A 280733-nucleotide genomic window follows, 5' to 3' on the forward strand; every position below is an offset into this window, starting at 1 on the left:
AATACTCATGAAAGAAATTGAGGAAGACACAAAGAAATGGAAAAATATTCCATGCTCATGGTGATGAAGTTCTAGAACCTGGGTGAGGTTCGGTGGGCTGAGGTCCGGAGCCGATGACCAAGAAAGAATTCTTGAGACATCTTTGGTGCAAAATGGTGGTTTATTAAAGCACGGGGACAGGACCCGTGGGCAGGAAGAGCTGCTGCCCCGGGTTGTGAGGGATGGCAGGTTATGTACCCTGCGGTTGGGGGAAGGTGAGGGAAATGGAGGTTTGAACGGAGCTTTCATATGTTAAAGAAGGCCTCCGAGGTGCAGGGATACCGGAGGCTTGATCAATGCTGTCTTTTGGCGAGCCATTAACATCAAGATGGTTGGGAGATTCCTGGTGAAATGTCACAATCCTGCTATCAAGCTGTCTTTGTTAGTGAGAAACTTATCTTCACTTACATTTCCTTCTACCCCAGCCTCCTTCAGTTTTGTTTATGGAGGGGAGGGTGACATTAAGGCTTGAGGAACTGAGTCATTTGCCTCTGGAAATTGTGGTATTGATAATGTAACTTCTTTGTTCATAGATCTCTAGGACATTTGTAAACCAAGGGAGACTCCTGTCTTGCAGGATTGTGAGTTAACTGTTTTGGCAGTCAGAGGTACCTGAGGAATGCCACACACATCACCGAGGGGAGCGGATGGAGAGGGGGTGCAAGATGCCAGCTTTTGCTTTGTCCTCAGCCAGCCTCCTGCTCCCTCATCAATGGATTGGAAGAACAAATGTTGTTAAAATGTTCATGCTACCTAGAGCAATCTACACATTTAAAATGCAATCCTTATCAAAATACCATCCACTTTTTCCATAGAAATAGAACAAATAATCCTAAACTTTGTATGGTACCAGAAAAGACCCTGAATAGCCAGAGGAATGTTGAAAAAGAAAACCAAAACTGGTGGCATTACAATTTCGGACTTCAAGCTCTATTTCAAACCTGTAATCATCAAGACAGTATGGTACTGTCACAAAACAGACACACCGATTAATGGAACAGAATAGAGAATCCAGAAATGGACCCTCACCTCTATGGTCAACTAATCTTTGACAAAGTAGGAAAGAATGTCCAATGGAAAAAAGACAGTCTCTTCAACAAATGGTGTTGGGAAAATTGGACAGCCACATGCAGAAGAATGAAATTGGACCATTTTCTTAGACCACACACAATAATAGACTCAAAATGATGAAAGACCTGAATGTGAGATAGCGATCCATCAAAATCCTTGAGTAGAACACAGACAGCACCGTCTGTGACCTCAGCCACGGCAACTTCTACCTAGACACATCGCCAAAGGCAAGGGAAGCAAGGGCAAAAATGAACTATTGGAACTTCATCAAGATAAAAAGCTTTTACACAACAAAAGAAACAGTCAACAAAACCAAAAGATAACCAACAGAATGGGAGAAGGTATTTGCAAATGACATATCAGATAAAGGGCTAGTATCCAAAATCTATAAAGAACTTACAAACTCAACACCCAAGGAAGAAATAATCCAACTAAGAAATAGGCAGAGGACATGAACAGACATTTCTGCAAAGAAGACATCCAGATGGCCAACAGACACATGAAAAAGTGCTCCACATCACTCGGCTTCAGGGAAATACAATTCAAAACCACAAAGAGATAACACCTCACACCAGTCAGAATGGCTAAAATTAACAAGTTAGGAAATGACAGATGTTGGTGAGGATGCAGAGAAAGGGGAACCTTCCTACACTGTTGGTGTGTAGGTGTGGTGGAATGCAAGCTGGTGCAGCCACTCTGGAAAACAGTATGGAGATTCCCAGCAATTGCACTATTAGGTATTTACCCCAAAGATACAAATGTAGTGATCTGAAGGGGCATGTGCACCCCAATGTTTATAGCAACAATGTCCATGATAACCAAACTATGGAAAGAGCCCAGATGTCCATTGGCAGATGAATGAATAAAGATGTGGTATATATATACAATGAAATATCATGGAGCCATCAAAAAATTAACTCTTGCCATTTGCAACGACATGGATGGAACTAGAGGGTGTTACGCTAAGCAAAATAAGTCAATCAGGAAAAACAATTATCATATGATCTCACTGATCTGTGGAATTTGAGACACACAAGGCAGAGGATCATAGAGGAAGAGAGGAAAAAATGAACCAAGATGAAAGCAGAGAGGGAGGCAAACCATAACAAACTCTTAATCTCAGGAAACAAACTGAGGGTTGCTGGAGTGGAGGGATGGGGTGGCTGGGGGATGGGCATTGGGGAGGGTATGTGTTGCAGTGAGCGCTGTGTATTGTGTAAGACTGACAAATCATAGATCTGTACCCGTGAAACAAATAATACATGATATGTTAATAATTAAAAAAAGATTGCAGCATTAAAAAGGGCTCCAAAAGTCTCAGTAATCAAGATAAATGTTTTAATGCAATATTTTACAAAATCAAAACTAATGCAAAAATCCATGGTGGGCAGAGTATCAAAATAGTACATAAAGCGCAGATCTGACCCAGCACTTGCACTACTTGCTTTGTAACTCCTCAGACTAAGCCTGACCCTGAGTCCGATGACATTTTTTTCAAGAAACCAGGTGACTTGGGGCACCTGGGTGGCTCAGTGGGTTAAAGCCTCTGCCTTCGGCTCGGGTCGTGATCCCAGGGTCCTGGGATCGAGCCCCGCATGGGGCTCTCTGCTCAGCAGGGAGCCTGCTTCCTCCTCTCTCTCTGCCTGCCTCTCTGCCTACTTGTGATCTCTGTCTGTCAAATAAATAAATAAAATATTTTTTAAAAAAAAGAAAAAAAAAAAAGAAAGAAACCAGGTGACTCCATTGGCCGTAGTTTGTTGATCTGGTTTTCTAGAATTATTGCATTAAATTATTTGCCTTGATTACTGAATTTTCTTGGTATCCCGTAAATTTTGCCCCCCTGGCAAGTGCCTCACTTCACTCCCCACACCCTAGATGGGCATGTCGTGTATCTGGAATTGAGTAGCTGAACCAGGGGTAGGCATCAGGGATGTCAAACAACCTGCAGGGCTCAGAATAGCCATCCCCAAACACCCCTGTTGTTAGTAGGATATGTATGTGCCCAGATACTTCAAATGAAAAGTTAAACAACATTCATTGAGCTGCTCACCCTTGCCAAAATAAATAATAATCAAACTGTCAGAAGCCCAGGGGCACCCTTTAAAAGGCTTTTGGTTCCCTGCCAAGTGTTTCTGGACGCTGACTCTTTCTCGTTTACAACTAGATTCCTCCTGCCTGGAGGATGTGTGCCTTAGTGCTTTTGCATTTCACACGTAGTGGGGAGAGGACACCAGTGGTTAGATTTTTGCCCAGTTTGCTCCAGTGCTCCACAAATGTCCTGTGAGTGGCTCTGTGGGCTAGGCACAGGGCTCCCCATGTGGGCTGCGGTGGGAATCAAGATAGACTGAGTCCCCACCCCGGTGCAGCTCAGGGAGTGGAGGAGGAGAGACCTTAAGATCAGTCACAAGGGGTGAATGTATCTAGCCACACACTCTTCAAGGGAAGAGATGACCAAGGAGCCATCCCACACCAAGTATCAGCAAACTGTGCCCTGTGGCCCATTACCCTTTGCTGTATAGCCTACAAGCTAAGAATGGTTCTTACTTTTTTTTTTCTTTTAAGATTTTCTTTATTTGACAGAGAGAGACACAGCAACAGAGGGAACACAAGCGGGAGGGTGGGTGGGAGAGGGAGAAGCAGGCCTCCCACTGAGCAGGGAGCCTGATGCAGGGCTCAATCCCAGGACCCCGGGATCATGACCTGAGCCAAAGGCAGATGCTTAAAGATTGAGTCACCCAGGTGCCCCAAAGTTCTTACATTTTTTTTTAAAGATTTTATTTATTTATTTGGCAGACAGAGATCACAAGTAGGCAGAGAAGCAGGCAGAGAGAGAGGAGGAAGCAGGCTCCCCGCTGAGCAGAGAGCCCGATGCGAGGCTCGATCCCAGGACCCTGGGATTATGACCTGAGCCGAAGGCAGAGGCTTTAACCCACTGAGCCACCCAGGCGCCCCAAGTTCTTACATTTTAAAAAAATTTTGTTTATTCATTTGTCAGAAAGAGAGAGTGAGAGTACACAAGCACGGGGAGCAGCAGGCAGAGGGAGAGGCAGGCTCCCTGCTGAGCAGGGAGCCCAATTCGGGACTAGATCCCAGGACCCTGGGATCAGGATCTGAGCTGAAGGCAGACGCCCAACCAACTGAGCCACCTAGGCATCCCCAGGTTCTTATATTTTTTAATGGGGAAAATAAATCAAAAGAAGAATATTTTGTAACACATCAAAGTTACACAATGTTCAGATTTCAGTGCCCATAAATAAAGTTTTATTGGAACACAACCATGCTCGTTTGTTTACATATTGTGTATAGCTGCTTTTGCTCACAGTGGGAGAGTTGCATCAGAGGCTGTCTTGCAAAACCTTACATATCTACCATTTGGCCCTTGACAGATAAAGTGTGCCAGCTCCTGATTTAAATCAGCATAAATGCACAATAGTGCAAAGGTCAAAGAGGAGAAGTAGATGTGCCAGGAGAAATAACCATGGAAAACAGCCTCACCAGGGAAATAAGGGATGTCTTCCTGAAGGAGGTGATGTTTGAGCCATGATGTGAAATAATAGAAGTTTCCAGGCAAAAGGGATCAGGGCAGTCCTCCATGCAAGGGGGCCAGGAGAGGCAAAACCCCCGCTGCTGGGCACACACAGCAAGCAGAGAAGGCCAATGTGGCTGGAGGGCAGTGAGTGAGGAAGAGAGATTTGGGGCTGAAAGGGCGAGCAAGGGCCAGGCTTTGAGGGTCTTGTGACCATACCAGGAGCTCATCTTCATCCTGCAAGTCCTAGAAAGCCACCGTAGAGTCTTAAGCAGGGTGAGCCACGGGGCAAGATCAGACTTACTTTGTAGAAATATCAGCGCAGCTATAGTGTTGAACAGGAATTTGAGGTCTCAGATGAACAACAACGGTCCAGGGGTGGTGATGGTGGAGATGAAGGTAGGCGGCTAGAAGAGAGAAATACTAGGAAGTAAAGTGAGCAGGACTTGGTTATGGATTAGATATGGGACATGAGAGAGACCAAAGGTCATGGAAGGTCAAGGAAGGTTATGGGATGCTGGTACTGCCATTTACTGAAACAGATTCCAGAAGAAGGACCTGGTTTGGCTGGGGTGTGGGGGAGGGGCAGTGGAGGACAGCATCCACAGCAAGGACTGGTTGATGTTGGGTTTGGGTGCCTTTGAGGCGCACAAGAGAAGGTGGCAGGTTTGATATCTGGAATGCGGGCTCATTAGTATACAGGTGGTGACTGGAGCCACAGGCGTGGAGCAAAGAGGACAGGGTGAAGGTCAGAGTCTGTGGAACTCTGCCATTCAAAGGTCAAGGGTAGGGCGCTTGGTTGGCTCAGTAGATTAAGGGACTTCGGCTCAGGTCACAATCCTGGAGTCCTGGGATTGAGTCCCACATAGGGCTCCCTGCTCAGTGGGGAGTCTGTTTCTCCCTCTGACCCTCCCCCTCTCTTGCTCTCCCTGTCTCTCCGTCTCTCTCAAATAAATAAATAAAATTTTTAAAAACCCCACAAAGGTCAAGGGTAAACAGCAAGAGTGGCAAGAGAAGTGGCAGGAAACCCGGGTGAGAACGATGTCCTGCAAGCCAAGGAAAGAACGAATTTCAAGGAGGGAGGGGTCAGTGGGGTCAGAGGCTTTAGGTGAGGACAAAACATGTCCTTCAGATGTGGTTACCCAGGAATGACCAGAAGGGGTAGAAGTTCAGCTTTTGAGGACAGAGGAAGGAGGGGAGTTCTGGAAGCACACCCAGGGAGAGGGGACACCTCTCACATCCAGTTGGGCCGTAGAGGGGGCTGGAGCAGGCGCTGGAGGGGAATATGAATGGACGGAGGGTAGACCTTTGGTTTTGTTTCATTTTAAGAGAGACCAGAGCTCATTTAAACCCCAGTCTTGTACAACAGCCTATATGTGTGATGATTCAGAACTCCTCTGGGTAGATTTACACCCAGCAGGAATTTTAGACTTAGCGAGAAATGCTAAAGCCCCCACGGTTCCCAAGGGAAGGAGACAGTGCAGAAGGGGGCAGGCCAGGAGCCCCAGGGAAGATGTCTCAGAGGAGGGGGGCCTGGAGCTGCACCCTGAGGACGGGTGGCTCCATCAGGCCGCAAATGCATCTTGGGCAACTGTACTGGGTTGAACAGTGCCCCCCAAAACTCATGTCCACCTGGAACCTCAAAATGTGACCTGATTTGGAAACAGGGTCTTTGCTTAAGATGAGGTTATATTGGAGTAGGGCGGGCTCTAATCCAATGACCAGTGTCTTTTTTTTTTTTAAGATTTTATTTATTTATTTGACAGACAGAGATCCCAAGTAGGCAGAGAGGCAGGCAGAGAGAGAGGAGGAAACAGGATGTTTGCGGAGCAGAGAGCCCGATGTGGGGCCCGATCCCAGGACCCTGGGATCATGACCTGAGCCGAAGGCAGAGGCTTTAACCAACTGAGCCACCCAGGTGCCCCTGACCAGTGTCTTTATAAGAAAACAGAGTCACAGAGATATCCAGACACAAAGAGAAGATGGAGGGAGAAATTGGGATGATCCCGCCACAAGCCAAGGAGCGCCAGCAGCCCCCAGAAGCCAGGAGACAGGTGTGCAATGGATTCTCCCTCAGAGCTCCAGAGAGAACCAACCCTGCCCACACCTTGATCTCAGACTTCCGGCCTTTAGAACTGTGAGAGAATACATTTCTGTCGTCTTAGCCCCCCTGTCTGTGGTCCTTTCCTTTGTGGAAGCCCCAGGAAGCCAACACAGCACCTCTTTGAAGGCTGTGTTGGGTGCTCTGCTATGTGTTGGGTGCTCTGCCAGACACTGGAGATACCAAAGCTGGTCATCCCCGAGGTGGTCCTGGCTCTGGAAGCTGTGACATCAGGGACCACCATGGATAACTCTCTAGAAGAGGTGGCACGTGGCCTCTGTCCTAATAAACAGTGGGAGTTTCCAGGGTAGTGGGCTAGCGAGGGTGTGAAAACAGGGGCATGATCAAACGTCGGTCAGGACTGGAGCAAAGGAAGGGAAGGGACCAGCCGGGGACTAGGCAGCAGGCAGAAACCTGACCTTAGTTCTTCAGTGCCCTGGGCACCGTGCAGAGAGGTCCTTCAGGGAATGGCATGATCCAGTTTGCCTGATCGAGGCTGAGTGGGAGTGAGATAGAAGGTCTTGGAGGTGGAGTGAGGACATGAGCAGAGGAGGTAAGGGAGGGCAGGAATGCGAGCGCGCTGGGGTAGATGAAGAGGTGAGTGCACCGGGTGAGCCATCAGCGCGTGGGCTGGAGGGCTTGGGAAATCGGTGTGTGCCCAGAGCCCTGCCCAACTGTGGGCAGAGTGGTCCGGGAACCCAATGCCAGGGAAGGCTTTTAGGTACAGCCCCTGAAAAGGTGGGTGATTTGGGAAGACGAATCTGGCAGTCCAGGCAGGGAGGCTAAGTAGAGAGGTCCTGTTGACGTTCAGGGTCTGCGCTGCGTAGGTCTGCGTAGGCCAGCCGGGTAAGACATACGAGCGAGAGGCAAAGAGCAGTCAGTGGAATTAATGAGTCGCTGGATGTGACGATGGAGGCGAAGGGGAGGGAGGGAAGCCGGGACCACTTCAGAGAACAGAGGTGGGACCCAGTCTGAAAAGGAAGATGGCAAGGGTGCTGTGGGGACAGGCTGAGTTGGGGTGACAGAAAATCACAAGGAGAGGGGCCTGGAGCTCTGGAGAGAGGGGGCCTAGGCTGGAGGAGAGAGTCTGGTTAAGAGGCAGGAAGGAGGAATCAGGAGAAGGAATTAGGGACACAAGATGAAAGAGCCAGAGCCAAGGGAGCCCCCTTCCAACACCCCCCTCCCAGGCTAGGAGAGAGCAAAGTGGTTATTTGGAGAGAGCGCTGTGTCCAGGCCATAGTTCTAGAAGTGACTGCCTGCCTGATTTATGACCATTGCCCCTGAACTTAGGCCAGGACTAAGCACAGGGACAATCCCAAATCGGGGGTATGAGGTCACCCTGTGGTTTCTCTTGTTCTATTTCCCAGCCCAGCCCCAGCATAAGGCAACATGCTGCTCCTGAGTGGGAGAGAGTAGGACACCTGTGCCACCACCACCACCCCCCGGGGAGGTGGGGGCTGGGGCAGAGGGGAGGGTAGAAGCAGCGGGTGCCCAACATCACTGCCAGCATCTATGGCCAGGTCCGGGACAGGCCGTGCCCATCAGATCTGAATTCACGGGGTCTTTGGGCAAATGGCCACCTAGATAGACCTCTGCGGCTGGCCGACAAGCTGCCACACGCCCTGGGCAGAGTAGGGCAAACAGGCAGAGGAGTGAAGAAGAGAAAGAAAGGAGAAGCAGCCCCAGTGCTGGTGGAGATGGAAAGGGACTGTAAACACGAAGGCATTGAGGGGTCCAGCCACCAATTGCGTCCAGGACAGCCCAGACAGGTTGCCCCCATGGTCCCAGCAGGGACAAAGCCAGGGACAGCACAGGGTCACAGCCAGAGGTCAAGAGCCAGGGAGAGGGGCAGAGACCAGGATCCCATCCTCGAACTTTTAAATACTTAAAATATATTTTTTAAAAAGTTTTATTTATTTATTTGACAGAGAGAGAGAGAGAGATCACAAGTAGGCAGAGAGACAGGCAGAGAGAGAGGGAGAAGCAGGCTCCCCGCTGAGCAGAGAGCCCGATGGGAGGCTCGTTCCCAGGACCCTTGAGAACATGACCTGAGCGGAAGGCAGAGGCTTAACCCACTGAGCCACCCAGGCGCCCCAATAGTTAAAATATTTTTAAAGAATCCCAGACTGTGGGGGTGCCTGGGTGGCTCAGTGGGTTAAGCCTCTGCCTTCGGCGCAGGTCATGATCTGAGGGTTCTGGGATGGAGCCCTGCATCAGGCTCTCTGCTCAGCAGGGAGCCTGCTTCCTCCTCTCTCTCTCTCTCTCTCTCTCTGCCTGCCTCTCTGCCTACTTGTGATCTCTCTCTCTCTCTGTCAAATAAATAAATAAAATATTTAAAAATTTTTCAAAAAATTAAAAAATTAAAAAAAAAAAAAAGAATCCCAGACTGTGGGCTTAGGGTGCTAAGACCCAGGAATGGGGGCATTACTCGGATGGGCAATAGTTCACCCATTCCTTCATTTCAGCCAATGAGCCAGGACCTGGACAGCACTCCATACATGTGGACCCTTCTCGTACCTATTATAATCCTGCATTACGCACTGTGCGAAGTGCTGGGGAAGGACTGATCATCCAGCAAGAAAGCTCCTAAACCTCGAGGAGCTTAGTGGGAGACAATGCAGCACTCAGAGGGATTAATGCCTCAACCTATAGGGTCTGAGAGGCCTTCTTGGAGGAAGGGGCTACAACGTAGACACCTAAGACCAACCAGGGGCCAATCGGATGAAGACAAGGCTCCCCGAGACAGTGTTCCAGGGAAAGGGAACAACCACACGCGTCCAGAGATCTCAGAGGATTCGACCAACCAGCAACAGAATGTGGTGGTGGCTGATATCTGTCCTGATGTATGATGATTGTGCTAGTAAGTACAAATTACTTACTATGAATTCCTGAAAATTTATGTTCTCGCGCAAGTGCCTCCCTCTCTCTTTGCGCAGATGCCCCAGGTCCTTTATCTGTAGGATGGTGACCCTTCCAACTCTGTGTCCCTAGCCACTTACCCAGAGTGACAGCTGTCCATAGGCCCTCACGAAATGGGACCTGACGCTAGGCTGTGTACTTAGACCAGCACTTAGGGGACAGAGTCAGAGAGGAAGGCTGGGGAAGGCCATAGAGAATGTCTCTGCCAGACCCTGACTCGGAGCACTGTGGCCACGGTGACCATGCTCCAGCCTGCTGGGAACTTCACCCTCGAGAAGCACTCAGGGTCCAGGAAGGTGGAGGGCGTGTTCCCACACCTCTATCAATTTTATCTTGATGAAGCAGAGGTCAAAGTTAAACGTGGAGCTCCCCAGAGAACAGTGAGATCCTGGAAAAAAGAGGGTAGGAGCTTCCAGGAAGTCCCTGGGTACTAAGTCCCTGGATCCCGCCAGAGTACCCAAGGATGGGGTGGACGGCTGCATTCGGTCTGTTCTGAGTACCCAGGAGCAGGGACTGCCACTCACAGTCTGAGCCAGGCTGAAGTGGGGGGGGGGGTGCACGCAGGGGGGCGCTGCTGTGACGGAGCAGACCCTGGAGTAGGATCCCTTCTGTCCCCCATACAGGCCTGAGACCATCCCTAGAGGACCATGAATGCACTTTAATGGATCCCATTCCCTCTTTGCAATGTTTGTATCCATGGAAACTCAGGCTAAAGTTAATGTCCCTTCGTGTAAGGGCCAACCCCAGCGCGGAGACCATTGGCAAGAAATGAGACATAGTCACGGAGATGACTTATGTCTAAGATGTACCTTACAACTAATGTAAATATCTCCTACATAATTCACCCAGGACTTAAGCCATCCTACTGGGTGTGAAGTGGTATCTCATTGTGGTTTTGATTTGCATTTCCTTGATAGCTAAAGATGTTGAACATCTTTTTTTTTTTTTTTAAAGATTTTATTTATTTATTTGACAGAAATCACAAGTAGGAAGAGAGGCAGGTAGAGAGAGGGGGGGGAAGCAGGCTCCCCGCCGAGCAGAGAGCCCGATGTAGGGCTCGATCCCAGGGATCATGACCTGACCTGAAGGCAGAGGCTTTAACCCACTGAGCCACCCAGGCACCCCCTTTTTTTTTTTCTTAAAGCAGACTCTACACCCAGGATGGAACACAAAGCAACGCTTGAACTCACAACTCTGAGATCAAGACCCCAGCTGATGGGGCACCTGGATGGCTCAGTGGGTTAAAGCCTCTGCCTTTGGCTCAGGTCAAGATCTCAGTTAAAGCCTCTGCCTTTGGCTCAGGTCATGATCCCGGGACCCTGGGATGAAGCGCTGCATCAGGCTCTCTGCTCAGCAGGGATCCTGCTTCCCTCTCTCTCACTGCCTGTCTCTCTGCCTACTTGTGATCTCTGTCTGGCAAATAAATGAATAAAACCTTTAAAAAAAAAAAAAAAGACCCCAGCTGAAATCAAGAGTCCCAGGCTTGACTGACTGAACCACCCAGGGACCCGAGCTTCTTTTCATGTGCTTATTGGCCATTTATATGTCTCCTTTGGAGAAATGTCTACTCAGCTCCTTCGCCCATTTTCTAATGGGCTTATTTGCCTTTTGGTTGTTGAACTGTAAGAGTTCTTTGTATATTCTCGATTCAAGTACTTTATCAGATGCAAAATTTGCATATATTTTGTCCCTTTCTGAGCATTATCTTTTCACTTTCTTGATGGTGTTTTGGCACATGGAAGTTTTTAATTTCGAGTGTCACTGGTGTTTGGTGTTGTACCTAAATATCCCTTGCCTTGTTCAAGGTCATCAAGATTTACTCCCATGTTTTCTTCTAAAAGTTTTATTATTTTAGTTATGACCTTCCCCCCTCTTTGTCATAGTGCGCAGCAAGAGTCCAGGCTCATCGTTTTGCGTGTAGATTTTCCGTTGTTCCAGCACCATTTGCTGAAAAGTCCATTCTTTCCACCCTGGGTTGTCTCAACACCCTTGTGGAAAATCAGCTGATCAGAAATACAAGGATTTATTCTGAATTCTTTTCCATTTGATCTATAAGTTTATCCTTATGCCAGTACCACACTGCCCTTTTAAAAGTTTATTTATTTTTAGTAATCTCCACACCCAACCTGGGACTTGAACCCTCCCCAGATCAAAAGTCTCATGCTCTTCCGACCAAGCCAACAGGCCCCCCAGTACCATACTGTCTTGATGACCATAACTTTGCAGTAACTGAAAAAGCTTTAAATAATGCATTTTAAGGGCTGGCTAGGTGGAGAAGATGGAAAAGGGCCTGCAGGTCCGAGCGGCGCCTGCGAAGGTGGTGGGCGTCCTCTGACCCGCCCCCAGGGTCTGAGAGGTAACCCCCTTGGCGCGCCTGGCCCGCCCCAGATGCCACAGTTCTTCTGGGTGTGGCCCTCAAGCTCCAGCTTTCGGTGGAAGGACCACTGGGGGGCTAAAGCCGACAAAGAACGGGTCCTCCACCGTGGCCTCCCACCCGACTCCGCGGGGAGGTAGAGCCCCTTAATCACACGCTTCCTCCTTCCCCCTCCGGGAGCCCTAGCACTCGGAGGGAGCAGGAGAAATGATATGCTAATGACATGCAAATGCTTCCGCCGAGCCGGCGTCTGCAGCCCGGCCGCCCGCCACTCGGACCGCTGGACCCGGCTGAGATGTAGGGTGCAGGCCCTGGCCCCGCCCGCCACGCCCTCCCACCCGGGGGCCACGATGGCCCTTCCCCACCCGCCGGCGTCGCGGAGGTGGTCCCGCCCCCCGGCGGCCTGCGGCCCGCCCCCCGAGGGCGCGGCTCTCCGCGGGTCGCCGGCGTCCTGCCGCGTTCGTCGCTCGCCCGCGGGGCCGCAGGAAGCCGCGCTCGGCGGGAGTGGAGCCGCCCCACGGCCGGGCGGCGCGAGCCGGTGAGCGGGCTCCCCGGGCCTCCCCACTGTCGCCAGGCGCCCTCTCGCCGGGGTCCCCGTCAGCGCCGTGGCGGACCCGCCTCTCCGGGGACCTCCGGGGCCCCTTCCCTCCTGTGACGGGCTCCGGTCTGAGGATCCAGGAAAGTCTTGGCCCATTCCTGAGCTGCCCCAGCCTGCGATGGCTGGGGACCCCCACGCCTGAGGAGCCACTGCCACCCTCCACGGCCTGGGGAGTGGGGGAGGCACGGGCACCACGCGAGGCCTGGCCTGAAATCTCCACGCGGGCGCTGCCAGGGCGTCCCAGAAGCCGCACCCAGGGAAGATCCGTCTTGGGGAAGGTGGGAAAGCGGAATGACCCGGGACGGCAGGGACACGGGGCCAAGCTGGGAACGGGTCCTGAAGTCCCTGTTGCCTAACCCATCCCCCTTTCCAGGCCGAGGTCAGAGGGCCCCTGCGGGAATGTGGGGGCAAGTTTGGAGACAGAGAAAGGAGGAGGGTGACTTGTCCCAGCTCGCGGAGTTCTGGAACACCCTGTTCCTTCCTCAGCCCCTGCCAAGTGTAGGGGTTTGAGGGCTTGTTGGTCCCAATCTCAAACTGGTTCTGGCAGCTCTCCTGCCACTGCCACCCGGTGTCCTGGGCCCTGCCTGATACGAGGTCTGGGAAGGGGGAGGGGATTTCAGGTCCTCTGGGCCTGCCCTGGAGCCGGTGGTGCCTCCTTTGCCTCTCACCATGGGAGAGGGGCATCCCTTCCACTTAGCACACCAAAACCCTGCGTGAGAGCATTCGCTCCCTCCCCTGACCATGCTGCAAGCTTAGAGGGGCAGGGAAGGGATTCTGACGCCCTGCTGAGGGCTCTGCGGAGGCCCTAAACACAAACCAAGTGATGTGTGCAGTGTTTGAAGGACAAGAAATGCTTCTGGTCTCGTGCCCTGCCCGCAGCTTCCTGCCACTTGGGCATGAAGGGAGTCACTCAGACTCTGGGCTGGGGTCCCTGCGGGCTGAGGTGGGCAGCTCCTGTGGAGAGCTTCCCGTCCCTGGAAGTGCGAGCCAGGTGTCTCCAGCTGCATTTCCTTCCTTGCCACAACATACCAGGCAGCGACCATGATTCGTGGTGCCCAGAGCAAAGGAAAGACCACTTCCCTTCTGGGGCAGCACTGGAGCCAGAGCCCCGAGCCCCATCTCGCCTCTGCTCTGCTTGAGTCTTCTGGAATGGACCTGCCCACCAGGAAGCCAGGTCACCCTTGGTCCTGGTCTTGCCTGCCCCCTGGGGAACACAGGTGGGTCCCATTAAATTATCTTTTGTGCTCACCCAAGGCCTGGTAGGGATGTGTGAAGAGGTTCATAGAGTAGGGGGTGTGGGGGGGGGGGAGGGACAACAATGATAAACAAGAGAATGATCCATTCCAATGTGGTGTGAAAAGTACATTGAAAGAAAGAAAATAGAGGAAGAGGGCCTGGTCTAGCCTGGAGTAGGGGTCAGGGGAGCTTCCCAGGAATACTGTCAGGGCTGAATCTTGAAGGACCGACAGGATTCTCTCTGATTAGGATTTTGGAACCTCGGCAGCCTAGTTCATGAGGAACTTGCCGGCGGAAGGGGCTGGAGTGCCCACCAGACAAGAAGGCTGTTTGTGATGTAGGAGTCACTTGGGGTCTGGGAGGGGACACCCCCTGGTGGAAGGCCCGAGTCTTCAGGGGAATCCCCAGAGGGAGGCCAGGGGTCCTCCCAGTGGGCAAAGAGAGCGCAGAGGTGCTCCAGGTTTCCTGGGCACTGACTCTCCTGGGAGGCCTGGAGGAAGGAGAGCCTGGGAAAAGTCAGCTGCACTGAAAGATTCAGACAGAAGGTGGGTGAAGAGTGAAGGTTGGAATCCTGGACAAAGTCCCCAGAAGGCTGCCTGGAGAAGTGGCTGCTGAGAAGGGCACTAAAGATGCCTCTGATGGGGTTGGAGGGGGGAGGCAGGGGGTAGAGGCCTCTCTCTAAAGGGGCAGAACAAGCAGGAACGAGAAGGGACCAGAGCTGGAGAAGCAGGGTGGGGGGAGCTGGGCCTGCGTCTCCTCTGTCATCCACCTCCTCCCTGCCACCTCTGGGTCAGGGGACTGTATGCCGCTCTGAAGGGAATCCAGCAGGGTCCCAGGGCTTGGGAAGGGAGAGGAGTAGGGCAGCTGTGAAGGGAAGAGCAGGAGGAAGTGACGGCCGTGGAGGAAGGCGGGTGGCCCTTCTGGGAGAAAGAGGGGAAAGTGGCAAGTCAGGGAAGACTGAGGGCCCAGCTCCGGAGAGGTTGTGGAGGGGACATCTAGGCCAACACAGGATCAGGTTGCACTGGTGACCTTTCCATGTGCTGCGGGAACAGAAATCCTTGAAGGGAACTGTATGGGAGGTCTGCCTGAGCCTGGAACCGGGCCAGGAGGATCAGGGCTGAGGGATCTCTGGGGCCAGTATCACAAGCGAGAGCCAGGATGGCAGGATCTGCTTGCAGCACACACACACACACACACACACACACACACACGCGTGCCCACGCTCATTGCACTCTGTCAAATGGGCTGCTCACCTTGGCAGGGCTCCTGGGGGTCCTCTGGGGAGAAAGAAGGCTTGGTGCCCAGAGAAGAGATGTGAGCGTCCGAAGGAGGCGGTTTGGGGTGGATCCCTTTTAGGTGCTGTTTTAAATTTCCTGGGTCTGGTGGAGGGGGGCGGGGAAAGTGTGGAGTACAGGGCGTGGCATGAGGATGGGGTTGCATATTTCTGATAGATCCATGGGTTTCCATGGATCTTCCCAGGACCTGGGGCTAGAAGGAGGGAGGCTGTGGGAACTGTAGCTCAAGGGATCCACTGCCTTCGTTGAGGCAAAGGCTGCCGGAGGCCTGAGCCCTGAGTACGGGTGAGGTCTGAGGGCCACGGGGGACCAGGGAACAGGTGGAGAGAGGGACAGAGGGGATTGGGAAGGGCCCCACGTCTGGGGAAGGGCCTTGGGGCTTTGAGGCCTGGTTGTGGCAGCTTCTGTGACGGGCTGGGGGAGCAGCCTGGATGGGGCGAAAACCTGAGAAGGGACTGAGCCAAAGATGGGGGGTGTGTATCTGTGTGTGTGACCCTGTGCGCATGTGTGTGTCTGTATGTCTGTATAGTGTGTGTCTGTATGTCTGTGTAGTGTGTGTCTGTCTGCATTTGTTTGTCTCTGGGCTTGTCTGCATGTGTCCACATAAGTGTGTATTTGTGCATGTGTGTGTCTCTGTGTATGTCTGGGCAGGCCTACGTACGTGACTTTGTATGTCTGTGTGTCTCTAGACTTTTCTGTTCTGTGCGTGTCTGTAAGTGTGTGTCTGCAAGTGTGTGTCTGCCTGTAAGTCTGTGTACCTGTGTGGTTCTGTGTGTCTCTGTCTACGCAGTGTGTTTGTGTGTGTGTCTTTGTGAGTGTGTATCTTGGTATATGCCCATGTGTGACTGTGTGTGACTGTGTGTGTGTGTGTGTGTGTGTGTGTTTTGGGGGGAGTGTTGCTCAGAGAAGCCCTGACAGGTGGTGGGTCATTACTGAGGATCGCTGTAGAACTTGACTCTACCACGAGCTCCCTGTGGAAGGAGGAATATCAGAGGGCCTTCGGATGAGACCCGTGCCTTTTTTTTTTTTTGTAAGATTTTATTTATCTGTTCGACAGAGAGAGAGAGAGAGAGAGAGAGAGATCACAAGTAGGCTGAGAGGCAGGCAGAGGGGGAGGGGGAAGCAGGCTCCCTGCTGAGCAGAGAGCCCGATGCCATGCGGGGCTCCATCCCAGGACCCTGTGTGGCACCCTTGGAAAGCTATTCTGTGTACACTCCTTGACGATGCCCAGCACCCACTTACTCCCCTAGGCCGTCTCAGCAGCACTGACAGCGGACGCCTCTGTCAAGGCGGCGTTGCGAAAGTCTGTGCTTGTGTGCAGGAAGCCTGCTTATGAATGTTTGAAAATGCATCTGTGTGTACCTGCCGGGGAATTGGGACGTCGCCGGCTCTAGAGATCTGTTCCGTTCTACGAGCTGTTATTGAGTGCTTGCTGTGTACAGGAGGGGGGCCCCAAGGCCGGGCCAGGAAGTGGCGCTTGCTGACTGACCACCAGATGTTGTAAGTCTAGAAAGAATTCCTCCCACCTGCCTCGTCCCACGGGTGGCTCACCTGCCAGCGCCTCCTGCCAGGCTGGCTCTGGGAAGTGGGTGAAAGGAAAGGCCGAGGCCAACTCCCAGGGGGCGGTGCCCTCTGTGCTACGTCGTGCTGGGGCAAAGGAAGGGATGGTTTCAGCCACCCAGGGAGAGTGGCAGGTGAACTGGGGTTGGCAGCTGCGTTCTGTCCCCTCCGCAGGTGGCACAGGCAGTGGTAACGTGGTAACGGCAAAGGATGCCCCGGGTCCTGGAGCGTGCGGAGGGCTGCTGGGCCTGGGTGGTGCTGCTGGCCTCCCTGGTGACCCAGGGCCTCACTCTGGGCTTCCCCACATGCACTGGCATCTTCTTCACTGAACTGCAGCATGAGTTCCAGGCCAGCAACAGTGAGACCTCATGGTTCCCCTCCATCCTGACAGCCATGCTCCACGCTGGGGGTGAGCAGCCTGGGGAGGGGCTGAGGGCGGGTTGAGGAAGAGCACAGGGTGAAGGAGGAAGCCACAGTCTCCCCGGCCTCCCCGAGCTCACTTTCTCTGAGGCCACAGGCTCTGTCTCATGGGGTGAATTCCTAAAATGTCACCTGATTTCAGCAGGGCCAGCCCCCCCTACCCCCACCCCACCCCCACCTCCGCTGGAATTCTGCAGGGCTGGGCTGGGCTGAACTGGGCTGAGCAGGTCTGGGCTGGGCTGGGGATGGGGAGAAGGTACGGAGGCTCCCAAGGCGCACAGCCAGTCCTCACAGTGGCTGGAGGCCGAGAGAGGATCAGGGCAGATTGTGGGAGTGCCAGGCGCTTAGCTCAGACTTGAGGAATTGCTGCTTGGGTAATCTCTCTGAACCTCAGTTTCTTCTTCTGCAATATGGAGGTAACACCCAACACCCTACCACCTCCTTCCTGGGATCATAGGGAGAATCCCATGAGTTACCAGCAGCTAGTATTTGGAGAACCTTGGCGGGGGCTTCAGGATGGGAAAGGGGGCTTGAGGAAAACACAAGGGGCAAGATGGGGGCAGGGCAAGAGCCCCATCTCTCCCCAGGAAGCAGAAGGGGTATTGCAAGGGCTGGGGAGGTTCAAATGAAGGCAGCCCCCCCCCCCATTTCCTGCTTGGCTCCTTCAAGAATGTGACCCTCTCATCCTGACTTCAGTGAAGGGGGACGGCCAGGGCTGCCTGGGAGACTCCCTGAGATAGACTTGGGCTCAGGGCCCTGCCCCTGACTCCTGAGAGCTCTTCAGGGAGACTCCAAAGACAGTGACCTGCAAGCGGGGATGGGGGATGGGGCAGGAGGCCCTGGTCAGCAGGAGCAAGGTCTGCTGGCCCACAGGGCTCTCCCCATGTGCTTTCCTTGGCTCGGCTGACTCCACCTCCCTGCGTACCTCCTGCCACTCCCTCCACCGGCAGGAGCAGCCTGCTTGTTTTTCCAGGTCCTTCCCTCTAATTGGGAGAGAGGTCAGACTGGGAGAGATGGCCTCCCTGAGATGACCCCTGAACCTGGCGGGGCCTGGACTTAGGGCCCTGGGAGAGACCTGGACTAGGCCAGACCCCATGACCTTTTCACCTGCAAGGCTGGGGCAGAAGTGGGAATCTCAGGCAGTTCGTTCCGTGCAGCCAGAAAGGAATCCATGCCAGGGGCCGGGAAACAGGCATCCAGTGGGGACCCCGACTCCCAACCAGCTTTAGACTCCGCAGCCCCTAGCGGGCATGCCAACACCTCAGTCGGCCTGGGATTCCCATCTGTATGTCTGTCTGTCTGTCTCACATACACACCTCTAGCCCATGCTCATTCAGAGTATCAGAGGAATTTTATTTTATTTTTTTTACGATTTTATTTATTTATTGGTCAGAGGGAGAGAGAGCACAGCAGGGGGAGCGGCAGGCAGAGGGAGAAGCAGACTGTCCACTGAGCAGGGAACCCGATGCGGGACTCGATCCCAGGACGCTGGCATCACGACCTGAGCCGAAGGCAGACGCTTAACCAACTGTGCCACCCAGGCGTCCCCTGAGAAATTTTGAACTTGAAATTATCCTCGATCCCAAGCAGCCCGAGCCCCCACACATCTTAGAGATGAAGAAAGCAAGCAAGCACAAAGTACTAGGCACGTTCAGGGTTGCAGAGTGAGTTCAGGGCAGAAGCAGTGCCCAGTCGAGGAAACACCCTGCCTCCCACTGCCCCTGGCTGTCTGAGGTAAGCTGGTCCCAACCTTTACCCCCAGTGCCATGACTTGGGGCTTTGCCCAGTGTCACCTCTCCAAAGTCAGACCAGAGTTTGGGGTGGGGAAGATAGACAATGAGTGGGGCAGTGGTCATGTTCACTGCAGTCTTGCCTCTCCCTCTATGGCTGCCTCTGTTTGATTATCTCTGAGTGCGGGCTGCCTACTTCCTGTGTCACTCCCAGACTCATACTGGCTCACATGCACACATCCCCTCTCCACCCCAAACATATATACACACTGGGCATGCGCTCACGAGCTCACGCTCCCTCCCTCCCTCTTCCTTTGGCTGTGCTCTGGGAGAGTAACTGTAGAAATTCCATTGTGTGTACTTGGGGGCAGGGCACCTGGTGAATGGGGCCCTGGGAGGTGTGGAGAAGCAGCCAGCCAGGACTGGCTCCTTTCTGCTCTGGGTCTGGGCTGGTGAGAAGGCAGCTCAAGGTGGGGGTGGGGTGGAGGAGAACAGGCCCCTCCAACGGAAGCCAAACGTCCGAGTGCAAGAATTTGTGTTGGCTGGAAGTGATGGGGGAGGGGCGAAAGCACCCCACCCAGTTCTCTCCAGAGGCCAGGGCAAGGGTGTTTGGAGTGAGTGGTCCCGCACCCCAGGCTGCCCACCCTAGACAGGTTGGACGCTAGTGGGAGGGCTGTGGCCAGTCCTCTTGAGAATGGGAAGCAAGCGGGGGCTGTAGGTGCTCGCCATCGTTTTGATAACCTGGGACCCTGACCCACCGAGAAAAGCCCCCAGCAAGGGGCATCTACCCAGGTCACGAGCCAGGCCTATTTTACTCGGATGGACTCAGCCTCAGGTCAGCGCAGCGAAGGGCCTCAGTCTGTAGCTCGGGATCCTTGTTAGGGTTAAACCGAGCCCTTGCAGGACCTCCACCTCTGCTCACAGGTGGTCAGATGTCATCCAGTGTGACCTCCTGTAGGGGAGGCGCAGAGAGGGACTGGGTTTGCCCCAGCCCACAGCCAGCCTGGGGCCGGGTGGCGATCAGAATCCCCAGGGCTGTGCCCTTCCAGCCACGTGGCTAGTTCTTGCTGGAACCCCTTCCCAAGCCCTCTCTCTCCCTCCCTCCCTCCTGTCCTCCTCATTCAGCTGCCACCCACTGGCTGCCTCCTCACCCCTGCCCCTCCCTGCTTCCTCCCCACAGGACCCCTGTGCAGCATCCTGGTGGAACGCTTTGGCTGCAGAGTGACGGTGATGCTGGGGGGCGCACTGGCCAGCCTGGGCATGGTAGCAGGCTCCTTCTGCCGCACCCTTAGCCAGCTCTACCTCACAGCAGGATTCATCACAGGTGACTGTCTTCCCACTTGGAGAATTTCTGGGTGCCTACCAAAAAGTGCCAGGCATAAGTGCAGGCGTGTGTGTCTAATCTTCTGGGGCTGCTTATCAGTCCCATGAGGGAGAGGGACAATGAATATGTAAATGAGAAAGATTGTTTCTGATGGTGACAAACACCTGATGGTGTACTGGCTGGGGGTGGGTGGGCCGAGATTCAACAAGCAAAGAGGTGAAACATCTAGGACACCCCAGGCAGAAGATAAAGCAAGGTGGGGGAGGTTGCTGCTTTCAACAGGGCAGTCGGGGAAGGTCTTGGAGAGGAGGTGACGTTTGGGCAGGAAGCTAGTGGAGGTGAGGGAGTCTGCTGCCAGGCTCTCAGGGAAAGAGCATTCCAGACGGCAGGAAGCGTAAGTGCAAAGCCCAGAAGGGCCCAAGGGGCAATGGAGGGCGCGAGCAAAGGTAGGGTGGAGGCTGGATGGGGAGTAGTGCCTGATGGCTGAGTAGTGAGATGGGAAGCCTTCCGAGAGATTCGGGCGGTGGGGTGAGTGACGTCATCCAGCCGGTGTTTGTGAAGCCCTCCGGCTGCTGTGTTCAACGTATGTGCACTGGGTGGGGACTAAGAGCAGGAGACAGGTATAAGCATCATAACCCAGACGGGAGGTGGCCTACCTTTGACCATGGCGGTACGATGGAGGTGGTGAGGGGTGGTCAGGTTCAGGACTGTGTGGGAGGTCCAGAGAAGAAGAGTCAAGGATGACCCAAGGTTCCAGGAGCCAAGAAGGGTGATGCCAAGGGTTTTGACCCAAACCAGCAGAAGGATGGAGTAGCTTTTTTTTTTTTTTTTTTAATTTATTTGACAGACAGAGATCACAAGTAGGCAGAGAAGCAGGCAGAGAGAGAGAGGAGGAAGCAGGCTCCCCGCCAAGCAGAGAGCCCGATGCAGGGCTCGATCCCAGGACCCTGAGACCATGACCCGAGCCGAAGGCAGAGGCTTAACCCACTGAGCCACCCAGGTGCCCCGATGGAGTAGCTTTTAACTACAATGGGGAACCGAGGGGAGGAGCAGGTTGGTGGGTGGTTGGGAAGCTCAGGTGTGGAAGCATCCAGTCTGCTGTTCGGGGACAGGCCCTGGGCTGCTCACGACGGGGCTGGCATTCTAATATTGAGAGGAGGTATCGTTCTGCTGTCACTGTGGGAACAAGAGTGGGGGGCTGAGGGGACCTGAGGACTGGGACCTGTGGTGTTCAACCGTTGGTGGGAAGGAGGGACACAGGAAGGAGGAGGCCCAGGAGAGTGAGGTTTCTTGAGAAGGTGAGGAGAGAGTGAGGGCTCTGTCAGGCTGCTGGTGGGTCAGATGGTCAGCCTCAGTCTTTGGATTTGGCAACATGGAGGTTGCTGACCTTGATAAGAAGGAGTCTGGACCACAGGTGAGGCGGAAAGTCTGATTGCAGCAGGTTCAAGAGCAAAGAGAAAGACAGGAGTTGGGAGACAGCAGAGATAAACAGTATTTCCAGGAAATTTCAGTGAAGGGGACAGAGAAACAGGCCAGTACCCAGAAGAGGCTGTGGGATCAAGAGAGAGTTGTTCTTTTTTAACTTGTTTTGCTTTTTTCCTTTTTTTGAACTGCTTTATTAACGTCACAAAATATTATGAGCATCATTCCATGCAGTAGGGGAAAACTCCCCAGGTGACAGAATCTTACAGACTGAGTCAAAATACAACATTCAAGAGCAGCTGGCTGGCTCCAGTCAGTAGAGCATGTGACTCCTGATCTCTGGGTCATGAGTTCAAGCCCCATATTAGGTGAAGAGCCCACTTAAAATAAAAACAGGGCACCGGGAAAAGATGGGATTGGGAGGGAGACAAACTATAAAAGACTCAATCTCAAGAAACAGACTGAGGGGGGCGCCTGGGTGGCTCAGTGGGTTAAAGCCTCTGCCTTCGGCTCAGGTCATGATCCCAGGGTCTTGGGATCAAGCCCCACATCGGGCTCTCTGCTCAGCGGGGGGCCTGCTTCCTCCTCTCTCTCTGCCTGCTTCTCTGCCTACTTGTGATCTCTGTCAAATAAAAAAATAAAATCTTTAAAAAAAAAAAAAAAAAGAAACAGACTGAGGGTTGCGGGGCGGGGGGGGGAGCGGGAGAGGGTGGTGGGGAAATGGACATTGGGGAGGGTATGGGCTATGATGAGTGCTGTGAAATGTGTAAACCTGACGATTCACAGACCTGTACCCCTGGGGATAAAAATACATTATATGTTTATTAAAATAAAAAAATTTAAAAAAAACAGACACTAAAAAAAAAAAAAAAAACAGGGCACCGGGGTGGCTCAATGGGTTAAAGCCTCTGCCTTCAGCTCAGGGCATGAGCTCAGGGTCCTGGGATCGAGCCCCGCATCGGGCTCCCTGCTCAGCAGAGAGCCTGCTTCCCCCTCTCCCTCTGCCTGCCTCTCTGCCTACTTGTGATCTCTCTCTCTCTCTCTCTGTCAAATAAATAAATAAATAATCTTTTAAAATAATAATAAAATAAAATAAAAACAAACATACAAACCCCCTTCCCCACATTCAGTTAAGAGCCAGTAACAGGGGACCCAAAAGAAACATATAACACCAAAGGGTTTATGGGAAAAGTCCATTGTAAACAAGTTTAGAATGTAGGTGCGTCTTCCTGTGACCTTGAGGGAGAACATCGGGACTTGAGACATCAGGCCAAACTCCTCATCCGGTCACGGTGAGGAGGGTCAGTGCTGAGTGCCCGCAGACCACGCCAGGATTGCTTTTCCATCTGCTGCCTGACCTCCTCCCTCCCTTGCCCATAGCTTTCCAAGCCTCTGACGCACGTCCCACCTATACTGCAGGATGCAGCTGCCTGCGGAGGCGCACGACATTCACCAGCTTCCAAACAGAAGGCCAAGGGCTCTCCTTTATTAGCACCTTGCTCCTTTTCATCCTTTCCTGCATTTTCCTGGTTGACGTTTTGTACTGCCTGTTCCTCTTTGGACGCCATTGCTCCTGGGCCTCTCCTTGTGGGCTCCTCTTCCTCTTCGTAGCAGAGAGGATGAACCCCCAAGACCCTTCACCTGCACATCTGCTCCCCCTCTGCCTCCTTTTTGGGATCACCCCTGGTCCGCAGACCCTTGGGGCTACAGGGAGCAGGTACTGAGAAGGGAGTGGGAGCAAGCCGGGGTTTCCGTTTTCTTTTTTTGTTTGCTTTTGTTTTGCTTTTTAAAAAAAAAAAGATTTCGGGACGCCTGGGTGGCTCAGTTGGTTAAGCAGCTGCCTTCGGCTCAGGTCATGATCCCAGCATCCTGGGATCGAGTCCCACATCGGGCTCCTTGCTCGGCAGGGAGCCTGCTTCTCTCTCTGCCTCTGCCTATACTCACTCTCTCTCTCTGACAAATAAATAAATAAAAAATCTTTAAAAAAAAAAGATTTTATTTCTTTATTTGAGAGAGAGAGAGAACACGAGGTGGGGGGAAGAGGCAGAGGGAGATGGAGACGGACAAGCTGACTCCCCACTGAGCAGGGAGCCTAGCCTCTGGGCTTGATCCCAGGACCCCGAAATCATGACCTGAGCCAAAGTCAGATGATTAACCAACTGAGCCACCCGGGCACCCTTTGTTTTGTTTTTGATGGGAGGAATAACAACGAAGGAGAATGATCTGGCAAAGAGGAGAAAGTGGGTGGTGCAGGAGAAAAATTGCTGGAGGGATATGCCTTGAGTGGACAAGATGAAGGGCATAAGTAGCAGGTTGACCTTGGCTGGCAGCAGGGACAGACAGTCCAATGTCACAGACAGAAGGCAAGTGGTCAGCTGGGAGTACTGGGGGAGGTGCATAGAGAAGGACTGGTGGTCATCCAGGAGGGTGGGAGAGAAAATTGATGGAGGCATCACAGGTGGCCCGAGAGCCCACCTGAGGCTCGTGGTCATGGTGTGGCCGTGAGCTTTCCCTGGCAACATGTTCAGCCGTTCAGGGCAGCACAGAGAGGGTGGGGGGTGTAGCATCTGAGCTGAGCCAGGACAGAAAAGTCTAGGGGAAGCATATTTTAGGCAGTGGGAACAGCAGCTGCAAATGTCCCGCAGTGAGGGGGGGGGGCAGCTTGGTGTCCAGAGGAAGAGAAAGAAGCTGATGTGGTTCAATCATGGTGAGTGACAGGGAGAATGGCCTGAGATGGCACCCAAGAGATGACCAAGGGCCAGACCGTGCAGAGCCTTCCAGGGCACAGCCACTACTGTGGCATTTTTTTCCAGGTGTAATGGGAAGTCTTTGAAAGGTGTTAAGCAGGGAAGAGACTTACGCCAATTTAGGTTTTTATTTTATTTACTTATTTATTTATTTAAAGATTTTATTTCTTGGGGCGCCTGGGTGGCTCAGTGGGTTAAAGCCTCTGCCTTCAGCTCAGGTCATGATCCCAGAGTCCTAGGATCGAGCCCCATGTCGGGCTCTCTGCTCAGCGGGGAGCCTGCTTCCTCCTCTCTCTCTCTCTCTGCTTGCCTCTCTGCTTAACTGTGATCTCTGTCAAATAAATAAATAAAATCTTTAAAAAAAAAAAATAAAGATTTTATTTCTTTATGTGAGAGAGCGAGTGAGCACAAGCAGGGGGAGGGGTGGAGGACAAGGAGAGAGAAAAGCAGGCTCAGCAGGGAGCCTGACGTGGGGCTCCGTCCCAGGACCCCAAGATCATGACCCGAGCTGAAAGCGGATGCTTAACTGACTGAGCCACCCAGGCACTCCCCCCGCAATTTAGGTTTTTAAGGATCAGCCTGGTGCTGTGCAAAGGGCAACAGGTGTGCCCCTGGCAGCCTTGGGAAGGCAGAGCTGATGTTTCTAAGGAGGTGGCAAGGCAGGCTGTTTCCATCCTCAATCCCTGGGGACCCGGAAGTGGGTCTGGGCTAGAACAGAAGGAGGGCAGATGTGGAGCAGAACCCCACGACCCCTCTGGGTGCCGGCGGGAGGCCCAGAATGCCCTCCAAATGGTCTCCTCCCTCCCACCACAGGCCTGGGCATGTGCTTCAGCTTCCAGTCGAGCATCACCGTGCTGGGCTTCTACTTCCACCACCACCGGGCTCTGGCCAACGCTCTGGCTTCGGTGGGCGTCTCCCTGGGCATCACCCTCTGGCCACTGCTCTCCCGCTACCTCCTGGAGGACCTGGGCTGGAGGGGCACCTTCCTTGTCTTCGGCGGCGTTTTTCTCCACTGCTGCGTCTGTGGGGCCATCCTGAGGCCCGTGGCCACCAGCATGGCCCCTGAGACCACAGAAGCGCCCCCTCCACCTTCCAAGACACCTGCTCCCGGCTGCCTGGCAGCGTGTGGTCGGACCGTCCAGCGCCACCTGGCCTTTGATATCCTGCGGCACAACGCGGGCTACCGAGTGTACACGCTGGGCGTCGTGTGGATGATCCTGGGCTTCCCGCTGCCGCACGTCTTCCTGGTGCCCTACGCCATGTGGCACGGGGTGGACGAACACAGGGCGGCCCTGCTGATCTCCATCATTGGCTTCAGCAACATCTTCCTGCGGCCCATGGCCGGGCTGGTGGCGGGCCGGCGGGACTTCGCGGGCCACCGGAAGTACCTGTTCAGCCTGGCAGCCCTGCTCAATGGCCTCACCAACCTGGTGTGCGCCGCGTCGGCCGACTTCCGAGTGTTGGTGGGCTACTGCTTGCTGTACAGCGTGTCCATGAGCGGCATCGGAGCCCTCATCTTCCAGGTCCTCATGGACATCGTCCCCATGGATCGGTTCTCCAGCGCCCTGGGCCTCTTCACCGTCCTGGAGAGCGTCTCCATCCTCATCTCCCCGCCCCTGGCAGGTGAGGGCCCCCTGGGGCGGATGTGGGTGCGGCCTGGGCGTGCGCGGGCGTGGCCTGAGTGGGCAGGACGTGGAGGTGGGGCAAAGGGGAACAGTCGGAACCGATCTGGGTGCCATCCCGCATCTCCAGGGCGAGGGACTTGGAATCTGTGATTTTTCCAAGCGTCTGTGATTTTCCAAGCTGCAACCTCTTCCCCAGCTGGCGCCCAGGGCATGAACAGTTAAAAATAAGGTTTGTTTTTTTTTTTAAACCAGACTTGCCTGAGTCCTTCATCTTCCTCTCTGTCCCTCTGTTTTCTTATCAGCAAAGTGGGGAGGTTAATACGATCTACCCCGTAGACTTGTGAGTACCACAGTTATATAGCAAAGAGCTTAGCGGAGAGCCTGGCACAGAGCAGAAAACCACGTGCGTGTTTGCCGTGATTAACATCCTGGCTGTCCCACGTCCTGCCTGTGGGACCCAGGCAAGTCATTTTCCTTCTCTGAGCCACAGTGTCATCTCCAAAAGTCAGACAGGAACACCTGCCTTAATGACTAGTTCGCCTGTGCCAGTCACTGGGAGACCTGGCTGAGTGGGGACAGAGACCCAGTCCCCACCTCGCAGGGCTTCCCTTCTGGTGGGAGAGTCAGGGATTAAACCAGACACAGGTTTGTGCTCAGCATGGTGATCTCTGCCTGGAGGGAAACAAACAGGTGTGGAAGCAGAGACCCCCATGAGCAGATTTGCCAGGCAGCCAAGAATGTGACATTCAAAGTAACAGGGAAGCTGTGTGAAGCCCTTGTGGCTGGAGGGCGGTCAGCGATGGCAGTGGTCGGTACAGTCCTCTGATGACAAGGGGGACTCTTCCCAAGTGTGTCATTGGAAGTCGCAGTTTCCAAGGGAGTTGATGAAACCAACAAGTGGAGACGGCTACCCAGGAGGAGGTGTGGGAGGGCCCAGGTGTAGCTGAGCAGGTATCCCAGACTACTGGGCCTTGTGTGCTTGGCTTCCTGCCACCAAGGGTAAGGAGACATGCCATGAGGTGCATTCTGGCCCAAGGGTTCTTCCTGCCCCCTGGAGAGCAGGCTTAGTGTTCCTGTTCTCCTTTGAGTCAACAAATCTTTATTGAGTGTCTTCTATGTGCCAGTCACAGTGGTTCGCCCTGGGGATACAGCAGAGACTGAAATAAAACCTCTGCTCTCGGAGAGCACACAAGGTGGTGGGAGGGAGGCCTGGTAGCCCCGGACAGCAGCTTAACTTGCTCTCTGTCCCCCAGGGCTCCTCCTGGACACCACCGACAACTTTAGCTACGTTTTCTACATGTCAAGCTTCTTCCTTATATCAGCTGCCCTCTTCATGGGTGGCAGCTTCTGTGCCCTGCAGAAGAAGGAGAGGCCAGGCAAGCAGGCCGAGGCAGAAGAAGCCATCACGGAGGTACCCTCAGAGCAGGGCCTCATGGTGGAGGACTCACGTGGTTCCAAGAAGCAGCTGTACACCGAGGTCATGTATGTGACCAGCGTCTGAGCCCTGAGGTCCATGAGTGACCCCCACCGCAGCCCAGGAATATGATGTCCAACTGCCAGGGGCTGGGGTGAGGGGCTGCCCAGGAAGCCCAAAGCCAGAAGCCCTCTAGGCTCTGCACACTGGGACTCAGCCAGGAGCTGGGACCTTGGAGGCTGGCCTCCAACGGCTCAGAGCTCCTTCCAACCAGCAGATCCAGGAGCAGGTCCTCCTGACTTTTTCTCTGGGGCACCAGCATACCTGGAGCCTAGGAAAGTGAGTCTAAACCCAGCTTGGGTCTGTCACAGCCGGATCGGCCCAGTGGGCTGCCCAGTACTATTGCTGCCACTCGACACACTGGACCCTCCAGTCTAGACTGGATGTCCCCGATGCGATCTCTTTGTCCTTCTTCGGCCTCCAGACAGTTCCAGAGAGTTCACCCCTCCTCCAAGGCTCTCCGCCCCCTTTCTTCCCAAGGGCCCCGGCACAGGCTGTTGGGCCTCATGCTAACTGGAACCTTGGGAAGAAGAACCCCCTGAAAGAACGAGCTGGGACCGGCAGTGGTGGACAGCCAGGCTGAGGGGCTGGCATGGACACAGGACACGGACAGATTAACAGTTGGGGAGAAGACCCAACCTGGTGTCTGAGCAAAGGACTGGAGGGGAGCCCTTGGCTTGAGTCCTAGAATCACTGAAGTCTGAGGGGTCCCCTGCACTCAGTAGTGCCTGCTCTAAGGTCTCCCTCCCTCCTGTGCCCCTACCTTGTATCTTGGTCATAAAGCTGCGTGCTGGCGTGGCGGAAAGCCTGACGTCTGAGTGAGCGGGGGAGCAGAAGGATTGCTAGGCAGGGCGGGAGACCTCTGGGAAAATGGAGCCATTTTGCAACAGAAGCCTTCTCTCCCTCTCCTGCCCTCCTCTCCCTACTGTGTCAGAGGTGTCCACCCTAGAGTAAGTAGCTGGCTGGGCCAGCTGCCAGCCCACCTCCACTCCCCGGGGGGGCTTCTGCCTGTGGTGTGGAAGTCAGTGCTCCCCACACACATACTCTTTTGCTGGTACTGGTTCCTGAGGGCATCATTTGGGCCTGGCTGTCATCAGCCCAAGCTTGTCCCAGCAGGGTACCACCTGAGGCAATGGAAACACAGAGTTTGTTTGAATAACAGACAAAAACGTTCCTGCAGCAGGTTATAAACCCGGTGAACTAATGAAGCTGGAAAACAGGCCTTGAGTACTCCTTTCCCTCCCCCTTTAGTTCTCCCTGCTCAGCAGGCGCTGCTGTGACCCGAGGCCTTGTTTGTTGATTCAGGCTCAACCAGGCTCCAACAAGAAAGCCTTATCAGGAAAATAAAATTTTATTTGCATGACCTGACTCCAGCCTGCCTTCTCCTGTCCAGCTGGCGTGAGTAAGCATCCTTGGGGAAGTACTGTCTTCTCCAGGACCCTGCCATGAGTGCCCCCTCATGGTCAGAGAAAGTAGTGCAGAGGTGAGGCGAAAGGCTCTGAGCTGGGATGGACCCGGCTTCGTGTTTTGGCTCTGCCACAATCTGCTGTGTGACTTTGGGCAGTTGTTCACCATCTCTGGGCCTTAAGAAAGGAGGAGCCTGGCCTGGATAAATCAGAGTCTCTTGTTTGAAAAGTCTGATCCTGAAGACCCCCATGGCCTTCCTGCTCCTCACCCAGGCATGTACTTGGCCACCATCCACAGCCTGTGCCCTGAAGGGGGAACGCTTGGACACATTTTACCCGGTCCTGTCTCCTCCTCCATCTCAACTGAGTGGAAAAGGAGAGAGTGAGACTGGTGGCTAGGTGGATATTTTTGGCCCTAATAGCCACCAGGCTTTGAAATGTGCAACCCCTACTGGGCCCACTTCCTGAAAACAGATTTCTTTTAAGGAAAAAAGATATCAGTGAACATTCAGCATAGGAAGCTTTGATCTCATCTTCTCCCAGCCAAGATTGGCAATAATCTCCGGGCAGATTCCCTTCAACAAAATTATTGAGCATCTACCACGTGCCAGGGCTTGGGTAAAGAGGAGGAAGACCTGGTGATGCCCTCAGCACAAAACCAAGGACTGAGAATTTCTCCCCAAGGAGGAAGGCCCCTGAGCCTTTCGGAGGGGACAAATGAGGGAGAATGGGATGGCCCATCTGATTCCAGATCCCCACTTGGGTGCTTTCCTGGGAATCCTCTAGAGAGGACCTAGAGCTGTTCCTGACCAGCGCAGGTTAGAGCTCGCTTACCTCCTGTCCCTGAATTCTGAGCCGCTGGTCCCCAGGACTTTGCTGCTCTGTTCAGACAGAGACAGAGAAGCCCCTGGCCACCTTGGGTTGAGATGTACTTCCCCACGTTTTATCAGCTCTCTACAGAGGCCAAAGGGCCTGATGACAGGTCTGGGGCCACTGTCCTATGTGGAGCTATCAGGGTGCCCAGGCACCCAGATTATAGTCATAACTCCTGCTTCAAGGGGTGCACACAGGGCAGGGGCTGACCACAAGGACCTGAGCCCATGGAGGTGGGTGGGGTCTGCTGTCAGTGATGCTGTGGCAGGCTGGAGTGTGGCAGCCACTTTGCCTTCATGCCAGGCCCAGGGCCAAAGATACGTGGTCCTTAGCCTCAAGAAGCTCACAGACTAAACCCCCCTTACCCCAGCATTTTCAAGCACAATGGAGTGCGGCAGTGCCATTTCCCTGCCTGGTGCTCTATCCCCTGTGCCTACGAGGCCTAGGTCACACATCACCTTCCTGAGAAGCCCTGAGAAAGAACTAGGCTGAAGGGCTTCAGCATCCAGGGCTCCACAACCCAGGGCGGCCAAAGCGGTATATTTAGGTGAACGGAGGGTCCTGGGGTTCATCGATGCTCCTAGCACTCCCCATCCACCTGGCTGGCAAAAAGCCTTAGGATATTATTACCCTGTAATTCGTAGCCAGAGGTGACCAGCTCAGGGCTGGGGAGCAGAAGGTGCCAGGCTCACCGGGCTTTTTGGGAAAGATCAGAAGATAGTGTCAAAGGACCCGGGCTGGGGTGCAGGGAACTGATGCCCGCGTTTCAGATGGGGAGTCCTGGTGGAGGAGGCAGGGTTGCGCCCCCTCGTCAAGTGCAAAGGTGTCTGGAGGTTCTTCTGCCTCGACACTTCCCCACATGGGCGCCCTCCGACTCCTCTGGGTTCCCAGAGTCCCTAGTGGGACACTCTGAAGCAACATCAACCCTATAGCACCCTTGCGACGACGGAACCTCCTCAGCCACAGTCCTACGGCGCGAAGCGCGCCGCGCACGCGCGGCGAGCTCAGCCACAGCCCCGCCTCTAGCTTGCCTCGACCCGCCTCTTCCGCCCCCTGGGGCGGGGCTAAGCGTGGCTTCCGCCGGAAACCTAGAATCCTGCCGAAAATCAAACTCTGAAGTTGTTGTGTGGGTGGTGTCCTCGCTCTTTCTCGTTTCGCGTTTCCAAGTTTAGGTTTTCACGCCCACCTCTAAGAAGTTCCTGAGACCCCACGCCACCCCCCACATTTCAGTTTCGGCAGCAAATTACTGCAGAACCTGAAGCCAAGGAAGGAACCTGTTTCCGTCCTCGCCTCCCACAGTCTCCTGCCCTTCTCCCCGCCCCCTCTGCCGCCCTGACCATGGCCCAGAAGCCGAGGGTAGACCCCCACGTCGGGCGCCTGGGATACCTGCAGGCACTAGTTACGGAATTCCAGGAGACGGAGAGCCAGGGTAAGAGCGGCAGGGTGGGAGGCAAGGGACGGGGCCGGGGTCCGGCCGTGACAGCCGCCCCAGACCTGGCTCCAGAGCCACTTTTCCGCCGCAGACGCCAAGGAGCAAGTCCTGGCCAACCTCGCCAACTTCGCCTATGATCCCAGTAACTACCCGTATCTGCGGCAGCTGCAGGTCCTTGATTTATTCCTCGATTCCCTGTCGGAGGAGAATGAAACCCTGGTGGAGTTTGCAATTGGTAAGTATGGAGCAGGTCTCCCAGATACGTGTTTTGACTTGGTGAAGTAAGTGAGTTAAAAGCCAGTCACTGGGGGGGGGGGGGGGCGCCTGCGTGGCTCATTGGGTTAAGCCTCTGCCTTCGGCTCAGGTCATGATCCCAGAGTCCTGAGATGGAGCCCCACATCGGGCTCCCTGCTCAGCAGGGAGTTTGCTTCCCCCGCTCTCTCTCTCTGCCTGCCTCTCTGCCTCCTTGTGATCTCTGTCAAATAAATTTTAAAAATCTTAAAAAAAAAAAAAAAAAGCCAGTCACTGGGAAAGGAATATTTTAGGCAGTTCCTCTGTTGAGAAGGCTTATCTTCTCGATGTCTGCGCCAGCGATGCCTTTGCCACCTCCTGGTTCACACATTGTTCCAGGTCACAGCTAGCTTGAATCAGATCTGGAACCAATGCCCAGGATTCCCTCTGCGTATCTGCCTTTCCTCCTGTTTAGAGATGAGATCATAAATGAGGGAATGGATTGAAGCCACTTGAAGGGAAAAATTTATAGAATCCTATTTTTAGTTTTTAAATTTTTAAAAGATTTTTATTTGAGAGAGAGAGAGAGAGAGAGAGCGCACCAGCAGGGGGAGGGGTGCTGAGTGCAGATCCCATCTCAGAGCTGGATCCCAGGACCCTGAGATTATGACCTGAGCCGAAGTCAGACGCTTAACCAACTGAGCCATTCAGGCACCCCTAGAAAGGTGTTTTTAAACATCTTTATTTTAATGTGGTAATGTCAAGGAAAGTAGAGGTGACTTGGAATGGCTTATAGCTCCTGTAGTTGTTATGGTCTAAGACCTGTTGAATTATTCAGTGGACAGATACTTATTTGGCATGTACGGTAAGGTACTGCTTGAAATGCTGGAGAGATGAGGAACATGTGGAGGGAACGTCTTTGCCCTCAAGGAACTTACATTCTAGTGAAGGGAGACACATGGTGAGCAAACCAGCAAAAAAGCTGAGGCTCTGAAGAAGTAAACAGGGTGATGAGATAGAGCAGAGAGCTGAGGTGGGGGCTGCTTCAATTCTGTCGTCATGGGAAGGCATTCTAGGAAGAGGCACAGCATGGGCAGAGACCCTAAAGCAGGAGGAGCCAGAAAGAAAGCTGATGTGGCAGGCTGTGGGGAGTGCAGCAGAGGGGTACAACATGATGCTGGAGAGGTGGGCAGTACCAGAGTTTACATGACTTAGCCCTAAGCCATGGGGAAAAGCAGTTTATTCCGAGAACAAACAAAAATTCTTTTTTTCAGCATGCATCTTAAAAAATAATATTTTTCTGGGGTGCGTGGGTAGCTCAGCGGGTTAAGCATCTGATTCTTGGTTTCGGCTCAGGTCGTGATCTTGGGATTGTGGGATCGCCCTGTGTCAGGCTCCCGAGCTCAGTGTGGAGTCTGCTTGAGATGTTTCTCTCCCTCTACCTTTCCCTCTGCTCTTCCCCCTATTTGCACACATGCTGTCTCTCTCTAAATAAATATTTTTTTAAATTAAAAAAAAAAATAGGGGTGCCTGGGTGGCTCAGTCCTTGGGAGTCTGCCTTCGGCTCAGGTCATGATCCCAGGGTCCTGGAATTGAGCCCCACATTGGGCTCTCTGCTCTCGGGAGGCCTGCTTCTCCCTCTCCCACTCCCCCTGCTTGTGTTCCCTCTCACTGTGTCTCTCTCTGTCAAATAAATAAAATATTTAAAAATATATATATATATATTTTTTTTTTCGGGGTGCCTGGGTGACTCAGTCAGTTAAGCATCTGCCTTCGGCTCAGGTCATGATCTCAAGGTCCTGGGATCAAGCCTGCATCGGCTCCCTTGCTCAGTGGGAACCTCCTTCTCCCTCTGCCTGGTGCTCCCCCTGCTTGTGCTCTGTCAAATAAATAAATAAGATCTTTAAAAAATACATGTTTTCTACACAGCGAAAGGAATCTTATTTACATAGAGAAAGAAACCATTTATAATTATTCCATTATCACCTAACACCTGGTCATGCAGATTTTTCTAATAGTTCCCAAAGGGGCATTTAATCTGGTTTTTATGTTCCTTAGATCTCCATCTCTTTTTCTGTCTCTTTTTAAATGAACTTTGTATTTTATTATTTTTTTTTCTTTACTTTTTTTTTTTTCCCCTTTAAGCTCTCACCCAGCATCGGGCTGGAACTCACAACCCTGAAATCAAGAGTCGGATGCTCTGGGCACCTGGGACGTTCAGTTGAGCGTCCAACTCTTGATTTTGTCTCAGATCATGATCTGAGAGATGTAAGACGGAGCCCCATGTCAGGCTCTGTGCTGGGTGTGGAGCTTGCTTGGGATTCTTGACACCCCCTTCACACTCTCTCTTGCACACATGCACACTTGTTCTCTCTCTCTCTCTTAAAAAAAAAAAAAATTTCACATTCTCTACTGACTGAGCCAGCCAGGCACCCCCATGAATTTTCTATTTTAGAACAGTTTCAGAAAAATTGCAAGGGTAATACAGAGAGTCCCCATATATGCCATACCCAGTTTCTCTATTATTAACCACTTACATTAGTATGGTACATTTGTTAGAATTCATAAGCCCATTTTTTAAAAGATTTTATTTATTTATTTGACAGAGAGCGCAAGCAGGGAGAGAGCACAAGCCTCAGGCGGCCCCGCCTGCTCTGAGGGCAGAGGAAGAGGGAGAAGCAGGCTCCTCACTGAGCAGGGAGCCCAATATGAGGCCCCATCCCAGGACCCTGGAATCACGACTTGAGCCTGAGGCAGACACTTAACTGCCTGAGCCACCCAGGCAGCCTTTGATACATTGTTATTAACTAAAATCCATGCTTGATTCATTTCGTTAGTTTCTCCCTAATGCCCTTTTACCATTCTAGGATCCCATCCACCATACCATATTACTTTTAGTTGTCACATCTTGGGCTCCTCTGGACTTGTGCCAGTTTCTTAGACTTACCCTTTTTTGGGTGACACTGATGGTTTCCAGGAGTGCTGGTCAGGTATTTTGTAGACTGTCCCTTAACCGGGATTTGTCTGATGCTTTTCTCTTGATTAGACTGGGTTGTGGGTTTTAGGGGAGGACAACCACAGAAGTAAGTGCCGTTTTCCCCACATGGTGTCACGGAACTGTGCTGTCAGCATGACTTCTCACGGTTGATCATGGCCTTGATCACCCGGCTGAGGTGATCAGCTGGTACTAGTACTGGTCAGGTTTCTCCCCTGTAAAGTTACTCTCTTCCTCCTCTTTACATATTGTAATCTTTGGAAGAAAGGCGCTACACAAATTACCTGTTTTAATCATTAGTAGACTGTTTTCGTGACGCTAGTTGTTGAAGGATCCAGAACAGTTCTGCAGAATTTCCCACCTTCCTCATTGTTTCCTAATTGTCTGGTTGCCTCTTTCTGGTGTCCTTTAGCTTGTTCCTCCTTCTCCTTTATTCCTGGAACCTAGAAGTTAGATTGAAAACCTTGATAGATTCAACTAACACTTTTTTTTTTTTTTTGCACTGAGTACATCAGGTAGGTGTGTTGTAAAATTTTGGAAGACTTTCCAGGCTGGCCCCTACTGTTTGGGGTGCCTGGGGCTGCAGTAGGGGCCATCCCTCCTCACCACAGTAGGTCTCACCCATGAGTGCGGACATCTCGGGCTGTATTCATACCTGCCCTGTGGCCATTTCTTGGACTTAGAGTCTACCGATGGGAGTCAGGATCCAAGAAAGAGGCCCACGCAGCTGGGGGAGCAGGTTCAGGGCCTGGAGCCCCAGGTATGCGGGAAAGGAGGATGGGCTGTGGGTGGGCTCCCTGCACTCTTCAGCCTGTGGAGAGGGCCAGACAGATGCCCCCGGAAGATCATTATGCTAAATAAATACTCTAAACGTTGGTCACTTTAAGATTTTCTTCTGCAGAAGTCCTCCATCCCCTCCCTCTGCTCCACAGCTTCTGCCATATGAATGGTGACAGTGGTCCCTGCGAAGCCCAGCCTCCACCGAGGAGTGACGACGGAGCTCCTCCAGCTCAAGCTTTGGACGGGTGCAAACTTGTATAAAAGGAGCAGTTGCCCACAAAAAGTTTTTGCAGGATCAGGAACTTGCCCAGGGCAAGAGTACTCTTAAGACCCTGGGCTGCTGAGTGGGAGACTTGGGCCTGGCCTGGGTTCTTGCTCTCCTGGGCAACCTCCCAGAGTGGGTGATGTGTCTGTCCCTTCTCTGAGATCCGTCTCCTCACCTTGCTTGCCCTGCATTGCAGGACTGTCGTGGGGAGCAGAATGGGCGTGTGCAGGTCTCTCCATGAAGGTACTGGCTGGTCACTTTCTTGGTATCTTCATCCCCAGTTTCCCTTTGCCCTGCTGCTTTTCCTCATTTTCTCTTCCTCTCCTTACACCAGCACAAGGTTCCTAATCCCCAGAGCAGTCGCTTTCTCAGTGTTGAGTCCCTCCATGGGATTGTCTGCAGAGTAAATTTCTCCTGTATTTTTTGTGCATGACTTACGAGGAGAGGCCCAGTCGTACTTAGATGCATATTTTGTCACTGCTGTCATTTCCTTTTCTCTTCCTGTCGCCGGCCCTGAATGGGAAACACTGTCAGGTGCCTTTTCGGCTAACAGGCTCTGTGCTGTGCTTTGTAGCTCTGACTCTTTTATCTCTGGTGCCAGGGATGAAATTTATCTCCACGGGGGCAGAGCTCCACTTTGCTTATCTCCAGGGTAGAGGAGAGAAGGGCCTGGAAGGTGTGGGCCCTAACTGAGTGCTGTAGCCCTGAGCAGGACTGGTTCTGGAGTGACCGCAGAGAGGAGAGCTGGTTTAGATCACCTCGGGCTCGCAGAACCAAAACTAGTGTCTCTTGGTTGGCAAGGAGCACAGTGAGTTTGATAAGAGCTGGGCTTTAGCGTCAGGCAGGTCTGGGTCCAAGTTCTCGCTCTCCCACTTAACACTGGGCATGTGATTTCCTTTCTCTGGTCATCTGTTAGGTGGGGCATCTGCCTTGCAGAATTGTTGAGAGAATTAAATGAGACAGAGTGCAGCTTCAGGATCCTCTAGGCCTCCACCCAAGGGCCTGGTCCAGGCCTTTTTGAGGATAAACAGTTCTCTCATGTCTCAAAGAGGTGAGGTGGGATGGCTTACTGTCCTTCAAGAGAACCACTGCAGCCAGGCCCCTAGTTACAGAGCTGGTGCCCTGGGACTTAGAAGGACTTACAGTACTAGCTAGCACTTACAGAGCACCCTCTGTGTGCCCGGTTCTGGCTTCTGTGCTTTGTCACCTTTGACCCCGAGACACACTAAAAGTAGGTGTGCTCAGAACCTCCATTTTCGGAGTGCGTGGGTGGCTCAGTGGGTCGTGATCTCAGGGTCCTGGGATCGAGCCCCGCATCGGGCTCTCTGCTTGGTGGGGAGCCTGCTTCCCACCCCCCTCTCTGCCTGCCTCTCTGCCTACTTGTGATCTCTCTCTCTCTCTCTCTCTGTCAAATAAATAAATAAAATCTTTTAAAAAAAAAAAAAAAGGAACCTCCATTTTCCATGCGGAGTCTGAGGCTTAGGAAGGATCAGTGGGTTGGCCAAAGGTTTAAAGAGGGCCAGCCTGGGACGGAAACCCAAGGCTGTCAGATTCTAGAAGAGAACACAGGAGTTCCCCCATTCCTAGGATTGTGGATTGTGAAAGCTTGCAAGGCACTGCAGACCCTCCATTTCATTGATGAGGAAACTGAGGCATAGACCACCCCGCCTCAGCTGGTTAGTGGCAGGTCAGGGTCAGAACGCAGGCTTCCGTCCATCCTCGCAGCCCAGCACCATCGCAGGCATCTTTCCAGGCGGTGCTGATGCATTCAGCTCTGAGCTCCTGTCAGGCAGCCCCGCCTGCTCTGAGGGCTGAAAGCGGCCGCAGTCACTCACCGGTGGCAAGCTGGTGTGCCTGACTGTTGACTTTCTGTGGGGGCCACTTCCCGTGACCCCTCAGACACCCTGGGCGGGATAACTGTAGCCTTCAAGATGAATCTGGTTACCAGGATTGCCAGTAACGCACAAGGCTTTTTGAGTCTCTGTACCTTCCCCTTTCTTGACCTTTTGTGGATTTGCCCATTTAGAACAATTGTAGAGCTATTTTGCTTACCCTTTGGTTGTCGTCCTGCTAGGGCTCTGGATGTGTCACCAACCACAAGGCCAGTAGTCCTAAGCCCTCTTTACATGTGAGGAAACAACTCCTCAGTGAGGTTAGGTCTGAGGCTCCCACTGTTCGTGATGACTGAGCCAGGAATTTACCCATTCTGCCTGGATCCAAATTCTGTCCCAGGGGCCCCGGCTGACGGAGCCAAGACAAACTCCAGAGTGTCCTCTTTCCTTGTTCTTTCTTTCCACCACACCTTGCACTTTCACACTGTCCTTGAGGTGTTTCTGGTGGGAAGTCATCCCTGCTCCTACTGGTGGTGCTCACAGTTCAGGCCACGTTTGATTGGCAACTAAGGGAAACTGCCGCTGGGAGGCCATACTAGTTGGCCCCTGCTTGGGGTCGGGGGAATGGGAGTGGGAGAATTATGAAGGACCAGCTATAAAGCCAGGATCTCAGTAAATACCCAAATGAGTGAAAGAATTTGGGGCTCTTGCTCCAAATGAAAACTCAGACAGCCTTTGGCATTAATTTGGGAATGTTTGCCCAAAGCACTGTTGGTTGATTCTCAGGTGTTCTGTATGCAGCCTATGCGTCTCTCCTAGATGCTGTATGGAGATAGAATGGGACCAGGAGAGAACTCTCTGCCTCCATGAAAACTGGTTGAATCCTAGGATATCACAAATACTTGGCAGTTTTGTTACTAAAACAGGGTTCAAGTAGGTGGCCTCCCAGAATTCATGTTAAATTGTTTTCCTGCGTTCTATTTCCTGCAATACATGTAGTTGCCACCAGATGGTGGTGGTGCTCAGAAAAAGGCTGGTAGGGGCACCTGGGTGGCTCAGTCGTTAAGTAACTGCCTTCCACTCAGGTGAGGATCCCAGGGTCCTGGGATGGAGCCCCACATCGGGCTCCCTGCTCAGCAGGAAGCCTGCTTCTCCCTCTCCCACTCCCCCTGCTTGTGTTCCCTCTCTCACTGTCTCTCTCTGTCAAATAAGTAAAATCTTAAAAAAAAAAAAAAAAAGCCTCTTTATGTCCCTTCCTGATCCAGTTCTTTCCTGTTAGAGGTGAACACCTTCCTGACTCATAATAATTTAATAATCTCTGGGGTGCCTGCGTGACTCAGAAATGAGAGCTTGCAGCTCTTTTTTTTTTTTTTTTTTAAGATTTTATTTATTTATTTGACAGAGATCACAAGTAGGCAGAGAGGCAGGCAGAGAGAGAGGGAAGCAGGCTCCCCGCTGAGCAGAGAGCCAGATGCGGGGCTCGATCCCACGACCCTGGGATCATGATCGGAGCCGAAGGCAGACGCCTTAACCCACTGAGCCACCCAGGCGCCCCTAGAGCTCGCAACTCTTGATCTAGGGGTCTTGAATTCAAGCCCCACGTTGGGCATGGAGTTTACCTTAAAAAAAGAAGAAAAAAGAAAAAATTGCTCAGCTACCCATCTGTGGCAGGATTTCCCTTATAGAAAGGAGGTGATGTTTGTGTTCTCACCCCACTGCTCCCTTCCACGCTTAGCTAGAGCAGGGCAGCCAGCCTCTGCCATTCCTCCCAGACTTGCAGAGACCAGTTCCCCTTCCTCTGAGTTCTGCGCACGAACACACCTTGTCTGTGTGTGTGTGTGTGTGTGTGTTAATTTATGTGAATTTATGTAAATTATATGACTACATGATTGATTCACATGGTACAGAATTCAGAAAGGTATGTAGTGAACGGTAACTCTCTCCGTAGCCTTTTCTGGAAACAACCATTGTTACTAGTTTCTTTTATATCCTCTCAGAGATATTTTCAGGATTTACAGACAAATCTGTATCTATTTACATGTATACTTTTTTGCAGGTTCTACATGTGTGATAATATATGTATATTCTGCTTTTTATTTTTTTAATTTAGCATCATGTCTTGGTGCACCTGCAGTATCAGCCCACAAAGTTGCCTCATTCTTTGCAAATATTGCATGCCATTCCCTGGCAGCCAGGGACTGGGTTTAGCTACCCCTTAGGGGTGGACATTCAGGTGGTTTCCATTTGCTCTCCCAAGCAGTGCTGCCGTGGATAACCTTATTTGTATGCCATTTCTCCCCTGTAAGGGGATACCAGTAGCATAAATTCCCGGAAGTGAAATGTAGGTCAGAAGTATGAAAAGCCATGTTTTCTCTGCTTTTGATTTAATTTGATGTTTGTTATGATGGAAAGCATTCATGAGTTTAAGTCAAAACTATACAAGGTATTTTGAGAGAAGTTTCACTTCTGTCCCTATCACTTTCACCCTGATCCCCTCCTTTTTATACATAGGGGTAACTTTATACACTGTTCTATCCCTCAACATTTAAGTTTCAGAAAGAACTGTTTTCAAAATGCTAAAGTAAGGGGCGCCTGGGTGGCTCAGTGGTTAAGCATCTGCCTTCGGCTCAGGTCATGATTCCGGGGTCCTGGGATCGTGCCCTACATCGGGCACCCTGCTTAGCGGGGAGCCTGCTTCTCCCTCTCCCCCTGCTTGTGTTCCCTCTCTCGCTGTCTCTTTCTCTCTGCCAAATAAATAAACAAAATCTTTTAAAAAAAAAAAAAAGATTCTAAAGTAAAACCCAAGAACAAATAGTCTCGAATGAAAATTTTTATTTGGGATGGGGAGCAGCCAGCCCAGCGCCCTGGGGTGGCTGAGTCATGAGATGGAGTAAAGTCTCGGGCCATTCTCCTAGGGCTTGCCCAGCCCCCAGCCGCTGGCTAAGCACTTACTGGCTTGAGCTCATGTAATCCCCAGAACAATCCTTAGACCCTCCTGTCTCAGCAGCAGTGCCCTACTTGCTGTGTGACCTGAGGTCACCTACCTGACCTCTCTGAGCCTCCATCTTTCTCATCCTCACTTGTCCTTGGGGTTTTCTCTTTTGTCTCTCCTAGGGATTTCTGTGGTTCCCGGTGCCTAGAAGGGCCCTGCTTTTGCCCCCTGTTCTCTTTGTGTCTTGTGTGGTTTGTCCAAAACGTGTTCATCAGCCAGTCAGAACTTGTTCTCCTTTCTGTTTGGTAAGCATGGTTTAAGATGCTGTGCCATCAGCATACGGTGAAGCACACATATCTTGTGTCTGTTTGATAGGTTTTTTTCTTTTTTCTTTTTCTTTTTTTTTTTTCCAAAGCAACTGGAGGATTCTTTTTTTTTTTTTTTTTTTAAGATTTTATTTGTTTATTTGACAGACAGAGATCACAAGTAGGCAGAGAGGCAGGCAGAGAGAGAGGAAGGGAAGCAGGCTCCCCGCTGAGCAGAGAGCCCGATGCGGGGCTCGATCCCAGACCCTGGGATCATGACCTGAGCAGAAGGCAGAGGCTTTAACCCACTGAGCCACCCAGGTGCCCCGACAGGTTTTTTTCTTGACCTTTTTTTTCTTTTTAAGTTTTTATTTAAATTGCAGTAGTTCACATACAGTGTAATACTAGTTTAAGGTGATACAGTGATTCAGCACTTCCGTACAACACCCAGTGCAATTTGATGGATTTTTAAATTCATTAAGGTTTATGTGCATCTGTGTAACCAGCACTAAAATCAAAATACAGAATGTTTCTGTCTCTCCCAGAAAGGTCTATCACACCCTCTCCCTGTTAGTGTCTTCTACCCCCAGGTAACCACTGTTCTAACCCATGGGTTTTGCCTAGTTTGTTGTTGTTTTAAGACTTTATTTTGGTGAATGATGGCGCATAGAGCCTGCTTAAGATTCTCTCTCCCTCTCTGCCCTTGCCGCATGCTCTTGCACATGCAAGTGCACGCCTCTCTCTAAAAAAAAAAAAAAAGATTTTATTTTTTTTAAGATTTTATTTATTTATTTTACTGAAAGAGGGAGCACAAGCAGGCAGAGAAGCAGGCTCCCCGCCAAGCAAGGAGCCTGATGCGGGACTCAGTCCTAGAACCGTGGGATCGTGACCTGAGCCGAAGGCAGCCACTTAACCGACTGAGCCACCCAGGCGTCCCAAAAAAGATTTTAGTTTTAAGCAGTCTCCACACCCACTATGGGGCTTGAACTCGCAACCCCGAGATCAGGACTTGCTTGCTCCACCAGCTGACCCAGCGGGCGCCCCTGTTTTGCCTGTTCTCGAGCTTCATCTTAGTGGAATCACACAGGATGTACTCCTGGGTCTGGTTTCTGTCACTCAGCGTTTCTGAGATTCGTCCAAATTGTCACAGTGTCGTTCGATCACATCTTATACGCCACAGTCTGTTCACCCAGTTCACCTGCCGACGACGGAGGCTTGTTTCTGGTGTGGAGCCTTTGTGCTTAAAGCTGTTGTGATATTTCTACAAGTGTTCCCGCATCCATAGGTACTCTTTTCTCTCAGGTTCAAGTACAAGTGAGTTGCTGAGTCACAGGGGAGGTATACGCTTAACTTCAGCGGAAGCCGCCTCGCATTTTCCAACCCCGTGATGGCGTGTGAGGCTCCCGGCCACCAGCCTATGAGAAGTCCCCAGCCCCACCTCCCACCCGCCCTTAGTCTCGTCAGTCTGTTCTGTTTTAGCCATGACAGTAGGCGGGGGGAGGCACCTGGCACGGTCTGAATTTTCATTTCTCCGAGAGGTAGTGACGAGCACACTGTCACACATCACTGTCCTTATTCAGGTCTCTGCTTGTTTTTACAACATGTTCATCTTTTCTTGACAGGCAGTAATATACATTCTTTATGTATCCGGGAAGAAGTCTTCTTTCAGATACACAGTTTATTAATATTGTCTTCTTTCATCTTCTTACTTTTTTTAATGCTGTCATTTGGTGAGTTTTACTTTCTTTTTTTTTTTTTTTAAAGATTTTATTTATTTATTTGACAGAGACAGAGATCACAAGTAGGCAGAGAGGCAGGCAGAGATAGAGGAGGAAGCAGGCTCCCTGCTGAGCAGAGAGCCTGATTCGGGGCTCAATCCCAGGACCCTGAGGTCATGACCTGAGCCGAAGGCAGAGGCTTTAACCCACTGAGCCACCCAGGCGCCCCTGAGTTTTACTTTCTAAATGAAATTTACCTTTAGGGGCGCCTGGGTGGCTCAGTGGGTTAAGGCCTCTGCCTTTGGCTCAGGTCATGATCTCAGGGTCCTGGGATCGAGCCCCGCATCATCAGGCTCTCTGCTTAGCAGGGAGCCTGCTTCCCTTCCTCTCTCTCTGCCTGCTTCTCTGCCTACTTGTGATCTCTGTCAAATAAACAAAATCTTTAAAAAAAAAAAAAAGAAAAGAAAAGAAATTTACCTTTAGGGGCGCCTGGGTGGCTCAGTCGGTTAAGCGTCTGCCTTTGGCTCTGGTCATGATCTCAGCGTCTTGGGCTCCCCAGCTGGGAAGCCTGTTTCTCCCTCTGCCGCTCCCCCTGCATGTACACACACACACACACACTCACTCTCTCTCTCTCTCTCTCTCTCTGCCAAATAAATAAATAATCTTAAATGAAATTTAGCTTTTAAAAAAAAATCCTGGGGCGCCTGGGTGGCTCAGTGGGTTGAAGCCTCTGCCTTCGGCTCGGGTCGTGATCTCGGGGTCCTGGGATCGAGTCCCGCATCGGGCTCTCTGCTCGGCGGGGAGCCTGCTTCCCCCTCTCTCTCTGCCTGCCTCTCTGCCTACTTGTGATCTTTATCAAGTAAATAAATAAAATCTTAAAAAAAAAAATAAATAAATAAAATTAAAAAAAATAAAAAAAAATCCTGGGGCACCTGGGTGGCTCAGTGGGTTAAAGCCTCTGCCTTCAGCTCAGGTCATGATCCCAGGGTCCTGGGATCAAGCCCCACATCGGGCTCTCTGCTCAATAGGGAGCCTGCTTCCCTTCCTCTCTCTCTGCCTGCCTCTGCCTACTTGTGATCTCTGTCTGTCAAATAAATAAATAAATAAATCTTTTTAAAAAATCCTTTTCCGGGGCACCCAGGTGGCTCAGTTAAGGGGCTGGCTCTTGGTTTTGGCTCAGGTCATGATCTCAGGGTCCTGGGATCAAGCCCTGGGTCTGGCTCCATGCTCAGCAGGGTCTGCTTGAGGTGGTTTCTCTTCCTCTCCTTCTGCCCCTTCTGCTCGTGCACATGCGCTCTCTCTTGCTCTTTCTAAAATAAGTGAGTCTTTTAAAAACTCCTTTTCCTGCATTTAAAAATAACATTTTCTACCCTGTTTCCTCTCCACAGAAAGCAAAAAACAAAACAGAAAACAAACAAAGTATTTCTGTGGAAGTAAACTTAGAAAATAAAGGTGAAATGATTCCTGATCCAGCTGCAGAGATAAGCCTTGTTAACCTTTGGCTGTGTTTCCAGCTTGTCTTTAGTCAACGAGTCTGTCTGTTTATTGAACATCTGCTATATGCCAGGCCGAGGTGACTGTTTGAGACAAGACAAATTCCCCCTCTGGTGGAAGTTGGGATTTAGTGGGGACCTTCAGTAAACCTGACAGATAACTTAGGCATGAAGAGGAGACACAAAGGAGGTGGGGAGGAGGGTGCTGGGGAGACGGGCCATGAGGGCGGTCGTGGAAGGCTCGCAGAAGAGGTGACACCTTGCTGGAGTTAACTCGTTCCATTGCAGTTTTATCGTATATACAATCTGATGACGTTTTTCGCTCCTTAACCTTGTGTTGCAAGCATTTTCCCCTAGTACTCTTTGAAAAGATGATTTTTAAGAATTATAGAATTTCCCATCATACGGACATACGGAACTGGATCCAACCAGCTTACTCTTGCTGGGCATTATTTAGGAAGTTTCCAGTTTTGTGTTCTTTTCCTATAGCCCTCCTTCGTTCTTCAGGGCAGGCTCGCAGAGTTAGACTCGAGAGGGCAAGCTCACTTCGGTGTGGCCTTGGCTTCTCCTTTTTGGTGCTTCCGTTCAGACTCCTTGCCCCCTGCAGCCCTTCTCTTTCCAGGCACTCACTCTTGTTTTTTACTCTGAGGGTCGCTGCCAGCAAAGTGGAGGGGCTTCAGGAATGCCCTGGGGTTGGGTCCCAGGCAGTGGCAAGTTCTGGCAGGCACAAGATCCATCCTTGGAGACTTCCAAGGTCTACAAACGGGGAGCAGATGGGGGCCAGCTGTCCAGAGGCTGCCTGCTTTCGCCCTCCGGCAGATGCCATCTGATTATCCCCCAGCCTGGGTGACCGTGTCCTGCCCAGGCACATCTCTCTGTGATGATGACTCACTGGCCAAGGGTGACTCAGACTTCATCTTATCATACTTTACAGCAAAGATAAATCCCATTGCCTGCCCCCAGTCAGTTAATCTACAGTGTGGGTAGGAGGCTGGTTCACCGCTGGCAGTTCAGAAGAGATGGTGTAGCTGTGTCCGGGAAGCCAGAAGCCCGCCAGACCGCGGCATAGGGCGCGGGACTTCGCATCTTCTGGGACTTTGGGCAACTTACTCAATAGCCTCAGCTTCCACTAAAATCAGGGTGGAGGTACCACTTCCTGGGGTTCAGTCGTGTTCCCAGCACGTGTCCAGTGAGCGTCCACAGTCGCAGGTGCCTGGGATACTGTGGTAAACCAGAGAGCAGGGCCCTGCCTTGTGGTGTCGTGAGTACGTAAGACAGTCTGCGGGATGCCCCAGGATGTGCTGAGGGCTCCCGGGGGGTGAACAGGTGCTGAGGTAGTATCGGCAGGCCAGGTCTCTGCGTGTCCCATAGGGAGGCACCTCCCTGTCAGAGTGCCTTGTCTCCCCTGCCTCGTGATTGCGGGAGTGACCCTCAGCTGCTTCCTTCCCTCAGAGGTGCTCTGAGCCACAGTTGGGTCCCTGAACTGCGGAAGTCCACGGTAGGCGACATCTCAGGGAACCAACTGCCCAGCCCCCAGCCCTCTGCATTTCAGCCCCTCTCCCCAGCTCACCGCTCTGCGCTCTTCCAGCAGTGCTCGTGGAGCGCTTCTTGACCGGGCACCAAGGACCTGTGGAAATAAGATGGCCACGGTCTTGACCTTAAGGCACCTGCCTTCTAGTGGGGCTTGGCAGCTAGTGAGCAAGAAAACAAACCTGCCAGGGTGGTTTCTCAGGGTTCTAGGCATATGAAGAAAATGGCAGGGATGCAGGGAGTGCCCTGGACGTGGTGGGAGTGGGGTATTCTGGGGGACCCTTACTGGTGAGGGTGCAGTGACGTGTTGGTTACCAGCCCAAGGGAGGCAGCATGTGAAAATCTGGGCCCAGAAGGTCTCAGGAAGGGCCGAGGCTGTGGGTGCCAGAGAAGGACCAGACCAGATGGCGCAGGGCTGTGAAGACATCAAAGGGGAATTTGGGTTTTATTCTGAATGCAGGGAGAAGTCCCTAGAGGCTGAATGGATAAAACTTCTAAAGATATTTTCCTATAGCAGGACTCAAACTGACCCAGGTACCATGAGGGAGGGTGGCAGTACCAGACCTGGGCAGACTCCTGCCTCTGGAAGAGGCATGTCCCTGCCAGCCCCCACCTGTCCCCCCCCTTCCTGTAGCGTTTTAATAAATTACACTGCATCCATAAGGTAGTGCGCTGCACAGCCATTAAATGACACAATGGTTGTGGATCTGTTGGAATGGAAAGATGTTCCGAGTCCATTGCTGAATGAAAAAAGCTGACTTACAAAACAGGAAACTATCACATTTTTATTAAATGTTTATGTGTATTCACATTTTTTTAAAGATTTTTTTATTCATGTGGTGGAGACACAGCGAGAGAGGGAACAGAAGTGGGAGAGGGGAAGCAGGCTTCCCACCGAGCAGGGAACCCGATGTGGGGCTCGATCCCAGGACCCTGGGATCATGACCTGAGCTAAAGGCAGACGCTTAACCAACTGAGCCACCCAGGCGCCCTGTTTAATTCTGTAAACTGATATGGGTTTTATTTTTTGGTTGGGGTTGGTCTCTTGGTTTTGTTTGTTTTTGCTTAAAACAAACAAACAAAAATATTAACCATTTAACTGGCTGAACCAAGGAGGAAAGGGATTGGTACCCGCTTTCTGAAGGCTAGACCGTGGCAGGCAGGCGGGCCTTTGGGAGCCTTGAAGGGGTGGATATACCAGAATGAACTTTGGATCCCTTGTCCCTGCGACAAAGTGGGCAGAGGCGCTGGGAGGGGAGGTAGGATACGCAGGCCTGAGGCATCGTGTCTCCTCTTGTTCTTCCCCAGGAGGCCTCTGCAACCTGTGCCCAGACAGGGCGAACAAGGAGCACATCCTGCAGACGGGGGGCATCCCACTCATCATCAACTGCCTGTCTAGTCCCAACGAGGAGACTGTGCTATCTGCCGTGACCACGCTCATGTACCTGAGCTCCCCGGGCTCCGGCTCCCGCCCTGAGCTGACCGCCACGCCCGTGGTCCAGTGCATGCTGCGCTTCTCTCTCTCAGCCAACACGAGGCTCCGCAACCTGGCCCAGATCTTCCTGGAAGACTTCTGTTCCCCAAGCCAGGTGGCGGAGGCCCGCACCTGGCAGGCCCACTCTGCCCTGGGGATCCCACTGCCAAGGACTGAGGCCCCACAGCAGCCCAGACCCACGGAGACCTCAAAGCCATGATGCCCTGACTGCTAGAGATGAGGCCACAATCCTGGTGGGGACTCGGGGAGCAGGAGCAGCCTGGCTCCCACTGAGCATTTTCTCCCCAAAGGTGCCATTTCGGCTATTTTAAAGGTGAGTTTTCTCAGCGTGACAGATATTTACACTGTGGTGAGGGGCACTGAGAGAGGAGGCCAGGCTTTGGGACACAAGGAGGAGAGCAAAGGCAGTGCCATTTCCATAGGTTGGCACTGTCAACCCGCTGGAGGTCAACTCCTGCCTCGCCCCCTCCCCGCAGTGCCTCAGTGCCAGGGGCTCACCATCATGTGAGAAGCAGTTGGGACCCTAGATTCAAAGGCTTTAAAGGAAGGGGCTTCTCATGAAGAACAGGTGGGCCCGGGATTAGACTTGCTTGTGCTTGAGGAAACAGGAATTTTCCTTTAACAGAAGTATCTGAAATAATCTTGAAGAATGGAAATGAGAAGCCAGCTCGGGGCTCCAAGAAGGTGTCATACCCACTCCAGGGCTACAGAGGCTGGGTACCTGCACTGCAAGCTCCCCTGGCTAGATACTGGGTATGGTTGATGCCGGCCTGGAGAATTCTGTGGCCTGGGATCAACATTTTATCCACAGCGGTCTATCTGCCATGGGACCCCCATGGAAAGTGAAGAGTTCAGGAGCAGTGGGGAGCTTCTTGGCCACCCTTTTGCACTCCCTCAAGGTTGACCTCTAACATGGCCAAGGAAAAGCAGATGCAAGAGAGATGGTGTCTGGTTGTGAAGGTGGGGCAGGTTCTGGAGCCACTGGACTATGGGCAGGAGGAGGGAGGAGAAAGCCTCCTATCAGCCTGTATTCCACCTGCCCCTCCCCGAGCTCCTGTCCCTTTGCCTTCCCAAATAAAGGGCCTTTAAAGAGTGCTGAGTCAAAGTGTTTTATTAAAAAGGTTCCTGAGTGATCTTCCCACCATGTTTCCTTGCCAGCCATCTTGTTGGGTTCCAAGTGGCTGGCTTGTGAGAACAGAGGTTACTGTGTCTCCCTGTTCTGCAGTGCTGGGGGCCACCACCACGACACTGCCCTGTCGCTCAGCTCTGCTAGGGTTCCCTGCTGGCCTGCCTCCCCTTCCTTCAGCTACTATCCACTGTTCTGGCCCCCCGCTTGCTTTCTATGATCTCCCTCCAGTTGTCGCTCCAGGAGAGCAGCCGTCTCCTTGTTGGGGGCAGGGCGAGGTGCTGGTTGTGGCAGCAGGTGAACAAGATGTGCTCCCAGCTTGGGGTCTCCTCTTGGCCTGGGACAGGACATGGGAGAAAGGCAGTGAGATGTAGTCTGTAATCTGGTTATTTTACTCCCTCTCCCTAATCCCAGCAGGCCAGATGCCTGGAAGGTTGCCAGAAAAACAGGTCTAACTAACCTTGAATGCTGTCCTTGTCATCAATGAGCAGGTCCCCCAAGACCACCGTTTTGTCCCTTGTCAGGATGATGCGCTCCACAAACTGGGGCCCCAGGTATTTCTCTACCCAGCGGTACTGTGGTGAGGACACAGGTCTGTCAGTAGGGCCAGTGAGTAAATACGTGGGAGTGGAGTCTCCAGCCTTTGAGAGATGCTGCTCCCCCCCCACCACCACCACACTTCCTGTGTTTCAGTTCTGCTGGTTTATTTTAGACATCAGAACTTAGGAAGCTGTTTGCTAGGAAGGGTTGGGGTAACCGCACCTTCTCACCCACACAGTGTTCATACTTCAGCAGAGGGCTGGAGCAGATGAAGACCTCCGTGCTGCGCGGAAGGGGCACGGGTTAGTTAGGGTGGTACCCGCCCTTACTCCACCGCCCTCCCTCTCTGCCCTTCCTCACTCCTGCATGTTGTTCATCTCCAGCATGGCTTCCAAGGCTCCAGGGATAGGCTCCAAGTCTAGGAAAAAGCCTGGGGCTTCATACACACTGGCCACTTTGTCCTGAAAGATACCGTGTTCTTGTCCCAGCTTCTACCTCCTGCAGATCTAGCCCCAGGGATGACTCTCACAGTTAAGACTCCTGGGGACCCGTCGGCAAATCAGAGCCACAGGGAGAGGATTTTGCATCCGGGGAAGCATTCTTTCAGATTTTCTTGTCCAGGGCGAACAATGGATTCTGAAGGGAGGGTTTTGCTAAACAAAAAGGGGGTGACTCTGGAAATGGAGCAGAGACAGTCTTGCCCAAGGGGAGGGCTCCCATTCCTAGATGCCCTGTGGGCTTGGGCTCCCTGCTTTCGGGGACACTGTGGGGTCGGGGCTCTTGCTCCTGGCGACAGTGTGGGGTCGGGGTTTCTGCTCCCGGGGACATTGTGTGGTCGGGGTACCTGGTTCCCCGGCTCTCTGTGGGTGGGGCCGCCTGCCTCCTGGGCGCCCTGTGGGGTCGGGGCTCCGGCTCCTGGGGTCACCGTGGGGTCGGGGCTCCCCTCCCGCCCACGACCCCTCCCCCGCTGCGCTCCCGCCCTCTCCCTACCTACCCCCAGGTCCGGCCGCAGGGCTCGGTACTGTTCGCGGGCGAGGAAGCCTCGGCGCTCTTCCAGCGCCACGTGCGGCTCCCCGGGGAAGCGGCGGCAGAAGCCCCGCAGAAGGCCCCCCTCGAAGTCGGCCAGCACGCCGTCCATGTCCACCAGCACTCGCACGGGCCGCGCGCGCCGCGCCGCCATCGCCGCCGCCATCACTGCGGGCGCCCGGCCGGGGAAGGACGGGGTGGGGGGGGCGGGGAGCGGGCGCCCGGCCCGCAACTTCCGGAGGCGCGGGGTGGGCGGGCGCACCGGGGCTTATTTGCATGCGGCGCCCCGGGGACCGGCCCTGAGGGAGCGCGCGGCCTTCCTCCGGCGGCGGCGGCGGCGCGCAGCGGCCTGAGCCCACAGGACGTGCGCGTCCGCCGCCCCCGACTCCGCAGTGGACGACCCCAGACCCTGCGAAGGCCTCAGGGCTCCTTAAACCTGTGGGGCTGCCGCGAGCCCCAGAATCCCGACTTCGAGTCCCCGGGCCGCCGCGGGGCGCAGGAGCACGCGGGACGCGGGGCCGGAGCCTCCGAGGCGCGCCTCACGGGGGCGCCGGGCGCCTCTGAAGGGAAGGGACTGCTGAAGGGGGCGGGGCTCCCGGGACGCGGACTCACGCCGGAGTCGGGAGCGGCCGCTGTGGACGTCCCGTTCCACCCCGAGCGGACGACAAGCACGCAGCTCAGGTAATCCGGGACCTCTCAAGGGACCTCGGAAGGGACCTCTGCTCCGGAGTGGGGCGTTACAGCCCCATCTGGAGAACGCGGAGCGCTGCCAAGTTTTGTTGATGCTCCTTTGGAGGCTTCACGCCGTTTTTGTGTTTTGTTTTTTTTTTTTTTTTAAGATTTTATTTATTTGACAGGATCACAAGTAGGCAGAGAGACAGGCAGAGGGAGGGTGGGGAGCAGGCTCCCCGCCGAGCAGAGAGCCCGATGCGGGACTCGATCCGAGGACCCTGAGATCATGACCTGAGCCACCCAGGCGCCCTTCGCGCCCTTTTCTGACTGCGTCCAAATAGATCTACCTGCGACTGTAAACTCGGGTTGGGTTAGGTGAGCGTCTTCCCGCAGTTTCCCACTGAGCGCCCCAGTGTTTCCAAACCATTGTTGTCAGAAGCATTGCAGACGGGAGACTGGTGTCTTGTTCTAGAGCGATCTGATGAAAAAGCCTTAAGACGTAGAATCGGCATAAGCAATAGGGAGTCCTCCAGTTTTCCCCTCCTTCCCACTCACGTCACACAACCTTGAGTCCCAAAGTCCAGACTGTCCACGAGATACTGCTTGTTCTCCCCTCGTCATTTTATGATTATTCGACTCCACTTTCAAGACCCTAAGCTAAGCAGAAAATGTAACACCCTTAGTAAACATGTCTACATAGAACTTCCTGAAGTCTGTTCCGATACCAGAATGACTGGGAGAACTTCCCTCCTTCACAATACTTGACTTTTGATGAGGCACTTATCTTCAAAACAAAACAAAACAAAAAACACTGAAGTTACAGATTGTGACACAAATCAGAGACGGCTCTCTTCCAGGATCCCCACCATTAGAGAGAAGGGTACAGGTGGGGTTCCTACCAACCGAGTGTCCTAATAGAAACCGTAACTCAGGCTAGTGTTTGTAGGGCTAACCTGTTTTAGTGAAATTGGACAGATCCTATAACAAAGCTGTTGACTTCTCCATTTTGCAAATGCTTTGCACCATAAGGGAGAAAAACTTAACACCCCCAGAACTTATAAACACCTTTATTCTTCCCAAAGAAATATCCAGAAGTTCAAATGAACCAGTGGTTATGCTTATCATCTCAAAGATCTCACTTTTTCAGAAAGGAAATTGGTCCCTAAATTACAAGACAAAAACCACAATTTAGTAGTGTAGCTAGACCTAAAAGCCAAGTCTTAATGCCCAATTAGGACATTTAATATAGCATGTTGACCTAGAACTTTCTGCCTAGAACCCAAGAGTTTTTTCCTTATCTTCTGTCTCCTCAGATCCTAGGCCCTCTTTCTTCAGAGTCCTCTTCTGTAACCTCTCACCACTGAGAGGCACCTTGCAAGATGAGGACTTAAAATCTTACACGTAACTGCCCGGCACAAAGGGTAGGTGGAGAATGTAAAATATAGTGGCTATTAATTGTTTTATCACTTATCCATACTACTCAGGTATTTTATTACATCAGATACCATTTTGGTGCTTTGAACTCCTGCTGTGACTTTAAACCTGTTTTTAAGATTTTCTATATTTCTTTGACGGAGACAGCGAGAGAGGGAACACAAGCAGGGGGAGTGGGAGAGGGAGAAGCAGGCTTCCCACCAAGCAGGGAGCCCAGTGGGGGGCTCAACCCCAGGACCCTGTGATCATGACCTGAGCTGAAGGCAGACGCTTAACGACTGACCCATCCAGGAGCCCCCAAACCTACTGTCTTTAGAGAGAAGCCCACTTCTCTGGGTTTTCATTAGTTTGTCTTCACTTGAATGACTCATCAATCCTTGGGCAACAGGGTTTAGAGTAACAGAGAAAAAAGCAACTAAACAGGTAGAACATTGAAACAATCTCAAAAAGATGACACGAGACACAATGTTTCAAAATTTGTACATTGTTTACTTTAAGCAACAGTCCAGGATTGTGAAGTACAACACACATTTTAAGGATACTTCAGTTCATGGTCAAGCACCAGCATCATGCACACAGCTTCAAGTTACCTAAGAAGAGCATTGCCCCCTTGGGGTCTGTTCACCACAAAGACCCACTTCTGTGTGGTCACCGCCCTTGCTTTGCTTACCACTTGGAATTTGTCAGCTTGAGCGTACATGGAAGCCTTCCTCTGCGTGAGAGCAGTGGGCTTAGCTCGTCAGTTAGTTGAGTTAGTATCTGGCTTATTTCTTAAGGTTCAAAAATGAAAAAGGCAGTTTTTTGCTTGGCAGGCAGCAAGGCATGAGGCGCAGGCCTCTACTGTTCCATATGGCACAGGGAGATGCTTTTAGCAAAGGCCACTGACAAGGTAGGCCAACAACGAGTAGGTTTGGCATAAAGACAACCCTGTGTTTGGGGGCCTGAAGGAACGGTGCCTGTGGACTGTCTACTGGTCTGTCCAGTCAAGGCTTGGTCAACCCAAGTAAAGCTGACAAGAAAAGGGTTTTAAAAACCTCAGTACAAAAGATCCTCTAACACATTGGGAACCAAATTGTTCTTAAAAACACTGTACTAAGTGTCACAAAACTTTCCCTCCAATCTACTACTAGAAAACACTCATGCCATGGCCTACAGACCCAGAGGAATCAGGACAGAGAGAGAGAAACCTGTTCTTTGGGGGGGGAGGGGGGAGAAAAAAAAGACAGCAGTACATAAAGTGCTTCTTTTTTAATGAAACAAATCCAAAAGATGTACAGTCAGGCTCAAGTTGTGCAGTTCACAAGCATGGAGAAAACAAAAACAAACAAAACGACAGAGTTCAAGAGAATCAGAGCTAACCCAGGACGAGGCTGGACTTGCCGCCAGGGGGATTTCTTCGGGATGGCACTGGGGCCGGAGCCACTGGGCTGGGCACAGGGGCAGCAGGCACAGGCTTCTCCTCACTCTGCCCCAGGCTGGCCTGCAAGTCTATGTCCACGTTTTCTAGGAAAACAGAAGAAAGTTAGGGCTAACAATTATGTCCAGGTAGAATGAATAATCTTAAGATTTTCTTGAAGGATGGTTCAGATCATACCTAGAGGTATCAAAGCATACATAGAGATAACAAATCACACTTAAAGAAGGCAACAATTGTTCAGCTATGTCCCCACAACCCCAAACCAACCACTGTCAGTCTTTTTGTCATATTTGTACCCAGGCATTTTTCTATGTGTGTTCTTTTCTAAAGTATACACAAATATGAAGATGTATTTTGTTTTTTGTGGTTTTTTTTTGTTTTGTTTTGTTTTTGGTTTATTGATTTCAGAGAGAGAGAGAGAGAGTGCAGGGGAAGGGGCAGAGGGAGAGGGAGAGAGAGAATCCTCAAGCAGGCTCCCTGCTTAGGCGTATAGCCCGACACAGGGCTGGATCCCAGGACCCCAAGATCATGACCTGAGCTGAAATAAAGAGTTGACCATTTAACCGACTGAGCCACCCAAGCATCCTGAAGATGTAAATATTTTAAGTTAGAACATTACAATAAGTGGTGCTCCTGGGTGGCTCAGTCAGTTAAGCCTCTGACTCTTGATTTCAGCTCAGGTTGTGATCTCAGGTTCCTGAGATCAAGACTCACATGGGGCTCCATGCTCAGCAGGGAGACTGAGATCCTCTCTCCCTCTGGCCCTCCCCACTGCACTCTCTTTCTCTAAAATAAAAGAACATTACAGATAAGCCATAGGCCCCTCACCTCCAATCCACCTCCACGTGGGTCTCCTCTCCCTCCTCCCAGAGGGCCTACTACTAGTTGTATCTAGTACCTTTGTTTTTGTTTTTTTTTTTTAAGATTTTTATTTATTTGACAGAGATCACAAGTAGGCAGAGAGGCAGGCAGGAGAGAGGAAGGGAAGCAGGCTCCCCGCTGAGCAGAGAGCCCGACTCGGGGCTCAATCCCAGGACCCCGAGATCATGACCCGAGCCGAAGGCAGAGGCCCCAACCCACTGAGCCACCCAGGCGCCCCTAGTCCCTTTGTTTAATGCATATTTATATTTTATTCCCAAGAGAGAATACATACTACTGTTTTTTGTTGTTGTATTTGATATAAATGATATAAACTTACTTCTTTTACACTCTTAGACATTTACCCATATTTATACACATGGTCATAATTCACCTTACTTAATTGCTTTATAGTATTTTATCCCATGAGTCAATATATTTGATATAATACCATATTAATATTAATATATTATTATAATATTATAATATTATAATATTATAATATTATATAATTATATATAATTATATAATATAATTATATAATATTATATAATATATATAATTATATAATATTATTATTATATTATAATATTATAATATTAATATAATACCATATTATATCAAATATATTTGATATAATATATAGTATATGTATATATATAATATAGTAATATCAAATATATTATTTGGTATAATATAGTATATATAGTAAATATACTGTATTTGCTCTACTGATAGCAAAAAATGAACTGAAACAGGTGCCCACGGGGATACGAGGGCTCCCATCTTCACATCTTCCCAAGAGGCTGTGCCGTGCTCTACCCCAACCTTTGCACACCAACCGTTTGGTAAGCACCTCACTTTAAAATTTCCAAACTGATGGGTGAAATGTTATTTCATTCCTGTTTGGTGTTACATTTCCATGATTACTAGGTGAGCTTAATTTTTCTTTTCAAGTAGGCTCCACGCCCAGGGCGGAGCTATGCAGAGCTTGAACTCTTGACTCTGAGATCAAGACCTGAGCTGAGATCTAGAGTCTCCTGTGTGCGCTCTAACAAAAAACAAAAAACAAAACCAAAATGAGTTGGACTCTTAACTGACTGAGCCATCCAGGTGCCCCTCTGATTTCTTTTTCTAACCACAAAGATAATCCATTGTACTGACATCATTTATTAAAGAGTCTACCTTTCCCCTACTGACTTATAATGCTCCATTAATCAGGTCATTCCCATTTGTATTAACTGGGTACTTTCCATGTCAAAGTCTTAAGAATTAGTGTATTATTACCCAACATCCTAGACATTGCTTGATGATCCACTAATCTGTGAAATTCCCAACAAACCTGTATTCTTATTGAGGCAGTTTCCAAACTTGGAAAAGTCTTTTTTTCTTTTTCTTTCTTTCTTTTTTTTGGGGGAGGGGTAAGTCTTTGGAAAAGTTTGGAAAAGTGACTGTAGGGGCGCCTGGGTGGCTCAGTGGGTTAAAGCCTCTGCCTTTGGCTCAGGTCATGATCTCAGGGTCCTGGGATGGAGCCCAACAATTGGGCTCTCTGCTCAGTAAGGAGCCTGCTTCCCTTCTCTCTCTCTGCCTGCCTCTCTGCCTACTTGTGATCTCTCTCTCTGTCAAATAAAGAAATAAAATCTTAAAAATAAATAAATAAATAAATAAATAATTTAAAAGTGCAAAATGCTGGGCCTCATTTCGGTGTTAAACCATCAAATTCAATTCAGGTGCACATTCTTTATTTTATTTTATTTATTTATTTGACAGACAGAGATCACAAGTAGGCAGAGAGAGAGGCAGAGAGAGTGGGAAGCAGGCTCCCCACTGAGCAGAGAGCCCGACGGGGGGCTTGATCCCAGGACCCTGAGATCATGACCCCAGCCAAAGGCAGAGGCTTAACCCACTGAGCCACCCAGGTGCCCCTCAGGTGCATATTCTAACACCTGCTCTAGAATAAAATTTCTCTCTCAATCTCTCTCTCTCTCTCACACACACACACACAAAGGCACCTTTAGGGTAAGAAACCAAACACTAATTCATAAAACCTGGAAGAATAGCTACTTTAAGGTTTAAAGACATTTATTCCCTCCTCTAGATTAAGGAGTTCCAAAATCCTAGAAACAAAGAGAAGTACTTATTATGATGTATCCATGTGAGAACTTCATGTGGACGTGTACTCGACACCAGTGAAAAGTTCCAATGTAGAAGGAATGTACTTTAAGTCCCTCAAAGACGAACCATTAAAAGTTCATGTTCCTAAAACCCCTTGTACCAAGTTTTGATTTAGCCAACTTTGATACCGAGAAGTCCAAGGAGGAAGAGGTCTAAGATTGGAAACTCAACAAAAAATAAAACTAAAAAGTGGGGGCTTCTGGGTGGCTTAGCAGGTTAATCGTCTGTCTTCAGCTCAGGTCTGCTCATCGGGGAGACTGTGTCTCCCTCTCCCCCACCCCCCTGCTCGTACTTTCTCTCTCTCAAATAAATAAATAAAATCTTAAACAACAACAACAACAACACCTCAGAAATATGCTACTGCTGCTTTTGACATTACCTTTTATGAAAATTTGGAACTTTCTATAGAGGTAACATAACACATACAATGTTCTATGCTATATTCAGCCAGCAGTAAAAATCAGTACGAAGCTTGTCCAAATTGACAGCCCTTATAAACAACAATGGAGCAAGAAAGGGTCACCCCACCCCCCTCGGTTTCCCGTTGCCACACTCTTGTTGCACAAGAAGCAGGATCAAAGGCATCAACATTAAGGACACAAGTCCTCTGATAAGTATCTCTTAAATATGTCCCATTTACTGTAAATACAAACAAACCCCCCAACCCGACATTCTGAAACAACCCAAGATGGATGATTACAGAGGATGAACTCCGCCTGAGCCCGCCTATGGATTCAAGCAATTTTGTTGGTGCTGCTAGGACTTGGCCTCACTGGTACCCATGCTCTAACGGCTCCCCATTTTCTGTCTGCATCAGGCAGTTAGGAGTACATCCAAAGGACAGAGCTCATTACCTTGCAGCCCTACCGTGGTCATTTATTTTCATAAAATGATTTTTATTTTTGCTTTTTTTTAAAAGATTTTATTTATTTGACACAAAGAGAGAAATCACAAGTAGGCAGAGAGGCAGGCAGAGGGAGAGGAGGAAGCAGGCTCCCTGCTGAGGAGAGCCCCATATGGGGCTCCATCCCAGGACCCTGAGATCATGACCTGAGCCGAAGGCAGAGTCTTTAACCCACTGAGCCACCCAGGCACCCCTTTAAGACTCTTTTTAAAGTGATCTCCACACCCAATGTGGGGCTTGAACTCACAACCCCAAGATCAAGAGTTCTATGCTTCACGGACTGAGCCAGCCAGGCGCCCCTCCATAAAACGATTTTATTTATTTATTTATTTATTTATAAATTTTAGGTAGGTTCCATGCCCAGCGTGGGGCTCGAACTCATGACCCCAAAATCAGGAGTCTCGTGCTCCACTGACACAGCCAGTCAGGAGCTCCTCCATAAAATGATTTTTAGATAAATCAAGCTCACACCCACCAATCTTATATCTGTCTTTCATTATTAAGGGAACAGTTTTGTCTTTCATGACTAGATAACATGCCAAGAAAGAAAAAAAGAAAAAAAAAAGACATATGAAGAATAAACAATTCTTAATTTAATTTAAATGCTCCTTTGTCTACTGAGAACTACTCCAGCCAGAAAGAAGGAGTCTAGTGTGTTACTCCATCCCTTTAGTCTATAATGAGACAAGTACAGGAACTGAGAGAACTGAGAATAAGGCTTTAGAAATTTACACAGGGGGCGCCTGGGTGGCTCAGTGGGTTGAGCCTCTGCCTTTGGCTCAGGTCATGATCTCAGGGTCCTGGGATCGAGCCCCGTATCGGGCTCTCTGCTCAGCGGGGAGCCTGCTTCTCCTTCTCCCTCTGTCTGCCTCTCTGCCTACTTGTGATCTCTATCTCTCTGCCAAATAAATAAATAAAATCTTTTAAAAAAAGAAAAGAAACTTACACAGGACCTGACAGAGAAAGCTTCTGTCTGTTGAATCTAATAACTGAAAAATGGGACTTTAAACACAAACACGTCTACTAGAACAGCTATCTTGTATATTCCTGACTTGTCTTTCTTCCTCAGCACATCAATGAGCTCACTGAACGGACATCAGAGTATATGATAAAGTGGTTTATTATAAGGATGAAAGAATTAGAGCGTCGAGAAGTGCAGCAGACTGTCCAACTTGCCTGAAGGCGGGAAAGACTTCGACCTAAATCCCATGGACCTCCTCCTTCTGCTACAGATTTCCCACGTGCTCCCTTTAGCCATTGCTGTATTTCATTCCCCAAAAGAGGAAGGCAATTTTCCTTATACCCAAACAAAATCTCTCTTATTTAAACTGAGTAGGAACAACGAAAAAAATAAACTGAGTGGCGTAGCTTGACTTTGAAGTAAACCTGGCAACAGGACGGGGGTTGACCTCTGTACCACCAGCTGGATCTTGAATCGTTACACCCCTTGTCATTTCATGACAAACGAACTAAAGGTAAAGACTTGTCATACTACACAGCTCAGGGTGCTGTTTACCCGAAGAATCTCTAACAAACTGAATGGGGGTGGGAGGGGAGTTATTATTAGCAGGAATAATGACCCATTTTTTTCCTAACTTCTTCAGGGGCTCTCACATATTTCTTCAGGCTCCCCAGATTGCTAACTACATCCCCCGTCCAAAAGTGGGGACTAAAGATGAGCTGATTCTTGCTAAGTCAGGTCTGATGTGGAAGTACTTCAGAACACGAAACGCAGCAAAACTGAAAAGCCCTGAAGATTTCTTTACCTCCAGAAGAGTCTCTGCAAACGGAACACACTGGACGCGAACGATAACATCTTCAGTCCAGTGAGAAAGTGACTTGTGCACTGAGGAGAAACCCTGGTAACGCTCACAAAGGTTCAGGAGATCCTTCTCCCACCACGCCCACCAAGAAACACTGTCTGAGGGGCGCCTGGGGGGCTCAGTCGTTAAGAGTCTGCCTTCAGCTCAGCTCATGATCTCAGGGTCCTGGGATCGAGTCCCGAATCGGGCTCCCTGCCCAGCGGGGGGTCTGCTTCTCCCTCTCCCACTCCTGCTCCCCCTGCTCATGTTCTCTCTTTCTCTCTCTAAAATAAATAAATAAGGAGCGCCTGGGTGGCTCAGTAGGTTAAGCCTCTGCCTTCGGCTCGGGTCATGATCTCAGGATCCTGGGATCAAGCCCCACATCGGGCTCTCTGCTCGGCAGGGAGCCTTGCTTCCCCCTCTCTCTCTCTGCCTGCTTGTGATCTCTCTCTCTGTCAAATAAATAGATGAAATCTTAAAAAAAAAAAAATTTTTTTTAAATAAATAAATAAAATCTTTAAGAACAGAAGAGAAGAGAAAAGAAAAAGAAGGGGAGGGGAGGGGACGGAAGACAGAGAGGGCAGAAGAGGAATCTGGTTCTTAAACCTGTTCTACGGAACAGCTGCCTCACAGAGTGTAATGGGAGGCAGAGGTCCCGAGGAAGCAGCCTCTTCCTTCTGGACCAGACGGCCTTCCGGCGGCGGCATTTCACTGAGTCAACTTTCACCTGATTCCAACTGCCTGACACACACGAGCCTTTCATTACTCGCAGAAGTAATTCTCTGGCACTTGTTCAGGAAGATTCAATAAATACTTCAGAGACTGACTATCATTAAATAAATGATTATAGCTCATTTCCACATATAATTGGTAACATGGATGCTGAGAATTTACATCTGCCCCCTAAATCATCAACTGTAAGATCACAGAGGTACCAGTGTCTTGCTAAATAAGCACCTGAGCATAAAAATCAAACAAACTTGGTCATTAAATGCTGTGGGCCAAGCTTGAAATGCCAGCGCTTATTACTAAAAAGCTCTCATTAAGAATAACAGACACTGGGGCGCCTGGGTGGCTCAGTGGGTTAAGCCTCTGCCTTTGGCTCAGGTCATGATCCCAGGGTCCTGGGATCAAGCCCCGCATCGGGCTCTCAGCTTGGTGGGGAGCCTGCTTCCTCCTCCCTCTCTGCCTGCTTCTCTGCCTACTTGTGACCTCCATCTGTCCAATAAATAAAATCTTAAAAAAAAAAAAAAAAAGAGTAACAGACACCAGCCTGACTACTGGATACATATTCGTGAAAGACTCCGTTTTCCCTCCCTGGTGCATTTCTGACACGGCTCTCACTGCAGCAGATGCAGCCGTGTTCACTAACTTCCCGGTTTCATTTTTCTTTCCTCTGCACCCAGTGCGTGCAGGCATTTGGGGCAAAGCCAGGTTTCACTCCCCAGTCTCTTTCCCCAAGACACGATTTCAATTTCAAATTCCAATCTATGCTAAAACCATTTACAGAACCAGTAACTGGGGCTGCAGAAGGACTCACCATGAATGTCGCCTTCTCCCTGGAAAAGAAAAGAAATTTAAAGTTTAGTTCAGTTTTTATTTTTATTTAATTTTTTTTAATTTATTTTTTTAGTAATCTCTATAGCCGACATGGGACTCAAACTCATGACCCTGAGATCCAGAGTCACATGCTCTTCTGACTGAGCCAGCCAGATGCCCCTAAAAATTTACTCCAGATTTTAATTTTATAACAAGCAAATAAAGCAGTCACAGTTCTGACAGGCTACTATCTATTTGAAACCAAATGCGAAATTTCATTTTGATGCAGTCAAGTTCAGGGTCAGGCCACAACACGATTACATTACAACCTTTACTTACTTTGGGACAATGCTGAACAAAAGTGCTACATGACAGGTTGCCCCAGTGCCAGCAATATCCAACACACCAAAAAACGTTAACATTTACGTCAATGACCTAATATCAATTAGGATTTCAGAGGATCCTTTAATCAGAATGGGAAACTGGTAAATTTATCCTTCCATTCTCTCTCTCCTTTCTCTTTATCTAGCTGTTGAAGGGCCTCTATAAATTCCAAAGCCCCACACAGGTCTCTCCACACTTGCACCGCTGATGCCTCTGTGTGCTCTGAGGTCCCTGCTTACAGGCTTCCAGACACATCCGTGGGGGCACTGGGACCATAGTCCTCTGCAGACAACTGAGGGTAATGCCCAGGCTGGAGCCTCCTGGAGTTCAGCTCAGAACAAATAACAACTGGGCCATGTTTGCCAACAACGAGAACAATCTTTGAATTCACAAATGCTACTACATATGAGTTACGTAGGAAGTAAGCGTGCTCTATTAGTTCCCAAAATCAACAGTGAAGGAGAGAGACTAATCCTACTGGTAGAAGAGACATCTGAACAGACCCAGATCATGTCACCTCATTTTTCCGACTTTATTCTTTATCGATCTTCCATTCCCAATATGGCCTCAGTCCTTCTCCTAATTATGTAAGACTCCAGTGGCAGAACTGAAGCTCTTAGTACAACAGGAGAGAAGTGAATTTCTAAACTGTATTAACCTCAAAGCCCTTGTCCCATGTTGTCACACTGACCTTCAGATCTAAGAAGTCCCCAGCGTTCGCTTCAGAAGAGTTCCTTCTCTGGGGTCCAGATGACTCAGAATCCTGTCTGCCACCACTAGACTTGGCACCTGAATTAAACCATACTTTCTTGAGGAACGGACAGAACTAAAGCGAAAACACTGCTTTCGTGAGTGATGTTCGTGTTAGTCTCATATACAAAATGAGCTAACACTGTTAGGAGGGTTAACTGAGAGCTTAAAAATTCTACCAAATAACCCAATTTGACCCCAGCCCCTAGTCTGACCCCTCAAGACTCAGTAGTTCCCACTTTTGGGTCCCGGTCTTTCCTCCACTGACAAGCTTTAACTGTTGTTGATCTCATTATGGTTGAGCTGGATTTTGCTCATCACAGAAAACCAACCGTAGTTATTCATGCTGGGTCTGTCCCTTTTGACCAGTGACCACAGATATAAGCAGTACCTGCCGACTTGGCCCATGAAGGAGGATTTTCCTCAGGTGTCCCAAAGATGCTAGATGCCATTTTGTTCCTCCTCACAGGCTGTTCTGTTGGTTCATCAAAGCCTAATGAAAAGTTGGATCCACCGCCTGGAGGCCGCAAAACCCTTGGAATAATGGCAAAACATCCATTTCAGGTCATACCAAAACACTTCTCGGCATAAATGCCTTCAAACCCCTTTCATTTCATTTCCCTCACCCATTTGTTCCTCCTACCCACCCCCCAACAAGGGAGAGGAACGGATTCGTCGTGGTATAAATTCAGTACTGGATCACACCAGTCAGAATGGTCTACAGTAGTAGACAGACAAGAAACAACAGTGTTGACAAGGATGTGGAGAGAAAGGAACCCTCACGCCTGGTGGTTGGTGGGAATGTGAGTTAATGCAGCCACAGTGGAAAACAATATGGAGGGTCCTGAAAAAACTGATAATAGAAATACCGTATGACCCAGTAATCCCACTCTGGATATCTACCGGAAGAAAACAAAAACACTCATTTGGAAAACACACGCACCCCTAAGTTTACTGCAGCGTTCTTTACAACAGCCAAGGTATGGAAGCAACCCAAGTGTCCACTGATAGATGGATAAAGCAGATCTGGTACAGACAGATGCACGGTGGGGTATTACACAGCCATAAACAAGAATGAAACCTTGCCACTGGAGATACATGGAAGGATGCAGAGGATATGATGGTACACGAACTAAGTCAGACAGAAACAAACACTACGTGATTTCACTTTATGTGGAACCTAAAAAACCAAACCAAATGAACAAACAAAAAAAACCCAGCAACAGACTCACAAACACAGAGAACAAACTGGCCAGAGGGGAGAGGGTGGCGGGGGGGGGGGGGATGGGTGAACCAGGTGAAGGGGATTAAGAGGTGCCAATTTCCAGTTATGAAATAAATAAGTCACAGGACGAAAAGTACAGCAAAGGGAATATAGTCAATGATATTGTAACAGATTTGTGTGGGGACCCACGGTGACACCACTCACCCTGGTGGGCATTTCATAGTGTATAGAATTGTCGAATGCTGTATGGTGTATACCTGAGACTAATATAATATTGTACTGTCAACTATTCTCAATAAACAAAAAGACTTAATATTTGCAGTAAGGTTGTCTGACGCCCAGGGCAGCTGAAACAGCCTGGTTCATGTCCCCTTTTAACAAAGACCTAACAGACCTCGCCTAATGGGTATGGCTGGATATATTTGCAAAGAAGTTTGGAAGCACATCTCGTTATTTATGTATTCATAACTCACTTCCACTTTTATTTTCAACTAAACTAAAAACGCAAGAGCATACATGTAAAAGTTGATCATTTTAGAAACCCAAGGAAAGCTGATGATAGTCTCCTGCTGTCTTGGTGGCACCAGTAAGGCCCCTTTTATACACCTGTAAGGCACACAGTGTTCTCACTAGTAAACACAAGGGACCGGCCACAGGAGGAAGTCTGAACCAGACACGGCGCAAGACTCCCAGCATGTTTGATTACCAGGCACCACTGGACACCCTCTACCGCTTTCGGTTCAGCAAGGAAACCCAGCACTTGGACCTTTCCAGAGCTTCCTGTCTTGGATTGATCAATGTGTTCCCTCCCTGGGAAAACTCAATTTAACTTGTCCCGTCACTGCTCGGAAAGAGAAATGGACATGGTCTTACGGGATGATTTTCTAACTACTGATTCTATTCCGTTATTGGGGACAGGAGTAGTCTGGTCTCCTACTTCTTCTTAAATTGAGAAATATTTTTAATCTTTAATCTTTTTTTTTTTAAGATTTTATTTATTTATTCGACAGAGATCACAAGTAGGCAGAGAGGCAGGCAGAGAGAGAGAGGAGAAAGCAGGCTCTCCATGGAGCAGAGAGCCCGATGTGGGGCTCGATCCCAGGACCCTGGGATCATGACCTGAGCCGAAGGCAGAGGCTTTAACCCACTGAGCCACCCAGGCGCCCCTAATTTGAGAAATATTTTTATAGGAGGATGTCCATGTCATCCAAGTTTCCAAAGAAATAACAGTTTTCCTTTGCAAATACAGCTCCTTACATTAGAAAACAAAGGAAAAATTAAACACTTACGGGGTAAATTCCCTTCTAAGTACCTCTCTAAGGGCATTCCAAGTCTTGATTTTTTTAAAAACTATTGTTGCATGCTGAATGTTTTCTCACTTCCATTATTTTTTTCTTTGGCGCATACATCATTGAAGAGTACATTTATACGTTTCCAAACATAGGGGTCTTTCTGGTTTATTAATTTCTAGCTTTTAACTATAACACAGACAACTGCCTGTATGACATGAGTCCTTTGAAATTTGAGGAAAGGTTTGTTGTTGTTTTTTTAAGATTTTATTTATTTATTTGACAGAGATTTATTTATTTGACAGAGTAGGCAGAGAGGCAGGCAGAGGTTGCGGGGAGGAGGGGGGGACAGGCTCCCCGCTGAGCAGAGAGCCCGATGAGGGGCCTGATCCCAGGACCCTGAGATCATGATCTGAGCCAAAGGCAGAGGCTTTAACCCACTGAGCCACCCAGGCGCGCCGAGGAAAGGTGCTTTTAAAGCCTAATATGTGGTCAACTTAATCTATATATGCTTGAAAAGAATGTGTATTTGCCCATGTTCTACAGGTCTACTAGGATAAAGCCTGCTAAGTGTGAGTTGTTCTAATCTACCGATTTTTAAGTATGTTTTATCACTTAATGAGAGAATCTATTAACAATTCCTACTACAATGAAGAGTTTATCAGTTTCTCCTCAGAATTCTGTCAGGAGTTTTCTCCCAAAAAGACTGCCACTGGGGGCGCCTAGGCAGCTCAGATGGCTAAGTGTCCAACTCGGTTTCAGCTCAGGCCATGATCTGAGGGTCGCGGGATAGAGCCCCTGAGCCCATGCTCAGCCGGGGGCTGCGTGAGGATTCTCACCCTCTCCCTCTGCCCCTCCCCCGACTCACGCGTGCACTCCTTCTGTCTCTAAAATAAACAAATCTTTAAAGCAGAAGAGGGGCACCTGTTTAGCTCAGTCAGTAGATCGTGCGACTGTGGATCTTGGGGGTGTGAGTTCAAGCCCCATGTTGGGTGTAGAGATTACTTAAAAATAAAAAAAGTAGAGGAATCACAAGAGGAAAATTGGAAAAAAGGTACTAACAGGCAATTTAAAAATGTGGATAGCCTCTAAACATTAAAAATGCAATCCCACTAGCAAATAACTGAAATTTTAAAAAAGGATAGGGGCGCCTGGGTGGCTCAATGGGTGAAACCTCTGCCTTCCGCTCGGGTCAGGATCTCAGGGTCCTGGGATCAAGCCCCGCATCAGGCTCTCTGCTCAGCAGGGAGCCTGCTTCCCCCTCCTCACTCTCTGCCTGCCTCTCTGCCTACTTGTGATCTCTCTCTCTGTCAAATAATAAATAAAATCTTTAAAAATTTTTAAAAATAAAAATAACAAATAAAACAAAAGGATATTTATTTTGCTTATTAGACTGGTAAATATGAAAAAAATGCCAATTTCCAGCATTAATTGAAGTATCTCTACAAACTTTCTTTTAAAAAAATATTTTTTTTATTAATTTGAGAGAGACACAGAGACAGTGAGAAGCACAAGCAGGGGGGAAGGCAGAGGGAGAAGCATAAACAGACTCACTGCTGAGCCAGGGGCCCAACTCAGGGTTCGATCCCAGGACCCTGAGATCATGACCTGAGCCGAAGGCTGACGCTTAACCATCTGAGCCACCCAGATGCCCCAAATTTGTACAAGCTTTCTAAAGGATATTCTGATAGCATATGTCAACTGTTTGCTTTTTATATGAACTGGCATTTCTACTTCCAGAAATTATCCTTATCGGATAACCAGAAATATGTACAAGGACACTCCTATAAAAATGTTAATCTATAAATAAAATTGGCAATACCCTAACTGGCCCTTAGTAGGGGTTTAGTTATCCAAGCATGTCCATACAACAGAAAGCTGTATACATTAGGGTCAGATTTACCTTCACTAGTAGATGTCAGAAGTTATTCAAAACACAGTGAATGAAAAACGTTGGAAAACAGAAGGGCAATCACGTGTTACATAGAACAATGTGTATACAGAGAGATACACTTATCTAGCTGTGTGACCTTGGGAAAACTGCCTATGCTCTCCCTATGCTTTGGTTTTCTCTGCAAGAAGAAGAGATTTACGGCAGCTGCCTTGTAAGACTATTCTAAGGATAGCCTATAGGCTGTGCCTAGAACAGAACCTGGAACACAGACGGCTATGAGGTACTGTCATCAGAACTAGACATAAAGGCCTGAAAGCACAAACACCACAATGTTATCCAGGGTTTGGGCTTTCCAATGGAATTTCAGGTAAATTTCAGTGTCCTGTTTTATACTTCATATTCTTCTGGATTGCCATTAATCTAAAATTCTTCTTTTTTAAGATTTTATTTATTTGATAAAGAGCACAAGCAGGGGGAGCGGCAGGCAAAGGGAGAAGCAGGCTCCCTGCTGAGCAAGGAGCCCCACGTGGGGTTCGATCCCAGGATCCTGGGATCATGACCCGAGTCGCAGGGAGACGCTTAACCCACTGAGCGACCTAGGGGGCCCCATTTTATTTATTTTTTTTAAGATTTTTTTTTTTTTTTTTTTTTTTTTTTTAGTAATCTCTATACTCAACGTGGAGCTTGAACTCACAAACCCAAGATCAGGAGTCCCATGTGCCACCAACTGAGCAGGAGCCTCAGTCTAAAATTCTTCTAATGGCAGCTTCTGGGTCCCGGAATTCGACGGTCCTAGCTTTCCCACGGGCCACAGCATGTGCTCGTCTGTGCGTACCCCTGTGCCCTCGCATCTTACAACTGAAACCCTGGCTCCTCTGCTCCCTCGGGTGCAGCGGACCCTGGCCTGCGCTCCCTAACGCCGCGCCCCTTCCTACCCTGTTCCTCCTCCCCGCAAACCAGCAGAAGCAAGCCTTGGTGTAACCCAGGCAGGACTGAGGAGATGTGACCACCCGCAGGGCTCTCCGCCTTATCTAGATCTTACCTTCTTCACCAATCCAGCCCAGCCCCTTTCCTCACCTTTCCCTGAATAGTTGGTTAATCCCCACTTTGAGGTATTTACTCCCATTTTTACTCCGGCCTAGAGCACTCTCTACCCTTTCTTCAAGGGCTCTTCAAAACCTAGCCCATCTCTTAAACCTCCACGTCCTCCATAAAGTCGATCAGTAGAACCCTCCATAGGCTCAAAGAGTATCGGGTAGTACATGGAGGAAAGGATGGCAGATCCTCTCCTAATGGTGTAAAGTGCCCGAGAAAGTAAATGTCTTTGGCCTGTGGGTCATGCAGTCTTTCCCCCCCCCCCAAGAATTTATTTGTTTATTTGACAGAGAGAGAGAAAGAGAGAAAGAATACAACCAGGGGGAGTGGGAGAGGGAGAAGCAGGATCTCCACTAAGCAGGAGCCCAATGTAGGGCTCCATCCCAGGACTCTGGGATCATGACCTGAGCCGAAGGCAGAGGCTTAATGACTGAGCCACCCAGGCACCCCTGGGGTCATGCGGTCTTTGGAACTATTCAGCTCTGTCATGTAGCACAAAGGCAGCCACAGACAATCTGAAAACGAAGGAGCACAGCTCTGTTCAAATCAAACTTTATTTACAAACATTGCATTTGATTTTCATGTAATTTCCACAAGTCAAGAAATGAATCTTTTTTTAAACAACCATTTATGAATATAAAAATCAGGCACCCACTGCATTTGGCCCTTGGGTAATAGTTTGCTGGGCTCTGTTCTACTAATTCAACAGCCTCACTTTTAATGGCTCAGTTGGTTAAGTGTCCGACTCTTTGTTTCAGCTCAGGTCATGGTCTCATGGGTTGTGGGACTGAGCCCCATATCTGGCTCTGTACCCAGCAGGGAATCTGCTTGAAATTCTCTCTTTCCCTCTCCATCTACCCCTCTGCCCACTCGCTCTCGCCCTCTCTCAAATAAATAAATCTTAAAAAAAAAAAAGGTAAGTGTATCCAGGCATACATTTTATAAAGATGATAATTGTAGGTTTATTTAATTAAACTGCTTAAATCATAATTAAAGGTGTGTTATAAATTCTTAATAGGCTTTCTCTCATGTTAAAGTTTGAAGCAACCAGCTTTTTATCCCTTGTTCCCCAAATCAACAAAGACACCTGAAATAAAATCAAAATTAACTTGCTTCAATATCATCCCCTTCACTCCCTAGAGATTAGAATGATTTTTTTTCCTTTCCATAATTAAACCCTCATGAATTATTTTACCAAGATGAAAATCTCCAGAACCCTAATAGGCTGGGAAGTATTTTGGGGTGTTAAAAAAAGGGGGAAAAAAAGAATACTAGCACCCAAACACCAGCTTAAAAAGAAAGTCAACGCTCTGAGCACCCAACTTTTTAAAGGTCTGTTTTCCTCCCACAATAGCAGGTAATACCTACTCCGATGACGTCATTGTTGTAGAGCCCATTTGTAACAGTGAGACATCCCCAAACAAAGGATTTGGATCATAAGACAGAAATTATTTCAGTTTAATTTTTTAAGATCCTCCTATTCTTTCTGAACTAAATCAGGATTACATATTTGAGACTCAACAAAAATGTGCCCATGTACTATGGATAGCAATTTTTTTAAAATTACTTTTCTTTCTTCTTTCTTTAAACCCCAGAGTTCGCACGTGATCTTTGCAGATCATTCCCCTACTAGCCTAAATTTACAATGTGCTCATGGAGCCAGGAGAATGTTACTGCAGAAACAAGTGGAGAATTCAGTGAGATTACAGAGGAAGGAAAGGTAAGCAGTAAACACAAGGACAAAGCTCCAGTCCTGAGGTCACAATATTGGAGGGAAACTGATGACAAAAGGTGAATGAAAACATTTATTCTGCAGAACGAAAAATCACTCCGGTCTCACATTTCCAATATACATATCAAAAAACTAGCATGAGGATTCATTTGACCTGGTTACTGAAATTTTTTATGAAGCACTAAACAGAACTTAACCCCAAAAGATAAAACCTGATTTTTTACATAATGTGTCGATTTTCACATTCCAGTCACTACAGTCTGACCAGCAGAAAGTTGACCACATGGCACAAAAGAAAAACCAAGGTTCAGTGTGTTCCAGTACCCTCTGAAAAAAATGATCTCATTGCAAGATGACAACAGAAGAGGGAGTGACCAGTATTTTCATAGGTCTGTCCTACTCAAGGTCCCCAACCTGCCAGGACCAACCAATTTATAGTTTTTTAAATCTTTCCCACTCTTTTCTACGTTGTATAAGGGAAAGGAATGAGTTGAAAAGGGATGTCAACCTCCCGCCTAAGACTTACTGCTGAGGCCAGTTTTTTGTCCCCAAGTTCTCCAACCCCTGTGAAGCACTATTTCACAGCCGTCTTCTTAGTCCCACAAAATGGCTCCCTTTGTGCCACTTGCCCAGGACCCCAAGGCTGGTCGCACACGACAGCAGGTCGTGATCAATGAAGAACAGATGCCCAGAAAAAGTGGAACCTACAAGCTTCCTACAAGCCTTGAGCAGGATCCCAGAAATGCCTGTATCCACCTTAAACGAACAGTGTGCAATTAGCCGAGACAATGTGGACACCTTCCACCGATTACAGACCCTTCCACCAAGTCAGGCAAGGGCTTGGAAGAGGGTTCCAGTCCAAACACCCAGTGTCCTCTTCCCCAAATGCTGTAGCAAGACTGGCCAGAAAGGCCCTGGCTTCCCAGGTGGAGACAGTACGGAAGAGACAATGGATGTCTCCGGCCCCGCCCAAGAACAGGAAACCTCCTCCAGCTCGGGAACCCTGGCCAGCGACGAACTCATTTGGCAAACGTCAAAGGGGGAAGGGAAAGAGGTGGGATGTGAAGACCGAGGTCCGAAGGTTTGAGCGCAGAAAACCCACTCGGACTGGCTCACCACCCCCCCTCTTTCGCGTTCGGAGGTGGGCGCGGGAGGGGAAGGAGCAGGGGTCTTTCCTTTGTTAGCAGAGGGGAAGCACTTCGCAGAGGGCTGACGGCTGGGTCCCGGACGCGCGTGGGGGTCGCAATGACCAGCCCCGCCCGACCACAAATGCCACCTGCCGGGCGGGCCCCAGCGGGTAGGAGCCCGCAAGACTCGATCGCTGCGGCCGCAAGAGGTGACAGCCGCGCCGGGCGCGGGGCCGCCACCTGCCCCGGGCCAGAGGCATGAGCGCGTGGCCAGGGGTGGGACAATGGGGCCTGACCGGGGCGCCCCGGGGGCTGCCCAAGCACTTGGGGGCCAAGACCACCGCCCTGAAGCCGGGCCAGCCGCGCCGCAAAGGGAAGGAAGCGAGCGAACCGTCACCGCATGGCCTGACTACCAAAATCCCGCAGCACTGCGAGGGCGAGCGCCCTCGGCCCTCCTCGGCCGACCCCTCGCTCGGGAGGGGGGGGGGGGAGAGGAATGAATGGGAGAGGAGCGGGAATCGGGCGGGGCCGGCGCGCGGGGCTTGCGGGACGGCACAAAGACGGAGCCGACGGCCGAGCCCCGCCGCCCGCCCCGGCACGAGCGCGGCGCCCGAGGCACGTTACCGCCAACGACCGGCCGCCCGGCCTCAGTGGCCCCACCGGGCAGCGGCCCTCCCGCCCCCGCCCCCCGAGCTCCTCGTGGGGCGGGTGCGGCCCCGCAGCCTCACCGGGAGCTATTCCTGCTGTTGGGATCGACTCCCTTGAAGGTGGTGGTGGTGGTCATGGTGCCGAGGAGCGAGGTAGGCTGGAGCGGGAGCAGAGCGCTGAAAGGGTCGGGTCCGAGGGGCGCAGAATTGCTCCCCACCTCACCACCAGCGACCGCTGCAGGAGCCTCCGCCACCGCCTGCCTCATCGGCCGCAGCCTTTATAAGGCTCGAAAAAGCCCGCCCCCACCCTGCCGGTATTGGCCAATTCAAATAGCCTTTTTCGTCCCTATTGGCTCCCTGGAGTGCCAAGCATCGTGCGGCACCTCGACGGGCTGCTGTGGCCCCAGTTCAGCCTAAACCCGCCCCCTTCCTGGTCAGGGTGTCTTTAGAAGTTCCCCCTCCCCCATCCCCAAATCTTGGTGATGATTGGACAAAAGGACGAACCTGCCCCGCGCTGGGCACGAGTTGTGCTCGCTGTCACTTAAGGAAGTTACCTGACCAAGGGAAAACTCGCCCTGGGCGAGTTGGAACCCACAAGCCGAGGACAGATTTGTCTTTACCATTACTTACTTGCCTTACTCATGGAGAGACAGTCAGGCACGCTCCTTAAGGGATGAAAATTACTGCCACAAACTGACATTCATTGAATACCTACTGTGTGTCCCGTTTGGAAACATGACAGTCTCAAAACAGCAGCACTATGAGTCAGCAACAGAAAGCAAGCCAAGATGATCCCTTTTCAAACGACTGGAAATTCTTCACATTTTAATATTATTTAGCTGTCATGGGTGGTGCATGTACTGGACTAAAATTACAGTCGCTCCGATTTGAGGGCCTGTTCTAAGGCTGGGTAATGGTTGAGGTGGTGGGGAACAGTCACATCCCTTGCTACCAAGACTACGGAGCAGCCCTGGCCTCTGCAGCTGTTTATAACCCTTAAGTCATGATTCTTCCACCTGTCTGCGTAAATCTATCCCTGCAACAAATGCAGACACCACTTGGAGGGCTCAAGAATGACTGTTTACAAGATCCTAATAGGAGAGTCTTGAGCAAACGAGAATGGAGGCCTCCCCATGTCAGGCATGCTTCCTCAAGGCAGACCCTTTTCAGTATCTCCATAAAAATTAAGCCACATTCCTCTTTGTGTAGCCTCCTCTTTCCCGGCAGTTGGAAGCTTGCATTCTTGGTTGACCACTCTCCTGGGTTTTCGTGAAAATCCAGAGATAAGTTCTCTTCTAGACGGCATGGATCATCTCTGTATGTGCTGACCACTTGTTTGGATTAAAATCTGCCCATTCTTAAAGGCTGGGCCTAAATTTCCAAAACTTTTATTTTTGATCATTTATTTTTTCCCAAAACTTAAAAAACAAAAACCCTTCAGACCAAGCTAGACAGTGAGCAGGCGCGCCTTCCTTGTAAGTCAAATAATTATCAAGTAGGAGGTAAAGCAGTGTAGGTTGGTCACTATCTCAGGTTCCCATTGGAGAAATCAGAGCATGAATCTGGATTTTTTTTCTGAGAGCTAGTTTCCCGTTTGTAAAATAAGGAAAAAAATAGTATTTCAGTTGCACAGAGTATGAGGGCTGAATGAGGTAATGTATGGGAAGTGATGGGCTCAAAATGTAAGAGGTCATCAAAGTGATAGCCATGCTGATTGCCAGACATACTTGGAAAGTAATCACAAACTTCTTAATAACCTGAATTTGTCTCTTATGGGTTAAATGAGAGGTTTGGACAAATCTTCCAGTGGGTCTTTGTTTGTTTTTAAGCAGGCTCCACGCCCAACATGGGGTTTGAACTCATGACCCTGATCGAGTCTTTTGCTCTACTGACTGAGCCAGCCAGGCACCCCAAGGTAGGTCCCTCTTTTGGTCTAAACTTTTGAGTTCCTGCTTGACTTGCCGGATTTCCTCCCTCCCCTGTAGTATAATGCATTGTACTCGCCTGTAGTACAATGCAGCACTGGATTGGAAACCAAAAGCCTAGGTTCTGGTTCTCCTCCCTTAAAGAGACACTTTTTTTTTTTTTTTTTTTTTTAAGATTTTGTTTGACAGCATGCACAAGCAGGAGGAACAGGAGAGAGAGAGAGAGAGAGAGAGAGAAGAGAGAGAAGCTGGCTCCCTGTTGAGCAGGGAGCCTGATCCGGGGCTCCATCCCAGGACTCTGGGATCATGACCTGAGCCAAAGGCAGATGGTCAACCAACTTAGCCACCCAGACGTGCCTAAAAAGACACTTCTCCCTTGGGACGCCTGGGTGGCTCAGTCGGTTAAACTGCTGCCTTCGGCTCGGGTCATGATCCCAGGATCCTGGGATTAAATCCCATGTGGGGCTCCTTGCTCAGCGGGGAGCCTGCTTCTCTCTCTCTGCCTCCACCTGCTTGTGCTTTCTTGATTTCTCTCTCTCTCTCTCTAACAAATAAATAAACAAAATCTTTAAAAAAAAAAAAAAAAAAAGACACTTCTCCCCTAAGAGACACATCTGGGCCACTTATGTTCTTTTTCTTTTTTTAATTTTTTTTTTCATTTATACTTTTGAGCCCAGTTTCCTCATCTGTAAATGGGGTTAACCTATTTAAGTTGTTGTGAAGGTTGAAACAAGATAATTTTAAGAATGTTGTACTTGGTAGGGGCGTCAGGCTGGCTCAGGAAGTACAGCATGGGACCTTTGATCTCAGGGTTGAGTTTGAGCCCCACATTAAGTGTGGAGATTACTTAAAAAAATAGGATCTTTGGGGCACCTGGGTGGCTCAGTGGGTTAAGCCTCTGCCTTTGGCTCAGGTCATGGTCTCAGGGTCCTGGGATCGAGCCCCACATTGGGCTCCCTGCTCAGCAGGGAGCCTGCTTTCCCCCTCTCTCTGCCTGCCTCTCTGCCTACTTGTGATCTCTCTCTCTGTCAAATAAACAAAATATTTTTTAAATAAATAAATAAATAAATAAATAAAATCTTTAATAAAAAGATTATGGGGTGCCTGGGTGGCTTAGTTGTTAAGTGTCTGCCTTTGGCTCAGGTCATGATCCCAGCGTCCTGGGATTGAGCCTGCACTGGGCTCCCTGCTCAGCGGGAGCCTGCTTCCCTCTCTCTCTCTGCCTGTCTCTCTGCCTACTTGTGATCTCTGTCTATCAAATAAATAAAATAAAATCTTAAAAAAAAAAAAAGTTGTACTTGGTAAGCTAAAGCTTTCTATTAGAGCTGCCCCATCCTGGCTGCACATCAGAATAACCTAGAACCTTTTAAGGAATACAAATGAATGCCAGCCCTATCTGAGATATACTGAACTGGAATTTCAGTTGGGGGAGGCAGGGCGGGTAGAATCTAACCATGGATATCTCTAAGAACCTAAACAGGTCACATGTGGCTTGGGCTGAGAACCTTTGCTTCAAATGTAAGAGATCAGTCCCAGGGAACCCTTTTAATCTAATGATTTGTAAAGAAGAATAAATTATGTAAAGCATATCTGATTAAGGCCATAGGCAAGGCCTATTTGGCACATTGTATTTTAAAGTAAAATTTGGCACTTGGGTGGCTCAGTGGGTTGGGCCTCTGCCTTCGGCTCTGGTCATGATCCCGGACTGCTGGGATCGAGTCCCGCATCTGGCTCTCTGCTCGGCGGGGAGCCTGCTTCCCTCTCTCTCTCTGCCTGCATCTCTGTCTACTTGTGATTGCTCTCTCTCTCTGTTCAAATAAATAAATAAAATCTTTAAAAAAAAAAAAAAGAGTAAAATTGCCAGGGGTATCTGGCTGGCTCAGTTGGTGGGCCTGTGACTCTGGATCTCTGGGTTGGGAGTTCAAGCCCCACATACAGCTTCCTTAAAAATAAAATAGGGGTGCCTTTGTGGCTCAGGTCATAACCCCCGGGTCCTGGGATGGAGCCCTGCATCGGACTCCCTGCTTAGCAGGGAGTCTGCTTGTCCCTCTTCCTCTGTTCCTCCCCCTGCTCATGCTCTCTCTCTAATAAATAAAAGCTTTTAAAAAATAAAAAAGAATCCTGCCTTAAGTAAAATTGCCAGAAATTTCCCGAATAACAAGCCTTCCTATTGACTTGTTCATGTCTGTAATAGTTTTGACTAAAATCACTGTACTCCACTTTTTTCTCCAAGTCAGAGATTTGGGATAAAACACATGACACATAGCTTTGCTATAATGACCTCCGCACCAGATGACCAACTCCATTGAAAACGGGACGTTAATAAAATTACAGTCTGTTTGGGGCGCCTGGGTGGCTCAGTGCATTAAAGCCTGTGCCTTCGGCTCAGGTCATGATCCCAGGGTCCTGGGATCGAGCCCCGCATGAGCCTGCTTCCCTTCCTCTCTCTCTGCCTGCCTCTCTGCCTACTTGTGATCTCTGTCTGTCAAATAAATAAAATCCTTAAAAAAAAATTACAGTCTGTTCAAAAGATCAACACAGATCAGATCAGTGTCAAAAGATTGAAAAGGATGGCTGTTCTCAAAATCATGAAGGCCCATCGTTGATTTGTAAAATTCATATTGAGGACTCTAAGTCAATACAAAATTTGTTCTGAACCCTTAAGTTGACCTAAAAACCTAATGACATAGTAGATGAATTCTTTTTTTTTTAAAGATTTTATTTATTTATTTGACAGAGAGAGATCACAAGTAGGCAAAGAGGCAGGCAGAGAGAGAGGGGAAAGCAGGCTCCCCGCCGAGCAGAGAGCCCGACGCGGGGGCTGATCCCAGGACTCTGGGATCATGACCTGAGCCGAAGGCAGAGGCCCAACCCACTGAGCCACCCAGGTGCCCTAGTAGATGAATTCTTATGACAAGGAATGGTCCAACAGCTATTTCATGACTATAAGCAATGTTTTTCAAACATTTATGAAGCAGAATCCAAATATATAAAATAGATGAACAGACTAGCTGTGATTGAAACTGAGCAGAGGGTCCGAAATCCTGGCCCCTTCCGCTTCTCCATCCCTGGCTGGCCTTCTCTCCACTGTCCTCTTTTTGCACAACCCCATGGTTCCATGCAATTTCAAAACCACCGCCCTATATGTATGTTCCATTTTCACCTGCTTTTTAAACACAGTGAAGGGGGGGGCATGAGCAGTTAGCCATACGCTGCATAATTTCTCATATCTTAAGCAGTCAGTGCCCCCTGATTTCACTTAGTCCCATGCCGCCACTTCCCTACTATCTTCCAAGTACTAGTCTTTCATCTGTAATTCAATTCAGAAAGCCTAGTAATCAGCGTTCCAAAAAGGTTTTTGTAAACCCAGTATTCTCAGAATTTCCTCAGAACACAATCTATTGTTCTGAAGCAGGTGGCAAGAAATTACTATTTAAAAGATGTCAAAAAATGTTTAAAGCCCTAATAATTTTCCATTAACATGGACATAAATCCTGTTGGTTTTTAAATTTGGTACTGGGTATGTGGAGAGTTTTATTCAAGAATGCAATGTACAACTTACTCAGAATAGAATAATCTGGAAGTCGTTCTTCACCACTTGAAGCCTACTAAGGTAATAACTAAATTTAAATGAAACACAAAAAGATGTATTGACATAGCATCTCTTAGCTCTCAAGCATGTTCTTTGCCTTGAACATTACCAACTTTGTTCTGAATCCATTTCAACCTGCCCCAATTTATTCCAGAATGCCAGAGGAAATGGGCAATCTCCAGCACCTTATTATTGGGATTTACTCTACCGAGATTATGCAATCAAGTTTGAACCAATTTCTTAGATTAGTGTCTCACACTCTGATCCAAAACACACATACTGGGCTGAACCCATATGAAATTGCAGACATTGGACTATTTCTGACCTACAAGAACAGTAATTGTTTTTGTTCAACCATACTTTAATGCATTTTCTTTGTTTTGTTAAATAATCTCTATGCCCAATGTAAGGCTTGAACTCATGACCCTGAGGTCAAGAGTTGCATGCGCCACAGGCTGAGCCAGCCAGGTGCCCCAACACATTTTCTTCCCATTTTCTATTCCTCCTATTGTTAAAAAGAATGTGCTGCTCTTGTGCCTTTGAACTTCATGAAGTAACTGAATTAATGACTCATTGACAAGTATTTCTAACCAGCTTTTCAACCCCAGGATTCCAGGGTGCCCCATGTTGCTTCTGTGTGACTTAGCCATACATATTTACACATACATTCTGTATCCATCACTCTTAAAGCCAAATTTAGTATGCATCTGTCCATTCTTTTCTTAGCTGTATCCTCACACACACAAAGGCAGATTAATGTCACAGAGAGACAACTGAAGGCATTTATTTTCTCTTGAAACTCATTTGCCATAAAACAAACCAACCACCTGAGATATGGAAAATGGTGGTCATGTTTTGCCTTCTCTTTGTCAAAGGTAAACAAAATGACACATACTCCCTACTAGATCTGACATGCCACTCTCCCATCCTTTTTAATCACTGGGTTGTGGAGGGACAGCGTGATTCCTATCTCCTCATCTTTTCCCCTTCTCTCAGACTGACCTGAATAAAATGATGTGGATTAAGTTCGTTCGCTTTCCCCAATCCCAAGCTAATATTTCTTTATATTTTTTTTAAGACTTTATTTATTTATTTGACAGATAGAGATCACAAGTAGGCAGAGAGGCAGGCAGAGAGAGAGAGAGAGAGGAAGAAGCAGGCTCCATGCAGAGCAGAGAGCCCAATGTGGGGCTCGATCCCAGGACCCTGGGATCATGATCCTAGCCGAAGGCAGAGGCTTAACCCACTGAGCCACCCAGGCGCCCCTAATATTTCTTTATTTAATAAGCAAGCAAAAAACTCCCCTAACCCATCTGTCCTGCTCTCCTAGAGATGAATTTGGCCTCCTTTGCAAAAATAATTGCTAAAATTACAAACATCAAATAATTTTAAACAGCATGCCCTGAAAAATGTGAGAAAATTCTTCCCTTAATATTGCAAATTCTGTAACTTGTGGCAAAGTTAGCCATATAATATGCCTTAAAATACGAACTGCAAAGAAAGCAAACATTACACAACAATTCTGAGACTTTAAACGGTTTCATAAAGGCCCCAGGGGTATAGGAAATCCTAAAATGAGCTCATAGTCACATGTCACTGCTTACAGGGAAATCACACTCCACATTCCAAATAGATTAAATTCCTAACCTGTTTATATGCTCTATTCTAATTATGTTCCACTCTGAGGGACTCTCTTCATTAGCTAACTAGCCACTTTACAGACTTAAATCTCCAAAAAGCACCTGTGTATGCCACTACATGGAGGGCCAGCCCTCAGATCACCACCTACATAATGAGAATGCCCGAAGCATGTTGTGGCTAGGTCTTTTGGTTTTTAGAATATTAGAGAATCATTAAAATCCTGAGGACTGTTTTTCCTTAAAGATTCATTAGGGCACAATTTAGCATTAAACATTTTTTTAAAAACGTAACAAGATGAAGATTATATTGTTTCAGAAGTGAACAGAAAATTCTTGGCCTTTTTATGTTAAGTACAAGGCCTGGGCACAGATCACAGAATTCTGATGAAGCCTCAGCATCCTATGGCAGAGCCTTTACCGCACGCTGAAAATAATAACTTTTGTTTAAAGAGTTCGTGGGAGGCACTGTGCTAGGCGGCTGAAACATTTATTATCTCATGTAATCTTCACCATCCATTAGGTGCTTATTAACTTTTTTTTTCTTAAGATTTTATTTATTTGACAGATCACAAGTAGGCAGAGAGACAGGCAGAGAGAGGGGGAAACAGGCTCCCTGCTGAGCAGAGAGCCAGACGTGAGGCTCGATCCCAGGACCCTGACATCATGACCTGGCCCAAAGGCAGATGCTTAACCCAGAGTCACCCAGGTGTCCCTGCTTATTAACTCTTAAGAGTTGTGATGATGCCTCCCAGAATTGCTTCTTATTCCATTGCTGTGAAAATACATGTCTAGGGGTAGGACTCAGGCATTGGTATGATTTTAACAGCTCACCAGGGGATTCTAATGCAAAACCACAATCCGGAATCACTGTTAGTCACATTTAAAAGCAGCAGTATCTGAACTCAAAAATAACCCGAACCAGCACAGCTGGCCCTCTCCAATACACCCTAACGCCTACAAGGGCCCCAACAGGCTTCCCTCCTGTCCGGGGACTCCACTTCCCACCGACCTCCTGCTGGCACAATCTCCTACAGCTCTACACACTCTGACCAAAGTCTACCATTTCTCCTCTATGCTGCTACTCGCCACCTTCCCTTCTGTATCATCCCTTTCTGGGAGAATATAAACCAGGTGTTAGAATGCAACTAATGAATCACTGAACACTACGCCAAAAACTAATGATGTACTGTATGTTGGTTATTCGAATTTAAATAAATAAGAAAATAAACTGATCATCAGGTTACAGTAATTTCCACAAAAACATGAACAAGCAAAAAAAAATGAACCAACTTCACACTCCTATTTCTGAAAAGTTGCTAGTACCTTCTGTTTTGGCCTCAAACAGTGTGGATGAATAGGAGGGGTGCTTCAGAAGAAAAATTCTCTCATTTCCCTGTACAGAACTGTGTTCATTTAGACACTATTTCCTACTTTCAGGATATAAATATGGGGATATTAATGTGAGCGCAGCCAGAAAGAGTTCAGTTAAATTGTTCCAACAATTAATCAAAATGGCAGTATAACTCCCATCATTTGAACCTCCCCACCAAAGGTAAAAAAATTAAAATGCAAAGATTACTTCTAGTATTTTCAACAATTCACTTATTTTCAAAGTGTTCTTTAAAAAGCACTCCTGGGGCGCCTGGGTGGCTCAGTGGGTTAAAGCCTCTGCCTTCGGCTTGGGTCATGATCCCAGAGTCCTGGGATCGAGTCCCACGTCAGGCTCTCTGCTCAGCAGGGAATGGGCTTCCCCCCCCCCCTCTGCCTGCTCCTCTGCCTACTTGTGATCTGTCTCACTGTCAAATAAATAAAATCTTAAAAATAAATAAATAAATAATAAAAAATAAAAAGCACTCCTCAGGGGCCCCTGGGTGGCTCAGTGGATTAAGTTTCTGCCTTCAGCTCATGATCTCAGGGTCCCAGGATCAAGCCCCGCATCGGGCTCTCTGCCCAGCAGGGAGCCTGCGTCCCCCTCTCTCTCTCTGCCTGCCTCTCTGCCTACTTGTGATCTCTGTCAAATAAATAAATAAAATCTTAAAAAAAGAAAAGAAAGAAAGAAAAGAAAAAAAAAAAAGAGCGCTCCTCAGGGATGCCTGGCTGGCTCAGTTGGGAGACAGGGCAATTCTTGATCTTGGGGCCATGAGTTCAGGCCCCACACTGGGTAGAGATTACAAACACACACACACACACACACCCCTTAAAAAAAAAAAAAAAAAGCTCCATAAGTTTTTGCATAGAAAAATCTGTCTTTATGGTAACAAGGTATGTGAAAAGGGAACAATGAAGAATAGTTAAGAACAGTGGTAGTTATACACTGATGCAACTATTAATAAGCTACAACACACCATATTTTCAAACAGTGCCTTTTCCATGCTTTCCCCTCTGGCTTTTAAAATTCTAACAGGTTTTCCTACTATAAAGTTTATATTCCCCCCCCATATGGCAAAAGCTCAGACATTAATCAGTAAATTCCTAATTAAACAAGAACGCAATTCAAGACCCTTTATATAATAAAGTTCCCGGGCTTGAATTTCAATCCTAATTTTTAATTTTTAGGGCACCACCAAAGTCCACCATTCAACAGTACCTAGTGCAACAACTCAAGAGACATGCACTTACCTGATCTAAGATTTCTTGGGTGGTAGCCTTCCCACACAGGTGCACAATACAAATTGTAAACGGAGGTTGGTAACACTATACATACAGGAAAATAAAAGTTGTTGGTTCGAGATTAACTCATATATACAGAGCGAAAGAACTATGGAATAGGGGAGCCTGGTTGGCTGTCAGAAAAGCATGCGATGCTTGATCCTGAGGTCATGAGTTCGAGCCCCACACAGGGTGGAGAGATTACTTCAATGGAGAAAACTTGAAATGAAAAAAATGAAAAAACCTGCAGAACACATGCTGTCTAGGGAAGCTCGTTCACCATAAAAATAAATGTTAAAAAAAAAAAAAAAAAAAAGACCATACTGCAACAGTGGTAGAGTGAACTAAGTGAATGACAAGGCATGATAGGACATGGGGACTCGATCCCAAAAGGCCACATTGGTGAATAGGAGGGGTGGGAATTCAGTTTCTTGAGAACCAACACAGAAGAACCGAATTAACAGGCATTAGACCTGTTCCCTAGTCCTAGTTTCACAATCATCTAGCTCCGTGACAAGTAACAACCCTCAGGGCCTCAGCTTCCTTATCTCTAAAACAGGGGTTAGAGTTAGGTAATCTGTCTTTCCAGCTCTAAGATTCTATCTACTGGTTCTAAAGCTGTTACCCTTCCTCATACATTTGGGTTTAAAAACTGTGGTGTCCCGCACATTTAGGGCTCTTAGAATGGATATATGTGGATAAATATTTACTGTCCTTCAACATCCTCAAGGAACAAAGACTCTATTTTGGGTTAGGGAATATTTATTCATCAAAGGAGGCTAGCATGTTTTGTTTTGTTTGTTTTTTTTAAAGATTTTATTTATTTATTTGACAGACAAAGATCACAAGTAGGCAGAGAGGCAGGCAGAGAGAGGAGGAAGCAGGCTCCCCGCTGAGCAGAGAGCCCGATGCAGGGCTCATCCCAGGACCCTGGGATCATGACCTGAGCCGAAAGCAGAGGCTTTAACCCACTGGGCCACCCAGGCGCCCCGGAGGCTAGCATGTTTAAGTGATTTATTGGCAGTTAGCAAACTCAGAACTTTCTCTTAGCTGTATGTACTAACCCATTCTGCCAGGTAGTGGTTACAGAAAAGAATACTTGGGAATAAATCCACATTATGACCCAAATTTTTTTTTTGCTAGTAAAGTTGCAAATTTGGAACTGCCTAAGCTTTTTAAACAAAGAGGCTGAAACATTAGTTGCTAGTCACTTATAAACTTTGTTACTCTTTGTTTTGTATCAGTCTGTAGGGAATGCAATGTAGCTTTATGTCTTCCTTGAAATGTTACTTCTAGTAGGCCTACTCATTTCATGTTTTTTTTCTAAGCTTCTCAATATTCTTCAGAATAAAGAAAACAGCTCATTTTAAACAAGAAGTTTATTTAAACAACAAGACGCTTGACTTGAAGGGAAAACTATCTAGGATTCATTTCTTTTAGAGTAATTTATCCCTACTTAAAGACAGATTGCCCTACATGTAACAGCTACGTACAAAAAAGTTATAAAATTGTCCTTGGTTTTACAATGATAAATGAAAAACATTAAAATTCTCCAATCGAACAAGGTATGCAAGGATTTTTATGTTGTTCTTTTTTTTGTTAAACAGTGAGAGCAAAATAACTTACTGGAATATAAAGATAAGAGCTGACTGAGCATGCCACTAATGGAGAGAGGGGGTATTTTCACAGAAGCAGTATTTTCCCCCATCCCATCTCCATTTGATGTCGATCAAAACATACCATTGGCCATTTAGTTAAAAAAAAAATGCAATATGCTTGTGCACATACACAGTTACTTTATGTACAATAAAGGAATGGGGAAGGGGAAAATGAAAGAATAGAGAAAACTATACTGTAGTAGTCAGGATGTGGTGGAACCAAATTGCGGCTTTCTAATTGAGAATGTCTTCTTGGTCTGGAGGAACAGAGTTCTGGAGTAAAGTAGCAGGTTCCCTTTTTAGTAGACACCTCCTGTCTGCTGCTGGAACACATCAATTGTATCTTCATCCTCCATTTCCAACTGGCATATGAGAGAAGAAAAACAAATGGAAGGCCACTGATTATCAGCTCTTAAGATCTGTAACTCTAGGACTTAAGTACCCCCCCCAAACTGCACAAGTTCCACCCAAATCCAGTGTTCGTTACTGTAGACATTCTACAGCTTCATGTAGCATCAGTCTTCGGTTTAAGTTAATTTTTCACTTGGTCTTCCTTATATGAAGATTACAGAAAGCTTAGTTTTTTTTTTTTAAGATTTTATTTATTTGACAGACAGAGATCACAAGTAGGCGGAGAGGCAGGCAGAGAGAGAGGGGAGGCAGGCTCCCTGGTAAGTAGAGAGTCCGATGCGGGGCTCGATCCCAGGACTCTGGGATCATGACCTGAGCCGAAGACAGAGGCTTTAACCCACTGAGCCACCCAGGCGCCCCGAAAGCTTAGTTTTTAAGTGAAAAAGCTTTGGAGTGCCTGGGTGGCTTAGTCGCTTAAGCATCTGCCTTTGGCTCAGGTCATGATCCCAGGGTCCTAGGATCAAGCCCCGCATTGGGCTCCTGCTCACCAGAGTCTGCTTCTCCCTCTTCTTCTGCCCCTCCTCCCTGCTTGTGTGTTCTCTAATAAATAAAATCTTAAAAAAATAAGAATTTTAAGTGAAAAAGCTGAATATGTCCATGAGTTAATTGCCTCACTTTAACTTATTGAAAATAAAAATGTTATTGGGGGGGGTGGCCTGGGTGGCTCAGTGGGTTAAAGCCTCTGCCTTTGGCTCAGGTCATGATCCCAGGGTCCCGGGATCGAGCCCCGCATGGGGTTCTCTGCTCAGCGGAGAGCCTCCCCCAGCCCCACCTGCCTCTGTCTACTTGTGATCTCTGTCTGTCAAATAAATAAATAAAATCTTAAAAAAAAAAAAAAAGTTATAGGGGCGCCTGGGTGGCTCAGTGGGTTAAAGCCTCTGCCTTTGGTTCAGGTCATGATCTCAGGGTCCTGGAATCAAGCCCTGCTCAGCAGGGAGCTGGCTTCCCCCCCACCCCCGCCCATTGTCTGCATGCCTCTCTGCCTACTTGTGATCTCTGTCAAGTAAATAAATAAAATCTTTTTTAAAAAGTTATAAAAATGGTGAAGTAATTCATTGTGATAAAAATAAATGATATACAAACAAAATAAATGAAAATAAAAATGACACATGTAAAGGATCTCACTGCAATGTTGTTTAGATGAGCAAAAGCCTGGAAATTTAAACTAAATATAAAAAACTCAAAAGAAATGTGGTACACTCTTAACATGAAACACCACACAGATTTACATGTGTAGAAATGGAACTATCCCTAAGATGGAACTATCCCTAAGATACAATATTAGACTAAAAACAAATTTAAAAACTAGGTAGCAGAGTGCCTGGGTAGCTCAGTCAGCTGGGCACCTGACACTTGATTTCAACTTGTGTCATGATCTCAGGGTTGTGAGATCCAACCCTGAGCCGGGCTCTGGGCGCAGTGCAGGGTCTGCCTGGGGATCCTCTCTCTGCCTCTTCCTTTCCCCCTTCCCTCTGCTCACACTCAATCAAATCTTAAAACAAACAAACAAAAAAAAAACGACACAGAAAAATTGGTTATAGTATGACTATATTTGTATTTCTAAAAGAGTGTGTGTGTACGCGCACACACAGAGCACGGCAGTTAGCTCTGTGCAGTAAGGGAGGGGATACATGTAAGGACAGACTTACTAAAAAAGTACTTTAAATTTTAAACTGCTACTCACAAACCAAGTTTACAAGGCTCACTACCCATACACAAAACAACCATCCTTTCTACCAGAATAGCAAAATCTTGGTACATACAGCAGTGCTGTAAAATAAATAACCTTTACAACAGTTTATTATGCTGATAATTACCCTCAAAAAAAAATACGTTTTGGGGTGCCTGGGTGGCTCAATGGGTTAAGCCTCTGCCTTCAGCTCAGGTCATGGTCTCAGGGTCCTGGCATGGAGCCCCACATCGGGCTCTCTGCTCAGCAGGGAGCCTGCTTCCCCCCCCCCCCCGCCCCGTGCCTACTTGTGATCTCTGTCTGTTAAAGAAATAAAATCTTTAAAAATATATATATATTCTAAAACTGGTAATTTGGGAAGAAAAAAACAAAACACAAAACAAGAACCCTGGGTACCTAAAGACAAAAACGGAATCATTTCTAACAAAGTTCAAATACACTAGAAGTAGGACCATAGCATTAAAATGTTAATGACTTGGGCACCTGGGTGGCTCTGTGGGTTTCGTCTCTGCCTGGATCCCAGGCTCCCGGGATCCAGGCCCACATCAGGCTCCCTGCTCAGCAGGAAGACTGCTTCCTCTCCTACTCCCCCTGCCTGTGTTCCCTCTCTCACTATGTCTCTCTCTGTCAAATAAATAAATAAAATCTTTAAAATAAAATAAAATGTTAATGACTAAGTCTCAATTCCCTCTTTTGTAAAATGAAATAGCATTCAGTTATGAGAATTAAATGAGTCGAAGAGAATATTTAACAGAATGGTGGACACATAATTACATTACTATTAAAACTGGTCATTAATGGGGCTCCTCGGTGGCTCAGTGGGTTAAAGCCTCCGCCTTCGGCTCAGGTCATGATCCCAGGGCCCCGTATCAGGGCTGCCCCGCATCAGCAGGGAGCCTGCTTCCACCTCCCTCTCTGCCTACTTGTGATCTCTGTCAAATAAATAAATAAAATCTTAAAAAAAAAAAAACCAAAACTGATCATTAAGATATTCTTTTTTTTTTTTTTTAAAGATTCTATTTATTTAGTTGGCACAGAGAGAGATCACAAGTAGGCGGAGAGGTAGGCAGAGAAGAGACCCAGAAGCAGGCCCCCCGCTGAGCAGAGAGCCCAACGCAGGGCTGGATCTAGGACCCTGAGACCATGACCCGAGCTGAAGGCAGACGCTTAACCCACTGAGCCACCCAGGCACCACAAGATATTCTATTTTTATAATTCTACTATTTAGTAAACATTGGGAGAATAATTCTAAAATGAAATCAGTTTCATTCTAGAGTAAATTCAATTTCAAATACTCAAAGGAGTTCGGTCCACTTTCAATGTAAAATTTCATAATGCAGCTCCAAACAAATCCTCCTCACAGTTTAATATTCGCAGCCAGTAATGTAGAGACCAGAACTTGTTTTTGGTGGCAGATAAGAGCATCAAAAGACAGCAAATGCATTCTAAACATCCGAGTTTAGTGTAAATAGGTTTTTATTCTTTTTAAACCATCAAAACATGTCTTCAGCCTATCTACTGAAATAAAACCCCAGGGATGTTACATTTTACAGTGAAACTTGAAATGCCTTCGAAGGATAGAAGTCTTTCCTGTCTCTCACTCACCAAGAGAATTTCAGCTCCTCCTTGTGGCTATCTACTGTAACTGCTTCTTAGAGACTCACCATGGGAAATCACTTCAAAACATTCTTCCCTCAATTACAACCCAGACATTTCAAATTTTTAAAACACAACCAGAACAGGCTGCTTCACTCATACCATATTTATTACTTTCTAGTTTTTATGGGCTGATAAAACATTTGAAAGTAAACAGGCTTCAATTTAAACTTCTATCAAAATATTCTTTCCCCCAAACTAAGTCTTGAGTGGAATTTCAGAGGGTAAAAAGAAACAAATATGAAGAGCTTTTGCCACAGAAGACCACCCAGCTGATCCCTTGCAAAGTGACTCGTAAAGAGATTAAGGGAGGGGCGCCTAGGTTCCTCAGTCGTTAAGCAACTGCCTTCGGCTCAAATAAATAAATAAAATCTTTAAAAAAATTTAAAAATAGATTAAGGGATCGGACAGCATCACCTTTTGCAGAAGGCTTTGGAAAGTCACCTATTATCAAAAACCCTACTGATCAAGCTAAACCATCGAGAGACTTCAAGTTAGAGCCCCCAAGGTCCCTTTAGTTCCCAAGGGCTGGTGAAAGAGAAGTCAGCATGAGAAGTGAAAATGCTCAGGGTCTACAGCCAACCAATCACCTGTTGGGAACCTGGAGCACGATCAAGAGCTGTGGCGACAAAAACAGCATTCTGGAGTATTGTCTCCAAATAGTGCTGGCAATGGGAAAGAACAGACTAAATTAACTAAATGACCTGTCAGCTTTACAAAATAGTAACTGGATATTTAAAAAAATTAGTATTTCTTGAAGAAATACTAATATTCATGATATTTTAGTTTTGCACTCTGGTGAGTAACTGTATTCCAATGTCTAAAAGTCTACAAATAAAAACAAGGCTGCTGAGCAAATCACAAAACACACTGACTTTTCTAGTTAGCACAGAGATTTTTTACCTGTGCAGGTGTGTCTGTTTCATTGATTGGCTGCCCATCAAATCGGAATCTGATCTGCCTCATTGACAAACCCTGCAAGAGAGTTTAAAAGCAGTTAAGAATGCAAAGAAACAGTAAGAACTAAAATTACATGCATATTTAGCCATAAATATATTAAAAGAGAAACCTAAATAAATGATCATCAACATGTTCACATTTCTATGTGGGTAAAAAGATTTGGCATGATTTTCACGTTCTCTGAACTACGTCTGAACTTCTTAGGAAGAATGATTTTTTTTTTTTTTAAGATTTTATTTATTTAATTGAGAGAGGGAACAAGCTGGGGGAGGAGCAGAGGGAGAGAGAGAAGCACACTCCCCGCTGAGCCGGGAGGCTGAATCTTTGGAGTTCTTCCAGATTCCAGGACCATGACCTAAGCCAAAGGCAGACACATAAATGACTAACCTACCTGGGCGCCTGAAAAATGATCAAAAGGTCTTTTTTAGGGGTACCCAGATGGCTCAGTTGGTTAAGCAGCCAACTCTTGATTTTGACTCAGGTCATGACCTACTTGAGATTCTCTCCCTCTCCTTTTACCTGTCCCCAACTTACTCTTTCACTCTCTCAAATAAATCTTAAAAAAAAAAAAAAAAAAAAAAAGGGTTGTTTTAAAAAAGGTGTATTACTTTGATATCTTTAATATCACAGCTACTCCAAGTTTGAACAGATCATAGCTTGAGTCAAACTGCATTTGAATGAGTTAGAAAAATACTGAAATTCATTTTTTTTAAGATTTTATTTACTTGACAAAGATCACAAGTAGGCAGAGAGAAAGCAGGAAGCAGGCTCCCTGCTGAGCAGAGAGCCCAATGCAGGGCTTGATCCCAGGACCCTGAGACCATGACCTGAGCCGAAGGCAGAGGCTTTTAACCCACTGAGCCAACCAGACGCCCCAACATACTGAAATTTAAAGTAACATATATGCACAGCAACATTCAACATTGCATAAAGAGCTCTCAAAAAGGGAAAAAAACCCCACCCTTAATAATGAAAACTGGAAGTCACCTAAATGTAACAATTAAAATTTTGCCTTAGAGCTACTTAAACTTCAGATGCCTGGGTGGCTCAGTTGGTTGAGCGACTGCCTTTGGCTCAGGTCATGATCCTGCAGGCGCAGGATCAAGTCCCACATCGGGCTCCCTGCTCAACAGGGAGTCTGCTTCTCCCTCTGACCCTGCCCCTTCTCATGCTCTCTCTCTCAAATAAATAAAATCTTAAAAAAGGGAAGAAAAGCTACTTAACCTTCATTTCTATTCAAACAATTCCTATCACCAAGCAAGAGTAACCAAGCACAATGTTAGGCACGCCACAAGAATTCAACCCTTGGGTAATCAACATTTCCACCATTACTGTCCTAAAACCATTCATAAGCATGTAAGCTTAAAAATGTGGAATACCTCAAAAGAACCACCTGCTTTTAAAAATCCCTTCTTAGTACTTACCCAGACCAGCAATGATTATTTGTCAACCTCTCACTGAAAAGTAAGCTCCAGGAGGGACAAGAACCACTGTCTGTCTTGGTTACATACTGCACTCCTTGCACATAGTAGGTGCTAATGGATACGTTACTGATGGAATAAAACGGATGAAAAGGAGTCCCTACCTTACAATGCTTCATTTTATTTAAAATAAATCAATTTAAAATAAATCTAAAGCCTACTAAGTTGAGGAGCAGCTTTATTACAAAAAGGGAATTTTAAAATTATGAGTTCAGCTTCAAGAAATTTTTGTATGTATTTGAGGAGATAAATGAGCCTAAGCATGCCCCTTCTGCAAAACAGATTCCAGTGTTTTACTAATCATTACCTACGTGACATAAGGGTGGGGAAAAGGGGAAAGGAGCAAAGCTGGCAACTGCAGCCAAATGAAAACAAGATGGGAAAATAAAGTCTCTCTGGACATTTGCTGTAAATATATTTACTGGAAAAAGAGCTTTTTAGGAAGCACCCTACCAAAAAACAAAACACAAAAAAACAAAAAAAAAACCCACTCCTGTATCATCCTCATATCACAAACTATAACTATTGTTTGTGTAACTATTGTTACACAAATCCCTGCTTCAAGTAAACTGAGTTCCTAGGACTAGAATATTGAAACAAAGTGCTCAATACTTATTTGACTCCTGTATTTCTTTATAAAACATGGATTCATTAAGTCTGTCTTTAAAACTACCCCTAACATCAAGATCGTATTACCTACCTTGAAAACTCTAGCCTGTCACACATACCACTTTCAGACTAGCCTTTGTCTTGAAGAATGCGATTCCCAGACCAGATAGGGGACACAACCTTAATTCATTCCTCATGACATCCAAATTTAATTTGTGATTATGCAAAGCAACCATGAATTAAATGCCAAGCCATTAACTACTAATTACACATTTGCAAACACTCCATTGAAGACCCATTGCTTTAACAAAGTACGAAGCCATATGCTGGTTTCTTCCTCTATGTCCACTAGTAAGGTCCTAACGTCAAAGGCATGGCTGTTCAAAACAAGAAGGGGAAAAAACACAAGGCCAGAACAGGCATCATATTCCTTTATTACCACCTGTTTGCATGCTTTTCCTTATCAATAAAATGTTTTATTTTGCTACAGACTGAATGTCCAAAATTCAGGAGACCTGCCTTTCAGATTCCATAAACCATGTAAATTCAAACAATGAATCTAAAAACCAGTATTTGGGTTCCACTTCTGAGTAAATCTTATCTCTGAGCTTCAGCTTCAGAGTTGTGCCACAGAAGAGCTGTATGAGGGTATCTCTCTGATTCCCTACTTCTTCATTTCACAAAACCCAACAGGACTAAACCAATGAATCACTCTGGGCTCTCTAAAGCCACTTAACATTCCATAAAATCGTTACAGTAAATGCACACTAGAATGGAACAGTATGCCCTCAGCCAAAGAGGGCAAACTCAATTCTACATGTGAACAGAAAATTTATTTACAACCCAACTTCTGGAGGCAGCTTGAATGTTCGCTATCACTTTATAAGCATTTAACTGAACACACTCATATACACGTCAGGTACTGGTTTAAGTTCTAGAGAAGTAGTGAACAAAAAGGCCCTCCGCTTGTGTAGCTTACATTTTAATGGAGAGGCAAATACAGTGATCAATGCAAAAAACAAAAAACAGTGAGAGGACCGAGTGATGGGAGAAGCACTGTGAATTAATCAGAAAAGTCTCCAAAGATAGTAATCAACCAGGAGTGGAATAAAATGGCTAAGGGCTCAGCACTTACCAAGAGAAATCTTATTATGTGAGCTACATGTCATTTTAATTTTTCTAATTGCCACATTAAAATCAGGTAAAATGTTAATGTTTCAAATCAATGTTAAAAATCTTTTTAACATGTAATTGACATTTGAAAAATTAAGATATTTTACTTTTCCCACTATGAGTTTTCAAAATCTGGCACATATTGTACACTTTCCAGCACATGTTAATTTGGACTAGCCATGTTTCAGGAGATGAGCAGTCACACATGGCTTGTTATCTACTGTTCTGAACAGCGCAGGTTTAAATAGAGAACAGAATTTGTTGATGGATTTTATAGAGTTATAAAGCATCATCAAGGATGATCCCAAGGTTTTGACCTCCCAACTAGATATGACATAGTGCTATTTACTGAGTGGGGATACCAGAGAAAAAGATTTCTAGTAGCACAATCAAGAGTCTTTTAATAAATAAATAAAATCTTTTAAAAAAGGGGGGGGGCCCTGGATGGCTCAATGGGTTAAAGCCTGCCTTTGGCTCAGGTCATGATCCCAGGGTCCTGGGATGGAGCCCCGCATCGGGCTCTCTGCTAGTCAGGGAGCCTGCCTTCCCTCTCTCTCTGCCTGCTGTTCTGCCTACTTGTGATATCTCTCTCTCTCTCTCTGTCAAATAAATAAACAAATAATCTTTAAAAGGGAACTAATCTTTCCAAATCTTCCTGAATCTTATTTTCAAATTATATTTGCATTCCAAGTGATATGCAGTGGAATTACATTTTTAATGGATCACCAATGCTTCTTTTCCCCTAGTGCAAATTAAGAGTGGCCCCAAGTTTAGTCAACTTAAACCTAACAACTGAGAAAATTCAAGAAAAACTTTATTTACGTGAGTAATATACTAAATTTTAACATACCAGGAAATCCACCTCATTTTTGATTGACCCACTAACTCAATCCTACAGAACAATTTCTTTTACTTTTAAAAAAATTTTTAATAGAGATTTTATTTATTTGACAGAGACATAGCTAGAGAGGGAACACAAGCAAGGGGAGTGGGAGAGGAGAAGCAGGCTTCCGGAGGAGCAGGAAGTCCGATACGGGGCTCAATCCCAGGACTCTGGGATCATGACCTGAGCCAAAGGCAGATGCTCAACAACTGAGCCACCCAGGTGCTTATAAAGACAATATCCATACGGGATGTACTATGTGTCTTTGTCTTTCTGGTGCACAGTATAATCCCCCACCACATGGTAGGCATCTGATAAGTATCAGGTAAGTAAAAAGTTCCTTTGGGGCCCCTATTGGAAATAAAGAAAGTCTTAAATATGAACTTTTAGGATTAACAGAGGTTATCAAAAGATATGTCTAGTAAAATGCCAATGGTTAAACTAGGTGGTAAGAATATGGGTATTCAATGTAAAGTTTTTTCAACTTTGCTCTACATTTGAGTTTCTATATTAAGTTTTGAAAAATAGGACCTTTTAAAAATGTGTGACGATTTAAAATCTAAAATTTAGTAACAAGATATGCAGAGATATTTGTTGAAAACCACTAAATCTAAGCATGAGTTTCTACTTTGTAAGAAGTGTGCTATGTGAAAGTTCTACAAGATGATTATCTTTTAAAATTCCCCTGTAACCTGAAGGGGCACTAGTGTTCAAATACGGAAGATGCTAGAGCAAAAATTCTTTAGCACAAGTAAGAAGTACATATTTATTAGTTGTTTAAAGGAATTTTACCAAAATTCTTCAAATAAGATACACTGAAAATCATTATCTTTTAAGGAACTATAGGATTAGTTTACATATGAAGCTAAAAGAATCCTATAAGCACAGTATTCTATTACAAATAAATTATGCATAAAACAAAGCTTCAATCTCAAAATGAAGTTTATCTTCAGTTTCCTCCAAATGGCCTTATGCAGGAAGTCCAACAAGTATCAGCTCAAACTCAATCTCCCAACTTCCACAGTTGTTGTTTTTTTCCAACTTCTACAAGGTTTAAGTCTTACTCTATTTTGAGCCTATTTTTAAGGCAATTTGCATTGCAGACAACTTGTTTTAGTCTAAAAGAATGACTTTCCCAACTTTAATGGTATGCATTCAGAGTTGAATAAAAAAAACAAAAACAAAAACACCCAACAACAACAAAACCCTTCTACCAGGTTATTATTACCTGATAAAGGTATCAGAGTTTTTGTTAGACTTGCAAAAGTCATCTTTAAAGCTACCTCTTTATTGTTACAGATTCAACCTCACAAAAGGAAGCTTCTTTGTCTTAAACCCTGCATTCACCTCCCAGCATCTATTCATCTCTACTTCTTCTTCTTGCTGTCCATTTACTAATTTCTGAGTAAAATGCAAATGTCCCTATAACATAGGAATGTTTTTGCCTGACTCAGGAGGTTAAATTTCTTGACCTCTACCATTAGTTAAGAAAATACTACAATTTTACATGCTTTAGGAAAATTGCATGTTGTTAAACTCAGAATTTAATTTTATTTCCAAATTGGTTTAAATGCTCAAAATAAACTGTCCTGACAGGGCACAAATTTTAAATGGATTAACAAAATTAAAAAAGAGCCTGAGATGAAATTTTATCAAGTTCATTCTTATTCTCTTATAAAAGTAGAATCAAGTCCCCTGGGGAACAAATTGCATGTTGTGACTATAATTTAATGAATTCTGGCATAGGACTAGAATCATACAGAATATTAACCAAACCATCCTAAGGGTTTTCATTAAGCATCAACATACCAAGTGTAGGACAGAACTGATATGTGAAGTATATGAATGCATTCATTCAACCAAAGATAATTATATTATGCCAGTCTAGTTTCTATTCTCAAGAAAATTAAGTTTTTCTTAATAAGTTTTATTGGAAGTGCATATGTCAGTTCCTCACCTGTCGTTCACAATAGGCTTTCATTAGTTTACTAAGTGGTGTATGCCTCTTAATCTTAAACTGCACCACAGAACCATCCTGCCCCGCCACCTTCAAATTAATATGATCGTTGTTCTCAGTCTTGACTCCTTCCTGTTGAAAGAAAAATAAAAGTATAATTTGGAAAATGTGAAAAACAAACACCTTTTAAAGTAGCAGCAGCCCAACTTGCTTCAGAAATCAACAGGTTTCTCATTCTGTATGATAAAAGAGTATACAGCTGTTTTCAGCCGCTGAAATCAATCTGAAAGATGGAAAATCCTGGAGCAACGATATTAAATAGCTGTCACAGAAACAGAAAAGCAGACTACATGCAATACCGTCAGCGATGACCATCGATTTTTAAAGATAGGTCCCACTCAATGCACTGAAAGGTATCCCTGTATCTGAATTTTCTAAAATGGCATATTTTACCCCCCCAAAATATGTCATTTCCCTTAAAAAAGATTAAAAATAACCATCTTTTCTCTTTATAAAATACAGAACGCACGGATAAAAATCTAGACCTTGCAATTGAAAACTCATTACAACTGTCTTGTTAAAAAGTTACTAAACTCAGTTTAATAACATATCTCAACTACATTTAAAAAAAACCTAACTGAGGAATATCCCCCGATTCTCTCTGAAGCAGCGGTAATAACTCAGAACCACTATTCCTGTTCGCCTCTATTAGCAGCCTCACTTTTGTTTATTTTCAGTTAAGGGCTCGTATTCTCCCCTCCCCTTTGTTGTCATGGGTCAAATGCCGTTTTCTTCCAAGTCTTCCTCGTAGATTTCCACCCAACCTGAAGTTCGTCAAAATCAAGGGCTGATGGGATTCTGTAGCCCCCAAGTCACTTCAGAAAGGAAGGAGTAGGGGGTGTCACAGAACAAATCCTGCGAAAGTCCCGTGTGCCAGGAAGAAGTGTGAGCCTCAGTCCTCACGGGAAGAGCCTCCCGGTGCCTCAAAACCCGCGTTAAAAAGTTCAGCCCGACCAAGTCTTTTCTGCTCTCCCCTCTGCCTGCAACTTCTCGAAACCGCATGGTCTCGGCAGGTTAGGGGTGATCTGGCACCAACGGAAAAGTCCCTGCCCAGCCCCCTGGGGACCCCGAAGCCGGGAAAGTGGGAAATACTCCCCGGGAATCCCGGAACCCTCGACCCCTCACGACGGCCCGATGGGAAACCCATCGGCAGCCCATTGATTCTCCTCGAGCCCTCGCCAGGCCAGCGCGGCGCGGGGCAGGGGTCCCCAGATGCCCGCAGTCCCCCCTCCCTGAGGGGAAAGCCCGGAGCGGAGGGAACTCCCCGCCACCACGGAGGCGGCAACACCCGCCGCGGCTCCGCGCGGGGTCCGCGGAGGGTGGGGACACCGCGCGCCCTAACGCCCCTCCGCACGCGCTCCCGGCCGGCCCGGCCCGAGGAGCTCCGCTCGCGGCCGGTGGGGCCGCGGGCGTCCGCGATCCGCCCGCCCTACTCGCGCCCGGCGCGCACTCCGAGGCAGCCGGGGGCGGGGGAGGGCGGCGGGGCCTCCTCCGGCGCGGGAGGGAGGAAGAGGGGAGGGAGGAAAATGGCGCGGAGCGCCCGGGCCTGAGCCGCGGCCGGCCCCGTGGGGGGCCCAGGAAGGCGCGGGGAGCCCGCGGCGGGCTCAGGCCGGACCCCGGCCCGCGCCGTGACCCCGACCGCGCGGGGAGCCGAGGGAGCCGGCGCCGAGCTCACCTTGGGCTTTTCGTCGGCCATGGCGAGCGCCGGGGTCTCCTCAGCTGCCGCTTCACAAAAGAGGTACCAGGTCCGCACCGAACGAGCACACAAGCAGCACCAGGAGCGGCAGAAGAAGGAGGCGGCAGCGGTGGAGGAGGGAGAGGGCGCGCGCACGTCGTGCGCTCCCTCCCCCCACCCTGCGTGCGCGAGCACGAGCCGCCGGGCCTTCCCATTGGTTGCCGCCTCGCGGGAGCGCGCAACGCTTACATAACCACCCCCACCCCCCGCCTCGCACCGCCCCGGCCTGGGCCCGGCGCCCGCCAGGCCGGCGGGAAGAGGCGCGGACACGCGCACCCGGCCCGCCGCGGGGGCGCGCCTGGCTCTGGGCGGGGCTGTATTGTCCTCCTTCTGTGGTGGAGCTTAATCAAAATGGCTTCCAGCTGGTCCTCGGTGGGGACGAGGAGGCTTGAGGCCTAGACCTGAAACTCAGGCTGGGGAAGGCAGACTGACTAGAGGAGGAAGGGGGAGCCTAAGTCAAAGCCTTAGCATGAGATTCTGGGGAAAAAACCCTCTTGTTGGTGGCCCAAATGCAGCTTTCTACATGGTTGGAGGAACATCACACTCACTCAGCCTCTCATCCTTTGAATTTTAAAGCTTCAGCCTCGACGCGCTTCCCACCGGGCTCTTGCTTCAGTGCGGTGCCTACTCCTGTCTTGCTGGTAAATCCGTACTTTGCTAGCTGAGGAAAAAATGTTCATCCTACAAACTCCTTACTCATGGCCTGGGTCCCAACCTCCAAGAGGAAGCAGGATCCCTGACAGTGAACCACCCAATATCGACCTTCCAGACCAGTCGGTCTGGTTAAAAAATAGAAGTAGGTCCTTCCTGTCTTAGGAGCAATCCTGACTTCAGGGCTGTGGATTCCTCCCGCTACTCTAGGTAGGTTTTATTATTCTCTTCGTCTTTATGCTTTCTTCCACTCCTTCCTTAGCATAGAAAAAGCCTCTCTCGATTCTGTTTCCTTCTTAAGTTACCAACATATCTCGCTCCATTCTTGGCCAAACATCTTGAAAAACTGTCCATGCCAGCTGCCTCCACTCCCTCACCTCCCACTCACTCCTCAATCCACTGCAGCCTGGTGCTGTCCCTGGAGCTCCCCTAGAACTGCTCTCTGCAAGGTCACCACAGACTTATGTGCGGAATCCAGTGTGCTTCCCCAATCCCCACTCCCCGGAATCTCTTCCCTGTGATTTTGGGCTGTTGATTCCGGCCCGTCCTTGATCCCTTTGCATTTCTTTTCCTACTCAGGCCTTTCCTTAAATGTTCCATGTGTTGTGTTTTAGATCCTTTTCTCTTATCATTCTATTCCCTCTCTGGGATGATTTCACCCACCTACTATCACCACCTATTAGCTAAGGATTCTCAAATATGTGTTTCTAAACTAGGTCTTGCTCTGAGCTTCCAACCCATAAATCCAACCGACCTGCGAACATCTCCACCTGGATGTCCCAGAGGCGCGTCAAAGTCAGCAAATCTCAACTAAAATTCCTCACTTCACCTTCTGGGAACCGCCTTTCTCCTTTGAGTTCTTGGTTCACGGAATGGCGCACCATTACAGCTGTTGCTCCCCCAGGCCGGAGAGCCAGGGGGCTTCCTTGACTTCTTGCTCACCCCCTCACCTCCCCATGCAATGGATCTCCGAGTCCAGTCTATGCCACCTTCTAAATACCTACCACATCTAGCTGCTTCTCTTCAGGCTCTGTCTGGTCTCCGAGCCCGTCTGCATTTGCTGGACTTCTAGCTGATCCTCCATGGCGAAGGGGAGGCTTAAGGCCCTACATGAAAGACAGGCCAAGGAAGGCCGATTAATCAGGGCAGGCAGGGGAAGCCCGAATTCAAGTCAGCTTACCCCGAGACCACGGCAATAGCGTCCTGTTTTGTTATTTCTTTTGTAAAGTAAGTTCCTCTTGTGCCTGTATATTTGAGTGGCTCAGAAGCATCGGAGGTACCATTTTTTGTTTGTTTGTTTTTGTTTTGTTTTGTTTTAAGCAAGCTCTACTCCCAGCATGGGACTTGAACTCACCTCCCGGAGATCCAAAAAGTTGCATGCTCTACCAACTGAGGCAGATGGGTGCCCCTAGAGTACCAGTTTAAATGCATATTTGTAGGAAAATAAAAGAAAATAAATGCATATTCTTGGGCAGTGTGGCTCTGGAATCCACCATTTTTTTGAAAGATTTTATTTATTTATTCATGAAAGACATAGAGAGAGAGGAAGAGGCATGTGGGACTCAATCCCAGGACCCTGGGATCATAACCTGAGCTGAAGGCAGACATTTAAACAACTGAGCCACCCAGGTACCCTAGAATCCCCCCTTTTTAACAAACTTCCTTGATGATTCTCCCCCCCCCCCCCGATGATTCTTACACACACTGGTCTGAGAACCACAAACCATTCTAAAGTAAAAACAAAAAAAGTTTTTGCCACTCCTTGGTTCAGTGGCAGTCCTCTGCCTTGAAGGGTAAAGTCCAAAATTCCTCTAAGGCCTACAGAGCCCTTTGAGAGTTAATCCAGGCTAACCATTGTAGCTCTTTCTCATCATTTCCTCCTGGAAGTCTCTGCTTCAGTCATATTCAATTACTTGGGGTTCCTGAATGTGCCAGCTCTCTATCAACTCTAAGCTTTTGTCCATTGTAGGTATTCAAAGATTCACTGAATGAGTAAATAGATTGAAGTTATCACTATGTGTAAGGTCATATGCTAGGCATTGGGCAAAGTCCCCGACTCAAGTAACTTATAATCAGGTCCGGGGTGGGTAGGAAATACACAAGACGTGAAAGGGGATGAGAATGAACTTCTGGGCGTCAGGCACTGAGTGGGGCTTTACTAATATTAGCTCATTTTCTCCTTACACAAACCCTTCCAAGTAGGTGTAGCATTTATTTGCTACTGAGGGTCAAAGGAGTTAAATAATTTGCCCAATATCACACAGCTGGCAAGTAGTGTTGATTGAGGTTCTACTGTATGCCAGGAAATGAATAAGCTGGGTGCTATGCCAGGTACTACAGAAAAAGAAAGAGAGAAGCTACCCTTGCTCTCCTGTACCTAGGTCTTCTGTTGCCATCACATACCTTCCCAGCCTGATAAGACTGGAGAACCATCAAAAAGGAATATGTCCTGTTAAACTTACCCTGGTTAGTATATGTGGGCCTCCAATAATCAAGTGGTTGTTTAGTCATTAGCTTTTAGGCGACAGGTGTGTCTTACAATATCCTTCCTCTCCAAAGTTATGCTAAATTACAAAATCACCTTCAGGCAAAGGAGGAACTCCTATAAAGAGTAGTTAACATATTCAAATGTGTGAGCAATATATATTCCAATGGCAGGGGCACTTGGGTGGCTCAGTTGTTAAGCCTCTGCCTTCAGCTCAGGTCATGATCCCAGGGTCCTGGGATGGAACCCTACATCAGGTCCCTGCTCAGCAGAGTCTGCTTCTTCCTCTCCTACTCCCACTGCCTGTGTGCTCTCCCTCCCTCTCAAATAAATAAAATCTTTAAAAAAAAAAAAGAAAAGAAAAAATATAATACATTCCAATGGCAGACTGGAATTCTATGAGCTGAACCTAGGGGATCTACTAAAGTTGTATACGAGAGTCTCTTTCCAATTTCCAAAGGGGGAAAAATGTGCAAAGATAGAAATTTCCCAACATTAAGCTTGTCCCTCCATCATTTTTTTTTAAAAAAGATTTTAGTTATTTATTTGACAGAGGAGAGACAGCAAGAGAGGGAACACAAGTAGGGGAGTGGGAGAGGGAGAAGCAGGCTCCCGCTGAGCAGGGAGCCTGATGTGGGGCTGGATCCCAGGACTCTGGGATCATACCCTGAACCAAAGGCAGACATTTAAGGACTGAGACACCCAGGCATGCCCCCCCCCATCATTTTTATAGGGGAGGGAAAGGGGGTGGCTGTGCACTGGAAGAGGGTGCTTTAGAGTAAAAAGTAGAAGGGGTAACAGATACAGAAAAGAACAACGGCAGATTTTCTTTTTTTTCCCCCAAAGATTTATTTATTTATTTATTCATTTGACAGACAGAGATCACAAGTAGGCAGAGAGGCAGGCAGAGAGAGAGGAGGGGAAGCAGGCTCCCTGCCAAGCAGAGAGCCTGACACAGGGCTTCATCCCAGGACCCAGAGATCATGACCTGGGCCGAAGGCAGAGGCCTAACCCACTGAGCCACCCAGGCACCCCCAATGGCAGATTTTCATTGAGTGATTATTATCTGGGGATTCTGTGCTAACCCCTTGATTCTCACCAAACCTCTATTATTGTCCCCATTTTACAGAAGAAGAAAATGAGACATAGAGAGGTTGGCCAACTTGGTCAACCAGCTTGAAGTGGCAGAGCCAGAATCCTATGGAACTCAGGCTTTCCAACTCAGAGCCCAGTGCTTAGTTCCTGTGGAACCACATATAGATTCCTATGCAAGGAAGAGAAAAAACAGGCAGAAAAAAAATCCTAGAATAGTCCAGGAGTGGGGCGCCTGGGTGGCTCAGTGGGTTAAAGCCTCTGCCTTCGGCTCAGGTCATGATCTCAGGGTCCTGGGATCAAGCCCCGCATTGGGCTCTCTGCTCAGCAGGGAGCCTGCTTCCTCCCTTCTCTCTCTGTCTGCCTCTCTTCCTACTTGTGATCTGTCTGTCAAATAAATAAATAAAATCTTTAAAAAAAAAAAAATAGTCCAGGAGTACCAGTTGAGTTGTTTTGACTTAAAATTTTGTTTGGTATTCTCTTGGCAGAATGAAAGTTCCGTGAAAACAGAGACCTGTCTGTCTTGTTTGCAGTTTTTATTTCATTTTATTTATTTGACAGACAGAGATCACAAGTAGGCAGAGAGGCAGGCAGAGAGAGGAGGAAGCAGGCTCCCTGCTGAGCAGAGAGCCCAATGCGGGGCTTGATCCCAGGACCCTGGGATCATGACCTGAGCCGAAGGCAGAGGCTTTAACCCACTGAGCCACCCAGGCGCCCCTTGTTTGCAGTTTTATCCCCAACACCTTGCGTAGTTCTTGGATCCTGAAGGATGAGAGAAGTGGTAAGTGAGGAGGAGAGTGTGGTAAGTGTTTTCACCATTAGGGGTTGAGTAGGAGCTTGGGCAAAGAAAGGCCTCATTCCTCTAGAAATCTAATTAAATATCAATAATTGGTGTAAGAAGGTAAGTAAGGGTAGGGTAAACCTGCCAGAAGGTACTTCTCAGGGCCAGCTGCCAAAGAAAAAACAATATTCCTACAACTAGTAGGAAAACAAGAATCACAGAGTCTTATTTAGAGCTTTAAGTCTTTGCCAAAAACCCCAAGAAACACATAACTGAATTTATAACACAGACAACTAAAGCGTGTAGTTTATAACATCAAACTTCCTTCCCATTCTAACAAAGGTTAGTTGAGTCCTTGAGCTATGTGTGTGAACACTGTAAGAACACTGAATACTGAATGCCTAAATACTGCAGGAAATCTGGAGGCAGAACAGTGATATTATAGAAAACTTGCAGCTTTCTATCTTTGCGTCATGGCAAAGATGGGACTCAAGATAGTGCCAACAGCCAAAGCCAAGAACCTGCTATATTGCACTTTAAATGTGTCGGCTGGGGTATAACTGTAGGGAAATATTGTCCCACATCACAATACCATACATCACTATGTAGTAATATACATATTGCACACACATGACTTAGAGGATGGCCCTGTAGGGACCTTTTTGAAGGCAGGTATCATTGCTATTCATCTTCGTAGTCTCGGCAGGTAACAAAGTCCTGAGACCCAATGATCAATAAATATTTACTGACAGAGCAATACTTATATAGTACTTGTCATGAGAATACCAAAAGTGCCTACAGTGGGTTTCCTGAATGCAGCTTCTACACTGGAATGACAATTTCTTCTAACCCATTAATGCTCCAGTCCTGCTTCTCTGTCCATTTCTGGACTCTAGCAGGGCCCAGTGACTCGAGGCTGTTTACTCCATAAAATGAACAGAAATTGGGGCACCTGGGTGGCTCAGTGGGTTAAAGCCTCTGCCTTCAGCTCAGGTCATGATCCCAGGGTCCTGGGATCGAGCCCCGCATTGGGCTCCTTGCTCTGCGGGAAGCCTGCTTCTCCTTCTCCCACTCCCCCTGCTTGTGTTCCCTCTCTCGCTGTGTGTGTGTGTCTCTCTCAGATAAATAAATAAAATGTTTAAAATATATATATCTATACTCTTCAAGCTCCTGTTTGTGAGTGATTCCTCTCACCCTGAGGTGGAGAAGATACCTGGGAGAATGGTTCTCGAACAGTGGTCCCTTGGGCAACAACATCACCTCTACTTGTGAATTAGGTAGAAGTGCAAATCCCTGGGTGGCACCCTAGACCTTCCGAATAAGAAGCTCTGTTGATAGAGTCCATGAGTCAGTGGTTTAACGAGCACTCTAGATAATTCTGAAGCTCCCTGAAATTTGAGAGTCACAGGACTAGAACAGCTTTTACTCCTCCAGTAGTGACTTTGTCACATTTATAATTTTATTTCTCAACTTGAAGTCTTACATGGGGCTGTAAAGCGAGTTCTCACAAATAAGGCCTTATTTGTGTATGTACACATATGTATGTATCAATATATGTACATGTGTATGTGTTTAAAACATTTACCAGGAAATTACTTTTATTTTAATTTTGTAGTTTTGTAATTTTTAAAAAATTTTTACGGCTTTTTTGGGCACCTGGGTGGCTCAGTGGGTTGAGCCGCTGCCTTCGGCTTGGGTCATGATCTCAGGGTCCTGGGATCCAGTCCCGCATCGGGCTCTCTGCTCAGCAGGGAGCCTGCTTCCCTCTCTCTCTCTCTGCCTGCCTCTCTGTCTACTGTGATCTCTGTCAAATAAATAAATAAAATCTTTAAAAAAATTTTTTTTACAGCTTTTTATTTCTTTGATGTAGGGAGAGAGCTAGCACATAAGAAGGGGGAGCAGCAGAGGAAAAGAGAGAAGCAGGATCTCCACTGGGCAGGGAACACGACGTGGGGCTCGATTTCAGGACCCTGGGATCATGACCCAAGTGAGCCGAAGGCCTACGCTTAACTGACTGCGCCACACAGGCGCCCCTATTTTCTTAAGTAGGGTCCACGCCTAGTGCAGAGCCCAATGTGGGGCTTGAACTCACAACCCTGAGATTAAGACCTGGTCTGAAATCAAGAGTCAGATGCCCAAATGACAGTCACTCAGGTGCTCCAGGGAATTATTTTTATTTTTATTTTTTGTTCAAGATTTTATATATTTATTTGACAGAGAGAGACACAGCGACAGGGAACACAAGCAGAGGGAGTGGGGGTGGGAGAAGCAGGCTTCTCGCTGAGCAGGGAGCATGGATCCCAGGACCCTGGGATCATGACCTGAGCCAAAGGCAGACACTTAATGACCGAGCCACCCAGGCGCTCCTTTACTTTTATTTTTAAAGATTTTATTTATTTGTCGTCAGGGGGGTGAACACAGGACCAGGGGGTGGCAGGCACAGGGAGAAGCAGGCTCCCTGCTGAGCAAGAAGCCTGTTGTGGAACTTGATCCCAGGGCTCTGGGTTCATGACCTGAGTCAAAGGCAGATGTGTAACCCACTGAGCCACCTAGGCATCCCGGGAATTATTTTTTTAAAGGAATAAAAATTTGGGGGACGCCTGGCTGGCTCAGTTGGTAGAGCATGCAACTCATGATCTTGGGGTTGTGAATTCAAGCCTCACATGGGTATAGAGACTACTTATAAATAAGTAAATAAAACAAAGGATAAAAGATTTTAATTCCTTCACATTCCCATAATACAGCACTTATCTCCCAATTTTGTCCACTTACTTTTCAATGTTATTTATTTTTAAAGCTTTTATTTACTTGAAAGAGTGTGCACGCGCATGCACACCTGTGAGCAAGGGTGCAGGGGTGGGGAGATGGGGGGAGGGGCAGAAGGGGAGGAAAAGGGAGACTCTGAAGCCCACTCTTTGCTCAGCGTGGAGTCCTATTTGAGGCCTTATCTCAGAACCCTAAGATCATGACCTGAGCTGAAATCAAGAGTCTGACACTTAACCAACTTGCCACGCAGGTGCTCCTTATCTCTCAATTTTAATTTGGTCTTTATCCACATGCAAATGTCTTTATATAATTGTAGAAATGTTAATTGTAATTAACTGTAGAAAAAATTTTGATTTACTTTTGAATTTAAAATTATCTGGTAAACATGCTAAAAGAGGACTTTTTTAAAAATTATTTATTTATTTATTTATTTATTTGACAGAGAGAGAGAGAGAGAGAGAGAGATCACAAGTAGGCAGAGCAGCAGGCAGAGAGAGAGGGGGAAGCAGGCTCCCCGCTGAGCAGAGAGCTTGACGCAGGACTCAATCCCAGGACCCTGAGATCATGACCTGAGCCGAAGGCAGAGGCTTAACCCACTGAGCCACCTAGGCGCCCCAGAACTTTTTTTTTTAAGATTTTATTTATTTATTTGAGAGAGAGAGAGAGAATGAGAGAGGGCATGAGAGGAGAGAGGTCAGTGGGAGATGCAGAGTTAGTTTCATGTGCATTACATAGTAATTACAAGTTCATATAAGATGACTTTTTTTGATGTAAAGGTAACAATACTTACTCCTGCTAGTCTTTCTTTCTTTTTTTTTTTAAAGACACTCTCTCTTTCGGGACGCCTGGGTGGCTCAGTTGGTTAAGCGGCTGCCTTCGGCTCAGGTCATGATCCCAGCGTCCTAGGATCGAGTCCCACATCGGGCTTCTTGCTCAGCAGGGAGCCTGCTTCTCCCTCTGCCTCTGCCTGCCTCTCTGTCTGCCTGTGCTCACTCTCTCTGACAAATAAATAAATAAAATCTTTAAAAAAAAAAAAAAGACACACACACTCTCTCTCTCTCTCTCTCTTTTTTTTTTTCCTTAAGATCTTATTTATTTTTTGGCAGAGAGAAACAGTGAGAGAAGGAACACAATCGGGGGGAGTGGGAGAGGCAAAAGCAGGCTTCCCGCCAAGCAGGGAGCCCGATATGGGGCTCAATGCCAGGACACCAGGATCATGACCCGAGCCAAAAGCAGACACTTAAGGACTGAGGCACCCAGGCGCCCAAGATTCTTTTTTGAAGTAATCTCTACAACCAGTGTGGGGCTCAAACTCATGACCCTGAGACCAAGAGTCATGTGCTCTACCAATTTAGCCAGCCAGGCACCCTTCTTTCCTAGTCTTTTTTTCTACATGAATATTGATAGATATCTTTTATTTTTTATGAAATTTTACTTTTATCTTCATAAAATTTTGCTACAATTACCTTTTAATGATTACATAAGGCTTTTCTGTGGGACATTTAGATTACTTCCTTTTTTCTGGTCATTATTCAAAATGTCCTTGATCATTTCCTGGAAGTACAATTATAGGGACAAAAAAGGTGAGCATTTTAAAACATCTTGAGAGAGTGTTCCATGTTCTTCATGGTTCTTCGAAATAGCTGAGCAATCTCATTGCTGTTAGGTTTAGTTGTTCCTCTGTTCCTCTACGGTCGAACATCGATACCAGCAATTGTTAGCAGAGGTGATTTTTGTCCCCTTGGGAACACTGGGAATACCGAGAGACATTTTCAGTTGTTAAAATTGTTGAGGGGTATTATTGGCATCTAGTGGGTAAAAGCCAGGGATGCTGCTAAACATCCTGCAATGCACAGGACAGCTCTTACAACATAGAATTTTCTGGTCTAATATGTCAATAGGAGAAATTTTTTTTTGTTGTTGTGTATAGCACATATAAAAATTCATGTACCATTTTTGTACTGAAGTTATTTGAAATAAAGCTTTTTTTAAGGAATTTATTTATTTATTTGACACAGAGAGAGAGATCACAAGTAGGCAGAGAGGCAGTCAGAGTCGGGGGGATGCAGGCTCCCCACCTAGCAGAGAGCCCGATGTGGGACTCGATTCCAGGACTCCGAGACCACGACCCGAGCCAAAGGCAGAGGCTCTACCCACTGAGCCACCCAGATGCCGAAGTTTGTTTGTTTTTTTTAAGATTTTATTTATTTATTTATTTATTTGAGAGAGGGCAAAATGAGAGTGAGAGCACAAGCAGAGGGAGTGGCAGAAGCAGACTCCTCACTGAGCAGGGAGCGAGATGCGATGGAGGTCTGGATTCCAGGCCCCCAGGATCATGACCTGAGCCAAAAGCAGACGCTTAACCAACTGAGCCGCCCAGGCGCCCCTCTTGATTGTAGGTTTCTACCTTGTTTCCAAAATAGTTATGTTGCTTGATACGATTATGTATTTATTCCTCTGCAGGCTAGGGAGATTTGATTTTACTAGAATGGATGAAATGCATCCACTTAGCACTTTTATATATGCCACATCTAAGAGCTATTGTGCTAGAGCACAATTCTTCTGGCTTGATGTGAGAATGATTCTTAGTTTGACTTTGGAGTGAACTGAAAGTGATTTCTGGTTTGACTTTTGGGCAATAAATATGTTTTGTTTTAGGAGATTTTCATTTGATTCCAAACATATTTTATTCTTTCTGTCTTCCTTGGGCTCTGATATACCACAGGTTGAAATTTCTCTTGCATAATTGAAGAGTCTTCAGTATAGATACAGGAATTCAGGAGTTAAACCAACCGATATAAGAAGAGGAGGGAGAGGAGGAGTCTGGGGAGGACAAAGAAGACAAAAAGATTTGTATACTGATCATCTGTTTTTTCCAGAAGTATTCCTTTATGATTATATGTAAGAAAAAGAGGATTTTTAAAAAAAAGATTTTATTTATTTGATAGAAGACAGAGCAAGAGAGGGAACACAAGCAGGGGGAGTGGGAGAGGGAGAAGCAGGCTTCCTGCTGAGCAGGGAGCCTGTTGGGGGGCTCAATCCCAGAACCCTGGGATTATGACCCGAGCCAAAGGCTGACGCTTAACGACTGAGCCACCCAGGCGCCCCAAGAGAAAGAGGATTTATAAAGTATGTAATTGAAACATCATTCTTGGGGCGCCTGGGTGGCTCAGTTGGTTAAGCATCTGCCTTCGACTCAGGTCATGATCCCCGAAGGTCCTAGAATGGAGCCTGGCATCTTCCTTTTAAAAAAATTTTTTTTTGTATTTATTCATTTGAGAGAGAGCAGGAACGCACTTGTGAGCAGGGGGGAGGGGCAAAGGAAGAGGGAGAAGCAGAATCCCCCCGCTGAGCGGGGAGCAGGACCTGGCTCAATCTCAGGACCCTGAGATCATGATCTGAGTCGAAGGCAGATGCCAACCAACCGAGCCACCCTAGCGCCCCCAAAATATGTATCTAATACTTTTTCCCAGTATTATCCAGCCCTAAGTCAGACAATTTCAATGCTTCTCTTATTTTCAAATGAGAGTCTTTTTAGGAATTTTTTTTTTTTTTAAATCTTTAAGTAATCACTACACCCAACGTGGGGCTTGAACCCACAACCCCGGGCTCAAGAATCACATGCTCTACTGACTGAGCCAGCCAGACAACTTACAAATGACAGGGTTTTTTTTTTAAGATTTTATTTATTTATTTGATACACACACACACACAGAATCACAAGTAGGCAGAGAGACAGGCAGAGGGAGGGGGGAAGCAGGCTTCCTGTTGAGCAGAGAGCCTGATGTGGGTTTCCATCCCAGGACCCTGAGACCATGACCTGAGCCAAAGGCACAGGCCCAACCCATTGAGCCACCCAAGGCGCCCCAACGACAGTTTTAAAACATCAAGAAGCTATACTACTAAAGTTTTCCAAGGTCTTTTGTCATTCAAATAGTTTTTTCTCAGTTTTTTCAAAGGTGGTTTTTCTTTTTGGTCTTTCATCCTGTTATTATTCTTTTTTAAGATTACATTTATTTGAGGGACGCCTGGGTGGCTCAGTTGGTTGAGCAGCTGCCTTCGGCTCGGGTCATGATCCCAGCGTCCTGGGATCGAGTCCCACATCGGGCTCCTTGCTCCGCGGGGAGCCTGCTTCTCCCTCTGCCTCTGCCTGCCACTCTGTCTGCCTGTGCTCGCTCGCTCTCTCTCTAACAAATAAATAAATTAAAAAAAAAAAATTAAAGATTACATTTATTTGAGAGAGTGAGACAGAGAGAGCATGAACAGTAGGGGGAAAGGAGAGAGCAAGAGGGAGAAGCTGGCTCCCCATTGAGCAAGGAGCCTGATGCAGGACCAGATCCCAGGACCCTGGTACGACCCAAGCCGAAGGCAGATACTTAACTGACTAAGCCACCCAGGAGCCCCTTTATTATTATTTTTAATTAATTTTATTTTTTGAGAGAGAGTGAGAGAGTGGGGGAGAGGTGGAAGGAGAAGGAGAGAGAGAATCTTAAGCAGGCTCCGTGCTAAGGGCAGAGCCCCATTCCGGGCCTGATCTCACCACCCAGATTATGATCTTAACTAAAATCAAGAGTCGGATGTTTAAACCATTGCCACACAGGCACCCCAAGATTTTATTTTATTTAAGATTTTATTTATTTGACAGAGATCACAAGTAGGCAGAGAGGCAGGCAGAGAAAGAGAGAGGAGGAAGCAAGCTCCCTGCTAAGCAGAGAGCCCCATGCGGGGCTCCACCCCAGGATGCTGGGATCATGACCTGAGCCGAAGGCAGAGGCTTTAACCCACTAAGCCACCCAGGCGCCCCAAGATTTTAAAGAGTCACATGCTCAAAAAAAAAAAAAAAGAAAAGTTAAGTTTCATGCTTTACTGATGGAGCCAGCCAGGCACCCCCTTAATGTTGGTTTTACTTTCAGAAAATATTAGGACTCTTTTCACTCCCTGGAAAATGGGCATGAATACTTTCCTTATACTTCGGAGCTACACCACTGCTGTTCGAAATACTCAGATCAGTGAAACTGAAACATTTGGAAAATGCATTGACATAGATGGTAGAACAGTGCGGAATTTTGTGCAAAACTGCATTAAAGTTCATCCTATGGATGGCTGTCTTCAGAGACAAGGATTTTTCTTCCCTTGCTTCACAATCTGTACTTCGAAAGAACGAACTATTGGGGTGATAGGATTTTCCTAATCATTCCAAGTCATCTTTTTCTACCCATTCAAATATGCCGTTCAGAAGAACCTCAGGGAATTTAAATTGTTTTTTCAGATCAAATTTCTTTTCTAAATAAAAGCAGCTGCTACATTTTCAGACAGCATTTCCTAAGACTTATTATCTTCAATTCGTTAAAAAACTTATTTGCGGGACAACTGGGTGGCTCAGTGGGTTAAGCCTCTGCCTTTGGCTCAGGTCATGGTCTCACGGTCCTGGGATGGAGCCCCACATTGGCCTCTCTGCTCAGCAGGGAGCCTGCCCCCCCGCCCCCCACCTGCCTCTCTGCCTACTTGTGATCTCTGTCAAATAAACAAGATCTTTAAAAAACTTATTTGCTAACTTAGAAAGTCCTGTTCTCTTCCCCGTTTATTTGCAAATATGGCATTTACAAAATAAATCACTCCTTTAAGTTACTGGAGCACTTCTGAGCTTTTCATAACAAGGTCTGGGATTCCCTGATTTGAGTCCTCTTTTCTGCTTTGCTTTGGTGAGACAACAAACTAGTATTTGTATTTAATTAAGCAAGCCCAGCTGTCTCGATTTCACAGTTGTTTCAGCCGCTTTAATTTTGTCTGCGTGCCTTACGAGCGTTTTGGGGTGGGAGTGGGCGGCAACCGCCTTCGTACCCAAGCCCAGTGCATCGACGGGGACTGGGCAAGGCCTGGATACCGTTCAGAGAAGCAGCTGCGACGACCTTTACTTGCAGACCCAACAGGAGCGAGTACAGCCAGAGTCGACAGACACCACCGGCTCGCTCACCGCGGCTCCAGGTCATGCGCTCGCCCCAGAGCAGCCGCCCCAGTGCGCGCACGCGCAGCCGCACGGCCGCGGCTCCCGCCCTCTCCGGGGGCCTTTTCCCGGCCCGGCGCGGGGCTGTCCGCAGCGGCGCCTGAGCTGGCTGGAGGGTTGCTGTGAGGACCGGTTGCTCTGGCTCTGTTCTCCCTGTCCTGTTGTCGCCGGCCAGGAAGGAGGGACATGTGTAGAGTGTCGCGGAGGGAAGATCGTGACCGAGAGGAGAGGCCCCTGCGGCGTTGGGCGCTTGGACCTGCAGGCAGTGCACGAGGCGCCCGCCAGGGGGTCCTCTCTCGCAGCCGGCTGTGAGCGGGAGGCCTGAGCCGGGAGCATCAGCGGCCGCTCAAGTTTCCAGGGGGCTGAGGCGAGGCGCTATGGAGGAGCTCGACGGCGAGCCGACCGTCACTGTAAGGGCGCCCGCAACAGTCTTGCCTTTGCGGTCCGAGGATTGTGTCTGCTTTGTCACTGTAGGCTTGTCTACCTCCCGCGAGGCTCCTGGCCTCCTCCCTCAGCTCAGTAGCCACAGTTCGGAGGTCCCATTAGCTAGGTGCTCGTGTTTGGGTCGCAGTGGTCGCTAGGTTTCTACTCTTTCTTTGTATACTCAGAAATGCCTGGCTCGGAGGCCTCACTCCTCACTCCATCCCTCACCCTCTCTTGTCTTCCCGACTTTCCCATCCCACTTCCGTCGCTTCTCCTGTTGGACTAGTGCTCTAGTGAGCGGGCTCCGACCGAGCCGAGGTCGAAGGGGCTTTTATCTTCCGCGGAACTAAGCTTCACATGGCAACACCATGGGCTTGGCTTCTGCTGCTGCTTGTGCCGTGCTGGCCCAGGATTTACTAGAAGTATTTGTTCTCGGAGACTTCTTGTACTTACTGCCCTGCTTGCTTTCAGTTCTGTCTGGACTTCCAAGAGAGTGTCAAATGTGAATGATCTATGATGTTCGAAAATAGATTCCTGGCTTTTAGATAGGAGGTACCTACCGATCCTTCGCTTGGGACACTCTCTTTTTCTCTTTATCTCCTCGCTTTTCAAATGCAAGAATCAGCACCCTCTCCCTCAGGAAAGCCTTCCCTTACCTCGCTGGCTAGGGCAAATATTTCTGTCCATTATTGGCTTGGTCTGCACCTCTTTGCTCTTGGCAAGTGGTAAGCTTCCCTGAACTGCAGGTTGCCTGATCTTGGATTTATTGTTTTTGAGAAGGTTGAGATGCCTGCAGTTTTCTGCTAAAGCCAACGGATGGAAAAGCAGAGCCTGACAAAACCAAAGATGGGGTCATTTCAAAGCTAACTGGACAAAAGGAGGCATGAGATCATAAATAGCAGTTAATGTGGGTTGTTACTCTATAAAACTTACTATTGTAGCGTGTTAAAATTTTAAGACCCATATAAATTACTTTAAATGTTATATATCAAGGCTGTGTCAGTGTCAGTGGGAAGAAAAATTAGAATATCAGAATCACTGGAACTTTTTCAAACATCATCTTGACTTTCCTTCCTCCACTTATATCAGAGTCTTTTGATGGGGGCACCTTTCCAGTAACCTGCACAACCCTGGGGAGTCACTACTTTGATACTGAGCCTTGATAATTAGCCTTGCTTTTACAAATTGCATGAAGATGAGCCAAGCATATTTTTAAACACCAGCAGTGGTGATGGACTTGTGATAGCTCAGCTCCACGCTGGTGTTGGGGAGACCAGAAAGGAAATTGATTGACCTTGTTGACACAGCCTTAGAGAGAGGCATTTTCGTTCTTTTTTTTTTTTTTTAATATTTTATTTATTTATTTGACAGAAAGAGACACAGTGATAGAGGGAACACAAGCAGGGGGTGTGGGAGAGGGAGAAGCAGTCTTCCCACAGAGCAGGGAGCCTGATGCGGGGCTTGATCCCAGGACCCTGGGATCATGACCTGAGCTGAAGGCAGATGCTTAACGACTGAGCCACCCAGGCGCCCCTAGCATTTTCCCATTTTTCTTACTGCCTGTTTGTTTATTTATTTGACAGAGAGCACAAGTAGGCAGAGAGGCAGGCAGAGAGAGAGGAGGAAGCAGGCTCCCTGCCGAGCAGAGAGCCCAATGCAGGACTCCATCCCAGGACCCTGAGATCATGACCCAAGCCGAAGAAGGCAGAGGCTTAACCCACTGAGCCACCCAGGCGCCCACTGCCTGTTTTTTTTTGTTTGTTTGTTTGTTTGTTTTTATTGGACTTCCTCAGTAGACTGCTAGCTTTTGGAGGGCAGTAACTGTATTATACAGTGTTGTATATATGAGCACAGTACGGATAAAGGCTTACTAGACATTGCTTAGTTGTTAAATGACTGCATTAGCTCTTCCTAAGAACTAACTGCACTTGTCCTTTTTTTCTTTTTTTTAAGATTTTATTCTTTTATTTGACAGAGAGTGAGAGAGAGATCACAAGTAGGCAGAGAGGCAGGCAGAGAGAGGGGAGGGAGGGGAGCAGGCTCCCTGCTGAGCAAAGAGCCTGATGTGGGGCTCGACCCCAGGACCCTGAAATCATGACCTGAGCTGAAGGCAGAGGCTTAACCCACTGGGCCACCCAGGTGCCCCTGCACTTGTCTTTAGACCAGATTATTGCCAGCCAAATTTCTTCTCTGCCAAAAATATTTATGGAGTGCCATCTTTGTGCCAGGGTCTCTTCTAGGCAGTGAATGAGAATCCCGGAATCTCCTGCCCTTGTGAGCTTTTTTAATCTTTAAAATCTTATTTATTTATTTATTTATCAGAGAGGGGGCGGGGAGAGAGAGAGAGAGAAAAAGAGAAAGAGCAGCAGGTAGAGGGAGAAGCAGACTCCTCGCTGAACAGGGAGCCAGATGCAGGACTCGGACTCCATCCCATGACTCCGATTAACACCCCAAGCTGAAAGCAAGTGCTTAACCAATGGAGCCACCCAGGTGTCCCGCCCTTGTGAACTTTTATCCATTTACAGGGCAAGTAGGCATGTAGGATAGTCATTTCAGGCACTGAGAGATGTTGTTGCAGTCATATGAGAGTTGATGGTGGCTTGGGTTAGACTGGTAGACATGGTAAGTGGTTGGATTCAGGCTTATTTAAGAGTAGGACAGTATTTACTGATTGGACAAAGGTGGTAAGGGAAAGTGAAGAATCAAAGATTACTCATAACATTTGGGGAAGGTTTTGTCCCAGTGGGGGAATGGAATGAGACTTGGAGGTGAGCATCAAGAGTTTTTTTTGGTTCTGATGTTACGAATATAGCTCTAGAGGTTAGGTAACCTATACAGGTGTGAATTAAGTAGTTGGATGTGTGAGGCTGAAGCTCAAAGGGGTTGATCTGAGTTGGAGAGAATTGAGTCCTCATCAAAGGGATGTCACAGGGGCGCCTGGGTGGCTCAGTGGGTTGAAGCCTCTGCCTTCGGCTCAGGTCATGATCCTGGGGTCCTGGGATGGAGTCCCGCATTGGGCTCTCTGCCCAGCGGGGAGCCTGCTTAATAAATAAATAAAATCTTTAAAAAAAAAAAAAAGAGATGGCACAGAAGCCATGGTATTGGAGGGCTCCTTTTAGTAAGTAACAAACAGTTCAATTTCTTTTTTTTTTTTTTTTACATAATATTTATTTATTCATGAGAGAGAGGCAGAGGAAGAGGGAGAAGCAGGCTCCTGTTTCTGAGCCTGATGGGGGACTCAATACAGGACCCCGGGATCACCACCTGAGGTGAAGGCAGAGGCTTAACCAACTGAGCCAACCAGGCGCCCCAAACAGTTCAATTTCTTTTCTATTTTTTAAAAAATTCCCTTTTCCTGAACTATAGATCGTTAAATTACAATATAGCAGTTGATTAAGGATAGCTCTCCTTTTTATCAACACTCGCAAAGTGGCAGGCTGGGTTGAGGTGCTCAGGAAAGCTCACTTGCTTATTCAGGGTTTTAACAGACTGGGCTGATCTCAGCCACACTTAGCTGTATACATAGATTAGCGTTTTACTTTCATGATCACTTATTTCTAGGGTTCTGCTTGCAAAGCATTTGAAAACAAAGCCTTTAGTAAAAATAACAGTGTCTGTGTCTTTTTTTTTTTTTTTTTTAAACTAGTTGATTCCAGGAGTGAATTCAAAGAAGAAGCAAATGTGTTTTGATTGGGGTCCAGGGGAGATGCTGGTGTGTGAAACCTCCTTCAACAAAAAAGGTGGGTTTTTGTTTTTTTCTTCTAGGTATCCGTTTTGGCACATTTGTTTTTTTCCTTTATTCTCAGATTTAACTAACTGAAGCAAGAAACAGTTGAACTTAACTTTGTACCATTTTCATTTTTAAAGTGTTACCTGTTTAAGATTTTCATTAATTTATGGGATCTGGAAGATGCTGAGTACAGGAAAAAAAATTAGTAATGTTTGTGGTATTCCTTTATATTTAAAAATTTCAAGTTTTTCCCCCTTATCCAGAATGACTAAATTCCCTTCACAGCAGCCCCCTTTCCATGAAACTTCAGAAAAGTTTCCACACAGTCCTCATAGTCCTTGCTTTTGTAGTATTGTAAACTTGATGAATTCTGTTAGCTGTTGATATAAAGCGCAAAAGATCTGGAGAGTAAAATGACTCTTTCTTTTTCTCTAAGCTCCTTCAGATTTTGGACATGGATCTTTTCTTTCTGTTACAGACTCTTCTACTAGCAAGAGAAAACTAAATTTTCACATTTGATTTTGCTTTCTCCATTTCAAGAGAAGTCTCTGGAAATGTTGGAAGAGATTTTCTGGCAAATATTCGACAGCTTCTTTTTTTTATTTTTTTTTTTTTAATTTATTTATTTGACAGACAGAGATCACAAGTAGGCAGAGAGGCAGACAGAGAGAGAGGGGGAAGCAGGCTCCCCGCTGAGCAGAGAGCCCGATGCGGGGCTCGATCCCAGGACCCTAGAATCATGACCTGAGCTGAAGGCAGAGGCTTTAACCCACTGAGCCACCCAGGTGCCCCTATTCGACAGCTTCTTTATCCAAATGTGGAGGCTTTCCTCTTCTATAAAGAGGGAATTGATCTAATGGAAGTCTTACAATTTTGGCAAATCATGTGGTGTGCAGTTGCTGCATTTTGAAGTGATGTAGTTAAAAAAATTATTTTTCAGTATAGTTTTTCTTAATTTTATCATTAACAGTTCTCCGTGATGTTGCCAAATGTTTATGGCATATTTTAGTATTAAAGATCTCAAGCTTGGCAGAGCTCTAGAAGCTGCCAAAGGGACAGTTGCTCAGGAGAGAACCTTCTTTGAATATATCTAGCCTCTTTTGGCTAGATATGGGAAATCTTTGGCTAGATAGTGGGAAAGCTTATCAGCATTTTTAGTTTGTCCTCCATTGTTGGAAACATGAGGTTTTCTGTTTGTTTATGTCTATTGAAATCTGGTTAGAGACAAGCCGTTGAACATCATCAGAGCTTTTTCAAGAAGCTGTTATATAAGAAATATCTACAAGTTGGTGGTTTATAATTTCTCATTATAGATCCTTATCAATGCCACAGAATAATTTAGTCAACTCTTCATTCTTTGTTTTAGGGGTAATGGCAGTCCAAAGAAATACAGAAATAATATTTATATGAATTTGAGGTTATATAAAATTTCAGCTCTAGGTTTCTTTTCCTTTTTTTAGATTATCTATTTGTTAATTTATTTGTGAGATGGCAAGAGTGTATATGCATGAGCAGGGCTCAGGGACCAAGGGAGAGGGAGAAGCAGACTCTGTTGAGTAGGGAGTCCAACACAGGTCTCTATTCCAGGACTCCGATCATGGTCTGAGCTGAAGGCAGACGCTTAACTGACTGAGCCACCCAGGTGCCCCTTGGATGTAGGTTTATCTTATTTATTGAGTTATCCATAAGCTAATATTAAGTGACTTTAATTTTTTTTAAAGATTTTATTTATTTGAGAGAGAGAGTTCACGAGCAGGGGGGAAGGGTAGAGGAAGAAGCAGAATTCTTGTTGAGCAGGGAGCCCGATGTAGGACTTGATCCCGGGGGTGAGAGAGGAGCACAAGTTGGGGGCATTGAAGGGCAGAGGGAGAAGCAGACTCCCTACTGAGCAGAGAGCCTGATGCGGGGCTCCATCCCAGCACACTGGGATCATAGCCTGAGCCAAAGGCGGTTGCCCAACCAACTGAGCCACCCAGACACCCACAGTTCATACTTTTTAACATGAAATCAGTAGCAAAGAAGCTGAAGCTTTTGTAATTAGATAACTCAATTAAAAATTTAAAGTGTGGGGCACCTGGTTGGTTCAGTGGGTTAAGCCTCTCTGCCTTCAGCTCGGGTCATGATCTCAGGGTCCTGGAATTAAGCCCCACATCGGGCTCTCTGCTCATCAGGGAGCCTGCTTCCCCTTCTCTCTCTGCCTGCCTCTCTGCCTACTTGTGATCTATGTCTGTCTGTCAAATAAATAAATAAAATCTTTCAAAAAATAAATAAATAAAAATTTAAAGTGAGAGGTACCTGGGTGGTTCAGTCAGTTAAGCATCTGCCTTCGGCTCGGATCATGATCCCAGAGTCCTGGGATTGAGCCCCACATCAGGCTCCCTGTTCAGCGGGGAGCCTGCTTCTCCCTCTCCCTCTGCCTGCCACTCCCCCTGCTTGTGCACACGCGTTCTCTCTCTCTTTCTATCAAGTAAATAAATAAAATCTTAAAAAAAATTTAGTGAGTCTGGGTGGCTCCGTCTCTTAAGTGTCTGCCTTTGGCTCAGGTCATGATCCCGGGATACTGCGATCAAGTGTCGAATTGGGCTTCCGGCTCAGCTGGGAGTCTGCTTCTCTCTCTACCCTTGCTTGTACTCGTGATCTCTCTCTGTCTCTCAAATAAATAAATAAAATATTAAAAAAAAAATTTTTTTAAACAAAGGTTTTGATCTTTTTTTTTTTTAAAGATTTTATTTATTTATTTGACAAAGATCACAAGTAGTCAGAGGCAGGCAGAGAGAGAGAGGAGGAAGCAGGCTCCCTGCTGAGCAGAGAGCCCGATGTGGGGCTCTATCCCAGGACCCGGGATCATGACCTGAGCAGAAGGCAGAGGCTTTAACCCACTGAGCCACCCAGGCGCCCCATTAAAAAAATTTTTGAAGTGCGTTCTTGTATGAGGGTAATGGTGATTGATGTTAATTTTTTCTGTTTTAGAAGAATCAAAGACTGAGCCAGGCTGCCCCTTTATCTATATCATCCGAAAGGATATAGATGTTTACTCTCAGATCCTGAGAAAACTCTTCAATGAATCCCATGGAATCTTTGTGGGCCTCCAGAGAATTGAAGAAGAATTGACTGGAAAATCCAGAAAAGCTCAGTAAGTTGGCTGCTGATAGGTGCTGAAGTTCACAACTAAATTATGAAAGCCAAATGGAATGCATTGTTTTCCTTTTTCTTTTCCTTAAGATTTTATTTATTTGAGAGAGGGAGAGAGAGAGAGGGAGCAAGCACAGGAGTGATGGGGGAGGGCAGAGGGAGAAGGAGAAGCAGATTCCCAGCTGAACAGGGAGCCCAACACTATGGGGCACAGGGCTCCATTTCAGTACTCTAGAATCCTGACCTGAGCTGAAGGCAGCAGCTTAGCTGACTATGCTACCCAGGCCCCCTTAGAACTGTTTTTCTTGCTAAAGATAGCATCCTAATAACTAAATCAGTTGCTTTCTTGTGGATATTTGTTTAGTTTTGTCATTTCCTTTCTAATTAATTAATTATTTATTTTAAAGATTTTATTTATTTATTTGACAGAGAGAGAGATATCACAAGTAGGCAGAGGCAGGTCGTGGGGCGGGGGGCAGGCTCCCCGCTGAGCAGAGAGCCCGATGCGGGGCTCGATCCCAGGAGCCTGAGATCATGACCTTAGCCGAAGGCAGCGGCTTAACCCACTGAGCCACCCAGGCGCCCCTGTTTCCTTTTTTAAAGACTTTATTTTGAACTAATTTTGGACTTACAGAAAAGGTACAAAAACTAAAGATTCCTGTGCATCCCTCACGCAGCTTTGTTACGTTAATATCTACATAACCATGTTACTGTTACTTAAACCAGGAAGCTTAAACTTCAGTGCGTTATGATTCAAGGCCTCATTTGAATTTACCAGTTTTTCCACTAAGGTCCTTTTATCTCTGCTGCAACTCGGTTGCATTTAGTTTTTTTTCCTTAGTCTCTCTCTCTTTTTTTTATTTTTAAAGATTTTGTTTATTTATTTGACAGGTAGAGATCACAAGTAGGCAGAGAGGCAGGCAGAGAGAGAGGAGGAAGCAGGCTCCCTGCTGAGCAGAGAGCCCAATGTGGGGCTTGATCCCAGGACCCTGGGATCATGACCCGAGCCAAAGTCAGAGGCTTTAACCCACTGAGCCACCCAGGCGCCCCAAGATTTTACTTATTTATTTGACAGAGGTCACAAGTTGGCAGAAAGGTAGGATGGGGGTGGGGAGAAGCAGGCTCCCCGCTGAGCAGAGAACCTGACAAGGGGCTCGATCCCAGGAACCCGAGATCATGACCTCAGATCATGACCTGAGCCGAAGGCAGAGCCTTAACCCACTGAACCACCCAGGTCCCCCTTTTCTTAGTCTCTTTAATGACCTTGACACTTTTGAAAAATACTGACCAATTATTTTGGTGACTGTCCCTCCATTTGGGTTTCTCCGATGTTTTCTCGTGAATAGAGAAAGGTTATGTGTTTTTTTTTTAAGGTTATTGATTTTTAGTGAGAATACCACGAACTGGTATGATGTGTCCTTAGTATGTCATGTCATGGGGTTCATGATGTTGATGTTTTATTCTGGTTTTGTTGACCTTGATCACTCACTTGATGTGGTTTCTACTGGGTTTCTTGACTATAAAGTTACTGTCTTCCCCTTTGTAGCAGAAACTTTTTTTTTTTTTAATTTGATTTTATGTTTTCAGTGTTCCAAGAGTCATTGTAGCAGAAACTTTGAGATTATGCAAATCCTATTTCTCCTTAAATTTTCAACCACTAGTTTTAGTGTCCATCAGTGGATCTCATCTGCAGCAATTAATGTCAGTATGGATTCATGGATATTTATTTTACCCCACTGATTATCTCATATGTTACTTATTTTGTTGCTCAAGTTCCAGCTTTAGCTCTTAGGAGCTCTTTCAGGTTGATTCCTGTCTTTGAGCCAGCTCCTACCTTCTATTGAGATCTTCCTTGCTTTTTGTCACCACAAGATGCACCAGGCTCATCTTGTATGTCATTTCATTTTTTGTAGATTGGTCCGAGTGAGTAAGAACTACCGATCAGTCATAAGGGCATGTATGGAGGAAATGCACCAGGTTGCAAGTAAGGATTTTATGTGTGTATATGTGATAGTAATTGAAATGTATATCTAGCTGTAAATATTGCAAGGTAGAATCTATTTGATTCTCCAGTTTAAAATTCATGCTTTTCTATCTTCCATAATTCTTAATTTTTTGGCAGTTGTCTTGAATATATTTTTCAAGTTAGAACATACTGAGCCGACAGGTGTGAGACTACCGGCCAGATTAACAATCTTTGAAAATCACATTCCTGGTTCTTTAACCTTGATGACTTACTTGTTTCTTTCTCCTTCCTCCCTCCCTTCCTCCCTTCCTTCCTTTCTAAAAGACTTATTTTGAGAGAGCACGTGTGAGCGTTGAGGGAGGGGCAGAGGGAGAGAGAGTCTTAGACTCTGTGCCAATCACAGAGTGCGACTTGGGGCCTGGTCTCAAGACCCTGAGATCATGACCTGAGCTGACTTGTTCTCTTAACCAATTGTGCCACCCAGGTGTCCCTAACCTTGGTGATTTAAAGTCACCATAACCATGAGAGCCACGTGATTCCTGGATGCTGAGTAGAGTCTTTTATAACCTGATGGTCTCTGTTTGTAGTTTGTAGTTGAAAGTGTCACTTACAGCTTGAGGGCGTTGGGTGTGCAAATCATTGATCTGCAACAAAGAGATACGAAGCATTTTTAAAAAATCTATAATGAAGGGGTGCCTGGTTGGCCCAGTCAGTTAGGCATCGGACTCTTGGTTTTGGCTCAGGTCATGGTCTCAGGGTTGTGAGATCAAGCCTTACTTCGGGCTCATGCTCAGTGTGGAACCTGCTTAAGTTTCTCTCTTTCTCTTCTCCCAACCCCCTTCCCCCACCAGTGCATGCTCGTAAAAAATAAAAATCGTAGTGAAAATGGGTGGTCATTAAAGGAAACAAAGGTGCAAGCCAAAGAACCTGGTATATGAAGCTGTAACTATGAGACTAAAAGTTTAATTGCTCACTTAAAATGTTTTGTGTTTTGTTAGTTGCTGCTAAAGATCCAGCCAGTGGTCGCCAGTTCAGCAGCCAGGTAAGGAGGGGCCACTTTGTTGTCCTGCTGGGGCCATTGTGTCCTCCTGCATCCTCAGCCTGGTGTGGGACTCAATCCCAGGACTCTGGGATCATGACCTGAGCCAAAGGCAGATGGTTTTTTGTTTTTGTTTTGTTTTTTTTAAGATTTTCTTTATTTATTTGGAAGAGAGGTCACAAGTAGGCAGAGAGGCAGGCAGAGGGGGAGGGGGAAGCAGGCTCCTCACTGAGCAGAGAGCCCAATGTGGGGCCTGATCCCAGTACTCTGGGATCATGACCTGAGCCGAAGGCGGAGGCTTAACCCATTGAGCCACCCAGGCGCCCTGAATTTCCAGTTCTTATGGGAAATGTCAATCCTAATCTCGCTGTGTCACCTGAGATAGTGAGCTGAGCTTTTGGAATCACCAGTTATTTAATAAACTGTACTCAGCTCATGAACCCAGTATTTTTACTCAGTTGTTTAGTTGGAGCTGGAAGATGACTGAAACAATTATCTTTCTTTTGTAGAAACTTGATGGTGTTCAAACTCAGTAGTGAATAGGGACTAGTGGATTGTCGCTGGTGCAGTCTAGTGCACAGTCAGCAAAGCATTTGTTTTCCTTTGTGAACTAGGTAGTCTGCGTCTGTGTATGAAAGGATGCTGGGGAAGAGGAGACTGCATGTTCCTAAGGGCAGGGTGCAGGTGATTTTTATTTTTGGGTCTTATATTGAGTTTGACTTTTAATAGACTTTCATAAACTTAGTCCCTTGAGTACCAACTTCACAATTTTTGCTGTATCTGTAGAATTTATTTTTCTTTTTATTAACATACAATTTTTATTTGTTTCAGGGGTACAGGTCTCTGAATCCTTAGTCTTACACAATTCACAGCACTCACCATAGCACATACCCTCCCCAGGGTCCATGACCCAGCTACCCCATCCCTCCCACCCTGCTCCTCTCCAGCAATCCTCAGTTTGTTTCCTGAGATTAAGAGTCTTTTATGGTTTGTTTCCCTCCCAGTCTCATCTTGGTTCATTTTTCCCTCCCTCCCCTCCACAATCCCCTGCCCTGCCTCTCAAATTCCTCATCTCAGAGATCATATAATTGTCTTTCTCTGACTTGTTTCACTTAGCATAATACTCTCTAGTTCTATCCATATGGTTGCAAATGGCAAGATTTCAGGGTGTTTTTTTTTTTAAAGATTTTATTTATTTATGTGACAGAGATCACAAGTAGGCAGAGAGGCAGGCGGGGGGGTGAGGGGAAGCAGGCTCTCTGCTGAGCGGAGAGCCTGATGTGGGGCTCGATCCCAGGACCTGAGATCATGACCTGAGCCGAAAGCAGAGGCTTAACCGACTGAGCCACCCAGGTGCCCCGATTTTGTTTTATGTTTTTTGTTTTTGATGGCTGCATACTATTCTATTGTATGTATATACCACATCTTCTTTGTCCATTCATCTGTTGATGGACATCTAGGTTCTCTCCATAGTTTGGCTATTGTGGACATCGCTGAAATAAACATTCAGGTGCACGTGCCCCTTTGGATCACTGCATTTGTATCTTTAGGGTAAATACTCAGTAGTGCGATTGCTGGGTTGTAGGGTAGCTCTATTTTCAACTTTTTGAGGAACCTCCATACTGTTTTCCACAGTGGCTGCACCAGCTTTCATTCCCACCAACAATGTAGGAGGGTTCCCCTTTCTCCACATCCTTGCCAACACCTGTCCTTTCCTGACTGGTTAATTTTAGCCATTCTGACTGGTGTGAGGGGGTATCTCACAGTGGTTTTGATTTGTATTAGAATTTTAAATATTATTTACTGAAGGGACATCTGGGTGGTTCAGTTGGTTAAGCTACTGCCTTTGGGTCAGGTCACAATCCTGAGCTCCGAGATGAAGTCCCAAATTCGGCTCCCAGCTCAGCAGGGAGTCTCCTTTTCCCTCTGGCTCTCATGCTCTCTCTCACTCTCTCTGTCTCTCAAATAAATAAAGTCTTAAAAAATATATATTATTGGGGCACCTGGGTGGCTCAGCGGGTTAAGCCTCTGCTTTCAGCTCAGGTCATGATCTCAGGATCCTGGGATCAAGCTCCGCATCAGGCTTTCTGCTCAGCAGGGAGCCTGATTCCCCCTCTTTCCGCCTGCCTCTCTGCCTATTTGTGCGCGCGCTTGCTCGCTCTCTCTCTCTCCCTCCCTCCCGGAAAAAAAAAAAAGTGTGTGTGTGTGTGTGTGTGTGTGTGTAATTTGTAATTTACTGAATATTTTCCTAAGAATCATCTCTCATTTACTTAGAGCTTCTTTCTTTCTTTTTTTTTTTAAATTTTTTTTAAAGATTTTATTTTATTTATTTGACAGAGAGAGAGATAGAATCACAAGTAGGCAGAGCAGCAGGCAGAGAGAGAGGGAGAAGCAGGCTCCCCGCTGAGCAGAGAGCCCAATGTGGGGCTCGATCCCAGGACCCTGAGATCATGACCTGAGCCGAAGGCAGAGGCTTAACCCACTGAGCCACCCAGGTGCCCCTTAGAGCTTCTTTCTAAATCAAAATGTTCATGAAGACTTTGGGTGTGAGAGCTGATTATATTCTTCTATAATATACATTAAACTAAAACAAGAACCATTAAAATTTAAAAAAAAAATGTTAATCTGCCTGCCACCCCCTAAAATTCACTCACTGGCTTCCCTGTGGGAAACCCTGCTATAGAAATATTCAGTAATTGTTGAGTTAATAATGAATGACCTCATATGATTCAAGCCCTGCTTCATTCCTTTGCTGTAAGAGAAATGTCAGGAATGTTTTCAGTTAAAACTTTGTCTCCATTTCTTCTTTAGGTCTCCATTTTGTCAGCAATGGAGCTCATTTGGAACCTCTGTGAGATTCTTTTTATTGAAGTAGCTCCAGGTGAGCAAGAAATCATCCCTTCACAATACCAAAGGTGTCCTCCTGCCCTTTCCTCTTTGTCTTTCCTGTGTGTCGGGATGAGCATTTTATTGCCAAGAGTGCTCTTTTCCTCACTCTTCATCAACATAACCATACACAGCTGTATATAACACCCAATAAACCCTGCTGTTTTATCAGATACTACCAAAAAAACTCAGAGATTATGCCTCTAAAAACCTAGGATGTTGGGCAAGTGACCCCTGAAAAACATCAGGAAAGCACACTGGACTAGTGTGCGGCAGGGGTGGTCAGGATTCATATGGTGGACTGGTCAAGCTGAAGAAAGTTTTAGGATCAGGGAAGGGGCATGGAGTGGGTCTCCCTCCCAGCCTCAGAAGGAACCAGCTCTGTCCACTCCTTGGTCGCAGACTTCTGGCCTCCAGAAAGGTGAAACAATAAATGTCGGTTGTTTAAAATTAAAAATTAAAAGAAAGGAACAACGTTTTAGGGCTGTGAGGAGGGATTCGATGGTGAGAGGCAAAGTCACTTGGAGACTTCTGTCCCCAGAGATTGAGGGAGGGGGCAGCCCTACCTGTGAACTGTGCACTCTGGATTATTCCGTGTTCTTGAACTAAGTTGTGGTTGTTATGGTATCCTGGCCTGAGTGGGCTCTCTGAGGAGGTGCTGCAGGTTTTTTTGCATTCTCTTGATAACTTACGTTTGCTTTTATCCATAAATGAATGTTAATAATCTGTGCAGTCATAGTTTTTTACTCCTACTCCTGCTAAAGCCCTGAGCAATGTGAAAATAAAATTAGTTGATTCTGTTTTTACCTCCTCCCGTATATTTTGAGGGCTGTTGCTATGTTTTTGTCATACCTAGCACCTAGTCAGTAGCAATCCCTAAGTGGCCATTCCTTACGTAGCCACCGAGTACTGCATAGTCATGAAGAATTACAGGTGGAAGGTGAGATTCAGCCCTTTCAAAAATTCATGAAATGTGGAGCTGCCTGACTCAGAGGAACTATTCGTAAGTCCATTTGCTAGTTCAGTCCTTTTTTCAGGACCATATGGGTACCCACCTAAGTGGGATAAAGTACTTCCTACCTAGTCATCTTGTCTGCCCTACATTATCTGTCTGTATAATGGGAAAGTGGAATTTGCTGCAGATAAAGCTGAGGTTTGTGTGTGTAACAAGAGTCTTTCCTCCCAGCTGGCCCTCTTCTCCTTCACCTCCTCGACTGGGTCCGACTGCATGTGTGTGAAGTGGACAGTTTGTTGGCAGATGTCCTGGGCAGTGAGAATCCAAGCAAACATGACAGCTTCTGGAAGTTGGTAAGCGTCTCCTGGGCCTTCCTGACTTCCATCTCATGATCTGTTCTCCCCAGTGCTTCAGGCGGGGCTGAGGATTGCCTGCTGAGCCTGCTCAGAATCGGACTGGCTCTTCGGGTCTGTGATGATGGGGATGCTCTTAGATCTTTTCTTCCCTGCTCCCCAGGAGAGTTTAGAACTAAGTTGTCCTGTAAGAAAAGTAATGCTTTGTGGACGTCCCAGTGAGCGGGGACATTTAATTTCTTTGTGAGTCTAAGGAAGAGAAGACGTGATAAAACTGTTTGATAGGAGCTGGAGGGGGTCGGAGGTTAAATGAGTAGGAGGAGTTTTGATGTGATAGAAATGTTCTAAAACTGGATTGTAGTGATGGTGCAAACTTACAACTTAAATAGGTGAGTGTTTATAGTGTGTAAATTGTAGCTCCAAATAGCTATTGAAAACAAAAAGGTGGATGATCCTGGAGTTATTTTGGATTATCAGTGTGGAAGTCAGTGTGTGTATGGGGGTTGTGAGTGTGTGTGGGGGTGGGTGTGTATGTACTCTATGCCTACTGACCTGTGACCCAATTGGGAGGGACTGGAGAGAAATTGCTAGTTGACCTGAATAATGGAGAGTTGATTAAACTTAGAAAATCTGGAATTCTGGTAAAGAATTGTTGCCTTTGATGCTATTTCTGGGCTTTTTGTTGCTGGGAGATCTGTGCAAGTGTGGGGAGAGCCTTTGTTCAGGAAGTATTAGGCTCAGATTTTGTGTCTCTGATTCATTCACTGACTATTTATTGAGTGCTCCTGTTTGCAAGGCACTGAGGAAATAGTCATGAACAAAGTGGGTGAAGATTACTGTCCTTAGGAAGCTTTATATCCTGGGTGGGGAGACAGGAAATAAGCACAGAAACAAGTAAAATATGTAGCATGCCTAACAGGGAAGCACTGTGGTGTGGAGGGCAGTAAAGCCAAGGTGGGGCATGGGCAGTGCTGGAGCTGAGGAATCAAGGAAGGCCTCCCTCGTGAGGTGATGGTGGTGGGGGGGGCGCTGGGCCAAAGGAGGGGAAGGAGTGTTGCAGATAGTGAGACCTGCAAATGCTCTCGCCTGGAGGCGCGTGAGATCAGGAGCAGTGTGAGCAAGGGCAGAGAGTCACGGGGTCAGATCAGAGGGTTCCTTGGACTATCGTAGGGACTTAGAGAGAGGCAGTAGAGCAGTGTGGTAAGAACATGGTCTGTGGTGCCAGACTGTCCGAGTTAGGATGCCAGCTCTGCCTCTTGCTAGCTGTGGGGTATTAAATGTGTTACTTAATATCATTTAGTTTCTTCTGTACAGTGCAGATAGTAAGGTTATGTTTTTTTGTTTGTTTTGTTTTTTTTAAAGATTTTATTTATTTGACAGGCAGAGTTCACAAGTAGGCAGAGAGGCAGGCAGAGAGAGAGAGAGAGGAGGAAGCAGGCTCCCCGCTGAGCAGAGAGCCCGATGCGGGACTTGATCCCAGGACCCTGGGATCATGACCCAAGCTGAAGGCAGAGGCTTTAACCCACCGAGCCACCCAGGCGCCCCTAAGGTTATGTTTAAGATTATGTTACAATTAGGGCTCCTAGGTGGCTCAGTCAGTTAAGCATCTGACTTCAGCTCAGGTCGTGATCTCAGGGTCCTGGATTCAAGTCTTACATTGGGTTTCCCTGCTCAGTGGGGATCCTGCTTCTCCCTCTCCTTCTGCCCCTCCCTCCCGCTCATGCTCTTTTTTCAAATAAAGATTATATTTTGATTAAAAGATATATATGTGTCTGAGCCAGTTGATGGACACAGCCCCTGAGTCAGATGGGGTAGGAGCACATAGGAGAGCTCAGCGTTCACGCCGTGATTGGATGTAGGTTTCCAAGGCTCTCTGGGTACTCTACCAGGGATGGAGGAAGGGCAGAAGCAGAGACCAGTCTAGAGGCTATGGTACTAAACCATGAAAAGATGGTGGTGACTTGGACAAGAATGGGAGCTGAACAGAGGAGGTGGTGAGGAGTGATTACATTCTGGATGCAGTTTACAGATACTGTTGATGGGATTGGCTAATAGATTAGATGTGCATGTGTAAGAAATGAGAGAATGTGGGAAGATCAGGTTGGTGAGTTGGAGGCAGCCGGGTGTTTACTTTTAGAGATGCTACATTTAAGATGCCCATGAGGTCTAAGTGGAGACACTATCTCGGGCAGTACTGTGTGCAAGTCTGGAATCCAGAGAAGGAAGTACAGGCTAGAGAGAAATTGGGGATTTGTCAGCATACATATCTTTGGCACTTAAAAAAAAAAAGATTTTGTTTGTTTATTTGACAGAGGGAGAGATAGTGAGAGAGAGAACAGAAGCAGGGGTAGTGGGAGAGGGAGAAGCAAGGCTTCCTGCTGAGCAGGGAGCCTGATTCGGGGCTCGATCCCAGGAATCCCAGGACATTGGGATCATGACCTGAGCCGAAGGCGGATGCTTAACAACTGAGCTACTCAGGCGCCCCTATCTTTGGCTTTTTTGAGCATGACGTAGTATGGGAAAATGTTATTTTGTATGTTTTACATATTTGTTAGTGTGTATGTACTGTTGGTTGTCATTATTCATGACAGTTAAAGTCTATAAAGTTGCCTGAACATTGTATTACTGATTATTGTAATATAGATTCCTCTAGCCTCTGATCCCATTTTTGTCAGCTGATCAGTGTATAACCTTGTTTTATGTATGATTTTGCTTAAAGACACCTCATTTATTTTTTTTTTAATTTTTTAAAAGATTTTATTTATTTATTTGACAGAGATCCAAGGAGGCAGAGAGATAGGCAGAGAGAGAGAGGAGGAAGCAGGCTCCCTGCTGAGCAGAGAGCCCGATGCGGGGCTGGATCCCAGGACCCTGGGATCATGACCTGAGTCAAAGGCAGAGGCTTCAACCCACTGAGCCACCCAGGAGCCCCAGGACACCTCATTTAATATATACTGTTGACTCATTAACATTGAACTCATGGCGAATAACACAGTAGCGCGTGCCTGAACGAGGCTAATCTAACACATTTTCTTCCTGTGGGCCGCCATCCCTCCTTAGCACTTCAGCACAATGCTCAGCAAAAAGCACAACAATACAAAAAAAGTGGCCCTAGGTAGATCCTGAAAAAGACCCTTGGTTGGTGTGAGAGTTGATACAAGAAAGTAGAGCTCTGCGTTGGTCATCCTCAGCTGGGAATGTGCACATCAGGTAGCTCATTTTTGCCACTCTGCACACATCCACAAGTAATGGTGACACTACCTCACATACTTACTGTGGGGTTACAAATAGACGTTAACAAGTGGGGAAATTCACCAGATGCGGAATCTGAGTAAAGAGGACTGACTGTTGATGTTGAGCGTATGTGTGCGTCTGTGTGTTTATTTGAACCTTTTATGAACTAATCTTTACTTGATGTACTATGCCATTTTCTATTTTTTAAAAATATTTTATTTATGGGAACCTGGGTGGCTCAGTGGGTTAAAGCCTCTGCTTTCGGCTCAGGTCATGATCCCAGGGTCCTGGGATCGAGTCCCGCATCCGGCTCTCTGCTCAACAGGGAGCCTGCTTCTCCTCTCTCTCTGCCTGCCTCTCTGCCTACTTGTGATCTCTGTCTGTCAAATAAATAAATAAAATCTTTAAAAAAAATATTTTATTTATTTATTTGACAGACAGGGAAAACAGGCAGGCAGAGTGAGTTCCCATGGAGTAGGGAGCTCAGCCATTTTCTGTTTCCTGTTTCTTTCATTCACCACTTATTAAGTAAATTCTACATCCAGTGTGGGGCTTGAACTCATGACTGTGAGATCAAGAGTTGCGTGCTCTGCTGAATGATCTAGCCAGGTGTCCCCATTTCATTTATTTTTAAAAAGTTGGTTGCATCCTGTAATGTGTTAAAACATGCAGTTTGAGAAGCATGGTCCAGGTTAAAACCCTTAGACTAGATGAGCTAGATGACTGCTGGAGGGAAGGAACCAGCACACTTCCGTAAGGCTAGGAAGCCCAAGTGTGGACTGAGGAGACTGGCTCCTGGGCGTCCGTGAATGTTCATGCTCTTGTGTGTCCCCCAGGTGACCATCTTGGTGCTACAGGGCCGGCTGGACGAGGCTCGGCAGATGCTCTCCAAGGAAGCTGATGCCAGTCCCTCCTCTGCAGGCATGTGCCGAATCCTAGGGGACCTGATGAGGACAATGCCCGTTCTCAGTGTATGTGGGAGCAGCCCTGTTCTCCTGGGTCACAAGAGAGGGGTTCGTTCATTAAGCACAAAGCATTTCTGTGGCGATGGCATCTCACTGTGTCTCTCCCCTTAGCCTGGTAACACCCAGACGCTGACAGAGCTGGAGCTGAAGTGGCAGCACTGGCACGAGGAATGCGAGCGTCACCTCCAGGACAGCACATTTGCTGCCAGTCCTCACCTGGAGTCTCTCTGCAAGGTCCGTGGGAAGGAAGTCCAGGTTGGGGTCCAAGTTGGAGCAGTGACATCCAACACAGCAATACCAGGAATGTGATCCTCTCCAGACAAGGCTGTCCATCAGGAAGAAGAGGGCTCTCAGACCAGATGCTCTGGTTGAGATTAGCAGAGGTTTTTTGTTTTTGTTTGTTTGTTTAGATTTTATTTATTTATTTGAGAGAGAGAGAGAGCCTGTGCTAGAGAGAGCACGAGCAGGTGGGGAGGGAGGGAGGGGGGTGGAGGGCGAGAGAGAAGCAGGCTCCCCGCTGAGCAGAGAGCCTGATGCAGGGCTCCATCCTAGGACCCCAGGATCATGACCTCCACTGAAGGCAGGTGCTTCACCGACTGAGCCACCCAGGAGCCCCGAGACCAGGAGAGTTAACAGAGAAGTTGGTCTGGAATTGAAGGAAAATACCTCTTTCCTTAGATCATGCTGGGAGATGAAGCCGCTCTGTTGGAGCAGAAGGAGCTGCTGAATAACTGGTATCATTTCCTAGTGACCCGGCTCCTGTACTCTCATCCCACAGTGAAACCCATTGACCTGCACCTCTATGCCCAGGTGAGCCTGAACTCCAAGGGATGGTGGTGGGGAGTGCGAATCCTGTGGGCTAGGTCATTGTCAGCATGCGGCCTCTTTGAGTTGAACCCCCCTGGAGAACAGGAAGGATCTTTCCTTTGCCCCTCCCTCCTCCTTTTAAGTTTATTTTTTTAGTAATCTCTGCCCCCAACACGGGGCTCAAACTCATGACTCTAGAGATCCAGAGTCGCACGTTCTTCCAGCTGAGCCCGCCAGGTGCCCTTCCTTTGGCCCTTTTTGAAGGACCCCATCGCCCTTCTCCAGGGTTCCCTACACAGCAGCCCTGCCTGCCCCCTTGAGTCTCTGCTTCCATCTGGGAATTGAGTGGGTCACCAACTTTCCACAGTCCAGCCTTGACCTGTTTTTGGGAGGTGAGAGCAGCCCAGAACCCCTGGACAACATCTTGTTGGCAGCCTTTGAGTTTGACATCCACCAAGTGATCAAGGAGTGCAGGTAGGACCTGCGGCGCCACCGCCTTTTCTGTCTTTACGTGTGCGGTTCAGTGAAACCAAGTGGAGTCAGAGTGTTGTGCAGCTGGCACCACCATCTTTTCTTAGAATGTCTTGTTCCTTCTTACTGGTGTCTTAACTTGCTTCCCACACATATCCTCCCCTCCTGAGCCACATGGAGGTAGATAATGGCTTCTTTCTGGACAAGCTTGGGGACCTTCCTGAGGTACTATGTTTACTGTATTTATAACAATTTTCAGGGATGTTTACTTGAACAACACTGCAGTAAATTACTTTGATATTTAAAATCCAGAAAAAAGCCAGCAAGCCTCTTTCTTGGAACCTGATGGATATGCAAACTGCCTTAAGGGAGAGCACTTCTCAGTAGCCTCACTGTCTAGTGAGCCATGAGCTGCCTCACCAGCAGGCTCCTGGCTGAGTCTGTTTAGAGTGAGGATTCTACACTACCCCCTCCTCAAAAGGGTGTCTTGTCAGTGCATTGAATCTTCAGCAAGGTGAGAAAGGGAGTGTCAGACAACGAATCAAAGGTACAGCCTGTCGGGAATTTTCATATATAGTAAGTCAGACGTCATTTTGTGTCCCTTCTTGTGCAGCGTGGACATGTGGGTATTGCGTTGAAGACCCCCAGCCGATGACTGTTGGGAACTACAGCAGACGGCCTTGCTCAGTATCACATTCACTGACCTCCGCCAGATCTTTTTCAGTAGATCTGGGCAATGGGAAGGGATTCCCCTCCTGCTATGCTCCTCCTGTTTGAGCTAGAAGACAGCTGGAGCTTGAAGAAAATGGTGGAGGAAGAAAACTAGGTTTTGTGTCCATATTCTTTTCACAGACGTGTAGCTGGAGCTGGAAGATGACTTTCAGAATCCAGCTGTGGGGGGGGGCTGTCTGCACAGAGCGGTTAGTGGGAATAACTTGCAAAAGGTGCGCACACATGTCATTCTTTGGCTTTGTCATTGTCTCTGCCTATAAGTTGAAGTAATGGGCGTTCCTAAATATATTGGCTGTTACAGGAGTGGGTTATTTCCACCCGGGCTTCCTTCACAAGCCATATCTCAATTTTTGGGAACAAATCGGATTTGAGCACAACCAGGAGGAAGGACAGTGAAAAGGGAAAGCACCCTGTTCTCTGCAGTGACAACAGAAAAAAAGAGAGGGTGCCAGTGGAGTGGCTTTCGTGAAGGCCGCAGAAAATGGCCTCACCCTCCTGCCAGTCACACATAAAGAAGGATCAGGCTCCGGCTCCCAGTCCGTTAGTCTGAACATCTGTCTGTCCTGGCAAATAGGAAAGGGTCTAAAGTATTTCTGTTTCTTAAAAATTTTGGAGCTAGGGTTTTTCTGATTAGGAAGCTACTTCCTACTCTACTTTGAAAATGGTACCGTAATGCGAGTTCTGGGACCTTATCTCAGGCGTTAGAGGAAAGCCTGAAGTATCTTCAGAGAGAGTAGCAGAGTTTTAGAAGTGTGCCCTCCTGGATGGGGAAGGATTGGCTTTTCGGTCTTGTGAGCACTTGGTTTCTCCTGAGCTATACCGGTCGGACCCAGGCTAGGTTCCTGGAAAGTGGTGAACATCTGGAGCCGGGCCAGGTGCTGGTGGGGTGGGGAGGTCTTGCTGCCTTGGTTGGGTGTGGTGTCAGCTGGGCTCCTGACTGCCCTGTAAAGGGGAGTGAGGGGAATCCTTTTTTTTTTTTTAAAGATTCTATTTATTTATTTGACAGAGAGAGACCACAAGTAGGCAGAGAGGCAGGCCAGGGGATGGGGGGAGCAGGCTCCCCGTAGAGCAGAGAGCCCCATGCGGGGCTCAAGCCCAGGATCCTGAGATCATGACCTGAGCTGAAGGCAGAGGCTTAACCCACCGAGCCTCGCAAGTGCCCCGAGGGAAATCCTTTTTAAAGGTGTTAAAAGGGAGAGGTTTTTTGTTTTTTGTTTTGTTTTGTTTTTAAGATTTTATTTGACAGAGCTCAGGCAGAGGGAGAAGCAGGCTCCCCACTGAGCTAGGAGCCCGATGCGGGGCTCGATCCCAGGACCCTGGGATCATGACCTGAGCCGGAGGCAGAGGCTTTAACCCACTGAGCCACCCAGGTGCCCCCCCCAAAAGAATCTTTTTAAAGCAATGTTATATCCATTTTCTCATTTTTTTTTTCTTAGAACAGTCCAGGTAGACAAATGATAAAGTTACTTTTTCTAGATGAAGGGGACAGAGAGGTAGAGACTGACTGAAACTGTGGTCTCGAGTACCGTTTGTGGTGCTTTTTTTGTTAAGTAACTATCTAGTTAAGACCCTGCGATGGGTCCCAACATGGGGCTCCCTGCTCGGCGGGAAGCCTGCTTCTCCCTCCCCCTCTGTCCCTGATTGTCTTCCCTCTCTCTCTGTCAAATAAATAAAGAAAATCTTAAAAAACAAAAACAAAAAACTTGAGCATGATAGGACTTTGTGTAGCTCATAATGAATTAATAGACCTCTTAGTACTTGAGGATGATTGTAGAAATACAGGTGTTTTTGAAAATTGGCAAAGATAATTTTTTTTTCAAAAAATTTTTAAAGATTATCGAGAGAGTGAGCAAGAGCGAGAACACAAGCAGGGAGAGTGGCAGACCCCACTGAGCAGGGAGCCCATCATGGGGCTCGATCCCCTGATCCTGAGATAACGACTTGAGCTAAAACCAAGAGTCAGACACCTGACTGAGCCGCCCAGGCACCCCAGTTTTCTTTTACGTAATCTCTGTGCCTAATGTGGGGCTTGAACTCATGACCCTGAGATCAAGAGTCACATGCTCTGCCAACTGAGCTAGCCAGGCATCCCAGCATACATAATTTTTTGAATGTCATAGATGCAGTTATTAATAAAGTTTGAAAAAGCTGTTCTGCAAAGGGAATGTTAGGAAGACCAACAGGGACATTCTGTAATGGCAGAATCCTGAAACAGATGGCCTAAGGGTCTGCAGCCCTAAGAACAAGGCAGAAGGTTTTTTTTTTTTTTAAAGATTTTATTTATTTATTTGACAGGCAGAGATCACAAGTAGGCAGAGAGGCAGGCAGAGAGAGAGAGAGGAGGAAGCAGGCTCCCTGCTGAGCAGAGAGCCCGATGTGGGGCTCCATCCCAGGACCCTGGGATCATGACCTGAGCCGAAGGCAGAGGCTTTAATCCACTGAGCCACCCAGATGCCCCCAAGGCAGAAGCTTTAAACATTTGTCCAGTAATTCAGTGTAAACCAATCCCTGTTCTTTTTTATTATGAAAGCAGAATATTTTTTACCTTAGTGCACAAGTACACCTCAAAACTGTTTGCCTTGATAGTCTGCTTCCACTTTACTTGTGCTTGATTTTGTTACAGAAAGCAGTCATGAAAAGTTCCCTTACCTGGGGCGCCTGGGTGGCTCAGTGGGTTAAGCCTCTGCCTTTGGCTCAGGTCATGGTCTCAGGGTCCTGGGATCGAGCCCCGCATTGGGCTCTCTGCCCAGCAGGGAGCCTGCTTCCTCCTCTCTCTCTGCCTGCCTCTCTGCCTACTTGTGATCTCTCTGTCTGTCAAATAAACATATAAAATCTTAAAAAAAAAAATTTCCCTTACCCAAGATTTTAAAAAATAGTCAAATATTAGGGCACTTGGGTGGTGCAGTTGGTTAGGTGTCCGACTCTTGGTTTCAGCTCTCGTGGTCTTGAGATCAGGCTCCGCAGAGGGGTCTGTGCTCAGCAGGGAGTCTGCTTGAGAGTCTCTCCCTACCCCCCCCCCCCGTCTTTTCACGCTCTCGCTCTCTCTAAAGTAAATAAATCTTTAAAAAAAGTAGTCAAGGATTGGGATGCTGGGTAGCCCAGTTGGTTAAGTGTCTGCCTCCATCTCAGGTCATGATCTCAGGGTCTTGGGATTGGCTCCTGCATCAGGCTTCTTGCTCAGTGGGGCGCCTGCTTCTCCCTTTGCCTCTTCCTGCCACTCCCCCCAGTTGTGGTCTGACATACAAAATCTTAAAAAAAAAAAAAAAAAAAAGTCCTACATATATAGTCATATACTAATTAAAAGGTATGTAAGAAACATTAACAGTGAAGCCAGATGCAAGTACAGATATTCTTCTGAATTCCATGTTTTTTTGTTTTTTTTTTTAAAGATTTTTATTTATTTATTTGTTTGTTGAGAGAGCAGAAGTACAGAGAGCTGCTGGCAGAGCAGGCAGAGCAGGTAGAGGGAGAAGCAGGCTCCCCGCTGATCAAGGAGCCTGATGTAGGACTTGATCCCAGGACCCTGGGTCCACAACCCGAGCCAAAGACAGATGCCTAACCAACTGAGCCACCCAGGTGTCTCTCTTTTCTTTTTTTTAAGATCTCATTTATTTTTGAGAGAATGACAGAGATATCGAGAGAGAGCACAAGCAGGGAGGAGAGGGAGAAATAGGCTCCCTGCCAGTGCGGGGCTCGATCCCAGGACCCCGGGATCGTGACCTGAGCCAGAGGCAGGTGCTTACCTGCCTGAGCCACCCAGGCACCTCTGAATTCCATGTGTCATCAAGCACCGGACAAGCATCAAGCACTGGACAAATGTTTAAAAGCACTTTTAGGGGCGCCTGGGTGGCTCAGTGGGTTAAAGCCTCTGCCTTCGGCTCAGGTCATGATCCCAGGGTCCTGGGATCGAGCCCTGCATCCGGCTCTCTGCTCAGCATGGAGCCTGCTTCCTCCCTCTCTGCCTGCTTCTCTGTCTACCTGTGATCTGTCAAATAAATAAATAAAATCTTTAAAAATAAAAAAAATAAAAGCACTTTTAGTGTTTTTCTTTTTCTAATTGCTGTATAGTTGACATGTTAGGTCCAGGTTTACAACATTTGACAGTTCTGTGGATTACAAAATGCTCACCGCCAGAAGTGCTGTGACCACATAAAGTTATATTATTGTCTGTGGTCCCTAGGCTATACTTCTCATCTGTATGACTTGCTCATTTTGTAACTGGAAGTTTGTACCTCTTCACCTCGTTCTCCCATCCCCCCGCCTCCCTCCCTGGGGCAACCACCAGTTTGTTCTCTGTGTTTATGTCTGTTCCTTTTTATTCTTTTTCTTACGCATTATTCTCTATACATATTCTCTGCATCTGATTGGATCCCTGAATTTTATTTTCACTGTGACAGTCTCCAGAGATCTAGGTTGGTGGCGGCCGCTTAGGGTTGACCATCCTAGATGTCCACTGTCAGTCCCCACATAGCGCCGAGAAATTTCTCACTATGTGCTTCCAGCCAGATTTCCACTTGTCCCTGCCCCTCCCATCCTTTTACGGAAAGGATGTGTGGGGTCCCTGCTTACCTGGGCCACACACTGTCACCCTGACTCTCCTCCTTGCCCTGGCGTTTGAACCCACAGCATCGCACTAAGCAACTGGTGGTTTGTGGCCCATCTGACAGACCTGCTGGATCACTGCAAGCTCCTCCAGTCACACAACCTCTAGTAAGTGTCTGGCAGCCGTGCCAGCCCTCAGGGAGGGGCTGTGGGAGGGCCCTGGATGGAGCAGGCCAGGGGTTTTGGTCTCCTGTTATGTTTTACTCCAGCTTCGGATCTAACATGAGAGAGTTCCTCCTGCTGGAATATGCTTCGGGACTGTTTGCTCATCACAGGTAGGAAGGCCCAAGGGTGTGAGGCGGCAGCATGGTGTTTCTCAGCATGCACGTACCCTTGGATCTTGGGGTGTTCTTGCCCGTCTGATTCTCTGAAGGTTACAGGGGTTCAGGGGAGGAGCCATCTTGGTACCAGTCCCCGAGCTGTGGGGCAGCACATGGGCTCACCAGGCTCTCATGTCTGTCCTTGGACCGTTGCAGCCTGTGGCAGCTGGGAGTGGATTACTTTGACTACTGCCCTGAGCTCGGCCGAGTTTCCTTGGAGCTGCACATTGAACGCATCCCCCTGAGCACTGAGCAGAAAGCCCTTAAGGTGCTGCGGATATGTGAGCAGCGGCAGATGACCGAGCAAGGTGAGCCCGCCCTGCCCCTAGCGCACTTTCTGCTCATGCTGCGCCAGCCAGACTGGAGAGAGGCCGGGCATTGGGGTCAATAAATAAGCCAGAACAGGAAAATTATTGAGGAGGGACAAACAACTAGGGATCCATCAGGACTTGTGAGCAATGGAACACACTGCCTTTTGAAAAGATCCTGACCTACTTCCTCTCTCCTGCTGACTCTAAGAAGGTCAGGACTGGGTCAGCTTGTAATTCACTTCTCCCAGGTGGGTTGCTGTTGCTGGCTAAGGCTGGCTCAGTGGGAAAGCAGGACCAGAGGCAGCTCAGGAAGAGCACAGAAAGAAAGCAGTGATATTTGCTTGAGTTGAGTTGCGTGGTTAAACACCTAAGTTGTTCTTTCCAGAGGCATTTGCTTGCTTATGACCATCTCTGAAAACATACAGCCAATTCAAGACCCAAAGGATGTTTTTGGCACCTGGACAGATAATGAAGGAGCTGATCTGTGGGGAGCCATAAAAATCTTTTTGCCATCCCTGAAATCAAGCCCACTCATAAAGCCAATCCTGCCAGGGTGGGTCATGGTGTTAATAATGCCAGGAGACAATTTAAAAATCCCAGAGTCCCCAGTGTTGCCAACCAAGTTGTATTTGGAGCCTGTGGAGAGGCTGCAGAAAACTCCAGAGGAGGTGGGAAGCCTGCTCCTACCTGGCAGAGTTCAGGAATGGCCTGATTGGCAAGGTGAAAAGTTTATCTTTTCTCTTCTCCCTGCAAAGTTCGCAGCATTTGTAAGATCTTGGCCATGAACGCTGTCCGCAACAATCGCCTGGGCTCTGCCCTGTCTTGGAGCATCCGAGCCAAAGATGCTGCCTTTGCCACGCTGGTGTCAGACAGGTGGGTTCAACTGCTCCTGGCTTTCTAGGGACTGTCCAGGAAGTTGGCAGGCTGAGGAAGGGGCCCTGGGAGCGCTGTTCAGACCTCTGGGCCTGGCCTTGCAGGTTCCTCAAGGATTACTGTGAGCGAGGCTCCTTTTCTGACCTGGATCTCATTGACAACCTAGGGCCAGCCATGATGCTCAGTGATCGACTGACCTTCCTGGGTGAGTCTCTGGTCTCTGTGTCTGGGACCTTTGGCATAGTGGTGGGTTGTGCAGATGGGAGGGACTGATTTAGGCATATCCGATGTTCCTGTTGAGCCCAAACTCATAGAACCATGTATGCCTGACTCTGCAAAGCATTTTTTCTGACATTTCCCAGTAATGTCAAACTTAAAAGTCTGAAAGTAGTATAAGGACTAAGGAACTCCCATGTACACTTTTCTCCAAATGCACCATTTTTATTTATTTTTTTAAATTTCTTTTTCTTTCTTTTTTTTTTTTTTTTGGATTTTATTTATGTATTAGAGACAGAGAGCATGAGTGAGAGAAGAGTGAGCGGTAATGGGGGGCAGGAAGGGCAGCGGGAGAGGGAGAAGCAGGTTTCCCACTGAGCTGGTAGCCCCATGCGGGGCTAAAGCCCAGGACCCTGGGAACACTAGCTGAGCCGAAGGCAGACGCTTAACCGACTGAGCCACCCAGGTGCCCCATTCACTCAGGTTCTTGGGGAACAATCTGAAAGTAAGTTGGAGACTGTTTCCCTAAGAACAAGAACATCCTCTTAGAGAACCAGCTATCTGAGTGCATTGCTCTTATCAAATCTGTGGTCCCAGTGGTGTCTTTTTTTGGGGGGGGGGGGGGGTTAAAGATTTTATTTATTTATTTATTAAGATTTTATTTATTTTTTTGACAGATAGAGATCACAAGTAGGCAGAGAGGCAGGTGGAAAAACAGGCTCCCCGCTGAGCGAGAGCCCAACGTGGGACTCGATCCCAGGACCCAGGGATCATGACCTGAGCGGAAGGCAGCGGCTTAACCCACTGAGCCACCCAGGCGCCCCAAGATTTTATTTATTTATTTGACAGAGAGACAGATCACAAGCAGCCAGAGAGGTAGACAGAGAGAGGGGGAAGCAGGGAGCCGATGTGGGGCTCGATCCCAGGACCCTGAGATCATGACCTGAGCCAAAGGTAGAGGCTTAACCCACTGATCCCCCCAGGTACCCCCCCAGCGGTGTCTTTTATTCATTCACGAATTCAGTTTTCCTCTCTAATGTCTCCGCCTCTCTTGGTCCTTCTTTACCTTGACATTTTTTAAGTCTGTTCTGCTCTCTTGTAGAATGTCCTCAGTCTGGATTTATCTCGTGTTTCCTCATGATCAGATTGAGACTTGTGGGTTCTTCACTCTGTTGTAGTCCGCGTCTCTTGTTTGGTTTGATGGTTACATTCTCCCAGGTTTGGCTCTTTAGAGTCCCTTCAAAATGTGTTTTTTTCAGTCCCATTGGTCTCACTGGTCCATGAGTTTGGAGGCAGTTCTGGAAGGATCTCCCTGCTCTGGAGTCTGGGATCTTTTTGTCTTGTTTTGGGCCAGAGGTGAACTAATGCTCTGTTTTCTCCCTAGGAAAGTACCGCGAGTTCCACCGATTTTATGGGGAGAAGCGTCTTACTGATGCGGCTTCTCTTCTCCTGTCACTGATGACTTCCCAGATTGCCCCACGGTCTTTCTGGGTAATACTACTAATAGATGCCTTGCCCCTTTTGGAAGAGAAAGAGGTACAGTTTGAATGATTTTCTTCTCTGTCTTACAGTCCCTGACTGTGCTTCCTTCCTTAGCTGTTGCAGATGCACATCTGTACGTCCTCTCCCAAGTAGGGCCCTGCACGTGTGTTCGGATTCCCCCATTATGCCCACTCTGGAAACCCAGTATCTACACAAGAAAAGCTACTTAATTTGAAAGGAGGCTGCGGTCTACTGACAGTACTCAGCTTAGGGCCCTGACAAGAAGGGCTGGGAGTGAGCATAGGGGCTCTCTGTCCTCCCAGGGCTGCATATCCACTCCTCCTGGAGGGCACGCACAGAAGGCGATCTCTGAACCTGGGCACATGCCCAAACCAGTGGAACCCTTGGCTGGGGAGCAGCTAAGCAAAGCAGCCTCTCTCCTCTCTCCTCTCCCCTAGGTGGTTTTTTCAGCGGAGCAAACATACGAGTTGATGAGATGTCTAGAGGACTTCGCCTCAAGAAGGCCAGTGTGGAGAGAGCCTGGTGTTCAGCGGATCCAGGTTATTTTAGCTTTCAGATTGTTGATTGCATAATGGCAATGAGAAAAGGCTTCTGTTTTGGACTCCCTTGTTTCCCTCCAGAAACGCTGGCCCCTTACAGACTTGTGCTTCTTGAGTTACCGCTTAACCTGTAATTAACACACCCAACTTCTTTTAGGAGGAAGCGGGGTTTCTAGGTGTTCTCATCTCTACTTTGCTGGCGCTCAGTCACAGTGGGTCTTTGCCTGCAGTTCTTCTGTCAACAACTTGCTGGAAGCTCCTACTAAATGTTAAATGCCCTTGGTCTGCCTTTGGGTCAGATAGAGCTTTGCAGAGCTTTAAGGAAGGAACACTTCCTGTCGTGCCTCATGCTGGCTACCTTTGCTTTTAGGAGGACGTCGAGAACACCAAGTTGGAAATGCTGAGACTTGCTCTCGCACGCAATCTCGGCCGTGCCATTATCAAGGAAGGCTCTTTGGAAGGCTCCTGAGACCACCTGAGAGCGACTTCAACGTGGCATCTTTGTATGGCAATGTATATACATTTTTGAAAGAATAAATTTTCTCCCCCAAATAGAAGGGAAGTTCTTAAGAGTCCAGCTGGGGAGTTTTCCCTGCCTCTACTGTGAACCTGAGGTGGTAGAAACTGAGAAATTGCTCCTTCTTGGATAGAACTGATTTCTCTGGCTCCCAAGAGAAAAAGCCACTCCTAGCAGTTAGGATGGTGAATCCAGTGCCCTCCTTCCTACTAGAAGCTCAAGCAAGGTGGTGAGTGGTTTATTTATGCTTCAGAAATCCAGCCTTTAGAATCAACTGTAACATTTATCCTTTCTTTCGTTTAGAAAAGGTCCGGGAACCTGTACTTTCGTCAACTAAAGCGTCAGGTGATACCAGCATATTTGTCTGTATTTGGAATTCCTAAGTGGCACTTCGCCCACAGTGGTGAGGATGGTGTATTAGGATTCCAGGTAGGGCAGAAATGATTTTATTTAACATGCAGCAGAACAAGGGCAGCAGATTGGTATATTGTATACAGCCATTTGTCACAAAGCGGTGACCTCAGTAGTAACACTCAGAGAATTTTGATGTCTAAAGCTTATTATAAAGGTATATTTCCATATAGTAATTCCACAAACCTTCCCAGGGCTGCAAGCAGCTGGTCTCTGGAAAGCTCTTGGATTTCTTCCGTAAGTAGTGAGATTGATTCACTTTTGATCTGTCCTAATGAAGCAGTGAAACCTGCTTGCTCAAGACGGAGGGGAAGGGACATAGTAAGGAAACCTGGCACAGTGCAGGGAGGGATAAGGGAGTGTGGTCTGTGCCACTTTTCCCCAGAGATGGCTCTGTGCCATCCAGCTGAGCTCAGGTGAACTGTGTGCTCTTTCCTCAGCTGGTGATCCTTACTGGCCTGTTGGCCCGTGAGGCCTAGAGTCCCTGGCCCAGTTGTACCTGGTGTATGGAGCAAGTGGGACAAGCTTTTTAGAGCTGAGCACTGTTGAAAGAGGGTCTGGTGACTCGATTTGAGCATGGCCTCTAATCTCACCACCTCCAGACCCCATATCTCGCTGGCAGCGGGGGATGGTCAAGGTTCTTGGGCAGCAGGTACAGATAGAAGTCTAGTGCAAACTGCCTGAGCCTGAGGCCTCCAGTTCCCAAACATATGCCACACCACAGGCCATCTGGTAGGAAGAGGGGGGGGCCCAAGCAGGAGGACACAGGGTGATGGGAGTTGTTCTCCCCTTCGGAGACTCGAAGGGCAGAAGAGCAGTTTATTTCATGCCAAGCAAGAGGTAGTGAGTAGGATGGCCTGTTCCCAAGGCAGGAGGCACACTTTCCCCAGAAAGCTCCGAGTACCTGCTTCCAGAGAAGGGGAAATACTGCTTCTCTTCCATTTTCTTGTGTATCCCTAGTTTTGAGTGTCACAAGGCCAAGTTCTGTTTCTGACAGGCTAATTCCCCATCTTACTGAGATGTCCATAGGACACAGCCTGCCACCACCAGAGACAAGCACACAACTCATCACCCAGTGGCCGTTCCAGGATGCTGCTGCCCACGGAAGGCAGAGCTGGAGGTGCAGCAGTGTGCCAACGTACTCGATGCCCAGGACTGTTGAGGACCATGGGGCTCTGCCTACCTCCCTGGAGATGGGAGGAGTCTGCCAGCAGGGGAAGCACAGAGTAGTGACGTGGGGCTGAGGCCTCTAAGGGTGTGAGGATGTGGTCCTTGAGGGAGAGCCCCGAGTCTCTTAGGGACCTCCCCCCTTATGGCATCAGGATGCCAGCATGAGGGGGAAAGCCTGCTCCGGCCAGGGCCATAGTGCGGAGTCTGGGGCCACTCCCCACCCCTGACAGTACGTGGCCACTTCAAGTCACACAGGTAGACAAAAATCAGGTCCTTTTAGGGGGCCAAAGGAGAGAGCATCACAGCAGCAGCCCGGCTCCCAGCAGCGATGCCCAGGGCCCCTGCTCCATATCCAAGCTCCAAGCACTGTATCCACGATGTGGAGGATGACTGGACCAGGGAGCCCTCCCTCCTGTCTCGCAGCAGCCTGCCTGGCTTCAGTGTGATGACAGAAAGTCCTCTGGGGTCATAGGTTACCCCACTGCTCCACGGGAGGGAACTGGTCCACCTCGCCCACCTCTGTGCTCAGCTGCTCTCCCAGGGCGAAAGTCAGCCTATACCGAAGCCTCGCCTTCTCCTGTGAGGGACAGAGGAGTTAAGACATGACCTTAGAGCTTCCCAGCCACTCGTCCCACTGTGTCCTCATTCAGTCATTCAACCCCAGGCAGGGGAGGGACACGGCGAGTGCTGCAGTATCTGAGCACTTCAAAAGCGGGGGCCGAGGGCCTGACTGGGGCGGGGGGCTTAGCCAGGGCTTCAGGCCGAAGCCGGGTTCTAGCTCACCTTCAGCGGATTGGCCAGCAGCATGACCTGGGTGATGGCTGCAGGTGGCTGGATGGGGCTAAATGGAGACAGCTCTGTCCCAGAAGGTGGCTGTAACTTCACCTTCATCGACTGAAGAGAAAGAGAAGCTCTTTTGAAGAGCATGGCAGGTGCCCCTGAGCAGAGCCTGCTAGAATCCCAAAGGACACATGCTGCTGCCCATGGGCCTTGGGGTCCCTCAACACAGTGGGTTGCCAGGGGGTACCTTTGGCACGGCGGCCTGTAGCACGATGCTCTTGATAGGCAAGGGAGCTGTATTCAGCATGGACACCACCACCACGAGCACGTCAGGCCGTCCAGGCGGACACTCCTTGGCAAAGTGGAAGAGGATGCGGAAGCCATTTTTATCATAGGCTGTCACAGGAAGGGCGCTGCCTGTAAGCAGAGATCGGGTGGGTGTGGAAGGAGAAACCCCACAGTGCCCTGAGGGGAGGGTGTGTGGCTGGCCCTGGGCTCAACCTGTGGCCAGCAAGCTCCCTGAAAGAATCAGCCAGAATCCCCCCATCCCCCCCCCCCACAAGAGAGCACGGTGGCAACAAGCAGAGGCCGAGACAGCAGGAAAACCAGTCACATTTGGCTCTAAGAGACCGGGGGGCAAGGAGAGCCTGGGACCACCCCTCTCCCCGTATCACTGCAAGCTGTGGGCCCCGCCTCCCCCTCCCACCCCAAGGTTCCCACACCTACTTGGCTTGATAGATTCCAGGGGGACGTGGACACTGGCCAGGGAGAGCTCTGGCCCCTTCATGGGGCTGCCCTGGGACTGGAAGGCAGGCGGCTGGAAGAGAGGGCTGCCAGGCCCTGGGGAGAAGGGGAGGAGAGGCCTAGCAGTGGTGCTGGTAGGGATCAGAGGGGAGGTGGTAGCCCCAGGAAAGAAGATGGAAGAGACAGGTTTCACCAGGCCTGAGGTCCTGAGAGGCAGGAAGGAGGACAAGGCGAGTCAGAGACCAGGGGCAGCTGCTGGGCCAACCCTCACAGTCCTCCAGGGCACACGGCTGGTTCTTAACACCCCCACCCATTTCCAGAGTCCAACCAGCAGACCCAAAAGGAACATCCCCGGACCCTCCGGAGCTGCTTTCCAGTTCTGCCAAGTCCATGCCCAGCCCCCCCGACCCCCACATATCCCACTCATTACGCTCTGGTCTCTTCAAGAAGACGATCGAGGGCCGCTAGCTGCTGCAGGCCGCTATCCCCCAGAGCGGAGCCGTGGTGCCCGACGGCTGTGGACTCAGCCTTCGGGGCCGGGGCCGGGGCCAGTCCAGTCGGGAACAAGAAGGAGCCTGCTTTGGGGGCAGGAACACTGGCTGGGACCACAGGAGCCGGGAAGGGAGGAGGCAGCGGGGCCTGGGAGCTGCCCGCAGAGGGTGCTGAGGCCGGGATGAGAGGCCCATCTGAGGGGCTGCAGGAAGCACTCCCAGGCTTGGGGCTGCAGAAGTCCAGGTCCGGCTGCTCGTTCTGCTCGGAGAAGAAAGTGTGAGTGAGCTAAGGGCAGGGAGGGCTGTTGCAGTTGGTGGGTTTAGGGTCTCCAGCTGGGGGCCCTACCAGGACCCCACTGCACTAGCAGCCCTCTGAAGGGCTCGGGCCCGTCCTATGGGATCAGTGCTCTCCAGTGCAGCTGGGGCAGTGCTGCAGCCAACCACAGTGGAGGATGAGCTGGGAAAGAGGAAGTCTGTGGAACTGGTTGCACATCTGGTGCTGTCCCTACCTGGAACAGGGACCACTGGCTGTTTGCAGCTGACTCTTTGGGAGGAGCAGTGGGGGCTGGGTCAGCAAGGCCTGGAAACAAAAGATGACAAAGGTGAAGGGGCTCTGGCCCTGGGGTAGCCCCGTTCACCCCTGAAGGGTCACCTGACAAAAGTCGCTGACAAAAGGGTGACAGGTGGGGACAAGGTATTTTTCCAGGTAGCCTCCAGAGGGAGAGGGATGCTCTTCAGTCCTTTCATCCAGTAGGGGAGGCCTCCAGGGGAGAGGGGACAAAGCAAGACCGTGCACCACGGCCATTCTGGAGCTTGTGCGCACACTGGCCTGCAGGCCTGAGCGCACTGAACATGACCCTCCTCACACCCGAAGTCCCCTTCCCTGGCCCTGCTAAGTACGTGAGGCATTCCCGATTCTTCCCAATTCCGCACGCCCTTCGCTCTGCTGAGCCCATCATGAGAGGCCCTTCACAGCCTCCCTCCAGGACGCACCCAAGCAGAGCAGCTCCTCGTCCAGCAGGCAGAGGGCATTGCTTGTGCTGTTGGGTCCCTCGGAGGCTTCGCCCTGGCCGGATGAGTGGCTGCGCCCAGGACCCGAGGTCTGGGGGGGCGGAGGGAGGATAGGGATGCCAGAGGCCGGTGGGGCAGGGGCTGGGGCTGACGCGGAGGATGAACTGCCTGGTGTGTCCAACTCAGCCAGGTCGATGAGAGTGCCCTGGTTCCTAGGGTGGTTTCCTGGAGGGGTGGGAGAAAGGGGACACGAATGACTGGGGGCCACTCTAGTGGCTGCACAGCAGGAAGCAGAACCCTGACTACAGCCTCCAGCCTAACTAATACTGAAGAAAAGCAAGCAAAGAAAACCCTATCCATAGCTCCTGGCCCCTGGGGAGCTGGAGGAGCCCCCGGAAGGGCTTAGAATTCCCTTGGGCCGCGTGGGATGACATGCGGGTCACGCACTCATGGCTGGCTGGTGGGGCCTGGGGCTGGTCTGGATGGGTCCAAAATGGGGAACTAGAACATTTTACCTTCCGCGTCTGGCACGGCTGAGTTGGCTATCTCACCATTGATAACCTGCCCTTCAACAACTGTTTTGTAAGAGTTGATGACCCGGGAGAGGTTGTCACTGGCCTGGAGGATGTCCCCTAGAGCAGAAAGAGGTACTTCTCACTCTTGGCCATGACACTCCCCCCACCCCCCTGGCCAAATCCAAATTCCTAGGTCATCCTTGTCAACTATTCTTTGACTCACCCAAACTATTGTCATTGTCCTCTGTCTCACTGGCTAGTTTGAATAATGTCCGCCTCTTATTCTCACACCGATCAAACAGCTCCTGAAAGAATCCCAGACCTTAAAGTGAGCTACAGGGTCCCCTGGCAATGATCTAATTCAGTGTCCATGTCCAGAAAGCCAAGGGCTCCCCTACTGCCCAGTCACTGGTGGCACGGGGCCCTGAGGACGCCTTTTCCTGCTGCCAGCTTCCACCGCGCCGCGTCACTTAGGACATCTGCTTAGAACCAGGAGAAACAGGTCCCTTCCTGCCCCTGAGGCCGGCATATGGCTCATAATTCAGAGAACAGAACCAAGGACTGAAGTGCAGCAGCAGGGGCACGTGGTGGGTGTCTCTGCCCAAATGCTGCTGAGGCAGAAGGCGCGGGAGAGAGAAGTGAGCCCCAGGGGTGGGTCCGCAGAGGCCCCAGACCCGGGTGTCCCCACAGCTCTTCTGTCCTGAGTAGGTTAGCGACAGCAAGTGTAAAGGCGGGGTACCACCCCCAAACCTGGCTGCTATGCTGATTAACAAGAACAGCAGGGCAGGGACTGGGCACCGGCCGGCTCGCTTTCCCGGAGCGCGGCTCTCCCAGGGATGCGCCTACCTTCATGAGCTCTTTATCGGCCTCCGAAGAGTCCTCTTTGCTGTAATGAAGCAGCATCTCATTGAGCAGCTTTACGTTGTTATTAACCTCCTCTAAAGTGTGCAGACGCTTGGTCACCTTCTGGATCCGCGCCTCATCCTACAGCAAAGATGATCGAGGAGAAGAAGTTTAACCAGACTCATCCCACTGCCCCCGACGCCCCACAGCAAGGATCGCACCAGAGAATGTGAGCAAAAGCTAGTCCCAGTGGAAGCTCCTTTTAATGCACGGCTCTTGGGAACCGGAAGGCCTCAAGTCTCAACCTGGTCTTTCTTTTAAAATAATGGTCTGCCCCCAGCCCTCAACTGCCCCCGACCGTGCTTGCTCCTCTAATCCGTTCTACGCCCCCAAGCTCCAGGGCGCCTCCCGCTCTCTGGCCTCGCGCTGGGGGAAGGGACTCTTGCTCTAGTCGTGGGTTCCTCCACCCCAAGGCCCTGGGCCACTTACTTCCTTCACCATGGACTTGATGAGCTTGTTGGCCTCTTGTAGGTCATCTGGGTTTTTGCTTTTCAACAACTTGGCTAAAAGCTGGAAGAGCAGGTACCAAAGGGAAAGGGAAAGGTAGTACCCCAGCTGGAGAGACCACAGAGGAACCGGGGCTCCCACAGCGCTGAGCGAGCCCCTCCCCACCCTCCCCATCCGAGGATGCTATTGGCTGGGGTGTGCTTTACCTTGGATTTCTCCTCATCATCAAAAACAGGATTCTTGGGACGAGGTGGTGGAGACGGGATCAGCGTCCTGTCCACAGGGATCAGTGGGTCAGACTGCACGATGCCTGACAGGAACACAAGGGGGGGCAGAGTGCTGGCTCACACTGGGGTCATTCTGATGCCTTTTCTCACACAGCAAGGCAAGGCCCATCCCTGGGATGACGGCCTGCCAGGGGTCAGCCCATCAAACCGCAGCTGAGCCCTTCTTGTCCTCGAGAGGAAGAAAGGGATGGCAGACACCCCTCGTTCTTCCTGGCCTTAGCCAGCCTTTGGGGCTGCTTTAAGGCTGAGGGAAGGTAAGCACATACCCTGCCTCTTCAACATGTGGTAAGCATCCTTGATCTTGGTTTCTTCCGGCAGGGCCAACGTCCAGCTGTAAAGCAGCTCGATAACCTTGGTCTTCACTTTCTCAGACACCCTGTCCCCTAGGTACTAAGAGGCAAAAGGAAATGGGAAAACCTCATAACGGCCGTCCAGAGGCAGGAACCGTGGGCATGAAAGGTTGCTAGTCTGCTCCAGTCTTCAGGCCTACCCCAAACCAGCAGGTGTCAGGTATGTGCGACGCAGTGCGGGGAGGGGAGGAAACCACCTGTGACAAAGCTGTCTCAGGGATACAGTCTGCTCAGGCAGGGGGCCGGGAGCCTGCCACTGCGTTTCCACGCACAATCTCCCAGAAACAATAGCATTTTATCTCAAAGGAATTAATAAGAATGTCTTAAGTATGAAAAACTGCTCCCTGTGCTTTAAGTGGTGCCCAGAGCAAAAGCCACACCAGCGAGCCACAGAAGCTGAGAAGCTGAGCCTAACTCCCTAAGACGGACCCAAGTGACCACCGTCCCCAGGAGCCCTCCCCACCTGCATGCATGCGCACCTGCTGCCACATCACCTCTCACAATCAGGCCCGGAGTCCATCAGAGGGCTGCCCGCCCCTGTGGCCTCCTGGCCCCTGTGCTGCCCTCAGGGCCTAGTCCCTAAGGCCCGGACATGGACAGCTCTCTAAAGACAGCTCTGTGAAGCCAGTAAGATGGGGGGCGGGGGGACGCAAAGGAGTTCCTGAATGAGGACGCTGCCCCGACTGACCTTTGGAGAGACGACTTTGATTAACTCATTCAAAAACCGGAACTTTCCCACTTCGTTATGAAATCTCCTTCCACAGTTCTTCATGCACGCCTCCAGCACCTGCAGCCACAGGACGGGGCGCTCAGCGCGGGCCACCTGCATCGCAGCTGGCGCTCAGCCAGGCCCTGCGCCGAGGCGCGCTCCACCCGTGTTCCCTTCCTTGGCTTTCGACTCTGTCACGCTGGGTTTTTCAGCCACGCCACTACTGACGCGCTGGGCCGGTCATTCTTTGCGTGGAAGCCTGTCCTGTGCATTAGAAGATGTCTAGCAACATCCTTGGTCTCTACCTGCTAGATGCTAGTAGCACCCCATGAGGTGACAACCCACTGTCTCCAGACACTGCCAAATGTCCCCTGGGGAGCAAAAGCACCCCCAGCTGAGACCCACAGTTGTAAGGCCTTCGCTCTACAGTGAAAACAGGTGTGCATGTGCGCCATCCACAAGCCCAGAGTCCTTTTCCCACGCCCCGAATGAAGTCAGGGGAGAGCCCCGGGGGTCCTGTGGGCGCAGCTATGCTCTGAATCCTCTAAGACCTGCCGGTTGGTGTGATGCCTTGAGTAGGAACGAACATTACTGTAGCTACAGAACCAGTTACGCTCCCTGTACTCTTCTTCAGTTGGCCAACTCTTTAAACAGCAAGACAGCTCTGTCAGCATCTCTGCATGAAGCCATCGTTGAGCTCCACCCTAGGCTCAGGGCCCCGGCCTCTGGCTCCCGCCCTCAGTCACAGCCTCTCCCACTGGACCGGCGGCGGCCCAGCCCGCAGCGACCGCACCCCGGGCCTCTCTGCAGCCTCGGTGCCTCACGCAAGGGCACACACATTTGTGGCGCAGTTTATGGAACACGTTCCAGACACTGGTATCAAGAACTTTCCGCTGCCATAGGACGTGAGCCCTGAAAGCCTCTGAGAGCCCAGGGGGTGCACGAGGAAAGGCCTGGGCTCGTTAAAATCCACCGTCAGAGCGAAACGACCTACCGTTAGCGCCTGGACCGCCTCCCATTCCTGTGGAGACTGGATCTTGTGGGCCAGCAGTCGGACGGCGATCTGCGGCCTGCAAGGAAGCAGACCACGCTTTCAGGCACTGAGCCCGGGGCTACGTGCCTGGCCCTCCTTGGCCAGTCTGGACTTCTCCGGCAACTCTCCCGCTTGCCCCCTAATTCCCTGGAGACTCACCCTTCAAGCTCTTTGTTGATCTGATCACAGAAGCCAATTATGTATTCCCAGTCCTCCTGGCGGTTGGAAGGATTGGTGGCCTTATCTTGGGACAGAGCAAAGTGGAGAACAATTGTTATAAAGAGCAAGGAGGACATAATGGAGGGCTTTTTTAGGCACTGATATGCAGCTGAGTTTGTTTCCAGGGGCGCCTGGGTGGCTCAGTCGTTAAGCGTCTGCCTTTGGCTCAGGTCATGATTCCAGGCTCCTGGGATCGAGCCCCACATCAGGCTCTCTGCTCAGCGGGAAGCCTGCTTCTCCCTCTCCCACCCCCACTGCTGTGTTCCCCCTTTCGCTGTGTCTGTCAAATAAATAAATAAAATCTTTAAAAAGAAGTTTGTTTCTAAGTTTCTTCTCTGATAGAGAACCCTCAACAGGTCAGTCTAGTATTTTGAAAGTCATAAATGACAAGGAAAACAAATTCTCAGCCTTGTGAAATTTAGAGTAGACCATGATCAAGAGAACAAATTACAGGGGCGCCTGGGTGGCTCAGTGGGTTAAAGCCTCTGCCTTCGGCTCAGGTCATGATCCCAGGGTTCTGGGATCGAGCCCTGCATGGGGGGGGGGGGCTCTCTGCTCGGCAGGGAGCCTGCTTCCTCCCCTTTCTCTCTCTCTCTCTCTCTCTGCCTGCCTCTCTGCCTACTTGTGATCTGTCTGTCAAAAAAAAAAAAAAATCTTTAAAAAAAAAAGTTTAAAAAGAGAACAAATTATAAACACAAACAAAAATCTTCAAAGATACCCATAAAAATGTTTAATATAACCAATAAGTGTAAGTAACTCTAGTTTTATAAATATAAGTTATTAAGCAAATAGGGATGATCAAGAAGTATCTCCTACAGAATCTAAAACCAGATTAATACTTGATAAAAAATAACACACTTAGGAAACTTATTTCCTACATACCCTTCAAAAACTTTTACAAGGGGCACCTGGGTGGCTCAACTGTTAAGCATCTGCTTTCAGTTCAGGTCAGGATCCCAGCATATTGGGATCAAGCCCTGTGTTGGGCTCCCTACTCAGCAGGAAGCCTGATTCTCCTTCTCCCACTGCCCCTGCTTGTGTTCCCTCCCTCCTGGTCTCTGTCAAATAAATAAAATCTTCCAGAAAACAAAACAAAACAAAACCCACAAACGTTTTCAAGACCTAACTTTTCTTAATGCTTTAAATGTTATTTATTTATTTATTTTTAGAAGATTTTTATTTATTTATTTGACAGACAGAGGTCACAGTAGGCAGAGAGGCAGGCAGAGAGAGAGGAGGAAGCAGGCTCTCTGTGGAGCAGAGAGCCCGACGCGGGGCTCGATCCCAGGACCCTGGGATCATGACCCGAGCCGAAGGCAGAGGCTTTAACCCACTGAGCCACCCAGGCGCCCCTGTTATTTATTTTCTTAAAAGGGCGGGGAGAGAAGGGGAAGTGGGGAGAGGGACTGAGAGAATCCCAAGGACGCTCCACCCCCAGTGTGGAGTCCAATGCAGGGCTCGACTGCAAAACCCAGAGACCATGACCTGAGCCATAAACAAGAGTAAGTTGCTTAACTGACTGAGCCACCAAGGCACCCCCTGCGTTCCATGTCTTTTTTAAACTGCATTTTAAAAAAAATATTTATTTATTTATGAGAGCATGAGAAGGGAGAGATCAGAGGAAGAAGGAGACTTCCCGCCGAGCAGGGAGGCCGATGTGGGACTTCATCCCAGGACTCCAGGATCATGACCTGAGCCAAAGGCAGTTGCTTAACCAACTGAGCCACCCAGGTGCCCTAAACTGCACATTTTAAACGGAGCTAATATTTACCGTGCCTCTACCAAACACCAACCATTGTGCTGTCTGTCCATGGGATTGCAGAAACAGAAGCTGAACGAAAGTATTCAGCACCCTCAAGTCTGAATGGGGTTCTATGATGAAGGACGAAGGCAAGTGCTGGAGAGTTCTGAGGATCGTGGAGGGTTTAAAAGCCAGGAGCTCAGTGTCAAGTCTCTTAGCATCTGGTGTGGGTCCTCCTTCCCCTGTTACCTCCAGAACCTGTGCTAAGGAGGACACCCCCCACCACCACCGAGGGTGGGTAACCGTGTTCCCATCTCTGATTCACATCTTGGGAGTCTGCCTCTTCCAGAAAGCACCCTCAAGCTGTTTGCTAAATTTAGGGCTACAGGTTCAGAAGACAAATGGGAGGCTGAAGGCGTATATCCTTTTTAAATACCCACGCTCCTGCAGCTGTCCCGCAGCGCCGAAAGCAGGGCCACGGAACCCTGGAAAAGCCCCTCCACACCAATGGCATCGTCAGAAGTTCCTGAATTCTGATTTCTCGTGACTGTTTTCTTAACTTCCTTTTTCCTGACATCAAAAATCACTAGCTCCATGAACAGATCCTAACAAGGGCTCCCAGCGTCCTCCCCTCCCCTCCCCCCACCCCCATGGGGCTCTGAAGCACGACAAGGCAGCAGACGCCACCCTGAGGCAGAGGGAAGGCCTGCAGTGTTTCCGCTCCGACTTCGAGAAGATTCGGACTGTTTGGTTCCTATTTGGAGGAAAAGGAAAGTATCTGTCCTCAATCTTGAAAAGAGAATTAGCAGGCCCTTTAAAATGTCAAGCTAGGAGGGAAGCAAGGTTAATTCTATCAAGAGTGGCTCTTTGGGAAAAAAAAAAAAAAAAAAAAAAAAGAGTGGCTCTTTGGGCGCCTGGGCAGCTCAGTGGGTTGAGCCTCTGCCTTTGGCTCAGGTCATGATCTCAGGGTCCTGGGATCGAGTCCCGCATCGGGCTCTCTGCTCAGCAGGGAGCCTGTTTCTTCCTCTCTCTGCGCCTACTTGTGATCTCTGTCTGTCAAATAAATAAATCTTTTTTTTTTTTAAGATTTTATTCATTCATTTGACAGAGATCACAAGTAGGCAGAGAGGCAGGCAGAGAGAGAGGAGGAAGCAGGCTCCCCACCGAGCGAAGAGCCCAATGCGGGGCTCGATCCCAGGACCCCAGGATCACGACCTGAGCCGAAGGCAGAGGCTTTAACCCACTGAGCCACCCAGGCGCCCCCAAATAAATAAATCTTGAAAAAAAAAAAAAAAAAGAGTGGCTCTTTATTGCCACAGTGACCTACAAGCTGTCACCTTCCAGAGGTCCCATGTTTCTCCCATTGGTCGACGGATACCTTCTCAGGTGTCGGCGAGGATTTGTTACTAATCCCTACCTTGCTTCAAGTTCTCACGTGACATCAAGAAGCTGAAGGCTACAAAAACTAAGACGGCCTGAGAAGCCCCACCTTCCCCGTTGCTGCTCTTACTATTTTGTGAAGAGTCACATACCCCAGGCTGTAAGAAAAAAATCACACACTCTCGCCTGCAATGTTCGCGACCCAAAAGCAAGGTACAGAGGACAGCATGGACGCGGCTGCCCCCACACCCACCTGAGCAATGGGCGCTCACCCAACGCGCTCCCCCAGGCCTAAGTCTGGAATATGTCCACTTCTTTCTCACTTGTGCTCAACTTCTCTAGAGCCCCACTTCCTTTCACCTTGATAGACTTTCCTACTGCAACTCTGCGGGGAGCTCTCTGCCCACACGTGGGCACAAAGAGCCCTGGTTTCAGGAATGGCCAGTCCGAGTTCTGAGTATCTCCTCCAGCTCTCCAGCTCACAAGCACCCTTAGGAAGGGGAGGAAAGTCCTGGGGATAATTCCGGGTAATTCGATCCCTCCAATTGCCCATTGCCTCCCTCCTGCAGATGCACACAACTTTCCACCCACTCAACATGCTCCATCACCTGGCAGAGAGGTGACAGCATCGCCTCCCTTGTAAGCCCCACATTCTAGAACTGGCTCTAGGCTCTACTGACTCAAGGTTTGTATTTTCAGGTCTCTCCTAAAAGCCGTGTTTTCTCGTGTGTCTGTGCCTCCAGATTCCCGGCTCTCATTTTCAGCTTAGTTCCATCAGTAGCCTTGACTGTAGTAGGGCCTCAAAAGGTAAAGCAGGGTTGGTTCCAGTAGGGCCAGCACTGGCTCCCTAATCCCAACACGACTCAGACACTTCGCAGGTGACAGAGTCTATGTATCACATGACTTAGAGAGGAGCAGAGGCAACAACACTGGATGGAGAGGAAATCAAGAGGCAGCCTTTGCTGCTACGGTCTTGAACTGAGAGACTTCGTCACCAAGTCTTTGTTGAGCACCTACAGAAAATTAACTACACAGGTCAACTACTCTGTACAATACTATCCAATCAGTCAATAATGGATCTAAAAGAAAACGAGTACACAGCACACGAGGCCATGGTAGGCCACGGGACCGCATGAAGAGTCCAAGACTCAGAGCCTACCTTTGGGCGCTTATGCTCTTCTGGTGCCACTTGTGTGAAGTAAACAGAGCAAAAGCTTAAGAGTGTAATTACATAATTTGGATCAAAATGAGTTTAAAAACAAACTCATTACTTCTCTTTCCTGACTTCCTCATTTCTATAAATGGTGCTATCATTCAAAAGCTCGCTCTGCCCCCATGCCCAGGCATCCGGATTTGAACCCCCCATTGCTGACTCCTTCCTTCTCACCCACTTCCAGAAGCCCAGGGTCCTTTCCTTCTCAACGTCTTTTAAATCTCTCCCTTTCTTACCCCTGCCCTCACGCCTCCTTACTTCCTCACCTGCTTCCAGAACTTCTGCTCCTTGGCATCCTATACAAAACCCCTATACTGATCCTCCTAAAAACATGGATTTCACCAGGTACAGGAAGAATGGGGACCTGATCTGATAATTGTCTAAATTTAAACTTCTTGGGCTGGAATTCAAGCTTTTCCAGAATTTGGTTCTAACTTCCCAGCTTTCTCTCCCACCACACTCCTACAGGAGCTCCCTAAAGTCATCAAGAGATAGTCCGTGGCAAGGAGAATCTGGGATGGGTCTTAAAGTATTTAGTTGAGCAAAGGGGAACAGGGCTTCTGGGGAACGAGAACGGAGAGTGCTGAGGGAACAAGAACACCTGACTTACCATAGCAAGGAGACTCTCGGAAAGCCACAAAGAGGCGGCAGTAGGTGTGCAGCGGTGAACGACCGGATTATACAGAAGTGCTCTTCTGGGAGCAGAATGCAGAGTGGACGGAGGGGAGGTAGGGAGACACCTGAGGCACTGAGCCAGCTAAGGCTTCTATAATAATTCTGGCAAACCATGGAGTGACAAGGACCTAGACTAAGATAGTGCTAAACCAAACACTGGTTCATTCAACTGATAAAAGTTCAAGCCAATAAGTCCTAAGAACTGTGAAGGTGAACAACGGGTAAGAATGGAATCTTAAAAAGAAAAAAAAAAGGAAAAAAGAATGGAAGGAATCTTAACACCACCCCTAATGTCACTTTAACTAATGGGGAAGATCAAAGGCCAGTCTCTCAGCTCCAGTGTCTACAGATCCCATACCACTCTCCGACTCACCACTTCCATTCTCCCTCAAAAACAAGCCCGTCCTTCTCCTATTTCAAAATATAACTCTAAACCTAGCCTACTAAACTCAGCTTAGGTCAAATTACTCCAACGTCCCCATTACTATCTATGAATCAAATCGATTCCGGTGTAGTTATATCTGGTTGGATGGCACTTGGGCAAGTGGTTTGATTACAGTCAGGGTGTCCTCTTTTTGCGAAATTGTGACCAGTAGTACCTACTTCCCGAGGATATTTGATGAATGAATTAAACGAATGTCTTTGGAACACTCTGAGCTCCTTGGAGAAGAGTTCCCTGTACACGGAGGACTTTATGACCTGCCTGCAACTGTAGATTTTGCAAACATAACCTAGGTTCAACCCCCTGAAGGGGGTTTCTTATTAAGAAAGGTCAGAAAAAAAAAGAAAGGAAGAAAGGTCAGGCCATTGGAGGAAAGAGCCATCACCTGCAACAGCTCTGGATCTTGCACAAGGCCGTTTCCAGGCATCCTGTCTTAACACTCCGTCTAATTTCTGTCTTCACTTAAAGAGGCCTCCAGGGGCCTCTTCTAAGCCCATAAGAAAGTTAATTTATTAACCCTTCAGCAGGGTACTGTGTGCTAACAAGGTCAACACGTATTTCCTTAATAGCAGTATGAATTAGCAATTAAAGCAATAGGCCGCTGTGACTACGGCACTAGGCTGTGTTGCTCAGCTTTGGTCGGAATGTTACCTACAAATGACTAGCAAAGATGTTCAAGTGTGTGTGTCCCCAACACGGACATCACCAAACCTTGGACACCGCAGGAAAAGGGTAGAGCTGTTCTTTATCCCTTTTTGGATTCTTCTACTTCAAACATTCTGCCTGCGCGAGGCGGCCACTTGTCAACTACAAGGTCACAATTCTGAAGCCGTGTATGCTCAGCGGCACCCACCACTCCCGGAGTTTTGGCCCAAATCCTGAGGCGCTGGGGCCCCGGAGTCACGGCGGCGCACGGCCCCACCACAATCTGCCCAAATCGCCGATGCCGTGTCAGCCGGAAGCACTTGGCCGCCGCTTCCCCGGAGCCCGCGAAGGCCCGGACTGGACCCGAGCTCACGCCGCCGCGCGCAGAAGTGGGAGGTGGCGCCGGGCGGGGGCCGGGACGCCCTGCTGGGGAAGGGGCGTGATCACGGAATGCTCGCGGCGAGAGCGAGCCCAGGCGCAGGCTGCTAGGCGACGCCGCCGCGGGCCCCTGAGCGCGGAGGGGGGCGGAGTGGGGCGGAGTGGGGCGGGGAGGGGGCTCGAGGGCAGACAGAAGCGGCCGCGGCTACTCACTCAGCCAGGACTCCAGACTCTCCCCTTCCGCCTCCGCCATATTGCAGCCGCCCGGGCCGACCCAGCGCCCTCAAACCTCGCGAGAACCTGTGAGAGACGAGCCGGGGCGGGGCCTGCATGGGGGCCTGAGAGGAGAGAGCCGGCCCGCCTAGGGTCGCGTCGGACTGCGGCGGATAATGAGACGCCGAATGTTTCCTTTTGGCTCTTGCCTTTCGACCTCGGAGTGAGAGACTCTTAACGCCCGGATGAATGCGGTGACGCACAGATTTAGGACCCTGCGTAGCCTTTCCCCCGTCTCCCGTCACTCGCTCAGGCACGCCCAAGGCAGCCTTCCTGGGGTCCTCGTGGCCAGTCAAGATGGCTGCCCCCGCGGGGAAGGTTGCGCGAGGGTGGTCGGTCCTGCCGCTGGGCCTGCGGAGTGCTGTCCCGCGGCTTCCAGGGTGAGAGGGCGGTAGGAAGCTGGGGTGCCCCTTGGGACTTCACGGAGAGATCTGTAGGGAAGGAAAGGGCCACAGTCAGACCTGGGGAGAACCTGGAGAGAGCCTGCGGGCCAGGATACCTCGGTCCAAAGCTCTGAATTGGCTGCGTGACTTCGAGCCAATGTGAAGGCGTAGTGATTGTCCCCCCGCCCTACGGGATTCTGAGTCGAAGCTGAAAGCGCGCCCTTACCAAAGAGCTCAGAGCTGAGATTTTCAGGGGGCGGGAGGCGGAGATGCTTAGGCAGGGCGCCTGTGCTCTGGTTCAGGAACCTTGCCTTACCGTTGGCACTTGACGAGAGGGAGACTTTCCTGGCCTGTGGGGGGAGGTCCTCCCACCTCGTAGGACAAGAGCCAGAATTATTGTGTTCAGGTTTGCCCTGCGGTCTCCGTGCCTCTCAACCCGTCGGCGGGTTGGCCAACATGCCCATTATTAAGTCAAGCCTTTTCACTTGTGGAGTCAGCTTTTGCCGGCCTCTTCCTCCTCCCCCCTCTCAGGCTAACCCAGGTGAGGTGGAGCCGCTATAGTCCTGAATACAGGGATCCACGGACTGACAAGGAGTATTACCGCAAGCCCTTGGCCGAGCTGACCGAGGAGGAGAAGTGTGAACAGGAGCTCAGGAGGACTCAGCTTATCAAAGCTGCCCCCGCAGCGAAAACAAGCTCGGTGTTTGAAGACCCCGTGATCAGGTTAGATGGAAGCAAACATTTTTGTTCCAGGGACTGGGACTGTACCAGGGAGGGTCTACAGTAAGGACTGGGATACAGCCTGGGAGATCTAAGCATTTTGTTTTTCTACTTGAAGTAAATTCATCAACATGATGATGAAAGGAGGAAACAAAGTACTGGCCAGATCCCTCATGACGCAGGTAAATAGCACGTCTCTCCTGTCTGCTTGCTCATACCTTTGTCCAAGGCTCTTTCAGTTTAGCATAAAAAAGAACAGGTTCATATACTTGCCATTAGAATTACCTTCCCAGTGTGGGGTACCTGGGTGGTTCAGCGTCCAACTCTTGATCTCAGCTCAGGTCTTGGTTTCAGGGTCGTGAATTTGAGCCCCATGTCAGGCCCCACGCTGGGAGTGGAGCCTACTTTGGAAAAAAAAAAAAAAAAAGAAACAGAAAAAAAAATTACCCTCCCTGGGATACCTGGGTGGCTCAGTCAGTCAGGTGTCTGCATTAGGCTCGGGTCACGATCCCAGGGTTCTGAGATGGAGCCCCACACTGGGCTCCCTGCTCAGCAGGAGGCCTACTTTTCCCTCTCCCACTCCCCCACTTATATTCCCTCTCTCACTTGTCTCTCTGTCAAATAAATAAAATCTTAAAAAAAAAAAAAAAAAAGATGAGGCACCTGGGTGGCTCAGTGGATTAAAGCCTCTGCCTTTGGCTCAGGTCATGATCCCAGGGTATAGGGATCGAGCCCCGAATAGGCCTCTCTCCTCCACAGGGAGCCTGCTTCCCTGCCCTCTCTGCCTGTCTCTCTGCCTACTTGTGATCTCTGTCAAATAAATATGTAGAATCTTCAAAAAAAAAAAAAAAGAACTTTGCCTTAGAAGTGTTGAGAGAGGGGCCTCACTGTCGTAGAGAAACAGGGTGACAGAGGAGTAAAGGGCTAAGTACTAGTTGAGCTGGATAAACCCTTCAGGGAACCTGGGGCCGCATCTTCCAGTGTCTATCCCTTTGCAGACTCTTGAAGCTGTGAAAAGGAAGCAATTTGAGAAGTACCATGCTGCTTCTGCTGAGGAACAGGCAACCATCGAATGCAACCCCTACACCATCTTCCACCAAGCTCTGAAAAACTGTGAGCCTGTGATAGGGCTGGTGCCCATCCTCAGAGGTGGCCATTTCTACCAGGTGAGCGGTCAGGGCCAGAAAGCAGGGCTCCCTACCCATGGAACGAGCTGGTAGTGGTTGGGTGGGGAGCACTTGGGAGTGGGAGGGCCCAGAGTTGGGCTAAGATTGATCATTTTATAGGGACCAGGTTCTGTCAGGATCCACCAGCCCCCCCCCCCACGCCCCCACCCCTGCTTCCATTCCGTCCGCGATGCTGTGTTGTAAGTTGTCAGCTTCTCGTGGTGAGGGACGTGTACAACTCATTTTTGTGCACCAGCATCTAGAGTAGCACTTGACCCATAACTGGTGTTTTGTTGCCGTTTCTTGAACTGAACAAGGCTCTCTCCTGGCATTTAATTCTGTGTCATTGTCATAAGCCAGTGTTCTCGGCTTCTGCTTTTTTAATGTAAACTTCATAAGGGTGGAGACTCATTAATGTTTGGGTCCCTAGTGGTACCTGGCACATAATGGCGGTCTAGCAAATGATTCTGGACAAGAGGGGCTTGTTTTTAAGCACCCCTCATCTGAGTTGGCTGAGTCACCCCAGCTTGATGGGGCTTTTCCCAGCTGATGCTCATATCAACCGGGCTGAGCTTCCATTTAGAGGTGAGAGAGGTCAGTGCCTAATGAGCGTGTGCTCAGTGAATGCCTCTGCTAACGGGTGAGGGCCCCCAGGGCTGCGGGGGACTCAAGGAGAAGCCCGGCCCCTCAGGAGTGTTGTCAGAGCTGGCCCGGAGGGAGCCTGTGGCTATTCCTGAGCTCAGGGCAGAAGGAGGCTGCCGCCCCGACAAGGTCTTGGACTGACTTGACGACCTTCTCCTGTCCAGGTCCCTGTGCCACTTCCCGACCGGCGTCGTCGCTTCTTGGCCATGAAGTGGATGATTACTGAGTGTAGGGAGAAGAAGCACCGGCGGACGCTGATGCCGGAGAAGTTGTCACATGAACTGCTGGAGGCTTTTCACAACCAGGGCCCTGTGATCAAGAGGAAGCACAACATGCACAAGATGGCCGAGGCCAACCGTGCCCTGGCTCACTACCGCTGGTGGTAGGGGGAGGGGGCGGCACTCTGCTGCAAGAAACAGTGGGAGCCACTGTCACTGTCAGCGAAAAACCCTTATGGGTGAAGTAGTTCCTTTTTAAGGGCATGCAGGCCTTGTAAGTGGGGGGGCAACATATTTATGCTCATTAGTCCTTTCTTTGGGGGCTAGAACTTGCTTTTCCTGTCCCAGCTCCTCATAAACCGGGAACGTCTCAATTTGGATTTCCCCCAGGAACTTCAGGCCCGTCCAGCTTCTCTTCCTCTGTTCAGGGTAGAACTTTGGAAGATATGAAAGGAAGCAGTTTTAATGTTAGAAAAGGTTTATTAGAAAATTCTCGCTCTGAACTGGCGTCGCATGTGTGGTGGTACCTGCCATTTACTAAAATCGACTGGAAATTTGTTTCCGAAGTGGTCCTTGTACAAAATGTATAAAAAGCAGTTTCTGGGGGCGCCTGGGTGGCTCAGTGGGTTAAGCCGCTGCCTTCGGCTCAGGTCATGGTCTCAGGGTCCTGGGATCGAGCCCCGCATCGGGCTCCTTGCTCAGAGGGGAGCCTGCTTCTCTCTCTGCCTCTGCCTGCCTTTCTGCCTGCTTGTGCTCTCTCTCTCTCTCTGTCAAATAAATAAATAAAATATTAAAAAAAAAAAAAAAAAAAAGCAGTTTCTGGTGTGACTTGTGCTCTGCTCCTCAGTATCCCAAAGTATACCACCAGTAGCTATGGGTACCCCTTTTACAGATGGGGAAACAGAGGCACCAAGATGGCTGTTGCACCAGTGGTTACACAGTGCGGTGGGTGGTGGAAGCTGCCTTTCTCTGCCTGGCCCAGGCTGGAGGTGATGGGGGGAGAGGCTGACGGGACAGTAGGGGCAGGTCTGTTTGGCGTCTTCCCTGGTCCCTGAACCCGGGAGGGAAGGTGCTCAGGGCGGGACCGCCGCGTGAGTGGGAAACCCCTATGAGCTGTTCAGGGTCTGGCAGGGACAGTCCTCGGGACAGGCCGGTGCTGCTGGTGAGGCAGCCTGAGCCGGAAACCTAGTCGGAGACCTCGCTGTAGTAATACTTGTGGGCAGCCGGGGTCGTCTTCCAGCCAGCTGCCCGAAATTCGATGATCTCCAGCAGCAGCAGCTGGGCCAGGGAGCTGAGGCCGCTTGGGAGCAGGAAGCCATCTCGGATCAGGACAAAGAGCTCATCCATGCGCTGTCGGTTCATCTTCTCCAGCTGCTCCCCCACGCGGTGCAGCTGCAGCACCAGGCAGTCCACCTGCAGGGGGCGTGGGAGGTGACCCCGGGGTGCACAGAGCCGCCTTTCCGGAGCAGCACTGCTCCAGCTGTGCCTCCTGGCCTGCTCCCGGCACCTGGTGGGCGTTCGCCACATCTTACGTGAAAGGAGACCAGTTCGGAGCTTGCCTAAGGTCTCGCAGGCCAGGCTGGATGCGGGGCTTGTCTCCAAGCTGCTGCTTAACCCCGGCCCCCCTCCCCGCCCCACCCAACTCTGTTTCTGGGCCATCTGTATCCACAGCTGGATTCCTACCACAGGTTGGCTTTTCTATTGGGAAGAAAGCCTCTGAGCCTGTAGGTTTTGGCTGCTCTCTGTTCTGAATACATTCCAAGCCTGGCAGCTTGTCCTGGAACTGAGACAGGCCTCGAAGAGCCCCACCAGGCTCGTGCCCTGGGAAGTGACGCTTGGACACCTCCAGGGGCAGCGGGCCGGTATTCTGAGCTGAGCCAGGGACGGCGCACCTCCACAGCTGTCTGAACCCGGGTCACCCACCTCCTCCTCCTTGCTCAGACTGTCAGGCTGGGCCAGCCGGAAGAGGCAGTCATAGACAGGGTTCACCAGGGCCATCATGGGCATGTTGTTCACCTGTGGGGGGAGACCGGGGAGGGGCCAGAGCACTGAGCGGCTGAAGGAGACCGGCTCGGCTGTCTCTGCCTCCCAGGGTGGCTACTGGGGCCTCACCCTCAGGTAGTCAAAGATGTTGCAGATAAAGGTGACGTAGCAGACCCAGCCCTGCAGAGACCGGGCTCGCAGCTGCTCCCGAGCCTGGTACTCCTGCTGCAACCGGTTGAGGAGTCCCCGTCGGAAGACACTCTGGCCTGCTTGCTTGCTCTCGGCCTGTGAGCCAGGGAAAGGGCGGTGAGCCGGCGGCGGGGCGGGGGGCAATGCCGTGGTGACCCCCATCAAGCTTCAGCAGCTGAGCACTGTCAGGTCTGACTCTCCACCTCTGCCCTGCTGGCCAGGCCTCCTGCCCTCCACTGCGGCCTTTCCCGAAGCGTCTCCCCGCTTCTCTACCAGTCCCAGCCCACCTGAATGATGGCATAGCACATGCGTCCTGCCTCTTTACTGAACACACAGTCGTGCAGAGAATGGTCCACAATCACATTGGCCACCTTTTCCAAGTCCACGGCACCTGGATCTAGGGTAGAGATAGGTGGGGAGTCTAGAGCTGCCGAATTACCACATCTTGTCTCCCCTCGCTTCTAAGAAGGATCTGAGATGTTTTTATAAAAGGGCACTCCCGTGATACACTTACGTTTAAAGAGACCAGACTTCCCAGCTCCACTGGGAGACTGATGGCCAGGATATGTGGCTGTTAGAGACTAATCAAAGAATGCTAGCTTTTAGGGCACATATTTCGTGGCACTGGGTTGCGGAAGGAGCACTGAATAACAATGTACTTGACAGCAATTTCAGGGAAGAAAGTGTTCTTACAACCCACGTACAGGAACCCCCGACAAGGGCAGGCTAGGCAGGGCCTCCCCGGCAGGCTTAGCTTGGCATGTGATGGGCTTTACTAATTGTTAGCTGAGTCAAACTTCTGTTCTGAGGGCTGTGGAAGGCACCGATCCAGGACAATGAGTGCATCTCCTCTGCCAAGCAGAGTGCTTCATCCCGTCCCAAGTCAGCCAGCTCTGCACATTCGAGACGGCCTGCTGTGGCGACGCAGAAGCCAGGTCCAGTGCAAGGGCTCAGGAGACGAGAATTCTGTTCTCTGTGCCCCACCCCACTCTCATGGGGACTTAAACTTTAAAAATGGCTTTACTGGCCGAAAGGTGACTCTATGATTCATACTTTCAATTACTGGCCTGAATGTAGCTTGTTCTCCAGCTTGTCCTGACTTCTATTCTCAGAAAGCAAAGGGGCAGGGTTGGTTGGGCATTCCCAGGCTAAGGCTCAGGCCTCCAGGCCTATCCCCTTGGCCCCTTCTCCGCAGCTCAGGGCTCTCATGCTCACCTTTGAGTGCTGTCTTCAGCAGCTGCTGAGTCTCTGCATCAAAAGACTGGATTTTATACTCCTCTCTACCAGGATCCCCCATGACCGTTCAGCCCCAGCAGCTCTTTACTGAGGTGGGCCTAATGACAGCACCTGGGGAGGAGGAGAGGGGAAGGGAGAGGCCTCAGGTGTGCTGCGTTGGGGTCAGGGTTTCTAGTTCTGCAGGCCCCAGCCACGGCTGGCCAGTGCTTGGGACAGGTGCTCCCAGCCAGTCTACTGCCTTGGTTGGTTGGCTGAGGGCCCAGCAAGCTTGGCCTCTCGTGGAGACGGGGCACCAGCCAGGCACCTGCTGCTAAGTTTAGGAACCCCTGTAGCTTCTGAGATTACACGAGCCTAGAGAGGTCAAGGTGAATGTGCCAACCGTCCAGTCTCCACAGGAGGCAGGGATATTCTCCGTTGATACAAAGGTTGGGGTGCGATGAGCTGCGCTGGAGTGTGGACAGGGGCATATCAGACGCTCCCCTTGCCTATGGAAATCGGCCTGGAAACTGCGGCCCCACCTTCCAGGGGACATGTCTGTCCCAGCAAGGTTCCAATCCCCTGGCCGCGACCCTTCCTTCTGCTTTGGTCAGAGTCCTTCTCAGTCCCCAAACCCGCCCCTCCAGCCCTCGGCCTGGCCTGTGTGGGCGGGTGTGGGGCCCCGAACTGCTCCTGTCCCGGCCAACTTCTCCCCGAGAGACTGGTTAAACTGGCCTCCCGGGCGGCGGAAACCCGGCCTTGCCCACTCAGGACTCCTAATTCCTGAGCTGCATTCTGGAGCCTTCCTCTTAAAGAAGAGGGGAGCGGGATGACGCGTCTCCCAGAGGCAGTCCCTGTCGGAGTCCCCTCTCCGCGCGCGATGCCTCCTCCCTGGTCGAAGGACGACCTCGGGGATGTCCAGAACCGGGCAGCTTCCCCGAGCTTGGAACGCCCTCCCGGGCGGGGCACGACAGCCGTCCGGGGTCCCGCGGGCGGGAGAGGCAGAGCCGTGCGAAAGGAGCGCCGGGACCCACCTGCCGGGCCGGCACCGCGCCCGCGTGCCCGGAGGCCACTCGGCGGGCATGGCGCGCGCGACCCCGTCCGCCGCGCCGCAGAGCTGGAACGACCCGCCGGGCCTCGCCGCCGCTTAGGTCATTTCCGAGCGCGGCGCCGGGGCGGGGCCAGCGTGGAGGGGCGGGGCCAGACCTGGGAGGGGCGGGGCCTTCCCGTCAGCGCCACCTGCCGGGATCCCGGCGACGCTCTCTTCGCCGCGTGTGTCCTGGAGGTCAGTGGCGGGGCCGAGGGGAAGGCCCTAGACGTCGCCCCGACCCTGTCCTTACTCGACTCGTCCGCGCCAGGCCGGACCTTCCTCGGCCCAGAGGAAGCCCTCGGTCGCCAGCGGTGGCGCCCCCTCTCCCCGCCACTCTCACGGCCGGGGCTCCGGTTAAAACGGGATCCAAAGAGGAGACTGGGCGGGGCCGCGCGGCAGTGGGGGGCCTGCGGCAGGGCAAGGATGGCTGGAGGGGCAGGAACTCATAGGCGGCGGCCACCTGCCCTCCACTTCCACCCCCCACGCGAGACAAGGCAGGGGGCCCTGTAAGGCCTGGATCAACTCCCCCCCCCCACCCCTTCTCGTACTCCAAATACAAACGGTACCGGTAAAATAGTTGAAAATCAATGAGCCAGCTCTAGAATAAGGACACCCTCCCCACGACCTCCCCCCCACCGCGTTAGCTTGCCGCCGCCGCCAGGTACTGCGAGCAACAAGTGGAACAAGGCCCTGACTCGGTCTTGGGTATGGCTGGGGAGGAGGCGCGGCCGGCAGCTGAGGGCCATCCCCAACACCCGCCCGGCGCTGCAGGAGGGCAGCCAGAAGGGGCTGGGAGGGCGCCTCTTCCCGTCTCGCGCTGACAAGCGTCCGCGGTGGTTTCCTGTTGCCAGAGCTCTCTCCTCCTGTTAACCGCGAGGTGGTCACCGGGAAATGGATGAGAAAGGGCAGCTGCAGCCAATTAATGAGTAGGAGAGACGAAGAGAATAAAGTTTACTTTATTCCACTAAAGTGGAATTTCTTAAAAAAAAAATACATTCAGGAAGCTGCTTTCCTACAGCCCCAAGCCCAGGCCTCCAGGGCCCCAGACCCTGTGGGTGTTGGAGCTCCCCCTACCCCCAGCCCGGGCCCCCATCGGCAGCAGCCAGAAGCAGGGAAGCTTCAAGATTCAGGGTCTCAGACGCGTCACAAAGCTCCAGCCAGTTCCGATGACAGAAGGGGTCCAAGGGCCATGGCACCCACACAGGTCTGCTTCTGCCCCTGCTTTCCTCCTAGGTCCGCACAGAGGCTGGAGCTGGAGCCCAGACTGAGCGCCGGGTGAAGTCCTGCAGCGGGCTCTGGTGCTTCTCCGTCCTGACTCCCCCTGCAGAGGGACCCCGCAAGCCAGGCTCCCCGGGGTGGGGGGTGCAGTACTGGGTGGAAAGGATGGTGGCTGTGTTCTGTAGTTCCTGGCTCACCCCCTAACTGCAGTTTCTCCTCTGTGCCTACATCAGTAGCTGTGCGACAACCCCCACCCCCGGACACCGCTGCCCTCAGCAGGCTGGCTGCTCAGCCCTTTCCTTCTACCACCCCCTTCATGAGGCTGCTCCGGAGCTGTGGCCCTTCTGGGGTGACAGAGGACACACGCAGCACCACAGTGAGCCCAGGAGGGGGACACTGAGCAGGTAGCTGCTGCCAGCTGGCCCAGCTGTAAGGCTCCCGCCCTGACCCCAGGGAAGTGGAGTGACCCCAGGTAGGCTGGGGGAAAAGGCCATGGCCTTCACCCACAGCCCCTCCCCATCAGCACAGCCCCCCACTTCTTGTGGGCCACTGAGATCGGTTTTCCCCAGAGACCCTCAGCCATGCTCCGTCCCACCCAGGGCAGAGAACAGGCTGAGAGGGACGTCACAGGAGGACGGGGGCCTGGGGGTGTGGCTATAAAGTGACTATTCTTCCCCCCAGGACCAGAAGCAAAGCTGTATGAGGGATGCAAGTACTGAGAAAAATAGAATCTGAGGAAGGCCAGGGTTCCTCCCCTCATACTTTGTGAGGAGGGATGTGATGTGGAAAGGAAGATGGAGTGAAATAAGGAATATGCTCTCAGCTTCAAGGTGTATTACGTTAGCTGGTGGGAGGAGGAGCGCACGCGAGAGGACCAGGCGGCCGCAAAGGGCCCAATCCCAGCCCTCAGGGTCTAGCCAAGGCCTCCCACCCCCAGAGCACGGAGAGGTCTCTGGGCAGAAGGTGCTGGAAGTGCAGGGTGACCACTACTGCCTTTCCTGCAGGCTGGACCACACAGGAAAACCACCGTCTGACCGCTGTGGCTACGTCGCCACAGGCCAAGTCCTGCCTTCTCCCCGAGAAAGCGCTTGCCCTCCTAGTGACGGCCGAGCCGGCAGGCAGGCAGGCGTGGGCAGCAGCTCTCGGTGCAACAAGAGACGGTAGAGGAGTCCGCCTTCCTTCGGGGCGCCGCCTTCCTGGCCTCGGGGCTAGCTGTCCGCCTTCTTCATGTGGTGGAAGAGGTTACAGAAGAGCTCGTACCAGAAGAACACGAAGCCCGTGGAGAGGGCAGCCTTCAGCAGGCTGGGGGACAGGCCCTTGAAGAGGCCCGGAGGCCCTTCCTCTCGCAGCACCTGCTGCGCACAATCCAGGAGGCCCTTATAGCTGCGAACCTGGGCAGAAGAGGAGGACAGAGGAAGTGATTAACACACGGATGTTGACTCTGTCCTTCTGTCAGTCCAGCACGTGGCACCTCACAGCTCCTAGTCAACGGACAAAGCAATGAAGGCAAAGAGGACAGAGCAGTAAACCTTTGCTTCTCTTCCAAGCAGACCGGTAATTCGGACTTAACAGAGGCAGTGCCTGGAAATCAGCACTGGACAGAGCTCCTAGTGACTGGGCCTCTTAAGGACCCTTTCCCCCATCCCACCAGGCCCCCTCCGGCAGTGGATCTGAACCTGGCCCTCGTTAGCTCTGGCTTCCGGTCTGGCCTTCTCAGTTCGCCACACACCGAGGCCAGACTCACGTCCCCAGGACTCAACTCCCCTCAAGCACCACTCTCGCCACATCTCCACTAAGTCCCCATTGTGATGACAATGACGTTGTAAAGAATCAAGGGGCACCTGGCTGGCTCAGTTGGTAGAATGTGGGATTCTTGATCTTGGGTCATGAGTTCAAGTCCCACACTGGGCGTAGAGTTTACTTTAAAAAAAAAAAAGAAGAGGGGCGCCTGGGTGGCTCAGCGGGTTAAAGCCTCTGCCTTCGGCTCAGGTCATGATCCCAGGGTCCTGGAATCGAGCCCCGCATCGGGCTCTCTGCTCAGCAGGGAGCCTGCTTCCTCCTCTCTCTCTGCCTGCCTCTCTGCCTACTTGTGATTTCTGTCTGTCAAATAAATAAATAAAATCTTTAAAAAAAAAAAAAAAAAAAAAAAGAAGAAGAAGAAGAGAGGAAAGAAAAAAGAATCAAATCCAAGCTCCAAAGCCTGGTGTTCAAGGTGTTGCTCCATTTGGCCTCAACTTCCCTCCCTGATCTTCCCGTCATCCCCCACCGGTCCTCCCACCAAATAGGCTACAAAGGCTGTTAGGAGCAAGGCTCTCTCCCCTCTGTCCTGGGCTCCCACCAACGGTCCCTGTGCAAACCCAAACCATTCCTTCCAGACAAGTTCCTAAGTGGAAAAAGGAGATTATAAAACCTTGCATTGCACCTGGTGTTAAAACGTACATGTATGTGTTTATGCAAAGAAACAAAACGGCAGCCAAAGCTTCCGTGTCATTATCTCAGGGTGGGTGGTACCGGGAGCTCCATTATCAGTTTTATCTTCCTTGTCTCGGGACTTCTCTGAATTTTCGACACAGATGTATTACAACTAACTCAATACTTTCCCTTCCCCCAAGGAAGGAGTGCTCCCTCCCTCCCGACTCCCATTCCAGAGCACTCTTCTCCTCTGACCTCTGTCAGGCATGTTCCCTCCTACGTGGGCATCCCAGTTTCTCCCCCTTGCCTCACCCCAGCCCACCACTGGATGGCACCCCAAAGCGGCTGTGAAAATCTGGTTGAGACTAAGGAATGACTATTAACAGTACATCACCCACAATGGGGGCTTCTGCGAACGACAAAGCCTTCTATTGCCTTTAAAATATAATTTAGTGGATCGGGTTCCATTTGCCTCTCTCCAGGAACCCCTACAGCATACACGAAACAACCCCATGCACCAGTGGGAGTCTCCTCCGTGTTCTTTAGTATTCTGGGGACCTATCTCGTTTTAAGGTTTTATTCATTTGAGAGAGAACATGCTTGAGCTCAAGGGCAGGGGGAGGAGCAGAGGGAGAGGGACAGGCAGACTCCTCCAAGCACACAGCCCAACGTGGGGTTGGACCCACGACCCCGGTATCACAGCCTGAGCCGAAACCAGGAGTCAGACGCTCAAACAACTGTGCCAACCAGGCGACCCAGGGACCTTTCTCATGTGATTATATTCTTTGTCCCAAACTGAACACTTTTTTTCTTTTTTTCACTTGAAGCGGGCTCCCTGCAGAGCGTTCAACACGCGGCTGAACTCACGACCCCGAGATCAAGACCAGAGCTGAGCTCAAGAGTCAGACACTTAACCTACGGAGCCCCCAGGCGCCCTGAACTGAACACTTTTTAAGAGCGAACCCTGACCCCTCCTCCCTCCTCCTGGATCACCCCACGCCGTCCCACACGCACAGGGCGGTGTGTGGATTCTCCTGTGTGTGTGGGGATCCCCAGGGACAGGCTGCGGGGGCTAATGGTGAGCAGTGGGCAGGTGAGGGGCGAGGCTCAGAGCCCCCTGCAGGGGGACGGCTCACCTGGCCGAAGGTGGCTCGCGCCTGCTCAAAGCCTCCAACCTGCAGCCGTTTCTTGAAGAGATCCAGGGGGTACGTGAGGGTCTTGCTGATGACGCCAGCTCCGCTGCCACACAGCAGGTTTTTGAGGTTCTCTGAACCAAAGTGGGGTGGAGGGGGGAACATGAGGGAAGTGCACTCGGGGAAAGACAAGTTCAAGGTCAAGAGCTCTAAGCCTCCACCACCAAACCAAGAGCCACCAGCCTCGTGGATCTGCGAGGAGAACCACACCCGGCCGCTCTGGGCCCGGATGGCTGTAAGGCGGGAACGGAAGTGGGAGCCTGCAGGCTGTGCCGTGGGACTCGGTTCAAGGCTTGGGAGGGAATACATGTCCCCGGTACCACTGCTGGGGCGGCACGAGCTGAAACAGAGGGTCCGCCAGCGGCCGGCTCGGTTGGTTTGGTCAACAGCGAGACAGCGTAGGGTTCAGAGGACGGGGATGTCCCAGCCTCTGACAGGAAGGCCTTAGCCCCTCCAGGGATCAGAAGGAGGTGCTCTGGCTTGGGGGGGGGGCACAGCGGAGACCCGGATTCCCTTGCGTGAGGGCTGTCTCACCGTTCTTCCTTCCCTCGGCCGGCAAGACCCACTCGTGCACGTGCTTCAAGGCGCTGTAAAAGGAGAACTGGAACCCGGCGTAGGGGAAGATGGCGATCAAGGTGGGGTTCAAGCCTTTGTAGAAAACCAAGGGGCCCTCCGTCCGGTACATGGTCACCACGGCGTCTCGCAGGGTCTTATACACCTGGACGGCACACAGGCAGCTCGGGTGAGGGCACACGGGCGATCTGGCCCTAGAACACAGCCCGTCACGCGCACCTCCCCTCGGCTAAAATCCCAGCCGCCGGGAGCATGACTTTTCTGGGGGCACAGAGAAAATGCCGAACAAAAGTCCCAAGGTGAGGGCTTCCAGCAACCCCCCTTCTAGCTATTTACAAGGCCAGTATGTTCGCACAAGTGCGCAACAGCGCGAGTCCGAGCACCGCTGCCACCGCATCCCACAGCACAGCAGGGACACAAGGTCTGCCCCTGGGTGACTGGTCACACGCACGCCGACACACCCGTTCCGAAGGACACAGAGCAGCCGCCGAAACAGGATCACGCCGTCTACACAACAGATCGGGCATAATCCCCCAAGCGTATAGCTGAATGGGCACAGCGAGAGGCTGAAGGGCGGGCTTGGTGCTCGCGGAAGAACAAAGTAGGCAGGGATCACCCCCAGGGATACATGAGAAGCCAGGAAGGGCCATCGTGACCTCCGCAGAGGGAGAGGCAAGGCAGGGAAGAGGGAGATCAACTCTCACCATTTTACACTACTGGGATTTTCTGCCGTGTGTGTGTGTGTGTATTTAACCTTTTGTAACCTGTCAACAGGTGATCTCCATGCGGGAGACCACAGGGCACTGATTTTTCTCAGCACCCTTCCATCCCGCACTTTGTTTGCAGGGGACCAGAGGGGCTCTGGGCGCGGCAATGAGGGAGGTACTCTGCACCGAGAAGGGAGGACCCTGGCTGCCTCCTCACCTCCTGGCTCCCAGGCGCTGACAGCCACATTGAAGGATTTCACCCTGGAGGCCTCCAAGAAAGGGCCCGGACTCTCAGGAATGCCACGGGGCAACGAGCCCGCCCTGTACCCACAGCCCCACTCTGCTTCTCTGTGCCCCCTTTAACACCAGGCTGGCAGCCAAGGGTCACCAGACATCTGAGGAAAGGCTTCATAAAAAAAGGAGACCGGGGCGCCTGCCTGGCTCGGCTGGTAGAGCACACCACTCCTGATCTCAGGGTCATCAGTTTGAGCTCCACGGTGGTTACAAAAGACCAAAAACCAAAAAATCCCCAGAGACCAAAATGATCCATGGGGGGAGAGAGGGGCACAGAGATCGTGTGGAAGGAAGAGACAGTGTAGACAGAAGAAGGAAACTAAAGGAAACAGAGGCCAAACACAGAATTGGAATGAATATTCTCAGGCCACAAAGAAGGCATCACCTCCATGATAAAAGGAAAGGGTCTATTTTAAAATGAGGTAAGAGGGCACCTGGGTGGCTCAGTGGGTTAAAGCCAGTGGGTTAAAGCTTTCAGCTCAGGTCATGGTCCCAGGATCCAGGGATCGAGCCCCACATCGGGTTCTCCACTCAGTGGGGAGCCTGCTTCCCCCAACTCTCTCTGTCTGCCTCTCTGCCTACCTGTGATCTCTGTCTGTCAAATAAATAAATACAATCTTAAAAAAAAAAAAATTAGGTAAGAGGGCACCTGGGTGGCTCAGTCGGTTGGGCAACTGCCTTTAGCTCAGGTCATGGTCCCAGAGTTCTGGGATCTAGTCCCGCATCGGGCTTCCAGCTCCATGGGGAGTCTGTTTCTCTCTCTGACCTTCTCCCCTCTTATGCTCTCTCTCACTCTCTCTCTCAAATAAATAAATAAAATCTTTAAAAATAAATAAATTTAAAAAAATAAAAAAGAGGTAAGATTCAGAGAACAAGACAAACTCCTGAGGGAAAAATATCTTTGTGAGTTTGAGTTAGGCAGATTTCTTTTTTTTTCTTTTTAAGATCTTATTTATTTATTTGAAAGACAGAGAGAGTGAGAGAGAGTGGGAGGGAGAGAGAGAGAGAATCTGAAGCTGACCCCATGCTGAGCACAGAGCCCCATGTGGGGTTTAATCCCATGACTGTGAGATCATGACCTGATGTGACACCAACAGTTGGACACTTAACCCACCGAGAAACCCAGGCACAGAGATTTATTAGATAAAAAACCCAAAAGCAACATGCATAAAAGGACAAATTGGTAAGTTAGACTTTATTGGGGCTCCTGGCTGGCTCAGTCAGTTAAATGTCTGCCTTCAGCTCAGGTCACGATCCTAGGGTCTTGGGACCGAGCCCTGCACTGGGCTCCCTGCTCAGTGCAGAGTCTCTGCTTCTCCCTCCCCCTCTGCCTGCCGCTTCCCCTGCTTGTGCGCATGCTCTCTGACAAATAAATAAATAAAACCTTTTAAAAAATTAAAAACATCTGCTCTTCAAAAAACAGGCTATAAGGACGTGAAGGCAGCCACAGCCAGGGACACAGAAAAAAATATGTAAAACAAAAACAACAAACCACCAAAATGGGAAAACAATTTGAATAGACTGCTTTGGCCAAGAAGGTGCACAGAGGGCAAATAAACACATAAAAAGACATTCAACATCTCTGTGGTAAAACCACAATGAGATATCACTATTCACATCCAGCAGAGTGGCTAAGATTTAAAAGAATAAAAATAGAAGCGCCTGGCTGGCTGAGTTGGTTAAGCGCCCAGCTCTTGGTTTGGGCTCAGGTCATGACTTTAGGGTCGTGAGAGTGAGCTCCGAGTCAGGCTCCTTGCTAGCGGGGAGTCTGCTCGAGACTCTTTCCCTCTGCCCCTGCCCCTGCGCACAGGCATACTGGTTGCCTGCCTCAAGTAAACAAGTGAATCTTTAAAAAAGAATAAAATTCTGGATGGAAGGGGAGGTATCATGCTAAGTGAGATAAGTCAATCAGAGAAAGACAATTATCATATGATCTCATTGATAGGTGGAATTTAAGAAACAAGGCAGAGGATCATAGGGGAAGAGAGGAAAAAACATGAAACAGGACGAAACCAGAGGGGGAGACAAACCATAAGAGACTCAATCCTAGGAAACAAACTGAGGGTTGCTGGAGGGAAGGTGGGGTGGGGGGTGGGGTAACTGGGTGACAGGACACTGGGGAGGGTGTGTGTCATAACGAGCACTGGGTATTACATAAGACTAATGAAACACAGACCTGTACCCCTCAGACAAATAATACGCTACATGTTAATTAATTGAATTTAAATTTAAAAAAATAAAATTTTAAAAATTTTAAAAAGAATAAAATAAAAACAAAAACCAGGTGACGGTAAGCACTGGTGAGGATTAGGAACAGCCGGAACTGTTGGTGGGAATGCGAAATGGCACAGCCACGTAGGAAGCAGGCTGGCTTTTCCTCATAAAATTAAACATTTTCACCACACAACTCAGCAACCCCACTCCCAGGTTTTCACCCAAGAGAAACAAAATATTCACAAAATAATCTGTTGTGGGTTTTTGTTTGTTTGTTTGTTTTGTTTTAAAGATTTTATTTATTAATTTGAAAGGGAGAGAGACAGAGAGAACACAAGCATGGGGAGAGGCAGAGACAGAGGGACAAGCAGGCTCTCCGCTGAGCTGGGAGCCGGACGTGAGGCTCGATCCCAGGACCTGGAGATCATGACCTGAGCCGAAGACAGATGTTTAACCCTCTGAGCCACCCAGGTGCCCCGGTATGTGTGTGTGTGTGCGTGTGTGTGTGCGTGTGTTTAAGATTTCATTTATTTATCTGACAGAGAGAGAGACAGCGAGAGAGGGAACACAAGCAGGGGGCGTGGGAGAGGGAGAAGCAGGCTTCCCGCTGAGCAGGGAGCCCGACGTGAGGCTCCTGGGATCATGACCTGAGCCAAAGGCAGACGTCTAACAATGAAGCCACCTGGGCGCCCCATACACAATAATCTGTATGTGAATGTTCATGGTGGTTTTACTCATAATCACCAAAAAACTGGAGAATATGCCTGACATCTTCCCACTAACCAACCATGGTAGGGCCACGTGACAGAATACGATGCAGCGAGGAAAAGGAACCGACCACTCCCACACGTGGCATGGATGAATCTCGAGGCCAGACGCCAGGTGAAGGGCAAGGGCGCCTACTCGAACGACTACGTGAGACGCAATTCCCTGTGTGACATTCTGAAAAAGGCGAAACTTAGAAGACAGACCAGCGGTTTACGGAGGCAGGCAACAGAGAGGGGCTGACTAAAAAGCGGGGCAGGAAGACATTTTGGGGGTGACGGAACTTTTGTTTTATAACTTGATTCTAGTAGTGGTTATGTGATTGTATGCACTCATCAAAAGTCACAATGGGGTGCCCGGGGGGCTCAGCTGATTAAGCGTCTGACTTGGGCTTGGGTCATGATCTCAGGGCCCTAGGATAGAGCCCCATGTTGGGCTCCAGGCTCAGGAGGGTCTGCTTGTCCCTCGAACCCTTCCCCCACCCCCACTTGTGCTCTCTTTCTCTCTCAAATAAATAAAACCTTAAAAAAAAAAAAAGTCAGGGGCACCTGGGTGGCTCAGTGGGTTAAAGCCTCTGCCTTCGGCCCAGGTCATGATCCCAGGGTCCTGGGATCGAGCCCCGCATCGGACTCTCTGCTCAGCAGGGAGCCTGCTTCCTCCTCTCTCTCTGCCTGCCTCTCTGCCTACTTATGATCTCTGTCTGTCCAATAAATAAATAAAATCTTTAAAAAAAAAAAAAGACAGCTCTATACTAAAAAGAGTGAATTTTACTGTGTGTGTAAGATATGCTTCAATAAACGGGACTAAATCAAACCAAAGAGCTCTTGGGAACTAACATGCATCAGCAAACATTTTCTAAATTCAGTAGAGGCCCCAAACAATAGAGGCAAGGAAACCTCCCAGAAAGCAGGACAAAAAAACAGAGAGTTAAACAATAGTAGGGAAAAGACAGGTCAACCAGAGGATAGACCCAGGACGTCCAATACTCAACTGACATGAATTACTGAAGAAAGAAAAGGGAAAAACAACAACAGAAAGTAGCATTTGTGAATGCTCATGACCATTTTATGGGCAGGAGAAACAGGAGTGTCCAGCCTAAAGGGTCGAGAAGTGTCCATCACAATGAATGAAAGAGACAAGGACCGGTGCACACCATTGGTAGACCTCTAGAATGTGAAAAATCCAGAAGGGATCCTGAAAGTTCCCAAGGCAGGGAGGGTGATAGTTTCATATAAAGGATCATTAATCAGAGTGGTTCTGGACTTCTCTACAGCAACACTGAGGGTTACCTAGAATCCTATGCCCAAATCATGAGTCAAATAAAGGTATTTTCTACCAAGGCTTCTCTAAAGAAGCTGTATCTCCAATATATCTCCACCAAAATGGGGGATTAATCAAGAAAGAGAAGACATGGGACCCAACAAGAGAATTCCTAACAGAACAGCTGCTAACAGTCCTGAAGCAAAGAGTCCATACTGAAGCCAGAGAGTGAAGGCTGCCAGAGCTGGGGGCTCCAGGAGAGGCTCCCTGATAACGTGGGACTGATGACCACAGGCTGACCCTATCAAGATTGTTTGAGGGCGCCTGGGTGGCTCAGTTGGTTAAGAGACTGCCTTCGGGGGTGCCTGGGTAGCTCAGTGGGTTAAAGCCTCTGCCTTCGGCCCAGGTCATGATCCCAGGATCCTGGGATCAAGTCCCGCATCAGGCTCTCTGCTCGGCAGGGAGCCTGCTTCCTCCTCTCTCTCTCTGCCTGCCTCTCTGCCTACTTGTGATCTCTATCTGTCAAATAAAATAAATAAAATCTTTAAAAAAAAAAAAAAGAGAGAGAGAAAGACTGCCTTCGGCTCAGGTCATGATCTTAGGGTCCTGGGATTGAGTCCCTCATCGGGCTCCCTGCTCAGCGGTGACCCTGTTTCCCCCTCTTCCACTCTCCCTGTTTGTGCGTCCTCTCTCTCTCTGTCAAATAAATAAATAAATACATAATCTTTCAAAAATAAATAGACAGTTTGAGGTTAACTTTGTGATATGCATGCAGAAAGCTAAATAAATAAAATAGGGGTGCCTGAGTGACTCAGTGGGTTTAGCCTCTAACTTCAGCTCAGGTCATGATCTCAGGGTCCTGGGATCGAGCCCCGCATCAGGCTCTCTGCTCAGCAGGGAGCCTGCTTCCCTCTCTCTCTCTGCCTGCCTCTCTGCCTAAGTGTGATCTCTCTCTCTGTCAAATAAATAAATAAAATCTTTATAAATAAATAAATAAATAAATAAAATACAAGGCAACCACTAACTTCAGGCAAGACAAAGGTATACAAGAAAATATAGTCATAATGTGTTTCAAGGCTCCGCAGTAACATTTACATAATCATAACAGCACAGACACTCGGTATTGATTTAGCCAAAGTCTATAAATCAGTTATATTGAATCAGAGGAGGTACAAGCACACATGAGGGTGGCGGTACAAGAGGTAAACTCTTATCTCCCACAGTAGCCATTTAAAATTTAGGAGGAAAAAGAAAGAGATAACACTAGTTGTAAAAGCATATTACTAAGAACTAGGACGTTAAATAATGAGGAAAGAACCAGAAGTATTAAAAGTGGTTGCAGGGGCACCTGGGTGTTTCAGTGGGTTAAAGCCTCTGCCTTCGGCTCAGGTCATGATCTCAGGGTCCTGGGATCGAGCCCCATGTCAGGCTCTCTGCTCAGCGGGGAGCCTGCATCCCCCCCCTACCCCGCCTGTCTCTCTGCCTACTTGTGATCTCTGTCAAATAAATAAATAAAATATTTAAAAAATAAAAACACAAAAATAATATAAAAAATAAAATAAATAAGATAAAAATAAAAGTGGTTGCCTCTGGGGACTGGAATCAGGGGGTGGCTGGTAGTGTTTGTTATAATTCATGCACAACCACCTGTCTTTTTAGCCTTTATACACCATATAGATCACTGATTAAAAAACGTTTTAAAGGGGTGCCTGGGTGGCTCAGTGGGTTAAAGCCTCTGCTTTCGGCTCTGGTCACGATCCCAGGGTCCTGGGATCGAGCCCTGCATCGGGCTCTCTGCTCAGCGGGGAGCCTGCTTCCCTTCCTCTCTCTCTCTGCCTGCCTCTCTGCCTGCTTGTGATCTCTGTCAAATAAATAAATAAAATCTTAAAAAAAAAAAAAAGTTTTAAAGATTTTATTTATTTATTTAGAGAGAGCGTGCACACAAGCAGGGGGAGGGCAGAGGGAAAGGGAGAGAGGATCTCAAGCAGCCTCCATGCTGAGCGAGGAACCCTGATGCAGGGCTCGTTGTCACAACCCTGAGATCATGACCGGAGCCTAAAGCAAGAGCTGGATGGATGCTCCACCAACTGAGCCACCAGTCACCTCTGATTAAGAAACATTTTAAAGATTTTACTTATTTATTTGAGAGACAGAGATTGCAACAGAGAGAGAGAGAGAGAGCGCGCGCGCACATGCATGCGCGCGTGAGTGGGGAGAAGAGGGAAAAGCAGGCTCCCCGTTGAGCAGGGACCATGACACAGGGATCCATCCCAGGACCCTGGGATCACGACCTCAGCCGAAGGCAGAAGCTTAACTAGCTGAGCCACACAGGTACCGCTAAGAAACATTTTAAAGGTGAGGACTGACACCATGGCTGCTACTGTTCTACAAAAGTTGGAGGTTCTATAGCTTTTAAACAGATCTCTTCCACTCACTTTTGCACACAACTTGCTGATCATTCCAAAATCGAGAATCCCTATCTCAGTCATCTCAGCCAGAGGGCTAATGAGTTTATCCTCCTTTCTCATACCTTTCCTTCTTACAGACCTCTTTGCAAAATGTATTACTGAAGTATAATCACCATACAGTGTTATATTAGTTTCAGGTGTATCTTCTCATAGATTTATTTTCTTAACTAAAGGCTGGGAAGTCATGGAAGAGGATGCCGGCATCCCAGAGCGGAGAAGCCAGTGGAGTACCACCACTCATTTTTTTCATCCCAGCAACCACCACTTTGCTGGCGGCTGTCCGTCTTCTCCAACTACAAACACGCTTCTCCTCCAGCTCTCTGCTCAGTGGCTAGGGCCCCTCATTGCATTTCCCCACCAGGAGAAAGCTCTATTTCCCCCTAACGTGCCATACAGAAGGACCTAGCTCTCGTGCCCCATTTGTTTGCTTGCAGACTGTTCCCAGGACGCTTTGCCCTTCTAAACCAAAAAAGCCATTAGGTTGGCTCCTAAACAAAAGGGCTCCACCAGCCCAGGATCTCCACCCCGGGCGACGGAACTGAACCAAAACCACAGTCATTCTTAAAGCACGTCAAATCCTTAAGCAGTGCCATTTCCCACCCAAATACCCTGAAGCAGAAGGGAGATGGGAAAATCACTCTTCCTTGGTTGAGCATACACGTGTGTGCTCACACACACACACACGCGTGCGCGCGCTGCTATTCTTATGTGCGTCCAGGAAACAAAGACTATGGCGGGGAGGTCTATTTCAGGATTTAATCCCTCCCTTCCACTCAGTAAGTTCTTCCCGGAATCTGACTCAATCATCCCATTTCCTCCATCCATGCTTTGTGCGAACCAAAACCACTCTCACAATAATCCAGAAATAGGATCTCAAGTCTCAGTCTCCCGGACGCCTCTCCGGCCCGCCTCCTGCTCCCGACTTGCTGTTTCCACCTGTAGGCTCTGTCCCCGTCGTGAGGCTGCGAGCGCCCGGCGTGGTGCTCAGCACAGTCACGGCTCGTACAGACAGACCAACGCAGGGGCTGCACACCCTGGCAAGCCTGGGGGTTCTGTTCCCTCTAAGGAAAAGAGCTGCGAGTCCTGGAACGCCTGTTGTGCGGGCACCCCCGCTCCGGCCCAGCCACTCACCTTGGGCTCACCCTGAGCGGCAAAGCGAGTGCGCAGCACGTCCACGGGCTGCACGGCCAGGGTGGCGGCGCTGGCAGACAGGCCGCCACACACAAAGTGCACGGAGAAGTCGCGGGCATCGTACGTGGTGGCTCTGTGCACCAGCTCGGTCAGCAGCTCGAATGACAGAAACTACAAGAGCAAGTGACAAAGTCATTGACAAACAGTCCCCCAAGCCCACTGGAGGCATGATGTCAGGACAGTCTCCTGGGGCAATGCCTACTTAATATTCAGTTTGGGCTAAGTCCCTGCGGTGGGGGGAACGTATGGAAGGAAATGCCCATATGGTACAGCTTGGTCTGACTCTGTCTTCAATTTCATACTTCAAACTTCACGGAGTGTCCTCGTTAAGACAAGCAGAAGTGTGGGGACCGCCTCCTGCTGCCCCAGCCAGGCAGCGTCCCTGCAGGCCCCACCTTCCAGTGCTCCTCTGTTGAGCAACACCACCCCAGGGCCCTGGCCCATTCCCCTGCCACCTACTTGGACAGCTCCATAGCCTATAGAGAGAAGCTGCGCTGGGACGTGTCCTTTCCAGAATGCTGTGGGGCCTTCCTCCTGCAAAATCTGTCTCCCAGCCTGTAGGATCCCATGGTATTTTGCACCGGGGTCACTGCGAGACAGGCGCTCAATCTGGAGCTGGAAATCAGAATCGAAAAGGTCAGGATGACAGGGCAGTGTGGGGTGAGGAGAAATTTTGGAAAGTGTAACACAGGCAGCGAAGCGCTTCTCCTTGACGAAATTCCAAACTCTGGAAACTGCTTTGACGAGAAAGAGAGAACTGGTCCTCCAGCCCATTACATGGGGAAAAAAGGAGGGAAGGATACCTGGAAACGGATCTTGATGACATCCAAGGGGCTGATCATCACCCGAGTGACAAGTCCAGACACAGACCCGGCCACCGCCACCTCAAAACTGGAGATATTCCTGCCATCAGCTTTGGGGTCATAGCCAACCATCCCTGCCTCTGGCCCATACAACGTCCATCAGTTCCAATCTAAAAGCAAGAGGCACGGAGTAAACACCAGAGCAAGTTCTTAGGGTCTCTGCTCACAAGCCACCTCCTCAGAGCAGCCCTCCCTGACCATCCCATCTTGCCCTGCTTTATGCTTCTGCATAGCATTAATATACTGGACATTTATTCTGGACATCTGTTTCTTGCCACTTTCCCCCACTAGAATGCGAACCTATGAAAACATGGCCTTGCTCTCATTTGCCCATCTCTGTATTTCCAGTGCCTGGAACACAGCCCAGCACGGTGAGTGCTCCTATCTGTTGACTGAATGAACCAAACAGGCTTGGTAGGAAATCATTCACTTCCAGAGATCAGCTTGCTTTGCAAGACACCCGGCTTTATGGCAGGAGGTAAAGTCCCAGCCTGAGCCAGGGAGCAGAGCCCACTGCAGCTGAGCACCGAGGCAGACGTCCGACATGCAGGCCCAGGAGCACCCTGCGGGATTCCCCAATAAGCCCACGTGATCCAGAGAAACCCAGCAACTCCTGAGACCTCCTGCATACCACCCCCCCCACCCCCGGCCCTGTCTGCACACGGCAGGCCAGCTGCAGCAACGGAGCCATGCTTGGCTTTGAAATGATGTTCCTTGGCCCACCTGATCCCCGTTGATCTCTTCAACCTCCCCCTGGACCTTTCTTCAGCCACTTCAACAGGGTGGGCTCTGCTCCTGACCAGTTTCTAGAAAGCACTGCTTGGGTTCCTATCTGCCAACCTTGCCTCTGCACCTACTGTTCCCCATGTCTGAAATGCAGCAGCTCTCCCCCTCCCCCTGCCCCATGAATCTCCACTCACTCTTCCCCAGAGGAGCCCCTCCCATGCACCACGGCTCAGCTAAAGAGCACCGCCCCCCCAATCCAGGGGTCGTCGTCATGTCCTCTCTAGCATTCACAGCACTTGCTCCTGGTTGAGAACAGCTTTTTTTTTTTTTTTTTTAATTTATTTATTTGGCAGAGAGAGATCACAAACAGGCAGAGAGGCAGGCAGAGAGAGAGGGGGAAGCAGGCTCCCCGCTGAGCAGAGAGCCCGATGCAGGGCTTGATCCCAGGACCCTGAGATCGCCACCCGAGCCGAAGGCAGAGGCTTCAACCCACTGAACCTCCCAGGCGCCCCAAGAACCGCTGTTCTAGAGAAACACTCCCATGGGTGTGTAAAATGTCATGAATTACATCACTGTTTGTAAAACTGAGTATCACACAAATGCTTATCAACAGAGGCATGGGATAAATACAGCAAGTCACATCCACACAATCCTGTGCAGCCATGAAGAACGAGCTAGAGAGATACACACACTTGAAAAGATGACCACAATACACTGAAACGTGGGAAAAACGTTTCAGAACAGTACATCCAGTATAACCCCATTTTTGCAAAAGAAAAACAGCGAGACCTATATACACTCTGTACAGTAGTAGAAAGCACAGGGAAAAACTCTGTATCAACACACACATGGACAGGCTGGTAAGATTACCTCTGGGGGAAGGGTTGGCAAAGGACGAGAGAAAATACATCTCTCCCTTTCCTTACACAATTCTATATCCTGTGAATCTGTGATGCCCCACCCCACCCCCAAACAATTAAAACTAAATATGAAATGAGTTTAGAAGGGGCTGCAGAGCTCACCTAGTTCTTGAATACCAACAGTCACAGGAAAGTCAGTGTCCACACAGGGCCGAGCGGATTCTTTTTTGCCTCTGAAACTCTGTCTGCTCCACTCCCTCAGCCCCAAATTTGCTTTCGTGTATGAAAGTAGTGCTCCAAGCCATCCTTAACATTAACATGGCATTTCTACGTGGCACTCGCGGCAAAGCAGTCTAATATATTTTTTTAAAAGTCTAATGGTGGGGTGCCTGGGTGGCTGACCAACCGACTCTTGATTTCAGCTCAGGTCGTGATCTCAGGGTGGTGAGATCGAGCCCCACAACCCGCTCTAGGCTACTCTTTTTCCCGAGTCCTCCAGGCTATAGCTAAACTCCCCCAGTACCCGGGGACGCTTATTTAACCTGAGTTCTCCTCTCTCTCTCCTGGATAATGGGAATGATGTCTGCCCTACCTAGCCCAGACTGCTGGGAGGATCATGCAAGACACCATATGTGGTAAGCTTTGCAAGAAAGGTAAAAGTCTAAAACAAGCGAAAGGGCTGGTTAAATATAGTTGCATAGTTACTTTACTTTTTCCACTTGCTCGAATCTCCTTCTTGTACCAGTAAGCTTTGATATTTACCTAAAGAGACGAAATAAAAATGAAGTACGACTGTATATGCGTGATATACCGAATAGAGCAGCTAGAGACGGGGCCCCTGGAGTGAGCGGCAGGGGGGCGGGGGGCGGGACAGAGAGTGCCTCCGTCCTGCCCCTTCTCTTACTGCGGAAGCCCCGGCGCTGGGCTATGAGCGGTGAGCTCGCGTGCCCGTGTGTCCATATGTTCAGCGGGGGGTCCCCACAGATGTCCCCGCGTGTGGACACACATGTCCAGCTGTGCCTCGGGGCGTTTTCGCCCCAAGTCCCAGAAGACGCCCGCAAAGCACGCACCCACGTGTACGGGTGTCCCGCATGTGTGCGAGGTTTTAGCCCCCGCGTCCCTGAAGATGCTTCTCAGGTCAGGTATGACACGTGCTCGTACAGGCCCTGCCCCCACGTGAGTGCCGGCGCCTGTGTGCGACCCCCCAGTCCCCGAGCGCACGGCGAGGAAGGAGAAGGTAGAGGTCACTCACCCGCCACGAAGGGCGCGGCACAAGTCCGCGCGCGCTTCTCTTCCTACCTCCTCACGCAGTCTCACAGCAAAACTAATTGAGCCTGGCAGTAACTGGCGGGCATCCGGACCAATCACCGTGCAGCTTCCGACAGGGGCTGGACCAATAGTTGTATAGTAACAGATGGGCACCATCTCTTGCAACGTATCACTGGGTAATGTAGTTCATCGCTAACGAGGCTGTCCCCGTTCTAGGGGCAGAGCCTTCTGGGAGGTGTAGTCTCACTACGCGCGCGTGCGCGAATGTCATTCACGTGTGGGAAGGTGGCGCTTCTCCGAGTACGGATGTGCTTGGGAGGTCGCAGCACTAAGTGGCGCGTGGCTCCTATCGTCTTTCGCGCGGGGGCAAGGTTGGGTGCACTGAATTTGACCCGCTTTCTTCAAAACCCTCGTAGTCCCAGACCCCGGATAATCTAAACTTGGGAAAGAGATGGCGGGAAGTTTGGCTAAAGCCTGGAGGACTTGGGGAAGAGAGTAGATGGGTTTTTGAAACCAGGAAGAGGACGGCAAAAATGTAGAATTTTGTTTCCCCCTAGGGTTTATTATGTATAATTTCTCATAAAAATAAAAATACATTACAGACGCTACAGAAAATGTAGAAACGCAGGGGGACATGGCTCATCCTACCGCTTTCACGCCAAGTAGCATCCGTGTTTTGCAGGACAGTATCTCTTCCTGATTTTTTAATTGCATTTTCCCCGTTAGTGCAATCACCGTGACACACAATTTTAAAACATCATTCCCCCGACATTATTTTGAAATAAATACCAGACATCATATGATTTCACCAGTTAACATTTCAGAATGTATCTTTAAAAAGACAAGAATTTCCCTTTTAAACACTTTTTTTTTTTTTTAAGATTTTATCTATTTATTTGACAGAGATCACAAGAAGGCAGAGAGGCAGAAGGAAGCAGGCTGCCCACTGAGCAGAGATCCCCAGTGCAGGGCTCAATCCCAGGGCCCTGAGATCATGACCTGAGCCGAAGGCAGAGGCTTAACCCACTGAGCCACTCAGGCACCTCTATTCATTTCTTTTTTAAGAAAGTGGGTGATTTGTCCTGTTGAGTTTTCCTCAAGCTGGATCTTGCTGGTGGCATCTGCATGGAATTGTCTTGATATCTTCCTCTGCCTCCTGTGTTCTCTGGATATTGGTAGGTAGATCTAAGCGGTCTGATCAAATCACGTTTGATTTTTTTTTTTTTAACAAGATTACTTATGTGGAATTGTGTACCTCCATAAGGAGAATCACAATGCGTGCTTGTCTCTCATTTTGTGGTGTTTGCACCCATTGATATCATTGCATTGATTAGGGGCTGTAAACAGTGACATCACTTTAGCATTTAAGCTGGGATACCTGGAGAGGAACATCCCTTCATCGGTTAATTAATTGCATGAGGTCCACGTCATAGAAGAGAGGCAGGATAAACTCGTGACTCTTTATTTTTAGCAGTTTTCAAAGTAATTAATTGGTTCCCTAGTATGTTCCAAAGGTTATTGATCAATGAGATTTTTTATTGTTATTATCGTTATGACCACAAAACATTTTATTTTGTTTTAATTAATTTATTTATTTTTAATTTTTAAAAAAATAAGCTCTAGGGCGCCTGGGTGGCTCAGTGGGTTAAGCCGCTGCCTTTGGCTCAGGTCATGATCTCAGTCCCACATCGGGCTCTCTGCTCAGCAGGGAGCCTGCTTTCCTCTCTCTCTCTCTCTCTGCCTGCCTCTCTGTCTACTGTGATCTCTCTCTGTCAAATAAATAAATAAAATCTTAAAAAAAAAAAAAAAGCTCTATGCCCAACATGAGGCTCGAACTCATGAACCTGACATCAGGATTGCATGCTCTATGGACTGAGCCAGCCAGGTGCCAACATAAAACATATTTTATATCTATCACTATGAACATGGATTTAAACATATTCTCGGGGCACGTGGCTGTCTCAGTTGATAGAACATGTGACTCTTGATCTCGGGGTTGTGAGTTCAAGCCCCATGTTGGATGCAGAGTTCACTTAAAAATAATAAAATAGGAGTGCCTGGGAGGCTCAGTAGGTTAAGCATCTGCCTTTGGCTCAGGTAATAATCCTGGGGTCCTGGGATTGAGCCCTGTGTTGGGGTCCTGGGATGGAGCCCCAAGTTGGGCTCCTTGCTCAGTGGGAAGTCTGCTTCTCCCTCTCTCTCTGTCCCTCACCCTGCACATGCTCGCTCTCTCTCTCTCAAATAAATAAGTAAGATCTTTCAAAAAATAAAGGGCACCTGGGTAGCTCAGTTGATTAAACATCTGTCTATAGCTCAGGTCATGATCCCAGGGTCCAGGGATCTAGCCCCAAGTTGGGCTCCCTGCTCACCGGGGGCCGCTTCTCCCTCTCCCTTTGCCTGCCGCTCCCCCTACTTGTGCTCAGATAAATAAATAAAATCTTTAAAAAATAAAATAATTTAACATATTTGTTCCCTTTCAATCCATTCTAGTTAGTATCCTAATTGACACATCTCCCCTTCTTTGGCTAGGTGCCTATTCAAGTTGGCACCTGAATCCTTTTGACAAAATGACTAGTTTTTTCACTTGCGGGTGTAACAAGACGTTTTAGGCTCATCACAATTTTTATTTTTTTTTTTTATTTTTTTTTTTAAAGATTTTATTTATTTATTCGACAGAGAGAAATCACAAGCAGGCAGAGAGGCAGGCAGAGAGAGAGAGAGTAGGAAGCAGGCTCCCTGCTGAGCAGAGAGCCCGATGTGGGGCTCGATCCCAGGACCCTGAGATCATGACCTGAGCCGAAGGCAGAGGCTTTAACCCACTGAGCCACCCAGGCGCCCCTCATCACAATTTTTAAATAGTTTTATTGAGGTACAATACAGATATAATTGACTACATGTATTCGAAGTGAACAATTTTATGTTTTGATGTGTGTGTACATTGCCACACAATAGTGAGCATATGTCCGTGACTCCAAAAGTTTCCTATCCTCCTTTACTATCCCACCTTCCGTCTTCCCCAGGCAATCACTGATCTGCTTTCTGTCATGTAGTTTAGTCAGCCTTTTATAGAATTTTATATAAATGGAATTATACATGATGTTCTTTTTGCCTGGCTCCTTTCCCTCAGCGTAATTACCCTGAGATTTATCCACATCGTGTGTATTATGAGTTGATTCCTTTTTCTTGCTGAGTAATATTCCCCTGTATGGCTGGGCAACAATTTGTTTATTTATTTGGGTTGTTTCCAGTTCAGGGCTATTACAAATAAAGCTGCTGTAAATATTCATTCATAAGTCTTTGTATGGACATCTGCATTAATTTCTCTGGGGTGTAGACTTTGGTGTGGAATGACTGGATCATAGGGTCAGTGTATGTTTAACTCTTCGAGATACTGCCCAATTTTTACAAAGTGATTGTACTATTTCACGTCCCTGTGTGCAGGATGACATTTCTAGTTCTTCCACATCCTCGGTGAGGTCATTCTTTATAAATCTATCCATTTTAACAGATAATAGTAAAATCTCACCGTGGTTTTGATTTGCATTTCCCTAGTGACTAAGGTTGAGTGCCTTTTGGTGCACTTACTTGCTATCCCTATATCTTCCTGGTGAAGAATTTGCTCAAATCTTTTGCCCATTTTTAATTGGATTGCTTTGTTTCTTATTGTTGAATTTTGGGAGTTTTTCTGCTTTCTGGATATAAGCCACTTATCATTATATATGTAGCTTTCTATTCTATATGTGGCTTGAAAGACTCATGTCTTTCAAAGAGCAGAAGTTCTTAATTTTAATGAAGTCCAGTTTATTGATCTTTTTTTCCCTTTACTAGATCATGCTTTTGATATCATACCTAAGAGTTCCTAGCCTAGCCAAAGGCCATAAGGATTTTTCTCCTACATTTTCTAATAGAAATTTTGTAGTTTTACGTTCTGCATGTAGGTCTTTGATTCATTTAGGGTTCTTTTTTTTTTAAGATTTTATTTATTTATTTGACAGACAGAGATCACAAGTAGACAGAGAAGCAGGCAGAGAGAGAGGAGGAAGCAGGCTCCCTGCTGAGCAGAGAGCCCGATGTGGGGCTCGATCCCAGGACCCTGGGATCACAACCTAAGCTGAAGGCAGAGGCTTTAACCCACTGAGCTACCCAGGCGCCTCATTTTTTTTTTTTTTTTTTAAGGCAAGCTCTAGGCCCAACATGGGGCTTGAACTCATGACCTCAGGATCAAGAGTCACACGCAAGATGCCTGGCTGACTCAACTGGAGAATGTGTGACTCTTGATCTCAGGGTCATGGGTTTGAGCCCCACATTGGGTGTAGAAATTACTAAAAAAATAAATAAACTTAAAAGAGAGAGAGAGTTGCAAGCTCTCCCATCTGAGCCAGCCAGGACCCCTAGGTTCACTTATGTGTATGTGTGAGATATGGATTAAAGTTCTTCTTCCTTTTTTTGGTTTTTGGGTTTTGGGTTTTGGGTTTTGTTTTTGTGTTTGTTTTTTGTTTTGTCTTGTTTTTGCATTTGGATATTTCATTGTTTCAGCACCCAGAAGTCACTGTTTTTGTTGAAAAGTCTATTCTTTTCCCCCTGAATTGCCTTTTGCACCTTTGTTGACCCACTGAGCCACCCAGGCACCCCTTTGCAACCTTGTTGAAATCAGTTGTTCATATGTGCACAACATTTTGACTTCTGCTTCTCTTCATTCAATGTTAAGGGCTGATAACCATTGTCCACACGGGAAAAGGGTAGTTAAAAATGTTAAGGTGGGGGCGCCTGGGTGGCTCAGCCGGTTAAGCGTCTGCCTTTGACTCGGGTCATGATCCCAGAGTCCTGGGATCAAGTTCCGCATCCGGCTTCCTGCTCAGTGGGAAGCCTGCTTCTCCCTCTCCTCCCTGCATGTGGTTTCTTTTTCTCTCTCAAATGGATGAATAAAATCTTAAGGAAAAAAAAGAAAAAAAAATGGGGCATCTGGGTGGCTCAGTTGGTTAAGCGTCTGCCTTTGGCTTGGGTCATGATCCCAGAGTCCGGGGATCGAGCCCCGCGTTGGGCTCCCGGCTCAGTGAGAAGCCGGATTCTCCCTCTCCCTCTGCCTGCTGCTCCCCCTGCTTATGCACTTTCTCTCTCTGTTAAATAAATAAATGAATAAATAAACAAAATCTTCTAAAATAAGGAAAAAGAAAAAAAATGTTAAGGTGACCCATAGTGGGCAGAACCAGGTACAGAAATTTGACTTTCTGTCCTTCTTGAAAATGTGCCCCACTTTGTCCTCCCTTATCTCCTCTAGCTCTTTGCTTGATCATTGCCTTATGTCCCCACAAAAGCCCAGCTTCTGTGTTCTATCTCTGTTTTCATCAGTTTTGTGGGCTGACGGCTACCTCTCCCCACACAATCTCCTCAGCTCGAGAGACCTTTGATTCTATTTTGTTCTGGACTAGAACGAGCCCCCATTTCAGAAGAGACCACCCGATGGCCACCCTACACCTAAGCCAGCAGGACTTTAGCTACTGGCCAATTGCGGAGTGAGTTAGACTCAGGGAACTACAGATCATGAGAACTGGAAAGACTCATGGAAATCACTTAGTCCTGCCGGGTCAGATGGCAAATTTCTGGTCCAGCGGAAATGAGATCCGTAGCAGGTGCCAGCTTTCCTGGGCTTATACCTTGGCTCCAGTTTTTGTATATTGAAAGTCTGGTCGTTTCATTTCAGGTGAAATATGTTAAGTAAGCCCTGTCACGTGAAAAGAGAAACCAGAGAAAAACGTTTCCCATCAGCATGGGGAAGTGAATCCTTCTGTGACCTCATCAAAATTTACCCTAAGGAGACCTATTAAAAGCTTCCTTGGACTTCCCCTGCCTTCTCAGAGGAAGTAAATACCCCTTGGCCTTGACCAAATAGTGTCGGTATTTATCCACTGCCTCCCTGAGAGCCAGGAGGTCACTCGCTGTGTCACTGTGGCAAGGTGCTCCTTTCCCTGGGCTGCAGCTTCCCCACCTATGAAAACGGAGGCGTTGGATTACGGGCTGTCCAGGTTGTCCAAGCTTTGCTACTTCTATACCTCTAAAGGTCTAAAAATATCTGCATTTGTAGTGGGCATTCAAAGGTTTGCAACTTCAGCTCATGATCTGGAATGCTTATTTTATTTTATTTTATTTTTTTTAAAAGATTGTATTTATTTATTTGACACAGAGCGAGAGAGATCACAAGTAGGCAGAGAGGCAGGCAGAGAGAGAGGGGCGGGGCGGGGGGGGGGGAAGCAGGCTCCCCGCTGAGCAGAGAGCCCAATGCGGGGCTCGATCCCAGGACCCTGAGACCATGACCGTGACCCGAGACGAAGGCAGAGGCCCAACCCTCTGAGCCATCCAGGCGCCCCTGGAATGCTTATTTTAAAATGCAGATATCCCTCTGTAGGGACATTCATCCTGATCAAGCAGGTCTAGCTTGTGGGCCCGGGAATAAGCATTTTGGTTGGTGGTCCATATTTGGATAGACATTAAATTAGGGGTACACATCTTAGCTGATCATCCAAGGCTCCCCTTGTTTCTTTCCTCTTTCTTATGATTCAGGAGGAGATGAAGAGCCTCTGTGACCCATCACTTTTTTCCATCAAATATTGATTGAGGGTCTACATGGCCAGACACTGTGTTAGATGCTGGGGATCTAGCAACGAACAAATTAGACTTTCCTCCCTTTTGGAGCTTTCTTTCGCTTAGAAATATGTATCTAAGATTCCTCCATATCTCTCTGCAGCGTGATAGCTCACTTCTTTTTAGTGCTAAGTAATTGTCAGCTGTCTGAATGTATCACTCATTCTCCTCCTGAAGGGCATCTTGGTTGCTTCCACGTTTCAGTGATTATGAATAAAGCTTCTGGAAATAGAGGGCCTCGGTGGCTCCGTTGTTAAGCGTCTGCCTTTGGCTCAGGTCATGAACTCAGGGTTCTGGGATCGAGCCCTGAATCAGGCTCCCTGATCAGCAGGAGGCCTGCTTCTCCCTCTCCCACTCCCCCTGCTTGTGTTCCCTCTCTCTCTCTGTGTCTCTCTCTATCAAATAAATAAATAAAATCTTTAAAAAAAAAAAAAAGCTCCTGGAAATATCTGTATGTGGGTTTTTGTGTGCACATAAGTTTCCTTCATTTTTACTTGCTTATTTTTTAAGCTTTGGGCTGTAAGTTTGAGAAAATCATGAAAAAGCAACAACTGATGGAGGGCTTTGGAGGAAGCTCTTGACGGGCCACATGAGGCCAAAGATAGAGGCACGGCTGGTCAAGTTCCCTTTTCTGTCCTTTCAGATTTACTCAGCAAATGAGTCAAAGACCAGTAAATTAACCAAAGGGCAAGGGGGGAAAAGCACAAGAAAGAAAGGATTCACTGTCCAGTAACTTTGTAGAGCTGATTCTTATGCATTTTAACTTTCTTCTGCTGTTCTTCTCGGTAGAGCCAAACATCAAGGGGCTATCAGGAATGTCAATGTCAGCCCAAAGAGAAAAAAGCTTCCCAAGTTCGCTGGAGGGGTCTCTGGCTTCCAGCTTTCTGGTTTTCAGCATTTGGTTCTCTCTGATAAGATCGTCCACCTTCGTGGGTGACAGCACCTTACCTACTACCCATTTCTGAGCTCCCCCAAGGTGTTTCCTGGGGTGTCCTTGTGAAGACAGTCTTCACTCACTACCCGGTGCTCAGAGGGAGAGTGGGTGCAGCTCTACCATGAAGGAAGGGCTGGTGTGTGCCAGGTCAACTGCAGACCACCTCTTCTTCCTCCACAACTTCTAATCTCACCAGACTCAAGGACGACTGCTTCTGGGACGGTCGAACTTGGATGCAGAGTTGGACGATAAAAAGGTGAACAACCCAATAAACAAATCAGGCAAGAGAGTTGCGCAGACATTTCACAAAGAGAGAAACAAATGGGTAATAAACAAGCAGAAAAGCACTCAACATCATTAGCCGAAAGGAAGTGCAAATTAAATCTGTAATGAAATGCCACCACACATCCGCCAGGAGGGCTAAAATTTAAAGGATCCATGACACCAAATGTTAGCGTATCTGTGGAGCAACTAGAACTCCCGCACACAGCCAGTGCGGTTAAGAAATGGTACAAACACATGAGAAGAGGTCAGGCAGTTTCTTATTAAATTAAATATCTACACGCCTGTGACCCAACAATCCCACTTCAAGGTTTATCCAAGAGAAATGAAAATATGTTTACAAAAAGATTGTGTAAGAACGTTCAGTGCAACCCAGACTGGAGAGATCTGAGATGCCCATGGACAGAATGTATAGGAAGTGACACATCCAGGCCACGGACTGCCAGTCAGTGATAAAGGGGAAAGAATGACGGAAACCCACCACAAGACGCATGTCTCAAAAAAATCCATATCTCCTGTTACATTCTGCTCTATTCATCCAACTCTTCTGAGAGCAGAATTAGATCGTCCAGGGCTTGGAGTGGAAAAAGAGAAAGCAGTAAGATAGAAACCACCACGGAAACCCAAACAGTCCTGATTCTGTAAGAGAAAATCATGCGCTCCTGCCCCCTGGCCTCCAGCCTCAGCAGTAACCGTTCCCTTGCAATGCCCTGCGCTTGATCTGGTGGGCAAGTTTGATCCTTCTAGAATTCAACATCCTTTGTGTACCCGTGTGTGTATATGTGTATGTGTATAATTTGCTATTTAAGATAAAAAAATTTTTAAAGATTTTATTTTTAAGTAATCTCTATACCCAATGTGGGGCTCGAACTCACAACCCTGAGATCAAGACTCACATGCTCTATGAGTAAGCCAGACAGGCTTCCCATTTTCAACAATTTTTTTAAAAAAGATTTTATTTATGTTTTTGAGAGACAGAGAGAGAAAGCACGAGCAGGGGGCAGGGCGGAAGAGGGAGAAGCAGACTCCCGGCTGAGCGTGGAGACCTTTGCGGGGCTTGACCTCACCGCCTCATGACCTGAACTGAAATCAAGCATCAGAGGCTTAACTGACTGAGACACCCAGGTGCCCCTGCAAGGTCGATGAACCTTGAAAACATTCACAAAGTGTTTTGAATGTGAAAGAAAGTGAAAGAAGTGAAAGAAACCGGACACAAAAGGACTATTGTATGGTTCTACTTTTATGAAGTATCTAGAATAGGTAAATCCATAGACATGGAAAGTAGAGTAGGGGTTTCCAAGGACCAGCAGGAGGAGTGGGATGGGGAATTATTGTGAAATGGATACAGAGTTTCTGTTTGGAGTGATGAAAAACATTTTAGAAATAGTGATGGTTGTACAACATTGCAAATGGAGTGAATGCCACTGAATTCTACATTTGAAAATGGTTGAAAATCGGGGTGCCTGGGTGACTCAGTTGGTTAAGCATCTTTTAAAAAGAAAGATTTATTTATTTGAGTGAGAGAGATTGAGCAGGGGGAGGGGCGGAAGGAGAGGGAGAAGGAGAGGGAGAGAAGCAGCCTCCCCACTGGGGACAGAGCTGACACAGGGCTCAATCTCAGGACCCCAAGACCACGACCCAAGCCAAAATCAACAGTCAGATGCCCAACCAACTGAACCAACCAGGTGCTCAATAAATACATCTTTAAAAAATCTTAATTATCTTAATTATAGCATGAATCAGAACTTCATTCTTTTATATGGCTGAATAATATTCCATTTCCATGTATATACCACATTTGGTTTATGCATTCATCTTTTTGTTTTAAATTTATTTGACAGAGAGAGGTCACAAGTAGACAGAGAGAGAGGGGGAAGCAGGCTCCCTGCTGAGCAGAGAGCCCAACATGGGCCTCGATCCCAGGACCCTGAGATCATGACCTGAGCCGAAGGCAGAGGTTTAACCCACTGAGCCACCCAGGCGCCCCAAAACAAAAAAACCTTTAAAAAGAAAACCAAATGCTCAGTAGTTGATACTGCGGAGTGTAGGGATGGAAGAAACCGTACCCACTCTGGCTCCAAATGAGATGATTTCCCTCTTCCACATCTGCCTCCAGCCCTCAGAAAGTATTTATAGACCGGGGAATGTGGGTGTGGAGGAGGGTTATACACGTCGGAGAGCTGAATGGGGAGAGACTGTGCGGCATCTTTGGATGTCTTTTTTTTTTTTTTTTTTGCTCACCTTGGGTGTGTCCCCCCCCCCCTGCCCCCTCCTTGAACTCTGGAGAAAAAGAGCAGTCAGGGAATGTGGGGAATGAGCCCTTGGTAGGCACGCAGGATCGGCAGGGTATCAGGGTTAGATTCAGCCACAAGGAGAGTGCCAGAGCCCTGCAGGAGCAGGGGTTACATTCATCAAAGTCCAGGGGAGCCTGTCCAGGGCTGGTCTGGCAGCTGTCTTCACAAACTTCCCAGGGGCACAGAGTCCTCGTTCACCACGCCAACACCCTAGCTGTGGCCCTCACTGTCCGACCCAAGGCAGCAGCTGGGATTCCAGCAACAGAATGGAGGAAGGACTGAAGGAGAAGGGAATTCTGGGAGGTTACGTGGAGTTGCCACGTGAGACTTTCGCTTGAATCCTACTGGCAAGAACTGAGTCACAGGGCCACACCTAAAAGCTAGAGCGGCTGAGACAAATGGTCTTTACTCTGGCTAGTAATAAAGGAACAAGGTACAAATTGAGCATCTGCTACTCTGGAGGAAGAGAAGAGGATACAATGGCGGGTAGCCAGCCTCCACCACACATGGACAGAGAGAAAGATGTATTGAGCAAACACCATATTTCCAGCACGTGCTCGATGTGGTATATGTTACTCACTTCTCCCCAAACCCTAGGAGGCAGACACCATATTCCATCATACTGATGAGGAAACAAAGTCAGAGGCGTTGGGTAACTCACCCAAGGTTACACAACTGTCCAGAGCGAGGACTACACACTTTGCCATCGACTGAATGTGGGTGTCCCCCGCTGAACCCTGCCAAACCCGGATGTTGAAGCCCTAACCCCCAGTGGGATGGTCTGAGGAGGTGGGGCCTCTGGGAGAGAATTAGATCTAGATGGGGTGATGGGACTGGGGTCTTCATGGCGGATTAATGGCTTTATAACCAGAGCTCCCTCTTGCCCACCTTGCGAGGAAGAGAGCCTTCTCCAAAAACCAAATCCGCCAGCTTTGTGATCTTGGCCTTGCCGGTCTCTGGTATTTTGTTATAGCAGCCCCAAGCTGACTGACACAGACTTTAAGGCTCTTCCCACCACATCCAGCTACCTTGGGAGTCACAGAGGGTGGGAGGTTGGGAGAGAAGTCCAGTCATCTTTTTTCTGAAGTTCAGACCAACTTGCCAGGCTAGGAAAGGCAGCAAAGGCTGGGGGGTGGGGTGGGGGAAGTCCTATTTTTAAAATGTATTTTCTCCTTGTTTTCACCTCTTAGGGTAAGGGATGCAGCCGGAGAACAGGAGGACAATGTTGTCACTGGTCTGGTCCTCACGGCACCGAAAACAAGACGATTGTGCAAGGAAGAAGTACAGCTCTGAACCCCTGGACAAACCCCTCAATACTGCCTCTGGGTGTCTAATCCCTCACTCATCCAGTCAAAGGAGGACGGTGGGCTAGAGCAGCGCTCATCCTGTGATAGAATCGTCGGGGAGCTTTGCAAAGAATTTTTTTTCTTACGTGTGTATTTCCTACTTTCCCTTTTCTGTGAGGTTCCAGAACCAGCGATTATAGCCAACAATGTTTATCTTTCTTTTCTTTTCTTTTCTTTTTTTTTAACTAAGTAGGCTCCATTCCCAACATGGGACTTGAACTCATGACCTTGAGATCTAGAGTCACATGCTCCACCGACTGAGCCAGCCAGGCGCCCCATTTCTTTCTTTCTTTCTTTTTTTTTCAATGTTATTGTGCTAAGAACACTTAGCATGAGATCGACCCTTTTAAACTTTCATGTGTACGATACGTTACTGTTGACTGTAGGTCCCATGTTGCACAGCAGGTCTCTGGAACTTCTTCGTCTTGCTTAACTGAGACCTAATGCCTGCTGATTAACCACCATTTTAGTCTTTGAGTCTGTGAATTTGACTACTTTGGACTCACATCAGTGGAATCAGGCAGTCTTTGTCCTCCTGTGACTGGCTCGTTTCACTGAGCATAATGTCCTCCATGTTCATCCATGTTGTCCCCGTATTGCAGAGTTTCCTTCCTTTTTAAAGGATGAGAGTATTCCAGTGTGTGTGTGTGCACATGCATGCGTGTGTGTGTGTGTGTGTGTGTGTGTGAGACACGTCCTTTATCCATTCATCTCCTGATGGATGTTTATGTTGTTTCTATATCTTAGCTACTGGGACTAGTGCTGCAGAGAACATGGGGCGGCTAATGTCTCTTCGAGATCCCGATTTCAATTATTTTGGATAAATACCCAGAAGTAGGATTGCTGGATCAGAAGGTAGTTCTATTTTTTTTTTTAAAGTACGCTCCACGCCCAGCATGAACCCATGACCTTGAGATCAAGACCTGAGTTGAGATCAAGAGTTGGACTCTTTTTTTCCTTCTTTTTAAAGACTTTATTTATTTATTAGTGAGAGAGAGAGAGAGAGAGAGAAAGCACAAGAGGGGACGGGTCAGAGGGAGAAGCAGACTCCCCGCCAAGCAGGGAGCCTGATGTGGGACTCGATCCGGGATCATGACCCAAGCCAAAGGCAGACACTTAACCGAATGAGCCACCCAGGCACCCAAGAGTCGGACTCTTAGCCAGCTGAGCCAGTCAGGGGCCACCCAGGTTGTATTCCCACCAACAGTACATGAGGGTTCTGATTTCTCCACATTCTCACAATACTTGCTGCTTTTGCCTTTTTTTTTTTTTTTTTTCCTGATAATAGTCATCCTGACAGATCTGACATTTTGTTCTGGAAAAGGCAACCTTTCCTCACAGGTTACTTTTCTCAGGCTATAAAAGTGTTTGTAAGTTTATGGTCAAAAAGCATTTGTAAAAGAACTTGTATCCTTTGCTCAGAACAAAATGTTTTGAGCTAAAAAAAAACATGTCTAGAATTTTGTGCAAATCAGATTTTGGCACAGAGAGAGCCAGATTTCGTGACCGGAGTCATTGAGCATCTCATTTAGCCCTTCGTCTCATAGACTCAGTCATTGGCTTATTAAATTAATTTTGTGGGGGGCACCTGGTGGCTCAGTCAGTTCAGTTATCTGACTCTTGATTTCGGCTCAGGTCATGATCCCAGGGTCCTGGGATTGAGCCCTGCATCTGGCTCCCTGCTCAGTGGGAAGCCTGCTTCTCCCTCTCCCTCTCCCCCCTGCTTGTGTTCCCTCTCTCACTCTCTCTCTCTTTCAAATAAATAAATAAAATCTTAAAAAAAAAAAAAGAGCCTCTCTCTCCCTCTGCCCCTAACTTCACACCCTCCCCATGCACTCCCTCTCTGATATAAAAATAAAATAAAATAATTCCGTGGGGCCAGTCCCAGTGCAGGGAGATCTAGAAACAGTGCAAGACCCTTCTCAGAGCTGCCCTAGTTGTGGAGTTTAAACTTGGGATTTAAACACAATTTTGTCCCTATGAGACCAGCTGCCAAACCACTTCAAACAGTCCAGGAATTCAGTAGGAAAGTGAGATCAAACCTGCGTCAAGAAATCGATACCTTCCCGTATACAAACACCCAGCAGTGAGACGGCACGACCGAAGAGGTCTGATTTCCAATGTCAACAAAAGAGATAAAATATCTGGGAATAAACATCACAGGAAACATGCAAATCCTCCCCGAGGAAAACTCTGAAGCATTCCCAAAGGACATGAAACTGAAAAGAATGTGCTGTGTTCTTGGAAAGGGAAACCGACCATCATAAAGATGTCAGTTCTTCCAAAGGTAGTTTGTAAATTGAACATGATCCAAATAAAAACATCCAAAGCCTTTTTTTCCCCCTAGAACTAGAAAATCTGAAGTTTATACTGAAAGCATGAAGAAGCAGAAGAGCCAGGAGAGCTCTCGAAGGGAGAGAGGTCGGGGAGGAGTGGCTCATCAGACCCCAAACCTTCTGGGAGGCCTCGGGAACGAGCATGGCGGGCGTACCCAGCACCATAATGGAAACTCAGTGTGTAAAATGCATCCTCTCAAATCTGACAGCTGACGAACTTTTTTTTTTTTTTTAAATTTATTTGCTTGCTTTGGAGAGAATGAGCGCAAGCACAGGGGGCGGGAGACAAAGAATGTCCAGTAGACGCCTAGCTGAAATGTCCAGTAGACGCCTAGCTGAGTGCAGAGCCCAACACGGGATTCGATCTCACGACCCTGAGATCATGACTTGAGCCCCAAATCCATTGTTAGATAGATGCTTAAGCGACTGAGCTACCCAGGTGCTGCTGACAACGACCCTTTTAGTAGATACTATCTGGACCAACTGGGTAGCTTTCTGGAAAAGGACAGCGGGGTCTAGGGGTCTAACCTCACACCGATCACCAGGGTAGCCTTCAATGGGTCCAAGGTTGAAACATAGAGGAGTGAAAATACGGATGAATTCTTTTACCCTTGACAGGAACGGGAGCTGTGGGTGGGCCCAGGGCAGACGGGGAGCGTGCGTCGATTGCCAGGTTTGGGAGCTGGCAGCGAGGAGCCCACAGTATCCTGGGCGAGCCTCATGGAGTTTGGGGAACCGGGTTTCTTGAAGCTTAGGAAGGTAGCTTGTATAAGGTCTGCTCTTGGTTGCTTCCAGAACGCAGGAGGCAGCCTGTCCCAGGGGGCCTGGGTCTGGGTCCTAACCATGGCTCTGTGGCTCCGGACTGCAGGTAAGAGCGGCCACCAGGGGGTTACTGAAGAGGGGCACTGGGCTTGGGGGCGACGGGAGGGCGGGGCGAGGAGGGGGCCTGCCTTCAGGAACAAAGAGTCTGGTGACACACCGGCTGGAGCAAAGGCAGGCATTTGGGTTTCGAGGCCGGGGCGGAGCAAGCAGAGCTCACCGGGAGCTGGTCAGGAAAGGCTTCTCAGAGAGCGTGGGGTGCGTGGAGGCAGCGTGTGGTCATCGGGCTGAGGGTAAGCAGATGGCAGAGAGGGAGAGAGCCCACGACCTCGGGTCAGAGAGAGAAGTGGATGCTGGGTAAGGCCAGGGACTCTCAGAAGGGATGTAGGGGCCAAAGAATTGGAGAATTGGCCCAGAGAACCAGGCTCAGACTATAAAAGGCCTTGAATGCCAAGATCATAATCAGTATCGGTCCCAGAGCACCTAATAGTTTGAAAACACCTACACAAAATCACCTTGGATCCTCAGGCCAATCTGAGGACATTGTTTTTTTTGTTTTTTTGTTTTTTTTTAAGATTTTATTTATTTATTTGACAGAGATCACAGGTAGGCAGAGAGGCAGACAGAGAGAGAGGAGGAAGCAGGCTCCCCGCCGAGCAGAGAGCCCGATTCGGGGCTCGATCCCAGCATCCTGGGATCATGACCTGAGCTGAAGGCAGAGGCTTTAACCCACTGAGTCACCCAGGTGCCCCATTTTTTTTTTTTAAGATTTTATTTATTTATTTGAGAGAGAGGGAGACAGAGAGAGAGAGAGCGAGCGAGCCCGAGCAGGGTGAGCAGTGGAGGGAGAGGGAGAAGCAGACTCCCTGCTGAGCAGGGAGCCTAACAAGGGACTCGATCCCAGGACCCTGGGATCATGACCCGAGCCAAAGACAGACACTTAACCGACTGAGCCATCCAGGTGCTCCACTTTTTTTTTTTTTTTTTAAAGAGATGGGCAAAGGGATTGGAATTTAAGGCCCTGGCCAAAGTCACATAGGCTGGATTAACGCCCTGGGCCTCCGTCTCCTGTCTTGCCTTTTCCCCTACATCACACCATTCCTGAGGGTCAGGCGACTGCCCTGTGTCCTGGAAGCTGGGGCAGGTTTCTCCGCAGAGGAGGGACAAAGTGGCAGGGCAGTCCCAGTTGGGCCGGCAGAGGATGGCCTCGTGTCCTTGAGCCCCTGGGCTGCCTCCCTCCTCTTCCGCCGCTCCCCTGCTCCTTCCTCCTCTCCCCTCGTCCAGCCCTCAGGGCCTGGCCTTCCTCGGGCCCCACCGTATTCGGCCCTGTTCCCTCACCAAGAGTGGTGAGTGTGGGGTCCCAGCCAGGGCTGTGGCTTCGGGGCCACCTCCAAGCCCACAGCCCCTCATCCTGGGTCCCCTGCTCAGATTCATGTCCCTGAGTGGCAGGTGACGGATGATGTCCTGCTGCCCGGAGGCCTCTGTCCGGGGACACTTCCAATACCACTTGTCCGACCCTTTTCCCCACCTCACCCCCGCTCCCCCTACTCCAGGGCTCCCCAACCTACCAACCCCCACGGCAGCCGCTGGCCCCCACTACTCAAGCAAGGACCCTGAAGGTCATTGGCACCCCTCTGAAGTGTAAGCTCCAACAGGTCTCCACTCTTGTCTCATTTTTTGTTTTCCGAGAGAGAGCGTGAGCAGGCGGGGACAGGGCAGGGGGTGAGAGAATGGTAAGCAGGCTCTGCGCCTAGCGCGAAGCCTGGCCCAGAGCTCGACGAACCCACGGAGCCCCCCGGGCACCCCGGGTTTCCTCTGTCATAAGGCAAGCGACCGGTTAAGCTTGGCTGGCCGGTCCACTTCGGGCGGCTCTCGGGAATAGCACACCGCCAGCCCCACGACCAGAGAAGGCGAGAGCCTGCTGCTTCCCAGCACTGAGGCTCCTTTGCTGGAATCATCCCGGTTGACTTCCACGACTGATTCCACTCGCTTGTTTTTCTCCCTTTCTGAGCTTTAAATTCCGGCTCCTTAAGACCCTCGGCCTCCACCCTTGGCCCCACTAAAGCAAAAGCCCAGGGCCCGGCCGCCTTCTCCCCCTCTCCCCACGACCTCACCATGCGGCCCCAGGTGTGCCCGGGCACTTTGGTAAAGCAGAGTTCAGCCCGAAGGTCCCCTATGGTCGGCAGGTCAAGGCCACTCGCGCCCCTTGCCTTAACCTCTTTCCAACATCAACCGTTTGGGTGGGCCGCAACCACCATGCCGGAGGACCGGAAGGCGGGGTCTGGGGGTGCAGACTGCCGTGAGGCCCTGGGTAGCATTGGTCACTGCGGTCCCCTCTACAGTCGCGCTTGAAGATGAGTCTGTTACAGACTCCCAGGTCCGTGAGCAGGTGCACTCGGGCTCCAGCTGCTGCCGGTCACTGAGGTGAGCGCAGGAAGAGGGAGCCTCGAGGCCACTTGCCCGGCTGTACCTGTCAGCAGCCGCAGGTGAGCTTTCCACGGTGGAGTCCTCCCCGAGGTGCTCCCACCCGGATGCCTTCCCAGGAATTATAGCTCCATGGCAGAAGGGGATAGAATCAGCAAGAAGCCTGTGACCGAACCGTGCAAAAGCATCGACCTTCCCATTAATTACGATGCTACTCTGAGGCCAGGAGTCAGAGAGAGTACAGTCTCACCGAGGCGGTCACGGCCTGAAGTTCTCACCTCAGTGGCCCCGCGTGGGAAGCATCTGCACAGCGTAGCTCACAGGTGGTCTGTGAGACCGGCAGTGTCCAGCAGGATGGTGTCAGGTCAAGTTCCTTCTCACTGAGGTCATTGCAGAAAAGCGAAGTGACAACTACCACCCAAGTAGGGGCCCGTGGATGAGGTAGTACGACGCACTCTATTGACGAACTGGACCAAGAATGTCAGTGGGAATTCCTTGGATTTAGTTTCTGTCCACGCTCTCCCTAAACACCACCGTCTGGTCTACGCCAGCCGGCGCGGTGTGGTTAGGCCTGGCCTCAGCCACCATCTCCCAGCTCCCGAGGGCGCTGGCTGGGCGTCCACACTGTGAACAAGTCCCAGGGATTCCGATGAGCCGCCGAGTGTGGGCCGCGAGACTCTCGGGGCCCAGCAAGATCCACGTGCACCCCGGGGAGGTAGGCGAGTGGGAAAATAGGATACGGGAGTCCTGCCTAACACTTGACATGGCTTTCAGGTTTTTATTTTAAGTAAGGCGGAAGGGGAGGGGGCAGAAAAAAGAGAAAAGATACAGAGTGAAGAATTCACTGTATGTTTATTATTCACAGTTAATCACTACCTACCAAATGCTATCCGCGGAGTTAAAGGATTAAGTACATAGGTCTTTTCATTTAAACACTGATTTTTTTTTAAATATATACACACACGTCTTCGTTGAGCAAGGCTTCATGATATACACCAATTCCAAAATAAAACAATCAAATGGTCCAGGTGTAGAATGCCAGAGATTCCTTTTATCATCACCGAGGAAAGAAGCTACCAGAAAGGGAGCGAGCGGGTGGGCGCTCTGTCCTGAAGAACAGCTGCCTCCGGGGCCTGAGCACTCCGGGCTGAGTCCAGCTCCATAAGCAGAGTCCAGGGGAGACTCCAATCGACCACTTCAGAACCCAAAGGCCGTCACCAGCTCCCGGGGAGCCCCGTTTTTGTTGCGGGCAGGGGATCGGGAGGAGAAAGTTCACAGGCACGTCACTGCGAGGGACAAGCAGCTGACAAGGCGGAAGAGGAGCTCTGCGGTGGCCTTGGCCTTCCTACATTTGCCACTCGTCCTTCCCCAACCGTCCCTGCTTCACAGAGACACTTCCTTAGGGGGGGAAGGGGCAGCAGCTACAGACACAGCCCACTGCGGACGGAGCCTCGAAAACCCGGCCGCTGCCCGCACGCTGCCCTCGTGCTCACCCGGGCAGGCCAGGCAGGGGACACAGAAGATGAAAGCCATGAACGGATACCTCGGATTTTCAGAGCAAGAAAAATGAAAGCTCCCAGGCTCCACCCCAGTGTGGGAACACAGCATATAACCCGATCCGGTCAGAGAGCCACAGCTGAAGTCCCTTAGGCTTTCCTGTGTTTGAAACTTGCTGGCTCCAGGGTGTTTTCTCTGGGGGGCGCTGGAGCGGAGGAAGGGCAGGCAACAGCCGGGTTCGCAAGGTCAAGGGCTCTCATAGCCCCACGCAGCCAGATCCAGTCCGAGGTGGGAAGAGCTGGACAGAGCCGGACCATCTCCTCCTTCCCCAGCAGCTGCCGGCACCGCACCCCTGGGACAGCCACGGCGGACTCCAGAGGGCTGACACACATTAAAGCTGAACCTTAAAGACTCGTGGCTGAGAACGGGCGGACCGCCCGCACCCCTACCCGCGCCTGTCTTCTCCACCTGCTCTCCCCTCCCCCCGGGGGAGGACTATTTACACAGAGGAGGAGACAAATGGGCTGAAAAAGCTCCGGACTGTCTTTAACTTATTTTAAAACAAATAAAAAAACACCACTCGTAAGCAACTCTTGAAATAAGGAAAAAGGCACTAGGAAAAAACCAACATGCTCAGTAATGCCACGTGGAAGGGAAAACAATGTAGAAAAGAGACAAAGGTTTTTAGTTTGACTTTGTTCAGGAAGCCATGAGGGGTAACAGTCCTTCCTTTTGCCCCCGCTCCATTTCCAACTTTGTCGCAAGACCCTGGCGGCCGGGGACTGCCCCCCGCCCCCCGCCCCCCGCCCGGTCTGGCAGAAGCCACCCAGCAAGGGCGCCGGCCGCCCGCCCTCTCCTGTGTGTGCACGAGGAACCCAGCCACGGCTGTCCTTCCTTCAGCCACTGCGACTACAACAGACATTTTGCATAGAGAACATACCAGCCTGCTTGGTTTCTTTTCTTTTATTATTGGCATCAGCCAGGCCTATATGTGGCATTAGATGTCATGCACTGATGGACAGAAGAGGAAAAGGATGAAAAAGAGGACAAAGGAGAAACAGGAGCAGCGGTGAAAATGTCTAATAAAAACTCTTTTCTTAATTTATAGGTAAGTTTTGGCATTTTTATATCCAACGCCCCCTCCCACCCCTCCCAAAGTTCCAACCAAAGTGAGAGGGTCACCAGGTGACCCAGACAGGTGTTCTGAGCTCCCTCACAGGCTGCTGTTAAGGCAGCTCATGGGTTTAATTCTTTTGTGTTTTAAATTTTTCACTTTCTTTAAATAATCTCTTCTTGATTCTTAGACGTTCCGGTTCACAGGGGTGACGTAATTGCGAGGGAACATGCCGGTCTGCCCGTGGCAGGCCCCTTTCCACCAGTTGGGGTCTGAGTTATCCATGACGTGGATAAAGTCTCCCCGACGGAATCCCAGCTCTCCATCCTCCTGGGGATCAAAGTCAAAGAGGGCCTGGACGTACGTCGGTTGCTGCAGAAGAGGGGCGGGGAGAGAACACCTGCTCGGTCTCTGCTCACGGCCAGCCAGCCCCCTGCTGGGGGTGGGGACTGGTCACAAGAGCGCGACCGCCCTGTGCCGACTCCGAATGTTTCCTGAGACAACCTCCCATCCCGCCCCCCGCCCCCCGGGGCTGTTCATCTTTCCAGGTTCTCGGTCTACCCTACGTGGGAGCAGGCTACGTTCACCACGGCTCCCGACAGGCCAGAACGAGCTAGGGCTCGTCCCGCCACGGCGTGGAAGCGAGCGCGGTCCGTCAGGGAGGAACTTGGGAAACAGAAGTCAGACTCTGGTTTACAACCCCAGGCTTGGAAAAGGCTTCAGTTCCCATCGGTTTATTGCTTACGAAGTCCTTAAGGTTTTATGGAGTCGAAAGGTCAAGAGCTTGACTCCAGGCAGGCGGGGCTCCCCCTAACACAGCGCTGGGGCTGCAGGCACAGGAAGACAGGAACCTCACAAGCGAGGTTTGCCTCCGCACTTGCTCCCGGGGATACGACGGCGGAGGGCGTTAAAGACCGTTTTCCCACCGAGACACAGGTGGTACCTGGCAACGCACCGCCCTGGGAGGGCAGCCTCTGGGAAAGGCAAAACTGTTTTGTTTCAAACTACACACCCGTAACACAAACTACAGGCAATACTTTGAACAGTGAGCACAGAAGCCCCAGGACTCCTTCGAGGAGGCGCCTGCCTGCCCGAGGAGCTACTCTTAATTGCTGGAGATGATCCCGATCTCTCTGAGGAGGCTCACCTGTGGCACCTGTTCTATGTCCCGGAGGAATATCTGCTGGTTCCTGGAGACGGATGTCGATCTGTGATAATCTACCAGCTCGTTCAGAGAATTGAATTTCACCACCCAGAGGAAATACTTTCCCGCTCCATCTCGGAGCACCTTGAAGTGCTGCACGTCATTTCCAAACCTGGGGAGGGCAGAGAACACACACGAGGGCAGGTCAGAGGGCTCCGTCCATCAAATCAAGGAGGCGTCTTGTGAGAACTCGGATTCCGGCAACACTTCTCACGGCCCAAGGGGCCCTGGACTGCAGCACAACACGGCTCCCTGGCTGCAGTTAGGACACTGAGTGCCCCCGAGAGCCCTCCGGGGGACTGATGATTACCAGTGACAGTAGTAAGACTCCTTGCCAGAGAGGGAAACCCTGTCCATCAGGTCGATTCTGAAGATGTCTATAAAATAAAGAATGTCCTAACCTATGCCATGTCTCCACGCGCCCTGCACTGTACCAAGTCAAACAGAGTCTTATTCAAGGAAGAGTGTGACTTCATTAACTTTTTAAGCAAAAAACAAACTAAACAAACACCCATTAAAACCTTAGGTGATATTTAAAAGCTACAAGAGGTGGGACAGGAGGGAGAGCTAGGAGGGGACTGGACACACATTCAACAGCTCTGCTGCAACTGGGAGTACAGATCATGTTTTCCATTTAGGGATTTTAGTTCTACTCATGGGCGAAATGTCTCAGAATGGAACGTCGTGGGCCAATAAATACAAGAGGCCGAGGCACCCGGTGCCCCGAGAGGTTTCTCGATCACCGGGTAACACGCCTCTCCTTACACCGGCCCGCAGAAGTGGGATTGCAACTGAGAGCGGACCACCCCAGACAAGCCAGGCGAGGCTCTGCCTGTCCTGCTCGCTGCTGGGTCCTTGGCACGGATGCCAGTACCCAGGCCTCCAACAGCGCTCTATGAAGACACGTAAATGAAGGACATGCTATCTCCTCTCCTTCAGTCTTAAAGGGGGGAAGAAATGAAAAACTTCTTAAAAACCACCCAGTAGGTGGCAGCACTGGGCTTCAAGTAGGCGATCCCAAGTGTTAGAACCGGAGCTGCTTTTTCACGCAAATTCGAGTCTGCGGTGAGGAAGGCAGACACATCCACGCCACGCTTCTGGCCCCACAGAAGCCCACTCCCACAGCTGCCATGCAGACGGTTTCCACAAGGTGCACAGGGTCCCAGACAATGACCTGTTACCTGCCATGGTGTTTTCCATCACTGACTCCCATCCTGAGACTACAGAAACCTTTTAGAGACTGGATTCTGGAACCTCCTTTGAGAAGGTCTTTGTGTTGTTAAAGGTGGTAATGACATCTGTTTCAATAAACGCATGCACTTTTAAGTTTTTATTTGATAAAACGGAATAATGGTCTGGGAGCTCGCCAGCAGCTACCACATGAGCACGCGCAGTGACTGGTGTAATCAAGGCCTCCCCTGCTCGCTGCGGCCATCAGTCAATTCACTCGCGAGTAACTGCTTGTACTCCTCGTTCTGGACTGTTTTCCACTCGGGTCAGTGTGAAACATAAGGAAAACAGATGACAGATTCGCTTTAGTATTTTCATGCCGGGACTAAAAACTCACTTCTACTGGACACGTATCTGTGTGGTGTTGTGAATATGGCCTAAAACCGTCTCCCATACTTTCACTGAGAAAAAGAATATAAAAATTAAGTTTAAATCTACATTTCAAAAAACCTATACTGGTCCTAAGAGGAAACAAGATTAATTTTGAAAACGGAAAACTCTTTACATTGTGTGCAAATGGCAAATAAACTCTCTTATGGTCTTCATGTAAAAATAACCAATGTGAGCTATAACAGTGATCCGAATCTCCCCTCCCCCACCTTCAAGTTTTTAAATTCTAGTCCGTTAACATACAGTAGAATATTAGTTTCAGGAGTAGGATTTAGTGATTCATCACTTATATATAACACGCAGTGATCTGAGCTAGGGTTCCTGTGGTAATATATTAACTAGAAAGGATTGAGTCAAAACACATATGGAAATGACAATTTGATTAAAAATCCTTATTTCACAGATGAGAAGTGATGTGCTTGAAATCCTCAAAATTCCAATTTAGGTTCTCCACAGTTCCTGGGGTGGTAAACTCCCTGCCTTCCCCATTCCCTGCTTACCAGCTCCTCTGCACACTTTACCACTGGGGAAAGCAAAACACTCCCCCCACCCTTGTGGTAACCTTTTAAAGTTAAATTGAGAGGCCCAGGACGGTGGTGGAGGATTTAAGCAAGACATCTGGTAAAGGTCCCCAAAACCAGCTAAAAGGGTGACCAGTCATACCGACAGAAAGGGTGGCGGGGATCCCCTAGAAGCCAACTGAGGAAAGAGGCGTGTGCAAGTAGAGGGAGGGCACAGTGGAGGGTGGGGGGACAGGGACCGTGCGCTGCTACCTCAGTCAACCAACTGAAGACTGCTTCCACACGGGGACCGACACTCGGCACTGGAAGAATTAATTTTTAAGAGGAGCCAGAAATTACCATTTTACAATGTAATTTTTTTCCAGAAATTACTATTTTAATGTAAAATATTCCGCTTTGGTAAACCACTATTTAGGCTAAACCTCTACCGGTTGGCAACCTTTGGTGTGTGTAGCCAGACACAATTCCCATCAGCAGGGAGAGGCCTCCGGGGACCAGAGCGGGAAGTACTTACTTGACAGAGAGGGAGAAGTCCCCGGGGGCACTCTCACTCTCTCGGATGAGAAAGGCCCCGTCATGCCGCTGTTTGCTAAGCATTTCTTCTGCCTTGGCTCTGGGGATTTTGCCAAAAAACCACCTAAGGAAGGAAGACAAGCCAGTCAACATCTGCTTCCCCACAAAGAGACGGGATATCCAGCCTCCAAAATGTGAGCAACAGAACACTTCTTGCCAAAGGAAGGGGCCTCCCTTTTCACCCTCCAGTGTCAACACGTCCCACAAACCACTCAGTCAGCTTCTCTCTCGAGACACAGACCATCTCCCTTCAAACGCCCTTACCCTACCCTACTCTCCAGAAAGTGACTCATGAGCCATGACTGTGGGCCACTCTCCTTAAAGAGGAAGAAGCTTAAAGCTGGGCCTTCTGGGCCCAAGCCCACCAGGCTCCCCACTGACTCAGGGCACCGGGGAAAGCCCAGGTCTGACAGTATGAAGCACTGAAGAGCCATGGAAGAGACAGGCCTCTTCTCGCAGCCTTTTGACAGGGTCGAAGCTTTGCTGCGGTGGGATTGAAGTAAACAGAGGCAGGAAGCCGGAAGGCCCCGAAACTGGAGACGGGGCTACTTCTTATAACAGCCCGAGGTGAAGAGGTTCAGGCCTTGAGAGAGAAGCCTCTGCTGTCACAAAGGCAGATTTTGTGACATCCCTCGCGAGGCCTCTCTCTGCCATCACGCCCGGGGCTTCCAGGAGCCAGAAGCAACATCACAGCTTATCCTACACAGGGGAAGTTCGTTGCAAGACTCGGTTTTTTCACTGGAACAGGTTATAGGTTCTTCTGCTCCCATCGCGAATTCACCTTGGCCACAAGAGTGGGTGAATTCATGCAAAACTATGGGTGCAACTGGCCCGTGGAGGAGGAAGGGGAGGAGGTGGGGGGAGAAGAGGAGCAGGAAGGGTGAAAAAGCTTCAAGTCACAGCCGCTATTTCACATGAAAACCATGACTAACTACGATGGGTGAACTGCGAAAATAGTGTTCCCTCTTCCAATCTGTCTCTAAGCGCTGTTATTTTAAAAAGCAGTGATATTACTTATAGCTAATAAAGACCTATCTGGGGCGCCTGGGTGGCTCAGTCAGTTAAGTGTCCGACTCTTGGTTTTGGCTCAGGTTGTGGTCATGAGCTCGTGAGATTGAGCCCCAAGGCCCTGCATCTGGCTCTGTGCTCAGCAGGGAGTCTGTTCCCTACTCCCTGCACATTCTCTTTCTGCATCAATCAATAAATCTTTTTTAAGATTTTATTTATTTATCTGACAGAGAGAGAGGGAACACAAGCAGAGGGAGGGGGGAAGGGAGAGAGGCAGGCTCTCCACTGAGCAGGGAGCCCGATGTGGGCCTCGATCCCAAGACCCTGGGATCATGACCTGAGCCAAAGGCAGATGCTTACCAACTGAGCTACCCAGGCACCCCTCAATCAATAAATCTTAAAACAACAACAACAACAACAAAAAACCTCAAACAGAAAGAGGTGAGCTGCTAGTTAGGTCTGATCAGGAGCTGCCATGAATTGGATTAATCTTTAAACGTTCTTAAATGGACCTTCTTGTGTCTTTCTCACTTTGAGTACTACAAGGCCACCAGGCTGCTGAGTAGCTGCTAGGATCTAGCTTCTAGAAATAACCCAGAGACCAGCCCTCCAGTGCCTGGAAGTCAGGCCACACAAGAGAAATTACACATTGATACAACAGAACCATCTCCAACTAGGAAAGGCCGGCGATACTAAGACCACTGAGAGCTTTTCTATAGTAATCTCTAGAGCCTTCAAGTTTGCGATGCGCCCGCGGGCGGTAAGCGTGGTGGGGGCGGTAAAGTCACTCAGCAGCCGTTCTCTTCTCTCTTCCTCCCAAGCCCCCAAGATGTGCCCACCATGCAGGTATTTTCCTGTTTCCCCCCGTTCTAAAATAATGAATATGAATTTTAAAAACTGCCTAGATGTTCGGAAAGTGAAAAAAGACTCCCCCGCTGAGCAGCGAGTGCTGGCAGCTCTGCGCGGACCTCGGCCCCGGGGGCCGACGCGGACACGGCTGCAGGGCCTTCCGGCCTCCAGCTGCAGAGGAGCTCGGTTTTATTCTCAGTGAAAAAAGATAAACTTCAGTGCAATAGAGACGTTAAACTGGAACTTTCTGTGACAAGCCCCCAGACTGAAAAATAGAAAATTAGCTGCAGACCATTTTATTAAAGCCTTCTTTTGTATCTGTCTCCATTTTTACTAAATTCTGTCCCTCCTTCTCTTGAGGATGTCCCACAACAGAAAGGATACCCGCACCGCATGAAGAAGAGCGGTCCCTCTCCGTTAAGACATTTCAACAGCGATGAGTGTAACTACGTGGCCACAGTCAAAATTTTTAAAATCTTGAAAAGATGGGTTTGTACTACAACACAAATAGCAAAGGAGAAAGCTAACCGGAGGAGGTGGCTCATTTTCCAATTTAATTCTTCACGACATTCCACAGGCTTCCATCCATATGCACCCAGTGTGAAAAGCTCGGATGTGGACCCACCCCCAGCGCGCACGACAGTGTGTTCCAACACCAGCCGGTAACCGCTTCCTCGTCTGTGTTTAACTTGTTACCTCGAAAGCTGTATTAGGTCCTACTCCACTGGAGACTTCCCTCTTCCTAGCAAAAACTGAAGGTGGGGGGAGAGGAAGGAGAGAGGGAAGAGGGGCTTGGTGCTCTGCGCTCCCCCCGCCGCTACGGGAGGGACACGGACCCTGTACTTCTGGATGTCCAGTCACAGAGCAGTCCCGGAACACGACGGGCGCCCGCAAGGCCAACCACTCCGCAGGCCCATGGCCATGGTGCCTTCAGCAATACGGTTTCCTGTTTCAGAGCTTTGTGTGTGTGGGTGGGGGTACTCCCTGCCCTTCAGCTAGACTCTGCAAAAATCACCAGCACGGAAGCTCCCCTGGAGGCCTTCCCATCAACTCTTCTTCCAGAGTTCTATAGAGTGGACCTTTACAGAGGGTGAGGCAGGGCAAGAGTCTTCCTTGAGGGCTAACCCAGCAATCAGGCAACTGGGGCAGTAACCTGTGCTTTCGGGGGAAGGAGGCCTTTCCTGTGTTTTCTCAACAGTTGCATTCAAATGGCCTATGTCATTCCAAACAATCCGAAGGAAAACAAGGACACAGAGCCACGGGCATTTTATTTAATATAAACATTACAGAGTATGATATTCTGCTGAATTCCCTTTCAGCCTGGAAATACGAAAAATGAAAAGGAACTGAGGTTGATTTCCATTATTAATGGATCGAGTGCAGAAGCCAGCAACACTATGGGTCCTTGGCCCAAATATGTCCAGTTTCTGTATGGCCCACAATCTAAGACTTTTACAAAATTTTTCTTAAAAGATTTTATTTGAGAGAGAGAGAACATCAGAGGGGAGAGGGTCAGAGGGAGAAGCAGACTCCCTCCTGAGCAGGGAGCCCGATGTGGGACTCGATCCCAGGACCCCAGGATCATGACTTGAGCTAAAGGCAGTTGCTTAACCAACTGAGCCACCCAGGTGCCCTGACTTTTACAATTTTTTTTTTTATTTGACAGAGAGAGATCACAAGTAGGCAGAGAGGCAGGCAGAGGGGGGGGGGGGGAAGCAGGCTCCCCGCCGAGCAGAGAGCCTGATGTGGGGCTCGATCCCAGGACCCTGAGATCATGACCTGAGCTGAAGGCAGAGGTTTAACCCACTGAGCCACCCCGGTGCCCCAACTTAATAAATTTTTAAAGGGTTAATTTATTTTTTTTTAACGGTAGATAGATTATTTATTTAAGAGAGTGAGCGAGTGAGAGAGAAAAAGAGAGGGAGAGAGAGAGAAGCAGATTCCCTGTGGAGCAGGGAGCCCGATGTGGGGCTCGATCCCAGGGCTCCAGGATCATGACCCAAACCGAAGGCAGCTGCTTAACCCACTGAGACACCCAGGCATCCCTTAGAGGGTTATTTTTTAAAAATCCAAAAGAATACGTGAAATGACAGAGACTACATATGGTCCTCAAAGTCTAAAATATTTATCTTCTTGTCCTTTACGTACAGTTTAGCCAATGCTTCATCTATTTTGAGGACCGACTGAAGGAACAGATGTATATAGAATATCTGGTGTATTCGGACAGAGGGAGGAGCCACTGTATGATCCAGAGCCGCTCCCACTCCCAGGAACCGCTACCAACTGCCTCTCCCTGGGGAGCGCACTTCGTGATGCTGTCCATGAAAAGCCCACACAGTCCCCACAGCAAACACAGACACTAAGTGGCTACAAGAGTGCAAAGCTGTGCTTAGTACACTTCCCAGGACATCTGTGCTAGTCTTGTGTTCATCTTTTGGAGTTTCTTGGTTACTACCACGTGTGCCTACATTTTAGTAACCCGGGCATGATGTGTGTAAGCCCCTAATCTGGGCGTCTGGGTGGCTCAGCTGGTTAAGCATCTGCCTTTGGCTCAGGTCATGATCCTCAGTCCCAGGATCGAATCCTGCATCAGGATGGGGGTGGGGTGGGTCCCCCGTTCAGCAAGGAGTCTGCTTCTCCCTCTGACCTCTCCCCTCTCGCTCTCTCTCAAATAAATAAATAAAATCTTACAAAAAATAAACCCTCTAGTCTAGTGTTACAGGGACTTCAAATGAAGGGCATTATTAATCCACCGACAGGGGGCCAGGAATCCCTGCCACATACACCTTTGAAGATTTTTTATGCCTACTTAAAAAAAAAAAAAAAAAGTTATCAATTGGCTTAGATTTAATTGTCATGGTGGTAACCTCCAAAAGGGCAATGTACATGGGGAGAAACTCCTATATTGCTCTACGGTCTTCTACACTGTCTTTTACAAAGTGAACCAAATTCATAAATTACTGGCATTGAAATAAAAATACCAGAAGCTTTCTTAATTTTTAAGATAAAGAGGAATGAACTAGATGATCGAAGGCCCCTTTGAACTCTGTGACACTGAGCTGTGTACGAGCAGGTGCAGTTAAGATCTCTGTTCTGGAGGCTCCGGAGAAGAGAGAGGAAAGGCACACATTAGAGCAGTGACACTGAAGGAGAGGGACAAATGGGCTGCCACTCAAGGCGGGTCATGTCATCTAAAGGTCTTACTTATCGTTTGTGTTAAATTAAGTAGACAGAAACCACTGCTCCTCCTTGTCCCAACGACACTCTAGTCTGGGCACTGAGCCTCAGCTCCCTGACCCTTGAGGGACGGAAGGGACCGTCACTGAAGGAGGAGCAGGGCCAGAGAAGGAGGCGGAGGCTGCGGGTGAGAGGACGGTGGTCGGTAAGGGTTCTCACGGCCCCACCACATCAAGGGTTCCCACAGCCCCACCACGTCACATACCAATATAAACTGAGTGGGGGAGGGGATGTTCCAAGGGAGGAAGAAAAGAAAAAAGTTCCCTGCTCTCAACGGCCTGGGGTAGGAGATTATTTTGAATTCTCTGAAGTGGGAACCCTAAGTGGTAGGCAAGAATAGTAATTATAACAAGCATTTATTGAGAACCTATTATATTGCCAAGCACTGTGTTCTGGGGATACAAAGATTATTAAGACACAGTCCTATAGGGCAATCAAACATATCAACAAAACCATGTGATAAGTACACTTTCTAGGACTCAAAAAATGGAGAATTATGAAAGCTATCTGGCCTTAGGGGTTTTATGAAAAAGAATCACGGAAAGGCATTTCTATAGTTTTATTATTTGAAGATCACTGACAGCTATTATCAATCCAAGACATGTACTTTATTACATATTAGTATATAAACTATTGTTTTAAACGGAACAACTACTTCATTAAAGATCAGTCTAAAACATGCACCACTGGGGCACCGGTGTGGTTCAGTCAATTAAGTGTCTGACTCTTTGGCTCAGGTCATGATCACAGGGTCGTGAGACTGAGCCCCGCAGCGGGCTCTGTGCTGGGCAGGGAATATTATTATATCGTACTATTAACATGCAAAATCAACATGCCTTGTGAATTCTCTGGGAAGACAGAGTAAAAGGTATGACAACCATCCCAAGGACCTCAATTTTAAAAACGTTATAAATTAAAATAAAAACATTATTTGAAATAAGCAGATGGGTCTGACTCTTGGAAGACCAGTAGTGTCCAACTTACGGATGTGGTTTCATTTCTATATAATTCTTGGGAATGAAGCCGTCTTTCCCATTGAGTTCTGCCTTGTACCAGTTCTGATCACATTCTTCATTCAAAACCTAAAAAGAAATAAGGAGGGGGGAAATCAAATCATTTCCTTTTCACACTCTTAAAAAAGGCAGCCATTAAGACAATTATGTTGCCATTTAGGTTTGTTTGGTTCTCTGAAGTATGATCAGTTACATGATCCAAGACATCACATGACTTCAAACGACGAGCACATCAACTCTTACAGTTAAATTAAATTAAAAGTAAAAGTAAAAATAAAAGAAATGGTCTCTGAAAAAGAGAGTCTGACCCCCGAATCTCTAGCACTAACCCCTTGGTAGGAAAGCAGACGGGAGCAGGACAGGTGAAATGAAGTCTCGGAAAACCAGCAAGCGCTGGTGCTGGAGAATGAAGGGGGCCCCCCAGGGACTAAATAAGCGTGCTCTCTGCCGGGGGAGGCAGGGAGCAGCAGCTGCAGGGAGAGCTTCAAGACTTCTCTAGAGCTCCTCCGGGCCATCTTCAGGAGCACAGGGATCCAATCCCGGGTCAGCCACCAAACAGGTGTCCAGCTGCTGCTAGCAGGCACCACCCATCCATGTGTCCTCACACACAAAACGTATTCCAGCGAAAAAGCACTGCAAGTCCTACTCCACTTATGCTCAGGGTCACAATGGGCTTGAGTTAGGGAATGTTGGAAGCACAACCACTAGCCCAGTTCAGGGGGGAAGATCCAGAGACTATAAAACTGTAACACTGCATTCCCAGACTGGAAACACTCTCTACAAATGTGACATGACTACTCAAGGCTGTGTGTTAGCACATCAAACCCAGATTTGAAGTCCCAGACTGCTCCTCGTTACACGGATGGGCCAGGCCTGGATGTCACAGGGTAGTACAAGGAACAGAACAGGTGTAGTAGAAAAGCCGCCTCTGAATTCTAGATTTCTAACAAAAGGCAAAGGGCAGAAGGCATTTATTATTTCTGGCGGAGGGAGGGGCAGAGGGAGAAAGGAAGAGAGAGAATCTTAAGCAGGCTCCACGTCCAGCGCAGAGCCCAATGTGGAGCTCGATCTCACAACCCTGAGATCATGACCCGAGCTGAAATCAAGAGTCGGGACAGTCAACCAACTGAGCCACCCAGGTGCCCTAAGACTCTGCCCAGGCAGAGGCATTTTAAAAAGTTGGTGGCTTAAGAGAGAAAATAGAAATATGAGCCCAACTCAAAAGTGCTAAACACAAGAAAGTAGAGAGACCAGTGCAATGGCAGTTAATCTACACTATGCAACAAAGTTCTATAAGAAAGTTGGTAAAGTTCTTTTTAAGTTTATTTTTTTTTAGTAATCTCTACACCCAACGTGGGGCTTGAACTCATGACAGCAAGATGAAGAGTCACATGTTCTTCTGACTTAGCCAGCCAGGCGCCGCCAAGAAAGTTGATAAAATTCTTTACAAATGATTTATTCAGGAAACTGAATGACACCGTACTCTTTACCATATCAGAACTTGGACTGTTTCATCAGAATGCATGATGTGTAGGTAGGTACAGACAGTCCCTCACTTGCAATGGTTCAACTTACGATTTCTTGACTTTATGATGGTATAAAAGTGGTAAGCATTCAGTGGAAACTGTACTTCCAGTTTTTAATTTTGATAGTTCCCCGGGCTAGTAATACACCGTCCTGTGCTCACTCGTGATGCTGGGCGGCTGACCCAGGCAGCCATGGAACGGTCAAGAGCCGATGCACTGGCTGCTGTCCTGCCCCACAGCCGCTCTGCTTCTCACTCAGTAAATTACGTGAGACAGTCTATGCTTCATTTATGAAACAGGCTTTGTGTTAAATGATTTCGCCTAAATGGAGGTTACTCTAAGTGTTCTGATCCCATTTAAGGTAGACAAGGTTAAGCTATGGTGTTTCATAGGTTAGGGGTATATTAAATGCATTTTTTAAAGATCTGATTTATTTACTTATTTGGGGGTTGGGGGAGAGAGAGAGAGGAGCAGAAGGAGAGGCAGAGAATCCCAAGCAGACTCCACGCTCCAGCGTGGGGCCTGATCCCATGACTCCGAGATCACAGCCCAAGCTGAAACCAAGAACTGGACACTCAACTGACTGAGCCACCCAGGCGCTCTTAAAGCATTTTCGACTTATGATGGTTGTAAGTTGAAAATGGTTCGCAATGGCTAAAGTGGCAAATCCCGCAAAAGCTAATAAATGTGAATAGAGAGATCTGAGAAAAGAAAAAAACAAACAACACAGCTGCAGGTAAATCCCAGCAGTCTCAGTGATGAAAATTTGTCATTAGTTTTCCCTTTAAAAAAAAATCATTATACTTTATTAACTCCTGCAATGATATAACCAATATGTGTATCACCTGAGAGGCAGGGACCTCAGAATGGAGCTCATGGCTGTGCAGGTGTCACAGAAAACTCAACAGCATGAGAGCAAAGGAGAGATTTTAAAAGTTGCTTAAGGACAGTATTTTGTTCTCTACCAAAAAGAAGGGCTTGGGGCGCCTGGGTGGCTCAGTGGGTTAAAGCCTCTGCCTTCAGCTCAGGTCGTGATCCCAGGGTTTTGGGATCGAGCCCCATATTGGGCTCTCTGCTCAGCAGGGAACCTGCTTCCCTTCCTCACTCTCTGCCTACTTGTGATCGCTGTCAAATAAATAAATAAAATCTTAAAAAAAAAAAAAAAAAGGAAAGAAAGGCTTAAAGAAAAATGTGGCCTAGTACTCACCATCTAAAGCATTATCGTGTAATAACAATAGTGAACCTGTAGCCTTATGAAGAGTTTTTCAAAATGTCTTTAAAGGTCCTGAAATGGTGCGCTGTGTATCTTACGCTACAGATTTCTTGGAAGACAGAGTAGAGTCAGGCTGACAAGGAAGTGACTCAGGCCCATCTGGGCATCAAAACAGAGTAAGGTAACCACCTAGAAAAGACCAGTTTTAATTTGTGACCAACAACCTTGCAGAGGAGGGGAGAACTGTGATACTGCATGCTAGTTCATACAGCTGGGCGTTCTTATCACCTTTACTAAGATAGAAGCAAGCCCCCTAAAAATGCTCCCCTTAATATTATGGGGCAACATGCAGACTTGGCACCAAGTCAGAACGATGGTTTCTGCAGAACAAAAGTACCACCTGGTGTTCAGTACGCTTTTCTCCCCAGGAAGACGGGAAAATACGGAATTAATGCACTTAGTTTATTTTTAATGTACGTGAATAATTAAAATGTTGGTTCTCTGAAACATTGTAGTATCTAGAATATCACTTTACCAGGAAGTCAAAATTTGCTGTGCATGCCTCTAAACTTCTTTACTCTAGAACTTAAGAAGACTGGTTCTGCTGGAGGCAAAGCCCGGGAGAGCGCGTCCCTGCCAGCCTGGGCCACCCCGGGAGTCAGGCACCAGGCCTTCCCATCCAGCGGCTCCACTCACACATCAGCACAACATGCAAACTCTGCAGCTCCGATGACTTAACAGATACTTACACATTAAATTTTATTCAAATGTCTAAATGCTTAAAGCAGCAAAAGACACAAACTAACCCAAGTGAGGTCCAAGTGGAGCAGAGGAGGAGACGAGAAGCCCGAGAACCATGTGCGGGTGAGTCTGCGCCGACAGAGACTGTTCAGTTTCCTGCGGACTGACGTGAGCACCCATGTCTTCACGCGGAATTTAAAAAGCCTCATCAGAGTTCCGAGAACGAGGAAGTTCCATCTCCACTCCCCGTGATGGAAGGCACGCCACGCTTACTCTCTCATTCATTCCCCCTGAGCTGGGGCGGCACCCAACAACCAAATTTTCATTCAGTCTTGGACATCTCAGGAAATGTCTTTAGGTTTTACCCCACAGCTGCAGGTTCGATTCCAACCTTCATAGTCCCTCAAATTAGGACCTTGTAGCCACACAAAATCCTCTAGTTTAACGGAAGCAAGTTGATCAAGAAGATGAGATTATGAAAGGAGGAAGTGACAAGTTTCAGTGTCTTTTTTTTTCTTCTTGCAAAAAGACTGAAAATAATGTCAGAGCCCAAATCAGGAAGAGGCCTAAAAACGAGGAATGCTGTGAAGCTTATACAGGAAACTTAAAACTATTCCAGTCAATCAGGGCGCCTGAGTGGCTCAGTGGGTTTTAAGCCTCTGCCTTCAGCTCAGGTCATGTTCTCAGGGTCCTGGGATCAAGTCCCGCATCATGCTCTCTGCTCACTGGGAAGCCTGCTTCTTGCCCCTCCCCCCCCGCCCCCGCCTGCCTCTCTGCCTACTTGTGATCTCTGTCTGTCAAATAAATAAAGAAAATCTTTAAAAACAACAACAAGAACAAAGAACTATTCCAGTCAATGGAGGGGGACACAATGGAGGCACTGAGGTGTCAGTAATGCTGTATTTCTTTTTTTTTTTTAATTTTACTTTTTTGTTATTTTTTTTTAAAGATTTTATTTATTTATTTGACAGACAGAGATCACAAGTAGGCAGAGAGGCAGGCAGAGATAGAGGGAAGAAAGCAGGCTCCCCACCGAGCAGGGAGCCCGATGCAGGGCTCGATCCCAGGATGCTGGGACCAGGACCTGAGCTGAAGGCAGAGGCTTTAACCCACTGAGCCACCCAGGTGCCCCAGTAATGCTGTATTTCTTGACTGCATGCTGGCTACCTGGGTGTGTTCAGTTTATGAGAATTCACTGAACTGGATACTTAGGATCTGTGAACTTTTCTATATGTATATCATATTTCAACTAGAAGTTAAAAATACAGGGGCACCTGGCAGGCTCAGTTGGTGGAACATGTGACTCCTGATTTCAGGCTACGAGTTCAAGCCCCACACTGGGTGTAGAGATTACTTAAAAATAAAAATCTTTTTTTTTTTTTTAAGATTTTTATTTATTTATTTGACAGAGATCACAAGTAGGCAGAGAGGCAGGCGGGGTGGGGGAGAAGCAGGCTCCCCGCTGAGCAGAAAGCCTGACACAGGGCTCAAGCCAGGACCCTGAGATCGAGATCATGACCCAAGCCGAAGGCAGAGGCCTAAACCACTGAGCCACCCAGGTGCCCCTGAAAAATAAATTTTTTTTTTAAGATTTTATTTATTTATTTGACAGACTGAGATCACAAGTAGGCAGAGAGGCAGGCAGAGAGAGAGGAGGAAGCAGGCTCCCTGTTGAGCAGAGAGCCCGATGCGGGACTCAATCCCAGGACCCCGGGATCATGACATGAACTGAAAGCAGAGGCTTTAACCCACTGAGCCACCCAGGTTCCCGAAAAATAAAATCTTAAAAAAAAAAAAAAGTTAGAAATATTTCAGTCAAGAGAACATAGTAATATTCTGGTCCGCACATAAGAAAATCACACCAGGGCCTCCTCATATACCTTGGGTACAAACTTCACACTCCAAAAATACATAGGAAAGGAGGAAACAACACAGTGAGACTCCAGAAACCCCCAAAATGATAGCTTACTGTAACTATTCTATGGAGAAAAAATTTCCAGAAGTGATGCCTTTTTTACTGTGTGATTCTACTATGCTATATTATGTGATTTTGACAATATTCACCACTGCCCTCACTCTCAATCTGAGACCATTCTTAAAGCAATGCAAATTTCCATTTATACCAATAGGACGTCAAAGCTTTCCAAACAGTTAAGAAAAGAAAAGGGTCAAAGATTTAGGTCTCAGGTCCCTTATGATCCACCTGATCTGGATTCAAGGGGCTGAACACATAAGTTCAAATTCCAGTCTCAGCAGTCAACTAGGCAAATGATCCTTGTCTAAATTTTAGTTTTCCCCACCTAGAAAGTGGTGGTTAATACCTCCATCTCCCAGGGTTACTGAGATGATTAAGTAAGAAAATGTGATAAGCAGTGTAGCAATCAGTATAGCTGTCTTAGTGGACAAATTTACTTCACAACAATTAACTCTGACTTACACATGAAAATATTAGGTCAAACAAAAAGTGGCAATTTTGGAGAGGACTAAGTTCTACCTTCACTAAATCTGGTATCTTCAATGTAATGCTGTTCACGGACACCAACAGTATCCAAATTAAGAGGACTGGGATTCTTTGTTTTATTCTGAAAACACACCACCAGGAGACTCTGGGCTCACTTCAAAAAAGATTTTAAATGCAGAGTTCAAGGATTACAATAGCTAATTCCTTTCCCTGTCTCTTCTACACAGATACTGGGAGATAAGAACTGTACTTGATTTTCTACACAAATTATTGGAAAAGGATTCTTTTAGGAAAATGGTAGGTAAGTATTTTGTTTATAAATTGCTAGTTTGTTTAGATTGTAAATTGAATCATGGGGCTATTCTCTTGCATGAAAATTTCAGTTATCTGTAAATAAAAGAAATCACGACTTTTTTTTCTTTTTAAAGATTTTATTTATTTGACAGAGATCACAAGTAGGCAGAGAGGCAGGCAGAGAGAAAGAGAGAGGAGGAAACAGGCTCCCCACCAAGCGAGCCCTCTCTCACCAAGAGAGCCCAATTTGAGGCTTGATCCCAGGACCCTGAGATCATGACCTGAGCTGAAGGCAGAGGCTTTAACCCACTGAGCCACCCAGGCACCAGCCCCCCCCCTTTTTTTTAAAGAGTGGGGGTATGTGGAGGGGAGAGGAACAGAGGCAGAGGGAGAGTGAGAATCTCAAGCAGGCTCTGCGCACAGTGCAGAACCTTACATGAGGCCTGATTTCACAATCCCGAGATTACGACCTGAACCAATCAAGAGTTGGTTGCCTAATCCACTGAGCCACCCAGGTGCCTGAGAAATCATGATTTAAAAAAAAATAAATAAATATGGGGGCTTCTGGGTGGCTCAGTTGGTTAAGCATCTGACTTCAGCTCAGGTCATGATCTTGGGGTCCTGGGATCCAAAGCTCAGCAGGGAGTCTGTTTCTCCCTCTCCCTGTCTCTCCCCCTGCTTGTGCTCTAACAAAACAAAACAAAACAAAAAAACAAAATAAAGAAAAAGAGGGGCGCCTGGGAGGCTCAGTCAGTTAAGAGCCTGCCTTTGGCTCAGATCATGATCCCAGGGTCCTGTGCGGAAAGTCTGCTTCTCCACCTCCCTCTGCCCCTCCCCTCGCTTATGCTCTCTCTCACTCACACAGCCTCTCAAACAAATAAAATCTTAAAAATAAATAAATAAATAAAAATAAGAAATGTCAATTGGGATGTTGGCACCAAAAAATAAAAATAAATATGCAGTACAGTTATGGAGCAGTGGGCCAAGCCAAAATTTTATCAATGCGTAAAGCAACTTGCGTAAGAGCATTCATACATCAAAGATAATGAACAATTACATATTTAGGCTCCTACACATACCCTTCCCTCAAAGCCACTTATGTATGGTTCCTGCATTAAAGAAATCAACATAAGCCAGTGAGCTTCTCCTGCTCTTCAAGGCCAATCAATCCCACAAGAACAATACTGAAATACTGCCACGACCTGAAGACAGATTAAGAATCTGGTGATCCTACCATATTAATTCTGAGTTTGTTCTTTTTTTCTTTTTAAGATTTTATTTATTTATTTGACAGAGATTACAAATAGGTGGAGAGGCAGGCAGAGAGAGAGGAGGAAGCAAGCTCCCCGTGGAACAGAAAGCCCGATGTGGGGCTCAATCCCACGACCCTGGGATCATGACCTGAGCTGAAGGCAGAGGCTTTAAACCACTGAGCCACCCAGGCACCCCTTAACTCTGAGTTCTTAAAAAGGGAGAACACACAGGCACTTCTTAAAGACTTGAACCCCTTAAAAAAAAATGTGACAGGTCCCTAGCTAGGGTAACTGCACTGGGACAGCCATTTAAAAACGCACTGTCTTCAGCTGCCTGTTCCATATTTTACTGGAAACTGTCAGAAGGCTCTTCAACCTTACACCCCCTTAGCATGGATTACCGACCCGGTCTCAGACTGCACGGGTTCGGATTCACTGAACACTTCAGGTAAGTGCTTTACACATCACCGCCTCCGTCTGCTACAGGTTTTGCTCAAAGTGAAAACCATCTCAGTTGTGCTGCTTGTTCTACTGTGTGCCGAATCATGAAAAACACCCACGCTGCAGATAAGCTCTTCTGATTTTAACGACGAGATGCCCAACTTAAAGGCAGTTTAATAATTAAGATTCCTGGACCCACAGAAACCTTCAATTGTTTACTCAAGCACACAGAGAGCAACAATTCTCCAAGTTCACGCTGCCTGGCCAAGTCTTCAGGCTGAAGAACTACTTTTCAGTCAAGACACTTGACAGGCAGTCGGCCCTCAGACACCAGAACACTGAGAAGAAAGGAGATGCATTTATGAGGTTTTAAAACTCTCCTGGTTTTAGCAGATTTATGAATCTGTGTGTGAACAACATCAAATTACACTGCTTCTTTAAATGGTTTGAAGACAGGATGCCAGGCTGGCTCAGTGGATAGAGCATTCAACTTTAAAAAAAAAAAAGATTTTATTTATTTATTTGACAGAGAGAGAGATCACAGGTAGGCAGAGAGGGAGGCAGAGAGAGAGGGAGAAGCAGGCTCCCCGCTGAGCAGAAAGCCTGATGTGGGGCTTGTTCCCAGGACCCTGAGATCAGGACCTGAGCTGAAGACAGAGGCTTAGCCCACTGAGCCACCCAGGTGCCCCTAGAGCATTCAACTCTTGATCTCGGGGTGGTGAGTTCAAGCCCCATGATGGTTATATAGCTTAAAATAATAGTAATAAATGGTTTAAAGAAAGTCTTCATTAAAAAAAGTATTCATGTAACAGTATCAAAACAGGGGGGTACTTTACCCTATGGTGATGACCTCTCTCATTAAAGTGTAACATCTTGCCATGAAATGCTTTTTCAGTTTCTCTCTGAAATGAGTCTTTCCAGAAGATTCATTTCTTTGGGGATCAAAGAGTCTGAAATCCTTGACTGATGTCATTTTAGGAAAGGATTTCATTCATAAAGTAAGGAAATCCAATAGGCATTGTTAGTTAAGTCTACCTTCTGACCACTGGTGATACATGGTGAAAGCAGCTAGGTTTTGCCCTTTAAACAATTTTATTTTTTTAAAATATTTTATTTATTTATTTAAAGTAGGCTTCACATCCAGTGTGGAGTTTGAACTCAAGACCCCAAGATCAAGAGTAACCTGCTGCACTGACTGAGCCAGCCAGGCACTCCCTCCCCTCTTAAACAATTTTAAAAAGAAAAAAAAAAAAAAAAAGAAAAAAAAAGAGCAAAGGAAAAAAACCCACTCAAACGCCCAAATTTTTCACTAGTAACGATCACTTATCACTTCTATACTGGCACCTGAACCCCAGAAATAGTATTTTTTTTTAAATAAAGACAAGGATGTCATACATCCTGCTTTTTCTTTTAAAAAGATTTTATGTATGTATGTATGTATGTATGTATGTATGTATGTATCTGTCAGAGAGAGAGAGAGTGCACACAAGCAGGCAGAGTGGCAGGCACAGGCAGAGAGAGAAGCAGGCTCCCTGCCAAGCAAGGAGCCCAGTGCAGGACTTGATCTCAGGACCCCAGGATCATGACCTGAGCCAAAGGCAGCGGCTTAATGGACTGAGCCGCCCTGGCGTCCTGAGAAATAGTATTTTTTCCCCTGTTGCTCAAGCTACATCTCTGTACTCTTTCCGAGCAGCTGCTGTCCACAGGGATCAGTGTGTAAGGGGAACAGCATCCAATCAGTAGGCTGAGGGGCACCAAATGCCCAAGCATTAAGGCTGCACTGTTTGACCTCAATCTACTTAATGCCCCAAATCAGTGCGAATAGCACTGGTTTTCTCCGTAGGAAGTACCGAGCAGCGTCTTACCCAAACTGTCCTCGGTCTGGCGCTCCAGTTTTTCTCGTTGGGCCGACCCTACTTCATCTGCCTTCTCACACGCTAGTTCTCTCGGTTCAGTAGAGTAAGTCGGCTCAACAACTTCTAAACACGCTAGACTTCCAAGTGTTCCCTCTGGTTGGATTGTCCTTTTCCTTGTCTATTTGATAGGCTCCCAAGATTCAGTTCACAGCTCGCAACCACCTTGGTCAACTTCTCTGTTTCACCTTCATAGAATCTAATAGAGGATAACACTCCCTCGGACACCTGGTCTACCACCGCACTTGGTACTGGGTACGACTCGTGTGCTATGGTCCTCTCCTAAATTAAACTGCAAACACCCTGAAGCTGGCTCCGTGCCCAATTCCCACCTGTGGTCCCCACAGCTCTTAGAATGGTATCTAGTGTATTTTGAGGAACTGACTTGTATACGGGACTATGTCCTAAGTAATGCATACTGTATCCCAAAGCTAGCCGGGCCCAAGAACAAAGGCAGGAGCATGACACGCCGGCGTCGGACTCCTGATAAAAACAAGAGCCTCTCCAACAGACCTTAGTGAAAGAAGACTGTCATGAAAGTTAGTTTCCCCAAGGAGGGAGAGGCAAAGGAAAGCAGGTAACAGAACCAGGCAGTCAGCCCTGCTGTAATGTGAGCACCACTGCCCGCAGAATCCCATGTGGAGGTGTGCTAAATCCTTTCCACAAGACCACCTGCTTTTACCTGCTCCAAGATAAAAAGATACAAGGTGGGGAAAAGGGGATGGAAAGGCAGGTAAGGGAAATTTCAGTATGAAATGGATATAAGCAGGTGATGATTTGGGTGGAAGAGGGAGAAAGGTGGGGTAGCTCCTGCCCTGTCCACACTAATGCCTCCCAGCAGGGGAGCACTTCCCGGGAAGCAGAGATGCTTAGTTCAGTCTGCAAGTTTGACTTCTGACTGACTTTTGCAGGGTATTATTTTACAGCTACAACTCTTCCAGCAAAATTTTTACAAGAGACAGCCAGGAAGGGGCGCCTGACTTGCACTCAGGTCATGGTCTTGGGGTCCTGGGACTGACCCAAGCATCAAGCTCCGCATTCAGCAGGGAGTCTGTTTCTCCCTCTCCCACTGCCCTTTCCCCCACACCCAGCCCCTCTCTTAGGTAAATAAATAAAATCTTAGGGGAAAAAAAAAAAAAAGCCTGGAAGACCTTGGACTTTTCTTCTTTTCTTTTAAACCATTTTTTAAAAAGATTTTATTTATTTGAGAGAGAGTGCACATGAGTTGTGGTGGGGGAGGGGAGGAGCAGAGGGGGAGAGGGAGGGACAAGCAGACTCTGCACTGAGCATGGGGCCCATGCAGAGGCCCACGTGAGTCTCAATTTCGAGATCATGACCTGAGATGAAACCAGGACTGGGATATTCAACCAAGTGAGCTGCCCAGGTGCCACTAGGTCTTAGACTTTTCTATTCTTCCACAGAATGGCAGATAGGTTGATGTAGACAGAAAAATGATTAGACACACACTCACACACACAAAATGATTCTATTAAAAGCTCAGGATCACTAGTGCATTTTTAAAAAAATGTAAAACTTCGTTTAAAATATTTATACATGTAAAAAGATGAACAATTAAGAAGGCCTATCAAATTACAGGATATTTCTCTTTCTCTGAGAAAGAGTTAAGTACTCAAAAACCAAATCAGATACTTTCATCAACCTCTAAAGGCTCACTTGTCATTAAGAAAAGCCGCTCATGACATTTCAACAAAACAGGAAGGCAGTTCACACTTCTGTGATATTACTCCACCCAGATAAATCTGGGGGCAGTGAAACCTAAATGCACAGGCAATACCCCAAAATAAACTCTTTCTACCAAAGGGGTACTAAGAGTTTCCATTCAAAATAACTGTCTTTTGTGTTTTGTGACTCATGAAAGACGTATTTCATTGGTGTAGCTGATTGTTCAACAGAAGCGTAAAATACTCTCAGAATGTCAGAATTTCAACTGCAGGGAGTTGGGAGAGATGAGGGAGGGGGAGAAACAGAGAGAGCAGGGAATCTCAAGAGAGAAAATTCTGTGCGTTTGCAAAATTCAGCAATCATACGACGGCCTGCACCAGGCAAGTACTATGTCACAAGAGTGCCAAAGCCCTGAGCTAGGTAAGCTAAGGATACAGTTACACCCCCCAGAGAGCCGAGAGTTTAGTAAACTGCTAGGTGCAACACAGGGAGATGGCCGCCGGGAGAGAGGGTATTAACGCGTGCTATGGTAAGTACCAACTCAAGAGAAAATGCCTGTGGTTCCAAACACTGAAAGAAAAAGATCTGAGTCCGGGACATGGGGGGACACAGGAAAACTTCCCGGATGAAGTGTGAACTGGGTTACACTCTTGGTCCACACCTTTAGCTCTGCTCAGCCCATGCAGAGCCGTGAGGGCAAGAAACATGGCACACTTCCCCACTTGCTATCAAACAGATGGGGGACGGGTTATTCTCTTGGCCCCACTTGGCTGCCATTAACTAAATGACTGGTTAAGCGTCTTTAAGTTGAAAAGTAAAACCTTTACTAATGGTATCAGAATTTCCCAACCGGAAGTGACCAAAATAATCTCTACCTTTAACAATATATATTTATAAAAGATACTAACTTTGGCATATTGTTTACTGACAACAGAAGGCTTTCGATCTTGGGTCAATTTGTACAACCCTCTCTCCTCGAAGAACCAAACAAAATAAAAAAACAAGACGAGGCCAGAGCACAGGAGTTACTGTTTTCTAAGGATGGCACCAATACCACCCCCTGAGACCTACTTACTTCCTGCTGTTTGTTTCACCATAATAAATACAAGAGGAGACAGGAGCTCCCAGACCTCCCACCCAAGTCCAAAAAATTAATGACAATACAGTTTATTAAATTTCACTTAAGGCCTTAGTGATTCAAGATGTGCACCAGAGTCTACTGATTTACAGTCGTTCTGTGACCCCAGAGCCACCTCAGAAAACGTTAATTAGGACAGTCTGCCATCATCAGAAAGGGGTACTGGATAGGGTGGTAAGTCCCCACCTCCTGCTCCCACAGTGGAGGTGAGCACAGGCAGCCATGCAGCTCATTCCAATACTAAAGTGAAAATGTGGATTATTAAGTACAAAACTTAGGACACAAAACACAGGACCTAATCTAGTCGGGGATTTGGAAGAGGCAGTCAGAGTGACTCAGTTCCTCAACCCAGGAACCTGGTTCCTAGCTCTGGACACCATCCCACCCCCTGTGGTTTTTCAGAGAAACCCTGCCGACACCTGTAAACAGTCTCATTACCAAAGTCTCCTCAAATTAGCTGATTTAAGTGTGTCATGTATCTCCAACCAGGACCCCGACTGAAAGGACTCCCCAAATCAGTTGTATCTGTTCTTTGGACCTCATTAAGGAGACATTTCGCGATACAAAGGGACATTCGTTACGGGGCAAGGGGAATGCAAGAAGTATCCGAATTCTACCGACCGATGACCAACGGGCCTTGCTTCACGAGACCATTCTGAAGCGGCCAAATCGCTCCGCGCTGCGCACGATTCCAGCAGCTCTAGGGAGCTGGGAAAGGGAGCGAAGGCCGTGAGGGCTGCCGTCGGGTCGCCAGAGGGTCGGAGCAGCCGCCAGTGGCTCTCCTCCCCGCCTTGCGCGTTAGTGTTTACGGGTCCGCTACGGCGAAAATGTGGTGCTGGGAAGCGACACCGGGAATGGAAAACAAAAACAGAAACAAAACACGGTCCTGCCCTGAGAAGCATTTATGGGCTAAGGCGCTGCTGCCATAAACCGTGAGGGAACACGTAAAACGTGGCACAAGGGAAACTGCTGTGCTGATGTTTCTAGAAAATTCAGTTCCTGTTTGGGAACTACGAAAGGGGCAACTTCAAAGATCCAGGAATAGAGCAAGAGCCTCCAGGCAGAGCAACTCGGTACGTGAGAGAACATGGTAAGCAGACGAAGCTTCCCTTCTGTACTCGACCCGGGGCCGATAGAAGAGGGAGCCGCTGCTGCTCTACCGCACTTGCCTGCGGCCCCTGCCCGGCTACAAGGTGCTCTCCTGTGGCGCAGCGCTCCCGTGTGTGAACGACAGCTGGCTGGCGCTCCATCAAGCAGGCACCTCTCACCGGTGACCACTCTGGCGACGCTGCTGCACCTAAGAGCAGCTACTCCCTCCGCTGCCTCCGCCCCCCGCCGGAGTGTCGCGGGAGTGCAGGACAGTCCTGGAGTCCCGGCAATCTTCAGGGACCAGATTCCATGCAGGCGCGCCTGGATACCCAGATCAAGGGGCCCGTTCCAAGTCTTCTGTTTCTGTCACTCAGGTATTGGACAGATGGGCCTCTGTCTCCCCCTTCGCATGATCGTGTTCGCGAAGATGAGAACAAGTTAACACTCGGAGAGTGGTGGGATGGCACTGGCGGGAGTCGAAAAAGCTACACAGTTTTATGACAAGGAATTTGGCCATACACATTCAACATCTGAATTTTCATACCTACTAACCCAGTAATGCCTTTCTTAGGGCTCCATCCTGACAAAACAATCAAAGATGTATGCGAAGGTTCGGGGAGTAGACAGGAATGCAGCGGGTGCCCGTTCTGAGTTAGACACTGGCCAGGGATACAGTGACGAACTGACCCTTACTTGCACGGAGCTGACAGTGCGGGAGGTGAGGGAGCTGTAACTTCGGGGAGGCTAAATCACATGATGATTTAGGCGCTTCACAGGGCGCTTCACAGGAGAGCCCATCTTCGGAGACCTAGTCTCACTCTGCGCAGAGATGGGTGTCGAGGAAAGCACACCCGGGCAGTAACACTTCACCCGAAGCCTAAGTATGAAGACACGATTAGAGTGAGGAGAGAGAGGGGCGCCTGGGTGGCTCAGTGGGTTAAAGCCTCTGCCTTCGGCTCAGGTCATGATCCCAGGGTCCTGGGATCAAGCCCCACATCGGGCTCTCTGCTCGGCAGGGAGCCTGCTTCCCCCTCTCTCTGCCTGCCTCTGCCTACTTGTGATCTCTCTCTGTCAAATGAATAAATAAAATCTTAATTAAAAAAAAAAAAAAAAGAGTGAGGAGAGGGATTCTAAGTAGAGGGAAGAGCACAAGCAGAGGCTCCCGGTGAACCTCTGAATCCCAGGGAGGACGCCCACAGCGGCGGGGCTGGAGGTCAAGGAGAGAGACCGGGGCAGGCCTTCGGAGTAGAATGAAGATTCCGGGAGAACAAGCCCCGAATGTGCTCTTTGAGATGATGGCTCTGGCTTTTGTGGGGACCAAGTGGCAGCAGGAAGAGCAGTTGGTTAAGAACCTATTGCAGCAAGTCAGGCCGGAGGCGATGGAAATTTAGACTAGGGTGGGGGGATTTTGACGGCTCTGAAAAGTTCTAAAATAAACATTTAAAGACCCATACACATTATTTTAAGAATCTAAATTTACTCTTCCACCTTGCAAAATTCCCCTTTGTTTGTAGGAACAGGGAACAAAGTACAGTATAGGGGGAGACAAAAAAAACTTTGTGCCATATCATGGGCTTTTCATAGTGACATAATTTAAAAGCTGGATAAAGTTTAGGTATCATCCACCATAAAAAAAAAATCTACAAAAGGTAAAGGATGGGGTACCTGGGTGGCGCAGCTGGTTGGGCAACTGCCTTCAGCTCAGGTTATGATCCCGGAGTTCCAGGATCAAGTCCACATCGGGTTTCCCTGCTTAGCTGGGAGCCTGCTTCTCCCTCTGACCCTCCCCCTTTCGTGCTCTGGCTCTCTCAAATAAATAAAATCTTAAAAAAAAAAAAAAAAAAAAAAGGAAAAGAGATAACCCTTCAGTTCTTTGAGAACACAGGGGATATTTTAATTGCTATACAATTAAAAATAGCTAGACAAAACTGATTTTTTTTTTCAGACAATTCAAACACATATAATGTGCAGACTCCAGAATCCATGAAAATACTCAATTTTAACTAGTATACCCTGACACACACTTCTTCACTTTCTCTATTTCCAAAAGTGACATGAGGAAAATGGACACAAGAGCCCAAGATAGGACAACTTTTTCTCAGCACCTCTAGCGAACCGGAGAGGAATACTCTGCAGGAATACTTCAGAGCGCCCTTGACCGAGACGGCGCAGGCCTCCGTCTCCCGTGATCACTCAGCTCTGGGGCCTCCTGAGGCAGCTGCGGGGCCAGAAAGAGCAGGCTCCCGGCAGGGCTGGGGGTGAAGCTGGGGGCCGGGGGCCGTCAGATATGACAAGCCCAGCCTTGCTCGCCTGTTCATTTTCTTTCTAAGCACCTACACACTGTTCCACGTGGAAAATCAGCACTTTCGTCCCACGGAAATGTCACAACCTGCAGCGCAGAGGGACTCAGAGGACTAAATAACAGGATATATTAATGCGAATGATAGGTCTGTCAGACCCTCAATTCTAGACTGTAAGAACAACTTTCTGGATGCACGTGGCATTTAAAGTGGGAAATCTGGGTGTCACTCCCACACCACCAAGTCTGGGGTAGCCACACAACCAAGTGAGTACAGAACTAATCCATGCTGCCTGGAAATCCAAGAGGGAAGCAGGCATACGGGATTCCCTCCCTTCCCTGCAATAACGAGTAGTTTCCCCAAAATGATCAGACTTATTGCAATCAGCTAAGGTACGACTACTCTTTGCAGCTACAGGATGCTATGGTTAGGCCTTTATAACCCCCTCCATGCAGCAAAAGGATTTTAATGTCACGAATGGCAGAGCACAACAGACCTGTAATGATGAAGCTATCTAATCCGAAAGGACTAGAACCAAAAAGTGTATCAGCGTACTTGCCCCTGCATACTTCGGCGCACAACTACTAACTGCATTTAGGTATGGCTTGTAGTGCTTTCTTTCGGTGTAAAATTTACAGAACCCCCCCCCGGCCCCAGCAAGTTTCCTTTGCCCCCTTCCCCAGTCCCACCCTTCTCTCGGAACCCAATGCCAAGCAAGCGTTCGCTCTTGCCACTGCACTAGAACTAGCTGGAGAAGTCACTAATGATCTCCTACTGCTGAACCCAAAGGTCGGTTCCCTGTCCTTCTCTGACTTGGGTTATGAGGAGCACAGAGGTGATCATCCCTTCACCTCAAGACACTTCCTTGGCTGCCAGGACCTAACAACACTTCCTAGGTTTTCTTCCTATCTAACTGGTCACTCTTGTTCAATCTCTTTTGCTAGTCCCCCCTGCCATTAAGTTTTTTTTTCTTTTTTAATATTTTATTTATTTGACAGAGAGACAGCGAGAGAGGGAACACAAGTAGGGGGAGTGGGAGAGGGAGAAGCAGGTTTCCCGCTGAGTAGGGAGCCAGATGCAGGGCTCGATCCCAGTACCCGGAGATCATGACCTGAGCTGAAGGCAGATGTTTCACTGTGCCACTCAGGCAACCCTCTTCATTAACTTTTAAATGTTAAAGTGCCCTGGGGGGCGCCTGGGGGCTCAGTTGGCTAGGTCCAACTCTCGATTTCAGCTCAGGTCATGATCTCAGGGTCGTGAGATCAAGACCGTGTTGGACTTTGGGCTCTGCACTCAGTGTAGAGTCTGCCTGGGAATCACTCAAATAAATAAAATAAATAAATGCTAAAGTGCCCCAAGGGCTCCATCCCCGAACCTAAATATCTTCTCTATCTGCATTCACCCTGCCTTAATTTTCTCATCCAGTCTCATGGCTTTTACATATCCCAAATCACAACATTCAGTCCACTTCTACTGCTGACACTCTAAGGTCCAACCTGCCACGACAACTGCTTGGTTACTAAAGTGGCTTCCTGACTGGTCACATGCCTTCATCCTGCCCCCTTTCTGAATGTTCCCAATTCCCCAAACTAGAATTACATCATTAAAATGTAAACCAGCAAGCCAAGCAAACAAGACAACTAAAGGTAATGTGGTATCCTGGAAGGGACCCAGAAAGAGAAAAAGGACATTAGGGAAAAACTAAGGAAATCTGAATAAAATACGGACTTTAGTTAATAATAATGTATCCAGGGCGCCCGGGTCTGCCTTCTGCGTGGGTCATGATCCCAGGGTCCTGGGACTGAGCCCTGCGTTGTGCTCCCTGCTCAGTGGGAAGCCTGCTTCTCCCTCTCCCACTCCCCCTGCTGTGTTGTGTTCCCTCTCTCACTGTGTCTGTCAAATAAATAAAGTCTTTAAAAGAGATTAAAAAAATAAAGAAATAAACAGCAACAAACCACCCATAATGTAGAAGCTACTTGGTTAAGTGTGTTAGAGCTTTTAAAATTCTAATCAAAATGTTACATTTAAGACTTCTTTCATAACCATATAGATAAAATACAATTAGGACTCATTCATCTTAGCAGGTCTTATGACCAAATTTTTATTTTTATTATTATTTTTAAAGATTTTATGGAGAGAGAAAGTGCAGGGGCTGGGGAGGAGCAGAGGGAGAAGCAGACTCCCCACTGAGCAGAGAGCCCAATGAAAGACTCAGGACTCAGGACTGATCCCAGGAGCCCGAGATCATGACCCAAACCAAAGGCAGATGTTAACTAACTGAGCCACCCAAATGTCCCCCTTTCTATGGCCAAATTTTTGGTTTAAATATTTACTTACCTATAAAAGCTACTTTTTCTTTCTAAACTTATCTGTGTGGACAGTGAACCTAGTAACTAACTCCAGTGAAAGACTGGAGAAAATCAGTTCCAGAAAGCTCCCCAGTAACTAGCACAGCAAACACCACCAGTCATGTGGTATAGGACCCCAGACGCCCAGACAGGTGTGTGGTGGCACAGCTCCTCCACACCCCCACCTGCCTCTCCAGCCTTCATGGCTGTTACTTCCTGCCTTGAGCTCCAAGTTCCAATACTGAAGCTACAACTGCCAAGATGTTTTAGGATTTTCAGACTTGGTATATGCTGTTTCTTGACTTAAAATGGCAAACTCAAGAGTCCACCTAAGAATCGCTTCCTCTTTGCTACCACTGGCCTTTGAATTATCTCAGTTCTACCATCATGCTTGTCTCAACAGACCTTAAGGATTCGTCTTCTCTACGAGACTGAGCTACTTGAGGGCCGGAGCCCCGTCTGTTAATCTTGGGTCTTCTCCACGGCATTCGGTAAGGGTTTGACAGTTTGATTTGTCTTGCAAAGACAAACGGTGTGCTACAGAAATATTCTAGTTCTTTGTCTCTTAAAAGAAATGATAAACTATCTCCCAAGTGTAAATGAGGAAATGTGATTATTACATAATGAATTTTTATGGCTGGTTTTCTTTTTTACTCATAACAAGCAAATGCTTCAATAGCTTAAGTCTCAAAAATATGGTTTCAACAGATTGCAGCCATTTCGAGTATGTCTCTCTCTTGCTCGCTCGCTCGCTCTCTCTCCTGGCCCTCCACCCACCCACCCACCCACACCCTAAAAGATAATTCTGGACAACGGGGACTGCTTTTATATGTGTTTGGAATAATTCCTGGTAATTGTAAGCCCTTCACACATAAGAATCAAAGGACCAGATGGGCTTTTCGGAGGTTTTCCAATCTGTTTTCCTATTATAAAGCCTAGTAAACGAAGTCACAAATACAGACAAAGTAATTATCCCATTTTAGAAGGCTCCCTCAGAGCTACCCTTAGGAATTCACCCAAGTGTAATCACTGCCAGTGCAATGCAGGTCTCTCTCCGCGGTAGCTCGCACACGGCCGCCACCATTACCGCGTCCGCCTGCCCCAAGGAGGAATGCGACACCGAAGAAAGGTGTAGCGGGGAGACAAGAACGGAGCTCGTGGCCACCATGCGGTAGCTCCCTCTAAGCCCCGCTCCCGTCCCTCAGCATCTGGGCCTCACGCGAACCCCTCACACAGGAAGAGTACCAGGCTGAGCTCTACAATACTAGCTATGCCTGCGCCTTTTTTTTCTTTTAAACTTTTTTTTTTTAACAGCATATTGTGTGTCTGTTATATAACCTTTATATGTATATTAAAAACAACCCCTCTCAGAGAGGGTATTTTTATTGTGCAGATGAACAAAGTAGAGCTCAAAGACGTTCATTAAACACCTTGACCACAAACACAGTTAATACAAAATGAAACCACAGTCTCTCTTGTTCTAGAAGACATTTTGCAAGTAGGCCTCCTGGAAAAGAAGGGGAAAAACCCCAAACTACAGAGTGGTAGAGATACAAATAAGTGTTTTCCCTTCCGGCAGCGTAAGGACAGAAAAATAGGTCAAGATGGTCTGCTACGCCATAGAAACGGACAGGGAAATCCTAAGAAAAATGGGCCCAAATACTTGGCTCTTTAATGATGTCATTATAAATTCTATCATTTCTTTTTTGATGGCTTCATTTATCAGGAAATACCACCGTACTAATCTCATTAATCTATCTGCAAAATATCAGGCATCTTGAATGAAGGTCTGAGGCTGATCCTCCCAAACGAGCCATCCTCAGTATCACGGCTGAGAGGAGGGCAGGGTGGGCATGCAGGGCAATGAACTCCCACCAAATTAGGACAAAAAAATTCCCAATTTAGTAGTTTCTAACGTCCCTGAAAACAACATGATTTCAAGAGTAAAATATATTATGCTCATTAAATGCCTGTTGCTAACTGAGCCAATTCCACTCCTGCAGATCATTAATATTGTAAATTATAACAGTGTAAATATTTTAGGATTCATGTCTTCCCACCCCTGGTATTTTTTTTTCCAGCTTATTTTCTCATGTTTAAACCAACCTCAAAGTTGCCTGATGTAGGGGAACTATGTAAATATAGTTTTTGAACCATTACATATACAGTGTTAGAATCACATAAATCCTTTAAAGGTACCCATAAACATTCTGGAAACACTTCAGACTACTGAGACTTTATCACCCTTGGACCAGTTTTAGAGACGAGAAAAATGAAGAAGGTGCACTGGGGGCATGCGGGTGGCTCAGCTGGTTAAATATCTGACTTGATTCCAGCTCAGGTCATGATCTCAGGGTCCTGGGACTGAGCCCCCTTCGGACTCAGTGTTGAATCTGCTTGAAGGTTCTCTCCCTCTCTCTCCCCTCCCCCACCAAGTTTTCGCTAATACAGAAATCTAAAAAAAAAAAAAAAAAAAAGGTGTACTAACATCCTCAGACAGACACGCAGAGTCAGAACATGACAGGCACTCGAATGAGGTAACCCCGCATTCCTCAGCCTTAGGAAAAAGAACAAACAAACCAACCAACCATCTCCCCCAATGAAATTTCAATACCACGGATAGATTGCGTATCTATTCATGCACTACATGCATAAAAAGAGTAAGGTTTCTTTTCACTCTCCAACCACCAAATTTCATCCCCACGGGGGAGAAATCATCCTTGGGTGGGAATGCAAGATCCAGCTCGCTTCCTCCAGAAATTACTCAGAACGCATGAACGTCAGCAAGTATTAACAAACTGTGTGCCAGCATATATTTTTTAATTTGCTGATTTTTTTAAAAAGATTTTATTTATTTATTTGAGAGAGAGAGAGAGAGAGAGCGCGCATAAGCAAGGGGAGCAGCAGAGGGAGGGTGAGAAGCAGGCTCCCGCTGAGCAAGGAGCCAGATGTGGGACTCGATCCCAAGATCCTGGGATCATGACCTGAGCCAAAGGCAGAAGCTTAACCAACTGAGCCGCTCAGGTGCCCCTGATTTTTTTTTTTTTAACCAATAAGCAATACATACAGGTACTGAATACTTTTTACTGTATCTCTGTTCTGAGTATTTTAAATTGCTGGATGTAGAATAAGAAAAACAGAAATAAAAGTTGTATCTGTTGTAAAGTTTATCCTTTGGCCCCATTAGGTACATGGGCTTTGCCTTGCCTTTAAAAATTCTACATACTCCCACCCCCAGCATCATGCTTTTGCATTCAAAATCCAGCCAGCCTGCCTCTGCTCCTGTGTGGGTATCTAAGTACAATGATGTGTGGGCCAATCTTCAAAAGGGCAGAACGGCCCCCCACCTCCACCCAAGATCACCCAGTTACTAATGTGACAGATACAGCTAAATATTACATTTGAAAGCTAAAGGCTTTCGCATCTTGGGAATACAGGGAAGAAGAGTGAGTGTAGAGGACAGGGAGAAAAACACATTTAAAACTGTTTCGGTCAGGTCACTGAAGCAAGAAACAAATGAAAATAAGGGTGTCCCGCTGAGGATTTGTTCCAGACCCCACACTTCGTTAACTGATGCCGGTCACAAAGTATGTGTGTCTTACTTGCTCGGGGGTCGGGGAATCTTTCCCATCACACAGATCTCAAGAATCAAGACACACTCTCTTAAGGGTTTTGAGCACCTGAATTACCTTCTTTGGTCAGCGTCCGGGCCCCCCCGCCCGTCCCCCACCCCGCACACCCACTGAGAAGTGACTGCCAGGTCTTGCACTTCATTTCCAAAATCAGCTCCAGGGAGTTGACTACTACCACCTTCCCTCAGAGGAGCTAGCACCTTCTGCTTCTAAGCTTTCTCTTTGGAACACCTCTTCCACTCTAGAAAACTATGTGGGTTGGGTAGAAGACAGTGATAGGTATTTTGTTTGACCATTTATCTCAGGAATCCAAAATACAAAGAATGCAAAGAATGCTGGATCTTCAAAATGCTTTACACAGAGTCTCATTCTTAAGAAATCGTAACTCTGAATTTTGGTTAAGCTTGTCCTAGGAGCAAATCAGCTAAGGGACACAAAGACACAACTGACTCGATGCCAGGAAGTCAACATTATGACCGAAGATACCGCGGCTACAGTCTCACAATGGCCTCTTTTGGGTTGACTTCCCCAGCCCGAGTGCCTCCTTGGCCCCGCTCCTGCCAGCTCCTCTTCAGATGTCTGACATTCCTCCAGGTTCTCTTCATGGTACTGTTCTAACCTTTGTTTCATTCTAGATAAACCTCTCCTCTGCGCAAACTCCCATTGGTGCTGCTATTCTACCTGAATACGTGCAAATCTCTCTAGTCCAAACTAACCTATTTAACTAATGAATCTCTTTTCTTGCATGTCTCACCAGCATCTCAGGCTTAATCATAACCACATGGAGCTCAGGATGTTCCAAAAAACACTCTATATCCCATACTACCTGTCCCAGTGACCAGCACCCAATTGCCCAACTAATCAGACTTCTTCCTGACCTGTCCCTAAGTCCAGCTCTCCAGTCATTTCAGTAGATGTCCTCTTCAGTTGAAACGGCTACCATCTCCACAGAGTGCATTGTCCTCACTGAGTTCCTTCTTCCATCACTCTACTACAACAATTTCTTTTTTATTATTTATTTATTTATTTTTAAAAAGATTTTATTTATTTATTTGACAGAGATCACAAGTAGGCAGAGAGGCAGGCAGAGAGAGAGAGAGGAGGAAGCAGGCTCCCCGCTGAACAGAGAGCCCGAGGCGGGGCTCGATCCCAGGACCCTGAGATCATGACCTGAGCTGAAGGCAGAGGCTTTAACCCACTGAGCCACCCAGGCACCCCATCAATTTTTTTTTTTTAAAGGTTTATTTATTTATTGTGGGGGGAGAGAGACAGCACGCACGCACGAGTTGGGGCTGGGAGTTGGGATGGCAGGTGGGGAGGAGGGGAGCAGGGAGAGAGTCCCAGACTCTTCGGAGCTCAACACAGGGCTCAATCTCACAACCCTGAGATCCCACCCTGAGCCAAAACCAAGAGTGGGACGCTTAAACCAGCTGCACCACCCAGGCACCCCAAAAGTTTTTCTTAAAATGCAACTCTGAGGTTATTTCCATGCTTAACATCCTCCAATTACTTCCTACTCTTAAAAGAGTCAAGTTCAATGTGAACTCCCGAATTATACAGTTTCTGCCTACCTCTCCAACTACCTCTGCCATTTCCCCACAAAGACCCTGCACTGTGACTCTGGCAGAATCCCCTGCAGCTCCCCTACCTTCCATGTGATTTCATCTCTGCTCTCTGCCCGCAATGCCCTTACCTCCACATTTATGCTCCTAGTCTAATCTCGCTCTTCAAATGCAGCTGAATGGCCCGTCTGTGAAATCTATCATCACTGTTCTCCTCGCTGTCTCCACTAATGAGACAAAACTGACTACACTGTCAAAAAGCTTATATTCCTCCGTCCTGCAGAGGCCAGTCTTTGGTTTCACCACACACCTAGATACGGGAGACACGAAACGCCAGTCTGAGGAGTGAGTTAATCCCTCCTCTAATGAATAACACAGCTTACCTTTATCAAGCATTTACCATGTGCCAGGATTCATGACCGACTGGGCCACTTCATCCTCATGACAACTCCCAAAGGTGGGCAGGTATTATTCTATTTTACAAATGAGGAATCTAAGGTCCAAAGAGGCCAGATAACTTGCCCAAGGAGACATGGCTTGTAAAGGAAAAGGGAGGACTGGAAGTAACGTCTGACGGATTCCAGGGTTCATGCAGGTAACCGTTACGTACACCGCCTGCCATGTGCTGTTTTACACTTCCCTTCCCAGACCTTCCCAAAGAGTGCTGTTCATGGCATTTTTGACCAATACTTCACGAAATTATCTAGCTGTGTTTCTATTAGGGCTTTATACCTTCGGCAGCTGAGGAAATACAGTTATTTCGGACTAAGGATGCCATGGGTAATGAGCTCAGAATAACAAGATTACTGTAAGCTGCCTTGCATATAAAACCAAACAGAAAAGGCAGCTCTTTGAGGTCCACACAGGGGAAAACAAACCAACCAACCAACCTACCAACTACTTATTTACTTAGGTCAACCTTCAAAAGGAGTAACTCCTCTCAATTTCTGGAAGGCAGGGCAGCTGAAAATATAAAAATTCTTTTGATTTGGTGATTTTGAGCCTAATAACCGAACTTCTGACGGTAGACCATAAAGACCAAGTAAGACCAAACTAATCTTGTAAGCCTCTCCTCTGCTCCTGGCCATCTTTATTTTTAGGACATTCTCTGGCAGTTCTAGTATCAAATGATTGCTGCACTGAGAATACGGAAGCTGGCAGGTGTCTGATACCAACCCTACAGCAGCTCCATCTGCTGCTGGCCCAGATGCTTACATTTAAACTGGGAAAAAGTCCATGAAGGGAGTAGAAGCTAATGGCTCATCTTATACCAGATCGCCTACTTTTGACTCAGGACAAAATAAAAACCCAGTAAATCAGAATCATTTAAATCTTTCCAGACAGAACCTTGTATCAAAGAAATTCTCAATCCTCCTTTACGGAATTCCCTTTTGTTGTAAATGGTACAGAAAATTAAGCTGCCCTTTTACTCAGAATAAACCAGTTATGCATTTTTAATAGAAGTGAAACAGTAAAACTAGAAGGGGACAGCCAGGACAGGCTGTTAAGGCCAGAAGTTGCCTTTAGAACTGCGGTAGTAATGACTGACTGGTCTGACTTGAAAAGGAACATCTGGTACCATCTCTATCAAGCTGAAAAGTTCAAATCAAAGTATAACGGGACTGTGGGGGACAAAGAAAATAATGAGTCAAAGAAAAAAAAAGCACCATCAGTAGTATAATGACTGTCTTTACAAGGTGAATAGGTAAAAGTAACTGGAAACAATTAATAACCAGGTACCCAGAGGCTGCTCAGGAACACCAAAAGAGATGACTAGAGTTGTCAGAGGAATGGATCTCACTCAACACGTGGAAATCAAGACCAATCATCCCCCAAGCCTCCCTACCATCCACCTGTAATTCTGTCTATGGTCATACCACTTCCACGATGACTTCTTTTCCCTTTCTTTCATATTCACACTACTCGGGTACATAGTCTTATTTTTCCATTAAAATATCTCTAAATATAATAAGGATGTTCACCTAAGTATTATTTAACATTGTGGGGTGGGGAGGGGAAACATTCTAAAATGTCCAACTGTAGTGAAATCGTTCAAAATTATGGTTTCTTCATACAGTGAGATAGTCTGCAGCTGGTACAGATGTTACTTCTAAGAGTTTATAACTGCATGGGTGGGGCAGACACTGGGTGGTCTGGTCTGCTCAACCTCTAGTTGGCCTCTGTGTGACACAGATGAAGCCTGCGTGGGGATGGACCCCCAATCAACACTCTCCTAACCCCAGTGACTGGCTTGGCCCTGGGTTACTTGAATCAACCAACCCCAAATTCAGGACTTTTGCTGGAGGTGGGAAGGGCACACTTTTCTTCCCTGCTAATGTTAATAAGGTGTCTTCTAATCAAGGGTATCCGGTGACAGCACTCTAGTCACAAAGGAAATGAGCCTCAGAGCAAAGCTAACACATGTAACAGGGCACAGCTACCAAAAAGTCATGGAGACACAGAGCTGGAGCCCTGATCAAACCATATCTGATCTCTACCCTACCTCTGATCTTTCTGATAACATAAGCCTACATTCAGACCGGCAGCAGTAGCATATTCTGTTATTTGCAAACAGCCGCTTAATGCAATGGAAAAATAATTTTTTTTAAAAAGTCAATTCCACGTAGAGTGTGATCTCCACTTTAAAAATGTCAAGAAAAATGATTATTAGGAAAGAAAATAAAATAGAAGCAGTGATTATTTCTGGGCAGAAGATAGGGCTAGATGTGGGCAGTGATCAAGAACAATCACATATTCTTTAATTACAAAAAAAAGACTGCCATACTGACCAGTCTGAAACTCATATTCCATGTACATGCCAAGCCTTTGTGAATACTACCACCTTTCTGTACCTATCCAAATCTTAGCCACTTAGGATCAGTACTTTCTCTCCTTCCTACCTTAAATCCCCAACACCTACTTTCTCTGAATGCTTGGTGCCTTCAACAGTTAGTAGCGGCAGCTGTTGTAAAACCCACCTCACTGAACACCTGCTACAACATCATCTACGTCCTGGGTGCTTCATGTTACTACATTTAAACATATAACTGTTTCTATATTAGTAGTTTTTTAAACACATTTTTTAAAAGATTTTATTTATTTATTTGACAGACAGAGATCACAAGCAGGCAGAGAGGCAGGTAGAGAGAGAGGAAGGGAAGCAGGCTCCCTGCCAAGCAGAGAGCCCGATGTGGGGCTTGATCCCAGGACCCTGGGACCATGACCCAAGCCAAAAGCAAAGGCTTTAACCCACTGAGCCACCCAGGTGCCCTTAAACACTTTTTAAAAAAGATTTTATTTATTTATTTGACATAGAGAGAGATCACAAGTAGGCAGAGAAGCGGGCAGAGAGAGAGGGGGAAGCAGGCTCCCCACTGAGCAGAGAGCCCAATTCGGGGCTTGATCCCAGGCCCCTGAGATCACGACCTGAGCCGAAGGCAGAGGCTTTAACCCACTGAGCCACCCAGGCGCCCCTGTATTAGTCATTTTTAAGATTTTATTTATTTATTGGCACCAGTGGGGTTGGGGAAGCAGAGAGAGAGGGAGAGAGAGAGAATCTCCAGCAGACTCCCCAAGAGCATGGAGCTCAGTCCCAAGACTCTGAGATCATGACCTGAGCAGAAACCAAGAGTCTTGATGCTTAACTAACTGCGCCACCCAGGCACCCCAGGAAATAGTTTTTAAAAGAGTTTCAAAGGTGTGACCTCCAAAACAGGTTAAGAAGTACTGCAACAGAGATTCGACGCATGGTTCTTCAATCAGTAACTAAACAGAGGAAGCCAGACTCCCAGGGAAAATGGCCACACACCCGCCAGCACAAGTAGAGGGACTGATCTCTAGTCCCATTCTGAATATAAGGCTTTAAAGCTATAAGGTTTTATGGGGTGTCTCGGTGGCTCAGTGGGTTAAAGCCTCTGCCTTCGGCTCAGGTCATGATCTCAGGGTCCTGGGATCAAGCCCCACATCGGGCTCTCTTCTCAGCGGGCAGTCTGCCCCCACCCCCGCTCCTCTGCCTGCCTCTCTGCCTATTTGTGATCTCTGTCAAATAAATAAAATCTTAGGGCACTTGGGTGGCTCAGTGGGTTAAAGCCTCTGCTTTCAGCTCAGGTCATGATCCCAGAGTCCTGGGATCGAGCCCCGCATCAGGCTCTCCGCTCAGCAGGGAGCCTGCTTCCTCCTCTCTCTCTGCCTGCCTCTCTGCCTACTTGTGATCTCTGTCTGTCAGATAAATAAAATCTTTAAAAAAAAATAAAATAAATTTAAAAAAAGCTATAAGGTTTTATTTTATTTTTTAAGATTTTATTTAGTTATTCATGAGAGACAGAGAGAGAGGGAGAGGCAGAGGGAGAGGGAGAAGCAGGCTTCCCGCTGAGCAAGGAGCCTGACATGGGACTCGATCCCAGGACCCTGGGATCGTGACCTGAGCCGAAGGCAGCCGCTTAGCCAATGAGCCACCCAGGCGCCCCAGCTATAAGGTTTTAAATCACAAAGATTTTTTAAAAGATTTTATTTATTTGACAGAGGGAGACACAGGGAGAGAGGGAACACAAGCAGGGGGAGTGGCAGAGGGAGAAGCAGGCTTCCTGCCAAGCATGGAGCCCAATGCCGGGCTTGATCCCAGGACCCCAGGGATCATGACCTGAGCCGAAGGCAGAGGCTTAACGACTGAGCCACCCAGGCGCCCCCACAAAGAGTTCTAATGACATGGAGGCAAACACAACTTCCCTCTGACAGCTGATAGTACTGTTAACGGTCCCTCTCCACTGGACTTACAAAGTACCTGTGTTCTCAACCTTCGGTCCATATGAATTCGCTCTGTTGAACCTGAAATCATTCTAGCTGAGCCCAGCAGCTTTTCCCGGGCCTGCCAAAATAAGCCCGGCAGCATAAGGGCGCTGATGAGTATACAACTCACAAGACTGAGTCCTTGAGGGTCTTATCACTGAGATGTGGGAATTCTCACTAGACTCATTTACAGGGCTATGCTACTCTTACTATTAGCTATAAATAAAAACCATGTTCCAGGGGTGCCTGGATGGCTTACTTGGTGGACCATCCAACTCCTGGTTTCAGCTTGGGTGGTGATCTCACGGGTCATGGGATTAAGCCCCGTGGTGGGCTCTGTACTCAGCACAGAGTCAGCTTGGGATTCTCTTTCCCCTCTCCCTCTGACCCTCCCATGCTTGTGTGTGTACATGCATGTGCTCTCTCCCTCTCAAATAAATAACTCTTCAAAAAAAATTACATTCGGGGTGCCTGGGTGGCTCATTCAGTTAAGCATCTGCCTTCGGCTCAGGTCAAGATCTCGGGGTCCTGGGATCGAGCCTCGCATCGGGCTCTCTGCTCAGCGTGGAGCCTGCTTCCCTTCCTCTCTGCCTACTTGTGATCTCTGTCTGTCAAATAAATAAATAAAATCTTAAAAAAATAAAAGAAAAGAAAAGACAGACAGTGAAACAGGAATTGGCTGAAGCAGTCACAGCAGGAAGTCACTCACGCTCCTCCAGGTTAAGACTGCTTCTTGCCATGGAAGACACAGAAGGAAGTTTCCCTGGGAGCAATGAGGTGGCTTCTGTTGCTGCGTACTTTATTCATCTCTGGGGAGAGTCTGAACAATCCACACTATTTTTAGTCAAACCTCTTCCTACAGCTCAACACTCAAGCTCTATTTTCCCCTATTAGCTAATTCCTACCTTTCCCAGCTTGGTCAGTGGTGGCAGGGTGTCCCAGCCTCAAAGCCTCCCAGGCCTCCCACTTGCCTGCATCTCTTGCCCAACCCTGGTGTCTCTCCCCTTGTCACACCCTCTCGAAGGGGATTCTTCTCGGTTCCTGACAACTTATTCCATCAGCAGCCTGCAACAAAACTATTTTCTATTTGATAATAACTCTACAGTTGTAGTTTAAAATACATACATATTTCAGTTCATTTGATCCTCACAAAAATCGGATAAGTACTATTATTATCATCCCCATTTTTACAGTGAGGAAATTTGGCACAAAGAAGTGAAAAACTTGCCCAACATCACACTCATGGCAAACAGCACAGCTGAAGTCTAAACCCAGACTGTCTGGCTCCAGCTCTGGCTCTTCACCCCTACACTGTTATCTTGTCTCTAACCTTTCCCTATTTCTATCTGTACTAGTCAAAGTCATCTTTCCAAAACACAGCTTTGGTGAACTCACTGTTCCAGGACCTATTAGAAAATACCGCTGTCTGTTACATCAACATAAACACCTGCCTTCTAATCAGCCCACAGTTCGAAATCGGAACCTGATCAAGTTATGCTCAAATGCCTATGCTCTTACTCACTACCTGTGTGATTTCACGCAAGTTACTCAACCTCTCTGAGTGTCTGTTAAAGCATTTGAAGATGCTCTCTCACTGAGCTGCTGAGAGGATTAAGGATCAGCCAAATACCTGGTACAAAGCCTGCCTGGCTCCCAAGACTAATTTTCTTGCCCCATGAAAGCTTTGGTTCAGTAAGGCATCTCCAATTCACATCCATCTCTGCACTCCTGTTTCTTCCCACCCAGAAGAGCTCTGATGATTCAGATGGTAGCTGTCATTTCATGCAGCACTTCTTGGTATCTTGAGTCCAAAATTTAGTTACAGTCCACAATCACTACATCTTGCTATAAATCCTCTAAATTAGCATTTAAAAATTTATTGTTCTTTTATAATTTTTTAAAAGATTTTATTTATTTGACAGACAAATCACAAGTAGGCAGAGAGGCAGGCAGAGAGAGAGAGGAGGAAGCAGGATCCCCGCCAAGCAGAGAGCCCAATGTAGGACTCGATCCCAGGACCTGAGAGATCATGACCTGAGCCGAAGGCAGAGGCTTAAACCACTGAGCCACCCAGGCGCCCCTGATTTTTTAATTTTTAAAATTACATTATGTTAATTAAATCAGTGTTTAATCAGAAGATGCATTTCAAAGAACGGTCTTTTTTACACACTGGTTCGTAGGGACACACAAGCCCAACTTGATGACCCAAGTACTCTGACATGGTCTCCCTGGCACACATGCAAAAGCTTGCTGACTGATCTGAACACAGTGTGTGAAAGAGAATCTTAGAAACGTATTATGATTTTCTTCATTTCACAACTTACTGCTAGATATTCCTGAGATCAAAAGGGGATATATCAAAACAATTTAACTCATTTCAATGATTTTATGCTAGAACAGGAGTAGCAGCTTAAAGACATAGCAAAACCACAGTGCCATGACCTGAAGACAAAAAACTTAAGACGACAAACACAAACTGTATGCTGCTTTACTCAAATTTAAAAGACTCTGATCAACCTTCTTTCTACTGAGAAAAACTCCAACTCATTTCATTGCTTCTTTTGAGCTCAGCTGCTTAGTCACTTTACAAGGCTCCTGAGACAAGCGAGGACTGTGGGCTGATAGGGGAAGGGCTGCTCAGGACTCTCTGACTCTCCTCAACCAGCCTGCTGCAGAATGGTACAAGTCATGACACAGACGGTGTTTAAGAACTTTTCAGATGCTTTAATGCAGCTAAAAAACAACTCAAAATGTTCGTAGTCCTTTAAGGATAGCATTTAAGGATAGCATTAATTATTCAAAACATAAACCATCATATTACTGATGAAGAGGCACCCACATTTAAATAATTTTTTAAGCTTTTTGTTATTGTTTAACTTATGCTCCATGCCCAATGTGGGGCTTGAACTCACAACCCTGGGGATCAAGAGTCATGTGCTCTACCCACTGAGACAGCCAGATGCCCCGTTAAAATTAATGAATGCTTAAAGCGGAAGCTTAGATCAACTCATGGATTCAACGGCTAAAGCCCCCCACCACTACAGATGCAAATTCATTATTCTGTGAATATCACATGGTTAGAACATTAACACAGGTCAGTCACTGTTTGAGCTCCAAGTTTATCACCAGTTACATGTACATTTCCAAAAGCTGGCTCTATGGGTAAACTTATTAATTATTATTTTTTAATTCTTTTTTAAAAAATATTTTATTTATTTATTTGACAGAGATCACAAGTAGGCAGAGAGGCAGGCAGAGAGAGAGGAGGAAGCAGGCTCCCTGCCAAGCAGGGAGACCGACGTGGGACTCGATCCCAGGCCCCTGGTCCTGGGATCATGACCTGAGCTGAAGGCAGAGGCTTTAACCCACTGAGCCACCCAGGTACCCCTAAGTCTTTCTTTTTTTTTTTTTTTTTAAAGATTTTATTTATTTGAGAGAGAGAGAGACCGAAACAGAGAGCACAAACAGGGGGAGAGGAAGAGGGAGAAGCAGAAACCCCGATGCGCAGGGAGCCTGACCCAGGGAGTGATCCCAGGATCCTGAGATCATGACCTGAGCCGAAGCCAGATGTTTTTTTTTTTAACAACTGAGCCACCCAGGCACCCCTCTATGGGTAAATTTAAAAGGAGGTACTCTGGCCTTGTTGACTGAAACCACTACTCAGGGCCCAGAAAAACTGAAATGTCAGTCTACGTCAAATCTTCAGAAGCTTGTCAGATCTGCCTGCACGGCTCTCCCCTGAAGACCTTCCAGACTCTGAGAGAGTGTCTGCACCACTTGTGTATTCCGACTTCAGTACCTTGCTCGGTGTGCGCCTCTCCCAGGCTGGCTACAGCTCCACCAGGCACCACGAAGCGTGCCTCCACTCCTAGCCGTGCTGCTAGTAAGAGGTCAGAAAGCATCCCTGTAAGTACAGCCACACAAGGAAGAACTCCAACAACTATCTGTAAGCGAAGTGTCCTGGCAAAGCGTGAGAAACAAGAAATTCTTCCCTCTTCCCTTCAACCCACCTCACTTTTCAGCTGTAAACTCAGAACACCTGAGAAGACAAACCTCTCCCCTCAATCCAGTGCTCTGCAAAGCTGCTCACTGGCACTTTCTCCAAGGCTCTGGGTTGTGTAAACTATGTAAATTAGAACAAGTCATCACGATTTCTTCAAACGATTTCTTGGAAAATTTGTTTTCCTGTTTTTCTTACACACTTAAGGAATAAAGGACAGACCGAGGAAAGAAAGCCCAAGTGTTCAGAATCTCCTCTAGCAATACTTTTTATATACTTTATATATCTGCTGGAATAAATGTCCAAAAACAAAAACTGGTGGAAACCGTGGAATGTTTTTTGAACAGTAGCTTAAAAATAAAACCGACTGAGTATTTTTTAGATTTCACGCACAGAAAAGTGTAATTATACTTTACAAAGACTCAATGGGGAAGCAGCTAAGAAACCTAAGGTGGTGGCAAAAAACAAGGGAATAGAAAACTCAACAGAAATTCGAGAACTCCTATTTCTGGTCTATGTCACCTAAATTAATGCAAAAACAGCTGAGGCAACACAAGAACCAAGCCCGACCTCTGACAGTGCATTGCTGGTAACAAAGACAGTGTCAACTACCGACGTGATTTATATTGCGTAGGACAAACTCGGTGTGGGTTTCAAAGCTTCCCCCATTCCACCCCCTGAACTCCCATGTTGCTAGGCACCGTGCAAGACACTGAGACACAGGACCCTACTGAGATATGGGGAAAAAGAAATATGCTGTGGCCACATGTATACACAGAGCTAGGGGCAGTAGAGAGGCACCCAGGGGAGAGAAAAGACTCTGGAGCTTGGGGCTTGCTCCAGGTAATAAGGGAAGAATGGCAGATGGCCAAGATTACACCAGATGAAAAGAACAACATGACCAAAACCCAAAGGATGTGACACAGCAAAGTGCCCAGGGAAGCTATGCGACTAACTGAAAACTGACCAAATTTTTCTTTAAAGAAGCCACAGGAGCTCCTGGGCGGCTTAGGTGGTTAAGTGTCTGAGCTCAACTCAAGATTTCAGGGTCTTGGGATGGAGTCCTGTATTGACCCCTGGGCTCAGCTCAGCAGGGGCTCTGCTTCTTCCTCTCCCTCTGCCCCGCCCCCTGCTTGTGCGCATGCACACACCCTACCTCGCTTGTTGTCTCTCATATAAATAAATACAATTTAAAAAACAACAACAACAAAGAAAGCCACAAAGATTAACTGGCCCACTATTTGGCATTACTGGCAAAAATACTCATCAGCGGGGCGCCTGTGTGGCTCAGTGGGTTAAGCCTCTTCCTTCGGCTCAGGTCATGATCTCAGGGTCCTGGGATCCAGCCCCACATCGGGCTCCCTGGGAGCAGGGAGCCTGCTTCTCTCTCTCTCTGCCTGCCTCTCTGTCTACTTGTGATCTCTGTCAAATAAATAAATAAAATATTTTTTTAAAAAAATGTTCATCAGCAAAAAAAAAAAAGTTCATCAGCAAAACACTGCAGTTTTTCGGGTGAGGATATTAAATTCTGCAAAATTTTAGTGCAAGTTAACACAAAGAATCAAAATGACTCTACAATAAGACTAAGACTTTCTCTAAGATTATTTACGTAAAACAGTTCTGAAAAGAAAACACAATAATTATGGTTTTGCTGAATTCAAAGAAATGCTGCCTCTGCTCTCTGGATGCGCCTCAGACGCTGCCGTCTGCACATTCAGCTCAAGACCACATCACACATCCAGTGACACAAGGAACCCAAATTAGAAGAGGCACCACTAGCTTGGGGAACCTCACCGGTCACACCAGCAAAGCTAGTCTATGAGCACTCCTCTTCTGGGCCTTCAGTTTTCACTAAAAAAGACACAATACCGGGTAGGCAACTGGCTCCCAGTATCTGTCTCTGCACAGGCTGGAAGTGGGGAGGGCGCAGCACCGTGAAGAAGGGGGTTTGGGAAATCTGAGGTTCCCAAGGAAAGGGAGGAGTACAGACAGAGAAGAACCCCTGAGAAAGACAAAGCCCACCCCAGTTCCACCCCAGTCTACAGCAGCTTCTGCCCAAGGGTCTCGCTTCTGGCTTCCAAGGAACAGAGTAACCACAGATGCTTTGCAAGGAGAGCAGTCAGGATTCCTGGCATTTCAAGGTGAAACACAAAATACTTTGAACACTAACAATGTAGTCTGGGTAGTGAAAATCTACAGCAGAACTGTCCAAACACACTTTCTGCAATGATGTAAATGTCCTGTATCTGCACCATCCAATATAGTAGCCACCAGCCACATGTAGCTGTTGAGATCTTGAAATCTGGCCAATATAAGTGAAGAACTGAATTTTTTTTTAAACGATTTTATTTATTTACTTGACAGAGATCACAAGTAGGCGGAGAGGCAGGCACTGGGGGTGGGGGGGGAAGCAAGCTCCCCGCTGAGCAGAGAACCCGATGCAGGGCTCCATCCCAGGACCCTGAGATCATGACCTGAGCCGAAGGCAGAGGCTTTAACCCACTGAGGCACCCAGGCGTCCTTGAAGAACTAAATTTTTTAAAAAAGATCTTATTTATTTATTTGAGAGAGACTGAGAGTGAGCACATGTGAGCAGAGCCGGGGAGGGGCAGAGGGAGAAGCAGACTCCCCTCCTGAGCAAGGAGCCCAATGTTGAGCTCAATCCCAGGACTCTGAGATCATGACCTGAACCAAAATCAAGAGTCAGATGCCCAACCAACTGTGCCACCCAGGCGCCCCTATTTATTTTTTTAAGTAGGCTCCACAATGGGCTTGAACTCACAATCCTGAGATCAAGACCTGAGCTCGAAAACAAAACAAAACAAAACACCTGAGCTGAGATCAAGAACCAGACACTTAACCTACTGAACCACCCAGGTGCCCCTAATTTAAAAATGTTCTAAAAGTTGTTTTTTGAAAAACTGATGTTAAAAAAAAACCCCAAAACCCAAAAAACTATATTCAGTAGAGATGCTGTTAACAATTTTACCTTTAAAGGAGAGGATCTGGATTGAGAGCACAGATGGCACAGATATCTTGTTCTACCCTCCCTGTAAACAGAACACTGAATTTTGGGGTTTCTAAACTCACCTTTGATAAACAATATTAATTGGGAGGGGGTGCCTGGCTGGCTCAGCTAGTAAAGCATATGACTCGTGGAGTTGTGAGTTCAAGCCCCGCATTGGGCATAAGGCTAACTGGGTAAATGTTTTCAGGTCTACGAAGGGGGATCCTGAGGTTCTTAATGTACTTGAGCGATTTTCTTTACAAAGACTTCATGGAAAGGTATTCCATTTCCCCCTTCTCTGACCACGGACTTTTTAAACTTTAGAAACTAACATGCAGATATCAGGTTTCAGGTATACACCAACTCTGGACTACACACACACTTGTTAAATATAAGTCATATTCTGGTGATGGAGGAAATGAAAGGTTTAAGCCTTTCCAATTCTTAAATTACTAACACACTAGCATTAAATTCATGCTACTTTCAATACACGGAAAGTTCTAGTTAAGAAGTACTTCCACTTAGGCACCTGGATGGCTCAGTCAGTGGCGTGTGCAACTCTTGATCAAGAGTTTGAGGTTATGAGTTTGAGCCCCACATTGGGTATAGATTGCTTAAAAAGAAAATCTTAAAAAAATAATCCCATTTAAAAAGGTTATTCAGTGGGGCGCCTGGGTGGCTCAGTGGGTTAAGCCTCTGCCTTCGGCTCGGGTCATGATCTCAGGGTCCTGGGATCAAGCCCCGCATCAGGCTCTCTGCTCAGCGGGAGAGCCTGCTTTCCCCTCTCTCTCTGCTTGCCTCTCTGCCTACTTGTGATCTCTGTCAAATGAATAAATAAAATCTTTAAAAAAAATGTTATTCAGGGGGCGCCTGAGTGGCTCGGTGGGTTGAGCCTCTGCCTTTGGCTCGGGTCATGGTCCCAGGGTCCTGGGATCGAGCCCCGCATTGGGCTCTCTGCTCAGCGGGGGGTCTGCTTCCTCCTCTCTCTCTGCCTGCCTCTCTGCCTACTTGTGATCTCTCTCTATAAAATAAATAAAATCTTTAAAAAAAAAAGTTATTCAGTATTTTCTACTACATACAAACACATAAGCAGAAACTTATTTCCATAAATATTTCCTTCAAGGGTGTGGTAGTGTTAGAGACACAAAAAAAGTCTTTAACAAAATGTGAAAAAAGGGTCATAATTACTTTGAAGCTCTTGGGTATGCCATGCTGTTATCCACAAGGCTCTCACGTCTACTCTTGTAACTACCAAATATAATGCAAGGCCATTAACCTTCCTAGGTGAAGTGTTCTAGGAGAGTTCCAACAACTCTTCAGAGCTGACAGTAAGCTTTGCTAATGTTAGAAACAGCTCTCAGTCAGTCAGGCGTATCTGGATGGACAAAGTGGTCCTGAGGGTTTCTAAATTATCTCAAAAATTTTTTTTCAATACTCATGTCTTAGTAAGTCTGTTTCATTCAGAACATCCAGTGCATGCCCCTGGCACAGCTCTTAAAACAGTGTATTACTAAATATCAGGTCTATCTTGAACCCTTTTGCACTAAGTGTAGTATCCTATCATTTACCAAGATACTGGATAAGCAGTCATAAGAATTCACCAAAATTCTACAACTATCATGACATACTCAGGGGAAAAATAATTAACTAGACATCAAAGACATCTTTCGTTAGTTAGTAAGTAAGCTCTGTGGCCATCGTGGGGCTTGGGGCTTGAACTCACAACCCTGAGATCCAGAGTCACATGCTCTACGGATGGCCAGCCAGGTGCCTCACCTTGCAGATATCTATAGAACTCCACCCAGCAACAGCAGAATAAACATTCATCTCAAGTGCACACTGGAACATTTTTCAGGATCATTTGTGAAGCAACAGAACAAACATCAACAAACTTAAAAGGACTGAAATCATTCAAAGTATGTTCTATACGCACAATGAAATTAAAAAAGAATTCAACACCAAAAGAAATTTTGGGAAATTCACAAATATGTGGAAATTAAACAACACATTCTTAGATAATCAATGGGTCAAAGAAAAAATAATAAGGAAAACCAGAAAATACTTCGAGATGAATGAAAACAAAAACAACTGCACACCTGAATTAATGGGATGCAGCTAAAGCAGAATTTAGAGGGAAATTTATAGCTGTAAATACCTTTATTGAAAGATGGGCTACAGACAGTTCATTCCAAATTGAGGTTGCTACTATTTTATATATAAAACCCAAACTCAGGGGCGCCTGGGTGGCTCAGTGGGTTAAAGCCTCTGCCTTTGGCTCAGGTCATGATCCCATGGTCCTGGGATCGAGCCCCGCATCGGGCTCTCTGCTGGGCAGGGAGGCTGCTTCCCTCTCTCTCTGCCTGCCTCTTTGCCTACTTGTGATCTCTGTCTGTCAAATAAATAAATAAGTAAAATCTTAAAACAAACAAAGTCAAAAGCAGGCAATTTTTCATCAGGTTACTTGAGAATACACAGATGAGAAGCATCCTCTTTTGTTAGGCGTTTACTACCCATTTGGAAAGGAGGAGAATGCGAGAAAGAACCAGCAGAAGTGTGGGTCACGCTTTAATACATGATACCAACAAACACCTAAATTTGAATATTCTACAGCCTTTAAAGACAACAGCTGTTCAGGTGGGTGTAACTGTACTAAGTGCTCCAAGAAGACAGATAAAAGGCTTCTGAACACATAGAGTATGATGTTCCAAGTTATTTAAAACAAAGCATTTGCCCTTTCTATTGCACCAGTAACCTCAATCTGGAAGGCCAATAATGTAATCAATCTCAAGAAAAGCTCTGTAAGGCTACCAGTTTCCACTTCTAGCACTACATGGCCATTAGTCACAAATTCACCTGGATATCTCATACGGACAATATTAGCACAGTTTTAGAAAACTGACACCAATTTCAGGTTCAAGATCTACTGACTCAGCTTCAACATGTGACTTTGAGAAAGTCTTAATCACTATGATCTTCTCTAACAGCCTTGCATAGAAATCCTCCGAAATACTGCTATTTTCTAAAGAGGTACAGTACACTTAAACAGAAACCGCATCCTCCCTTCAGTAAGCTGAAGAACCTGCTTACTTTCATTATTAAAATTTTGAATATGGTTTCACTGTGTTTCTCACTGTATCTGGAAATCATTAAAAACATAACTGTGGCCATATTCATTAATTTTTTTTTCCTGAAAGGTTACAGAAATACTGAACAATGATTTTCTCTGAGAAGAGTTTCCTTTTTTACATTTTCTAACAATAAATAAGACATTTAATTTCAAAAAAGTTATCTGGTTGACAGAAGGAAGTACGACCTTTCTTTCATACCTTTTTTTTTTTTTTTTTAACAATTTCATTTATTTATTTGGGCGGCGGGGGGGGGGGGAGCCAGGGAAGAAAGAAAGAGAGAACGAACCAGTTAGGAGGAGAGGCAAAGGGAAGAGGACAAGCAGACTCTCCACTGAGCAAGGAGCCAGATGTGGGACTTGATCCCAGGACCCTGAGATCATGACTTGAGCTTAAGGCAGATGCTTAACTGACAGAGCCACTCAGGTGCCCTTACACTTTTTTATTAAATAATTCTAACACGTTTGAAAGGAATAAAATGAAGACATCTGATTTTTTTTTTAGTGTACAATAGAGAACTAGAAATCACTGATACCTTCAAATCTTTTTGTCTCTTAATTTTATTGCTCTAAGTTAAACATTTTAGTGAAGTTGATAAACGATAAAATGTCATCTTGACCACAGCTAAATATGGACAAAAGGAAGAAGAAATGAATGAATAAACATCTGAAAAATTTGGCTGCATTTGTCATTTTAATCCAGTTGGAAGACTGACCTAAGCCAATATTTATATCCTTATAAATACATAAGAAAGCAGATAACATTACTTTCACATCAGGTGTAGGGAAGAGATAAGTGGGAAATAACGAAATCTGGCCAGCAGGACCATTTTTCGGGTCAATCTGTTTGTAAGGAAAGGGGCTTAGCATGCCAGCATTCATTCTACACGAAGTCTGTGTAGTAGCCCTAAACGATGTGGAGGACTTGTGCTTCCGGAACCAAGAAGTCTTTTAATATCCAACAAATTTGTTCCATCAGGGTGTACCCAGTGATTTTTTTTTTCTCTTGTAAGAATGCAAGACATTTGTTGTTGTTGTTTTCTTAAAGATTTTATTAGAGACAGAGCGCATGAGACAGAGAGAAAGAGAGCGAGCGAGTGAGCGAGCGAGCACACACGTGCACAGGGGGAGAGGGAGAGGGAGAAGCAGACTCCCCACTGAGCAGGGAGCCTGATGTCGGACTTGATCCCAGCACCCTGGAATCATGATCTGAGCCAAAGGCAGATTTAACCAACTGAGCCACCCAGGGGCCCCTGTTTGATTTGTAAACTGACATCTGGAAAGGTTTTTTTGAAGAGTTTATTTATTTATTTGGGAGAAAGAGCGAGAGCAGGGTTGAGAGAACGAGTTGGGGAGGGTCAGTGGGAGAAGCAGGCTCCCGGCAGAGCAGGGAGCCCAATATGAGACTCAATTCCAGGCGCTGGGATCATGACCACAGCTGAAGGCAGACGCTTCACAGACTGAGCCACCCAGGTGCCCAATCTGGAAAATTATTGTAGTGTTTTACTGCTTTTCTGATTATGAAACTAATATATGCTTTTAAAAACACCCACGACAGAAAAGCATGCTAATTCACCAGAATCTCAACATCCAAAGAAGACCAACGGCTACCAACAGAATAGTTCTCTTTTTTCTTTAAACTGCAGTACCCGTGAGGACGCCTCCGTCAGCCACTCTACCTCTTTGTCAAAGCTCCCAGCAGAGGGTCCTCGCTCCACAGCTCAGCATGTGCAGCACCAACTTACAAAAAACCTGGTTTTTCTAAACATAAGTTAACATGGATGACCTCCCTCTAGAAGGATTTCATTCAGCTAAAAGAAAGTATTAAAACTACACCTATGAGGGGCACCTGGCCGGCTCAGTCAGAAGAGCATGCGAGTCCTGATCTTGGGGCCACGAGTTCAAGTCCCACACTGGGTGCAGAGATGACTTAAATAAACAGAATAAAACTTCCACCTATGAATCCACACCAAATTTCTCAGCTATCAAGATGACTTATTAACTTAACCTGACACAGCTATAAAAGCAAATTAACCAGTGGAAGGACTAGCAAAAAATACAATTAGCCTCTGTTGTCAATCAAGTATCTCAGATGCTGAGTGGACATTTCCTCATTTCACGCATCTGGTGCCACGGTCCTATAAACACTTGTCAAACTGTGAAGTAATGTTCTGTGTTGAACGAGACTAGCACAGACGCTAGTTGTGCTATTATTACATATTCTGGCTATGGATTATGGGCCATTCTCATTTAACCTAATCTCAAGCAGGTAATCTGTTCAGCACTTTTGGACAGTAGAGTAACATATACACCAAGAGCCTCCTTTGAGATTATGAATTATTATTAGAAACAAGCTAAGTATCCTGCAATAAGGAAATAGTTAAGTCTATTATAGATTTTATTATTTTTAAAAATTTTTTGAAGATTGTATTTATTTGACACAGAGAGAGAGTGAGAGAGCACAGTAGGGGGAGCTGTAGAGGGAGAAGCAGGGTCCCTGAGAAGCAGGGAGCCCAACACGACCTGAGTCGAAGGCAGATGCCCAACCAACCGAGCCACCCAGGTGCCCAAACTTTTTTTTTTTAAAGATTTATTTATTTTGAGGGGCAGGGAGCCTGAACATTTAAAAAAAAAAATTCTACAGAAGGCTTCTGGCATTTTGCTAAACTTAAGACTTTAAAAGACCACTGTTAAAGAATTAGCTTAAAATTAACATAAAAAGTACTGACATTAAAGAAGTATCAAAACTTAAAAAAAAAAAAAAAGCCATTCATTTGAGTGAGGAAATTTTCCAATATTTTACTGCAAAACATTAGCACCTGTTTGGGTAAAAATATCAGGACAGAAAACATAAGAACTACTAGAAACGGGACACCCAAGGAGACGCTAAGCTTTCCTGCAAGGTAAAGAAAAAAACATAGTAAAGCAGTATGTAAGCATCCTTCAGATTTTAGAAAGCTATTGGGGGAAAATCTGCCTCTTCTTGGCATTCGGACCAGAGAAAATGTTCCCTCACTGAGGACACTTAGAGACCGTGAAAGACTCCTTAGTGCCCCTGCGGTAAATAAAATAATGAGCTTGCCCAAGGCTGCTGCTTCTAACATGCTCAGCGCTAGCCAACAGCACAGCCCCAAAGCTCCAGCCAGCCAAAGAAGTCTCCGAAAGCGAGGCCCCCAGCAGGATGCCGGGCAGGTGCCCATCTCCTTGCTTTTGGGTTTAATCCCGACAGAAACCAAAGACTTGAAGAACAGAGAAAGAGCTTGTCTTTCTCACAACCCTCCACCAATGCCACGCTGAGCTCTGGGACAAGGTTTCAACTGGTCTGAGTCTGAGGTAGTGTCAGGACAAGCAGCTCGCTGCTTTTATGGGTACAGTCATGTGACTTAGCAGTCACCTGAGCCAGGGGTTGGACTGACATCTTCTTATCAAAGCTGTGCACCTGAATAACACTAATAAAACTAATGGCAGGGGCGCCTGGCTGGCTCAGTCAGTGAAGTGTGTGACTCTTGATCTTGGGGTCATTGAGTTCAAGCTCCATGTTGGGTATAGAGAGTACTTAAATAATAAATCTTTAAAAGAAATTGAAAAAAAAAAAAAACAAACAAAAAACTAATGGCAGCTAGCATTGTCTAGGCCAGTCATTGCTTTAAGCACATGAATTAGGCTTTTCTTTTCTTTCTTTTCTTTTTTTTAAGATTTTACTTGAGAGAGAGAGCATGAAGGGAGGGGACGGGGGCAGGGGACAGGGACAAGCTGACTCCCTGCTCAGCAGGGAGCCCAATGAAAACACTGGGCTCCCTGGACCCTGAGATCATGATCTGGGCCAAAGGCAGCCGCTTAACTGACTGAGCCACCCAGGCGCCCCTCTATTAGGCTTTTCTTACCCACACTGTGACGCTAGGGAGTGAGGTGCTCTTGGTCCCATTTTACACACGGGAGAACCAAAGCACAAAGTAAATCACCCAAGACCACAATGTCTGATCAGCCAGTGGCAGAGCTGGGATTCAAAGCAGGCGGGTCTAGCCTGGAGTGCCGGAGCACCTGTTCCTCACCACAATACTACAGATGTCTCTCATTGCACGTCCATATGGTGCAACTGAGGGAGTATCTGCCAAAGGGACCACGATTTCCCTTGAAGTCATCATGAATCACTTTTTAAAGGATTTAAGTTTTAGGACACTGAGTCACAGTGAATTTCAGCCTAAAGATTTAAAAGCAGGTTAAACCTCAACCATTAGAAAACCAACCAACCCCTGACCAGAGCCCTCTAACTTCCTGGAATATCTGTCAGGTAAAACAGATGCAAAATGTTAACTGCTACTTGAATGTAACTTCATTGCTTTAATAGAATTGTAAACTGATTACAGAGAAATGAGGACCACAAAGGAGTAAAAATCACCTGAAATCAAGCTCCTTGGAGGCATCTGTTACCTTCTGGAGGCGCATTTGGAAAGAAGTCTGCGTATTTAATAAGGAAACAGAACAAGCCCTAAAAGGGAGCTCCCTCTTCACTGACCTCATTTGGGTAAGAGAAGGCCCTGCAGGGTGGCGGTTAAGAACCCAGAATCCGGACTCAAACCGGCCTGGATCTGAACGCTAACTTGTAAACTTGGGCCAGTTACTTAAGTCTCAGGTTCCTGATCAGTAAAATGGGGATAACTGCATCTTTGTTAGGATTCTTCCAGGGCTTAAAAGGGAATGGAAGTAAGACATTAAGTTTAGTGCAATGTCATCCTGAACATTCAATGTGTTACGTTACTACCTTTTCAAAGAGGATCCATTCAAACACTTCTTGTGCCAAGGGCAGATATTATCCTGTGTTGACACAGATTTACACCAACACGAACACCTGCACAGCATTCCGTTTTACAAGCACGATAACCCGCTTATGTAGCCTCCTCCTTAGGGGCTACTTAGGTCTTCGGTGGAGTTCTGGTAATAGGGTAATTCCGTCAATTCAAGGATGCCTCTTTTTACACAGTTTAACATCTCTGAAACGCATCTCACAAATGGCATTTCACAATTTAAAGGCAGAAGTTTCTTTTCTAGGTGGTACATACATTAATTGAAGTAACTATCCATTGTCTACATTTTAAAAAATTTTTTTTCAGTGCTCCAAGATTCACTGTTTATGCACTACATCCAATGTTCCATGCAATACGTACCCTCCTTAATACCCACCACCAGGCTCACCCAATCCCTCCCCTCCTCCCCTCCAAAACTCTGTTTGTTTCTCATAGTCCACAGTCTCTCATGGTTTGTCTCCCCCTCTGATTTCCCCCAATTCACTTCTCTCCATCTCCCAATGTCCTCCGTGTTATTCCCTATGCTCCACTAGTAAGTGAAACCATATGATAATTGACTCTTTCTGTTTGACTTATTTCACTTAGCATAACCTCCTCCAGTCCCTGATGTCTACATTTTTTAAAACTTGAGAATTTTCTTAGAATAAATTTTTAGGGGTGCCTGGGTGGAGGCTCAGTTGGTTAAATGGCTGCCTTTAGCTTGGGTCATGATTCCAGGGTCCCCGGATCATGCCCCAAGTCGGGCTCCCTGCTTGGTGCGGAGCCTGTTTCTCCTTCTCCCCCACTTGTGCTCTCTAGCTCTCTCAAATAAATAAATAAAATCTTTTTTAAAAATAACATTTTAAAAGTAGAACTGCTGGCCCATTTTATGTTCTGATACACGTCACCAAGCCACCATGCGGAAAGACCGTGTTATTAGTACAACCTCCACTGGCAGAAAGTGACAAGAGTCCATTTCTCCACATCCTGGCCAACACAGGGTGGGGTCGATCTTTATCATTCTTGCTAATCTGACAGGCAGAATGATCTCATCTTACCCATTTCTTTCACTGTTGAACTCAATTTACTGTAGATATGATGTCCAGTAAGTCACTCAGTAGAAGGAGTATCACAGACCGGCTGCTCCTGCCTGGCAGGTGTGCGAAGCAGGATCGCTCCCATTTCTGGTTTCCTCACATCTGACAGTTAAGGGGAGCAGTGACATACTGTGGGGGGCATCGTAGCCAGACCTAAGACCAAGCCCAGCTGTGCCGCTCACTACACGTGCCAACCTGGGCAAGTTCCTGGTTTGTCTGTTTCTACAGCCATAGGATGAGGCTAAGGAGGGCCAACCTTTCATGACGCAAATTAGAAATACTGCAGAACTCTGTGGCATAGTAAATGCTCCACAAATGGTAGCTATTCGAGGATGACTTCAACCACAGTGGCGTAAGAGGTGAGAACTGAAAGATCCCCCAAGGAACACTACACTTCCTTACTCATTTCCTTCTCCAACAGGGATGACTGGTCTTCAGCCAGGCCCCCGAAAGGAGTCTTGTACAGGAACTGAAAGCTCCTTCTTAGCACCTATTTGGAAACAGTCCATTAGATGACAGGGGGATAAATGAATACAGTGAAAGGCAAACAAATTATTTGTTCTAAGAGAACTCAAATCATCCTCATTCATAAAGATTATATGCAAAATTTTGGGTTTAGTCAAAATCAGCAAGAATGGATGTGTTTCTTTTTAAATTTTTTATAAACATATAATGTATTATTAGCCCCAGGGGTACAGGTCTGTGAATCGCCAGGTTTACACACTTCGCAGCACTTACCATAGCACATACCCTCCCCAATGTCCATAACCCCACCACCCTCTCCCGACCCCCCTCCCCCCAGCAACCCTGTTTGTTTTGTGAGATTAAGAGTCTCTTATGGTTTGTCTCCCTCCCGATCCCATCTTGTTTCAATTATTCTTTTCCTACCCCCTAAACCCCCCACATTGCATCTCCACTTCCTCATATCAGGGAGATCATATGATAGTTGTCTTTCTCTGATTGACTTATTTCACTAAGCATAATACCCTCTAGTTCCATCCACGTCATCGCAAATGACAAGATTTCATTTCTTTTGATGTCTGCATAGTATTCCATTGTATATACATACCACATCTTCTTTATCCATTCATCTGTTAAATCTTTTTTTTTTAAAAGATTTTTTTTTTTATTTATTTATTTGACAGACAGAGATCACAAGTAGGCGAAGAGGCAGGCAGAGAGAGAGGGAGGAAGAAGCAGGCTCCCCGCTGAGCAGAGCCCAATGCGGGGCTCGATCCCAGAACCCGGGGATCACGACCGGAGCTGAAGGCAGAGGCCTTAACCCACTGAGCCACCCAGGCGCCCCTATCCATTCATCTGTTGACGGACATCTAGGTTCTTTCCATAGTTTGGCTATTGTGGACGTTGCTGCTATAAACATTCGGGTGCACATGCCCCTTCGGATCACTACATTTGTATCTTTAGGGTAAATACCCAGTAGTGCAATTGCTGGGTCATAGGGTAGCTCTATTTTCAAATTTTTGAGGAACCTCGATGCTGTTTTCCAGAGTGGTTGCACCAGCTTGCATTCCCACCAACAGTATAGGAGGGTTCCCCTTTCTCCACATCCTCACCAGCATCGGTCATTTCCTGACTTGTTAATTTTAGCCAAGGAATGGTTTTTTTTTTTTAAGATTTTATTTATCAGGGGCTCAGTGGGTTGGGCCTCTGCCTTCGGCTCAGGTCATGACCCCAAGGGATCGAGCTCCCCATCGGGCTCTCTACTCAGCAGGGAGCCTGCTTCCCCCTCCCCTTCTGCCTGCCTCTCTGCCTACTTGTGATTGCTCTCTGTCAAATAAATTTTTAAAAATCTTTAAAAAAAAAGATTTTATTTATTTATTTCAAACGAGAGAGAGAAAGCAAGCGAGGGCACAAGCAGAGTGGGAGGCCGGGAGAAGCAGGCTCCCCACTGAGCAGGGTGTACCACACAAGGCTTGATCCCAGCACTGTGGGATCACAACCTGAGCCAAGGGCAGATGTTTAACTGACTAAGCCACCCAGGCACCCCAAGAATTCTTATCAATAAGCAGAGAAATGCTACCAAGTACAATGAATTTGAAATCATGAAAAAAAAAAAAAACAAAACAACAACAAAAAAACCATACCAACCCCATTTTTAGGTTTAATCATTCAAACACCTTAAAGCAGACTCCTGTAACCAAATTCAGGACTTCCAGCTGCTATAAAAACTATCACCAATCAAACCCCAGTTCCGATTCCGGGCTCTCAGGAACATATTCAGTAGGCATTCATTTCTTAGTGACACAGATTTATTCCAATATCCCCAGCTGACAGGCAGAAATCCCCTTATTTTTCCATTCACTCAGCATCCCTCAACACCCTCCCCGCCCCCATCCTTCATTCTTAGTCTCTAGCACCTACGAGGGCACTAGTTTCACAGCTGGCCGGCCGGCTCACTGTGACCTCACAGGCTGGGCCTCCAAGTTTCTCTCCTAGCCCAGAACACTTCCATCATCAGCTGAAAGCCTACAGAGGCTTCTAAAGGATAAGATCGAATTTGTACTGGTTTTTCTTATCTCACTCCAATTCTACTTTCTTTTCCACCATGGCAGTCTCCCGACACCATTCTAGTGTTCCTATCTCAAACACAACAAGCACCCCTGGTTCCCTCCCATCCCTCTGGCGAGGTCCAGTTCAAGTCACACTCCCCCCACACAGCACTTTCCAACGTAAGCTCTTACCAGTCGCCGCCCTCCCTACGTTACAGTGTGTGATACAACCCAGCATCTCATGAAATACCAGTTCCTTACTAAGTAGTAATCGTTGTGATCTTGGATGGATCATTTAACCTCTACAGGCCATTTCCTCATCTAAAAAATAATAAAAATCAAAATTAAGAGATTTTAAAAGTTCTTCTCCTGTTCTAAAAATTGTCTAAATTTGTATACTGCCATATCCTGTTTCACATACTAATTTCACTTCTCTTATTTGATTTTAAAGTTCCTCAAGGGAGAAAGTATTTCTTTCCCAACTCTCAAAGCAACTTATCCCAGGATGTGGCTCAAGGAGATGCTCAGTAAATGTGACATTAAAACAGGTCATCAGCACCGAGATAGAAAGCTTCGAAGAGCCAAGTGTGAACCCAAGACCTATTTCTTTTCTTTTCTCTCTCTCTCTTTTTTTAAAAAAGATTTTATTTATTTATTTGACAGAGGCAATGAGAGAGTGAATACAAGCAGGGGGAACGGGAAAGGGAGAAGCAGGCTTCCCACCGAGCAGGGAGCCCGATGCAGGGGCTCGATTCCAGGACCCTGGGATCATGACCTGAGCTGAAGGCAGAGGCTTAACGACACCCAGGCACCCCAAGATCTTTAAATAATCTCTACACCCAACGTGGGGCCCAAACTCACAACCCCGAGATCAAGAGTAGAATGCTCCACCAAACAAGCCAGCCAGACACCCCTCAAGACCTATTTTTAAAGCAGTATTGAAAACTGATAAAGGTAGTTAGTGCCAGACAAGTAGAAGACACCAAGATGATCCACTGTTGGTTCTTTTCTAGAATTAGTCTGCCTTGATAGAACATAAGCTGCTGGCCTGAACGCAATAAACACAAGTGTGGGAGCTCAAAATGGTCTCTCTTTTTTTTAAAGATTTTATTTATTTATTTGAGAGTAAGAGACAGATCACAAGTAGGCAGAGAAGCAGGCAGAGAGAGAGGGGGAAGCAGGCTCCTCACTGAGAAGAGAGCCCAATGAGGGGGCCTGATCCCAGGATCCTGAGATCATGACCTGAGCCAAAGGCAGAGGCTTAACCCACCGAGCCACCCAGGCACCCCTCAAAATGGTCTCTTAATTTGCACACAGCTCTGTCTGAAGTGTGGGTACATAAGCCTCTGAACAGCAGACGCGACTTTTAGGTAAGCTCAGATAAACCGTGTGCTCTAGGGGAGGGAATTCAGAGGCCTTGTTTGGTGGAGAACCCCTGGGACTATCTGAAGCCTACAGGACGATGGCAGGGAAAGCGAGTTCATTTTGGCCATGCAAGGCTGAAAACTCCAACAAAGAGCAATTCCTTCCATTTCTGTGCCCCAGTGCCCTTCTCCTCCTCCCCTCCAAAAAACGCACACTTTTGTAAGACGAACAGTAACAAAGGCAGATACACCAAAGCATTTAGTTCTATTTTAGGCTTCCAGGAAAACGTTTTTATTTTTCTCTCTTCTCAGGGCAGCACAAGTCAATGTTAGATGGAAAGTAAGCAAGCGGCCTGCTGGAGGCTGGGGTCCACGTTAACCAGAGTTAACCAGGAGCTCGAGGACAGTGAGAGGAGTAAATCCCTGGGAACTCCAGTCAGAGGTAGAGGCCCAAGCCCCTTGCCACTCCATTACCTTCAAATAAAACATATTTAGTACCCACGTGTATATCCCCCGTTATGGAGAGAGCAAATATAAGCTCTATTTCAATCAAGTCAAACTGGTCAATGCTATTCCAGCCACTTTTTTTTTTTTTTTTTTAAGATTTTATTTATTTATTTAACAGACAGATCACAAGTAGGCAGAGAGGCAGGCAGAGATAGAAGGGAGGAAGCAGGCTCCCTGCTGAGCAGAGAGCCCCATGCGGGGCTCGATCCCAGGACGCCGGGATCATGACCTGAGCCGAAGGCAGCGGCCTTAACCCACTGAGCCACCCAGGCGCCCCTATTCCAGCCACTTCTAAACATGTTTTGGCTCACAGCTAAAATCCTAAAGAGCTATCAAATCAAATCAAAGCCCCTCAAATGAAATCAGTTACTCCCTGAATAATCAAATGAAGGAAACACTGCTTTTTGAAATAACAGCTCTTAAGACAAAGCAATATCCCTCCTTTTCACTCAGCTGTTTCACAGAATTTTGAGACAAAGGGCAACTACTGTATCGGCACTTTTTTTTTTTTTTTTTTTGGAGTAAAGCCACAAGATTACTAATAAACAGCTAACGGTCACCATTCAAAAGTAATAATGACATTATGACTTCATATGCCAGTTATCTACCAAATTGGAAAGAATCAAATATATGCATTTTTCTTTCCCCAAAGAAAATCTGGAAGTAAATGTGAGCACTCTGACTCACTTTCTCTCCCATCAGAACAATTTCTGGGGGAATGTTAAACAGTATCATCTTCCCTAATTATAGGATGGGAGAGAAGGGTTTCACACTTGTTCAAGAGTTTACAATTTAAGGGGCGCCTGGGTGGCTCAGTGGGTTAAAGCCTCTGCCTTCGGCTCAGGTCATGATCCCAGGGTCCTGGGATCGAGCCCCGCATCCGGCTCTCTGCTCAGCAGGGAGCCTGCTTCCTCCTCTCTCTCTCTGCCCGCCTCTCTGCCTGCTTGTGATCTCTATCTGTCAGATAAATAAATAAAATCTTAAAAAAAAAAAGTTTACAATTTAAGTTGGAGAGCTTATGAGATGCTCATGGTCTAAGTCTAGGATACACTTCAGTGCCTGAAAATATTAAAATAGACCTCAAATCCATATTTTCGTTTTGTTGCTTTAGTGCTACATACATAATGGGATAAACTTAGAGAAAAATATGAACTACCGGACTTCCAGATTCAAGTTTCTTAGGTAAGCTTGATGGAGAAACCCAAGTTTGCATTGTGGGGGAAAAAAAATTGTTCCTGCTGGGTTTCTGCAGAGGCTATAGACATGAGCAACCAATCTTTCTTAAAATCCCATTACAGCTAACACACAGTGCTGTATTAGTTTCAGGTGTACAATATTTGAGTAGCCAATCTTAGGATGGTACCACGACTGTTTATCTGCTAAAAACAGTCATCACCTATGGAAACATCAAATTACGCCTCTGTAGGTCCATAATAGGGTAATTTAACAGTCTGAGCTTGCTCCTTTGCTCTGACTTCTAGCTAAGAAAAGAGAAACCGAAAACGTATGTTACTCTAAAATCTACAGCTGGTTCTGTCTGATTTCTGACACTTCAGTACTGACTTTGAGAATATGCTTGGGGAGCTTGGCATCACAAGGACAGCTCTGAAAAAAACACTTTCCTTCCCCTTAAAGGACTCCTCAAAATTGCCTTCTATGAAGCACAACCTACATGTCTAACATCAAGACACTTCGGGGTGGAACTCTGTGCCTCAGGCAAGGAGAGCAAAATAGTAACTACCCACAGGTTGGCAGGACTCAAAAAAGTGGGGAAAAAAATCAGCAGTCTTTTTATAGGGGACCACATTTCTACATTTGCACTTTCTTCCTCTTTGTAAAATATTAATAATTTCACTCAGGGGTGGTAAACAAATGCGTGGCAAACTCCCAACCATCAGAAAAATGTTAGAACTTGAAAGGCAGCGAACCCGGGATATGCAAATGCTAAACTTCAGGTTCTCCTGTAGAGCTGACACATTATTCGATAACACCCACCCTTGTAAAAATAAATTACATATCCAAAAGGGCAAGCTGCTGCCGTCAATTGGGTAAACAACATAATTACCATGTGCCAGGTGGAAAGCGAATCCTCATGTAAATAGTTTGGGCTCGGAATGAGCTGCAAACTGGAAAGCAGCTTATTTTTAAACTGTCAGCAGGTTTCTTTTGTGCAATTAGAGTGTAATACAGGGTAATTGCTCAAGTTTCTTTTCAGAAAATCGCCATCTGACTTGTACAACAGCAAGATGAACCTAAAGATTTAGGACTCCACTGGTTTTTTTCACCAAGAGTTAAAAGACACAGGTTCTTTAATGAGTTCTGGCATATACTTCTAACCACCTCTCCAACTAGCCTCAGGTTCCGGACTGCAAAAAGCTCTTGACTGGGTAAAGTAAGACTAATTGAGTACTTTTACATAAATAGTTCAAGTTTAAATCTTAACAACAACAATAACGACAAAACCCTTCCCCTCATACACTTCTTTGCTACAATCACGCTGCTTTGACTTTCCCTGAATTACCAACCAACAAGCAAACAGAAATACTCGAGGCATTCACACAAAGGCAGTTAAAGACCATACATCAACCCAACCCTCTTAAGTCATATTTAATATTCCACTCAGCATCTGTGTCAGCTATCTGGAGCCCGCCCCACGGTAAATGGGAAAAGTGGGCACCGAGAAAGGACGGGCTCGGCTTCTTTGTGTTATCAGGGCAAACGAAGGTAGATGAGTACAACAGGAGGCCATCTCGGCATTTGCGAGGCATCACACTTACCTTGAGGATGTCCCCCCTTTTGAAGCTCAGCTCGTCGTCAGCAGTAGCTTTGAAGTCATATTTGGCGATGGCTTCCATTCTGAGCGCTGCTCAGGGCTCAGCAGCCTGAAGCCGGGGGAAGGGAGTCTTCCCTGCCGAAGCCACCCAGCGCTCTGGGCTCGGCCTCGCCGCTCTCTCGGGACACGCTCGTGCACTCCGGGACACACAATGCCACCCTGAATCACAGGAGGGATGGGTGAGAGAAGTGGCCAGCACCGAAGGCAGCCCCGCCCTGCCGATCGGCCCCGCTGCCCCAGCCCCCACGCCCCCTGGCTCGGCCCGGCTCGGCCCGGCTCGGCCCGCCTCCCTCGCTCGCAGGCAGGAGCCCCGATCTCCTCCTTCCTCTTCGCAGTCTCAGCCCCCAGGCGACTGACAGGCCCGCCGGCCAATGGCGGCCGCCGCTCGAGCTATTCCCGAACACACTTCCTCTTCCTTCCCGCTGGGTGTGCGCGGTGTGCAGGAACCGGCTGGAGCCCCGCTCAGTCTCCGCCTTTCCTCCCTCGCCCCTTACGCTCCGCTCCTCCGGCCCGAGATGCAGTCCACTCCAAGAAAGGCCTCGCCCTGGGGATGGGACCCCGCTTTTCTCAGTGGCACGGGCCCATCTCCTTCCTTTCTCCCTGCCAAGCTTTCTGGCTTTCTGAAAACGCTGGGTCCCCTACCCAGTCAAAAGCAAGCAATTCTGGCTCTGGTCCTGGGCGGCTTGACGGTTCTCAGAAACTAACCCTTGGTCTGCTCCTAGGAAAGCAGGAGAAAGTGAACCTTGGAACTCTTTTTTTTTTTTTTTTTTTTGGAACTCCTTTTTTAAATTCAATTTGCTGTTCTGAGCAAGGCAGCTCCCCTCTACTACTGCCAAACTGCTCAGCAAGCTCAGGTAACCAGAAAAAGGAGATCCGGCCGCGTCAGAGCCTTTTTACCTGCTCTTGCCTAAGGCACCCTTCTCCCCCGAACACCCCCAAGGCTTTGGAGTCCCAACAGCCCTTGAAATAGATGTCCAAGGTCCAGCATTTCCAGAAGCATCCTCCACATTATTTCCAAACACCCTAGGGAGCAAAGCCGAAGTCCTAACTACACTTGAAAGGAATCCCTTTTTCAGAATCTGAGCTGCCAGATGCCTTATCTGGGGATGAAAGGGCAGGGAGATGGTGCCAGTAAATCAAACAGAAGCCTCTCACAGTCACCCTGACAACAGCTGCTCTTCTCAGAGCCAGAGGGGTTCTAAAATGAGCCAAATTGCATTTTGCAGGTAAAGATTCTGTAATAACCTTTACTGTACTATGATGTGGAACGGTGGGCATACAGTCTCCAGCCACAGACATGGACGTAATCTAGACCTCTGCCTAAGGAAAGAAAAATAAAGCCCCATTCTTGTTTTCAGTTCGTGTTTTCATACCGGCTAAATAAAAGCAGAAAACAACACTGACAGTGGCAGAACGGGGACAGATTATTTATAGTGACACCCTTCTTGGATAATTACCACCTAGCAGAAAGCTCATCTGAGGGGCACGGGTGATTATTATTCTTTTGTTCTAAAGTTAACAACTGGGGCATTAATCAAGCATAGCTGCAAATGGACTAAGCAGTAAACCAGTTGGGAATATTAAGATTAGAAGGAAATGAGTGTTACCAAGGAGGGAAGAAATCACCTGGTAATAAAAAGTCCTTCAGGGACGCCTGGGTGGCACAGTGGGTTAAGCCTCTGCCTTTGGCTCAGGTCATATCTCAGGGTCCCGGGATGGAGCCCCCAGTCAGACTCTCTGCTAGGCGGGGGGCCTGCTCCCCCCCCACTTGTGATCTCTGTCAAATAAATAAATAACCCCCCCCCAAAAAAGTCCTTCAGTCAAATTCTGAAAGCCACACATTCCACCGCAGGGAAACCAATCAACCAAACCAATGTTTATTCTATCAGGCCATACCTACGATATTCCACGTGGGGCGGGCTCTAAAAGAGGGAAGACAGAGTGCTAGCAAATATATACACACACACACACACACACACACACACACACACACATATATATATGTGTCTCATTTTAAGTTTGTTTTTTTTTTAAATCGCTTCTCGGCCTTTTGGCTAAGATCAAGTGTTTTTTTTTTTTTTAAGATTTTATTTATTTGACAGACAGAGATCACAAGTAGGCAGAGAGAAGAAGGGAAGCAGGCTCCCCGCTGAGCAGAAAGCACGATCCCAAGACCCTGAGATCATGGCCTGAGCCAAAGGGAGAGGCTTTAACCCACTGAACCACCCAGGCACCCCTCATTTTAAGTTTTAAGTGATCTCTACACCCAACATGGGACTCAAACTCACAACCCTAAGATCAAGTCCCATATTTTCTCAACTGAGCCAGCCAGGCACCCCTCAGAGTATTTATTTTTGTGTGTCCTTAAACACCCTTTATTTATTCTCTCTGTAGTTGCTTTTTTTTTTTTGGTCAAACTAATCCATGTATATAATTTTGAAAGTCACTGCTTTTAAAAGGCTTATTTAAAAAAAGGACAGTTCCCCACCCCAACACCTACCAGCAATCACCCTCAATTTTGTCTTTCGCTTTGTATTTACTTCCAGTATTTCTAAATAATATGCTTTTACTGCTGTTTCTTAGTTTATTCCAGCCACGATCTATTGCTTGCGAGACGTTCACCCCTGCCAGCATCCCCTTGCCCATCCAGTAATACCATGAATTCCAGTTTAAGCAGTTCACATTACAAAATATTCTTCACTGCTGATTTAAATATATTACAAGCAACTTTCCTTTCTGGTACGATCCTTTACTTTTCCCTGGCATTAATAACTGCTTTTCCTTTTTTGCCTACTTTCCAATGCCTGTACCTCTTTTTACTCTGCTACAAATGTTCCAAGATCTTTGCGACATGCCTGTCAATACTTTCAATATTTTCTATCTGACCAGGTAATGTATTTTAACTGGTGTCCAGGGCTGATTGTTGGGACTATGTTTCAATGGTAGGAAGCTGAATTGAGCAGATCTAACAAGGATAAAGAGTTTCATATTTGAAAAACAGAAATCAGAAAATCAGAAACTCAAAAGCGTTGTCACAGTCAAGGTAGTATGTTGTAACAGGCAACAAACTTCTAAGTCATTCGTGATTTCAGACAACTGCAGTGTAACTAAACAGCCACGGCATAAAAACCAAGACGGTTTTCAACACTGGGTTTTCCTGTGACCGAACTCATCTACCACAGGATTCCTAGAAAAGCAGACTAACACTCTTGAAAATCATGTTTCACATAACTATGGCTTTATGAGATACAGTTTAAGAGAAATGAAAACCAGGCATAATCAATACTTCCGTGGCTGTGCCAAATAAAAATAAGCAGCTCATGGAGAAAACCTGAAGGGCTCAGCTTACGAGGCTAGCCACTGAGAGAGCACACAGGCTAAAGGAATTCAAAAGGGTGCGTTTCATTAAAGGCAAAAACAAAAACAAACAAAAAAACCCACTCACAACCCTAAAAACAAAAAAAACAAAAACCCCAACAACATACCCACAAAAAAACTATCATACACAACACTAATAACTAAAAGAAGAAAACTGAAACTGGATGCAATGTATAATGATTTTAACAGAGAAAATGGGTTGAGAGTACATTTAACACTGAACTCTAATATTAGAGAATGGTTAAGCTGTTCCGGCATACAGCCTGCAGCCCATCACAAGCAACAAATCTTAAGAACACAAGTGCAGGGGCCCCTGCAGTGGGTTTAGCTTCTGCCTTCGACTCAGGTCCTGATCTCAGGGTCCTGAGATCAAGCCCCACATCAGGCTCCCTGCTCCTGGGGGGCTTCTCCCTCTCCCTCTGCCTGCTGCTCCCCCTGCTTGTGCTCTCTCTCTGTCCAGTGAATAAATAAAATCTTAAACAAACAAACAAACAAACAAACAAAAACCAAACCACAAGTGCAGTCTGAATTGTTCATGGCAAGAAATGTGCATTGAATCCTCAAATGTAGTCCCCTAAGGATATTTGTAGGACTTTATTTTCTTTCTTCCATTTAACTCTCTTCTTCCCCAAATTTACAGAAAATAAAATACACAACACTCACTGGGCAATACAGCTTAGTGTCTGCATGGTCTCTAAAAGCAGGCTGAGCAGGGTTCAAGTAATGACCTTGATGCTTACCAGCTATAATTCTGGGTAAGCCTTTTAAACGAGCCCCATTTCTTATCAGTAAAATGGGGATAGTATCACCTACTTTATAAGATTCATTCATTATTAGGTAAAACAGATAATATACATGAAGTGGTTTGAACAGGGCCCAACATTAAGTTACTCAAAATAAGTTAAAATGTGATCCTACTTAAAACATAAGATGGGGACGCCTGGATGGCTCAGGTGGTTAAGCAGCTGCCTGCGGCTCAGATCATACTCCCAGCGTCCTGGGATCGAGTCCCACATAGGGCTCCAGTCCCACATCGGGCTCCTTGCTTGGCAGGGAGCCTGCTTCTCCCTCTGCCTCTGCTCGCTCACTCTCTCTCCCTCTCTCTCTCTGACAAATAAATAAATAAAATCTTTAAAACAAAACAAAACAAAACAAAAACTAAGATGTTCAAGGACGCCTGGGTGGCTCAGTCCATTGGGCCCTGCCTTTGGCTCAGGTCATGATCCCAGGGTCCTGGGATCAAGTCCCACACAGGTCTCCTTGCTCGGCAGGGAGCCTGCTTCTCTCTCCGCCTCTGCCTGCCTCTCTGGCTGCTTGTGTGCACTCTCTCACTCTCTCTCTCTGACAAATAAATAAAGAAGTAAAATTTTTTTTAAAAATGTTCAATTTCACTGTTAAAAACTGCAAATTAAAACAATGAGATTTCCTTCACCTAACTGGCAAATTTTTTAAAGGTTTATAGTATTTAGCCTCTCCGATACTCTGGGTGAACACACTCTGATTCTTTATCCAATGTTCATCCATTTAACATTTTGAGCAGCTACTATATGCCTGACTGACCACGTGCTTGATACTGTGTTATAACAAACCCATCACAAAGGCCACATTGTAGTAGGGAATTAATCAGTTCAATTTTTCTGGAAAGTAATTTTATGTTGACAATTTAAAAATAGATATCCTTGAACAAGCAATTCAATTCCTAGATTTATCTCACTGAAATTTATCTCACTGAAATAATGACAAATACCATCACATACATATATACCTGATCAATATCCATGAGATTATCTATGGAATAGCTATGTAAATACCAAGAGATACTATCAAGTTAAAAACAAAAATGCAGAAAAATTAGTTTATCCCATTTCCATAAAGCAAAATAGTATTTATCAAATGTGTGCTAAAGAAAAAACCCAAAATGTTAACAATGGTTATCTCTGGGAGCAAGGCGACAAAATATTTTTACTTTCTCTCTTTTTTTAAGATTTTATTTATTTATTTAGTAGAGGGAGTAAGTGAAAGAGAGAGAACACAAGTGGGGACGAGGGGAGGAGAAGCAGACTCCCCACTGAGCAGGGAGCTCCCTGGGATCATGACCTGAGCCAAAGGCAGACACTCAACCAACTGAGCCACTCAGGCGCCCCAGTATTTCTACTTTCTGCACTACACACCTCAATTGTATTTTCATCACTATGGTCAAACACCAAAAAATCTTACTGGCGCTCTGGCGTCAGACCTGAATTCAACTGGCCCATTACCACTAGACGGGTGACACTGGAGAAATAACCTACATTCCCTAAATCCTAGTTTCCCTCAGCTGGAAAATGAGGATAATAACGCATCTACCGGATGGGACACTTTGATGATTAAAAGAGATAGCACATGTAAGGCCTCGGAGTGGAGTAAAGGCCATGGAGTCTCTGGCATAAAGTTGTAAGAGGTACCAACTGGCTGGCATCACCAACATCTTTTCAAGTACCAGTACGTATGTTCCTGCACCGTCCATCTTCTTCCATCCACATACAAACTCAGAAGCGCTTTCTGGTAGGCAAATTAACAGCCCTATTAACTATAAACTTTAAAATTAAATTGCTCCACATCAGAGTCCTAACAATGCTCAAATATTTACACATATAAAGACTAATCACATCTATCGTCACTTATTCTATTAGGCTTTTAAATATTTACTCTGTACATACAGAAAGCGTAATTTAAGTTGACTAATTTAAAGCTACATTCCAGCCTCATGATTCTACAGCTGCATTCTGTAACAACAGTTTTGGTCTTTGGACCAGCTGCAGCAAAATCGTCCCATTCAGGGGTGCCTGGGTGGCTCAGTGGGTTAAAGCTTTTGCCTTTGGCTCAGGTCATGATCCTGGGGGTCCTGGGATGGAGCCCCACATCAGGGCTCTCTGCTCAGTGGGGAGCCTGCTTTCCCCCGCCCCCCACCCCACCCACGCCTGCCTCTCTGCCTACTTGTGATCTCTGTCAAATAAATAAATGGAATCTTTAAAAAAAAAAAAAAAAAAGTCCCATTCAGAGACTGATTCACCATGGGGTGCCTTTTAGAGTTCTGCAATGTAGTGGCCTTAGGCCCAGAACCTAATTTAAAATAAGATTCACAGGTAATTCTTACTGTTGTACTACAAGGGTGCCTTAAGCAGATTTTAAACTTTGCATTCCAGAGGATACACTAGGACATCGCTGCGTAAGATGAAAATAATGCATCCTCACTTGGCTCAACAAGGAAAAAGCCAATTTTGACAAATAAAACCAAGGGCTCTCAACAGTCTTTCAGTAGTGCCAGAAAGTTCTTTTGAATTAAGCAAGTAACTATTAATCTCTCTCAGGAGAGCACGGTGGGTCTCTTTTCTGTATTACTTAATTTCTCCAAAATCTATTACTCTTCTGTTCTAGGTAACAATCAGAACTGCTGCTGCACAACAGGCAACATAACAGATTTTTCTCAGAAAAACTGCTAAGTACCATCAACCAGTAGTATTTAAAACCTAGCAATCCCTCAAATCTGAATACACTTGCTAAGGAAGTAAACTGCTTCAAGCATTTAAATGCTTGCTTTTAGTATCAAAGAAAGCCGATTAGAATTAACTTCGTTTTTATTTTGAGAATTCAGAAAATTTTGAACCAGGGAAGGAGCAATGGAACACAGTTATTCCTTTCTACCAAAAAAAACCCCAACAGCAATAACAAAGATGCCTGATTAAAAGAACCCTGGCAGGGACGCCTGGGTGGCTCAGTTGGTTGAGCAGCTGCCTTCGGCTCAGGTCATGATCCCAGCGTCCTGGGATCGAGTCCCACATCGGGCTCCTTGCTTGGCGGGGAGCCTGCTTCTCCCTCTGCCTCTGCCTGTGCTAGCTCTCTCCCTCTCTCTCTCTCTGACAAATAAATAAATAAAATCTTAAAAAAAAAAAAAAAAAAAAGAACCCTGGCAAAGAATAAATTCATACTGTCACAACGGGCAAGTTTTAATTAATTCATCTATGGCCTAAAATTCTATTCCTTCAAATATTTCATGTTACCTTAATTCTATTGTAATATAGGTCTATGGTTGGTTTTTGTTTTTTTAACATGAACCACTCCAACTAAAAGCCAAAAAAATAAGTCATACAAGCCCCCAACTGACCCAATCTTCCTTAACTAATATGAGAGACACAGGAAGAAAAGCGTAAGCAGGCACAAAAGCAGAATGTCAAAATAAAGAGAACAACTAAAACACAAATAACACAAGCAAGCTACACTTGTGACCCTGTGGCAGTATTGATTACTTACGGACGAATTCAATCCTTTGAGCCTCCCAGTTCCCAGAGGGAGAACTTAAAGTCTTGCAGGGCTGACTGAAGCAGACGCTTCAAAGTGAAGGATAAAAGCAGGAAAAGAGGGGATCTTCCCCGGAGAGAAAACGGAATCTTTACATGAGGGAGAAGACAAACTGCACCAAAGGGCAGAAAACTTATGTCGAAGAGGGGACAAAAAGGAGGAAGGGGAAGTAGATTAGAAAAAAAAGGAGGGGGGGGAGGGATGGGCAAATGACTTGCATTACACAAGTAAGCATCTAATGTCCGCAGTGAAAATAGAAGTAGAAAGGGAAGGCAAGGACTGGAGAAGTATACATCGAAAGAGAGACAGGAAAGCCAAAGAGATACGCTAACTTCTTTCATGTGTCTTCTGGACTCTTTTCTGAGTCAACAGCACCAAACGATAGATGCCGAGTGCACTTCGGCTCCTCTGCAAACCCAACTTTTATAATGACTCCCTCAACAAGCTGTAACTCATGTGGCTTATGGAGAGCCTTACAGATGAAAAAAATACCGGTGCTTCTCTATCCCCTCGCACTGAAATCCTTCCTCGGAGCATTCCAACCAACCGCTGCTTATTGTTCTTTACAATTATTTTTCAGAGCAGCTTCAAAAAAAAAAAAAAAAAAAGGCAGACATCTCGACTGGCTCCGACAGCAAAGGTTCTAACTCACGGTATTCATACGGTCGGTGGGTTCCCTCCCCAATTTCGGCCAATGACACCAGGAGATGGTGACGTGGTGGCCGTGCAGGTCGCAAGAGCATCAATCACCACATTTGCAGCCGCCGCGAATCCCCCGCCTCCCGGGCCAAGTCAGACTGACTCACAGAATGAGTACCCAGGGCTCCCGGGCTTCTCCCGACCCCTCTGCGCAAACCCTCCGGAAGAAAGCGTGAAACTAAATGAGGAGCCCCCGGCCTCCCGCCCCCGAGGTCTGGGACTCTGCAACGAGCTAGGGGCCAGGGGAGGACGGTCCCCAGGAAGGAAGCGCCCCGAAAGGGGAAACGCGGAGCTCGGGAGCCCCGGGGACTCCGTCCCCCGCCCCAGGCCTCGCGGTCCCGAACCCGAACCCCGGCAGCCCTGGGTAGGCTGGGCCCCGTGGGCCGACTCCCGCTGCCGAACGAGGGGGAAGAGGCACCGGAGCAGCGCCGCCGGCCGCACTCACCGTGGCGCAGCTGCTTCGCTCCGCGCCCGGCCGGCCCCTCTGCAGCGGTGCGAGCGGCCGCCGACCGCGCTGCTGCTCCCCGAGGGCAGCGCCTGTTCCCGCCGCGGTCGCCGCCTCAGTGTTCGTCGCCGCTACCGCTGCCGCCGCCGCCGCCGCCGCCGCCCGCTCGCCGAAGCAGCACAGCCGCCTGGCTTCCGCTCCTCCTCGGGGTCCCGCGAGAACTTCCCCGCGCGGCCCCGCCCCGCCCCGCCCCGCCCCGCCCCCGCGAGACTTCCCCCGGCGGAAAAGGCCCAGAGCGCAAGCGCTCCTCCTGGGCTCGGGCCCCGCAGGTAGCCACCATCTAGATGCCAAGGCGCGTGCGCCAGACCGCCCCGGAGCAGGTGGCACCGACATGGCTCCGCCTCCGGGTCGCTGTAACCCTCTCTGTGCCTAGACGGGTCAATTACAGCTTAGCCCCGAAGGCGTAACTCTTCACCACACCCTAATCACTTCCCTTCTCCTGCCTCCAAGCCGAGGCCGTTGCGGGGGGTGGGGTGCGGGAATCTCCCTCCACCCTGAAACACTCCAAATAGACGACCAGCTTTTGAAAATACTTGAGAATGTGGTCCAAACTGCCGTGTTAGAGGAATTAACATATTCTTCGCTCTCTTATCTAATCAAGCGCCTACTATGTGCTAGTCATAGGTATAGGTACAGGTGTTGGGTACAGAAGGCACAATGAGGGACAGGTGTCCTGGCCCGCAAGGAATTCGCGGTCTGGAGGAGCGGAAGAAAAGTAAACAAACAGATGCCATATGCAATGTTAGAATTATTTGGGGGGATGCTGAGGAAGCTAAAAAAGATGGGGGGAAGGACCGCTACTCTGCCCATATTAGAACAGCCTTAAAAAAAAAAAAAAAAAAAAAAAAACAGCCTTCCCAGAGAAGGTGATGATGACATCTGAGCTGAGTCTTGGAGGGCGAGTAGGAGTTCACTAGACAGAGAAGTCCGGGTAAGAGCGCTCCAGGAGAAGGGAACGGCACGCACGCACAAAGAAGCAGAGGCGGGAGAGTCCTGTTCTGTGTAATGCTAAGTAGTTGGATTCCTGTAGCAGGCGGGTGAGTACGGGGGGAGCAGCAGATGAGGCTTGAAGAAGTAACTCCTATTTTGCAGTTCCAAAAGCTCTTTCTAATTAAAGAGAACAGAACGTATCTCATGGTAATGGGCTCCCTGGAAGCCAACAGAATAGTGCTGCGATGAGAATAAATAACCAGCCGTCTGATTCTGCAGAGAAAAGAAGCCACTGAAATAAGGAAAATGAACTGTTCTCTCACCGGGCATTTTTTTTTTTTTAAGATTTTATTTATTTGACAGACAGAGATCACAAGTAGGTGGAGAGGCAGGCAGAGAGAGAGGGAGAGGGGGAGAAGCAGGCTCTCCGCTGAGCAGAGAGCCCGATGCGGGACTCGATTCCAGGACTCTGGGATCATGACCTGAGCCAAAGGCAGCGGCTTAACCCACTGAGCCACCCAGGCGCCCTCACCGGGCATTTTTTGAGCACCAACTGTATTCAAGGCACTTTGCAAGGTAATAGATGAACCTACCAAAGCATCTGCTTTCAGCAATTTGTAATTCACAGGAGAGCGGCCTGTTCTGCAAGGCAAAAGAGCAGGCCTTAAGTCCCACTGAAATGCATACAGGACCGCAGAGGAGGGAGTCAGTCACTTAGTGCTCAGGTAATCAGGGAGGACTTGGTGTTTGAACTGCAACCCAGAAGCCAGGAGGAAAGACTGACGGAATTAGCCAATATTTTAGATTGCCCAGATTTTAAGACTTGGGGTGGGGTGGGGAAAGCAATAAGAGGCAAGGCCAAGATGTATGGCTTAGGGTTCATGGTCAAGTGATAAGCAACCTCTGAAGGTTTTTGAACAGGACACGTCTGATATGTAGTAAAAATAAGAGGGTTATCTATTTACCACCTGAAGTGCATGGTGTTTCTAGAGGGTGGATAATAAGTATTCCCATTTACAGACTCAGAACTGAGGCTTAGAGAGCTTACTGACATGACCCAAGAAAACCCAAGTATAGTAGACCCAAGACTTGAACCTAGGCCTATCTTGTTCTAAAATCCGTATTTTCCCTGCTATGATACTTTATAATTACTTAGTAATTCTAGAATGGTGGCCAGGAAAAAAATAGAAATGGAAGGGAAGGACTTAGCTCCTGAGCAGAGAGGAGGAGGAAGTGAGGGAAAAGTTGGATTTCTTTGTTTTGAGTGGGGAGAACAGAGAAGTGTGCCAGCTAAGAGGAGTACCTAACTGGGCAGGGGTGGGGTGATGCAGGGAGGAGGCAGGGAAGGAGATGATGATGTCTGTTATGCCCCAATAACGGGTCCGTGATTAAAGGAGCGAGACTGATACAAAGCGAAGGTCAAGCAAAGCTTTATTTCGCGCCAAGCATCAAGAATCTAACCGAACGTTCGGGGCCGCACCTCTTACAAGAGAGGGCGACCCTTCTCTGTTTCACAGTCTAGCTTTTAAGGGCAAAGGCCATACGGTTGGGCCTGGCCACGCACAGGTGACCAATGAGATTGTAACACACACAGGAAACTCCACAGTGATGCTAGGTGACCAATTGAATTATAATTTACCCTAGTAGACATTTGAATCAGCCTATTACACCTTGATTAGGATTGGCGCCAAAAGGGTTCCCAAAGGGCGGGGCCCATGCTCCTTGGTAGCTAAGGAGACAGTATGCAACCCCCTACTGATCGGATGTCTCCACCTGGCCTGACCCATCTTTGTATCTGGGCATTGTTCCCTGGAGCTGGTTTCCGGGACCCACCTTTAAGTGAATCCCCTGGGGGAAGGGGAGCAAGGACAGTTCAAGGGCTAAACAACAAGGTTTTGTTTAACCTCAATGAAAGCCTCTTGACAAAATATAAACATAAAATAGGTCCTTATAATGTCTAGTTTTGGACATGTGGAGTTCATCGTTCTAGGAGACATGCAGGTGGAAATATCAGTATTCTGATATTTCTCCCTACATTCTCCCTACATCATTCTCCCTACATCTGAGCATCTACTTTGTAGAGAACAGGATGACCTGTCACAGAGCTTGCAGCCTAACGGGGAACATACCATTGGGAGTATGACATTTGCAGTAGTGGCAGCTTTGGGAGCATATGGCAGGGGACCTGACCTAGCCCAGGATCAGGGAAGGCTGAAGAGGAAGGTTTGAGACTCCAGTTAGTCCAAGAGGAAAATAGTGTTCCAGGAGAGTGTGCAGCATGTACAAAGGGCAGATGGTAAGAAAGGATTCAAGGAAGCCATTTATAACTGGGATGAAGAAGAATGTGGCACGTGAGTAAGGGATTTGGAGAGGCTCGTGCAGGGTCTTTTCAGAGCTGTTAAAAAACTAGACACTTGATCCTATAGGATACCAAAGCGGGGGAGGGGGAACACAGTCAGATTTCCATCTTCAAAGTACTTTATCACTCTGGTTGCAGAGGGAAATCAGTGGGAACTAAGATATTTATCATCCACAAGACACTATCTCAAGTCGCTTGCAAGACCGTTATGGATCTGGCCCCTGCCTGCCCGTCCCACTCTCTGTCTCTAGCCAACACACACTCCACCAAAACTAAACCACTGTGGTTTCCAGAAGGTACCATAATCTTTTGAGCATCCATATCTTGGTATATGCAGTTTCCTCTGCTCAGTTGGCCTCCTGCCCCCCACTTTTTAGACACCTCTCAGCCAGTTTTAGGGTTTCTTCCTCAAAATTCCCACTATACCTCAATCTCATTGCAGCCTTATTTGTTCAAAGCCTTCCTTCCCACGTTCTACCAGCTCTCAGAGAAACAGAACCGTACCTCTACACATATGTAGTCCCAGCCCCCAGCACAGTGCATGGAGTGAATAAATGGGTGCCTAGAGAATAAATAACAGAAGTTGACTCGAGATAAAGATGTGGTCGCTTTTCTGTGCCATGTGATATTTGAAGCTAAGGAAGTGGGTGAGATCTCAGAAGAGTGTAGAAGCCTAAGAGAACAGGAAAAAAAATATGCACTTCCTTTTAAAATGCAGCATTGATAAAACAGACTCTGAGTATGTCTATGCAAAAATATATGCATATGGACCAGATTTGGAAGGGAACATTTAAAGTAAAAACAATTGTCTGGAAATGAAGCAATGGTGGGCGGTGTATTGAAAAAAAGAAAAAAAAAAAGCCAAGAAAACACAAAACCTTCAACATTTGTTACATTGTCTTTCCTACAAAAAAAAATTATTTTCTGCAAACAACTCAGGAACTTGAGAGAACGTTGCCCAAGATCATTCCATGTAGAGAAGAAAAAAAAAACACAAAAAAACACTAGAGGCAATAGTTTGAACGTGTGTGGCTCATGTTAAATCACAAAAAGGTACTGGAATAAGAAGCAATTTGCAAAGTCAAAGTCACATCCTGGCATGAAAACCTGTTGTAACTGTAGCAAAACTTGCTGATAACAAACTGGCCACATCAGTCACTTCAGAATGCACAAATTAATCACCCAAAAGTCTCTCCTTTTTTTAAGTCGTCGGAAAGGGTTTCTCGCTTTGCTCTCTGTGAGTTGAGGTGCTGCCCCCTGCCGGTAATAACTGGACATTACCCTGACATTTAGTGAGCCTCCAACTCCTCTCAGGCTGACCCTCTGAGCCCACATTGCTGAGCATGGGAAAGAGTCAGACAACCAGTGACAACCTAAACTTGGTCATTGAAATTCTACTGTCACCTGCTCAACTGATCTTGCAAGTTCTCATCTTAGAATTTCCTTTGGTTAAGTTGTGAGCCAAGGCTTCCGCGGCTTCTCAAGCTTTGAAGGTGACCTTGGACGTTGAGCCTACCAGACGGATACCTAGTCCTGCGGCTTCCCTTCCTCTATCTCCTGACTCCATTTCTATCACCTAACCTGTCCACATCACCATCGTTCCTCCTCACTGATGATCCTGCCCCCACCCCCATCATTATCTACGCTGCAGCCACAGTGGGCTTTCTAAACGTCAAATTGAATTGGAGTCACAGATTAGGTCCAAAGTCCTTAGCATATGCCCCAGAGCCCTCTTTGGCTGGCCTTTTGTTTCTATGCTTCCGGATGACCTGCAGTTTCCTGAATAACTCTACAGTTCTCTCACTTCCTCTCCCTGCCTTCTCCATCACCACCTGTCTCCTACCTGTCCTTTAATACTCAGCTCAGGTGCCACCTCCACCGGGAAGCCTCCCATGATGCACTGGTTCCACTAATAGCACCCTCAACATATTGCATCCTCACCACATTCTTTTTTTTTTTTTCAAGATTTTATTTATTTATTTGACAGAGAGATAGAGAGAGAACACAAGTAAGCAAAGAGGCAGGCAGAAGGAGAGAGAGAAGCAGGCTCTCTGCTGATCAGGGAACCCGATGTGGGGCTCCATCCCAGAACCCTGGAATCATGACCTGAGCCGAAGGCAGAGGCTTAACGACTGAGCCACCCAGGCACCCCACATTATTATTATTATTATTTTTTTTACACAGAGAGAGATCACAAGTAGGTAGAGAGGCAGGCAGGGGGTGGGGGGGAAGCAGGCTCCGTGCTGAGCAGAGAGCTTGGTGCAGGTGTGGGGCTCAATCCCAGGACCCTGAGATCATGACCTGAGTCGAAGGCAGAGGCTTAACCCACTGAGCCACCCAGGCGCCCCTCGTCACCACATTCTTAGGACCATATGTTGGCCATCAACTTACTTGTCCTTCTCCCCTTTAAACTATGAGTTCTTCAAGAAGAGGTGCCACGTCTTGTTTTTCTTGACTCCCCAAATAAAGCCTGACTCTAAATAATATGACCCAGCATGACAAGGGCTCCAAGAGCATGGAGACTCATTGTTAAAGGAATCTAGGAGAGAGAGAGAGAGAGAGAAACTGAGGGCAGAAAGTCCAAGAAACCTTCATGGAGGAGGTGGTAACTAAGTTGTCTTGAAGAATAGCTTGTGTTCCATTAAGTAGAATCAACGGAGGCACCTCGAGACCAAAGAGCAAGTTTTTAAGATGGAGAAAAGGGCCATAAGTTCTTGTTTAGTGTTCTCATATTTTAATACACAGGGGAATGTATTATTATACAGATCTGGGGATCTGTATAAATTGCAAATTCCAGTATTCCAGAAATATTCAACTCATTAGGTCTGAGAAGGGCCCAGGAATATGCATTTAAGGAGTCTCATGCTCTACCAACTGAGCTCTCTGGGCACCCCAGAAGTGTGCATTTTCAGTAAGCAGCTACAGAAATTCTTAGCCTGTTCTTTGGACCAGACTTCAAAGGACAATGTTTACTGAATAACTGTGTCATGGGGATTCTGGGGTCTTCCCAGTATGTCCTAGATTATAGGAATCAGAATGTGAATTGCCATGGGCCCAGAGAAACTGGGGACTCACTCTCCTGTGTACTCCCTTGGGATCTTCAGGTGCCTGTGGCTGAGAAATGCCAGTAAAGGCCATTGGTGTGGGCATTATCTGGGCGGGTGGCGCTTAGCGCCACAGTACAAATAAATCAAAAAATAAAAGCGCAGATAAGCAAATGGACTCTGGTCTTAACTGCTCTCTGTAGCAATGCCAGAGTCAAGTTCAGAGGAGGCTGGTGCTCTTCTATTCCTTCTGTTAGAACACATTCTGTTCACTAAGGAGATGAAGTCAGTTCCATTTTGGCTGTGAGCTATAATGGAATTGATGCGTCCAAAGGGTGGAAATTTCCCCACTGTTCCTACGCTTCCGAGAAAGAAGCATTAGCAATTTTAATACAAGGAAGGTTCTCCAATATCCGTTTATTATATTCTTTTAAAACATTCTACATAGGAGACTCTCCCTTTTCTTCTCCTTTAACATTTTTCATTTTCTAAATTTATTTGAGCCTCTGATGTCCTTTTGCTTTTTATTTTTATTTCTGTTTACAGAATGAGTTTTCGCTAGGCAAATATTACATGAATCCATTATCTCATGAAAGATGAAAATATTCAAGACGAGCTGGAGGTATTGAGCACCAGGGAAAATCTAAGGATTTTATGCACTTTATCTCATGTAGTCCCCACAATAACTACACACAGGAGATGTTATGACTACGCCTCTTTTATCGATGGGGGAAATTAAGTGTTTTCATAAGGAGGGTGTAGTCAGCCATGTCCAATGTTACCAAAGGGGACCGGTAGGATGAAGACCGAGGCAACCTTTGGATTTGGAGACTGTTGGTGAAATGGACAAGAAGAGTCCTGGCAGCAGGGTCGGGTGAGAGCCTTACTGGAGGGCATAAAGAAGGGCAAGAAGAGAGACAATGTAAGTAAGGAAGTAAGGCAGCAAGGAAGGGCACCCATCAAAGAAGAGTATTGCTATACGGGCGGGCCTCTGGCCGGCTCAGTTGGTGGAGCGTGCGGTTCTTGATCTCAGGGTTGTGGGTTCGAGCCCCATGTTGGTTGTAGAGACTACTTAAAAAATGAAATCTGGGGGAAAAAAAAAAAAAGCTTTTCTATAAGGCCAAGCAAAAAATAGGATTTAAGGGGCCAAGGAAGAGATTTTATTTATTTATTTTTAAAAAGATTTTATTTATTTATTTGAGAGAGAGAGAGCACAGGCTGGTGGGGGGCGTGGAAGAGGGACAAGAAGACTCCCTGCTGAGCAGGAATTCCACCCCCCCACCCCACCCCCGGACCTGGAGATCTTGACCTGAGCAGAAGGCAGATGCTTAACCGACTGAACCACCCAGACCGTCCCGAGGAAGGGATTTTAAATACGGGACCTGTTAGGACATGCTTTGTATGCTCAAGGGGATTATCAAGGAGAGAGGGAAACTCTGGGATGCAGGAGAGAAGAGGAAATTAGGGAGCAATGTCTCTGCAACTCATGCATTTTCAGACAGCGAGCAGCACAGTTGCACAAGCAACTTCTAGTGGGGTCAGCACCCGAGGTGGGGGAGGGAAGAAGAGAGCAGGAAGTTTGTTTTCGTCAGAAGGCATGAAACTGAACTTTTGGACTATGGAGGATGAAATCAATTCAGGAGACATTGCAGGTGCTGCTGCGGTCCCGCTGGGTTTGGTTTTGTTTCTTAAGATTTTATTTATTTATTTGAGAGGGAGAGTGAGAAAGAGCACGAATGGTGGGGAGAGGCAGAGGGAGAGGAAGAAGCAGACCCCCGGCCAAGCGAGGAGCCTGATGTGGGGTTTGATCCCTGGACCCCAAGACCATGACCTGAGCCGAAAGGAAGAAGTTTAACCAACTGAACCACCCAAACGCCTCCCTGGGTTTTGTGATTGTATATTTCAAAAGAGGACACTCAGCCTGGCTGCCTGTTTTTAACCAGTTAAATCCTGCGGCCTGGTTGCAGACGCAGAGCGGGCGAAGGGCCTGGTTTAGCCAGGCTGGGATTTTGCGGGGCCGATACCCCCAAGGGAGAAGGCTCGGGTGTAGAGCGTGCTCGTAGGACAGGTGTTTCTACGGAGCAGGGAATCTAAGTGAGGCAGAAGAGAAAGGCGGAGGGAGGGGGCAGTGTGTGATGGGGACACAGTTTCTGTTTGGAAAGATGAAAAAGCTCTGCATATGGGAGGTAGTGATGGTTGCACAACTGTGTGGATGTGCTTAATGTCACTGAGCTGTGCACTTTTGATGGTTAAAATGGTAAGGATTATGTATGTATGTGCTACCACAATAAGAAATTTTTAAAATACACTGAATATAAGGGACACCTGGGTGGCTCAGTGGTTAAGCGTCTGCCTTCGGCTCAGGTCATGATCCCAGGGTCCTGGGATCGAGCCCCGTGTCTCAGGCTCCCTGATCAGCGGGAAGCCTGTTTCTCCCTCTCCCACTCCCCCTGCTTATGTTCCCTCTCTGTGTCAAATAAATAAATGAATGAAATCTTTAAAATACATTGAATATTAAAAACCATAATGATTCCTGGCGCTGTCCCAGATAAAGTAGAATCCCCAGAGTTGGGGCCCAGACATGATTGTACTAGACTGTGGACTTGCTGAATTAGCATGTTTTTCCCTCATTTGTTCCACAAACACGTATGGAAGGTGCATTATGAGCTAGGCACCGGTGAATTTAAAAGAACCAGGTTCCTGCTCTGGGGCAACCTACAGTCTTGGGGGCGGGGGTGTGGGGTGTGGTGGAGGACAAACAGGTAAAAAAATAAATTTTTTTTAAATAAAGATTTTATTTATTTATTTTACAGACAGAGATCACAGGTAGACAGAGAGAGAGGAAGGGAAGCAGGCTCCCCGCTGAGCAGAGAGCCCGATGTGGGGCTCGATCCCAGGACCCTGAGATCATGGCCTGAGCCGAAGGCAGAGGCTTAAGCCAATGAGCCACCCAGGTGCCCCAACAAATAAATTTTTAACCACAGTTTCAGAAGATTTTTGTAACCATTTAAGTGAGCCTGGACTAGGCTGGTGAGTCAGAGATGTCCAGAGGGGCTGTGGGATGGGCAGGCTGCAGATCTTCATTGCCAGGAGAAACCACAGCTCGAAGTGAGGGAGCGTGGGGGCGTGTGGTTGCACGTTGCTGCATCAGAAGGGAGAGGTGAGTGACAGCAAGAAGTAATAGATGACTCCCCGGCTTGACGCTGGAGGACAGGAGGACCAAGCCAAAACAGGATTTCAGAGGAAGAAGTGGTTCTAGGGATGCCTGGGTGGCTCAGTCTGCCTTCGACTTGGGTCATGATCTCAGGGTCCTAAGATCGAACCCCGTATCGGGCTCCCCGCTCAGAGGGGAGCCTGCTTCTCCTTCTCTCTCTGTCCCTCCCGCTCCTTAGGCTTGCTCCCTCCACCCCCCCCTCAAATAAATAAATAAAATCTAAAAAAAGAAAGAAGTGGTTCTAGTGCTAGCCTTTTTGCTTAGGGACTGTGCAGTCTCCGGCAGGGGATATGACTTGTTTGTGATTTAATTTTCTTGTCTGGAAAAGTGAGGGTGATGATACAACTCAAAACAGAGCTGACACGAAAATGAAGCAAAATTAGGTAATGCATTGTAAAAGTGCTACAAAATATTTCTTTTTTTTTTTTTTTTTAAGATTTTGTATTTATTTGAGAGAGATAGAGAGAGCAGACACACAAGCAGGGGCAGAGGCAGAGGGAGAAGCAGACTCCCCGCTGAGCAGGGAGCCCAGCAAGGGACTCCATCCCAGGACCCTGGGGTCACAACCTAAGCTAAAGGCAGACGCCCAGCCGACTGAGCCACCCAGGTGCCCCTGCAAAATGTTTCTTAATCATAAACCTTTTAACATTCACATCTCAAGGTTCCCTTTCTTCCTCTAACCCCCTATGGATCCATTTGCATACTTACTAAAAACTCATCAGGCTGTATCCTTTAGCTCTTACCTCTTGAGCGGATACACCTATATTCTCAATTTTCCAATGATCTCGAAATGATTCTTACATAATCACCATTTTTCTCCTTTAAAGTTTTTTTTTCTTTTTTACAAAAAAAAAAATAGTTTTATTAGTGCAACGTGACATTATGGCTTCAAGCGCGACAGTCTATCCTTTTCTAAGTGAGCTCCAGCATACAGTTTCTGCCACAAAGCCTCTAGAAAGGAAGTCTCCCGCCGTCACCCTGTAGCTGGGCAGGTTACACCCCTTGTTAGACAAGTGTCTTGTTCCAGTTCAAGACCCTCGCTGCCAAGGCCAGGAGGTTGGGCACATCTGAACACCCGGTGGCTTCATGTTTTACAGAAAGTGTACTTCACAGCTTTAATTATCAAGGGCAATAACTCCGACTTACTCAGGCTGTCAACCCTACCTGTCATCATCAACCACAGGGCAATTAGCAAAAGAAGCGGGAGGCTTCTTTTGTGAGGAGGAGTCCAGGGGGTCTAGCGTGAGGTCTTACATAGGCTAGAATATTGGGCAACTCCCCTTGGCGGCCAGTAGAGGTCCCTCTAGACAGGCAAGAGCCTCCCTTGAGGTTGTAGCACTAATTGTAAAGGAATGCTGGGTGTTTGGCTCCAAAAATGGGTCTGACCTCGCTTGCTGCTGGGACTGGCTGCTGTTGAGTGCCAGGAAATGTGGCTTGCCAGGTCCCAGCGATGGAGCGTGGAGGAAATATCCAGTTGCACCGGCGATGGAAGCCCGTATTTCCCTGGCAACAAAACAGATCAGGAATGAACAAGACTCCCCTCTCACTCTTCCTAACCCCCCAATTTTTTAAAAAAAGATTTTATGTATTATTTGACAGAGAGAGAGAGAGAGAGAGAAAGAGAACAAGTAGGGGGAGCCGCAGAAGGAGAGGGAGAAGCAGACTCCCCATCGATGTGGGGCTCCATCCCAGGACGGATCAC

The 280733-nt window shown here is 47.9% G+C and overlaps 11 protein-coding genes and 1 long non-coding RNA gene across 22 annotated transcripts; 5 read left to right on the forward strand and 7 right to left on the reverse strand.

The window, feature by feature from the left end:
* Positions 1 to 12431: 12431 nt before the first annotated feature.
* On the forward strand, positions 12432 to 28824 carry SLC16A5 (solute carrier family 16 member 5). 7 transcript variants are annotated; one of them, XM_080825377.1, is made up of 7 exons: positions 12432 to 12568; positions 13661 to 13845; positions 16481 to 16659; positions 16894 to 17128; positions 20050 to 20193; positions 25176 to 25985; positions 27241 to 28824. In XM_080825377.1, exons 4-7 carry the CDS (start codon positions 16930 to 16932, stop codon positions 27486 to 27488), a joined length of 1401 nt encoding a protein of 466 aa, XP_080681503.1. In that variant the 5' UTR covers positions 12432 to 12568; positions 13661 to 13845; positions 16481 to 16659; positions 16894 to 16929; the 3' UTR covers positions 27489 to 28824. The 7 variants fall into 7 exon arrangements, with proteins under 7 accessions (XP_080681503.1, XP_080681508.1, XP_080681502.1 ...); XM_080825376.1 differs by having other exon boundaries at positions 12496 to 12906; XM_080825378.1 differs by having other exon boundaries at positions 12496 to 12906; positions 16602 to 16659.
* Positions 28825 to 30810: 1986 nt separating this feature from the next.
* Positions 30811 to 47839, forward strand: ARMC7 (armadillo repeat containing 7). 2 transcript variants are annotated; one of them, XM_080826190.1, is made up of 3 exons: positions 30811 to 31169; positions 31264 to 31407; positions 35331 to 36873. In XM_080826190.1, the coding sequence occupies exons 1-3, from the start codon at positions 31079 to 31081 to the stop codon at positions 35342 to 35344; spliced, it is 249 nt and encodes an 82-aa protein (XP_080682316.1). In that variant the 5' UTR covers positions 30811 to 31078; the 3' UTR covers positions 35345 to 36873. The 2 variants fall into 2 exon arrangements, with proteins under 2 accessions (XP_080682316.1, XP_080682315.1); XM_080826189.1 differs by lacking the exon at positions 35331 to 36873 and adding an exon at positions 46562 to 47839 and having other exon boundaries at positions 30816 to 31169.
* Positions 47840 to 47844: 5 nt separating this feature from the next.
* On the reverse strand, positions 47845 to 49771 carry NT5C (5', 3'-nucleotidase, cytosolic). Of its 2 annotated transcripts, none has more exons than XM_080826187.1 (5): positions 49409 to 49771; positions 48775 to 48875; positions 48637 to 48697; positions 48335 to 48449; positions 47845 to 48211 (listed from the first exon to the last, which is right to left on the reverse strand). In XM_080826187.1, exons 1-5 carry the CDS (start codon positions 49604 to 49606, stop codon positions 48051 to 48053), a joined length of 636 nt encoding a protein of 211 aa, XP_080682313.1. In that variant the 5' UTR covers positions 49607 to 49771; the 3' UTR covers positions 47845 to 48050. The 2 variants fall into 2 exon arrangements, with proteins under 2 accessions (XP_080682313.1, XP_080682314.1); XM_080826188.1 differs by having other exon boundaries at positions 47849 to 48278.
* LOC308356865 lies at positions 49739 to 59941 on the forward strand. Its single transcript, XR_013968144.1, has 4 exons — positions 49739 to 50121; positions 54560 to 54669; positions 57970 to 58375; positions 58505 to 59941. It is a non-coding gene; the product is annotated as an uncharacterized lncRNA (long non-coding RNA).
* JPT1 (Jupiter microtubule associated homolog 1) lies at positions 52776 to 70633 on the reverse strand. Its single transcript, XM_080826191.1, has 5 exons — positions 70466 to 70633; positions 61767 to 61909; positions 61317 to 61414; positions 60243 to 60261; positions 52776 to 53049 (listed from the first exon to the last, which is right to left on the reverse strand). Exons 1-5 carry the CDS (start codon positions 70519 to 70521, stop codon positions 52901 to 52903), a joined length of 465 nt encoding a protein of 154 aa, XP_080682317.1. The 5' UTR covers positions 70522 to 70633; the 3' UTR covers positions 52776 to 52900.
* A 10918-nt stretch (positions 70634 to 81551) lies between these two features.
* SUMO2 (small ubiquitin like modifier 2) lies at positions 81552 to 94586 on the reverse strand. The gene is made up of 4 exons (XM_080826192.1): positions 94404 to 94586; positions 92669 to 92800; positions 86509 to 86580; positions 81552 to 82210 (listed from the first exon to the last, which is right to left on the reverse strand). Exons 1-4 carry the CDS (start codon positions 94422 to 94424, stop codon positions 82148 to 82150), a joined length of 288 nt encoding a protein of 95 aa, XP_080682318.1. The 5' UTR covers positions 94425 to 94586; the 3' UTR covers positions 81552 to 82147.
* Positions 94587 to 108253: 13667 nt separating this feature from the next.
* Positions 108254 to 138172, forward strand: NUP85 (nucleoporin 85). The gene is made up of 19 exons (XM_080825383.1): positions 108254 to 108652; positions 112312 to 112405; positions 115366 to 115528; positions 117441 to 117511; positions 118492 to 118535; positions 121344 to 121413; positions 122605 to 122726; positions 126797 to 126931; positions 127037 to 127159; positions 127604 to 127735; positions 128100 to 128206; positions 133562 to 133645; positions 133747 to 133812; positions 134014 to 134165; positions 134924 to 135041; positions 135146 to 135246; positions 136642 to 136793; positions 137198 to 137299; positions 137670 to 138172. The coding sequence occupies exons 1-19, from the start codon at positions 108620 to 108622 to the stop codon at positions 137766 to 137768; spliced, it is 1968 nt and encodes a 655-aa protein (XP_080681509.1). The 5' UTR covers positions 108254 to 108619; the 3' UTR covers positions 137769 to 138172.
* Positions 138173 to 138241: 69 nt separating this feature from the next.
* GGA3 (golgi associated, gamma adaptin ear containing, ARF binding protein 3) lies at positions 138242 to 153639 on the reverse strand. Its single transcript, XM_080825384.1, has 17 exons — positions 153574 to 153639; positions 146827 to 146911; positions 146629 to 146704; positions 145614 to 145712; positions 144842 to 144965; positions 144495 to 144598; positions 144271 to 144351; positions 143785 to 143922; positions 143162 to 143243; positions 142939 to 143055; positions 142406 to 142648; positions 141922 to 141992; positions 141352 to 141671; positions 140904 to 141127; positions 140425 to 140594; positions 140181 to 140291; positions 138242 to 139974 (listed from the first exon to the last, which is right to left on the reverse strand). Exons 1-17 carry the CDS (start codon positions 153611 to 153613, stop codon positions 139864 to 139866), a joined length of 2196 nt encoding a protein of 731 aa, XP_080681510.1. The 5' UTR covers positions 153614 to 153639; the 3' UTR covers positions 138242 to 139863.
* A 27-nt stretch (positions 153640 to 153666) lies between these two features.
* Positions 153667 to 157574, forward strand: MRPS7 (mitochondrial ribosomal protein S7). Its single transcript, XM_080825385.1, has 5 exons — positions 153667 to 154013; positions 154548 to 154739; positions 154855 to 154918; positions 155735 to 155902; positions 156709 to 157574. The coding sequence occupies exons 1-5, from the start codon at positions 153931 to 153933 to the stop codon at positions 156928 to 156930; spliced, it is 729 nt and encodes a 242-aa protein (XP_080681511.1). The 5' UTR covers positions 153667 to 153930; the 3' UTR covers positions 156931 to 157574.
* MIF4GD (MIF4G domain containing) lies at positions 157223 to 161993 on the reverse strand. Its single transcript, XM_080825386.1, has 6 exons — positions 161181 to 161993; positions 160150 to 160281; positions 159222 to 159331; positions 158875 to 159030; positions 158686 to 158778; positions 157223 to 158175 (listed from the first exon to the last, which is right to left on the reverse strand). Exons 2-6 carry the CDS (start codon positions 160229 to 160231, stop codon positions 157948 to 157950), a joined length of 669 nt encoding a protein of 222 aa, XP_080681512.1. The 5' UTR covers positions 160232 to 160281; positions 161181 to 161993; the 3' UTR covers positions 157223 to 157947.
* A 178-nt stretch (positions 161994 to 162171) lies between these two features.
* On the reverse strand, positions 162172 to 179316 carry SLC25A19 (solute carrier family 25 member 19). Of its 3 annotated transcripts, none has more exons than XM_080825389.1 (8): positions 179233 to 179295; positions 178143 to 178742; positions 176335 to 176504; positions 175991 to 176146; positions 175472 to 175642; positions 166594 to 166777; positions 166003 to 166133; positions 162172 to 163845 (listed from the first exon to the last, which is right to left on the reverse strand). In XM_080825389.1, exons 3-8 carry the CDS (start codon positions 176464 to 176466, stop codon positions 163663 to 163665), a joined length of 957 nt encoding a protein of 318 aa, XP_080681515.1. In that variant the 5' UTR covers positions 176467 to 176504; positions 178143 to 178742; positions 179233 to 179295; the 3' UTR covers positions 162172 to 163662. The 3 variants fall into 3 exon arrangements, with proteins under 3 accessions (XP_080681515.1, XP_080681513.1, XP_080681514.1); XM_080825387.1 differs by having other exon boundaries at positions 162174 to 163845; positions 178691 to 178742; XM_080825388.1 differs by lacking the exon at positions 178143 to 178742 and having other exon boundaries at positions 162174 to 163845; positions 179233 to 179316.
* A 17841-nt stretch (positions 179317 to 197157) lies between these two features.
* GRB2 (growth factor receptor bound protein 2) lies at positions 197158 to 269640 on the reverse strand. The gene is made up of 6 exons (XM_080826193.1): positions 269425 to 269640; positions 260509 to 260723; positions 208931 to 209028; positions 202794 to 202916; positions 200082 to 200250; positions 197158 to 199306 (listed from the first exon to the last, which is right to left on the reverse strand). Exons 2-6 carry the CDS (start codon positions 260584 to 260586, stop codon positions 199121 to 199123), a joined length of 654 nt encoding a protein of 217 aa, XP_080682319.1. The 5' UTR covers positions 260587 to 260723; positions 269425 to 269640; the 3' UTR covers positions 197158 to 199120.
* Positions 269641 to 280733: the final 11093 nt, after the last annotated feature.

This window comes from Martes martes, assembly GCF_963455335.1.
Source record: "Martes martes genome assembly, chromosome: 16".
Taxonomy (NCBI): Eukaryota; Metazoa; Chordata; class Mammalia; order Carnivora; family Mustelidae; genus Martes; species Martes martes.

Bases quoted from the DNA above. Each gene is read 5' to 3' on its own strand.
- SLC16A5 (XM_080825377.1), top strand. From the start codon at position 16,930: ATGCCCCGGGTCCTGGAGCGTGCGGAGGGCTGCTGGGCCTGGGTGGTG. The intron at 20,194-25,175 runs GTGACTGTCTTC...CTCCCACCACAG, and splicing joins CACAGCAGGATTCATCACAG to GCCTGGGCATGTGCTTCAGC. The intron at 25,986-27,240 runs GTGAGGGCCCCC...TCTGTCCCCCAG, and splicing joins CATCTCCCCGCCCCTGGCAG to GGCTCCTCCTGGACACCACC.
- ARMC7 (XM_080826189.1), top strand. From the start codon at position 31,079: ATGGCCCAGAAGCCGAGGGTAGACCCCCACGTCGGGCGCCTGGGATAC. The intron at 31,170-31,263 runs GTAAGAGCGGCA...TTTCCGCCGCAG, and splicing joins CCAGGAGACGGAGAGCCAGG to ACGCCAAGGAGCAAGTCCTG. The intron at 31,408-46,561 runs GTAAGTATGGAG...GTTCTTCCCCAG, and splicing joins CCTGGTGGAGTTTGCAATTG to GAGGCCTCTGCAACCTGTGC.
- NT5C (XM_080826188.1), bottom strand. From the start codon at position 49,606: ATGGCGGCGGCGATGGCGGCGCGGCGCGCGCGGCCCGTGCGAGTGCTG. The intron at 48,876-49,408 runs GTAGGTAGGGAG...GGTATCTTTCAG, and splicing joins CCCTGCGGCCGGACCTGGGG to GACAAAGTGGCCAGTGTGTA. The intron at 48,450-48,636 runs GTGCGGTTACCC...TCCTCACCACAG, and splicing joins AACACTGTGTGGGTGAGAAG to TACCGCTGGGTAGAGAAATA.
- JPT1 (XM_080826191.1), bottom strand. From the start codon at position 70,521: ATGACCACCACCACCACCTTCAAGGGAGTCGATCCCAACAGCAGGAAT. The intron at 61,910-70,465 runs GTGAGGCTGCGG...CATTATTCCAAG, and splicing joins AACAGCAGGAATAGCTCCCG to GGTTTTGCGGCCTCCAGGCG. The intron at 61,415-61,766 runs GTACTGCTTATA...GGTTTAATTCAG, and splicing joins TTCATGGGCCAAGTCGGCAG to GTGCCAAGTCTAGTGGTGGC.
- SUMO2 (XM_080826192.1), bottom strand. From the start codon at position 94,424: ATGGCCGACGAAAAGCCCAAG. The intron at 92,801-94,403 runs GTGAGCTCGGCG...TTCTTTCAACAG, and splicing joins TGGCCGACGAAAAGCCCAAG to GAAGGAGTCAAGACTGAGAA. The intron at 86,581-92,668 runs GTGAGGAACTGA...ACTCTCTTGCAG, and splicing joins AAGCCTATTGTGAACGACAG to GGTTTGTCAATGAGGCAGAT.
- NUP85 (XM_080825383.1), top strand. From the start codon at position 108,620: ATGGAGGAGCTCGACGGCGAGCCGACCGTCACT. The intron at 128,207-133,561 runs GTAGGACCTGCG...TTGAACCCACAG, and splicing joins CAAGTGATCAAGGAGTGCAG to CATCGCACTAAGCAACTGGT. The intron at 135,042-135,145 runs GTGGGTTCAACT...CTGGCCTTGCAG, and splicing joins GCCACGCTGGTGTCAGACAG to GTTCCTCAAGGATTACTGTG.
- GGA3 (XM_080825384.1), bottom strand. From the start codon at position 153,613: ATGGCGGAGGCGGAAGGGGAGAGTCTGGAGTCCTGGCTGA. The intron at 141,672-141,921 runs GTAGGGACAGCA...TTCTCCGAGCAG, and splicing joins GCCAGTGGTCCCTGTTCCAG to AACGAGCAGCCGGACCTGGA. The intron at 141,128-141,351 runs GTAATGAGTGGG...CCTGCCTCTCAG, and splicing joins CTTCTTGAAGAGACCAGAGC to GACCTCAGGCCTGGTGAAAC.
- MRPS7 (XM_080825385.1), top strand. From the start codon at position 153,931: ATGGCTGCCCCCGCGGGGAAGGTTGCGCGAGGGTGGTCGGTCCTGCCG. The intron at 154,919-155,734 runs GTAAATAGCACG...ATCCCTTTGCAG, and splicing joins CCAGATCCCTCATGACGCAG to ACTCTTGAAGCTGTGAAAAG. The intron at 155,903-156,708 runs GTGAGCGGTCAG...TCTCCTGTCCAG, and splicing joins GAGGTGGCCATTTCTACCAG to GTCCCTGTGCCACTTCCCGA.
- MIF4GD (XM_080825386.1), bottom strand. From the start codon at position 160,231: ATGGGGGATCCTGGTAGAGAGGAGTATAAAATCCAGTCTTTTGATGCA. The intron at 159,031-159,221 runs GTGGGCTGGGAC...CCTGGCTCACAG, and splicing joins TGTGCTATGCCATCATTCAG to GCCGAGAGCAAGCAAGCAGG. The intron at 158,176-158,685 runs GTGGGTGACCCG...CGCCCCCTGCAG, and splicing joins GTCTGAGCAAGGAGGAGGAG to GTGGACTGCCTGGTGCTGCA.
- SLC25A19 (XM_080825389.1), bottom strand. From the start codon at position 176,466: ATGGTTGGCTATGACCCCAAAGCTGATGGCAGGAATATCTCCAGTTTT. The intron at 176,147-176,334 runs GTATCCTTCCCT...TCTGATTTCCAG, and splicing joins TCATCAAGATCCGTTTCCAG to CTCCAGATTGAGCGCCTGTC. The intron at 175,643-175,990 runs GTAGGTGGCAGG...TTGCTCTTGTAG, and splicing joins TAGGCTATGGAGCTGTCCAA to TTTCTGTCATTCGAGCTGCT.
- GRB2 (XM_080826193.1), bottom strand. From the start codon at position 260,586: ATGGAAGCCATCGCCAAATATGACTTCAAAGCTACTGCTGACGACGAG. The intron at 209,029-260,508 runs GTAAGTGTGATG...ATTTCTTTTTAG, and splicing joins AAAGGGGGGACATCCTCAAG to GTTTTGAATGAAGAATGTGA. The intron at 200,251-202,793 runs GTAAGTACTTCC...TGCCCTCCCCAG, and splicing joins GACTTCTCCCTCTCTGTCAA to GTTTGGAAATGACGTGCAGC.